Genomic DNA, 288,358 nt, shown 5'->3' on the forward strand with positions numbered 1-288,358 from the left:
TGTCATAGTCCGCGGAAATACTTTAAAAATTTCTTATATAATAGAAAAGATTTTTTTATGTTCATTTTAAATATATAACATGTTGTATAATCATTCTTATTTATAAGATATCTATATATATAAAATTCTGATTTGTAGAAAGTAACGCAATACAGTTGTGATTCTTTTTTTGGTGTTTCTTCTAAATAGAAAATATGTGGTATAATTTGTGCTTTCTTAACTTGATATATTTCTGATTTATAGAAGGTAACACAATATAAGGAAATGGCTTATTTCATATTTTTAATCACATACTAAAAAACTTTTCAATACAAGAACAGTAAAAATACCCAAGCATTAACAATATCACGAAGTGGCAACACCTAGCCGTAAGGCAGCAAGAAGAAGTCCAAACGCGTTTTTTCCTTTTCCTTTTCTTCCTGTTCCCCAAAATTCGTCAGGAACATTATGATTAATATAGCCACTTGTTGATGTTAGTCGGTCTCTGAAAGCTTTACATTGGAGGAATTTCAGTTTCAATATTTCTGCCATTACAAGGGGCTTCTGGTCTTCCCATGATTTCCTTGTCTTCAATTTCTTTGACAACATTTTGGCTTTTTTTGAATCTGATAATTGTTTTATTTGGTGCAACAATTCATACTCTTGGTGGTGGTTACATTTCATACACTGATATAAGTGTTCTGCGGAGGGATATGTGTAGTCTTCGATTAAAATAATTTGATTAGATTTGAATTGAATATGTGAAAATTCTTAATTACATTTTATTTAATAGAATAAGAATAAAATTGTTTATTATAGTGTCACATATTGATTGAAACAAGACATTCACACAATATTCATATACATACATACTACAATCAATATCCAGCCAAAAAATGACTTATGAGACACTGATCCTTAAAACCAAAATATATACAAAAATATACTTTTTAAACTTGTAAGTAATCACATAAAAGTTTTATCTAAATGGAACAAGTAGCTTAAAATATAAATAATTCTTAGTTTAAAAAAAAAAAAAAAAAAAAAAAAAAAAGATAATGTTGAGTAAATTGTTATGAAAAGTAATTAGTGATTGGAGTAATTGCATTGCTTTGATGTACTGGTTAAATTTTCAAATCCTTTCTGAAAAACAATTATTAGACAATTCTCTGTATATACAGTAAATTATTTAATACTATATTTTCATAGCGTTTTCCTTTGAAGGCATATATGCAATCTTTCTTTTCTTCATTTCTTACGTTTTCCTTGGTCGCCATCTTGGAAGTACACACCGATATCCATAATTTTATAATGATCAATATTAACTTACCTGCAACTTTTTTTTTATTTTTAGGTTATAAAATACACTTCTATTATAATTTTATTCAATAATATATGTTTAAAAGTCACTTAAATGTGTTAATATTGATATTTGAAGAGTTATTCGGTAATTACATGAGTTATTCGGATAATAACACTGTTATTCGGTAATTCGAGGTACCGGCTCCAGACATTCTCAAAACGCGCCTCCATATATACCTGCCAACCTTTCAAAATGCCCATGGGGGTTTTACGTGCAAGATGGCTCTTACAGTCTTAAAAAAACTTTAAGGAGGCCTTCAAATGTATTTTTATGATAAAGGTCATTTGGACTTGCAAGTCAATAATCGAATGGACAATAAATTACATTAGCTGAAGTGTGCTTAATTCCTAGACCTAATTGCTGTTTTAAAATCTGTGTCACTTAATTGGTTGACGTCATTCAACACTAGCATATCGGGCACTGACCTCTAGCATATCTAGATCTGGTACTATACACTTTATTGCTATTTGGAATTTTGCCTTGCTCAACCCAAAATTTCCCTCGTGAAATTTTGAGTTCATTCAACACTCACTTTTCCATTGTGTCGTCAGATATTTTCTATTATGACATCAAAATTTTACAAGAACTTTTGTGATCACCGATGTCACGTAATGGTACCGATAGACAAATGCAATAATGTATTTTAATTAGGTGGTAATATAATATATATTATACCTACCTGCCTATAAAAATGTATTGTCATATGCATGTAACGTTTGTATAAAGTTATACGTTTTACACAGATCTCAAGGCAAGACATTAAATTTAAACTTGCTGTAAAACAATCACATTGTCATTCTTCATGTTCTTGACAAATTAAAATGTTTGTGAGCAAAACATATTTAAATAAAAACCATTGTCAATGTCTGACTGTCAATGACTGTTGCCTCCTACCTGATGATGACCATTAAAACACAATATGATCAAATATAAATTACATGTTTTAAGATACATGTATATAGACTATGGCTATGTAGTAAGTTTTTATACAGATTGATTAATCGTGTACATACAAATGTACAATGCATATAAAAGTATTTATTCACCAACTAATTGATTTTTTTACATTGGAACTCTTACAATTTTTTTTTATTTATATTTCAGAGATTTGCAAATAGTCCTGATCCATACTTGAGAGAAAAATACAAAAAACTACAGTGGGAAGAAAAAAAGAAAAAACAAGATGCCTAATTGTTTGTTAAAACCATTACAATTAACTTTAGCCATTTTCAAGCCAGACATTGTTTCTAGACCTCATATTGTTCAACAAATTAAACAGATGATTCGAGATGATGGATTTTTTTTTGTAAAATCGACAACATGTTATCTTCCACGTTCAAAAGCCGAGGAATTCTACAAGGAACATGATGGGAAGTTTTTTCATAATAGACTTGTTACTTTCATTTCAAGTGGTCATGTGAGTGCCCATATCTTAGCAAAACATGATGCAATTAAATGCTGGAGGAAGTTAATGGGACCAACTAAAGTCCTGAAAACTGTTCATGAAGACCCACATTCGATACGTGGGAAATTTGGATTAACGGACACCAGGAATGCTACTCATGGTTCAGATTCGGAGGAGAGTGCTAAAAGAGAGATTAATTTCTTCTTTCCTGATTTTGATATTGAAGAATGGCATAGAACAGAAGAACAATATTTTAGAGAAGGAAAAGTTAAATTTTGTGAAGATAAAGAAATACATGTTATAATTGCTGAAAATGAACATAAACTGAGTCATGAATAGTAATTATACGACCGCAAATTTTGAAAAAATTTTCGTCGTATATTGCTATCACGTTGGCGTCTGCGTCGTCGTCGTCGTCGTCCGGCGTCCGAATACTTTTAGTTTTCGCACTCTAACTTTAGTAAAAGTGAATGGAAATCTATGAAATTTTAACACAAGGTTTATGACCACAAAAGGAAGGTTGGTATTGATTTTGGGATTTTTGGTCCCAACATTTTAGGAATTAGGGGCCAAAAAGGGCCCAAATAAGCATTTTCTTGGTTTTCGCACTATAACTTTAGTTTAAGTTAATAGAAATCTATGAAATTTTGACACAAGGTTTATGACCACAAAAGAACGGTTGGGATTGATTTTGGGAGTTTTGGTCTCAACAGTTTAGGAATTAGGGGCCAAAAAAGGGCCCAAATAAGCATTATTCTTGGTTTTCGCACAATAACATTAGTTTAAGTAAATAGAAATCAATGAAATTTAAACACAATGTTAATGACTACAAAAGGAAGGTTGGTATTGATTTTGGGAGTTTAGGTCCCAACAGTTTAGGAATTAGGGGCCAAAAAGGGACCCAAATAAGCATTTTTCTTGGTTTTCGCACCATAACGTTAGTATAAGTAAATAGAAATCTATGAAATTTAAACACAAGGTTTATGACCATAAAAGAAAGGTTGGGTTTGATTTTGGGAGTTTTGGTCCCAACATAATAAGGGGCCCAAAGGGTCCAAAATTAAACTTTTGTTTGATTTCATCAAAATTGAATAATTGGGGTTCTTTGATATGCTGAATCTAACTGTCATGACTGTGTATGTAGATTCTTAACTTTTGGTCCCGTTTTCAAATTGGTCTACATTAAGGTCCAAAGGGTCCAAAATTAAACTTAGTTTGATTTTGACAAAAAATGAATCAGTTAGGTTCTTTGATATGCTGAATCTAAAAATGTACTTAGATTCTTGATTATTGGCCCAGTTTTCAAGTTGGTCCAAATCGGGGTCCAAAATTAAACTTTGTTTGATTTCATCAAAAATTGAATAAATGGGGTTCTTTGATATTCCAAATCTAACTGTGTATGTAGATTCTTCATTTTTGGTCCTGTTTTCAAATTGGTCTACACTAAAGTCCAAAGGGTCCAAAATTAAACTTAGTCTGATTTTAACAAAAATTGAAATCTTGAAGTTCTTTGATATGCTGAATCCAAAAATGTACTTAGATTTTTTATTATGGGCCCAGTTTTCAAGTTGGTCCAAATCAGGATCTAAAATTATTATATTAAGTATTGTGTAATAGCAAGTCTTTTCAATTGCACAGTATTGCGCAATGGCAAGAAATATCTAATTGCACAATATTGTGAAATATCAAATTTTTTTTTAATTAGAGTTATCTTTCTTTGTCCAGAATAGTAAGCAAGAAATATCTAATTGCAAAATATTGTGCAATAGCAAGATTTTTTTTTAATTGGAGTTATCTTTCTTTGTCCAGAATCAACTTAAATCTTTGTTATATACAATATACAATGTATATTCACTTTTTACTACCAACTGATTAATTAAAATAATCTTTACCATTCAGTGATAACAAGCAGTTTTTTTACATCTTAATATTTTATGATGTATTTAAATGAGTAGTTATTGTTGCAAACTCCATTAGAAATTTTAATTGAGATTAGTTTTGGAATAAGGGAAAGGGGGATGTGATTAAAAAAATTGGGTTCAATTTTTCTCATTTGAAATTTCATAAATAAAAAAGAAAATTTCTTCAAACATTTTTTTGAGAGGATTAATATTCAACAGCATAGTGAATTGCTCTAAGAGAAACAAAAAATTTAAGTTCATTAGAACACATTCATTCTGTGTCAGAAACCTATGCTGTGTCAACTATTTAATCACAATCCAAATTTAGAGCTGAATCCAGCTTGAATGTTGTGTCCATACTTGCCCTAACCGTTCAGGGTTCAACCTCTGCGGTCGTATAAAGCTACGCCCTGCGGAGCATCTGGTTGAAAGTTACATCAAAGTGAAAAAAATGTACAATTTTCTGTCCACCATTGTCCACAGATAACTATATACAATTACTTTCAAACAATTACTTGTTATATTTCTTTCAAATACATTTATATACTGCAGTTTGAAAAAGCTGATTTGTACATTTCTTGCTGATTATATTTGGTCAATTATAATGTTATACTACAAAAATAACTTTATATATAATACATGTACATGTGTATTGTTCAGTTTGTGGATTTTCTTCAGGGAATTACTTGTTATGTTTAATAGACACATTTATTTTATATGTGCTATTTTTGTTTTGTGCTTTAAGTAGAGGGTTAGCTGTTTCTAGTTTTCTTTCTGATTATGTATTTTTCAAACAAATATGTTTTAATGGTTTGCAACTCAAATCCTACAATTTCAATAATCTTTCACCTTAAACATGTTCAAAAATACACCTATCTCTCATTTTAAAGAAATTGTTTTTTGAAAAGAAATATTTTTATAGATTTATTTGAAACAAACTTCTTCGATTAATCATGATTGTCTTGAAATAACTTTTAATATGATTAATAATGCTGATGATGATTATGTACATTAATAAAATCATTGGGTTTTTGATTAAACATAATTCATATTTGTTGTCTTTTCTTGATATCTTCATGAATATATGTGTACATTTGTGTTCTTTTTTGTTTGAAAGGTAAATGATTAATTTATATACATTTTATTCAGCTCACCTGACCCATATTAAAAAGGGAGGTCATTTTATAAGATGAAGCAAGAAACAAAAAAATGGAAACAACTTGAACACACCATTCAATAATACATGTACATCATTATCAGGTGCTATATTTCTATAAGTCTTTGTACAATGTATTTTCTTTAAAGATTTGTGATTTTGTTTTGAAAATATTCAGGATAAAGTTTTCCCAAATATAATTGCTCACGAAAAATATCCAAAAAATATACATAGTATTACTATACAATGCTATATGAATGCTTTCTATTACATTGTGACAAGGGAGATAATTTTCCCACATAAAAAAAAATGATGCAAGTTTGGGAAGAAGAACATGATCTAGCAATTAGAGGATGCTATAATTTTGTATCAAATTGTTACAAGAGATAACTGTATTGTGAAATAGGAAAATCCACAGAGTTTGTTATGTATAATATAATGACAAGGGGAAATAATCAACACAAAACTGAATATGAAATGGGAGGTAATCAACATAAAATTAATATGACAAGAATGGAGATTGAGATGCTAGTAAATGAAATTACAGATCACTTGATTTTGGACTTACCAACTTATAATAAAGCTACCCTATTTGGTTTTATGTAAAACAAATGTATATAATTCAGTACAATTTGACAAGCACATGTGTTCATTGTCTAGATTTCACAGAATAGCATGCCATTGTATATTTGTAAATGCTATTGTTATATTATTATACATTAAACAGATAATAATGATCACAAAAAAGTCCTGGACAGTTCAAGAGACAACATCAATGACCAACATATCCAAAGCAGACATAAAAATGAAGACAATAATATTAACAGTGTTCAGATAACCTGACTTGTTACAGATACAAAATTATTCAACATATTACCTACCCCTTTTGGCTATTGAGAACATTGTATCAAGAATAAAATTATTTGGTGTATTGATGAATCATGACAAGTTACAGATCAAGTTCCAATTTTGTTGCAGTCTGATGATTTTGTGCAGAGTTATGGTTCTTTGATTAAGAAAATTCCTTAAAATAATCAGTTTAGTGCACTTTTTTTTGTCATTGAAGATATTGATATGAAAATTGGTCATAGTTTTATCATGACAAGTTACAGATCATGTTTGAATTGTGTTCAGGTCTGATTATTTTGTGTGCAGAGTAATGGTCATTGGACTGGAAAATTCACTAAAAATAATCAGTTTTCAAAAGATATTGACTTGATATTTGTTATATATTACACCATGACAAGTTATAGAGCAAGTTAGAATTTTGTCCCAATACAATGAATTGTTACCGTTAGGGAACTATGTATTACTCACAGAATGTTTGTTTGTTTTTACCTTTCTTATTTCTATGCTTACCTTTCTGGAAGTCTTTTCTTATTTTTTGTTCCTTCTTGCAGTGGTGTTGTCTAGTCTTTTTCAACATTACTGGTATCTGCTCTCACTTTTTCCGTTTTTAGTTTAGCACTTCTAAATCATGAATCAATATCAGCAATTTAAAAGCACATTGATTTACGTTTTCGAAGACAGCTTCAATTATTGACCTATGAACTTGGGTTGAACAATTCAAGACATTTTTTTTCAAAGGCAATTTTTTCCTGGCTTCAACACACTAAGGTTTGCTGTTTTCGGCAAAGGCATGAACAAATTGTTAAAATTTGTGATTAAAATCATTGTCAGTTTAAGGGAAAACACTTATGATTAAACTTGATATTTGGTATGAATTTGTACAAATGTATTAACATTAGTACAATAGTGCACACACTTAAATGTCTCACCTTCTTTACTAACCATTGATATTATGTTGATAGTCCTAAATATAAAGCTTTACTACAACTATCACATAAACTTAACCTGATCCAAGAAAATGAGGTCAAGGTCATATAAACCAAACAAGAAAAACTTGTTAACCTTACAATCATTCAATACACTTAATTTAGTTGACATATATTGTTATAAATAGTTTCTCAGAAAGAGACTAAACCAAGAAAACTAAACATTGACCAATGTACCATGAAAATGAGGTCAAAAGGTCAAATGAACCATACTAGATATGAACTGCTTACAATCCTACCATACAACAAATATAGTTGACCTATTGCTTATATTTGAACGAAAAATGACCAAAACACAAAAACTAAACACTGAGCAATGAACCCTAAAAATGAGGTCACGGTTAAATAAACCTTCAAGACTGACATAAACATCGTAAAATACTTCCATACACCTAATGTAGTTGACCTATTGCACTTTCTAGTACTATTGGACAAAAAACCCACCACAGTTCAAAAACTTTTGACCACTGAATCATTAAAATGAGGTCATGGTCGGATGACACCTACCAGTTGAGCATATTTTTTACACCAACCATAGTATAAGAAAAACAGATTAAAACACTAAAACTTAACTATAACCACTGAACCATGAAAATGAGGTCAAGATCAGATGACACCTACCAGTTGGACATTTACATCGTTCAATCCTCCCATACACCAAATATAATAGAACTAAACCTTGTTCACTGATCTATGAAATGAGGTTGAGGTTAAGTGAAAGCTGTCCGACAGGCATCAGGACCTTGCAGGGTACTCACATACCAAATATAGTTATCCTATAACTCATAATAAGAGAGAAATTAATATTACAAAATATAACTTTTTTTTCAAGTAGTCACTGTACAATAGAAATGATGTCAAGGTCAATGAACATGTTACACTAAAACTTCTTAACATAAGGCATCTATATACAAAGAACAAAACATCCAGGTCCTACACCTTCTAAAATATAAAGCTTTTAAGAAGTAAGCTAACACTGCGCTGTTGGATCACTATCCCCATGTCAAGCCTTCAGCAACAAAAGTTTTCATGTATATTTTTTAACCACATAAAATTGAGAAAGGAAATGGGGAATGTGTCAAAGCGACAACAACCCAACCATAGAGCAGACAACAGCCAAAGGCCATCAATGGGTCTTCAATATAGCGAGAAATTCCCGCACCTGGAGGCGTCCTTCAGCTGGCCCCTTAAAAAATATGTATACTAGTACAGTGATAATGGACGTCATACTGAACTCCGAATTACACACAAGAAACTCAAATTAAAAATCATACAAGACTAACAAAGGCCAGAGGCTCCTGACTTGGGACAGGCACAAAATTGCGGCCGGGTTAAACATGTTTATGAGATCTCAACCCTCCCCCTATACCTCTAGCCAATGTAGAAAAGTAAACGCATAACAATTCGCACATTAAAATTCAGTTCAAGAGAAGTACGAGTCCGATGTCAGAAGATGTAACAAAAGAAAATAAATACAAGAGGCTGTCACAACGACAGCAAACCGGATTTATTAACATTTATTTGTGTCCTGGCAATATCACAAGAACCATTACTGATGAATGGTGAAAGTGAAAATCGTCAATATCAAATTTGACCTCCATTTTGTCATCAGTATCAACATATTAAAATTTGAAAAGCTTAGATTGAATGGTTCATGAGTAAATGCAACAACGTGAATGGAAACGCCATTTTACGATCTTTCAAGAACCATAACTCCTAAACGGTAAAAGTCAAAATCGTCATTATTGAACTTGACCTCTATTTTGTCATCAGTAACAACATATTAAAATTTCAAAAGCTTTGGTTGAATGGTTCATGAGAAAATGCACGGACACGACGGGAAACACCATTTTTCAATCTTTCAAGAACCATATCTCCTGAACGGTAAAAGTCAAAATGGTCATTATTGAACTTGACCTCCATTTTGTCATCAGTAACAGCATATTAAAATTTCGGAAGCTTTGGTAGAACAGTTGATGCATAAATGCACGGACACGACTAGAAACTCCATTTTTCAATCTTTCAAGAACCATAACTCCTGAACGGTAAAAGTCAAAATCGTCATTATTGAATTTGACCTCCATTCTGTCATTAGTAACAACATATTAAAATTTGGGAAGCTTTGGTACAACAGTTCATGTGTAAATGCACGGACACGACTGGAAACTCCATTTTTCAATCTTTCAAGAACCATAACTCCTGAACGGTAAAAGTCAAAATCGCCATTATTGAACTTGACCTTTGTATAATTGTCAGTAATAACATATCAAAATTTTTAAAGCTTTGGTTGAACGGTTCATGAGTTAATGCACGGACAACATCTATATCCCCTTTTTAATAAGTCTGTTTAAAGGTTTTGTAAGCTTTTGAGGTGAATACTGACATTTTTGTTCTTTGTAAAGAATATTACCATAAAAGATTGGATGTGAAATACCTGAATGTATAAGATGTCTGCATGTTGAGTTATATTTGCGAATTATTTCCTTATACCGATGATAAAATTTAGTAAATGTTTTGAATAGTTCGTGATATAAAGCCTGGTGAAATAATTTTTCAGTAATACATAAATTTCTCTCGCTAAAATCTAATACGTTGTTACATACACCAGCAAATTGTACAAGTTGAGATATATTAACACCATAAGATGGTGACAAGGGAACATTACCATCTAAAAATGGATAATTAACAATAGGAAATGAAAAATCATCTCTTTTATCATAAATTTTTGTATTAAGCTTCCCGTTAATGATGTAGATACACATATCTACATTCATGGTCTCTTGACTTTGGAATATTTGTTGTTATTTAATTATAAGGTTTAAGTTTGTGATTTTTTTTAAAGGGAAACCACTTTAGTAAGTCAATGATTTTTGTATGTAGTTATAACAGCATTAGAAAATCTCATTTCCACTGTGTGTACTTGGTCCTCCATCCTCATTAATGGATCAGTAAATAGCATAGTTGAGTGTGTTGCTTTTTGCACATGAGAGATTGGACCAAAGATCTGATCTGTGTTTTGTAAGCATTATGTATAACATTTAGAGGAGGAAAACTTAAAGTCAATAAAATTGAAATGAAAAAATTCTGCAAATATTCCCTTTGTAAAGGGGCATTACTTAGAAATTTGAAAGTGAAGCCACCCAAATTCAAACTTGAACTGTGTTTTGTGGTAAAAAGCATTGTGTACAAGTTTCAGAACATTTACTTGAGGCAAACTAGTTTTAGAGCGGAAACCAATTTTGGGAAGTATGGACTTACAGACAGCTATAAAGGGTAAAACTTAGTACCCCTCAGCTAAGGCATTTTTTTCTGTTACTGTGCCTAACCGATCACCTTTGGGGTATTATAATACCTACAGTGTTACCTGGATAAAAAATTGTCAACACAATTTGTCCATTTAAACTGTACAATAGGTTTTGTGAGAGATTATCAATAGGTGGTCATTTAACTGCCTGTAGATTTTACCTGGTTGTTTTTTGCCCTAAATTTTTTTTTCAGGTAGTTAAATGACCACCTATTGATAATCTCTCACAAAACCTATTGTACAGTTTAAATGGACAAATTGTGTTGACAATTTTTTATCCAGGTAACACTGTAGGTATTATAATACCCCAAAGGTGATCGGTTAGGCACAGTAAAACTGATCTTGTTTTGTTGTTGATTGTAAAAGATAAGCAACAAGTGAAACTGCGAGCTACTGCTCACTGATGATACCCCCGCCGCAAGTGGATAATATTAATAGTGTAAAAATATGCAAGTGTTCGGTAAACAGGAAGTTGTCGAGTGATGAATCTGAAAACGCATCACACGGTATAGCTGACTTATAAAAATCCTGAAACCAAATTTCAGAAATCCTTGTATTGTAGTTCCTGAGAAAAATGTGACGAAAATTTTTAACTTGGTTATCATGTGTAAAATCATACAATTGGATTAAAAAATTACAGACAGTCTACCCTCTCGGTCTTAATGATAATATCATGGGAATTGGCAATATATCAAGAACCGATTCTGTTAACATTTTGGATATAGTTTCTAAAACTGTTCGTAAAAATCGTTCTCATGGACGCAGAAAAAATCGCAATCAAAGAAAATTTCGGACCAACCATACAAATATTTCGGACCTAATTTCCATTTCAAAAAACAACGGCAGACATTATCTGTTAACCAAGCTTTGTTCTTTACCTATAAATAAATTAAATAAAATTTTAGAGGATTGCAACACAATTTCATATTACAGTCCTAAGTATGAAATTGTCCAAATTATAATGGCATATTGTTATTCTAAACTGTTTCCAAAAATTGATCGACCTGAAGATCATAAAAAACATTTTATTAAAATAAAGTATGTCAATAAAGGTTTTGATTTTGTAAATATTGCCGGTATTTTTAACGACCATTCTGTTAAAGACCAAATTCCTGGATATTTTGATAATACTGAACTCCCTCTCATTTGTTATATTTACAAGAAATCTACCCGAAAATATGTGTTTAATTATAGCCAATTGTGTAAAGATGTAAATATCACTGAAAATACACCTATGTCGTGTAATTGCAGTAATTCAGAATACACCTATGGACCAATTTCCCATGTTATAACAGGAGACCTTAACATCGTTCGCGACCGAGAGTTAAAATCATTCCTCAGTAAAGGACCTAAATATCGTCCCCCGTCAACTATTAACTGGAATGAGTGTCGTAATATCATCAACGACTCACTCCGCGCCTACTGTTTGAAATGGGTAAAACGGGAAAAAGCTGACAAAAAATCTTTGGACTCTTTTATTAATTCAGTAATGAAGATAGTTGATATTCGAATACAACATTTTAAAGAACATTTTACCCTCAACAAAAACTATAAAAACCCTATTTCGCGTATCAAAAATAAACTAACAGAACTAGCCAAGGAATTTGTTTTTGTCCCGGCTGATAAAGCTGCTAATAATATCATTATTGTTTGACGTAAATTTTATATAGAGGTTCTGCAAAAGGAAATCACGAATTCACCAACATTCCAACTGACTTCATTTTCAGAAAACGACATCTGTAACAAACATAAACTTTTAGCTACTTCTTTACAAGCAGAACCAAACACAATGAAAGTCCCAACTATGTACTGGCTTCCGAAGCTGCACAAAAAACCTTACAAATATAGATTTATTTCATCTTCCAGCCATTGTTCAACTACTAAATTGTCTGTTTTACTTACTAGTACACTTGGTACAATAAAAAACCTGATAATAAATTGTTCAAATAAGGCCTTTGAAAATAGTGGAATTAATTACTTTTGGAGTGTCAAAAACTCGTTGGAAGTACTTGATAAATTGCATGCATATATTGGTGATTTTGAATCTGTTCAAAGTTTTGATTTTTCTACCCTATATACCACTTTGCCTCATATTCTTATTAAGAAAAAATTCACATCCCTAATTAACTGGGCATTTAAAAAGTCGGAATGCGAGTACATATGTTCAAACTCTTTTAGATCATTTTTTAGTAGCAATAAACAAAAGAACTATGTCAATTGGACATGCTTTGATACTATTTATGCACTTGAATTTTTACTTGATAACATTTTTGTTCGCTTTGGAGATTCCGTATATCGTCAAGTTATTGGAATTCCAATGGGGACTAACTGTGCACCACTTATTGCGGACCTGTTTTTGTATTGTTATGAGTTACAATTTATGACTAAAATTAGCAAAGACCCATCAAAACAACATTTGATACAAAAATTTAACAATACTTTTAGATATTTGGATGATATATTGGCTCTAAATAATGACGACTTCAGTATGTATACTAAAGAAATTTATCCTGTAGAACTTACTTTAAATAAAGCTAATGATAACAATGACCACTGCCCTTTCCTCGATCTTGATATCTATATCATAAACGGGAAGCTTAATACAAAAATTTATGATAAAAGAGATGATTTTTCATTTCCTATTGTTAATTATCCATTTTTAGATGGTGACGTTCCCTTGTCACCATCTTATGGTGTTTATATATCTCAACTTGTACGATTCGCTCGTGTATGTAACAATGTATTAGATTTTAGCGAGAGAAATTTATGTATTACTGAAAAATTATTACACCAGGGTTTTCGATATCACAAACTGGTCAAAACATTTACTAAATTTTATCACCGGTATAAGGAAATAATTCGTAAATATAACTCAACATGCAGACATCTTATACGTTCAGGTATTTCACATCCAAAATTTTATGGAAATATTCTTTATAAAGCACAAAAATGTCAGTATTCTCCTCAGAAACTAACAAAACCTTTAAATAGACTTATTAAAAGGGGATATAGTTACGATACTGTTGTCAGGTCATTAAAGATTGCATATTTTGGCTTTAACATTGATTCACTGATAGGGTCTTTGCATCGGAACTAAACACATTTACTTCTAAAAAAACAGTTGTTGGCATGACACGGGTTATGTTCTTCTCATATATTTTATGATAGTATGATACTAAACCCCTAACGGGAGGGATTGTACCTGATATTCATATGATGAAGACATAATCTTTCAATCAGTTTAATTGAGGTCTGGAGCTGGCATGTCAGTTAACTGCTAGTAGTCTGTTGTTATTTATGTATTATTGTCATTTTATTTATTTTCTTTTGTTACATCTTTTGACATCAGACTCGGACTTCTCTTGAACTGAATTTTAATGTGCGTATTGTTATTCTTTTACTTTTCTACATTGGCTAGAGGTATAGGGGGAGGGTTGAGATCTCATAAACATGTTTAACCCCGCCGCAATTTTGCGCCTGTCCCAAGTCAGGAGCCTCTGGCCTTTGTTAGTCTTGTATGATTTTAAATTTTAGTTTCTTGTGTATAATTCGGAGTTTAGTATGACGTCCATTATCACTGTACTATTATGCATATTTTAGGGGCCAGCTGAAGGACACCTACGGGTGCGGGAATTCTCGCTACATTGAAGACCCATTGGTTGCCTTCGGCTGTTGTTTGCTCTATGGTCGGGTGGTTGTCGCTTTGACATATTCACCATTTCCTTTCTCAATTTTAACTGTTCGGTAAACAGGAAGTTGTCGAGTGATGAATCTGAAAACGCATCACACGGTATAGCTGACTTATATAAATCCTGAAACCAAATTTCAGAAATCCTTGTATTGTAGTTCCTGAGAAAAATGTGACGAAAATTTTCAACTTGGCTATCATGTGTAAAATCAGACAAGTGTTCGGTAAACAGGAAGTTGTCAAGTGATGAATCTGAAAACGCATCACACGGTATGGCTGACATATATAAATGTTGATACCAAATTACAGAAAGGGTGGATGTGTAGTTCCTGAGAAAAATGTGACGAAAGTTTCATGGGACGGACTGACTGACGGACTGATGGACGGACTGACGGACTGACGGACTGATGGACGGACGGACGGACAGACAGAGGTAAAACAGTATACCCCCCCTTTTTTAAAGCGGGGGTATAATAACTAAGTACATTTAAATGAAACAAGCTGTGCATATAAATAACTTTAATGATTAAGAGAAAGAATTTAGTAATTCAATCACTTCCTCTTCTGCTAGTTTAACATATTGTTTTTTCTTTTTCTTCTTTGATTCTTCCATATATTTTTTTCTCATCATTTTAACATTTACAGAACACTTTTTAACTTTTGTTTGTCTTTTTCTTGATGAAGTATCAACTCCCTGATCTTCAACTAATTTCAATAAGTTTTTGTATGGTTTTTTAAATATCTCTTCAATACTAAAATCTCTGTGCTCCGATTTTCTCAGTGTTTCTGTATTTGATAGATTTTTACTGACATGATGAGTGATATCAACGATGTCTTCTTTAATACATGGTTCATTATGTGTTTCCCCTAGAATTTTATCATCCTTAGATAAATTTATCAACTTAATCAACTCCTCTTTGGCTTGTTCAATAAATTGATTATCTTTAAAACCATTTCTTTTCAAAAGTAAGTGTTCCTTCTTTAGTTCTCTAAGTTTATTTTTACATGTTTTTAAATGAGAAGCATTCTCATCAAAATCATCAAACTGTTTTAATATATCTTTCATCTTTTTAAAGGATTTACAGTTTACAATTTCTTGTTTCAAAGTTTTTTCATCTATATTATCACAATTGTTACAAGGTAATTCTTTTCTAGACACAAGACTGCCTAAATCTTCCACATTTTCATCATCTGCTATCTGATGATCTTTTCTATCTCTACTTAAAGTGTGGCTCTTTGGTGCTTGTCTGACAACAACATCACCAAGATCTTCACTATCACTCAGTTCCATGTCATTATTCACATTGCTTCTTTTTTCCAATAATTTTTCCTTAACAAATATTTCAGGTTTGCTTGTTTCAACAATTTCTTTTTTAGTCCTATCTTCTTCCCACTGGGCCTCTGGTTGGGCATCCATGTCCTCATCAGGGTCTATAGATAAGTCTGCTGGACTAGGTGATATGTTGTCCTCAGGACTACAATATTATAGATTATGTATCAATATTGTACAAATACAACAAATGTATGAATGAAAAGATAAATGACTGGCAAATATTTCATGCATTAAGCAAGACAAAAGAGAAATTGAGTTATTATTGAAAAGAAGCTCCAGGACCTCTGGATTCAAAAATCAAAGTGATAATCATTACAGAATGGAGATAATATTTAACAATAATTTATTAGGTTAAGTAATAACAAAACACATATAGTTGACTTGGTGAGCTTCCATAATACACATATGGTTTTATTTATCACCCTGTATACTTAAGATTCATTAAAATTCATTGGATAATAATTTCTGTTGATTTCACGGTTGGCAGAGAATCACGAATTCTTATGTCCATCCAAGAAATTACAAATTTGCAATAAATTATTATGCAGCCTTTGGCCACACCACGAAAATCAAATATCCATGAAAATGAAGGTTTTTCTCGTTCCCCAAAAATTAGTACCCACAAAAATAAATTAATTCACGGTTAATGAAACCTAAATCCAAGTTACTTGTTGAAAAACTAAAACAAATATATGTTATGCCACTAGCACTGTAATAGAACTACTTAACTCGATAAGTTTTGCTGTTGAGACACAAAACAAAAAAATGGGCAAAAAACTAACAAACAAATGAAATTTTATTATTACCATCTTACAACAATAGAAAATCTTGTAATTTTTAGAACAAAAAAATATAGTAATTAAAATTGAAAATGAAAATGGGGAATATGTCAAAGAGGCATGAAAATGAACGTCATACTAAACTCCATATGTTAAATTTTTGTTTTTCAATAATTTTTTTGTACATTAATGAGGCCATAAGTTTTCTCATTTGAATTGTTTTACATTTGTCATTTCAGAGCCTTTCATAGCTGACTATGAGGTACGGGCATTGCTCATTGTTGAAGGTTGTACAGTAACTTATAGTTGTAAATTTCTGTGTCATTTGGTCCTCTGTGGAGAGTTGTCTTATTGGCAATCATACCACATCTTCTTTTTTATATCCAAAACATTACCTATCTGTTTGAAATTCTTCAATAGTTAGGAAAGAAGACAATGTACTAGGCAGATCTACTGTTCCTGTTTGTACCTGTAAAAGAATGGAATAACTATATTCTTATTTTAGTTTAAATGTAGTTGCATAGCTACTGACAAATAGAGTTGAAAATAAATTACACATAGTAAAAGAAATAGGGCATGGGTAAAATTTGTATTAAATTATATATTGATATATGGGTTGCCTCTCGTTAAAGCAGAAATAGAAGATAGATAAAAAGTAAAATAACAAAAATACTAAACTCCAATGGAATTCTGTATACAAACCATAGCAAATTTGAGCTTTCATCTGATTTCTGCATGGAATACTAAGGACTTTTGATAATTGTAAATTGTTGTACTAAAGTGTTTCTGTTTCTGCTTCAGTAAATAGTAAATGTCAAATTTGATGGTGGGGATTGATAAATAAATTTTGTATTACGAAAGGGTAATTCCATTAGATTCATCATAATCAAAGACGTAAGGTACACTGTATCAGTTTAAAAAACACAAACTTATACTGGATTCCTATAGATAGATAACTGAAGTTGAGTGCCTTTTTTTTTGAATGGTGTATGGCCAAATTGACCAGATATTTGACTCAAAATATCCTTTTTTAACTATAAGAAAGTACAAGCTTGATTACAACATTTATATATACATGTACCTGTGTTTGAGGAAAAACATCTAAGCATTTGTAAATTCCTTCATACCATCTCGCAGAATGAAGACCCAATGACTTCCCCAGTGCCCTAAAAATACAAATGTCAAATCAGTCGAAAGAGTATCCATTTACAAAAATAAAGGCAGAATTTTAATTAGGATCTCCTCTCAATGCCAAACCTTATTTTAACTTAACTGCAAAACTTTTGGCTTGTATAATATAAAGATACTTTATTACACAAATTCAGTATACTGTTATTGACCTCAATAGTAATTAAATGTGTGTTATGTCATGTATGACGTATATAAAGATTATATGTTTAATTTGGATCTATGATACATAGCATTAATCTGTCTGAAAGTTAAAGGTTTAATGGGGTGTAATTTTTTTCTTTAAAAAAGACCCAAACAAATCTAAATAAACCCAAATCTGTACCGGTAAATGAAGTTTATTTTTTTTTGTTTTCATCTGTAATTAATCAATAAGTAGTTGACAATTTTCGGTGAAGCTTCAACCAATAAGTAAAATTGCAATCAAATGTATGTGTGTTATTTTCTAGTATATTGATTTTTAACTGAATTTATTAATGGTATATAACTTGTCATTTGATTTGATTATTTGTGATTTTAATGCCACTTTTGGGCTATTTCGTGGTGGCCAGTTTTTAATGGTGGAGGAAAGCCTGAGTGCCTGGTGAAAACCACCATTATCGATAGGTAACTGACAATCCTAGTCAAATAATATTGTAGTGCAGTGCACCTGCACAAGCAGGATTCAAACTTGCAACCTCAGTGTTGACTGGGTAGTAATAACAGTAGTATTTATTTAGACCACTCAGCCACAGATGCCCCCTACAACTTGTCAAATTTTTTCACCAGTGCAGTGGTTTCAATCATTTTGATTTTTACTCCTGTTTATTTAAGCAAGAGTTCATTCATTCTAGCCATAACTCCTATAAATGTGTGAGTTTTATGCTTCACAATACTTTTAAATAGTTACATTTTCTAACTATTTTCAGAATTTCTGAAGTCGGTCTACAACTTACCATATTCTGCTGACCATAGACAAGAAAACCATGTTCTGTGGTATAAAGTTTCCAATGGATATATTCTGACTTATATATCTGGTAATAATTAAGGAGAAATATAGTATTTTCTAATCAATGATGAAAGGCAACTATTATTTAGACAACTTTTCAGGTCACAAGAAGTTAAGAGCTTACTGCACTTAATTATTAAAATTTCATGAAAATCTTAGGTTTTGCATAAAATTGAGATTTGAGATTGTGTATCAATATTCTGATTTTCTTCTTTTGGTTTATCAGTTTAATACTCTGACAAAACTTTTAACTTCAACAATCACAACAATACATTATGATAAGTTTTTTTTTCTAATTTACACGAATTCTTTGCACACTTTAATACCATAGTTTCTTATTATATAAATTAAAATAAAAATGACCACTAAGAAAATTGTTTAATAATTTAAAAAATTATTTCATTTGTAAATGACTTATTTTTACTTACCGTTAATTCCTTTGTAAACAACTCAAACATGCATTTTTTTCTGAATCTAAACACATTATAAAAGGATACACATATGTGTACTTGCAGTAATTGCACATTTGTGTCATCAGTCTGGCCAAGCACATCATTTGTCGCAATAAATAAACTATCATCTGTTGTGCTGGTAGATATACTTCTCCAAGGTACAAATCACACCTAAAAAAGATGAGTGGAAACTTTTACTAGATCATCCTTTCTCAGAAACCCTAATACATGATGATTTTCTACAAAAGCCACCAAAGATCTTCAGGCTTTTGTTACTGTTTACAACGATAACATTAAATAAAATACTGGTAGTATTATTTCAAATTCAAATGGTTTATAAAAAGCTTATCAATTTAGATAAGATCTGTGCCAAGGTTGATTTAAGGTAGATTCATGGTATACCGCCATCTTGGATTGAACAATCACAGTAAAAAATCGGTCTAGTTATTTGCCTAAATCTGCAAATTTGAAGACAGATTTGCAATTTATTGGTTAGACTGTTTAATAATATAAAGAAAACTTGGCAATTTATTGTATAATCCAAAATATTTAAACAAATATAATTTTTCTTGCTTTTAGAATCATTTTTTTCAAACGAGCCATTTAAGGAGGTGGACCTAGGTTAAGGGAGATAACTCTTTAAATCAGTCAAGCGTTTGTAAAAGTCAAGTTCACCAATGTATTTTAAGCATTTACCTGATACAGATTTAAAATAATCTATGTAACCTAGAAGCTTAGAATATGTTTTTGAAAATGGTTGACACAAACGTACTGATGATTTTAAGAGTTATTTCCCTTAATCTAGGTCTACCACCTTAAGGGAAGATAACTCTTTTAGTAAAAAATTTATACTGGACAGATAGGGAATTTTTTTCTTTTTACTTGTAGCAAGAAAACAAGTTCGGTGACACCATTTTTTCTTTTTATTTTCTTAAAACATATTACAAAACCTATCTTTTCACAGTTTTTTTCAAAATTCTATCTCATAGATTTTTTTTTATGCACACAAATGTGTTTTCCCATGAACAATCTAACCAAATTTAGGCAATTTTCAACGACTCATAGCTTGAAAAATAGCACGGTGACCCCTCCTTTTTATTATATATTTGAAAAGAGCATATTAAAATCTTCATTCTGGCTAAGTTTAAGAAAATTCTGTCTCAAAAAATATTTACTTATGATCTACCTTAACATATGATAAATTTAACTTACGGTCCTCCAAATTGTCAAAGCAACCGTGAATGCTAATTAAGTTGTCAGAGTAGAGGGCCCACCAAGAGGTGATGCTTAAAAAATGTAGTTTAAGTCATCCCCAATAAATAATAAAGGAGGCAAAATATTAAAACTGCAACATAAAACCAGCAGTGGCTCTTCTCATGACTAAAACACATTAGCAGGGATCTTGTTTACAAAATAGATATTACCCTCAATTTAGAACTTGAAATGTCATCAAGGGACAGTGGTTTAGGAACTGATCACTGTAGCTAAAAGGGTAGGTTTTTTTTCATTGAAACATGTTCAAACCAAACCTATAGTTATTGTGATTACTGCCTTATCTGAAGTCCTACATGCCTCTGGTGGACTATTAGTCCCCGAGGGTATCACCAGCCCAGTAGCCAGTATTTCGGTACTGGCATGAAAATACGAATTTTTGTGTTAAAATTTGCTGTTACAAAATGATAGAAATCATTATAAATTAAGGAATGTATCTCCCTCATGCAAAGCTCTGATTCCTTTCACGGATTTGGCTATACTTTTTGGACCTTTTGGATTATAGCTCTTCATCTTTTATATAAGCTTTGGATTTAAAATATTTTGGCCATGAGCATCACTGAAGAGACATGTATTGTCGAAATGCGCATCTGGTGCAAGAAAATTGATACCGTTAATTTTATTAGGAAAGGTGCTGAGTATTCTTTGAACAAATTGAGAACACGTATTCTTTTAAATTTTACCTAGATGAACAGGACACCTGTCAAATTTTACAAAATGTTCTCCACTGGTTGAAACAGGTTTAACTGTATTTACTATTTCCTTACCCATCAAAATGGTCTTTAAGTTCTGCAACATATTCAAATAACTTCAAGTCTTTGTATCTGTTCAAACAAGTCTTAATCTGTAAAATAAAATAAATATAAGCATTCTCATAAACATCAAATATTTTTTTTCTGAATGACAGACCAACATAAAGTTACAAAAAGAAGTATTCAATTCTTAAACAAAACAGCAGACAAAAAAAAAACGCCATTTATTTATGTATATCTTACTCTTTTCAATCCCTGCATAGATTTTTCCCTTCTCCACTGACTGTTCATTTTATATACCATTCTAGACAAAACATAACTCTCCATTGTTAGAGAGTCCTGCTTCTCTAAAATAGCTAAACTGTCTGATAACATCTCTTTCATAGCAGAAAATCCATCTATAAAATACACACATTATTATTCAAAACTATTTAAACACATTTTCATATACATTGTACTTCTAATCATGCTAATTTCTGAAATATTATATTTGAATGTTTAAAGAAATCAAAATCATATTTATATGAGAAAATATTTGAAACTCTAATGGAAATATGAATTTATAAATATATAGAAACATGAAACAACCAGCTATCAATCATTCTATGATATGAAATAATTATTTAAATTTAATACATATGTTTTTTTTTTAAATCAACATCTTCTCTTCAGACAGCAAATTTCATGTACATGGCATACCAGTACATTTGCTTTCGTGCAAACTGATTTAAAACAGATCATCTGTTCATACTTTACTTTGAAGAAACTGAAAACAATTCAACTTTTTCAGGTAATTATTACATCAGCCATAAACATTTATGCCTTCAATTTTCTTTCAAACAAAACCTGAGGATCTTCAAGGGTCTTTAACACAGAAATTAAACTGGAGCTTTGTCAACTGTCAGAAAAAATTACACAAACACACAAAGGCAACACAAAACAATAATTTTGCAATGAACACATGCAGATATATTGTTCAATTCTGAAAATTATTAAATACTTAGCATGCTTAGTGATCTAAATGAAATATTTTGACAAAATATAATTTTAAACATTTAAAGTTCAAACCTTCAACTTTTTTAATCAATAATGTCTTTATATAACAAGTAGGAGGAGGTAACTCTGTCCTTTTCATGACTGGCTTCATCTTCTGACTTTGTATCACTGCAAATAAAAAACAAGATTTTTATTCAAATTCTGATCAATTGAATTCAAAATGTATTTCTGCTACGGTTTTAAACATTCATTGTCAAATGTTTGTGGTGAAATTTAGAAGATGAAAATTATAGTTTACTTCAATAAGAAAGAGAATTTCTTTGCATTTCATCACATTTCTTTTGGTAGATTGATCAACTGAGTGCATTTTACATGTGTCACCATTTCTAAGTGAAATTCAAATGAAAGCATCAAAAACAAATTTTTGTTTATTCTTCTTTTCTTATTTTATTTTGTCATGAAAACCTACAGATAATTATAAATTAAGGCATTTTTATTATTTTCACAATGTTATTTTACATAAATATTTTGTACATGTACGAAAAAAAACCTAATCTGTGGTGTTATGGAGTTGATAACTTATTCATATGAATAGCTTAGGTATCAAAGATTGGAAAAAAAATCTGCATTTACCCTGTTCATTTAAGCCATATTTTAAGCAAGTAATAATGTATAATGTACATGATGTACAAAATTGGAGAATTTTCAATTATCTCTAGTAATGCATACTCAATAGATGATTTTTTACTGAAAAGTCTGAGACAGCAATATTAAGTATTCTAGCATCAAATGAGTCAATTCTGTACCTATACAAGATAAGCACTTGGTGAATTCACCACCAGATGTAATTATTTTAGCATTCCTGCTTGGTTAATCGGATGTTTTGCAAGTAATATTTTCCCTGTTCATTTGCTGTTACAAATTTTTTTCTAAGTGATTGAGACTATGTTATTCATGTAAGGAATTTAGTAAGTTTTGTTCCAGATATTTTTAAACTTTAACAACAGACCAGCATCAATATCATAGAGTAGAATGGGATCTACAAATCAAATGAAGAAATTATCAAGATGGGACCAAAAAATAGAGAATAATCATGTGAAAAATAGATTAGAAAATTGATAATTGTGGACAAAACAAGATTTAATTTACTTAAAAGATTTACTTTACTTAAGTGTTTGTAGGCAAAACAGTGTATATGATTTACCATTTTTGTTTTGTTTCTGCTTGCAGTTGTTTTTGTTCTTGTTTTTTTTTCTAGGGGTGAAGGTATTTTTTGGGGAAGATTTAAAATCAAAGTGCTTGAAAGCATTGAGTGGTAAAGATTGCATTAATTTAACAGTTGGATGTAAAATTAAATAGTGTATCATCCACAGAGCATTGGTTATACATGTAGTTGATTCAGCTAAAATTCTAGACAATGGGAGATAACACTAATTTTTAAAGATGACTTTTACAATGACATCATTTATATCTTTAGAACAGATATAAGATTCCTGCACCTTGTAAAAATTATGTAATTTTCTTGACAGATGTAACATCCTTTTGTGACTTGAATATCTGAGCTTACATTGATAAATTTCTGGAAAATGTTCATGGATAGGATATATCGATGTATAGAAAGTTAAGATCAATGCACTATATTGTGTGTATCATATTGGTAGTGATAAGCTTTGGAAGATTTAAAAATCAATTCAGTAAAATAGGGTTTTGATTGCATTTCATGCAATCTTTACCCAACAAAATCATATAGTTGTAATAAAAATTGTCTTTTTGAGGTATTAATTTATAAAGATAAAAATGAAAAGTCTTCCTTTATTTTAATATAGTAGGTTATTTTAACAAATCCTACTTAAATTTTAACCAATATAAAAAAAGTTAACTGATTTTGACAAATCACGTTACCATGGTTACATTTTATAAAAAAATAACAGTAACTATAGTTATTTCAAACCTCTGATGAATCATGGTAAGGAATATTTTTAACAATTTGACACTCACGGTAGCCGAAAATGACAGTTTGACCCCTGACAGTAACAAGCATTCCTACCCTCATACATGTATGTACCTCTGGCTTTAATTAGGGGAAAAGACTAAAGGTAAATATGATACTACATGTAGGTGTGAAATACACCTCATCACTAATCTCGGTTGACCCAGCCGCTTGAATTTTTGACGCATACAACAATCACTTTTCCATTTTCGTAAGATATTTTGTTTTATGACAACAAAATTTTACCGGAATCTGTGTGATATCCAGTAAGGGTACACGACAACTCGTACTTTCGGCAAGTCGTACTCAACCAACTCGTACCCTATTTTTTATCAACTCGTAACCATGTTTTATTTGATATTATTTATCAAGTTTATATGCATAGTTATTGTAACTTTCTTTCATATATCATTATATAGCAAAATACAAATAAAAAAAAACAACTTTCATTGTTAATAAAATTCAATCATAATTGTTTTAAATAAGCTTATAAAATGCTAATCGTTATAATCATTAGTATTCCTTAGAATTGATTGTTTGAAATTGTTTGCACGGCAATTTATTTGATATGCACATTAAAACAATTATGAGTACACAATATGCTAATCAGTGGTCATTAGTGGATAACATACCTACAAAAATAGAATGGATTTGTTAAAAGTAGAATAAACAGAGAGAAGTAAATGAAAACAAAAAATCGGTATAAGTGCGGCACTATGAACATCAAAGGCCGTTGAGTTATACTTAAACAATCACCATCCTCACCGAAAAGAAAATGCATGGCTTAAACGTTGTAAAAACCAAGCTTAGAGAAAAAATATATAAACTATGGTGAAATGTATGATCATCTTCAATTGCAATCATGGTTCGTCCACGTTGTAATGTATGCAAGAAGACTGTTACGATTCGACAAGATGCTCTTCAATGTGACACATGTGACAACTGGCAGCATCGTCTATGTGAAACTGGTAAGTTGATTTATGTTTTACTTGTTTGTAGAAATTAAGCCCACTACCTTAAACATTCTTTAACCATCGTAATTGTGCTGTGTATTTGCAAATAAACAAGGGCCCTTTCCTAAATGTTATCATATCTTTTATCTTTTTAAAATTGAAGTATAATTGTGATTTTATATATATCCTTTTATGTAGTCAAATATATAACAGAAAAAAGTATTATGTTATATTCCACATGTTCCATGCAGACTTTCGATATATAAATTGTGTATTTCAATAATATTTTCCCCTAATCCTGTTATTTGGTCCATGTTTGGGGCCAATAAGAGTATATATTTCAAAAAGCTGTATGGGTACGACTTAGAAGAAGTACGAGTTGGTAGAAGTACGAGTTGCCGAAAGTACGAGTTGGCTGAGTACGAGTTGCCGAAAGTACGAGTTGACATGTATCCTCCAGTAATGGCTGACAAATAGCGATAAGGTGTATTGAGAAAGCCTGGCAGTTTGGCATGTGTTCATCAATGGTTACAAATTTTTACTGTTTAAATTAAAACTTAAAGTAAAATAAAGTTCTCCTCTTTTGACAATATGCATGCCCATACTAGTTCAAATAATATGCCCATACTATAATTTACTGATGTGATGTCTGAGTGATAGTCCTTTATGATGGGCATGGTAACTATTTCTTTTAGCATTAATGAGTACTCTAGAGATAACTAATACACTAGTATGTACAATTTAGATTATAAGACAAGATTTAACAATCTTACAGATCTTGCTTATCTACATGTACCTACAACTGTTACAGGTGTACTTTGTTTACAAAAACACACGTGGTCCGAAATTGTTTTTCATATTATTGTATATCCGAATTCATCGATTCTTTCTATTTTTTGCGATACGATCGAAGGCAAACCAAAAGAGAAAACGAACAGATCCACGTCGGTTAGCTTCCGGCAAACATTTCAGACAAGTTAGAAGAATAATCTGATTATTTAGTAAAGAAAACAGTGTATTTGCCATGGGGCTTTGCAAATGCCCGAAGAAGAAAGTGACAAATTTGTTTTGTTTCGAACACAGAGTCAATGTCTGTGAAAACTGCTTAGTCGCAAATCATCAAAAGGTATAAAATGTAAACATAAAAAAAAATGTATTTCTGTTCACCATGTTCACAAATAAATATCATTATCTTTCACTAACTTTGGTTAATAAAGAGACACATTATGCTTGCTGGCTGGTGATGGTCTATATAACTTTTAATCTTATGTACATTGTACATCATTGGTGATGTCTCAGTCATGATTAGAGGGGGGATAGGACCTTTATCGGGACTCCGGGATCGACTGTTTTTAAGCTCGGGATTTCGGGATTGACCCTTTCGGGATCCGGGAAATTCTTTTTTTCTGATTTCGGGATGCCGGGATTTACTTTAATTAATTTCGGGACCTCGGGATTTAGTGTTTTTAAGCCCGGGATTTCGGGATCAGGACCCCCTCCTATCCCCCCTCTGATTACAACTGAAAGGACGGGCTGGGTCAGTTCCTCTTTACCCTCGTTTTACGATGTTGGTTAACTAATAGATGGATCAACAACTTATTACTTTCTATGACAGACACCAATCTAATGCTGTACAGTAAACGTTTTTTTCTACGAAATTATGTGTGTCAGCATACACTCCAAAACCCATTTATATGGATGGGGGAGTGTATCATATGCCGACTGATGTCCCAGAGTCTGTATCCTAGGTGTTAGATAATGGACTGCCATTTCACTGTCTTCTCAAAACTTTGGTCATATTGGTCATAATAATCAAATTGCTCACTTGATTAAAAATGTGACTATCTTCATTGGACATTAGCCAAATAAATTGTGAAAATGTTTGTAACTGTTAACTATGTTTGAAATGATGATAACTCTCAGTAGAAAGTAGAGTTAATCGTCCACTTCTTTTTTACAAAGATTACAAATTCTATCCATTGCCTGTGAAATCCCCTGTATCTACCTACATGCATCTCTATTTCTAGATTATCATATGGCTACTTATTCTGATTTTGTTCTTCTGAATTCTCAGATTCTTATTGCCTATAGTATCTATAGACAGATAAGGTTGAAAATATATATTTCTCTGTGATAAATCTATAAGTATTTTGCTAATTAATTCATAAAATAATACCAAATTAAACTTTTCTTTTACTTGTTCTCATTTTTTTTAATATCTACTTTTAGTGAACTTCTAGGATTTTAAATTCTATGTGAATAAAAAAAGATGGATACAATGTATGAGCAAGGACACAACACCACATTTGTCATAACAATTATTTATATATAAAGTATGTTATTTCAGTGTATAATAAAGTCGTATCTACAATGGTTACAAGACAGTGACTACAATCCTTTATGTGTTCTGTGTGATAAGAATCTGTCTGATGAAAACTGCGGAGAATGTGTAAGACTGACATGTTATGGTATGTACAAAATGTATGTGGACAAAACTTTAAACTCAATCAGCAATTTTCAGTAGTTTTGATATGGTATAGGTACATGTTTGAAATGAATATATGTGAGGCAACATTTCATACTGTTCACAAACATAACAATACCCCCCTTTCCCTTTTATCATGATTATAAGTGTAAAGTAATCTGCTACTGCTTTTAGTCTACCAGTACTCAGAATTAGGGTCTTGATGCATGACATTCTCATTCATTAATGAACTACCAATAGCTTTCAATTTGTTAAATAAATGCCACTGAATATTATGCACCATTAACATGATTAACTTAGTTTCATATTCTCTGATAGGAATAGATTAGTATCAAGTAAATATGTTAGCTTTTTCTGCTCATATAAGTTTTTAAATCGAAAACTCAGAGAAACAGGATTTGTCACCTTCACTGTTCTCAAGTTGGTTCTTTTTTTTTTACAATAATAGAAAAATTACTCAGTATGTAGAACAATGACTTTTCATATATGGGCATTTGTGTCCCATTGAGACATTCTTTAAAAATATTTTTATGAATATTATTGCAGATGTTTTTCACTGGTATTGTTTAAACAAATATGCCCAACAGTTGCCATCCAACACAGCACCAGCTGGTTACACTTGCCCATGTTGTAAAGCTGGAATATTTCCTGCCCAGAATGTGGTGTCACCGGTAGCTGAACAGCTGAAAGAGCACCTGTCTAAAGTTAATTGGGCTAGATCTGGATTGGGGTTACCTTTGGTAGGTATATATAATTCTTATTGGAATAAAATAAGAAAGTGATATAATGTAATTGCCTTTGAAACAGTCACCCACCAAAGATCATGGGCTGGTTAAGGCCTTCATTGAAATAACCTGAAGGCAGATACATGTACAAACTTCTTGTTCTAGAAAGGCAATAAAAAACTAGAATTGCCATTGCAAGCAATAGCGGATGTCACCCTTCCCCTATTGCCACTAACCGGCAGCCATTTCAAAATGGTTTAACAGTGAATGCACATATATTTATGGCAATACATCTTTCTGTAAATTTTCAGTACATTCAGAGCATTTAAAAAAAAATCACATTTCTGCCGTTTCCATGGCAATGGCAGCCATTTTGAAAATTTCAAAGTCAAAAGTCTCATCTGTACTTGGCAGTTAACAATAATATCAAGTTTCATTAAGTTCAAAGCATTTTGAAAATTTTTGACTTTTTTGCAGTTTCCATGGCAACGGTGGCCATTTTGGAAATTCCAAAGTCAAAAGTCTCATCCAGACTTGCCAGTCAACAATCATATTAAGTTTGATCAATTTAGGAGCATTTTGAAATTTTTGAGATATTTGATCCTGTATCCATGGTAACAGAAGAGTTCCAATGATTGTCAAAATCAATCAAAACCTGTATATAGTGGATAACTATATTGTGTAAAAATTTGATGATTTTAAGTTCAAGTATACCAAAGTTATTCACCAAACCCGGAAGTTTTTGGAGCATTTTGACCTTTTTGCATTGTTTCCATGGAAACGGCAGACATTTTGGAAATTCCAACACCAAATTCCACATCTACCAAAGTTGCTCATCGTTATGGTAAAGTTTCAAAAAATTTCGAGCATTTTCATATTTTTGAAATTTTTGGTGTAGTTTCCATGGCAACATAGTAGTTCCAATGATTGCCAAAATCATCCAAAACCAGTATATGGGTGGCACCTTCATTGCATTAAAATATGATGATTCTGAGTTTAAGCATCTCCAAATTATTCCAAAAAAACAAAAAAAGGAATTTTTCACAATTGTTCCGTTTCCATGGAAACGGCAGCCATTTTTTATGGTCTTAGACCCTACTGCAACCCGCAATTTTGTGTTCCCTATTATACTTAACTATCATTAAGATTGGTTCCATTGGCTCCGAGAAAAGTGGCGGACAAAATAGTTGGAAGAATAATAATAACTAGAATTGCCATTGCAAGCAATAGCGGATGTCACCCTTCCCCTATTGCCACTAACCGGCAGCCATTTCAAAATGGTTTAACAGTGAATGCGCATATATTTATGACAATACATCTTTCTGTAAATTATTAGTACATTCAGAGCATTTTAAAAAAATTCACATTTCTGCTGTTTCCATGGCAACGGCAGCCATTTTGAAAATTTCAAAGTCAAATGTCTCATCTGTACTTGGCAGTTAACAATAATATCAAGTTTCATTAACTTCAAAGCATTTTGAGAAATTTTGACTTTTTTGTAGTTTCCATGGCAACGGTGGCCATTTTGGAAATTCCAAAGTCAAAAGTCTCATCCAGACATGCCAGTCAACTGTCATATTAAGTTTGATCAATTTTGGAGCATTTTGAAATTTTTGAGATATTTGATCCTGTATCCATGGTAACAGAAGAGTTCCAATGATTGTCAAAATCAATCAAAACCTGTATATAGTGGATAACTATATTGTGTAAAAATTTGATGATTTTAAGTTCAAACATACCAAAATTATTCACCAAATCCTGAAGTTTTTAGAGCATTTTGACACTTATGCACTGTTTCCATGGTAACGGCAGACATTTTGGAAATTCCAATGCCAAATTACGCATCTACCAAAGTTGCTCATCGTTACTATGAAGTTTCAAAAAATTTGGAGCATTTTGAAATTTTTGAAATTTTTGGGGTAGTTTCCATGGCAACATAGTGGTTCCAATGATTGCCAATATCATCCAAAACCAATATATGGCTGGCACCTACATTGTGATAAAATATGATGATTCTGAGTTTAAGCATCTCTAAATTATTCACAAAACCAAAAACTGGAATTTTTCACAATTGTTCAGTTTCCATGGAAACGGCAGCCATTTTTTATGGTCTTAGACCCTACTGCAACCCGAAATTTTGTGTTCCTCCTTATAGTGAATTATCATTAAGATTGGTTCCATTTTACTCCAAAAAACCTGTCGGACAAAAAAAGGTGGAAGAATAATAATAACTAGAATTGCCATTGCAAGCAATAGCGGATGTCACCCTTCCCCCAATTGCCACTAAGTTGCAGCCATTTCAGAATCGTTTAACAGTGAATGCGCATATATGCATGGCAATACATCTTTCTGTAAATTTTCAGTACATTGAGAGCATTTTTAAAATTTCACATTTCTGCCGTTTCCATGGCAACGGCAGCCATTTTTAAAATTCCAAAGTCAAAAGTCTCATCTATACATGCAAGTTAACAATAATATTAAGTTTCATAAAGTTTGGAGGATTTTGAAAATATTTGACATTTCCGCAGTTTCCATGGCAACGGTGGCCATTTTGGAAATTCCAACTTCAAAAGTCTCATGCAGACTTGCCAGTCAACAATCCTATAAAGTTTCATCAATTTTGGAGCATTTTGAAATTTTTGAAATTTTTGACATTTTGATTGGTTCCTATGACAACAGACACTATTCCCAAAATTAAATGGCAGATACCACATTGGTATATGGGAGGGACCATACCATCAAAGTTTCAATCAATTTGACCTACCATTTTAAGAAAGTATATGCCACTTTTAGGTTTTGGACCATTTTGACCTGTTTTGCATTGTTTCCATGGTAACGGCAGACATTTTCGAAATTCCAACGCCAAATTCTTTATCTACCAATGTTGCTCATCGTTACTGAGAAGTTTTATAAAATTTGGAGCATTTCCATATTTTGGAATTTTTTGGTGCAGTATCCATGGCAACATAGTAGTTCCAATGATTGCCAAAATCATCCCAAAGCAGTATATGCCCGGCACCTACATTGTATCAAAAGATAATGATTCTAAGTTAAAGCATTTCGAAATAATTCATCAAAACCAAAAACTGTAATTTTCCATTATTTTTCGGTTTCCATGGTGATGGCAGCCATTTTTTAGTTCCAAAGTTGCACTGCAACTGGAAAGTCAGGGTTCCTTGTTATAGTGCACCACCATTCAGATTGGTTCCTTTGGCTCTGAGAAAACTGCCGGACAAAACTAGGTGGAAGAATAATAATAATAATAATAATAATAATAGTGAAAAAGAAACAGAGGAATAGCAATATGTCACCCGACATTGTCGATCGGGTGACATAACTAGAATTGCCATTGCAAGCAATAGCGGATGTCACCCTTCCCCCCATTGCCTCTAAGCGGCAGCCATTTCAAAATGGTTTTAATAGTGAATGCACATATATTCATGGCAATACATCTTTCTGTAAATTTTCAGTACATTCAGAGCATTTTAAAAAAATCACATTTCTGCTGTTTCCATGGCAACGGCAGCCATTTTGAAAATTTCAAAGTCAAAAGTCTCATCTGTACTTGCCAGTTAACAATAATATCAAGTTTTATTAAGTTCAAAGCATTTTGAGAATTTTTGACTTTTTTACAGTTTCCATGGCAACGGTGGCCATTCTGGAAATTCCAAAGTCAAAAGTCTCATCCAGACTTGCCAGTCAACAATCATATTAAGTTTCATCAATTTAGGAGCATTTTGAAATTTTTGAAATATTTGGTCCTGTATCCATGGTAACAGAAGAGTTCCAATGATTGTCAAAATCATTCAAAAGCTGTATATAGTGGACAACTATATTGTGTAAAAATTTGATGATTTCAAGTTCAAGCATACCAAAATTATTCACCAAACCCTGAGGTTTTTAGAGCATTTTGACACTTATGCGCTGTTTCCATGGTAACGGCAGACATTTTGGAAATTCCAACGCCAAATTACGCATGTACCAAAGTTGCTCATCGTTACTATGAAGTTTCAAAAAATTTGGAGCATTTTGAAATTTTGGAAATTTTTGGGGTAGTTTCCATGGCAACATAGTGGTTCCAATGATTACCAATATCATCCAAAACCAATATATGGCTGGCACCTACATTGTGATAAAATATGATGATTCTGAGTTTAAGCATCTCTAAATTATTCACAAAACCAAAAACTGGAATTTTTCACAATTGTTCCGTTTCCATGGAAACGGCAGCCATTGTTTATGGTCTTAGACCCTACTGCAACCCGAAATTTTGTGTTCCTCCTTATAGTGAATTATCATTAAGATTGGTTCCATTTTACTCCAAAAAACCTGTCGGACAAAAAAAGGTGGAAGAATAATAATAATAACTAGAATTGCCATTGCAAGCAATAGTGGATGTCACCCTTCCCAAATTGCCACTAAGCGGCAGCCATTTCAAAATTGTTGAACAGTGAATGCACATATATGCATGGCAATACATCTTTCTGTAAATTTTCAGTACATTCAGAGCATTTTAAAAAAAATCACATTTCTGCTGTTTCCATGGCAACAGCAGCCATTTTGAAAATTTCAAAGTCAAAAGTCTCATCTTTACTTGCCAGTTAACAATAATATCAAGTTTCATCAAGTTCAAAGCATTTAGAGAGTTTTTGACTTTTTTGCAGTTTCCATGGCAACGGTGGCCATTTTGGAAATTCCAAAGTCAAAAGTCTCATCCAGACTTGCCAGTCAACAATCATATTAAGTTTGATCAATTTTGGAGCATTTTGAAATTTTTGAAATATTTGGTCCTGTATCCATGGTAACAGAGTAGTTCCAATGATTGTCAAAATCATTCAAAACCTGTATATAGTGGACAACTTTATTGTGTAAAAATTTGATGACTTCAAGTTCAAGCATACCAAAATTATTCACCAAACCCTGAGGTTTTTAGAGCATTTTGACACTTATGCACTGTTTCCATGGTAACGGCAGACATTTTGGAAATTCCAACGCCAAATTACGCATCTACCAATGTTGCTCATCGTTACTATGAAGTTTCAAAAAATTTGGAGCATCTTGAAATTTTTGAAATTTTTGGGGTAGTTTCCATGGCAACATAGTGGTTCCAATGATTGCCAATATCATCCAAAATCAATATATGGCTGGCACCTACATTGTGATAAAATATGATGATTCTGAGTTTAAGCATCTCTAAATTATTCACAAAACCAAAAACTGGAATTTTTCACAATTGTTCTGTTTCCATGGAAACGGCAGCCATTTTTTATGGTCTTAGACCCTACTGCAACCCGAAATTTTGTGTTCCTCCTTATAGTGAATTATCATTAAGATTGGTTCCATTTCACTCCAAAAAACCTGTCGGACAAAAAAAGGTGGAAGAATAATAATAACTAGAATTGCCATTGCAAGCAATAGCGGATGTCACCCTTCCCCCAATTGCCACTAAGTTGCAGCCATTTCAGAATCGTTTAACAGTGAATGCGCATATATGCATGGCAATACATCTTTCTGTAAATTTTCAGTACATTGAGAGCATTTTTAAAATTTCACATTTCTGCCGTTTCCATGGCAACGGCAGCCATTTTTAAAATTCCAAAGTCAAAAGTCTCATCTATACATGCAAGTTAACAATAATATTAAGTTTCATAAAGTTTGGAGGATTTTGAAAATATTTGACATTTCCGCAGTTTCCATGGCAACGGTGGCCATTTTGGAAATTCCAACTTCAAAAGTCTCATGCAGACTTGCCAGTCAACAATCCTATAAAGTTTCATCAATTTTGGAGCATTTTGAAATTTTTGAAATTTTTGACATTTTGATTGGTTCCTATGACAACAGACACTATTCCCAAAATTAAATGGCAGATACCACATTGGTATATGGGAGGGACCATACCATCAAAGTTTCAATCAATTTGACCTACCATTTTAAGAAAGTATATGCCACTTTTAGGTTTTGGACCATTTTGACCTGTTTTGCATTGTTTCCATGGTAACGGCAGACATTTTCGAAATTCCAACGCCAAATTCTTTATCTACCAATGTTGCTCATCGTTACTGAGAAGTTTTATAAAATTTGGAGCATTTCCATATTTTGGAATTTTTTGGTGCAGTATCCATGGCAACATAGTAGTTCCAATGATTGCCAAAATCATCCCAAAGCAGTATATGCCCGGCACCTACATTGTATCAAAAGATAATGATTCTAAGTTAAAGCATTTCGAAATAATTCATCAAAACCAAAAACTGTAATTTTCCATTATTTTTCGGTTTCCATGGTGATGGCAGCCATTTTTTAGTTCCAAAGTTGCACTGCAACTGGAAAGTCAGGGTTCCTTGTTATAGTGCACCACCATTCAGATTGGTTCCTTTGGCTCTGAGAAAACTGCCGGACAAAACTAGGTGGAAGAATAATAATAATAATAATAATAATAATAGTGAAAAAGAAACAGAGGAATAGCAATATGTCACCCGACATTGTCGATCGGGTGACATAATAACAAAGAAACATAAGAAAAGCAATATGTCACCCGACATTGTCGATCGGGTGACATAACAAAGAAACAGAGGAAAAGCAATATGTCACCCGACATTGTCGATCGGGTGACATAACTAGATTTGTAATTGCTAGCAATAACGGATGGCACCCTTCCCCCTTTGCCAGGTGAGCGGCAGCCATTTTGAAAAATTCAAAGTCAAAGAGCGCTTTTACACATGTTTATTAACATTGTTGTAAAATTTCATCTCGTTTGGAGCATTTTGAAATTTTTGAAATTTTTGCTGTTTCCATGGTAACAGTTACCATTTCCAAAATTCCAAAGACAGGTCCAACATTGGTACATGCCATGTTACATATCTATAAAGTTTCATTGGGATTGATGCTATATTCTTCAAGAAAATGTAGCTTTTATGTGTTTTCCCATATGGTCAATGTTAAACTTTCGCCCTGTTTCCATGACAATGGCGGCCATTTTGGAACCTCTTGATATTGCATGCACATCTAGGCATATCAGGTAACACTTCCACAAAGTTTCATTCACTTGGGTCTTATAATGAAGAATTTTGAATTTTGAAAATTTTTCACATTTTTGCAGTTTCCATGGAAACGGCAGCCATCTTGAACCATTCCATGGAGCTTGCAACTCTTCACCTAAGAGTCCTTAATATAAAGGAGTTCCATCAACTTTGGTGCAATGGATTTCCATAAAACTCCTGGACAAAATGTGTGGAAGAAAAATAATAAAAACTAGAATTGCCATTGCAAGCAATAGCGGATGTCACCCTTCCCCCCATTGCCACTAAGCGGTAGCCATTTCAAAACAACTTAACAGTGAATGCAGATATTTGAATTGCAATACATCTTTCTGTAAATTTTCAATACCATAAGAGCATTGTCAAAAGTTTTATATTTCTGCTGTTTCCATGGCAACGGCAGCCATTTTGAAAATTCCAAAGTCAAAAGTCTCATCTATACATGCCAGTTAACAATAATATTAAGTTTCATTAAGTTTCGAGCATTTTGAAAATATTTGACATTTCTGCAGTTCCCATGGCAACGGTGACCATTTTGGAAATTCCAACTCCAAAAGTCTCATGCAGACTTGACAGTCAACAATGATACTAAGTATCAATACTTTTTAAGCATTTTGAAATTTTTGAAATTTTTGACATTTTGGCTGGTTTCTATGGTAACACAGACCATTCCAAATTTTCTAATGGCAGATACCAAATTGGTACATGGGAGGGAACATACCATAAGAGTTTCAATGGATTTGACCTACCATTTTAAGGGAGTAAATGCCACTCTTAAGGTTTTTAAAGCGTTTTGACCATTTTTGCCTTGTTTCCATGGTAACACAAGACATTTTCGAAATTCTAACGCCAAATTCCACATCTACCAAAGTTGCTCATCGTTATGCTAAAGTTTCAAAAAATTTGAAGGATTTTCATATTTTGGAAATTTTTGTTGTAGTTTCCATGACAACATAGTAGTTCCAATTATTGCCAAAAATCATCCAAAACCAGTATATGGCCGGCACCTACATTGTATCAAAATATAATGATTCTGAGTTTAAGAATCTCCAAATTATTCACCAATAACCAAAAATTTAATTTTTCACATTTGTTCCGTTTCCATGGTAACGGCAGCCATTTTTAATGGTCTTATGACCTACTGCAACCCGGAATTTTGTGTTCCTCATTATAGTCAACTATCATTAAGATTGGTTCCATTATCTCCAAGAAAACTGCCGGACAAAATCATTGGAAGAATAAGAATAACTAGAATTGCCATTGCAAGCAATAGCGGATGTCACCCTTCCCCCAATTGCCACTAAGTTGCAGCCATTTCAGAATCGTTTAACAGTGAATGCGCATATATGCATGGCAATACATCTTTCTGTAAATTTTCAGTACATTGAGAGCATTTTTAAAATTTCACATTTCTGCCGTTTCCATGGCAACGGCAGCCATTTTTAAAATTCCAAAGTCAAAAGTCTCATCTATACATGCAAGTTAACAATAATATTAAGTTTCATAAAGTTTGGAGGATTTTGAAAATATTTGACATTTCCGCAGTTTCCATGGCAACGGTGGCCATTTTGGAAATTCCAACTTCAAAAGTCTCATGCAGACTTGCCAGTCAACAATCCTATAAAGTTTCATCAATTTTGGAGCATTTTGAAATTTTTGAAATTTTTGACATTTTGATTGGTTCCTATGACAACAGACACTATTCCCAAAATTAAATGGCAGATACCACATTGGTATATGGGAGGGACCATACCATCAAAGTTTCAATCAATTTGACCTACCATTTTAAGAAAGTATATGCCACTTTTAGGTTTTGGACCATTTTGACCTGTTTTGCATTGTTTCCATGGTAACGGCAGACATTTTCGAAATTCCAACGCCAAATTCTTTATCTACCAATGTTGCTCATCGTTACTGAGAAGTTTTATAAAATTTGGAGCATTTCCATATTTTGGAATTTTTTGGTGCAGTATCCATGGCAACATAGTAGTTCCAATGATTGCCAAAATCATCCCAAAGCAGTATATGCCCGGCACCTACATTGTATCAAAAGATAATGATTCTAAGTTAAAGCATTTCGAAATAATTCATCAAAACCAAAAACTGTAATTTTCCATTATTTTTCGGTTTCCATGGTGATGGCAGCCATTTTTTAGTTCCAAAGTTGCACTGCAACTGGAAAGTCAGGGTTCCTTGTTATAGTGCACCACCATTCAGATTGGTTCCTTTGGCTCTGAGAAAACTGCCGGACAAAACTAGGTGGAAGAATAATAATAATAATAATAATAATAATAGTGAAAAAGAAACAGAGGAATAGCAATATGTCACCCGACATTGTCGATCGGGTGACATAATAATAGTAAAGAAACAGAGGAAAAGCAATATGTCACCCGACATTGTCGATCGGGTGACATAACAAAGAAACATAAGAAAAGCAATATGTCACCCGACATTGTCGATCGGGTGACATAATAACAAAGAAACAGAGGAAAAGCAATATGTCACCCGACATTGTCGATCGGGTGACATAATTATGTTACACAATTAAAAAAGAAGCAAATGTCATTCAAGTAAAAGTACACAAAAATGTACTATGAAATGGGTGGCTAGCACATGTAAGTTAAAAAGAATCATACTCTGACTCATGATGTTAAAGAGAATAGTTGCTTTTGCCATGAATGGATGTGTTATTTACTAAAATGAAGATTACTGTCAGGTTCTTTCATATGCTTCTTAGCACTATATAGTTATGTTGTTTTTGCAGCAATGTTAAAATCCAATCAATTTGGTTATGTTATGCTATATTTCTCAGCACGTTCCTTTAGACTAGTCATTCCTAATAGTTGGATTCAATAAAATGCTATAAAAAGAAAAAGACAATGAAAGACTGAAAAATACAATTGTTTCATTTTTTCCCATTTGAATATTTTAGATAGAAGAAACAGAGGCTCCAGTGCAACCAAAGTTTGAAGAGACCAAGATCACACATGATACTCCAGTCAGAAAAGAATATGCACAAACCACATCCTCCAGTCCCAAAACAACACCCAGTCATACACGTCCCAGTGCACATGTAGCACCAACAGTCAATTCAACACATAGTGTTATAAGTGTAGATACTGGCACATCAGTTAGAGGCTCTGATAAAGCTTATGGTGTTGTAGGTACGTATGATACTGCTTAAAATTAATACATTTGTATTCAGTTATATTACATCACTTAAAAACTACTTTGCTTTTAAAATACAGTTCTGTGATGATTTAAATGGCTATTGTTACATTTTTGAATATAAATAAAGGGCAGTAAACATCTAAAAGCAAGTGGAGATACTGGACAGTGATTGATACAGAACTCATTGTTAACAATAAAGCTTATGTCATGTATGTTGATGTTTTGTATCATTTCTGTGTTTATAAATACAAAAACTCATACTAGAGAAAGATATATTATTTTTAGAGGAATGCAAAGAAAAAAAGAGTGTTTTTGAAAAATGAAGAATCAACAAGATTACAATACAAAACAGATCATTATGATAAATTATCATCATCATGTGATACAATAATAACTGACTGATCCTGTTAAAGAATTCATAAAGTAAAGCATTTTTATACGACCGCAAAAATTTTAATTTTTCGTCGTATATTGCTATCACGTTGGCGTCGTCGTCGTCCGAATACTTTTAGTTTTCGCACTCTAACTTTAGTAAAAGTGAATAGAAATCTATGAAATTTTAACACAAGGTTTATAACCACAAAAGGAAGGTTGGGATTGATTTTGGGAGTTTTGGTCCCAAAATTTTAGGAATTAGGGGCCAAAAAGGGCCCAAATAAGCATTTTCTTGGTTTTCGCACTATAACTTTAGTTTAAGTAAATAGAAATCTATGAAAATTTTGACACAAGGTTTATGACCACAAAAGGAAGGTTGTGATTGATTTTGGGAGTTTTAGTTTAAACAGTTTAGGAATTAGGGACCAAAAAAGGGCCCAAATAAGCATTATTCTTGGTTTTTGCACAATAACTTTAGTATAAGTAAATAGAAATCAATGAAATTTAAACACAAGGTTTATCACTTTATGACCACAAAAGGAAGGTTGGGATTGATTTTGGGAGTTGAGGTCTGAACAGTTTAGGAACTAGGGGCCAAAAAGGGGCCCAAGTAAGCATTATTCTTGGTTTTCGCACCATAACTTTAGTATATAAAGTAAATAGAAATCTTTGAAATTTAAACACAAGGTTTATGACCATAAAAGAAAGGTTGGGTTTGATTTTGGGAGTTTTGGTCCCAACAGGTTTTTAGGAATAAGGGGCCCAAAGGGTCCAAAATTGAACTTTGTTTGATTTCATCAAAAATTGAATAATTGGGGTTCTTTTATATGCCGGATCTAACTGTGTATGTAGATTCTTAATTTTTAGGTCCGTTTTCAAATTGGTCTACATTAAATACCAAAGGGTCCAAAATTAAACTAAGTTTGATTTTAATAAAAATTGAATTCTTTGGCTTTTTTGATATGCTGAATTTAATCATGTACTTAGATTTTTGATTATGGGCCCAGTTTTCAAGTTGGTTCAAATCAGGATCCAAAATTATTATATTAAGTATTGTGCAATAGCAAGAAATTTTCAATTGCACAGTATTCAGCAATAGCAAGAAATTTTCAATTGCACAATATTGTGCAATAGCAAAAAATGTTCAATTGCACAGTATTGTGCAATAGCAAGAAATCTTCAATTGCACAGTATTGTGCAATAGCAAATATTTTCAATTGCACAGTATTGCGCAATAGCAAGAAATATCTAATTGCACAATATTGTGCAATAGCAAGAAATTTTCAATTGATTGGAGTTATCTTTCTTTGTCCAGAATAGTAGTTGAATCAACTTAAATCATTGTTTTATACAATGCACAATGTATATTCACTTTTACTACTAACTGATAAATTAAAACACTCTTTACCATTCAGTGATAACAAGCACTTTTTGTTACATTTTAATATTTTATGATGTATTTAAATGAGTAGTTATTGTTGCAAACTCCATTAGAAATTTGAATTGAGATCAGTTTTGAAAAAAGGGAAAGGGGGATGTGAAAAAAAATGGTGGTGGTGGGGGGGGGGGGGGGGGGTAATTTTTCTCATTTCAGATTTCATAAATAAAAAGAAAATTTCTTCAAACATTTTTTGAGAGGATTAATATTCAACAGCATAGTGATTGCTCAAAGACAAAAAAATTATTTTAAGTTCATTAGACCACATTCATTCTGTGTCCAAAACCTATGCTGTGTCAACTATTTAATCACAATCCAAATTTAGAGCTGAATCCAGCTTGAATGTTGTGTCCATACTTGCCCCAACCGTTCAGGGTTCAACATATGCGGTCGTATAAAGCTGGGCCCTGCGGAGCATCTGGTTTGGTTATGGTTTGGTTATTATGCCCTGTTTTTTCTGGTCTCTCCGTTCGTTCGTTTGTTTCTTCTGTTCATCAGTCCGTTCATTCATCCCGCTTCAGGTTAAAGTTTTTGGTGAAGGTAGTTTTTGATGAAGTTGAAGTCCAATCAACTTGAAACTTAGTACAAATGTTCCCTATGATATGATCTTTCTAATTTTAATGCCAAATTAGAGTTTTTACCCCTATTTCACTGTCCACTGAACATAGAAAATGATAGTACAAGTGGGGCTTCAGTGTACTCGGGACACATTCTTGCCTTTTTTTATGTAAAAGAAAAGATAGGAAGGCTAAATTGAGAAATTTATGATATTATAATTGACATTTATTTTTTCAGATCCAAGAAAAGTCTTTGACACAACAAAAGATGATTATTTAAATCTATCAAGTGACCATGATGATAACAAATACAGAAGAAGATCAGCCATGGAATGGTTAAAGAATTGGCTAAAGTAAGTAGCAAAAGTAGAAATAAGGGCAGTTGCTTTATGATTATTACTCAATAAATTCTGCTTAGTAATATAGAAATTTCTGTTGGTCCAATTATAAGATACACATAAAATTACATCAATTGTAAATTTTTTCTAAATCTACCTTATTTCAAGGTAACTTTTATCTTACCGTACTTGTACAAAGTCAAGAATAAAATTCTATTTTGCGATATGATTTTTTTGAAGACTTTTTATCATCAGTATGCTTAGCTGCGGAACCGTAGCTCTTAGGTCCTTATGTTATTTTTTGACTATTTTCCGCAGCTACAGTATGCTATAATAAGAAAAGAACACTTAGAGATACACAACTTTACTATAAATTAGTCTTTTTAGTGTAAACAATATTTTATTATGAATTATACAGATTACAATATACATTCACATTTTAATCAATATTGTGTCACAATTGAACAGTTGAATATTGAAATGCAATAGTGTGAGCAGGTCATGGTGTTCTATGGACAGATATATTCTTGTTTATGAGCATTATGTTTTCTGTCTGTTTGTTTGCCCATCTGTTTGTCAATCTGTCTGTCCAATCAATTTGAAACTTAGTACACATGTTCCCTATGATATGATCTTTCTAATTTTGATACCAAATCGGAGATTTTACCTCATTTTCACAGTCCACTGAGCATAGAAAATGGTAGTTCGGATGGGGCATCCATATACCGGTACTATGGACACATTCTTGACATGAACTGCTTTAAAAAAAAAAGTAGGTTCCTTTTCCTAATTGTCAGTTTCAGGAACCACAAACTGGTGTGTTTAAATTCGTGTCATTGAGTTAAAAATAAGTTTCATGTTAAACTTACTTATGTCAACAGGGCAATAAACTTTAAACAATTGATCATTACTCTATATATATATGAAAAATTATAATGTTTACTTCCAGATCAAGGGATGTTAAAGGGAAGAAAAAAGATCCAGCAGCAGTGAGGAAGAAATTCTTTTTAGTTTTATTACTTGGACTTATAGGTTTTATAACTGTGATTATCATATTCCATAGACTCGGCAGAGAGGGATCAGATGATGACCCTTTGTTAGATATGATGGCTAATCCAAACATTAGAGTAAATGAAAACAGAGTGTTAGGAGAGTAATATATTATTTGAATTATTTATATGGTTTTTTTCTGTATCGGAACACAGATGCTTGGTACTTAGACCTCCCTTTTTTGGTGTCTAAACTTGTTTTTAGTAAATATTTTTTTTAAATCGTTTTCCCTGTTTTAATGTGTTCTTGCTCTTTCCAATACAGTATTACAAGAATATTAATGAAATAATAAGAATATTAAGAAAAAGCAAAATACAATCACTTCTGTAGTTGTTTTGTCATATGGGTAAGAGTACAAAAACATATTTAAAAAAAAGTAAAGTAAAAATGTAAAGAAGATTTACTGAACAATAATAAATACAGGAAAAAGGGGGGTCTTAGCACCAAGCACCTTTGATTGAATGTTATACATGTTAACCTGTTATAATTGTGGTGCATATTTATGGTCACTTATTAAGATGCTTTGTTACTAGATTATGATGGAGGTTGTACTTTTCATAAAGATATACAAACAGAAAATGTAATCAAAACTGGGAATATAAATACAGGTTATGAAATACAGCTGAAATTTTCAAGATATATATCAACCTTTCATTTTTTATATTCAAATCAAAAGCATGATGTGTATATAGAGATAGGAATAGGGTAAGTCAAATAAATGTGCCTGACTGATTCATTTCCTTGTTATTTTGAAAGTAAATAAAATTGCTGGTGGACCATTTACTGCTTCCACAAGAAAAATATGCATGAAGGTGATGGATCTCTGAACTTTGTGCTTAAGGATGTTCGCTACTCTGTTTCAAAATAACAAGCTTTTTATAAGACTTTTATGAATTGATAGTTTATAAATTAAAGAACTTAAAAAGTAGATAAAAATTAAGGGTCAGTGTGCTTGTTTTTGAGATATAATCCATTTAAAATTAATAAGGAAATTATTCTATCTAGATTTTTATCATTTAACATTGGCACCTTTTTTCTTTCAAAAACAATGAAAAATAACAAGGATTTATTAAGATTTTCAAATATGGAGTTTAAAACTATCTGTAATAAAAATTATGAAAAGAAAAGTAGGGGTTAGTGGGCAACATTTGTGAATGGCACTATATGGATAAAAGCAGAGGATTCTGAAAATCTGGCAAAACTTCAAAAACCAGAGGAGCAACCATCCTTAAAAAAATTTGTATTTCCTTGAACTTCAGAGCTTAACAGCATCTGTTTAACTATTAACTTTTGATCTTAACAAAATCAACTTTATTGTGAACTTTTTAGTTGAACAGAATGCTTCACTGGGAACTTTGGAGATTGTTTTGTGAATGTAGGGCGAAATAGGCTATTTTTAGGACACATACTGTTTAAATGCATAAGCATATATAATTGCAACTTTGATTGTAACATCAATAATATTTAACATTCATTATATATTGGTCACATACCTTACAAAACATTGCCTCATGATATTTCATTATCTTTTTTAAAATGTCTATGAACAAAAAGCTTTCAGTTATAAAACAAGTTATCAAGACAGTTATCTCAGACAAGATGTTATCAGTGGTTATGTTGGCAAATTGGTGGAAATGAAATTTTAAGTAGCTGATGTTAAGATTTTATTCTGATGGAGCAAAAAGTGTAAATGTCTAACAAATGAAAAAAAACCATTTCAATATATTATATATATATATATTTATCACTGCTTATGCTCTACTAAAAGACTTATCAGTTGTGAATTGAAAATTGATAGATAACTTTCTATCTATAATCTTTTCATTGTACCTTTGTTTTTTTGGTTTTATATCTGATTGCAAGATTAAGGGTATTTAAAATAATTGTTCACAAATAAAAGATCGATTTTTTATTTAAAATCTATGTTATCTGTGTTTATCTGTACTTTTCAAGCGTTTCTAATTTGATTATCTGCAGAAATAAAAGTTAAGTATGTTTTGTTCTTTCATTAACGACTGATAATTGGTGTCAGACGAAATGTTTTTGTAAAGAATCAAGTTATTTATAATGAATTTTTGTAGAGTGGTAGCTATTTTCAAAATTATAAAACTGCATGGCATGTCATGATAATATCTGTTTTGTAGATCATTATAGAAAATATTACATTCATTTGCACATAGCAAACAGAACAGTAAATTAGTTTTTGGAGGAAATTTCTATTTGAGAGTAAATTTAGTTTTTGGAGGAAATTTCTATGTGAGAGTAAATTTAGTTTTTGGAGGAAATTTCTATGTGAGAGTAAATTTAGTTTTTGGAGGAAATTTCTATGTGAGAGTCACAAGTCTATAAAATTTGGATTTTGTCTAGATTGTGGTCTTCAACTTCATACTTGATTTGGCCTGTTTAACATTTTTTATTCAAGCTTCAATGATGAGTTTTTTGTAGACGAAACGTGCGTCTTGCACAAATATAAAATTTCAATCCTGGTATCTATGATGAGTTTAAATTTATTTATAACAACATGCATTGACATTTTATAATTGGATGAATACATGCAATTCTCTTACATTAATATTTCACCATTTGTTTAAAACTGATACAAAAACAGAAGTGGCAAACTATGCATGGGAGTACGATGGGGACCAAAGCTAAATTGTATATATAGTGCTTATAAAACCGTTATAATATTGACACAATTCATTTGCTAACATTACTCAAATTCATAAAATATCATAATTATATAGTATCATACAATTTATCACTTGAAATACATGTATAAAGCATTAACATATAAATAATGATTGGTATTGAACTGGAGAAGAAAAAACAAAAATATTTTATGCACTTTTTAATGAATTATTCACAGGAATATTTGTCATGTAACACTTGTGTGTTTAAGGTAATAATTTTCTTTGATTCTTCTAAATTTTTGTGCATACAGACATACCCTAACTTTTTATTATGTTTCTTATTCCAGCAATGTTTAAGTTTTATTTTGACAAAATTTCTTCCATCTGTACATGATATGTATCAACAAGTTGCCTTCAAAAATATCATTTTATGATTCATATTCTCATAAAGGAGAAGTAAGATAATGCCTCTTATATTACCCCTTAAATTCTGAAGAATTAAAAAAAGTATAATATCTAACAATAACTTTCTTCAGATGCTCTCTAGACTTTAAGTCTGTCAGATATGAGCAATTCTATTTATGAATTTTGCCGTACATATTTTCTCTATGACTTCAGACTACTTGCTTCAAATGAAAATTGCATCAACTGCCATAATAGCCTAGTAGTTTTGAGAGCTTGTCATAGTAAATTATAATATTTCAATCTCAGCCATTGCTTTTTTCCAAAAGGTATTTGGTGTAAAATATGTTTTATACACAATTGTTAATGTGGATCTTTTATTTTGCCCAATGGCCATAACTACATACATAACCCCTTAAAAATGTTCATGATTTCAGTGACATCAATACAGACATCTCTGGAAATTAACACAATTTTGAAAGGATTCATTGAAGAATTTGTTTATTTTGCTATTTGGGGGGAAAATTATGGTCACCATGCCTCCTACTCTATTTAAAGTAACATGTACTTTTTTTTTTAAATATTTAAATGCTTATTGTTATGAATAAAGATCTTGATAAATGTCTTAATTTTTTTGTATTGATTGAAAAACATTTATTTTTATTCCAAGCTACCTTCAATCTATCGGTAATTAAAATGAGTGCCCTGCACTTGCACCTCATTTTAGTTTGGTTGTTTACATGTCCCAAATTGAAGATTTCATACAATACATAGAAAGTAAAGGGTAAATGCAGAGAATTTATTTTAATGAGATTGAGCTAGCTTAAGCAACCTATGGATTTTTAGTTTTCTCAGTAAAATGAGTTTTATGATTATATCTGTATTACTATCCATGACATAAAATATACATAATTTCTGTTGATTCAGTAAGTAGTTCAAATAATTATATATTGTCAGTATATATCATAAATACTGCCAAAATAAGACTGTATCAGCCTTTAAGCCAGTGAAAAGGGGAGATGGAAGGATACATCAGAAATTTATGAATAAAAGGAGATGTGGGGTTTGTTATAAATGAGGCCGCATTTATTAAAGGGCAAAAAAATCAAACATAAAAGAGTCAATACAGTATAATTATTGTCCATAGTTTCATAGAATAGTATTCACATGCTTAATATATCTCCAATCTTTTCCCTTCAGTATTTTTAGAATATCCTCCATTCAAACTTACTTATTTCAGAATATTCTTTTCAAAATATTTAAGGCAGTCCACACTTATTTCAGGACCTATACCATTCAGTTTCAGAATATCCTAAAATCGATTTTTGGTGGTCCTAAAGAAATTTTCGACCTCGCTTCAATTCAGACTATTTGACAAGATATACTGATTACATAATATTGAGCTACATACCTGTTAAGGATATCCTGAAGTATTGAGGACCCAGTGAAATAATGAACTTTTGACTGATTATTTTTGAATGGCTGAAATATTTCAGGACCCTAAATCAGAGTATGGAGGCCATTTGGGCTGTATGCTTGAATTATCAGATCCCCAAAACCTAATTATATGTGCATGTTTTCATTGAATTTGAGGAAATATTGATATTTATTCTTATTATTGGTAAAGCTATGCTACGTTGCGATAATAACCATTAAATCATTTTGAATTTTGAAAATAAAACCTAGAAATAGCAGCCATAATGGGGCCCCCCCCTTTTTGGGAAAAAGTTTGGTTGCTTATATAGGGAATCATTGAAGCGTGACTGGAGCGGGCCCCCTCTTAGGTCAGTCAGTGGGCCCCCACTTATGAAAATTTCTGGATCCCCCACTGATTACATAGTATTAATGCAGAACAATTAGATATCAAGTCGACGACATGGGTATCTATCAAGTTGGATGTAGAAAATGCATAACCTCCGATTTGAAAAAAATGCCACGGACGGAGAACATATCAATCTATTAGTTCAGTAATTTTCATGTCTGCTTTCCATTATGTGACTCAAGAAAAGATTCCAATAAATGGGTATCGAAAAGAGAAAATCGTTGTTAGGGTGTGTTTGAGCTGTATAATTTGTCTTTAAAACGTACAAAGCATGAGTATTTGATATATCATCTCGCATCAGATTCTATCATTTGAATATATCAAAGCTACAGGTTGGCTTTATAACATAAAAAAATCACAGCACGAAAAGATGAAATTATATATGGGTCAAGTGAAAAAATCTAATGAATCACAAAAACAGAGTAGTTTTTGTTCGAATAGATATTTTTTTTACTAAAAGTACCGTTGACGACAGTCTTTTAAGTTGGATGATGAAAATGCATATCTTCGAGAAAAAAAATTTTGTGTGTGATAACGGGTTTATAATCTTCAATCACTGAAATTTTTTGGTCTGCCCTTCCACGAAATATTTAATAAGAATTATTTTAAATGTTTAAGAATTTTCGAAAACTCCACCTGACAACCGATCAGACAATAGTTTTGAGTTGAATCAATGCAGACAAGATCATTAACTGATGCTCATTAGCTAATAAATTCATTTGTCTTTTAAAATATAACTGACATATAACGATCGTAATGGTGCTGTGTTGATAAATTTATCGGTTTTCAAGAGCAAAATTGGCAGCGCGTCATCCCTACAATGGCTTCCATTTCTATTCTACGATTGTGAAAATGAACTGGCGTAATGGACAAGTAGAATCCGGACTGTAAACCAGTGCATCTGGAAAAGTGTTCGGTTAACCCTCTCATAATCTCATTACTACCTGGGACAACAACATCACAGCAAACTGTAAACGTCAGTTGAAAAAATGGATTGACTAAAAAAATCGACATTCATGTAAAAACTAAAAACTAAGAGTCATAAGGTTTCTGCTTTTACCAACACAGATGAATTTTTACATAGCGAAAGCTCTTAACAGGTTGAGATTTTAAACGACCCAATTGCAATAAGTCTGTACTAAAGAATACATGAGCAGCATACCAACATAAAGCCGCTTAAGGATCTGGTAATATACCATTGCTCATACTAAAAGAAGCAGCAAATGGGTGGCTCCCATCATTTCCAATCTTTTCAAACCTCCATTGACAATGATGAAATACCAGACGACTAGAAAGATATGACTATCGTTTACTTTTCCAAAAAAATAAAAAGGAAAAGCATATAGCAGCAATTTATCGTCTGGTATCATTTACTTGAATTCTATTTCATGCAAGGTTCTCGAACATACGACCCACAGTTCAGTCAATACATTTTTGAAATAGCATATAACATCTTGACCGAAAAACAGCTTGAATTTTATATTATCAAGCTCGTATTATACATCGACGCAGGAAAGCGTCAAATCAAAAAATTAAAATAGCCGTCCAAGACGTCAAAATTATTTGGACTAGGGTTCCACAAGATACTGTATTCCATTACTCTTCTAAGTTTCCCCACGAATCAGTTCAACATTTTGTTTTCAAACTATTCCCGGACGACTGCCTTCTCTTCCATCACACCCGAAGAATTCCCAAGACGAGGTAAAATTACAACAGGACTTTCCAACACTATAGATTACTGGAAAACTAAATGACAGATGAAATTTCATTTAAAAAAATGCATTGTTATTCGCATCAACACCAGCATTTAATTAAAATGAGAAATTACTACAAATTACAAGGCCACACTCTCTGAACCGACCAGCAAATTACCATGGAATCTTATTGACATCACTACCAAAAAGCATCCAAATCCATCGGATTCATTAGACGAAACATAAGAGGTCTCATATATATATATATATATACTACCCTCCGACTATACAAGAGTAGAACCACCTTCAAACAGCTACTACGGAAGCCTTTAGTCTGACAATAGAGGAGTCCAGCGTGCACTATCAACTATAGTGCACCTTAGAAATTATCACCATAGACAGCAGTGGAGTGTATATAATTGTAATTGTATAGTATTTCGAAACGTTTTATCTGTAAATGATGACAGGAGAATCGCGGGATTTTAAAATAATATGTCGTTACAAGCAGTCAGTTTGAAAACATCACTAATATGTATTGTTGGCTTCAGCCTTGCAAAGTAAATAATTAAATCTCATTGAATCCGTATTCATGTGACCTTCAAGTTAATCCTCCAGCTGGATGGGTTAAAGTTATGCATGTTCTAAGCGTGTTTGACTATTAAAGGAATAGAATGTTAACGTTAAAAGTGAAACAATGGTAAACCATTTCCATGATATTCATTCTTATACAGATAAAACGATGATTTTAATATTTAACCTTATTTTTATCTAAAATATGACATCAAACAGGCCTAGAAATATCCAATGGCACGTGCTTGCTATCAACTGTTTTTGTCTTGGGTAATATCACCGTCGGCAGTTTTCGGAGATCATCTGATTAATAAGATGGAGTCTAAACTAATTTTCGCACGAAATGCTGATATTAATTGTCAATCATTGTCGAGCCCATGTATTATTAATAGTCTATTTTATACTTTTTGTCATTTTGATATTCGTTTTAGTATGGTGTAAATTAAATATAAGAAATGGAGTCAGATCGATGAACATGAATTCGGGGTCAAAATACTTATTTACGTAAATGCTTAACTATTTCTGTATATACGCGAATAATTCGATTGATGTATATACGTAAATCAAATTCCGTATATGTAAATCGAATTCTGTGTATTCAGAATTTTATATGGCCTTCCAAATACCGTTTCGATCCCTAACATCACTGAAGAGACATTTATTGTCGAAATCCGAAAATGGTATTCAAAAAAAATATTAACACCTTATGTTTGTGGCATAGCATCGTGGCCACGAGTTAATTGTTTTCTGTTAGTATTAAATTTATATTAAGATCCATTTTGTTACATCTTGTGATCAATTTTATTTGGCAATCGCCAATGGCAGTCAGCAGGGTTAAAGAACACCAGTTGTTCGACCTATTAGTCAAATGCGTTTTGTTTAAATATACTTCTTCACTTTTTTGGTCTTTTGGAAAATGTTGTTTGTGCTGTATATAGACCCTTCTGCAACGAAATTTGTTTTACATGCACACGTATAAAAATTGCGGTTTTTATCCAACGCAATCATAGGTTTGAACGCTGTTTTCATTTTAGACTCGCTCATAATTATTTCTGTATATACGTTACAGAGGCGGATTTAGGGGGGGGGGGGGGCAGGGGGTCCGGGTCCCCCTTTTTGGTAAAAAAATTGGTTGCTTATATAGGGAATCACTGAAGCGTGACTGGAGCGGGCCCTTTCTTAGGTCAGTCAGTGGGACCCCACTTATGAAAATTTCTGGATCCGCCACTGCGTTATTTGATTTCTGCCGGTAAAATCGTAATTCGATTTCCTTATGTATACGGAATTATTTCTAAATAAACGTGATTTCGATTTACGTATATATACACACGAAGGGCCTACGGTGACCTATAGTTGTTAATGTCTGTGTCATTTTGGTCTCTTGTGGAGACTGAGTTGTCGGCTCAAATAAATTGGCAATTATACCACATCTTCTTTTTTATATAACTATTTTTTTATATATACTAGTTAGTAATCGAATTTGTATTATATTCGTAACTAAGAATCTTTTATCTTGATTCTTTTCCATTGTATAATATTTAAAAATCAAATATGAGAATATAAGTCACATCGGTCAACATGAATTTGACAGCTTATATATGCCCCTTTCAAACTTTTATTAAATAGACAACTTTCAACAGTTATTAATTAAAAAGTTACTATTTTTCGTTTCAAAGATAAAATGATAATAGAAATCACGCGAGTAAAAATTCGAGAGCAGCTTAATTACGATTCACGAATGTCTGGTTAATTGAAAGGATCAACAAAACCTTTCGATCTTTTCTATAAACTAACCCCACTGGACCTCGTTTGTTTAATCCATAATCCGTTTATACACCGGTTGCTTCCCCTGCAGTTGTTTTTATAAGTTTAAAAGTTAGTACACGAATAGTCAACATTACCAAATATCATAGTCATGGTGAGTTAAACTTTAGATTATTATTACTTCTGTATAGACTTGCATCTAATTTTAAACACAGATGAAATTTGATTCATGACCTTATTTTGACTGTATGATTATTGACATTAAATGACCTATAGGCATAAAACTTGTGGCTAAGTGTGCCAGTTCATTTCAAGTTAATAGTAATGAATTCAAGACGGTTAGATGGAATGAGAATAAAACTCACTAAATTACAAAATTGAAAGAAGACGATATGATTTTTACACTCAAAACGAAAGTGAAACACGTGGAGCACTAAAGCATAAAATACTGCAGAGAGTGTACGTGTCTGTCGAAATATTGCTTTTTAACGGTGACAAATAGAAGATAGAAACTTGATTTTGTTCATATAGTTAGTTATAATTTTTTTTATGAATCGAAATGTTTTAACAGTTTTGGTGTTCTTTGATGTGTAAAAAACTTCCTCTCTTGTCAAGTTGATCGAAAAAATTAAATTGAACCCAAGTGACTGCCCGTACGCGGCTATAGCAGTATAATAATGACCGTAGCAGTCATGTGGTGATAAGTTCTGCTTATTCAATAGTTTATTTAAGTTGTGCATTGAATATCTAGTCCAACATTATCATAAATAAAATACTGTGAACAAAAGTAAACGGAGAGCAACTGATTTATAAGTAGCTTGAGACGATCCGTGATTGGAATCGGAGTACGACCTCGGATGTACATTTAGAAACCAGAAACTGGAATCGGATGGAGATTCACATGAAGAGTCAACTATAACAATAACTGAGGACATAACATGCAGTCGTCGGGAAGAATTTACGAAACTTGTTACCGACTACTAATATATGAGGGGGCAATAGGGGGGTCCGTGATTTTGGCCAAAAAGTTAACAAAAATGCATAAATGCTGATAACAGTTAATAAATTGGGTTGAAAACAGTTAACAGCTTTAATCATTTTGTTAATTTGTCTCAGATAACAGTTAATAACACCTTGAAAAGGGCCAAAACAGGTTAACATACAAAGGTATTGCCCCCCCCCCCCCCCCCCCCCTCATATATTGTAGGCGGAAATAAAAGACCAGACGAAATTATTGTCTGGCAACAAATAAAGTCTACAAATGAAAACAAAGGAGATTGTAATGTCTATCTAACACCTAGTAGAAAAGAGCAATGGTTAAAGAGACTAATCACAAAAATACTGAACTTAGAGGAAAATCCAATCGGAAAGTCCATAATCACATGGCGAAATCAAATGACAAAACACATAAAAAACGAATGGAAAAGAACTGTCATGTTACTGATTTGGTACAGGCATTTTCAAATGTAGAAAATAGTGGATTAAACCTGGTTTTATAGAGCTAACCCTCTCACTTTGATGACAGTCTCGTCAAATTCTGTTATATTTACAATGATGTGTGAACTAAACAGAAATAATGAATAAAATAGTCAAAATATGTTAATTCAGTACTTGTCGTTTGTTGGTGTGTTACATATTCGTTCATTATTTTTTACATAGATTAGTCCTTTTGTTTTCCAGTTTGAATTGTTTTACATTTGTCATTCCGGGGCCTTTTATATCTACATATGCGGTATAGGCTTTGTCTATTGTTGAAGGCAGTGCGGTGACTGATTGTTGTTAATTATGATTTCTGTGTAATTTGGTCTCTTGGGAAGAGTTGTCTCAATGGCAATCGTACCAAATCTTTTTTACATGTATATTGAAACGGACTTCAGTGGACAGTGAAAATGGGAGAAAATCTCTAATTTCGAATTTAAATTAGAAGGATCATATCATAGGGAACATGTGATCTACGTTTGAAGTTGATTGGACTTAAGATCGGCACGAAGCACACACACAAAACCAAGCAAAAAGAAAAGCGACACAAACTACCGAAGTAGGAGTGTACTAGCAGTTACAAAATGTTATATTTAAAGCACAATTAAAGTCTATAAATAAACAGATTCTTCAACAAATTAACAATGTTTTTGGCTTTTTATTAAGGAAATAGAACGTAATTTTTTTTTATAGAAAGTAGCTAGTTCATCAGCACACATCTTTGTTTTTCTTCTGCTTTTTTTGATACACGATAAGGATCGGAAAAATCCACTGATTCTTGCAGCAAATGTGGTTTTCTTTCCGGCATTTTTGGTACTCATTTTAATGTCTTTTGCATCTTTTTCGGAATATTCATTCACTTCATTATTTCCAATACTATCACAACTGATTGTCTGTTCTTCGGTTACCTCAGTCTCTTTCTCTGTTTTGTTTTTCTCAACATCGATTGTTTGATCTGTTGTCTTCCTCTCGTCTTCGTCATTCTCTGTCTCTTCATTTGCTTTGACTATTTTGGAACCATTTTGTTGGTCCCCATCAATATCGATAGTTTTATTTTTATCGTCTTCATCTGTTTTTACTGTTGTTAAATCATTTTGTTTATTCTGAACAACACCGATAGCTTGGAATACTTTCTTCTTTTCGTCCTTTACTCTCTTTTTCTCCATCTTCTTCATTTCTGTCAAGATAAACATTGATGTAGAAATTTTAATGTTTTCATATAAGATTTTAAACTCCGTGCACTCTGGGTTTATTTTTTGTAGTGTTGATCCGAAATTTACCTATTACCAGCATTTAGTATATTTATTCAGTTCTCTTTGAATTTATAATATTAAGTTATACTAAATAAATTTCAAACTGTAAGACAAACTTTTCATGAATCGTGTATGTATATGGAACTCTGAATTAGGCAATTAATTTCTATAAATTATATCATAAAAATGTGAAATATGATAATTGAATTAGAAATTTGTACATTTCTCTTATTGATTTTAATACATCATTGGCAATGTGGTTGTTTGAAGTTAGAAAAGACTTACGCCTACGGCAACTATATCCATCAAAACTCAATAAGTCAGAAAAAGACTGAAGAAAGTAGACATATTTATATGAAATAAATACCTTTTTCCAACATCCTATTTGCTTTTTCACCCATCTTTTTCATCTGTTTTCTCCTCTTTTGTTCCTTCTTCCATTTTGACTTCACATCCTTATTGTGTCTTTGGTTACTCTTTTCGATTGCTTTGAATTGTGTTTTAACAATCTTTTCCTCTTCTTTAGCTTTTTTCTGTTTTATTTTTTCCTCTTTCATAAGTTCTCTTTTCATTTTCCTTTCGTCCTTTTTCGTATCTTTGTCATTTATTGATCCTTTCAGTACAGAATTCTGGACTGGATCCTATAATGATAATACAGCATTTTTTAAATAACACAACACTCACACGTAAAATTGATATTGAAATGTTGCAAACAAATTGATTACTCACTAAAGATATATTTCAAGATACGTTTAAAAAACGAAGAGTTTATTATCAAAATGTCAAAAAGTTGTTTAAATTTGAAACAAATAAGATTTACGGCATACGTTTACTTTTTTACATTGGTTAGAGGTATAGGGGGAGGGTTGAGATCTCACAAACATGTTTAACCCCGCCGCATTTTTGCGCCTGTCCCAAGTTAGGAGCCTCTGGCCTTTGTTAGTCTTGTATTATTTTAATTTTAGTTTCTTGTGTACAATTTGGAAATTAGTATGGCGTTCATTATCACTGGACTAGTATATATTTGTTTAGGGGCCAGCTGAAGGACGCCTCCGGGTGCGGGAATTTCTCGCTACATTGAAGACCTGTTGGTGACCCTCTGCTGTTGTTTTTTATTTGGTCGGGTTGTTGTCTCTTTGACACATTCCCCATTTCCATTCTCAATTTTATAAAGTTCAAATGTACCATTGGAAATCTCTTGATTTTCATTACAACCACCGAAACCCAACTAACTATCACTGACACACAAGCATGAAAAAATCACATCCTTTTGGCTAAAATAAAATGGAACAACTTTAGCTTTTACCGTTTAGAAAATGTGTAGCAACGCTACGTTAAAGGAATTTTTAATAGAACAGATTTCATCGTGAATATGAAAAACAGCAATGAAATCACTGTTCCACTTAAAGTATGAAATTGGAATCTTATTACCATTAACATCTACCCCATTATAATATCCCCTTAATTCTCTATTGTACCTTATTTATATGTTCGACTGCATTCTTCAATGGATTATCTCCAATTCTCTGCACGTGGATCGGCCTTGTTATTATCATTTCTAGAAAGAAAGAAAAAAAGAAAAATCTTTTACTTTCTTTTCCTCCAGCCTTTAGATTTGTGGGTCACAGCAGTTACATCAACTAACTTAAGAATTAAAAATATAAACTTTCATCTGAGATGATATGATACCTTAATTGTTTCCTTATTTTCTTTCAGATTTGTCATTCTCAGTGAAGAAAATTTGAAACACTTTCATATACCTTTTTTTCTGAATAAGCGGTATGGGTGTTACTCATTATTAAAGTCTGTACGGTAACATATAGTTATTAATATCTATGTCATTTGGTCTCTTGTGGGGAGTTGTCTCATTTGCAATCATACCACATCTTCTTATTTTTGTACACACCAAGAAAACGTATAGAGGTGATAATGCGTAAATATATCAAAGAAGTATTACCCCGTCTTTGCTCTGTTGATATATCCACACCCATTTCTGGTTTCTTTTCTTCCTTATTCATAATTTCTGTTATATCCTCGTCTTTTTCTGATTTCTGCTCTTCCTTATTTTCTCTTTCTGTTGAAATAAATCAAATAAATATTCAAATGAGGAAAATCAGCTTTGTTATCGTTATGAACAATATACAATTCTAAAGTTATAAACAATAAAAAAGATGTTGCATGAAATTATTCTCAGTAGATTGTTACAACAGAATCAGTTAAAACGTTCAAATTTTACGCTCTTGTTTGATGACCGAATAGAAATTCGCGAATTTTAGCGACACATCGTATTTGACCCTTGTCTACCGTTGGAAGCCGTATGTTGACCTCTAGATGTCTGAAGGGGTTTTTGGTCATTGTGCGTCCCATTCATGTTTTACCCATGACTGGAATCTAAAGAGAAAACTCAAACTTAGTAAAATGAAATATAACAGAAAACACCTAACAAAACTGAGAAAAGATGTAGGTTTAAATACAGTGACAAAAGAGAACGGACTATTTTGAACAATTGACCTGTTTATCTAAATAAGATTTACATATGACATTAGTAATACATACTTAATTCCATTTTCCAAATTAGCCTCTTTGCCTCAGAAGCCTTTTTGTCTAGTATGTCCTCAAGCGAACACTCGAATTCTGCTGTACTTAAATGGCCTCACAAAACCCGGACACGGTAAAATGATCCCTTTCCTCTTGTTGGGCGGACATTGCCATTCTCAACCTATTAATTGTTGAACCAACTATTAATTAAAAATGTATCATACAATCTTTTGTATCACCCCCTTTTTCAGTGTAAACAGTATTTATTAATGAAAAATACAAGATATATATTACAATGTTACATAAAGTTCAAATATGGGATTCGGAAACAAGTTTCGAAATTTTTTTATAAATCCGTCACCCTTTTTTCCTAACCTTTCTTCGTTTTTTTAAATTTCGAAATCTGCTGCAATCAAATATGGCTTCACATTAACAGATTTTTTGTAGATCTACATGAAATTAATATACATTGAAAAGGATTTTATTTAGGCATGTGTCTTGTTCGGTGTTTGATTTTTAAGTCACTTAATATATTTCAAACCTTTTTTCCTGTAGTTGGTATATTGACTTAAATAAATTTTGCTAAATAAGCATTTTTCAGGAAGTTTGTCAATCGTGTAGATTGCATATGACGAGCGAAAATAGCCATCAGTAACAAAGTTAAACATATGTTTCGTTGAGTTAACACTAATTCTTCCTCTAATTAAACCTAAGACGTTTTTGCATGGTAGATAAACACCGGTGACAAAAATATATTGTGACTTGATAGGAGCTATTTCTGAAATGCGGGTTTTTTGTTTTATGGTTGTTCTTTCTAAACATGTTTTATGGTTGTTCTTTCTAAATAAATAACTGATTGAAAAGTGCATTACTTGAATAAAGTGAAATAACATTACTCACCAGAATCGTCTTTCGAATTTCTTATCTTCAAAAAGCTGAATACTAAGAATAAATTTCTAGACCGAAAACTTACTCCGCTGCAGCGTATTGCCGATACTTCGACAATAACGTTGGCATTGGGGATATTTATGACGTCGAAGTATGGTAACAGCGCTGCCGCATAGATTTCTAAGATTCACTGTATCTACATTTTTTGTGTGATAACACCCAATAAATTGCAATGTGTTGGTCAATAAATTGTCCACTGTGCTTAAATCAATAAGTTTCACTGTGTTTGTCAAAAAGTTTTTCCAAGTGTTTGTCATTGGTAACAGCACAGCCTGCAGTTTTCTCAGATTCTTTGTTATCTCCCTTTTCTGTTTGATGATGGCTAATAAGTTGTAATGTCACAGACTTGTTAATTTATTGGGTTAAATTTTATGGGTACAGCAGTCACCATCGTGTAACAATTTTAAAAGGAACAATTTAACAGAACACAAAAACATCTAGATTTGAATCACTAGAAGTGTAAGGTCATTGTTAAATTACCAAAAGGAGATATAGAAAGACAAATTAATTGCTGTACAGTGACTTGACAATGAATGACACTTGGTCACCAGAGGCGGATTTAGGGGGGGGGGGGCAGGGCCCCCCCCCCTTTTTGGGGGAAAATTTGGTTGCTTATATAGGGAATCACTGAAGCGTGACTGGAGCGGGCCCCCTCTTAGGTCAGTCAGTGGGCCCCCACTTATGAAAATTTCTGGATCCGCCACTGGTCACAGAAAGAGCTTCTAGTATTACCATGATTACTATTAGGCAACTTTGAAAAAACTTATTTAAAACGAAAAATCTCGAAAAGTAAAGCAATGGAAAACGAGCTGAGACTACAATGACAACGATGAAGACGATCATGATAATAATGATGATTGTCATGATAATGATGATTATGAGCATGATGGTAAATATGATATGCATGTGCAGGACTGTTACCTATTTATGCCGTATGAATATTTACAATTCTCTGCACGACAAACTCTCCACGCCGATTCACGTGGATGGAAACCAATGGCCTTGCATCCATACCATTGTTTTGGATATTAAGACATTACTGTAATAGTGTTATATCTATTCAACAATGTACTGTATGCATAATTATATTTTTTTCTTATTTAACATTTATTGTTGATTTGTATAAATGCCGTGGTGTTCGTTTGTGTCTCTGATGTCCAGTATGTGTTTGGTTATTACTTGTGCTCTGTGTGAGTGATCAACCGATGTGGTATATCTGATCTGAATAAAATTCTGATCCATCTTTCACGGCCGACACTCGGCTAACCGAGAGATTGGTCGGTTAATCTATATTGAGTATGCGGCTATATCGGCGGTTGGTTTGTTAATCGGGTTGGTTATACGTCTGTTAAGAGTAAAACGCACTATTTAATGTTAAACTCTGTTAAATATACAGATTTTTGGCATATTATAAGAACCAAATCAAAAAAAGAAAAGTGTCTGACAAAATGATATCTATCATAGAACATTTTCCACCTTTAAAAACATTTCATAGTCTGCGCAGTTTTCAGTAAAACTAAAAGGCGTCGCGCAAGTATGTAGTATTTATGCTTATACGCATAGCAATTTTTTTAATAAAAGGCGAAACAAACAAATTAAGATATCATTTAAAGAACACAAAATAGTACTTTGGTTCTAAAAAATAAATTGACATTAGTAAATATTTCATTATTGTAATATAACGTGAATAATACCACGTTTTAGTGAAAATTATGAGAATAAAGTCTGTTAATGGGTTGGGCAATTAAAATTGTGTCAGTTAAGAGTTATTTAGCCACGGCAATAGTTTTGCTACCTTTATATTTTCCCATTGAAAAAGTTAAGAATGAGATGTTCTTGAGTAAAAAAAATGACAATACGGTGCAACAGTATCCTTTTAGTAAGAGCATTTTTATTTCTATGCATTTTATTGAAGGGTGTGTCACTTCAATAAAGTCTGATTCAAAATTTTATTTTGGAGTTATTGAGTTTTTGTAAAAAAAAAGTTGTTTTTTTTCACATGTCGCGCCGTATCTTAAAAAACCATTAATGATTGACTATTGCTTAAAACTTTACACACTTCTTAGTTATATTAATCTCAAGATCTGTATATTTTTGGGTGATGATTCAAAATTTTATTTTAGAGTTTTGAGTTGTAAAAAAAAAGGTTTTTTTTTTTCACATGTCGCGCCGTATCTCAGAAACTATTTATGATTATTGCATAAAACTTCTCACACAAGACGAAGGGCGTATCATGTGCTCATGGCGCAGCTGTTTATTTAGCAATATATCACTCTCTACTGTACTTATCTATTATTCTATATTCTGCGACTCCATCCAGATTCTCGTGTATACAATGAGGGTCCAGATTGGGAGTGATGTTTATTTCTGTATTCTTTAAATTGTGATGTCACTTTTCTCTACATTTTATTTATCTTACTCATTATTCTTTCTCTATTCTTTATATGTTAGCATCCAAATATATTTTACTTACTGATGTTTAGTTACATACGACGTTTGTCTCTGATTTATATACTGGTTACCAATGTAGATGACACATTGGTGTCATTCATGACAATTAAACAGAATCCACATGCTATATGCGACCATTCTTGGATGAAATTGATATTACTTTAAAACTAGACTTTTTGAAAACATTTTTATCAACTTGCATTGTCTAAATTGTTCATTGTTCATGTGTTGTTTCCGTAAATTTTATGTTTCATTGTTCATGTGTTGTTTCCGTATATTTTATGTTCCTAGTTCATGTGTTGTTTTCTATTTTATGTTTCATTGTTCATATGTTGTTTCCGTATATTTTATGTTTTATTGTTCATGTGTTGTTTTCGTATATTTTAGCCGCTCGTCTTGAGCCTACCCATTTGATCCGATAACACCCCATATAGCAATAAAATTATACTTTAATTGCCATTCATTACTCTTAACAGACCAATTAACAGACCGGGTTTTATACATTCGACCCATTAACAGACCAGGTTTTAAATAAAAAATGATTAATGTCACCAAAATACAGATTTTCGTGTAGATTTTTCACACAATGATATTAATATGGTTAACAAACATAATGCCTGTCTCTTTTCGATGTTCAAAATATTGAATGCAAGTAAATTCAACCAACGTGTCATTTTGTGTACATTTTGTGTGTGTAAAATCATTAAATGTGTATAAATTTATTGATGAGTAACCCGCCTTTTCATTTTATAGATCGTTTATCGAAGCTAGAAAAAAAATAATTACACCACTGTATTCAGTACATTGAATTGTTTTGTCAGACATGAATATTTTTTATGATAAAAATATATTTAAAAAGTTATACAATGAAACATACTGAACTTGCTATGATTTTCTCGATAACACCGGATTAACAGACTTTAGCCGAGTGTCGGCAGTGTCTTTACTCGCGAGCTAGTTTAAAATCAAATAAGGATTACGAAATCTGAGACCTGTAATTTAATTAGATTGTGGTAAATCGAGAAGCAACTTTAGTATCACCTCATTTAATAACTCATCATAACTATCACTTGCACTTATATAGCTTAATGTCAAACATGAAGTCGCTTAATAATGATGTCCTTTTCCACATAGATAGGTAGAAGTCTTGTAATCGTAAGTCCAATAACGACATATCGATGATTTCCTTACGTTCAAAATGGCTGACTAAATCTAGTTGAATAAGGATGTCTTTGAAATCAAAGCACCAATTGTTTCGGCATCGCTCATAATCAAATTCGAAAGCAAGTTTTGTAATCCGCTGATCGTCGAACGATATAAGTCTATTCCAAAGACGGGCCATGTTAATGTAATGTCGGTAGTGACAAGGTAGCCATTCGATAGTGCATAAATCGCCCACAAGGGTGCAAAGCGATGTATTCCTAAGAAATAAAGTATCGCTCTGTTTTGAATATTCTCCAAAGCTTGGAACATACATCCCCAAATTACTGATCCATAGTCTAATATAGGCACTACACAGGCATAAAACAGTTTTTCGTATGATTTAACTCCAAACTTTTTAAACTGATGAATACTTGATATTATTTTCCCCAATGCTCGTCCTGGTCCCTTTGATAATGCTTCAATGTGCGTTGAGAAGTTTCCTTTATAAGTAAACACGACTTCTAAATACTTGTACTCCTTAACAGTTTCGAGTTTATTTCAACATTTTTTCAACACTGAATTCAAAGTCTGTAGGTTTAGCTCTAGATTTTCTAAAATGGACACATTTCGATTTACTTGTTTTTATCAAAACTCTCCATCGTTTGCACCAGTCCTGAAGTTTGTCTAACATTTGTTGTAAGTCCTTTTCAGATTTTTGCCAAAAGTGCAATATCGTCAGCATAAAGCTATATAGAAAGATTGTTGTCTTTTAATCTTATTGCAAGATTCATATCGTTTAACTCCATCACCAGGTCGTTAACAAATATCGAAAACAATGTCGGCGATAAATTGTCACCTTGTTTTTCACCCGTTTCGCAACAGAACCAGTCGGTAAGTTTACCGTTTAATCTCACACATGATTCAGAACTCTGGTAAAAGTTTTTTTTATAGAGTTATACACTTTTCCATTAATGTTATATCGTAGTACTTTGTACAACATCATCTCCCTGTCAATGAAATCAAAACATTTTCAGTAAGTTCTGATTATTTCGGATTGCACTATTGAGGGTGAAAACAGAAGATACTTTTTGTACAATTTTGCCTTGTACATGTATTGATTTTATAGCTCATAATTAGGAATATACTGTATAATACATGTAAAACAATTTTTGTCTATCAAGATAAGAAATAACAATAGATTAAATAATTGCTTTCATCAACATCATTTGTTTCTTTGGTGAACTGAGCGGTCTCATTCCATTGGCAATCATACCACATCCCTCATCTCTTAACTCTTATGTCTTAACTTCAAATTTGGTATAAAAACAATTTTTTGTGCATGTATTATGTATGGGCTGTTGGTTTCATGTGATAATATTTATCGACCTGCTATGCTGCATGGGTTTTGTTGATGGTGATTGACATACATTCATTGATTCAATCATTGTACATGTAGACTACTAGTTTTTAAAATCTTCATTTGATATTGAATGGATAGTTGTCTCATTTCAATCATATCCCATGTCTCCTTGCTTATTTTACTACACATACATGTACATCGTCAATATACACTCAACACCAAGCAGATTTGAAGTATTAAATGAATCTGGCATGTAATGGAATCTAAAAGAAGATGTTCAATGATTTATTTTTATATTAAAATATAGAAATAATCCAATTTAACCCAGGTATCACATGATCATCTATCAAGTCACTATCAAAGTTCCCTACACACAAAGCGTAGCTTTCAAGTTTAGGATAAAAAAAAGGTAGAAGAGATTAAATGTTAATGATCCAATGAAACATTGTTGGTATATCCTCCATAAATGATATTCAGAGGAACGTTCTGGTCAAAAGTGGCATTCAGTTGTACACTAGTATTTCTATTTCTATTTGAAGGCATGCCATTTATATCGTGTATATATGTTAGTCCACATGATAAGTGCATGAATGGCCAACTGCTGTTTGCACACAACTGCTTAGACTTTTTTGGGGACTTGAATCCTTGTGTCTAGACTTTTCTTCTTAACATTCACCAGTTTGAGCATTTTGGAAAATACTGAAAAAAAGGTGTAATATAGTTACATGTGACAATAATAATACAATAAAATTATATCATATGGCTTAAACAATTCCAATATCAAATATGTCCTTAACAATAGCAATACTACCTCAAGATCTCTGCTCGAATAATTATATTTGCAAAATTTATGTTAGATTTCTATGGGTTTATGCAAATTCAGGAATAATTTATATTTGTAGCAATGTTTCTATTGTTTTAAAATAAAATATTTTGCAATATTGTAGGATCAAAAGATGTCGCAAACAAACAAAAAATCAAAAATAACAATAAAAGGAATAAATGTTAGATATTTTGGATAACAGAATATCCTTTATATATTATATATATAAAACTCTAACTGGACTTGACTGAAGTATACTATACAAATCCTTGGTGTACTTCTTAGGTTTATATCATCGTTTTTTATCGGATATTTGTTTTACTCTCAACATTATCATGATCATTTAAAAAAATATCATTTGCATTTAATGGTTTTTTTTAACGGATATGTTTTTTACTATCAATGTTCGAGGCTTAAGTAGTGTGTACGCTATGGGGAAATCTATATATAAAAAAATCAATAATATAATTATATTTGAAACAGGATTGCTCTTTTACCGGTGGTCGTGTCTTAACGTGTCTTTAGCAGGAAAAAAAAACACTAACCAAACGGAAAGACTTAGCAATCAGGACAATTTCCTTTACTTTATTTTATCGTAAATTTAAAAATCACATTTAAATAACGGTCCTACAAAAAAGCACCCAGGAGCGCCCGGGAAAAGAAAAAGCATCGGGTAAGGAAAAATAGCGACCGGGAGAATAAAATAATAAAATTTTATAACAATAAATGTTTTCCTGAATCAAGGATTTGAATAGTAAGAAGGATTGGAATCTCGTGAACTTTTGCATAGACTGTAGTATACAAATCCTTGCCTGAATTAAAAAAAAAATAATCATTGCTTGTTTTGTCCTTGATATATATTTTTCTTTCTTTTATTTGTTTTTCAATAGTCAGGATTTAACATACAGGTTCCCCTATACGCTACCACCTGACAAGGGTATTAAAGGGTTACATATAGAAAATAACTGAGTGTTATTATTTTAAAAAAAAATCCGAATATCTTTTAAGAATCGCGCAGTGTTAAAATAAGACAAAAAAACACTCTTAGGTTTAAATTAATTTTGGTGAAATGTAATAGAAATTACAAAAAAAGGGGAGCTAATTCCGTAATTCGCTATCATTCTTACTAATCATTCTAACCAAAAGTTATGTAGAGATTTCTCGAATTACCAGATACACATAATCGAAATCCCTGCTATTTCAAACTCAGGCTAAGTTTAAGTTCAAAATAGGTTGGTAAGGTCGGTTGTTTTTTTTTCAGCCACGTTCTGAAGTTTCTCATGAATAGTGGAGATTGCCAGATTCTAACTATAACACGAATAGTTCATTAGTAGTTATATATGATCTTCTATTCTATCGATCACTTCATTAACAAGTAGGATTGATTGCGGCGAGGGACTGAATTATTGGGGTTGGATTCTTACAAAGACGCACTTTAGCTTCAGGGGTGCTCTCTTAGACGTCCGCGTTTATGTCAACATATGACCAAATCCAGACGAAAGTGAATTTGATAATTACCTTGTTTTATCTTCTTTTATGAACTATTTAACATGCTGCTTTTAAATGAAATTCGTTATTTTTCTTTTCGAAATTCAATCCATTTTAAATATAATCGATTGAATGTCAGTCGGTCGAAGAGTTTTGCCGACGAACTGTCTTTGCAGTGACTCTCTAACGGACACCTGATACCGGAACCGGATATCTAATTTGTTTACAATGGCCGAGACGAATGAAGACGAAAATCAGAAACCTGTCATTAAAACTGAAGCTGTGGACAATGAAACAACAGACAGTGCTTCAAATTATGCCTTCCAAACAGAAAATCAGTTCAACCCATACAATGTTAACATGGAACAATGGTTGATGGAAAAATTATACCGTCAGAACGAAATGTACCTGAGAAGTCTGAGTGCTGCTGCAGCTGCAGCAACAGCATCGGTGTCAACACCTGCTTCTTCTTCATCGGCATCTCCATCATATAGTACAGAACAACAAACTAACGATACGATATTGAATGGAACAACAGCCCCACAAGAGCCAGCAAAAACACCAGAAGACAATCGAGGTGCAAACTCCTCAATTTTGCAAATCTTGTCAACTCCCCCAACATATGCAGCTGCAACTTTAGCCATGGATGCCGCAGACAAGAAAAGAAAAGAATTGTCATTGAAACAAAAAGTCGATATGATACAAGCAAGCAATGGGAAAAGCCAGAGACAGCTAGCTGATGAATTCAATGTGTGTAAAAGTCAGGTCCACAATATCATGAAAAGAAAAGATGAAATATTAGAGACATTTGAATATTCAACGCCATCGAATAGAAAAAGACGATTTATAAGGACAGAAAATGAAGAAATCAATATATTGACACTTCAGTACTATTTGAAAATGAAAGAAATGGAAATAAATGTGACAGGTTCAATGCTACAAAGAAAGGCAAGGGAAGTTGCTCAACAGTTGGGTAGAACTGAATTTAAAGCATCCAATGGATGGCTTGAAAGTTTTCGAAAAAGACACAAAATAGGATCCTGTTATTCTGGGAATAATAGTACACATGGTTCAGAAAGACTGCCTTCATTTCCAAGCTTTGCAAATATAATTAAAAGACACGGAAATGCTGCAGAGGAAAGTCCTTCATCAACACAGCAGGGTAATGAACCAAGTCCAGAAACAGAGCAACCACCAATTCATGTAAATGAATCGACAGAACATGTACAGCAACCACAACATCAAGTGCAAGTACAACACCAAGCACAACATCAACATCTTCACATGAATGGTTTCTCACCTCATACAGTTGCATTTGTATGTTAATAATTACGGGAAAATCACAGAAAAAAAACTTTATCTAAAGTCTTTTATTTGACTTTCCTTTGGATCAAACCTTATCCGTCCAACAAATTTAAATTTCAATAATTGTATTCATGAACCCTGAAAATTCTATAATCCATACAATGTTTTAAAATTAAAAGTCCCACTGCCAAAACTTTTAACTCTTAGGTTGAAAAAAATATGCATTGAAGGGTTTCTTTCCCAAATATGTAAATATTGTAGGGACTAAAGTTTTTTTTATAAAAATTCATTTCACTCATACATGTACCGACCGTGCAAGGGAAAATACATGTACATGTAGCTGAATAGCCAGTCAAGGTCGTTAAAAACTTCCATCAGCATCATTGTATTGTACATTGTCATATACATGTACAATTTGGAAAATATTTTACCCAATCCAGTTTTTTATGACACAAACTGCTTTACTGGACCATTAGTGATTGTTCAATACATTTTTGTAGCTCATATATACTTGTAACACATATGAAAACTACTGGATAATGATTATCTGCAATTTATAACATGTAAAATCTTTTTTGTTGTAGGCATATCGTATCGAGACTGATAGTTTCGGACAAATTGAAGTTCCATCCAGTAAATACTATGGTGCTAACACTGCCAGATCTGTGCTCAATTTTGACATTGGTGGACCTTCAGAAAGAATGCCAGTAAGCCTTGTATTTATTATATAATTAGAAAGAATATAGGTTGTCTAATAGGAAAACATTGTTCAAGTTATTAAGTATAAGAGAGGAATGATAAATTCATGTAATGTACATGTACAAATGTTTAAGTGTTTAAAAAGACAAAAGAAGAAAAAAAGAATTGTTTTCTATATAATTGGATGACGTACCTTCCTTTAGTTTTAATACACATAGTGTTATAAGTGATGAATGCAAATTAAGTCTTAACCTACTTCTTTTATTGATTTCTATGTATATATTTTGCAGATTCCAGTAATAAGAGCTCTGGGAATATTAAAAAGATGCTCAGCTGAGGTAAACCAGGAGTATGGTCTTGATCCTTCAGTAGCCAATCTTGTTATACAGGCAGCCGATGAAGTAAGTAATCACAATGTGAAAGGTGACTAGGACATAAAAAACAAAATTTAAAAGTTTTACAATATCTTAAACTAAAGCACACCTGACCTAGATGAAGTGAGCTACAATGTATTCTTATCACATGTTATCCGTTAACTTTTACAAAGATTTCTGGAAGTACTCGACCAATGGGAACAAAACCTTGGATCTGGTTTTAATTAACATGTTTGGTGAACGGATCATGATAAACTTGGCCAACAACCTGACTGACATGACTAAAGTAGATTATTCTTGCTAAGGTTATTATAAATGGTTTTGTCCTTGAAAATCTTTATAGATAGGGGAAATCTGACGGGGCATTTAGGCAAAAATGTTCCAAATGTTAAGATTTACCAATTATATAAAATAAAAAATATGTGGTTTGATTGCCAATGAGACAACTATCCACCAAATGTAAGAAGATGTAAGCTGACATCTGTATGGCATTCAACAAGGAAAATTGTGTTTTAGGCAAACACTGATGTAGATAGAGTAACACACAAAACTGACAAAAGAATACAAACAAATGTGTTTAAAATGTCCAGCACATATAATGCACTTATTGGATTGCCCATAAAATATTTCAATGATGTCAGATATCAGTGTACAGATTTAGGTGTTAAAGAGTTTTTATGGTAATGGAAATGATATTACAGTAACTCCAACTTATGAATCAACAGACCTTTTAAATGTATTAACACCCAAATTTTCATATGTACCATAATTGTATACATTTGTATCTCTATCAGTTCAACTGTACTTAAAAATCTTATCTATTTGTAGGTTATCGAAGGTAAACTAGATGAACACTTTCCTTTGGTTGTGTGGCAGACTGGATCTGGTACCCAGTCCAATATGAATGTAAATGAAGTAATTAGTAATAGAGCTATTGAGATAGCAGGTGGTCAGATGGGATCAAAGAAACCAGTCCACCCTAATGATCATGTCAACATGAGCCAAGTAAGTTGTGAAATGAAAAATATCTTATTTCTGAGCACATCTTGTTTTGTGTATAAAATATACATGTACTTTAACCATCATGTGTGAAGGTGATGCTAAACAACAGTTAGTCAATATTGTGTAATTGTTAGTGTTAATGACTGTTTTTTCTCATGATACTCATAATAAGTCTTTGCTGCCTCTGTAAAATATGGTTATCTGAGTGAATATAGATAACGGGACATATATTATGAAACATCAACCAAACAATTAGAAAAGACTGATGATCTTCAACAATAAGCTAGTGATTAAATCACATGTTTACATGTTTTGAAAAAAAAATGCAGAAAAGTATACATACATTTTATATATAAATAATGAACAAATTAACTGAATAAAGACTGTTAACTTCTAAACATAGTTCTTACATGTACATCATGTACATGACCTAAACATAAATGAGCTTTTACTTTTTAACAGAGTTCAAATGATGCCTTTCCAACAGCTATGCATGTAGCTGTGTGTTTAGAAGTTCATACAAGGTTGTTACCCAGTCTTCAAATTCTTAAAAGTACTATGTTAGCTAAAAGCGAGGAGTTCAAAGACATTGTCAAGATAGGAAGAACACATTGTCAGGTAAGGTAGCAAGACTTTGTTTCATTATTTTTAAGCACATGCATGTTTGATTAAGGACAGACAATTTCTGTAGAAGTTATCAAGAGGTGGTGTCTAGAAGTTGCTTTCATATGGGCTCCGTCGGAAAGAAATGGACCTTATGCAAGTGTTAATCAATATATATGTTATCGTATTTTCGGCTTGAAGTAAAATCTCTATCCAAAGTCTGTAACTGTTTGAAAATTGATTTTTGTTAAGAACCCTATAAAACAGACCAAACTTCATCTTTCATTACGTATTTGAACATGTTGAATGTTCCTAAAACCAATCAAAGTTGTATACATGCACGTGTAAACGTACACCTGCTTAAGGTCGATTTCTATCCGATGCAGCTCAAATTATAATAAAATTCACAAGATGATTGATTCTTCTGGTTACATTTATCTTGCAAGTGCGACTGATTCTGTACTTTAAAAGTTATTGAATCCAAAAGAATAAGAAATATGATTATATTTAATTTTAGGTGAGTTTGCTTGGATTGTCATTGACTATATATACATTTTTGTATATATAATAAATGTGTAAGTAAAATAGTAAATGTTGCAAAATTCATTTAGCTTTTTATTGTATATTATACATGTAGGACGCTACACCACTGACTTTAGGACAGGAATTTAGTGCTTATGTTGTACAGATAGAATATGGTATACTTAGAGTCAGTAATACATTACCAAGACTGTATGAACTGGCTGCAGGTGAGTTATCTACCTTAGTAAAGACAGCTGTTTTGTTTCTGTAATGGATTAAAAATATTTAAGAGCAGAAGAATACCTGTAATTTTAATCCTTTGTAGCTAAATGTTTCAATAAATATATTTAAGAGACTCTGCTCTTGTCTTTCATTGCAAATTGAAAACTGAATCAAATTTCTTTTTTGTTTAATTTGGGGATGCAGTTTGTTGGACTTGAATATGTATTTCTGCTTTAGGTTTGAAGTATTTAATCCAACTTTTAAAGTATTTTAAACCCAAATGTAAGGTAACATCCATTATCACTGTACTAGTATACATATTTTAGGGGCCAGCTGAAGGACACCTACGGGTGCGGGAATTCTCGCTACATTGAAGACCCATTGGTGGCCTTCAGCTGTTGTCTGCTCTATGATCGGGTTGTTGTCGCTTTGACGCATTCCCTATTTCCTTTCTCAATTTTATTAACCATATATTTTTATTTGATTCTTGTTTTAAGATCTTTGATAGAAAAAAAGTGCAATATTTCATTCATACATTTCACTTGGCCAAAGTTGATTATGCACCTTTGTGCATTCATTGTACTTTTAAAAAATTATTTTTCTAACCTGCAACAAAATTTATGATTTGATGTCAGTACATATAAAAAAAAAATACAAACACACTAAATGATTAACTTAATGTCACATTGAGTCACAGTTTCGTTTAGAAGTCCTTATAAAGTTTTTTTCAATCAAAGTCTTATTTTCAAAATGATCAGGTTCTAACTTCTAGTTAATGTATAGCACATATAGATTTTATTTATAACATTGTTCTCTATGATAAACAGTTACAATATCAATCTTACTTAAGATAATTAGATAATTTTATTATTTTTTTAACAGGAGGAACAGCGGTTGGTACAGGCCTCAACACAAGAATAGGTTTTGCTGAGAAAGTGGCCAGTAAGATAGCAGAGTATACAAGTATGTATTAACATAAGTGAACTTCCAGGAATTGATATATATGGAGGTATTGGAAGGTACCTTGATATATATGGAGGTATTGGAAGGGAAACTTCCAGGAATTGATATATATATGGAGGTATTGGAAGGGGAACCTCCAGGAATTGATATGTATAGAGGTATTGGAAGGGGAACCTCCAGGAATCGATATATATGAAGGTATTGGAAGGAGAACCTCCAGGAATTGATATATATGGAGGTATTGGAAGGTACCTTTCATCTAATGGATAAAATTCAATTAAAAGTTCCTTCTTTCCCAGCAATATCAATTCACCACCATAACTGTTAAAACATATGTTTTCTTTAATATAGAAAATTTATAATTGTTTACCATTTGTGAAAAAAGCAATATGAGATGTGTTTGGAGAATATTAGGTGACACTGCAATATTATTCTGAGAATGTGCATAACATTATTGTTACTCATTTTCATGGTTCAGTGACTACTTGAAAAAAAAGTAAAGATTTTTTGTAATGTTAAATTCTCTCTTATTATAAGTAATAGGATAACTATATTTGGTATGTGCTTACCTTGCAAGGTCCTCATGCCAGTCGACCCAATTTCATGGATCAGTGAACAAGGTTAAGTTTTGGTGGTCAAGTCCATATCTCAGATACTATAAGCAATAGGTCTAGTATATTCGGTGTATGGAAGGACTGTAAGGTGTACATGTCCAACTGGCAGGTGTCATCTGACCTTGACCTCATTTTCATGGTTCAGTGGTTATAGTTAAGTTTTTGTGTTTTGCTCGTTTTTTTTTATACTGTATGCAATAGTTCTACATGTACTACATTTGGTGTATGGAATGATTGTAAGGTGTACATGTCTAGCTGGCAGTTGTCATCTGACCTTGACCTCATTTTCATGGTTCAATGGTCAAAGTTAAGTTTTTGAGTTTTGGTCTTTTTTTCTAATACTTTATGCTATAGGTCAACTATATTTGGTGTATGGAAATATTTTATGATCTATTTGTCAGTCGCGTAGATTTTATTTGACCTTGACCTCAATTTTACGGTTCATTGCTCAGTGTTAAGTTTTTGTGTTTTGGTCTGTTTTTCATAAACTATAAGCAATAGGTCAACTATATTTGTTGTATGGAAGAATTGTTAGCTGTACATGTATTGGTATGGTTCATCTGAACTTGACCTCATTTTCATGGTTCATTGGTCAATGTTTATTTTCTTGGTTTATGGGACAGTTGTAATAAAACTTTATATTTAGGACTATCAACACAATAGCAATGATTAGTAAAGAAGGCGAGACATTTCAGTGTGTGCACTCTTGTTTTAAGATGATACCTTTAAACATTGACCAGAAAGGCTATTTAATTGTCTGATTTAAAAGTTATTGATGAAAAAGCATTCTTTTCAAACCAGAATGTTCATTTTTATTTCAGAAATTCCGTTTAGAACTTCCAGTAATAAGTTTGAATCATTATCAGCCCATGATGCACTGGTTGAGGCTCATGGGGCATTAAATGTGATAGCTGTAAGTCTGATGAAGATTGCTAATGATGTAAGACTACTGTCGTCAGGACCACGGTGTGGTATAGGGGAAATCTCCATTCCAGAAAACGAACCAGGAAGTAGTATTATGCCAGGTAAATCTATCTTTATCTCTGAGATAGAAGTCCTAGTTATGTTTCTGACAGGTCTGCTTAAGGTTAAGACATCTTAATTCTGCTAAAGGTTTTTACAAACATAACAATGTTGTTATTCTGAGCAAAATTTAATCAATCTAAATAATGTGAACAAAACTTAGATCATTTGGAAATACCACAGTAACAAGGTTTTCTGTTTTGTCGCTTTTACATGTGCTAAAGGGAGAAGCTTCAAATACTTATTTGCAAGTCTTTGGTTTGACCTGCCCAAGGATGGAACATACAACATTCTAAACTCAAGGTGAACAAACTACCCTGATACCACAGAGGAGGTTAGGATCAGAATATAACAGATCATATTAAAAAAATTGTAGTTCATGAAATGAGATGAATTTGGTTGAATATAGAATTTTCTATCATAGCATTAAAATTAGAATTGTCAAATATCTAAACAAGGGGAATTAATTATGTTTAAATTTGATATGTCTCATGATTTTGCTATATTTCTGCTTCATATTGATATAAAAAAATGAAAAAATTAAAAGGAATGAAAAATTATCATTTTTAGGCAAAGTGAATCCTACCCAATGTGAAGCAGTAACCATGGTAGCAGCTCAGGTGATGGGCAACAATACAGCTATTTCAGTTGGTGGTTCTGGAGGACACTTTGAGCTCAATTGTTACAAACCAATGATGGTCAGAAATGTATTGCAGTCTGTGCGTCTGCTTGGAGATTCCTGTTTATCATTTGCCAAAAACTGTGTATTAGGAATTAGACCAAATACTGACCGAATTAATCAATTATTAAATGAATCTCTAATGTTAGTGACCGCTCTTAACCCTCATATAGGGTATGATAATGCTTGTAAAATTGCTAAACTTGCTCATCAAGATGGCTCAACTCTTAAAGAAGCAGCTCTCAAGTTAGAGCTGCTAACACCTGAACAATTTGATCAATGGGTTGTGCCAACTGATATGCTAGGGCCTAAATAACTGTTTAATCATATCAAAGATCAAAGGAGCTCTATATCAGGTCATAATTTTAATATTTTTTGTTAGGTATTTTTGTCATAATATTTGTTGGGAACACAAACATGCTTTTATTTTTATTTTTTTCATAATCTGACAGTAAAGTGAGAAAGAAAACTATTTTTTAACCAGATTTTATTTATTTTACATAATTTGTTGAGAGTGAAAATGCATTTTTATTTTACTTCACAATCTAATTGGGAAGTTATAATACAGTAGACTCCACCTGATCAGATATCAGTTAAATGATTATATCGGCTATTGTAAAATAATTTCAATACACCAAAGCATCCCTATATGTTTAATGCTAATTTTATCGTGTAATTGAATATTGGATATAAGATATATCGACAAACTGGATAAGAATATTCAGTAAAATTGAGATAAAATCATGCACAATCAGATATTTTCAATGTTATTCTGACAGGAAATGGACCCAGGAGTTACGCAAGTACAATCTTTCAGACAAGATTAGGTCAAATCATTGTTTCTGAATATTCAATGAATATACATTTATTGTCTAATTGAACATATCAGGTAATGGGATATTTTATGGTGATATTAAGAGTATCTGATTTGCCGGAGTCTACTGTACATTTGCCTACAAAGTAATATTAAGATCTGTTTATTGTTCAAACTTTATATGTCAGATTGTTGTTATTGTCAACAAAACAGTTGTGCATTTATGAAAAAAATGTTTTTGTTGTTTATTATTCTTGATATTTTACATCAGGAAAAATTTTATTTTTTAGTTATTGAGTATTTTGTAAAAAAGGGGGAGGGTTTTTTTACATGTCGCACCATATCTCAAAAACGATTTATGATTATTGCTTAAAACTTTACACATGTCTTTGTTATATTAATCTAAAGACCTGTATACTTTTTGGTGATGATTCTTTGATTCGTCGTTTTTACGTGATGACGGCTGACAAATTGGACCTCGTAATTTTAGTATTATAGATGGGGAGAAACTTAAGTTTGCAAAAAAGATAAGCAATACAAGTTCTACCAGGAAGCATTGCGGAAATCGTCAGTCGACTCCCTTTTATCTCATAACCAACACGACGGGTGCCACATGTGGAGCAGGATCTGCTTACCCTTCCATAGCACCTGAGATTACCCCTAGTTTTTGGTGGGGTTCGTGTTGTTTATTCTTTAGTTTTCTATGTTGTGTTATGTGTACTATTGTTTGTCTGTTTGTCCTTTTCATTTTTAGCCATGGCGTTGTCAGTTTATTGTCGATTTATGAGTTTGACTGTCCCTCTGGTATCTTTCGTTCCTCTTTTAGAACCATTTTTATACGCCCGTCAAAATTTTGACGGGACGTATTATGGTATACAAATGTCCGGTGTCCGTCTGTCTGTCCGGCGTAAACATGTCGCACCGTAACTTGAGAACGACTTATCCAAATGTCATGAAACTTAACATAGTTGTTTCTTATGATGGTCAAATGATCTGTATACTTTTTGGTGAAAATAAGATTAAAACTTTTTGAGTTACGGCACTTTGTAACTAAAACAGGGGTGTGTTTTTTCACATGTCGCACCGTATCTCAAAAACGATTCTTGATTATGGCTTAAAACTTGAAACACTTCTTAGTTATATTAATCTTAATATCTGTATACCTTTTGGTGATGATTCAAAATTTTATTTTTTAGTTATTGAGTATTTTGTAAAAAAGGGGGAGGGTTTTTTTACATGTCGCACCATATCTCAAAAACGATTTATGATTATTGCTTAAAACTTTACACATGTCTTTGTTATATTAATCTAAAGACCTGTATACTTTTTGGTGATGATTCAAAATTTCATTTTTGAGTTATTGAGTATTTTGTAAAAAAGGGGGAGGTTTTTTTTACATGTTGTGCCGTATCTCAAAAACAATTTATGATTATTGCTTCAAACTTTACACACTTCTTTGTTATATTAATCTAAAGATCTGTATACTTTTTGGTTTTGATTCAAAATTTTATTTTAGTGATATTTAGTTTTTTGTAAAAAAAAAACAGGGTTGGGGGTTTCACATGTCCCGCCGTGTCTCAAAAACTATTTATGATTATTGCATAAAACTTCCACACAAGACGTCGGGCGTATCATGTGCTCATGGCGCAGCTGTTTATTTTAAAGATAGAAACTTAAATAAACAGAAATGATCAGCAAGCAAGATCTACAATTAAGACAAAACATAATCTGACGACTTATTATTGGAGTTATTGCCATTTAATGCCCAATTTTTACCATTATTTGCGTTTTGCCATTTAAATAACTTGAAATCAAAATATTTTTAGCAGCAGTAGCAAACACGTATGAAAAAAATCCTATATTTCTTTTCGTTAACTAATTTATTTCTCCTAAAACAACTGATTACTAATCCCCAGATTTAGATTAAAAAAACAACAACAAAAAACAAAGGGTTGACAGTATTAAAAAAATATTCAGCATTTGTTTGAATCTTCAGATGTACTTCTGATGAGGCCTTACCTTGCAGTATACGCACTTGGCTGTGATAATATGCTTATAAATTAAAAAAAAAGAATATTTGAAAATGGGACTGGTATGAAATAAATTCTGGATTTTCCCCCCATACCTCTTTATCAAAAAGCTTACTGTTAATGCTTTTTTTTATTGTTAAAAATGCGACATGGACATAATCGCAACAATTTTAACTCGCATTTTGATTTTTTTATATGAATTAAACAGGATTTTTCTCAAAATGGCAAACATTAATATCGCATTTTAGTCGCAATAATAAATGCACGCAATAATTTCTGAATTTACAAAATCTTAATTAGCAGGTATGAGTCATTAATTTCTGTATTCCTAAATTTTTAAGAGCATTGTTTTGTCTTTTATTCTGTAAAATCCCCCTAACCTTGGACAATGGTATAACAGTGCAACATGAGAACGAACTATAAAAATCAGTTGAAATTGGTTCAACTCATCCGATGGATACAAATAGAAATACATCTTACAAAAACACAGGTTGGATGTGGCCGGGTACTTGTATATCCCAACAACAAAAAGACACCAAGTACTGATCTGAGAGTAATCGCATTTACTGACAGCTAGTTCAAAGCCATCAACTAATAAAAAAAACGTTTATTACGGTAATCAGTATTTTATTATCATTTTTTTTGTAAATTTTCGACAGCCTGTCTTTATTCTTTTGTACCCAATTAATTTCTGTTCCGTTATATTTTTTGCTCGATTTTTTCTATTCCTTGTTTAGCCATCATTATGTACTCTGTGAACCCTACCCAGACTCTTAAGTATGATATTTATCTTCTTTCTACATGGTGTGTCTAAAATATTAAGATTTTTTTGTACGAACGTCTACGTTGGACGCGTCTACTTTGGTTATTGTGATCCAGCACTTCCAATTTTCCAGTTCTGAAAAATGTGACTTGACATTGTTTATTTTCATTTCAGAATTTCAAAAATATCTGTGCTTACCACGAAAACTATGGGAGTAGTTTTAACTGCTACGAGTCGGGAAATAAGCAACGCCTTTTTGTATGCGACTGAATGCGATACGGACCAGTCATTAGGTAACACTATATCGAAACTTTTTTTGCTTATGTAATATTAAAAACAGTTTATGTTCTCTTTGAAGCCTGTCAATTAGCCAATGAAAAAATTATCTTCCTACCACGGCTTTGCCAAAATCACGCAAGATTATGAAATACGTCACACGCAACGTGGCCACGATGTCTGGCACACTATTAAAGATGGGAATTAATTACAAATATTAATGAACTTTCTGGCTGTTATCTAGAAGGTATCAAATTTATCTTATAATTCGGGTAAATGAAGGTTGGATGCCGATTAGGACATTCATGGTAATAATTTATCCAATTAATGATGTCATTATTAATTTAGTTTCTGACGGACATTTATGTGGCGTCTGCTCAACAGATGTTCAGCCTTGATTTTAAGCCAATTTTATCCATTCTTTAATTCATGAAAACGGATTTACGTTTAATTTTGGCATAAAATTGTAGACAAGACAAAGTTACACGAAAATCTGTCATCGTATATTATATAAATAATTTTTATTTTGGCTGGGTTATTAATTAATCTTTTTTTTTAAATAGACTTTTTAATACCCCTGTATAATTTATCGAGATTAATTATATAAAAAGAACGACGAAGAGATTTTTGTTTTACTCTATGAATGAAATTAGCTAACATTTTCTTACGTGAAACTCACGCACAAAAATTTGACTCTGATACTAGAATGCTTGGCTGATTGTTGAATCATTGTTTGATAACCATATTGTTATTTGGTGGCTTTTTCTTTTTATATAAGTGAATTGGTTTTTTTTTCACAGACAGTCGAAATTCTAAGGAGCACCAATTGTGCTTCCCTACTTGTCAACGTGTTCTCTTTTAATGTATGAAACATATTTCGAGCACCTGCTTAAGCGGAACGCTACTTATACCCTTTGTAAACCAACTTCTACTATATAGATTATCATGTCTTTCCTAACTTTTGAAATCTATCTTATTCTGATTTTATACAAGAGAAATAGCAAAAGCATGAACTTGTACTACAATTGTAAGCGAAAATCTTTCTTCTTAGAATTTGACAGGGAACACCTATTTACAACGAAATAAACGAAAAAGTGAAAAGATAAGTTTTACACTAAGATCCTTTCGGTTGAAATAAGCACTAATTAGCAATACATTTTGGATAGACATATTTTATTACGACATCCCCTAGTCTTTGTTTTCTATCAGAATTTTTTGATTTTTTTCAAATGTTACTGATAAGGTAAAAGACCCTAAATTTTTCATAATTTTAGTAATAAAAATTATTTATTATTATAATACAGACAACGTTAACCCTACGTCTAGACATTATAGTTTGATCACAGTCGTCAAACATGAAAGTTGCAATAGAACTGACAGTTCCTAGAGCTGGTGAAAACATGGAGAGAGAGAGAGAGAGAGAGAGAGAGAGAGAGAGAGAGAGAAAGAGAGAGAGAGAGAGAGAGGGGGGGGGGGGGGGGGGTTCGAAAGCGTAGCTGTTCCCAGTAGAAGTAGTCTGCAGAGGTTTTCCTGCAGTCAGTTTGGATATTGCTTAGGGCAATGGAAATAGTAGGGAAGGCAGGGAAGACAGCAGTAAGACAGCTATAGGGGAAGCACAGAACGTTCATCATGATGTTTATAGCAGCGCGAGGTGATCTGAGCTGGAAGCCGAGTGCTGATGAGTAGTGATTTGACCACATCATAAACCTCTACTGACCTGCCAACCTGGGGATGTAATGGTACAGGGTCGAAACATCTGGTGAAGGTTGGAACCATCTGAAGACACCAAAGCACAGACAGAGAGCTACAGAGATTTAGAGATGAGGTAAGATGAGTAGTCAAGAGAATATTACAACAGAAAAGCAGAATACCACCATCTGTAAGTAATAATAACAAAAACAAACGATTACATGTTCTGCAGTTCTGATAACTTCGTGCTTTAATCAATATCCTTACTTGAGTCCTTAGTCTTTAAATTTATGTGCTTCAAAATAACTGAATTCTTAGAGATGAGACATCAGTGAATATTCATGACCAAACATTTGGCCATTGCATGAATTGATAACTCTAAATAATAATGACGTCTTGAAAGGCTATTTTATTGTTTTGCTCTGACGTCATAATTACTTCAACAATCCAAATGATTATGACGTCAAAGCAAATAAGTAAAATAGTCTTTCAACGTCATCATTATTTAGACTAATCAATGCAATGGCCAAATGTTTGGTCATGAATATTTACTAATGTTTTATCTCTAAAAATTCAATGATATTTGGATTGATGCTGTCATTAAGGCTTCAAAGAAAAATTAGAATAGTATTTCAATACTTCATTATCATTTGAACTTGGCATTGGTATTGATAATTTCCTTTCGATATATATTACTCTCATTTGATCTGCGAACCTTATCAGTATTTTGATTTTTTTTTTTATCCTATACTAACTCCAGCATATGTAACTTTTTTGTATTTCTACTATTGTATTGTATATAATAAATACAACACAAATAAAATGCGAATTCATGTTTGAATAAAAAAAGAGTATAACAAACACTTATATCTAGACAAAGAACATTATACTGAACATTTCATTCGTCACTCAAAAAATTGTATATGGGCATTTGTAGCAGTAAAAATGTAAATGTGCAGTTGTAGAAAAAACACATTGCGATTAAATATACACAATTTTCGTTTATGGTTTTCTCATGGGGAGAATATGATGTACATCTGTGATGAACAAAATAATTTATTAATTTCTTGAAAATGTTGATAGATTGCAATTTGCCTTACAAAATCATCAGAATTATCTATTCAACATTTTTGAAATGTACAAGTAATAAATCTCATGTTGTTTTAAGAGCATTGACAGGCTTTGATATTGATATGCATTCTTTTAATTGTCAGGTGGTAATCCCTAAAATGCATTAAAGTAATAAAATTTCAAATATTATTGTAAAAACTGATAACCTTGGAGAATAAGGAGAATATTACGATATAAATGATATTCTTGTATCTTATTCAATAAAATTTTATATGCATTCTTAAATATTACAAATATTTTTATATACTTTATACACTTTGAGTTTAGGAAACAGCATACTTCGATTATAGAGATCTATAGATTTATATATATATATCATTTCTCCTTGACTACAGGTTCATATAACACTTCTACATGTCAATAATAGATTCACAAAACAATTCTACAAGTTTATAGGTCTATACAACGCTTCTGCAAATCCGATTCCTTTAAAACTTATATAAGACGATTCATGAAACACTTCTTCAAGTTTATATAGATTCATATACTAGTAACACTACTACACTTTTATACGTTAATGCAATACCTCTATAAGTCTATAAGTTCATACACAGCACTTCTGAAAGTCTATAGATCCACCAAACATTTCTACAGTTGAACACATTCATATAACACTTCTAACTATATATATATATATATCAGCAGGGTTAAAGAACATCAGTTGTTCGACCTGTTAGTCAAATGCGTTTTGTTTAAATATACTTTTTCACTTTTTTTGGTCTTTTGGAAAATGTTGTTTGTGCTGTATTTAGACCCTTCTACAACGAAATTTGTTTTACATGCGCACGTATAAAAATTGCGGTTTTTATCCAACGCAATCATAGGTTTGAACGTAGTTTTCAATTTAGATTTGTTTAAATTTTTTCGTTTGGGATTGTATCATATTTTCCTTCCGGTTTATATGATCCATTCATCCTATATTGACTCTTAAAATTCAAGAGTCTATATTAAATTTAGGGTAAATTTTATGGCCTTCCAAATACCGTTTCGATCCCTAACATCACTGATGAGACATTTATTGTCGAAATCCGGATCTGGTGTACTAAAAAAATATTGACACCTTATGTTTGTGGCATAAGATCTTGGCCAAAAGTTTATTGTTTTCTGTTTAGAATTAAATTTATATTTAGATCCATTTTGTTACATCTTGTGGTCAATTTAATTTGGCAATCGCTAATGGCAGTCAGCAGGGTTAAAGAACATCAGTTGTTCAACCTGTTAGTCAAATGCGTTTTCTTTAAATATACTTTTTCACTTTTTTTTTGTCTTTTGGAAAATGTTGTTTGTGCTGTATTTAGACCCTGCTACAACTAAAATTGTTTTACATGCACACGTATAAAAATTGCGGTTTTTATCCAACGCAATCATATATATAAATTCACAATTCTCTTCTACAAGTCTATAGGTTCATATAATAATTCTAAAAAGTAAAATCTCAAAAATACTGAACTCCGATGAAAATTCAAAACAGAAAGTCCCTTATCAAATGGCAATATCAAAAGCTCAAACACACCAAACGAATGGATACAAACTGGTCATATTTCTGACTTGGTACAGGCATTTTCTTGTGTAGAAAATGGTGATTGAAACCTAGTTTTATAGATAACTAAACCTCTCACTTGTATGACAGTCGCACCAAATTCCATTATATTTACAACGATGCGCAAACAAACAAACAGACATAATAGGTAAAAATGTCCAAAATACAGCAGTCAACATTGTGTTATAATCTTAATCAATAAAAAAACAAACAAATATGTAACACAGAATTTGTGACAGAATCAAAAAAAGGCATATAGACAAAGCGTATTATCAGAAATTAAAGACAATACACAAATTAACCATAACACAATAACACAATGAAGGAATGTATACGTACAGAGCCACGAAATATATGTAGCAAAGACAAATAATAGTCTATAAACTAACATAATAATTCTACGAATGAATATAGATTCGTACAACATTTCTGCAAGTCAATTATATTCATATAATTATTTTACAAGTCTATAATTTCATATTATAATTCTACAAGTCTATATTATATGTCCATAGATCACTTCTGCCAATCCGATTCCTTTAACACATTATATATATTATGGTCTTTTCAACTGTATGTATTTTGTAACGGACACAAATATTGATCTCTTTGGTTAATATATATAACATGTTTCAAGGATCAAAGTATTTGTATTCTCTATTATCGGAAAAACCGCCTGCACATCACCGCACAGGATTTATATATTACGTCATTGGATAGGATCGACCTACAAACCAGTATACATAGATTTGAGGACATATACGCCAGTGGTAGATTCAGCATTTTTCATTTGGGTCTATTGACTGCCTAAGAAGGGACCCACTGCAGTCACGCTTCGATGATTCCCTTAATAATCAATCAATTTGTTTCCACAAAAGGGAAGTCAACCCCCTTTGCCCCCTAAATCCGCCTCTGTACACCATCGTAAAAGATTAACTTTAATGACTATCGCCAAGTATTTATCAATACACAGTCGTACAGGATTAATATAAGCACAATCATACACGATTGACCTTAACATCGTATTGCGGGAATGATTTCAACACCATCGAACAGGATGTACCTAGAATACAGATAATTAAGAATCGATTTTTAAACCATCGTTCATGATTTATTTTTAAGTCATCACACATGGTTGTTATATTCACCAATGTTTAAGATTGATCGTTACATGATTGATATATACACCAGTGTATTTAAAAGGATTCACTCAATACCATCGTACATATTGATCTAACAAACATTGTACGGGTTAACCTCTACATCATCGTTCAATATTTATCTTTTAAATTAAATCATCGTTCATAAAAACTATATAAACCATCGTAAATGATTGATATATACACCATCATACATGATTAGTTTGATACCATACATCGTACGGAATTGATCTAAGGGTTGACTTCTTCACCATCGTTCAGGATTGATCGTTCAACCATCATATACTTAGTATACACCATCATACATCATTGATGTATAAACCATCGTACAGGATTCACTCACTACCATCATACACGATTGATATATACACTATCATACATAATTGATGTTAACATCATCGTACAGGAGTCACCACGTAAAATAACAAAAATACCGAACTTTCTAAACGAAAAGATCATAAGCATAAGTCACAATCCAATGACCAAACACAACAAACCAATGGATAACAACTGTCATATTCCTGACTTGTTACAAACATTTTCTTATTAAATCCGGTGATCAAAGGACAATTTTAACGGGTAGATCTTAACACAATCGTATAGGATTGATGTATACACCACTGTGAAGGATTGATGTATACGCCATAGTACGGGATTGATGTTTACATCATCGTACGATGATGCGCTGTGCACCACCGTACACTATTGTCTGTACACCATCTAACAGGATTGCGCTGTACACCATCGTACAATATTGCTCTGAACACCATCGCACAATATTGCTCTGTACACCATCGTACAATATTGCTCTGTACACCATCGTACAATATTGCTCTGTACACCATCGTACAATATTACTCTGTACACCATCGTACAATATTGCTCTGTACACTATCGTACAATATTGCTCTGTACACTATCGTACAATATTACTCCACACCATCGTACAATATTAATCTCTACATCATCCTACAATATTGCTCTGTACACCATCGTACAATATTGCTCTGTACACTATCGTACAATATTACTCCACACCATCGTACAATATTAATCTCTACACCATCGTACAATATTAATCTCTACATCATCCTACAATATTGCTCTGTACACCATCGTACAATATTACTCCACACCATCGTACAATATTAATCTCTACATCATCCTACAATATTGCTCTGTACACCATCGTACAATATTGCTCTGTACACTATCGTACAATATTACTCCACACCATCGTACAATATTAATCTCTACATCATCCTACAATATTGCTCTGTACACCATCGTACAATATTGCTCTGTACACCATCGTACAATATTGCTCTGTACACCATCGTACAATATTACTCCACACCATCGTACAATATTAATCTCTACATCATCCTACAATATTGCTCTGTACACCATCGTACAATATTGCTCTGTACACTATCGTACAATATTACTCCACACCATCGTACAATATTAATCTCTACATCATCCTACAATATTGCTCTGTACACCATCGTACAATATTGCTCTGTACACCATCGTACAATATTGCTCTGTACACCATCGTACAATATTGCTCTGAACATCCATCGTACAATATTGCTCTGTACACCATCGCACAATATTGCTCTATACATCATCGTACACTTTTGCTCTATACATAATCGTACAATGCCCTGTACACCAACGTACAATATTGCTCTGTACATCATTGTACAATATTGCTTTGTACACCAACTTACAATATTATTCTTTATATCATCGTGAAATATTACTCTGTTCACCGTCGTACAAAATTGCTCTGTACACCATCATACAATATTTTTCTGTACACCATCGTGTACTAATGCTCTTTACATCATCGTATAATATTGATCTGTACATCATCGCCAATATTGCTTTGTACATCATCGCACAATTGCTCTGAACCTCTTTAATCATCGTACAATATTGCTCTTTTCATACACCTTCGTACCGGATTAACCTATACGCCATCTAATTGATTAATGTACACACCATCAAACAGGATTTTTCCATACATAATTGTTTACGATTGAACTACACATCTTCGCACTTATTGACTTTTCATGAATACAGCTGATATTTAATAAGCCTTTGTGAAAGATAAGTTATAATTCAAATAATTGTACAACATTTGCATTTGCTTGTATGATATACACTAGACTTTGTGCAATTGATCATTTTTGGGGGGATGAATGGATGATTTTATTTGCCATGAATAAATGGCAAATGCCTTTAATCGTGTGTCTGATTAGATTGTTGATGTTAGAATATATTTTTCTTATATACATAGTTGTATATCATATGAATTTCTGCATCATGTCAGATGTCCTTTTTTCTACATTTGTTTGACACCTTATTGGTATACTATTCGATGTCTTCAACCTTTAATCCCCTCTTGCTGCTTTTATTATTTTACCTACCACAGTTCTACGTGCAATTGTTAAAAATTAAGATACTGTTTTATAAACTTCTGTGAATTTATTGGTAATTTTATTTTTCAAATTCACGAAGTGTAAACCAAAAATTTATAAACAGTATGAATTATGGACAGCTTGTTCTTGTCTTCTGATAACTTTGGTTTATTTTTTTCCGTTTCACTGAATTTTAAAAATATTCGATAATTTGGTTAATTTTCAGCTACGGATGAGGCTACAAATCGGGCTTTAAGATGTTGTTATATTGTCAATATGATAAAAAAAAAAAAAAATCAACGAAAAATACATCTGGATTATAAAAAATCAATTCTCGTGTTATATGGCTGGTTTCATTTAGGCTCACTGTATATATGTGATGGATCTTATGAAATTAATTTTTGAGTCTGCCTTTTTTATTATTTCATTTGGCCTATAAAAAAAACTCCGTAGAGAGACGGTCAATAATAAAAACAAAAATTTTCGATGTTTTAGTGTAAAGTAAAATCAGAAAAATACCGAACTCCGAGAAATATTTGAAATGGAAAGTTCCTAATAAAAATGGCAAAATCAAAAACCCAAACACATCAAACAATCAAACGAATAGATAAAAAGTCATATTTTAGAGACTTGTTGCATGTATTTTCTTATAAAGAAAACGCACGAATTTAAATGATTTTCAATTTGTAACTTTTTGTCATTGATTTGCGATGACATGTGAGATCATTTGATTAATAAAGACCATACAGAGTACGAAAATGCCACCCAATTCGTTAATCCAAACGCTTATGTATAAAAATAAAGACAACAGTAGTATAACGCTGTTCAAAAGTCATAAAACGATTGAGAGAAACAAATCTGGGTTATACAGTATGTTGATAAAACTTGTTTTTTAATTTTTATTGCTGTTATGAATATAGCCTATCATTGATTACATCAATTAAGGCCGCAGCTTCTTGCACCGTTTCACAAGCATACAATGTATTGCAGCTTTTTGTCTTGAATGTGTAAACAGTTGATACAAAGCAACGGACGTTGTTTCTCAATTACTATTAAAATTTAATTTTAAATTTATATATCGAATTTCGAAATCAAACAATTATTCAATAATTCAATGGTTTAATGTATTCTATAACATTTATCTTTAAGCATGCATGTTTTTCTAATATCCCTGTGTTTGAAATACAATTAGTTGTTGTTATTTAATTTCTGTATAGAATAGTTAACTAACTAATTGTGTCCGTCTTCATGTTTTGTTCCATTGAGGATTTCATTTACTAGTAATTAATTTTTTAATTTTAACCTGAATGACAATAACAAAAACCTTCTAGACTTAGCCTTAGAACATTAGACTAGCATTGAATCTCCATACACATTTTACTGCTTGTCTGTGACAAAGACTCTGCTAAAAAAATTTAATTTCAAACTTTCGTTAGTTTAAACATATTTATTCATCATCAATACAAATATATATCATCATACAAAATACACAATAATAATAGGATTCAAAAACAAGCTATCGTTAGGAACTCGGTATAAAGTGTTCAAAGGATGACATCGATAATTAATCAGTGCCTTTTTTCGGCCCACTAAATTATTTCCAACGGGTTCTGCATTGACTCGCCTGTGAATCACATTTCTTCTTTATAAAATGAATTTTATTGTTTCACAAATGATTAAAACACATATAACATATTGACAGATGATATTTTTTTTAAGGTATCGGTGGCCGAGTCGGGTCTAAGAAATTAATCTACTGTTGTACGTAGGATCCTTTGGGAATGTTTTTGATAATTTCAGGCCACCTTTATGTAATATAGAACAATGTTTGGTTTGCAACACATTACAATGTCACACTGACCATGATATAAATGAGTCCACAGCAAATGTCACAGTGACCATGATAGAAATGAGTCCAAAGCTGCAGTGACCATGATAGAAATGAGTCCAAAGCTGCAGTGACCTCTAGCCTTATAGGTAACTTCAAAGATTTGAGTTCGGACCCTCTTTAATGGCATAGTGTGTTCGACTTTCGATCTAAATCGACAAGAAATGTAAAGTTTGATTCCAAAAATAAGCGGTGCTCTACAGGAACTTCGTTCCCATATTTTCCTCTTATGTTTGTTTTGTTCGCGCATCGTTGTAAATATAACAAGATTTGATGCGACTGTCATACAAGTGAGAGGTTTAGCGATATTAAACCAGGCTCAATCCACCATTTTTTACATTTGAAAATGTCTGTACCAAGTCAGGAATATGACAGTTGTTGTTCATTATCGTTTGATATGTTTTATCATTTGATTTTGCCATTTGATTAAGGACTTTCCGTTTTGAATTTTCTTCGGAGTTCAGTTTTTTTGTGATTTTACTTTTTCCTCCAACAAACAAAATCATTATGATATAGACAATAAAGGAGAGGTGAAAGATAACCAATTAAGAATTGAATGCTTCTTTTTGTAAATTTATTGAGGTGTAAAAGCGTTGACCGAAGTACATTTTGTATGAAGCGCGGAAGCGCTTCATTCTAAAAATATACGCACGGTCAACGCTTTTACAACCCTATAAAGTTACAAAAAGAAGCATTCAATACTTATAATTACATTTTTTTAGCTATGATCATGAAAACACGAATTTTATATATTTTATTATTTAATTCACCTGTGCACTTTATTGTTGGAGCACGTGTTATCATGAATGAAAAGTTGTATTGAGCAATGCAAAATTTTAATTACTTTTTTAAGTTTTTGAAAACTTTAACTTGTCAATGATAAAGCTATGAAAAGTCAAGAGAAAATATTTTCCTGCCAAAATTTCAATAGCTAATATCTCTAAAACAAGCACGGCGACCTATATATTTTTTTGCTCTTTGGATTCCTTTATTAATCCCCTATCTATATAAACTTAGTGTTCTGAAAAGTTAATTACTTTGAAACTGAAAAGCGAACTCCCTTAAACACAAACAAAACAAGTATTTTATTCAGATTGATTGTCTCATAAGAATCTGGCTTCTTTGTTTGACTTACTGACAATGACCGTGAAAAGATTTAAAAATTGAAACATATTTCAGCTTTATAAACAACCCCTTTTATCAAAACAAAACGAAAAACACGTTTTTTTTTAATTCAGATATAGCATAAAAAATTACAACTGTCTACCTATTATTTTTGTAATGATTATCTTTAAATAAGTAATTTGAATTCCATTCCTTCATATAATCTTTAACTATCAGTTTATTAACACTAGTGTTATGGTTAGTATTGTGATACCGCACAAAAATAAGATCAAGTCAAATATATTGAAATCCTGCCGAAATTTTCGTTTAGATATTAGCTTTTATCTGACAGCCGTTTCTATTTAAAATAACATACATCGGTACGGATTGTTAAGATCACTGCCAATATAAAATGATATCTTGACACAGTAAACAATGATTTTGTCTTGATTCCAATCACACATGTTTTATCATTACGTGATGTATAGGTGGTGCTAATTTAAGTAAAAAGGAAAAACACAATAAAAAACAGTTAATAGTACAAACAAATCTCAAAAGCTGGTATGTGTGCAAGATATTGTCGCCCAACCTACTTACTGAAGATAATGGTCGGTAAAATGTTCAACGTGCCAATACATTAACTTAGAAAAATTGCACCTACACAAATAAGTTATATATACATCCAAATTTATGACTCCAAATGTTATAGTTTCACCCATCGAGCCAATATTAAAAGGTTCAGCAAACTATCTAGGAATTCATATATTATAAAATAAAATTCAAAGTTTGAATACAAATATAAATAACATTGATGCAAGCTAAGAATTGATTTTACTTTCCAATTAACTTTTAATTTATCGTACAAAACTTAAATGTTTGGTTCATTTTTAAAACGGTTTAAATTTCTTTTGATGTATTATTGGATGGTCATTAGCAAATGTAAACACCATCGCAAATCAAACCATTCTAAAGCGTCGTTTACAACTTTTATTAAACAACTTTATTAACAGGATTGTGCACCTGGAACACATATTATCCCTAGCAAAAGTATGAAGAAACGTGACTGAAATCGACACTATATGATATATGTTTCAATTATCGTTACCACAATCCCGTCCTTATTACCTGAAATATGTCCTACTGAAAAAGACGTATCACCGGGTTTGTACTTACATGCATGACCAATAATAATTATTAAAGGTACCAGGCTTAGATTTTAATACGCCAGACATAATAATTATTAAAGGTACCAGGCTTAGATTTTAATACGCCAGACATAATAAAATTGAGAATGGAAATGGGGAATTTGCCAAAGAGACAACAACCCGACCACAGAGCAAACAACAGCAGAAGGTCACCAACAGGTCTTCAATGCAACGAGAAATTCCTGCACCCAGAGGAGGTGTCCTTCAGCTGGCCCCTAAACACATATATACTAGTTCAGTGATAATGAACGCCATACTAAACTCCAAATTGTACACAAGAAACTTAAAGTTAAAATAATACAAGACTAACAAAGGCCAGAGGCTCCTGAATAAGACTACATAAGATTCATCAATGACGCTCAGATCAAAATAGTTAGAAAGCCAAAACAAGTACAAAGTTGAAGAGCATTTATGACCTAAAATTAAAAAAAATGTGCCAAATACGGTTAAGGTAATCTATGTCTGGGATATAAATCGGTTACCGGTATCAGATGTGGAACATGATCTTCTTACCCTTCCGGAATATATGAGAGCCCCTGAATTTGGCTGTGTTCGTGTTGATCGAACTTAAGTTTTCTATGTTGTGTTTGTGTATAATGTTTTTTTTCTTATGATTGTTCTTTTTGTTTTCATCACACGGAATTGTTAGCTTGTTTTCGTCTTGTAAGTTCGAATATTCCTTTCGTACCTCTTGCCCTTCTTTTAAGGTCACCATCATGAATTGTTTAACCGATTCAATGTATTTGTGCATCGACTCGACAATATCAAGTTCTGTCGCTCTTAATTTTAAATATGTACCAGTAAAATCGTCTGATCGGTTGCGTCCTTTTGCATTTTGTGATATTTTGAATGAGCGTGGATCCACATGTATATCTGGAGACGCACCTGTCCTCACTCTGATTGGGGTTCATGGGATTCACTACGGTTTTGTATTTGGGTTGCTCACACAATGTTGTTAATATAACGAAACTATGAACCATTTTCTTACATGTGGGAGGTTTGGCTAGCTATTAAACCAGGGTTCTTTCCCTTTCTTTGGAAAATGTCTGTCCCAAAGCAGAAAATAGAAGTTGCCTTTCACTTGTTCCATAGCGTTTAATTCTATCTGCTTTGATGAACTTCCAATTGGAATTTGCCTTCAAGATTGTTATTTTTATACCATTTTGCGTCTATTTTTTTTCGTAAATGAATCAACAAAACAAGTAGCTGACAGACATGAATAGGATTGCAATATTTTTAACATTCAACCCAAACGTTTATATACGCGATAAAAAAAACGATAATAAAACTAGTCAACAAAAGATTTTAACGATAAGACAGAAAGGGTATGAAAGACATTTTCCACAACGAATAGCTGGGACAGTACATATAACGAAACATGATAACGCCACATCGTGATAGTCAGTGCAGTTGTTACAAAGTACCTGACGTATACAAAAAATATAAGAAAACAATTACTTAAGGATAAGGATAGATAATAGACTTGTCTTGGTATGTGATTATTATCTTCCCTTTATTATAATTTGACGTCAGAGTATAAAAAAAAGTCATATAATTATGAGAACAAATTAACTTGATAATGAATTCGTAATCAGTTTTAAGTTTACATAATTATATCTTACAACTATAAACACAGCAAGTGGTTCCCTGTCAGACTGCTCATACAAAACTATAAATCGTCGTTAGGGTTGATAATACGTGCGCCATTGTGTTATCGACAGGAAACAGAGATACTAACTGATTTAAATCAGTATATGCAGGGATTTTTGACGTATCAAACTTAGTGCTTATACTAACAAACTGTTGAATAAATTATTCTAATGTCATTTTTACCTGGTTCTTACGTCTGAAGAAACTGGTGCACCTGATAGACAGAAAGGCTTTTAATCAAAAAGATGTACGCACCTGTGAGAGATCATAACTGTACTGTATATATGTATAGAAATGCTGAAATTGAAACAGAACCTCTCATAAAGATAACAAATATATAGGTGTTATGTTGTCTCCCCTTGTTGATTAATCTTATTAAATAAATGTTTAGACTTTCTACAGGTTCCTTTCTTGTTTATATCCTTCTGACAAACTGATATATTTACCAACCACTATCATAATACTGATTGCACCAGGACACTGAATGCCCATGCAGGTGTCAATCATAGTGGCAAACACTTAGTTAAAGAGGTTCATTTGTAACAGTTATAAAATTAACTTAAAATCCTATATTTAATTTACAAACTCTTTCAATTTCAACTGGAATTTGTTGCGACTGTCATACAAATGAGCGGGTTAGCTAGCTTAAAAACCAGAATCCATCATTTTCTACTGTAGAAAATGCCTGTACCAAGTCAGGAATATGACAGTTGTCATTCGTTTGATGTGTTTGAGCTTTTGATTTTGCCTTTTGATTAGAGACTTTAAACACTAGTATAGAAGCTCCATGGACGTATATCTACTAAATACATCTATAGCTTACCGTTAATGAAATATATTAAAATTGTTCTTTGTTGTCATGTTGAAGTGATTTGTTCTAATGCAAACATTAATTTCATGTCCCTCTGGTGTCTCTCGCTTTCGTTAGCATATGCACTGTTTTCATATGGATTTGCTTATCTCAAATTTACCCCAAGTATTCTATCTGTGATATCTCGTTAAAGTTTACAACTGTTTTCATGAAACAAATTACCCATCAGACGTCTAAGCAAAACCCTGGTGTAAAGAAACAGTAGTCCATCAATGGGAGCAAGGATTTACAAAATCTTAGGGGTTCTGAAACAAGATATATTTCAACAGTGTCAATAACAACAAGTTTCTACTGATACAGGCAGCTGAAGCGGTATGTCATAATAATTCTTGTTGTCAGACACATCAATATCAAACATATATTTTTAGATGGTAATTAAAACAAATATGTAATTCAAATAGTTAGAGAACAGATGTTATTAATACAAATACAAATATTAGGCATTAGAAGCACGGATAAAGTACATAATGTACTCTGCGTATGACGTCTGCTAATACGAATTCGTCAGATATTTGGAGTTTTACATCACGTAGAACGTTAAACATAAATGCTGTTTGAATTTGTTGTTTTTAACTTTTTGCAAAATGATAGAATTGCCCCCACAGAACTACAAATAAGCAAATAGCTAAAGTCAACGTCGATTCTCTGCCTTTTGCAATTTTTCCGTTGGCTCACATTGGTGCAAAATGTTTTATTTCTTTATTTCATTGTTAGGAACACTTTTATTGATTTAAATACTTTGATTTGTTTTGGTGTTGGTCGTCTAAACTCATAGCCCTGTTGTTGACAGTCTTGTCCACTTCGATTTTATATTTATGTTTGCATCATTATAACAAGTTCATCTGAATTCACAAAAGATCGGGTATAAGAAGAGTTCCAGGTTAACTAGGTTTAATCTCATATAGTTAAATAGAACCACACTTGTACTGTTATCTAAATTTTTACACGGATATTCCTGCATGACGTCCATATTGATATGTTGGCAAGATTATGTTATTCACTACAAAATGATATCTAATGCAATTGTACTTATTGCTATTTTAATCTTTGAAATTATGATTCACTTTTTTGTTAATATTGTTTGTCTTTCATTTGTTTGTGCTTTATCCATATCTCATTAGTCAAATTCCTTTAATTCCTTTCACAGTGTGTTTTAATGTTTTGGTGTTGTCCACAGACCACAATTAACTCCTCTTTTAGTTATATATAACGTTTCGGTATCTTTAATGAGTGTCTCTTTTCTTTGCTACACTTGGGTGTTAATTCTTACATTTTACACATGTTATATTCAGAAAGTTTCAATTTTGTTTAGAAAGTTTTGTCATGTTGTATTGTATAGCTTTTCTTTCCGTCTTAGTGCATTTTTAGATTGATATATTTTGGAATATTTGGTGTACAAACTAAAATTATATACTGCTTTAAATGTGTTAATTTAATTTTTATTAATGTATGCCATGTTTTATTGTATAATCGCTTGGTATCTTCTCCCATTTTCTTATCAACGACTTTGTACTTCAACTTATTGTTAGTAACCATTAGAAACTTGGCTGTTGCTACAGAAGAAAGACCATAGTTCTTCAACGTCATAGTGTTACGTTTCTCAATCTGAAAATGCTGTATATTGTTTTAAGGATGAAAATATGAATCCCATTTTTTTTTATTGATGTAAGATATTTGGAACATGAACTGATCCGAATTGCAACATCTTCAATGTATGATGCTCAGTTTTAATTTAGAAATGCCTCCCACTATTTGCTCTATTACAATTACAAACAATTAAAGTAAATTTAATACATTGTTTGCAACAATTTTAACATTCCCAAGTGGACGGGTTAGACGATAGTGTCGACCGATCACATTCAACATTTATGTTTTGTAGAAGTGGTAATTTTGTGCAAATTGTAAATTTTATAGATTTTTTTAACAAGTTATCACCATTTCGAAACGCTCATTTTTTTCAGAGGAGATAGAAGATTATTCTTCTTTTTCTATTTTTTTTTTATAAATAATCAACTTGCAGCAAATGAGGGCACCACATTGGGTTAGATTTTATTTATTTGTTTTCTGATACCATATAGCAAACAAGACAGTGATAAGCAAAATCAATATCTGTGATATGCAAAATCACAGACAGTGTGCTTGTTTGCATCTCATTATTTGAGGGTGTGTTGTGTACAGATGTCTTACAACATCACGAGCGTCCACAACATCAACAGATAGATGGATAAACATTATCAAGGTTCCCCTCCTACGTGTGGAAAAAAGACCTTATTGTTTTTCTTATGATTTTCCCCCATTTTTCTTCTTCTAACATTTCTTGGACCATCGAAAGTTTATATTTGTCATCTGTACTGCACGACACATCAAGAAACAATTGATTCATTGACATATATCAATAAGAAAACATGAGATTTTAGACAGCCATGAAAATAAGACTGAACAGCAGGGATTTTGATAGAAATAACATCAATGAAGATGAAAGCAGTAAAATAAATACAATTTTTTGCACAGTAAAATTTAATAATAGCTAATCCAATTTCGACTTAGCTAAAAAAAAAAACACACGCTTTTGATCATTATTTCCTCACAAACATGTTTTTCAAAAGGAAAAGAAAGAGCACTTTTAAAATTCTTAACCTTGAAGAATAAAAAAAAAAGACATATGCGTTGTGGTATTATTCTCTGAATTTCGAGTCATTACTGTTAACAGTCTTAATCATTACGTATATGTTTGCTTGTTTAATTTTTGATTATTAAAATACATTTAATACAAGAAAGATCAGGTAGTAGTAGAATTTCAAGAGAACCAGCTTTAGTTTAATACATAGTTTAATATATAATTTAATACATAACTCGGGAAACTAAGATTACTATCCAGCTATTATCTGAGACAACGTGGGGCCAAATGACATACAAATATATAAAGTAAGAAATATTTTATTTGGCAAAAGTACAAAATTGTACGGCCACGGCTTGACAAAGAATGGGACTGCCGAGAAACATAATTGGCAAGTCCCTAGTATATATAATTAAACCTTATAGTCCATTCCTTATTCCTTATTTCCACATTATTGTCCATTCCTTATTCCTTATTTCCACATTATTGTCCATTCCTTATTCCTTATTTCCACATTATTCTTATTCCTTATTTCCACCTTATTGTTATTCCTTATAATGTCATTTCCTTATATATCAATATAATATCCTTATTAACATTATTGCTTCCAAAATATATCGGATGCTGGCCCTGGGAAACAGAAGCTCAGCGGATACATAATTCCATTATAAGAAGCATAATATATTTGTAGATGTTGTGTCGCTATTTTCGCCATTAAATGGTCGGAGTCTTTGTCTGAAGCCGTGACGAAGGATTGGGATTACAATGGTCTGAGTCTTTGTCTGAAGCCGTGACGAAGGATTGGGATTACAATGGTCTGAGTCTTTGTCTGAAGCCGTGACGAAGGATTGGGATTACAATGGTCTGAGTCTTTGTCTGAAGCCGTGACGAAGGATTGGGATTACAATGGTCGGAGTCTTTGTCTGAAGCCGTGACGAAGGATTGGGATTACAATCGGAATAAGCTACCAGTCATTTCAACCTAAAAAATAGAACAAAAACAGCAGAAAAACGAACAACATGATTTAACATAATATAACATTTAACACATGTATATTAACTACATTTTAGGAGTATGTCTTTTATCCAAGTGGTGGGTGGGTGGGTAACTTTTGAAACAAACATTAGTTAATTCATACGGAACCCAATTTTTTGCGTCTTTCCTCTGCTGTATCGTACGTGGTAAAGAAAGAATGATGACGTCACAGTTATCAAGGTTAAAATAATTAACGTGACTCATAATACATAACAAGTTCCACCACGTGTTCAAAGCGGAACAACTCCCAAAACGTAAGCCCACTTTCCTCCGATAACCGGATTTATTCTTCATAGGAATAAATCTTATTATCTGAGACAACGTGGGGCCAAATGACATACAAATATATAAAGTAAGAAATATTTTATTTGGCAAAAGTACAAAATTGTACGGCCACGGCTTGACAAAGAATGGGACTGCCGAGAAACATAATTGGCAAGTCCCTAGTATATATAATTAAACCTTATAGTCCATTCCTTATTCCTTATTTCCACATTATTGTCCATTCCTTATTCCTTATTTCCACATTATTGTCCATTCCTTATTCCTTATTTCCACATTATTCTTATTCCTTATTTCCACCTTATTGTTATTCCTTATAATGTCATTTCCTTATATATCAATATAATATCCTTATTAACATTATTGCTTCCAAAATATATCGGATGCTGGCCCTGGGAAACAGAAGCTCAGCGGATACATAATTCCATTATAAGAAGCATAATATATTTGTAGATGTTGTGTCGCTATTTTCGCCACATGGTCGAATTCAGTGGCTATGAAGAGAGTTATTGGACACTGAGTTCGACCACCGCCACAAATGCGGTAGCGACACAACACACCCGCCGTGACCGTACTTTTAAATGACCACACACATATATTTATATTTAAATTACCCTGTAATGAAATAAGAAAAAAAAAAAAAAAAAAAAAAAACATTTGCCCACATGAGATAAAGTAACGCCGTCAGATGTGAATATATCGGGCTTATTATATATATTTCAGGCTATTTTATGTAACAACCTCCCAATTGTATATATAGCTAAGCGGCAAAGGTGTACATTCTTGTGGCTGCTTTATTCATGCTTATTGGTTTTTACCATATCTCCGATTCAAAATGAAACTGAATAACTTTTGAAACAAACATTAGTTAATTCATACGGAACCCAATTTTTTGCGTCTTCCCTCTGCTGTATCGTACGTGGTAAAGAAAGAATGATGACGTCACAGTTATCAAGGTTAAAATAATTAACGTGACTCATAATACATAACAAGTTCCACCACGTGTTCAAAGCGGAACAACTCCCAAAACGTAAGCCCACTTTCCTCCGATAACCGGATTTATTCTTCATAGGAATAAATCTTATTGAGACATCTGGTTTTGCATCATGTTTGTACTAAAAAGTAAAATAACACAATTCCAAACTCCGAAGAAATTCAAAACGGAAAGTCCGTAATCAAATGGCTAAATCAAAAGCTTAATTTAAAAAAAAAGAAGATGTGGTACGAATGCCAATGAAACAACTCTCCACAAGAGACCGAATTGACACATACATTACCAACTATTGGTCACCGTACGGCCTTTAACAGTGAAAAGCCCACACGGCATAGTCAGCTATCAAAGGCCCCAAAATGACAAAGTAAAAACAATTCATACGAGAAAACTAACGGCTTTATTTATAAATGAACGAAAAACAAATATGTAACACATAAACAAACGACAACCACTGAATTACAGGCTCCTGACTTGGGACAGGCGCATACATAATGTGGCTGTGTTAAACACACCAAACAAATATATAAAATCTGTCATATTCCTACACAGGTCTTATCTAATACTCCTTTTATGAAGTATAAATATCGTAGTCTTAAAAGAAATAGTCTATTCATTTGTTAGACTTTGAAAGAACTAAATAAAGATATTAGGCTTATAGTAAAGTACACCAATCCGCGTTTCGTATCCATAACACATATCAGGGGCGATCGAATAAAAAAGCAGGAAAAAGTATTAAAAAAAATACAAAAAAGAATAAAATACCAAACAAAATCGAAAAGTCCTTTAACAAATTGCAAAATAAAAAGCTCAACCACTTCAAACGAATGGAAATAATTGTTACATTTTAGACTGGAGACGACAGATATTCCTTTATGTAGAACTGGAAGGATTAAACATGTTGCCCTATTTATTGGTAGCTTAACATCACACTTCTATGACAGTCGTAAAATTTCTATATTAACAACTATGTCTGAGCAAAACAAACAGACATAATAGGTGAAAATAGGAAGATTAAACCAAAAAACGAAGATGTATAGCATTGAAAACGCCCCACCCCCCAACCCAACAAAGGTGTCAAACCTGGCGATCTGTACACGGGAATAGAAAAACCAGTGTTTCGAAAAATTTCCTTCAGTTTCTGTTTTATTACTTAGAGTTGTCTCTTCCTAATCGATTTTCGAAATTTGAACATCAGTAAAATAAAGTGTATTTTTGTTGATGGACAATTTGTCTATTGTTTTCCGTTACCTATATGTTAATTTCTGTTTTTGCCTTTATACAGTGTAATTGTATTTTAATAAAGACAGCATGCTCCTGTGGAAACATCAGTGGTTTCCTTTTTTCTTTTTCCCTTTCTGCAATTTTTAACATTACCATAAAGAGCGAGGTTTGGCTAACCATAAAACTGTGTTTAACCCACCATTTCTTTTCTTAAAATGTCCTGTTCTAAGTAAGAAATATGGCAGTTGTTATCAAATAGTCCGTAGTAATATGTATGTTGGAGTTTGTTTTTGTTGCAGTTCAGTGTTTCTGTTGTTCCGTTGTTTTCTCTTTTTGAATTTTCCATTGGTTTTAGTTTGTAACCAGGATTTGTTTTTGCGTTATCGATGTATAACTTTTGAACAGGGTATACTTCTGTTGCCTTTGTTTATGAGTTCGAATGTCCCTTTTGGTATTTTTCGCCTCATTTCTACCGATACTAATTGCGTCAGCATTGTTATTTGCAATCAGCTGTGTGCTACTCTATATTACTTAATATCACTATTTTATTAATAACATTAACAAACAAAACAATAAAAACAATCGTTTTATTCTTGCTTAAATTACTTGTTTGCAACAATTATAACATGTATATACAATAAAATATCAACAAATATTCGAAATTGGACGGTTAGACGATAGGGTTGATCTAACACTTCCAATATATGCACACAGACAGATTCAAATTATATACATTTGTTATTTACTTATCTGTGCTGCACGAGACATCAATAAATGATTGATTGATTGAAATACAATGTAAATCAATAAAAACAAATAACACATTTTGAGACAGCCATTAAAATATGAAAGAACAGCATGAACTTTGATAGAAATAACATAATGAAAACTGAAAGCGGTAAAGCAAATATAATTTTTGCACAGTAAAATTTAGAACCGCTAAACGTTTTGAACAACCATTATCTTCTTACAAAAACACTTTTTATTCAAAGAATCATGACGAAGATTTGTTTTTTAAATGCTGTTTTATTCATCTTAACCTTGAAATATTTATAAAAACTGTAAAACCTTAACCTGAATTCATGGTTACAGATAACAATGAACATACAAGTCACGTTTAAAACGTTTAATAAATCCAAAAATTTGAAACTAAGTTTTGAAATGCAAATTTAATAATAATAATGAAAAAAAAACCAAATTATCACATCAATTGGAAGTCTTCACATATTCACACACAATCTTTTTGGAAGACAAATTATAAATAAAATTTTCAAACGGCTCGTATATATATTTTCGGATGAATATATCATCTGAACCGTACGACACTGTGACAGCGTATCATAAATTGTTGACACAGATATATGTCTTGTCGTTGTGATAATATACAAACTTAAACAACAACATCTCCCGACGGCTCCGTAAATATCACACCCAAATTCTGAAATTTTTGTCGCAGGTGAGACCGAGACCTTGGATACCAAAGCAAATCACTCTCACTCACATTTTACAAGAATAAAATGTTATTTACTGCCTAAAATGCTACCTGAGTAAAACAATAATAAATAACAAAACAAATAAAAAATATATACACATCATTTAGCACTCAGTACTGTAAATAAGCTATAAAGATATTCTATAGGGTCACCAATGAAAGAGGGATACGATTTTGGGCTTCATTGGCATCCACATTTTAAGTCATTCAAAATTTCTGTTGTAAAATTGAAAGATGAATATATATATATATACTTTAATAATCCATCTATATTTATTTTTATTGAGATGACTTTTTACGGAGAATACAGTCATGAAATGATAGAAATATCCAGTAAAGTGACCCCGCCTGCACACAATCTTGATATTTAACTTTTGCACGTTGAGAAAACAAAATATACCACATTTTCGTTAAAAATATATAAACGCAGGAAGAGCATTTTCGATATGAAAAGTTTTTTTAGTCTTTGATATCGATTTTTTGTTTTGCAAAAAAACCAACAATAAAAACATCCAGCAATTTCCCTAATGATACATATTTAATGATGCCACAGTAAAATTGAGATTGTATTAAAGGAAAGTTTGCGATTTAACAAAAACATATGTCTTTGAAGTATAAAATTATTTCAAATAACGGAATTAAATTTTGCATTTTTGGTGAATCTAACTCTGTACCTATTTCTCTGGGTTTTATTTAGCTCTAAATGTGTAATTCATTAATATATAATCGACAGACTGCAATGAGGCGGCACACGCCCAACTAAAATTATATTATTACTCAAGTCGTTTTCATCAAAGAACAAAAACGCTAAAAACTATCAACCAATAAAATCTGTTAAAAATATGATTATTTTAATGTCATATTTGATACCTTAAATTATTCCATAAATTCCATAAATTTATTTTTCAAACGGAAATATAGTAAGATACTGAAAATATTAAAATATAGAGATATGTTTGTTAAGCCTCTTTCTGTTTGCTATCTGTTGGATAAATAATACAAAAATGATCATTGATAACGTATCAAAGCTTTGGACGAACTTATAACATGCAAACTTTCCCCATCATCCTTCAATGGTAGAAATTATGATATATTTCTTTCACTTACTGGGTACAATGTTCACTGTTGAAATATAACATATTCATTGAAGCACATGTATATATATATGAAAACGATCACGGCGAATACTGGCCAATCAAATTGTAAAAGTTAGACCTCTACTTCATTTTTGGAATACAATGATATGGTGTAAATTGTAATACCTAATTTGTTGTCACCCGCCGAAAACATTTAAAATATATTTAAATTCCAGTTCTTTATTTTTTTCTCAATTACATAAAGGGTAATATGTGTAACTAACTCATGTTTTATCTAAGCTGCCAGGGGAAGGGAAAATATTACTTTAAAACAGATAAGGACAAAACTTCCATATATATTACACGATAAATTTCCTTTGTTAACACTTTAATGTCACAACTAAAAATAAAAAGTCACGACATGTTCACATGATTAAAATGCTTCAAAATGTAAATGTGTTTCCAGGCGTTTTGGTTTCCAGTCTGTATTAGACGATGTTTATTATATACACACGATTGAAATATTTAGCTTTTTACTCAATATAAATTTCTCTAAGCATTATATTTACTAGTATATATTGGACATTGGTGTAACATTATCTCAATCATAATATATAAATAAGTTTAGTATTAGATACAATTCTTGTGATATAAGATACAATAGAGGTATTTGATATACATATATAAAAGTTGGAATAATGTGCTTTTCATGCCCTATGAAAGAAACGTCACGATTTTCATATATATGAGAGTTTTTATGGCAGATATCTATTTGCATTAAATTGTGGACGGATTATAAATCCTAAGAAAAAACCCTGAAAGGCACAGATTTATAAAGTAATACAAAATTCAGGTCGATAACAGACTATAATAAGTATTTTGAGAAAGACTAAAAATAGCTGTCATTTCATGACACTAATTAAAACCGCCATGAAAATGTTCAAAACTAAAGCAACAGAGTAAGGAAATCTTTAGTTTCCTCTATAAATCACAGACTATAAATTACACGTTTGTCATGTCTTATTTGTCATTATATTTTTTCAATAACCTTTTCACAAATTGTTTGTGAAATCGAAAATTCACAACCATATATCACAATTTATCTGTCCATATATTGGCAGTTTTAGATTCTAATACATAACCCGCACACCAAGCACATTATCAGCAATCAATGATTTTGGTCCTACATTTCTACACAAAACAAGATATTATGTCGTTGTTTCGTCATCACGTGCCCGAGTTAACCAATCATTTGACTGTTCTCCACAAATACTAACTGTTATGGTGTCACGTGTTAGTGACGGTATTGTTATTGCACGTGGCTGTCTGCCCGTTGAGCTTTTTACCATACCAGTATTTTTCACCGACTGTGAGTGTCTATTAGAAATGAGCGATAATCTATCGTCTGTTTTGGGAACACTGTTACTGCTGCTTTCTGATGTAGACAGAGGAACATCAATATTATCTAGATCTAAGTAATTTCTGTCTACTGACAACAGTTGTTCTAGTTGGAGACGCAGTTCACAAAACAATGGTCTGTCCTTTGGATTTTCCAACCAACATTGTCTCATTATAGCATATCTGTAAGAAAAACAGGTAAATTAAATAACACTAGTGAATACAACTCAACCTTAATTTGGAGTTGTTTTTCCAAACAAGGGAGAAGTTATCAGATGAACAATTAACATGGGTTGAACATACGGCACACAAATACACAAGCAGACAAAACAGCAAATCAAAAACATTGCATGCAAAAACAAAATTGAGCAGTCGTGACGATTCTAGTATATTCAGTACCAGAATATGTCAAAGAAGTTATTTTTACTAAAAAGTCTTTGCTTTTACTTCTATGTACCGCGAACAGAGAGAAGCATTGGATTCCTGTCGGTGATCGAACACACGACCTTCCAAAGAATATAGGAAAGTAATCTAACGACGAGATAATATAGGCGGATATTAGGTAAATACAAATTGGCTATCGATAATATTTTAAGGGAAAACAACTACACAAGGTGCAATGCATGTTATATAGGTACCAATCTTTTATGAAGACGGTCTGTTTACTTCAATAATTCTTTTAGTTTGTATGTGTCGTAGGATTGCTTTATAATCAACGTAGAGCCCACAACTCCCTTTTTTTTACCGTAGTTTTAAAAACAATACAAAAACACAGCATCAGAAGAAAAATAAATAACAGTAACTTTATATTATATATATATATTTAAGAAAATTGTCTCATAAAAATTCTGAAAGTGATTTTTCTTTCTTTCTTTGTATGCATCAAAAGTTATCAAAATATTGTTTTACTTTTTAAACTTCAATCATTATAAATCCCGAAGCCAAGTTACGTAGAAGAAGTGGATAAGATAGATGTGCTAATTAGTCTATTAAAATATGACGCCTTTTTCATTGCTGTAATTTTATACGTAATGGTTAATTTAGATAAACTTTATTTTTGCAAGAGGTGTAGGATCATTTGTTGTTTTAGCTTATCAAATTTATTAAGATAAAGCTCTGATTTACTGAGGAAGATGCTATCTGCTTCAAAGTGGCTCTACTTACTCCTATGTACCGAATCTAATTGTACCGTATGTCTGCAGAATACTTGTGTTCTCGAATCTAATTGTACCGTATGTCTGCAGAAAACGTGTTTTCTCAGTCATTTATTTTACTGAAAGCTTAATTTTATCTTATTCTAAAATCCACAGTTGGTACTTTGCAGCAAAAATGATTTGACACTACTTTATCTTTTGTGTAAACTTAAACCATGATAATATCAAAAATATCTATCTAAGATAATCTGTCAGAAATTTATCAAAACATCTACTTTATATACTGTGCATGCCATACAAACATTAGCTGAAGTTTTTAGTTCGATGTTCTTCATTGGATCAACAAAGTCTGGTTTTATGCAAGATTAACTATCTGATGAAACGTATTAAGATAAGGAATAAATAAAGAAATATCTAAAACGAAAAAAATGTTTATCAATATTCTTTAATCACCTTTAAAAAGTGCTCGTTAAAGTTTCTCAACCAGAAAAAATACATGTTTTTCAAGAGTCAGTTTCATGACTGCTGCGTTTTGACATAATATTTTGATATGAAAATCTTCTGTTTAAGATCAAAACGCTACGACATTTAACCTTGCTATGGATGTATCTCCTAAGACTGGAAACTTAGATCCTGCAGAGTTATGTTTTAAATGTCTACTTTAATTACAAAATGAACCACTGATTGCATTTCAAGCTACAAGTCTTCAAAGAAAAGGAATTCGGGTTGTTACCGTACCACTGTTTTCACATAAACAAGAAATTTCTTTTAACAAATCAAGATTTCAGTAATAATTTTCGTGTTAATGTAAAATGTTTTAAATATAGGAAAAAACGATCTTTGAAATCAAAAGGGTTAATTAAGTATTTAAATTTTAAAAAAAGGCAACAGTAGTTCATATTTCCGAGTAGTATATAAGCTTACAGTTCATCAGAGGAATTTCCAGGCTTCTCCATTCGATATCCATTTGCCAATACATAATAGAGGTCTGCCAAGGCTGTATGAGGGTACGGTGATCCTCCTACAAAAACGCATGATAAATATGATGTGCATAATATCGGCCACAAATTTAATTATATTTTTTTTATATATAAATCATATATTGCATAATAGACACTTTATATTCATTAAATTTTCCTATTTAGAACAAAATTGTCAGAGTATTAAACATGTTAAATGAAAAGCTTAAGCGATAGTAGACCTTCAATTGTCAAAGTATTTGACTGTGTTTTTAATTTGTAAATTGCAACCCGATAAAACCAAACACATTCGATGATAATAGTACATGTTGATAATTGGAGTTTAATTCAAAGCAAGTATTACAGCTGTTTTGAGTTTTAAGTGTTTCAGGTCCCTTTTGGTCATGTAGCTTTTCATGTGGTTTAGTCTTAAAAACATCATTGCATTTGGTTTATTCACAGAAGTCCTCAAAGCAGGCACACATTAATTAAGTGTTTGTAATGAATGTTTTAATCTTGATGGAAACGAACAATTTTGATACAGAGTATTAGGAAGTAGATCTTTTCAAGAGAAATAACTCTTATACATTACTTTGATTTGATTTGATTTGATTTAATATGTTTCATTGTTGTATTCCAATCGTCTCAGTAACAATGATTATTATACTTCTGTATCAAACGAATATTTTTAAAGCGTTGATGAAAGTATGTATTAATAAAAACGCATTATTGATTGATAAAATCATCTGCCGTAACCCATGTATATCCCGGTTACAATTGAAGCAAGAATAACAGGCGTTTTAACTTACCCATAGTAACTATTTCATACAACAGTATACCAAATGACCAAACATCACTCTGCGTTGTAAATACACGATCACGTAATGATTCGATAGCCATCCATTTTAATGGTAATTTACCACTGGTAACTTTGTGATATTGGTTATCATTGAAAATGTCTCTAGAAAGTCCAAAATCACAAACTTTAACAACTTTATCATAATCAAGTAGGACATTCCTGGCTGCTAAATCTCGATGTACATATTTCTTTTCTGCTAAATATTGCTGGAAGAAAAAATAAAATTTTGCTACAAAAAAATTAAATCAAAGGAAATATAAAAAAAAAAATGATACATAAAAGATGTTTACCATAAGGACATAAAATGAACGGCATTTTGTAATTAAAACTATTTATTCTTTCAAAAGTTCTCACCCTATTACTAAACCATATTGTCACTATGCAATTTACGTTTAACAATTTTTCACGCTCATTGTGTTTTTATATATTCGTCATTTCAACCAGCTGTTACAATTATAAATGTAAAACAAAATATGATGGATATAACATAAGTTTGCATCTAGTCCGTAACGAACCTACAAGGCAGTCTAAAATTACACCATACAGAACAAATAATTTCTTGTATAATTAATGGTAAAACTGAACAAAAACATATTTATATACCATTGCCATGGCAACTTGACGTGCAAATGACAGCATATCTGCTGGGGTTATTACACCATTATCAATATCACCATTCGGATCCATGATTGAATATGTAACCTCGGTAGGGTGTCCGACTCTTTTAGTAAAATCTCCCTCCATGCGACATTTCCTACAAAAATAACAATCAAATAAAATATACATTTAATATTTATGTTTGGGAGCTCCGAGCGAAAGTAAATCAAGAAAAGTGCTTCAAATGCACTAAACTTACATTACAGAAAGTGTTATATTTTCGTTATGTAAGCCTCAGAGTGATTTTTAAATGCATCAATATGGCGGATGGCACATTGGTATATAGTCTTAATGCACCAAACACAAAATATTTCCAAATGTTATTCGGTACAGTAAACAATAAAGAAATATGTAAAAGCAAATACAACAAACAGGTAAAAATTCTATAATATGATTGATGGGGATGTACGCAGATTAGTGATTGCCATGTGACCAGAAAAAGATGGCAACTACCCAGGACACCAATGATAATCACAATAAATCCAACAGGGTACCAGTTATACAGATCGTTTCCTTTTCTTTTCAAACATAATTCTCATGATTGAACATGACAACGTTGATTTTATTGTTGTTCACAGTAATTATGTATGATCTATAACTCTTTTTATTATGACTGTTTGGTTAATTTTTAATGCAATATAAATAAAATGGCATCAAAGCAATAATGACGGCTTTAACAGAATAGAAGATGTAAAAAGAGGCGAGGATACCAGGAGGACAATCACAATGAGATAAACTGACAGCACGGGGCAAAATAGAAACAAGACAAAAAACACAAAACACTACATAGCTAACTAGACTGAACAACAATGACCCAGCCAAAAACTGGTGGTGATCTAGCGTGGCCCGGCAGGGTGAGTATATCTTGCAACACGAGTATATAAAAAGCAAAAAACAGGCTAATCACATTTGCTATGGTATCAGCAATTCTAATATTTCTATATAAATGTGTACAAATATATACACGGGTTTCTTCATAAGGAAATAACTGTACCAAGTCAGGAATATGACAATTGTTTTTCATTCGTTTGATGTCAATGAGCTAGCTTTTGATTCCGATATTTGATAAAGGACTTTCCGTGATGGATTTTCCTTGCGAAATTTGTTGTCATTTTACTTTTTTCCATTAATAATTCGTTTATAAAATTATTTTATTTCACATACAACTTATACTGTTTTATGTTTTCAAACAAATGGCTTTAAAGAAAAAAAGGACAGTTCATCAAACAGCTTGCATTTACAAGGCCAACAAGCCAAGTATGAACATCAAACACGCACGTGTCGGTGTAAACCACTTGCAATTTGCAATTTATCAAACAGATTGTTATCACCTAAAAATGAATCGTTTATGTTACATGTGCAGTCGGAATTTTATTATTCTGACACGAGTATACATGTTTCAAAATGACTTTTATGCAAAGTGGTAAACGCCAATTTAGAAAACCGCAAATCAGTTACATCTTTCAAACACAACTATGTATACACTGCATGATCGCGTATCATCATGTACTTTTTCAAATCTACAATTGCAAGTTTTTTGAGTGCACAGCTGGAACCGTAGCAAGAGTACATAGCAAAAAAAGTACACATTTTTCATACATAACAACAACTTGGCAGGCTTGCATAAATTCTGAGATAGGTGTCTTTCAAAAGTTCATAGAAACTGTCAAAAGGGATCTGACTCGTGTCAGCGAACAAATGTCATGAAAACGACTGAGAGTACTCGAAAGAAAAACATAGCGCATGGCATTAATTGTTTTCTTTTTATGATGTCTTCTGATTATATCTGCACTTAACATGCAACTTTAATTAAAACAATGAGCTCATCGACATTCCTGCGGGTAAGGGAAGGGTCAACATGGTTATAAAAAATAATTCAATTAGAAATATATGTCCCAAATTTCTCATTTATGATTCAGAATCGTACAATCTATAGAAAAAGTTTATACAGGTGTCCAGAGTAAAATTACTTAACCTTCCCGTGAACTCCTATTATCAAAAGGACCAGTAGAATAAAAATTTAACCGTTGCTTATTCTCGAGGCGATAATGAACTGTGAATTTTTACAATCCTATCAGTCATTCCTGCAGATATAGCGAAGTTTTGGAAAGAAAGGTAAAGCAGTGGGGTTTACAGTTGCTATCTTTCTTGTATTTCATAAAATTAAAATTAATTGGCAAAAATTTGATATTAGAATATCGCACATATTATCTTTATGGGAATTATTTGGAAGTTAACCGAAAACACTTAAGTAATGAAGCAAATTTAATTGTTTTATCATTTTGTTATCCAAAAGTTACAGGTTTATGACCATAATAATAGCTCATATACTATTAAATTTGTCAGAGCTTTCAGATACTGTCAAACCATCCACTATTTCTAAATTTTCTTCTTTTTTCTATTAAAGTTTTGAATTTTCTTATACATTTATTTTACAAAAAATTGTAATCATGATAGCAGATGCATGTTAAAGCCCGTGTTTAACGTCAGATTAAATTTCTGCATCCCTTCATGCAGCATTTTAATAGGAATATAAGAGTTTAAAAAATATAAACCAGCTTTTCTTTTAAGAATCATATAAACAAGACAGAGAAAATAAAATAGAATGTGATTATAGATGAAGTCGGATTGCTTTAAACACTTCCTGATAGGATGTTAGTCCTTGGGTGCCATATGCGCAGTAACTTGCGCTACAAGTTACGTTTATTTGATTCAAGCGTTTCATATAATATTTTACGCGATTGTACTAAATCTAAAGTAATCCCTGGTTTACAGTTAACTGAATTATTCAAGTTTAATAGAGAACCTATGTTTTATATTTCTGTCCAACACATGATGCGTGTACTTTTGGTTAAAAGTAAGATTACTTTTTTTTTTTTTATCTTAATCTTCAATACTAATTTACGAAATAGAATTGATTAAAAAATCACAGATGCGTAAAAACACCTTACACATTCATATCGTTGTTTAACCTACTGGGATTAAAATAAAACCACCACCAAAGACAAAATGTATGTAATAAATACCTATTTGTATAGTTTACATGTGTAAATTTGCGATATTATTTATATTGACCGTAATATTGAAAGGTGACGGAGTATGACCCAGGTTGTTTTACGGCTTTTCTCTTGTATCAATCCGATACAAAAAGTGATTCCAACTTATGTCCCAAGTAAAATCCAACATAAAACGGTAAAAAAAGATACCCTAGATCTATTTATTATAAACAGCTGCTTCAGTTGCACATATTAAACTATGTTGTATAACGTAATCACGAAAATAAACCAAATATCTGCGTAGACATCAAGGGATCTAAATTCGTTTTATTTTAATCTATCGAACTGGATGACTTGCAAAAGAAGCTTCTTTACCGTCTGATTAAAATAAATCGTTAAAGAGCCCAATCACTGCTAACGCACTGGTTCTTTAAGATTTTTATTTCATGCAAGTTCGTAGCATGATGTCTCATTTAACTAATAGGTTATATACTTAACATGCAATCATCATGTAAAGAACTTTGCTCAAAGTCATATAATAACTTAAATGTCTTTTTACCACAATAACAGAAAACACCAGAGTTTTGTAACTTTTAATATCAACAGCATGCAATATGTCTATATTTTTGTCAAGCTTTGGAGATAGGTGCGAAAAGGAAGACAAATGCTTGGAGCAATAAAATATATGTTATAGAATGGCAGACGATACAATGATCAAGTGAAAAAGATAAACAGACGAAAAATAGTCAACATTCCAACGAAAACTAAAAACTGTTAGAAAACGAAGTACACATTCCTGGAATACCTATTCATTCTTTAAGTTTGATGATATTTTGATTAAATACAATTATATCTTGGCATCGCTTTGTAATAAAGTGCAAAATCCATAAAAATCTTACATAAAATATTATAGTTTTGTAATGTAATGTTAAAGTAAAATTAAAGCTGAACGAATTTCAGATGGATTCTCATAGATATTAATTCTTTGATCATTTTCATGAAATGGTTCACGAACAGAAGAAGTAAAACTGTATTTAGCGGCAAAACGTACATAGAAACCCATCACGGGAACAATTCATTTAAAATCCCTAAAGCTTCAAATCTGGGTAACAATCACAAAGGTATTCAAGAGACAACATTGGAATATAGATAAGTTTAGAAAGCAGGATATTCTTTAATTGGCATTTGAAAACATAAAATTGAGAATGGAAACAGTGAATGTGTCAAAGAGAAAACAACCCGACCAAAGAGAGAAAACAGCCGAAGGACACAAATTGGTCTTCAACACAGTGATATTGTTTTCTATTGTTGCTACTCAAAGCAAACATTGATTAATCATGATAAGTTGTATTGGGTTCATTGTTATTTTCAGGGATAATAGTTGTTTTGCGGATTCAAACGCAACTATACGAGATTTAGTAATTCAAATGAAGAGATAAATAGTATGAAATTCAAAACAGTGTAGCTGTGGCCATTGATTGACACATTAAAATCATTCATTGACTGGGACAATTTAGGTGAACGTTTGTATATAACGACCAATGCTCACTATGTACTTTTTAAAGACACTTAAACTATGGGGTCACCAAAGGTTTTCAACACCTAAATAAAGTAATTCGAAAAATTAATCAGAAATAACACGGTATTTTGATTTATATCAATTATATAAATCAAAACACAAAGGTTATTCCTGATTAATTTTTCGAATTATTTTATAATTAAAGGCGTTAAGAAACCTTTGTTGACCCCACAGTTTAAATGTCTATCGTAGGTACGTCATGAACAGTGGTTGTTACAGACAAACGTTCACGTAAATTGTCCCAGTCAATGGATGATTTTGATGGGTCAATCAATGGCCACAGCTACACTGTTTTGAATTTCATACTACTGATAAGTTAACTTTGATCGAGCTAAGAAAATAACTAAGATATACAAAAATAACACACTCACACACATACACAATTATCCAGAAAGACAATGAAAAAATAAATATTAATATGAAATAAAACTGGCATGGCAAAAAATAAAATATAGAACAAAAGTTCTAGACTAAAATTAGAAGAAAAGTGGCTTGTTTTGGTGTAGGGGATTGTTGCTGTACTGTACACTACAAGATTTTTGCATCAAATGCATACAATTATCCTCTTTTTGTTAATTTTTGGCATTGTCAAATTTTCATTTTACTTACAATATATATGTATTACTTACTTCAAAAACATTTGTAGGTTTCCAAAAGGAATGTACTCCATAGCAAGAGCAATGGGTTCTGAAAGGGTACATGCTCCTAGCATCGAGACTATATTTGGATGAGCACCTATACGTTTCATCAAGTTGATTTCTGCCAATAGATCTTCTTTATAAGATAAAGGTGCACTATCTATAAAAATAAAGGAAAAAAATATGTACTGGAAAATTGCCACTGGAATAGAAATGCAGGAAACAGGTGAATACAAATAAATGACGGGCCAATTCATTTAAAATTAAAGATACGAATTACTTTTATTATCTCATCTTTGAAATGAAATTGGACATTACATTAATAAAAGTTATTCACGTACTATTTTACGTAAGCAAGTCGGCTTAAAAAGTAGTATTGATAAACGTCTCCAAAAGTTTTTCATCATGTAATAATTTACACCGAAGTAAAGGAGCACAAGTCTTATGATGTAGAAATATGATGTATTAAACCAGCAAAGAGGAGACGATTACTAGTCATCTGGCGGACATTAGTTCTCAATTATAGCAAGTGTATTGATATAGAAAAAAGTAACACTTTACAAAACTCTAATTATTCTCTTCAAAGCTATCAATTTTTACGTAAAACATGAATATAATCAACAAACTTTTATAGTTTGCTAGTTTTCCTGACAGATAATTGTAAAAATGTGTTTCACGTCCAAAAGAATATCACGAGCTTAACACAAAAGCTGTTCGTGAAAGTGAAATGAATGATTTAAATGGGAGGTACTAAGCATAAAAAATCTCATAGGATCATAGTATATGACCCTGACGTAAAGAAAACTAAATGAAAACATTCAACAAGTTAAGAAACGTTCAGCTTTATATGAAAATGTGTGAGCATGATTTATAAATAAAACGCACCTCGAACAAGCTTGATGGCTACTCTCTTGTTGTCGTAGTAACCAGTCACTACTTTGCCAAACGCTCCTTGACCAATAGGGGTACAGAACTTGAGACGACAAGGGTCCAGTTCCCATTCATCACTCATTACCAATAATTGATTGGAATAATCAACTTTACCTGTAAAAATAAAAATAAAAATATTTATTGTCTCTTTCTTAATTCATGTATATCAATTGTTTAGGAATATCAAAAACATTCATATGATCATAAAGAGAACCTTGGTTTTCTTTTTTGGGGGCTTTTTGTTTTGTTTCTTTTAAAACATTTGGTGTTTTGGGCTTAACAAACTATTGGTTTCAAAAGGTAACTGAAGAAGACTTGTATCATTTTCTGAATATAATGCATGTCGATCAATTATTTCAATAATTGTAGTTGCAATTCTGTTTGTGTTTATAGACTGGTTTTTATAGACAACAAAAGCACCCAAACACTATAATGTAAATACTGTTTGAAATAGAAAATATGATGGCATATTCAGTATGCCCTACACTCGGTAAAAGAGGCATTATATTTTCAAGTTTATGCATTCGTCTGAAAGTCCGTCGTGTTCATGGTTAAACGTTTTGTTTAATGTAATTTACCCTGACTTTTGGGTGAAATTAACTTGAACCTTGGTACCTGAATGTTCATATATAGTAAAGTTTTAAAAATAATTATATATTCAAAATTGACACATATTTCAAGGTGTATTGAACATGGAAATGGGATATTGCAAGAAGGGCACTGTGTACTATGGACACACATTCATGGTTTCCATATCTTTAAATTAATCAATCTTTTTTTCTATACATTATTTTCCAAACGATGTTCTAATTCTTCAATGTAAATATAAAATAAACATACTTAAACTATAAATGTCAGCAGTACTATTGACAAATTTAGTGTTTAAAACAAGACATGTTTTTGCTATTAAATGCCAAGCAATGTCTTACGGCAAGTTTTTTTATTTAAAAAAAATGTATTGGTCGCTGCAGGGTCCTGATTCTTCATTACTAAAATGAAATATTTTTTAATTCCATCTATAATAAATGTTACATATGATTTTAAATAGGACCTTGGTACTAAATTTAAATCATTTAAAGGATATGTATAATAAAGAAGATGTGGTATGATTGCCAATGAGATAACTCTCCAAGAGAGACCAAATGACAAAGAAATTAACAATTATAGTTCACTGTACGGCCTATTTAAGAATATAAATATATGTTTTTTATTTGTATGTCATAGAAGTTGCGAAAAATATTTGTCAAGATAATTAACGAAACCAAAGACGGACACAAATTCGACCTCCGGAATACTTACATCCGACGTTAGACTTGTAACTGTTGCTCTTGGCAACTGCTGGTTTGGTAATGATGATATCTTTGAATGTATGCCTCTTCTTATAAATGAAGAGAATAATTAATCCAAGGAGAATGACACTAGCGACACAAGTAATTCCAACAATTATTTTATCAATATTCTTCCAGTCCGCATCTGTAACTAAAATGTAGAATATAAAAATATAATGTGCATCATTAAAATATATATAAAAAAGAAGATGTGGTATGATTGCCAATGAGACAAATATACACAAGAGACCAAATGACACATAAATTAAACAGATATTGATCACTGTACGGACTTCAACAATGAGCCAAGCCCCTACCGCGTAGTCAGCTATAAAAGGCCCCGAAATCATCACAAATGTAAAAATATTCAAAGAGAAAACTAACGACTTAAGTATTGTGGCAACTTGAAATAATTGAAATAAAAATTAAAATCTCTTTATTTTTGTCCTTTGGGAGAGATTAACCATGTAATAGTTATTGGTTTATTATTATATAGATAGAGAATAATAATGGAATTAAAAAGATTTGAAAAGATGATATAGTGGAGGATTTTCATGGGAAATTCAAACTTAGTAAATACGATTAATTCCCCAAAAATATTCCTGGACCATCATAAATTAATTTTCTTGGCCACAAGCTTTGGGACTACACTGTCTACACTGAAGTATAGCTTGAGCCATTTTGATATTTTGACTAGATACTCTATATGCGATTAAATGTAGCTATGACAAAAAGATGCTTGCTGGTTAAGATTACCTTTTCTCGATTTGACGCTTTCAGCCTTAATAACACACATTGTAGTGTTGAGACGTCTGATATCACTCTGTATTGCGTCACGTCTTCCATTACGTTGGTATATAGCTACACCCTAAGTTAATAAAATTAATACAATAGAAAAAAATATAGAAACATTTTTTTTATAAATAAAATACGGCAAAATTAGTATATTTGTATACCATATAGATAGTTAAACAAATATTAAGAAATAAAATAACCATATTATGTATTCTCATAGTACCATCCACAGTATTCAAAAACATCGATAACAATAATTAATAGATTTTTTTAGTTTTCACAATTTCAGGGAAAATATGTATTTAATGGTGTATAACAAATATCTGACGACGGAAACATTTCAATCAAGAACATGATTATAAATATACCGTTGGGTTTGTATATACATTTTGTATATGAATTGGTTATAAAATAATGAAAAAAAAACCGTTTTAGTCTATTGCCATCTATAACGTATTATTATACACAAATATTTTACCTCTATTCGATATTCAGTATTTTCATCCAAATCAAACCATTCTTCGGTTTTATTTGTTTTCCGGACTATAGCTGGAATGTCGGAGACGTCGTTGATGATGCAGCTTATTGTGTAAGACGAGACAGCAGAATGATTGAATGGGACGTTCCATGCTAACAATACAGAAACTGTCCCAGTGTGCTTGTTACACTTCCAGTTCCGTAGTACAATTCCCCATTCCATTATATCAATTGGTTCTGGAAATATAATGATAAATATGCGTTGAAAAGAGTTTGTGAAAATTGAAACAAAAATTAATATTCTAAATTTGAATTTACGAAGACCAATGCAATCCAACGGCTCTTTCACAAAAACTTGTAAGTAGTATAAATTGAGATCATTTTAAATCGAGGATTTTTGTGAAAATAGTCGATGAAAGATTAAGGCACAGACAGTCATACAATTTTGACACAATCTGACTAAATTCAGATCTATAACAACTCTCGTGCTCTTATATATAAAAAGTAAAATCACAAAAATACTGAACTCAGAGGAAGATCAATTGGGAAAGTCCACAACCACATGGCAAAATCAAATAACAAAACGCATCAAAAACGAATGGACAAAAACTGTCATACTCCTGACTTGGTACAGGCATTTTCAAATGTAGAAAATGGTGGACCAAACCTGGTTCCACAGCGCCAACCCTCTCACTTTAATGACAGTCTCATCAATTTCCGATATTTTTACACTGATGCGTTAAACAATCAGACACAATAAATATAATAGTCAAAATATGGGTACACCAGTCATCATCGTCTAACAATTCCAAAAGGAACAACACTGATATGAGAATAACGAAATTAGTGGTTTATATTTTGAATAAGATTGATTTGGAAAAATACTGAACAAATTTCTGGACAAATTTTTTTTTTTCGCGACAAGTCAAAAACATTTCTTTCAAAATTTTCTTTCAATTTTAGCATTACATATAGTGGCAGCTGAGGGTGAAACAAACAATTTTTTTTTCTCAGAATCAAAAACAAATTATTTTTTTTCTCCAAAAACTGGAAACAAACTTTTTTTTCCAAAAAAAACCATAGCCCCCCCCCCCCCCCCCCCCCCGAAAATCAAATGGTTGCTGCCTAAGCAATATACTCCAACAAAACTCGATATTTATGTATTATCAAAAAAATCAAGGAATGGGCTGAATGAAGGACATTATTCCATGAACGTCTTTTTGTTTTATCCAGTTTTTCATTGTACAAACACCAAAGCATAGAGAGACCAACAAGAAATTAAAATGCATGGTACACTAAAATGTCAAACAATATAATTATGGCTGAACATTTGAATTTTTCAATAGGATTCAACTAGACATGTAGAGGTAAACGTGCTTCCGATGTTGTGGTGTATGTTATAACTAAATATCTATGAATGTTGGCACGTAAATAAGTATTCAAACGTTTTTTCATAAAACTTTCAAAGAAATAAAGGTACTAATCTTGCAGAATTTTTTTTCACCATAAATCATGATGTTTAAAGGTAGGATGGAATTCGGCCAATGAAATTAACAAGCGATAGTGAATAATCAATTAAACAACCGAATACCGATACTGTGATACGTCACTGTAATGAATTAGATCAAAGACAAGCTTTTATTAAAATATTCTGCATAATATCTAATTATTAAAAAAATGCGTACACAAAGTAGCAATCATCTACTCTTCATGTAGGCAGTTTGGTTGTAATTAGTATATTTTGTCTTCACGAAGTTTGATTAGGTAATAACAACAAGATTGTCGTCTCTCCACCGTAATTGTTACGAATTTGTAATGATATTGTTTAATTGGCGCGGTTCCATCACATTCTCAATAAAATGCACTGCTATACCGTAAAGATAGCAGATCAAACTGATAGAATCGTTTGTGACGAGCTCCTAAAGCACCAAGGCGCTTACAGTACTTGTTTCATCCTATTCTCAATAAAATACATTGCTGCTATAGACTAAAGATGTCAATCAGATCAAACTAATAGAAATGTTTGTGACGACAACAAAAATAACACAATAATAAGTATAACCCAAGGATCTTAATAACAAAAAGGCTAGAAACGCAAGTTTGATTTTCAAAAATAAATGTAATTTAATGTCTTGTTGCAAATATTTTATGCATATTCAGGACGTTTTTGCGTTTTCTGTGCTCATAAGCTAAATTATATTATTTACTTCTTCCAAATAACAGCAATTTAAGCATTGAAACAATGTCGATTAAAACAAGACCAGTCAATTCTTATCGGACATGCCGATATCTCGTAACATACGAGGAATGGATGTGTTCAAAACAACATCCTGTATATACTAATCGGATAAAAACAGAAATACAAAAATATCGAAATTAATTTTATACACCATTCATCCCTTTCAAAACCACATATAAAAAAGATAAAGAGATTATAATCAGTATAAACTTTATATATATAAAAAAAATTTACCTAAACACGACACACACATAAAAAGGGGGCGTTAGTATTAGTTAAAACATTGAAAAACAACACATTTTACAGTTTTGAGTCACCGAAAAATTTCTTTTAAGCACTGGATATTGGTTAGAACAACTATTATGGAGCCGAATTATAGCAATGTTACGCTAAACTTTTGTATAATCGATAAAATTAGCACGCAGATAAAATGCTAGGCAGAACAAAACAGAATATTGTTTCCGACGTAGTCGGTATAGTTTCGGTTTGTGCCCTTTGAACTTAAGGACGTTTAACTATGGCAACAGAATACGCAAGCTCGAAAATCCTTTCTGTGATTGGACAAAATGCTGTCATGGTGGGTGATTTGGTTGTGTTTGAAAAAACGTCTCGTTAATTATATCGTGATGGAAAGCAAGTGAAAAACTATAAATAGAATGAAATTCAAAACAGTGTGGCTGTGGCCATTGATTGACACATTAAATTCATCCATTGACTGAGACAATTTAGGTGAACGTTTGTATGTAACGACCACTGCTCACTATGTAGTTTTTAAAGACACTTAAAATATGGGGTCACCAAAGGTTCTCAACACCTTAATAAAGTAATTCGAAAAATTAATCAGAAATAACACGATGTTTTGATTTTTATCAATTATATAAATCAAAATATAAAGGTTATTCCTGATTAATTTTTCGAATTATTTTATAATTAAAGGCGTTAAGAAACCTTTGGTGACCCCACAGTTTAAATGTCAATCGTAAGTACGTCGTGAACAGTGGTCGTTACAGACAAACGTTCACGTAAATTGTCCCAGTCAATGGATGAATTTAACGTGTCAATCAATGGCCACAGCCACACTGTTTTGAATTTCATTCTATTTGAACTAGATCTTACAAAGATTTATATTTTTATTAAAATAATTGTTTCTCCAATAGCTCTTTGCATCCGTGACAGCTGTTTATTCGGGACAATTATATAATTTTTAATGTAAACTTTGTTGTACGAACGTACATGACTTTTAGAACGCACCTACGCATGTGAGATTTCCGCGGGGTTTTGGTGAATGTAAACAGAAAGATACGAGGACCGAGAATACTGAACACAAACAGAGAAAACGTTATTTAAATGGTATCTTTGAGCTTCTGAAGTTTATCGAAATGATAGTTTTAAATTTAAATACGTCGGATATCTTTTTTAAAGATAGTTCTTGTTATCAGTAAGATGAGGAAATGCTAGACAGAAAAAAAAAAGAGCATTTTCTGTCAGTTGCAGTAAGACGGAGAAATGCTAGACAGAACAAAAAAGATTATTTTCTATTACAGTAAGTACTGTAGTAAGATGTAGAAATGCTAGAAAGAACAAAAAAGAACATTTTCTATCAGTAAGATGGAGAAATGCTAGATAGAACAAAAAAGAACATTTTTATCAGTAAGATGGAGAAATGCTAGACAGAACAAAAAAGAACATTTTTATCAGTAAGATGGAGAGAACAAATCTCACCGATAATTCTCTATGCCCATGGTCGCCGCGATATAGCCTTTTTGTGCTAATGCGGCGTAAAGCAACCAACAATCAATCAATCAATCTATGCCCATGATATAAATAGATAGATGTAAACTACTAGAAAAAGACAACAGCCTACTTTCGAAGGATAACACGAAGATTCCCTTCGTTCGTATGGGAAAACAGCGATACGATACATTCTGCTCATGTACATGATGTAAGTTTAAAGGTTAGGTGTAAACTATGAGAAAGAGAAAACACCCTACATTCTAGGAATAACAAGGAGATGTTTAAAAGATTCACAGAATAATGCAAAATAGTGGCGAGAGGTAGTATCCACCACGTCCATGTAAGATAATAGCAACATGGAAGAACTGGTCTACATGAACGAAAAAGTTGAGATGTTAAGCTAGTGGAATTAAAGGTACAATCCAGATGACATTATATGCATTGTTCAAAGAAAGAGGATGAAAAGCTTCGTTTTTATATTTATCGTATTTATGCACGATTCAAAGGCTTGGCAGACATGTTTTTTGTTTCTTCCTTCATTTGTACTAATTTATATTTCCTGTAGCAGGTGTTTGTCGTCTGTAAAAACGTGGAAAATTATCACTCTTTAAGTTAATATCATTGTCATTAGATTAACAAGTTAGATCCTGTTTTCATCAAATAAAAACATCAAAGACGTTAAAGGGTTAATCCCCGATAATCATCTTAAAGATTATTCATCAACTCTTAAACAGATACAACCTCTTCTATTAATGTTCAGTTTCAGATCGTTGCTCTTTTGGCAACCTGGTGGTAACGTGCATTTATCACAATCCAAACTACATCAAAATATAAATCGTTATCGTAGTCACGATGCAATCGAGAGATCGTTATTGTAATGATTTATCATGTGATATTATCATATGGCTTTGACCTTTTTATGATACATAAATCTTCAGTACGGAGGTCACGTAAAACAATGTACATGCAATTGGGTGGTCTTCCGAATTACAAAAAAATATGAAAGTATAGTTTCTTATTTACATGTATATGAATACAGAGAACATATATATTTTAAAGAGATCCCACCATTTAAAAATAATGAAATGCATAATAATGATTTCACAAAAAAAAGAACCAAATAAAAGGATTTTTCTTGCGCTTAAAATTGTACTTTTCATATTTCATTAATATATCCCTTTTGAGTGCTATAAAACTTAAATGAGGTAATGGCTTCGTATTTTACTGTATAAAATTCATTTTGAGTGATTGGTGAAGACTATGATTTTTTTTCTCTTTTCATATCAGAAGTGACTTATTTTGAATGATCATAACAAAATGGTGACCTAAAATATCATATCATTAAAATGGGAAAAACGTATAAAACATCTCGTAAAACAGGGATTGAAGAAATTGCAATTTGATCAAACATTTTACGTGCATTCTATACAATTCTGAATCCTTTTCACACATGCAAGTCGATTAATTCAAGATGCAGTTCTAAATACTAAACAAAACGTCATTAAAATTCTTAATACCGCAAAACCTAAAGTTTGTTAAATAGCTGTTTTTATTGGAAATAATATTGTTATATGATTTATGATTTATCGTACAAAACTATTAAATCGATTATTAACACATTTTAACATTGAAGGCTTAGAGATTTTTCTCGCAGAATCTCAGACAAATTCTCGTTCTTTAGCATACATTTTTAATGATATGATCTAAATTAAGGAGTTCGATGTTGCATGTAAAACATCAAAAAGTGTTAAGTAGGTAATCGTTTAAATCTATCACTAAGAACAAACAATATTGATCAATTGGACCAGTGCATCTATACTGACTGACTGGTTATTGGTTGTTTTTCACAAGAAGAAAACTATGTAAGCTATTCTAAAGTGGAATTGAAATCGCCTCTTATGGTCATTCGGGACTATTATGTTAGCAAGGTTCTTGGCAGTCCGGAAAAAGTACGGTCCAAGAAAACAGTTTACCAATTTGACAACTTTTAAAAATATATAAAAAGGTAACCAAACTACCAATTTATAACGCTTTTTGTAGCTATATGGGGTCGTTAGCAATTTCTAGCAGTTTATCTATGGACATAAATCGGTTATAAACACTCAAATGCATGGTCTTTGAGACTGTGGTCTAATATTTTTCTTAGCTGGACTTCGCATTACACTTAATCATGGATAAATTGTTGGCCAATCCAAGATGTTATCCAGTGGTTGCCATTGGTTGCAGTCTGACATATTTGTTTTTCGTCGTTTTGTAAAATAAATCGGGTTGTTGTCAGATGTGGTTCCATGACTTAGAAAAAGGCAAAGTTTGAACTGGAACCGGTAAATATAAATACAACAGAATCCCCGACTCCCTTAATCTGCCTCTGTATGTTTTTCTCTCTTGAATTGTTTCAAATTTGTTAATACCGGGCCGGAAGGACAATACGATATGAGCTTGGCTCATTGTTAAAGACCGTTTGGTGACTTGAAAGGTTCACATCATTGTCCTTAAGTCTATTGAGAGTGTTTTTATTCACCCATACCATATCTCCTTATTTTTATATAAATTATTGTATCATGCAAGACTGGTCGAAAAAGAGACATAAAACATATGCTTACCATGTTCATAATCCTCTTCTGTTTCACTTTCATTATTACTGGATGCTATTACACTTTGACATACTGTGTAAGTTTTTGTGTCAACATTTGGACATTCTACAGTACGGAACTCAACATTTCCATACCAATCGTCATTCATTTGAACTTCTAGGTGATAGTAGGAATTATACAGCAATTTGTCCAGCTTATAGTGGGGCTGTAAAGCAAAAGAAATAATTTTTATTTTCTATTATAATTTGCCTTTGCCTAATGTGTTGCGCTATGTCATTTTCAAATTAACGACAAGCAGTATACAGTAACTAAAACTTTACTTCCAACAGATGTAAACGTAGTAGTAGCATCAACACTTTAGGACAAAGAAATCAATGAACCAAAAACGTCTAAGGTCAACCTGATTTTCCAACAAAAGTTTAGATATCTTTTTAATTTAAAATTTACTAATGCGTTTGAGTTTTCCTTTGATTTCTTTCGCCTCTCTTAAAAAATTATCGAACTTTAAACAGTTATCTCAAAAAACACTCTCTTATAAAATTATCGAACTTTAAACAGTTATCTCAAAAAACACCCCTTCAGAGCAAATCAGGTTTATAATTTGGTAAGCATCACTGCATTTTATCTATATACATAAGACTTATCAGTGAAGCTCAAAACAAAACAGCTATAGGTTAAATCTTAGACAAAATCGAAAAACATGGAAAACCAAAACCTTAGTTAAAAAATGTTCTGCTTCACCTAGTTTTCAAAATGTCCTATGTCAGTGCAAACGCACGAATATACATTTAGTAATGAACATTAAAATTCAAATTACATTTGACATGCAAATTTAATAGTAAGGATTCTTTCATTAAAGAATGAAATATACTTAAATCGTGTGTTCGATTGACGTAATGGAAAACCTAATTGCCTTAATGAAAGTATCTCATTTTGTAATGACCAAATTAGCTTTTATATCCAAGTCTATTGCCATAAAAAATTTTTATACACAATTTTACAATACAGTTTTATATATTTTTCTGGTTAAAATTGACAATAGTATTACAGCTTAATTCATAATGCATGTAGAGAAAGACTTAGGTTAGCTTGCTTGCTTTGTTTATATATTATACAATAGTAATTTAGATAACATCCTATTGAATTTAACTATAATATTTACAGGTTTAAGTTTGCCTATATTTATTGTTTGAAGATGTCAATCTTAATAAAAAGCTTGGATAAACGATTATACAAACAAAGCAAGCATTTTTTTTTCATTTTCCCATTCAGTTATACACAATTAACCCAAATTTTACAAACTTTAGGAAATTAGCTGTAAAAAACAACTTACCTTTAGTGTATCTCTAAACCCTACAGTATGTGCATATTGTTCTGGTGTTTTTAGGCATGTTGGAGATGTTTCATAAACATTGTTGCAGTCAGTAAATAACAAATGAATATCATACAAAATAACACGTTTGCTGGTAAAGATTGGTGGATGGTCCCACTCGACTAGTGCTGAAAGAATTCCAGTTTTGGTATCCTCTTGCAGAGTAACGTTTACAGTTAATGGTGAGTCGCTTGAAATTTGAACTGGTTGCTTTATTTTCAGAGGAAAAACAACAGCTGGAGTAATAACTGCAATAAACAAATGAATTTCGTTAAATATTTGATAATTGGTACCTGTTTCATAGTGGATATAGAGGGCGCCTCCCTTAGATTGGAGAAATATATTTTTAAGCATAAAATCGTCCAGAAAATGATTTGTTTCGCTCCGCTCGGCAGTGTTATTTCGTTTTCGGCAATTCTGCATCAATTAAAATAATCCTGGACCAGACCCTGATAAGTAAATATTTAATCGAAATTTATTTTAAATTAAAGCCCCTTGCGATCTCTCTTAATATAATCTGAAAACGATGGGAGAAAACTTTTGAACAATTTAATGAACATCGCATTTTTGTTTAAAGAATTTTACCTTGAACTATCGGTGATGAATCCATATCGAATTTAATTTCAGCAATAGTACCGTTTTCACTGACCGCCATCAACCAGAACTCCGGAAGTATAGGAAGAGAATCCTGCTCTAAAAGTACTTCTTGGGATGATGTCTGTAAAAAATAAAAACATTTTATTAGTTCTGTAAATACTATGAAGCACTTTATAAATTTCATCTCTGGAAAGAAGTTCTAACACCACCTTTTAAATAAAGGCAACAGTAGTATACCGCTGTTCCATATAATTATTGATATTGTATATTGCTTAAATTTGCACAATTTACTCGCCTGTTGCCTATTTTTACAAATTAATTTTGTGTATTGTCTTTGTCTATGATGTGTTTTATGCATTTACATTGCAAAAAAAAGGGGCGCTGCTTTTACGTTTAAACTCGAACGGTTTATGGAACAATGCAAATAACAGGTCAAAATTGATCATCTGGCTTACATGATGCTGCATGTCTTCTTTAATTTAACTTAGAGAAAAGGGAATAAAAAGGGGGGAGATTATCTAAGGGACATGTTTATTCGTCTAGACGATTTCATTTTCGATAATTATCTGATAGAAATATAAGTAACAAAACTCGCTCGAAAAGACAATGGTACTGAATTACCGTAATAAATAAGCTTGTTTGAACTTAAAATCAAAATTTAGTATTGTTAATATAAAGTGGTCACCTTTGGGAATGCGTAGGTCTAGTTTGGTTTCAATTTTTCACTTTTTTTCAGGAAAATAATTTCTAAGGAACTATTTCTTATCGTCTGGAATGTAAATGAGTTACTTCACATAGGGTGCATAACTACTTCACATAGGGTGCATAACTACAGAAAATAACATGTTCTATCTATGGAAACCAAGGAAACGTTATAAGATAAGATTGCTTTTTTTTTTATCTGTGGAACGTTGCGGTCTAAATGTACATCTATCAAAATAATGGAATAGGTCAAACCTATCAAAGTTATTTCTTATTAACATGCCCTTCATTCCAAACTTAATGATAATGCTGTCATCGTAGATTCACACAAAACTGATTGGATAACATATTTGACTCCGTTAATCTATTTAACTGAAACATCACAGCGTAAATCTAAATTTGAGGATCAAGTAATTTGTCTGTTTGTTTTATGGACAAAGCATTCTTACTTACTGAGTGAGATTTTCGGTTTTTAGGTCGATCAGCAGAACAAACGCAAACGAACAACAACAAAAATATCATTGAATCTCATTATGTTAGTAGACTTTTTTGTTTTTATCGTTGAAGAACAATGTCACTTCAAACAAGGACGTATAACTAACATACGTCCTTGCTTCAAAGAAACCTCATGTCATAAAGAATCGGTGATTAACATTACTGACTAACAAACGTCTATCACTATGACGAATTGCAACGTACTAAGAGTCTAAGACAAACAAAAAAGTAACTTCGTACATTATAGTAAAAATAATTAACAAAGGTAAAAATGACTTTCTTTAATGTTCCGAACATGTCTTTCATTATTTTTACTTTCGTTTTATCGACAAATGGTCCATTGGTATCTAGCTGTGTCGGTTATAGAGATATAGCACGCTTGGTTTCAAATACAAATTGGTTGAACATCGATAATCTGTAGAATTAATGATGTATAAATCACAAAGCTCCTGTGATACTACCATGCTTCGATGATTACATGATAATCAAACTCGTCATTTTTTACAATCTTGGCACAAGAAACTCAAAATGATAGAAACAGCTTCCTATCAAATCGTTTGAGAAAAACTACAACAAAAGTACTACGTCCATGGTAATTTGCACGGTTGCAAACGAGGAAATTTGAATCGATAGGTTTAGCGAGTATAAAACGGATACAAGTAAAAGAGGTAGAGGGTTCAGTAACCGCCGAAATGACAGCAAACAATAGACGAAACGAACAAAAAGACATCTTGGAGGCATAATGTATATATTTTGATCTCCAAGAAAGAACCAGATTCACGTGCCTACCCCCCCCCCCCCTCCCCCCAAAAAAAAGAAAGCCCTACAGAGATATAATGACAAGAAACGGATATTAAAACATACGGCAAAAATGAGGCATTATAAATATTTCATTTTCAATTTCTACATTTTGAAAACTGATAATCAATATCTTAAAATTTATATAACTATTAATATTAGTGAACCTGTTATGACCTATTTGTTGCAAGCTTAGCATTTTTCTTTTCATGTATGCTTCATTTTTATAGGCACTTTGATTTAAGAAGTTGCATCGTTATATGAAGCAGTAATTGATTGTTGCTGCATGTGTATTAGGGAAAACAATTTTCTAATGTTTCTGCCAAGAATAAATGGTTAGGACATAATGAAAAGTAAACATAAATGGAATTTTTATTACTAGACATTACACATTTTCCATATCGTGTACGTATATCTGCAATGCTACTTTAGCGTATAATTTCCCTATCGATGTATCTAAGCTCATCAATGTGAATCCAGATACTTATCCCCTTACAATGTTATTAAACAAAGCAAGTGGTTTGGGCATCTGGTAAAATCTAATAATATACCACTGTGGGAGAATGCCAAGGATTAACGTTGGATTATTGCTCTGGCAGATTTATAGTATGTAAATAAAAACATCTACCATGGAATTATTACCCTAAATATCACACTTGCATACATCATAATAGAAAATCAGACAGAACTATATCGCTGCGTAGGAAGCAGAATTTACTAAGTTTTTTTTGTTTCTAATTAATACAAAATCATCATTCTCGTTACATTTGACTGGATAACATGGATAGATCTCAAGGGAACTCATTTCCTTGTTCAATACTAACATCACAGTAAACTTCTGCTTCCATTATTGTATTTAAGTCCTAACGATTTTAGGTAATCAACTTTTGAAAATAGATTCCGGGTGCGTTCAGTAACGGGTGGTTAATTATTAACAAGTTTTTGTAGGAACAAATGATGTGCAATAGATGAATCAACTTGAGAAAATAAAAATACGACCTATAAGAACACATTGACATTTTCAAGCTGTTTTGCCGTTTGGATTTTAACTTAAAACTTATATTTAACGCTAATTTACTCGTGTATACTCATTGTATATGTAATTTTCGTACTGAAAACGCTGAGAAAATCATTATAATTCCACCACTAATATACTTTACTATATTACGTGTAGATATGTCAAACCGTAGTAAGCTGAAGCAGAAATTATTCGACATTATTTATTTTCCCAGCATCACGAGACATCAGTCGCAAAGGACATTTTATATGACAAATGAAATTTTAACACGTAAAAATTGAAAAAAAATACATAGAGCATAGAGCGGAAAACCCCAAACAAACTCGAAAGGGGATGCACAATTTGACATGATATGTAAAAAGAGATTTCATGAATATTTTATTGAAATAATCACGATTTCTGGGGTTGATAATGAATACAAAGATGCAATGAGATGAATTGTTAAATATTATTTTTTCTATTAAAAATTTATTTGACAAATAGAAGTACAAACACTCTGTAACAATGAATTGATTGAACAAAAAAAATAGGTTGGCGGTTCTATTATATGAATATTTCATTTAGTATTACTTTGAATGAATCAACCTTGAAACATGAAACTTCTAAATATTTAATCATTTTAAAACATTTAACTGATTTATATTACAAAATGCTTTGTCAAATTTGTTCTTTGATCATCCTTGTTCCCTATACAATGTGAGTTGATCCCTCCCCCACGAGAAAACATTCAAAATAAAACAATGAATTTTAATGTCGGAAATTTTGTTTGTTGATATGCTGGTATTTTGGCACTAGTCATTTTAAGATAGTAGTCATGCTCGATATACTTAATTCCTGTACTGAATCTTTAAACCCATTACATGGCGGTAATCTTAAATACACATCTAAGATAAGACAAGGCTTGTATTTCTTCAAGAGTCTAAAACATGGAATATGCTGATTAATATCGTGAACATTTTGTATAGTGTTTCAAAATACAAAATTCAGCTGTTGGCAAGTAAAAATACATATACAACTGTTTTCATGCAAAATAATAGGCGAGTACAATTGAAAAGATCGAACTAACAACTTATCAGAAAAATTAGTAATTTTATGGTATTATCATGTTTAAATAATATTAAAAAGTGAAAAATAATGTTGGTCCTTGAAGCAATGCGTATTATTTTTTAATTTTGTTCTTAGAATCAATACTGAGAAAAAATCTAGCTGAAAAATGTAAAACAAAAGCAAAACTCAAATCATATAACAACAAAAAAGATCAAGAAACCGCAGATATATGGTGGCAATCCTAATTGTGAAAAACAACTACTGAAAAGGGAATGTTTTTTTTTATTGCACGAACTTAAGCATAAACGCATAGTTACGTACTTGACATAAAAGCATGTATACACTTTTACAAACAAGGTATTAAAGAATGGCATGCATTTGTACTCTTACTTGTTGGACTTCCTCCCAATCTTTGATCTTGACCGTCTTGTCTCTGAACATTATGACATACACAATCAAATCGTTCTTCGTAATTGGAAGTTCCAATTCTGGGCGAGACCATGTAATTTCAACTTGATGAGAATGTTTTAAGCGTTGTACATGGGCATCCTTTCCTTTAAATTTCCAGCCAGCAGTCACGTTTCCTAAAAGAATGAAAATGTTGACTAGAATGTTTTGAGCGCTGTACATGGGCATCTTTCCCCTTAAATTTCAAACCAGCAGTCAAGTTTACCGAAAGAATTATAATATTTGATAATTTGATATTTAAAATAGGAACCTGATAGGTTTAGGAACTACATAAGAGAGATAAAATCATAAATGGTGTAAATCATTATAATAAAGAAAGGAAAGATAAAAAAAGGGGGGTATCTTTCTAAAAATTAAGAGTTTAATTAGGACTTACCCGTTGGTTCGTTTTCTCGAAATCTACAAGCAACTTTACAACCTTTGTGCTGTATAAAGAAAAGAAAAAATGAATTAAACTATTGTTTTTTAATATAGTTTTAAAAGACAGAACTTCGTTATCTATTTTTATTTAAGTACCACTCATTGATCAAATTTCATTGGGATATATATTATATATATACAGAATCGTAACCCTTTAAGGTCCCTTCTGGCAATTGATTCTATACTGGTCGAAGTTAAAAGAAAAAATAAAAAAAATCGATCAGAAAGTCATGTTAAAGATTTTAATACAAATACTTTATATCATTTGGAAATCATATTCAGTTTGTGTTATTATAGGTAAAAGATTCTTCCTTTTTTTATAGGATTTTTTTTGGAAAACATATGTATAGGAGTGACTACAAATAGCAGTACAGCCAACTATGTAATGAATTCTTTATTTCAATAAGATAAAATCAAATAAATAAAAAAAGGTGTTTTGATGCTATTATTTATCAGATGTTCATTAATTGAAGGTGTGCTCGAATAAATCTGTCAAAGACTACCCACCTAGTTGTCTAATAAGATAATATTGAGTTTGAAAACATTAACGAACATTGCAGAACAGCTCCATCATTCATATAGCATCCGACTGATTGTTCGCTTTGTCAACAGATTGAAAAGGCTTTTAATTATTGAGTCAGGAATACCTTGTTGGATGTAAATCAATATGTATTGGCCCAAAACAGTGTGCTTTTGTCGACTATTGCAAGATTACATGGTAGTGTCATACCACAAAATGTGATTAAATAAATTGGAACAATTTAATCAAATACAAAATCACATCTGTTATTTTAAAATTGCATATGGTATACTATGTGTGTTTACGGTTGAAGTTATGGCAGAATTAGATGATTCTTTTTTATTAACTTTTGAAAATGCGGTGGCATGTCTGCCATCTTTGTCTTGTCTCCCAAAATTAGTGAACTCTTCAAAATCTTAACCTTACATTTTGAATTTGTTTGCTTATATCAGTGAGACTAATATTTTCTAAGCTGCATTTTAGTTCTTTTGTTTTAACTTTTGAAAATGCGGTGGCATGTGTGCCATCTTTATCTTGTATCCCGAAATAAGTGAACTCTTCAAAATCTTAACCTTACATTTTGAACTCTTTTGCTTATATCAGTGAGACGTAATCTTTTCTAAGCTGCATTTAAGTCAGGTCAGATTAGGTTATGAATTACGACTCTGTGGGTGCCTTTGATTTCAACAAGACTGACCACGCACATTTGTTTCCTTGGCTATTTGTACAGACCATACATCAACATCTTGTCAGATGAAAGAAAGTATCGAGCAAAACATGTTTTAGAAGTGGACAAGAAGAACACATTGTTTTTCCTTGAATTATATATTTGATCAAGCGCTCTACTTCTTTATTGTTGTCAGTAACCTTCCAAACTCTTGCTTACAAATACATACATATATCTGAGTTGAGATACCTTTTTAAAAAATGCTGAAGTTGTTGTACACATTGACAACAAAAATACTACTTATATAAGCTATATTCAGACATATCACGTTTGGTTCTCCTATATATATTCAAGTTTGCATTTACCTCTTTAAGAGCAAAGAACATTTAGTGTTCAAGCTTACTCAACTAATACGTTTTAAGAGTCTATGATTTTGGTTTTTCCCCAATGAACTTGATACAGTTAAAACTTCATTGATACAGTTAAAACTGTGTATTGATACAGTTAAAACATCATTGATACAGTTAAAACTTTATTGATACAGTTAAAACTTCATTGATACAATTAAAACTTCATTGATACAGTTAAAACTTTATTGATACAGTTAAAACTTCATTGATACAGTTAAAACTTCATTGATATCGTTAAAACTTTATTGATACAGTTAAAACTTCATTGATACGGTTAAACTTTATTGATACAGTTAAAACTTCATTGATACAGTTAAAACTTCATTGATACAGTTAAACTGTATTGATACAGTTAAAACTTCATTGATACAGTTAAAACTTCATTGATACAGTTAAAACTTCATTGATATAGTTAAACTGTATTGATACAGTTAAAACTTCATTGATACAGTTAAAACTTCATTGATACAGTTAAAACTTCATTGATATAGTTAAACTGTATTGATACAGTTAAAACTTCATTGATACAGTTAAAACTTCATTGATACAGTTAAAACTTCATTGATATAGTTAAACTGTATTGATACAGTTAAAACTTCATTGATACAGTTAAAACTTCATTGATACAGTTAAAACTTCATTGATATCGTTAAAACTTTATTGATACAGTTAAAACTTTTCTGTCCACTATCATCTCTAATTTGTATGAGCATGGCAAAAACTAATGGTTAACTACAAATTAGAATCTCAGCATTCCGTATTATATGACGCATTATTTCAATATTTAAAAAAACGACATTAAACAGTAATAATTCATTATGATTTTCAGGCTTTTCAATAAAAAATGGTCAAATCGCTGAAAGACCACTTTCCTAATTATTGCAAAACTTTCATTCTGTATTGACAATAATATCGGGATGTAAATAAAATACATCCCTCTGGGTTACCACCCTAAGTTGTACATCTAGTACATACGTCATATCGATGTTTCTGATTCGAATGAATGTCGATAAGGACAAATCAATGCTACGTTAGAAATATGACAGAAATCGCCAAGAATAGTGGACAGTGAACAACACACTGCAGCCAATGTCAACTAACAACAATTATAATTTGGACTAGGATCAAAGATTTAAAAAAAAAAGAAGAATGCAGAAATAGAATCATATTCAAAACAGTGTGGCTGTGGCAATTGATTGACGACCTAAATTATCCCATTGACTGGGACAGGTTGTGTGAATGTTTGTCTGTAACGACCACTGTTCACTATGTACTTTTTAATGACACTTAAACTGTGGGGTCACCAAAGGTTCTCAACACCTAAATAAAGTTATTCGAAAAACTAATCAGGAATAACACGATGTTTTGATTTATATCAAAAGGTTATTCCTGATTAATTTTTCGAATTATTTTATTGTTAAAGGCGTTAAGAACCTTTGATGACCCCACGGTTTAAATTCTATAATAAGTAAGTAGTGAGCAGTGGTCGTTACAGACATACGTTCACCTATAATCTTTCCCAGTCAATGGGATAATTTAGGTCGTCAATCAATGGCCACAGCCACACTGTTTTGAATATGATTCTAATACTGGTGGACATGTCCTTTTCATTAGCGCATACGGTATTTAAGACGACGAGACTAAAACACACAGTTTAGGAAGACACAAGCTAAATTACTGAATTGGTCCAAAGAAGAAACACATAACACTAGTTCCACTTATATTCATACGCTAGAAAGATAAAATACTTACACAAACGTCGGGATTACTACATACAGTTGATGTTAACTGATAACTGGCATACAGGTAGGAACACATCTGCCAACACTGAAAAAATAAGGTCAAATACAGAGCAAAACTTCCTTTCGAACTCTTTTTTCATGGTTATCTCAATAAGAATTAAGAATTAAAGAGAAGTCTTTCTAAAATAATTAAGCAACTTGTAACCCGGATTGCTTCGGAACTATTTGATATATGTTAAATTTTAAGTTTTTATATAAACACTATATCTTGTATGGTTTTGATGTTTTATTTCTTGTAAAAGTGGTATAACCTGGTATATTCTGGGTTAAAACGACATCAATACTAATAGCATTTTTTTTTAATTAAAGGTTCTTTATGCCCTGTTTAAAATCCACAATTCTAGAACACAAATATTATGACGAGAGGTAACAATTCTACCCCCGCGCAATTTGAACATAATCATCATTGTTATGCTAACAAATTGTAAGCTTTTGTAAATGAAGAACAGTTTGTTGTCGTTTTTTCTTCTCCCAAAAGTTACTGCGAGTTGGATTAATACAAACGACGAATACGCTGACCTGTGCAGAGCAACATTATGAACCGTGCCATATGTGTGAACATTTAGTTTACGCTTTAAGTGGTATATTGTTATGATTTGCTGTTACTACAATTATCGCATGGCAAACTTAATGAAGACGGGTCAGTAGTATCCAACTAGGAAATACCCTACTGTTTGTTTACATCTCGCAGCATGTTTGTGGCAGGCTTAATTAATAGCCTTATCAATATAAAGTTATTGTTGGAACTGTTACTTCTCAATGCCATGATAATCAGGGGCAACATGAGGCCAAATAAATATAAAGCAATAATCTTGTCTGGATAATGAACTATGTCATATCATAATATACTACTAGTATTTGCATGTCTAATCTAGTAAAACTGATATGGCCCGGTTTATGGACAAGTACTGCATCTGTTTATATTCCTCATTCAGGGTTGATCCAAAAATCTAGATAAATTCTTCTTTAGGTTTTCATATTTGCTTCCGAATGCTCCAATTTATTTATTTTGGGCATATGAATATTGACACCAAGAAATATTTAGCTTTAATGTCATTTTTAGAAATATTTTGGAGGATTTTTTTAAGAATTGCAATTTCAGTAAATATTGTGCACTAAATTCATAACTAAAGCCGGTAGCAACTTGTAGTAGCCACATCAAGACATCAACCGATTTTTATGATATGTATCTGGTAACAAAAAATGACTGTTTCTCGATATAAACCTCAAAACGAAAATAATAATACATACCCCGTCACAACTGAATTTTTTAAAGCAATTTCCATCGTTGATTTTCGTACTGATATCTCTATGTTTTATTGTCTAAAAAATAAAATGTTATGTGCAGAAGATTATCTAAAACATATTGCAAGAGGTCGTACAAGACATAGCTTTCAATGGCAAAATTCTATACAGAAACTCTTTTTTACTGCGGATTAATTTAATTTTAGGTACAGAATTTCGTTCATTGAGGGAAAAATGGAAGTTTTTATGGTACTTAATTTTATAAGAATGCTGCATATACATGCAAATAGAAAATTTGTAATTGATTTTACATTGAAATTCGGGGTTATCCTGTATCAACGAAATCCACGAAAATTAACAAAATAAAAATGAATTTAAGAACAATTTATATTATCAATGCCATACAAAGTTTTTAAAATTCATTGTGCTAACTCAAATGAAAACCAAAAACAAGTGTAAGATCCAAGAGCAAGATTCGATTGTTCTGTCTCTGAATAAACTCATCATAGATACCAGGACTAAATTTTGTATATACGCCAGACACGCGTTTCGTCTACAAAAGACTCATCAGTGACGCTCGAATCCAAAAAAGTTAAAAAGGCCAAATAAAGTATGAAGTTGAAGAGCATTGAAAGGTACTTTATAAATCCAAGAGAACTATTTATTTTGTACAGATATGTTTTTCAAATATTTTTATACTTTTTTCACATATCAATATTAGCTGTAATATTAGTTTCGGTTTATTAAGTCTTTCATTTGGAACAGATTCCTATTTAAATTACAAAACAGTCTCAAAACTGGTTTATTCGTAAAGAAAATATGTTTTCGATGTAAAAAACTCATTTCATGCGTCTAGTATCCAACTGTTATGCCTATTTTCAATGATGTAAACTATATATATTTACACAAAATTAACGCTTTAGTTTGGCTAAGATTTAGTGTGAAATTTCGCTGCACAACATTTCTGTCAAATAAATTATATTTTTGTTCTCTTTTTATTTCATTGGCTTCTCCAAAAATGCGTTTACCATGTTGTATACTAGCCTGTGTTTTTTTCTTTTCTTTAAATGTAAATGATGAAAACACCATAGTGCATTGTATTACCTAAATTTAACGTAATAAGTGTGAACTTAGAAACATTTTTCATACGGACAATCTTATTTTCTTAATACTTGTTCTATGCTCTTTTTATTCTTAAAATGAAATTGAAAAATAACCACCATATTGCATTGTATTACCTCAGTCTTTTAAAACAATTTTACGTAATACATGTGAACTTAGGAACATTTTCCATACGCCAAAATCTTATTTTCTTAATACTTGTTCTACAAGCCATGCAATGCTTTGAGATATTTTTTCATTAAACGGTATTCATATACAAACAGGTGTTGGTAACACTCAAACACAATCAAATAAATTATTCTGAGGTGCGAAAAAGTAATTGCGTTAAACAGATGCAGCAAATAGAGAATACAAAAATAAACTGTATTTACCTGTTTTAAGCATTGCACACGACATCGAGCTATTTGGACAGTTGTATGATAAACGTTACCGTGTACTATTCCACAAATAAACACAAACACAAACAAATAAAATAATTTCCACATGTTGCAGCTTTTTGTTTTTAAGACATTCCTTTAAAGTTAGAATACCATGACACTGTATCGATCCTTGAACACTGAAATGAAGAATAAACGTCAGACATAGTTTTTAGTTCAATAATTAATTAAATTAATGTGGCGTTGCAGGTTACGTAAATTTACCTATCACACCTGAATAATGTTCAGTGGAAATGAACATGGTTATAAACTGTAAAGTATTACTGTTATACGCACAATTCCCTAATTGCTGAATCTACACGATATACGATCATATCATTTCTAGTCGAAACAATTCTTTAACAATTAATTAAACTGGAGTCAACTAATATTAATCCTTCTATGAATTAGTATCATCCCAAACAGATTAACAAAAACATCACACAAAAATAATCATTAATCCATATATCTCTTAGAATTATAATTGATAAGTCTGTGTTTTCATTTCAGAGAAATACACGTGGATAATAATTATACCCTGAAAATTAACGTTGTTTTGTGAGATAGATGTTTGTTTCTGAGTCATATATACGAACGATGAAATGTAACCCTATGTTATCGCGACCGATGATGTTCTATGGTTGATGAGAGTATGGATTTGAGGCGCATGTCAGCTCTGACGTTTTGACGTTAATTGCTATTTGCATTTTCTCGTGTTGGTATTAATTTCATAATGATTGCGTCTTTTAATTAAGAAAGAGTTTTTTAACTGATTATGTTTTTTCCAGATATAGTTTATCTAAATTAAAGACAGTTAATATTTTACAGCAGTGAAAGTCTAAAGAGCACGTATTACATGCTCTATAGAAAGCTGGTTTTGATATATATAATAAAGATAAATTATTCAAATAAATCAACAAAACTAATATCTTCATTCTCTTTCATAAAGTTCTCTTTTATAAAGTATAGGGTTTTCCCTGCAAAGAGCATAGACAATGTGATTTTATAATGAATATCAGTAAATAATAAATATGCAATCATATCACATCTCCTTAATTTTCAAATTATATAAAATTTTAAATTTACTACTAGCACCAAGTGCATAAAATTCACGAAATGTTTTGTTATTTTCCCAATGGAATGACGATATTTGACCCAGTATCAACTTTTTTCAAACATGTGTCGGAATGCAAATTAAGATTTTAATCGGAAACTTCGTTAAAATTCAATATTTATCATTTGAACCTAATGTATATAGGTATTTCATAATGATTCTTTTTTCAAATATAAAATCGGAATTATTTTTTTGAATAGCTTCCTAAGGGAACGATCATTCGATATTCGGAAAAGGGGAGAAAAGGGGGGGGGGGGTGTCTACATTATTTATTTTTCTGCGTGTGAATGAAGTTTTTTCTGCCTCATAAGATTATTATTTTCTGTTTTTACCAGGCAAGGATATTCATTTTGAGAATCCCCCCCCCCCCCCCAAACCACCACCACAAAAGAAAGACAAAATTTGGTAAGTCAATTGGTCGTCCAGGTATATACTACTGTTTGCATTCTAATAATATATCGTTATATCGAACTATTACAGAAAAAAAAGGTAAAAATGAACGTATCTAAAATAACAAATAGATGATAGTATTGCATGCTATACTGAGTAGTTGTCCTTTCTTAAACTTTTAAATTTTAAAACTGATTTTTTTCTTCTGGCATTGCTACCTTTAGCTAATGAACGTTGAAATTTGATCTCTCAAGTTCGAAAAATAAGACTATAGTACTTGACAGTTTAGTTTAACCTGCATACGTTATTTAAGAGACTTAATTTGTAAAAAGATACGTTTTCCTGATTTTGAGATTTTCGTAAATTAATATTTACCTCAGCATAAGTACTTTAGATATTTAATCTAATTTAAATTTTGAATTTCAAGTTTAAACTGAGAGTATTGAATTTCAAAGCCGAATCTGAAATTATCCCTGTGGACTTTCAACGATGGCATTTCAAAAGGAAGAAAGAAGACCAGGAATAAGAAATATTCATAGGAAAAGTAACAGGCATTGTTTTTTTTCCAGCCTTTTCACTTAAATGTAAAAAGAATTAACTATTTCTAATCAATAAAATTGAGAATGGAAAGGTGGGAACATGTCAAAGAGACAACAAACCGACCAAAGAGCAGACAACAAAACAATTGCCTGTTAATTTCACTGCATTTCAATCTGACAAGAAACTTACAAAAAATAGACGTACTTGATTTTGATACCGGTTAAATCTCGTTGCCTTTATACTTAATTATTTCTACATTATGCACTATAAATCATTTGTTTTCGTATTTATAACTGATAATGTAGAATAATTTTTAAAATCTCAGCTTTAACAAATTGTTTTATTTGTAACAGGTTATTTCAGACCAAAGAAAAAGATGGAAGTACTTATGTAAGAATTCTTAATATTTGCCAGTGTATATCATAAAATATTAGTTAATTATTACAAACGATCAAACATTGATACATTAAAGAAGATCGTATTTGTTAGCAATTTAGAAAATTGACTTGGTGGCTTTGATTTGACGCGCTTTTTGATGAAAACGACGAAATGTTAATTCAGGGTATAAAATGGCATCAGAACACATTATCGCGAAAGAGAAATATACTGATTACTTTGTTCGCGTACTTTATTTACTCGATTTTGAATATGCATAGGATATGATTATCATTCCGGAGCACCTGCATGGTTCTGTTTCCGGTTTTAATGTAGGTTCTCATTTCGCAAATCTTGTTCTTTGTTGATTTTGCGATAACCTTACAAGGCGTTTCTTCTCCGTCCGTGATTCAGTCTTGCATCATTTAATTAGTCCCTTTCATGTGTTGTCCTCACCGGGAACTTTATGACAGTTATTCCAGACCGAATCACGTGCTGTGATCACGGAAATCATACCATATATATGGTTTTTTAAATGCTATATTTGGATATTTCTATTTTCTAATATGTTTTTTCGTGTCCTACTTAATGGAGAACTATTTTTGTCATGACTCTGCGTGAATTTAATTTAATACCGATGTTCTGTAAAATGGTGTTATCTTACAGTGTATTATTTCAAAAGTGGGCTGTCTATATATGTAATAATATGATGTTTAGCTCTTCACACCTTCAATATCTACGGTATTATACGGTATGCTATGCTTATTTTCTTGTAATACTCTATATGCGTTGATTTAAAATTAAACTTTCCACGATTTGAGAAATATAAAAATAATAAAAGAGGTGTCGTCCTCGGGCAATATCTGTAATTCATACAAACAACTTAGTTTTTGGCAGCGTTGGTGCTGCCCAATCTTAAGTTTTCTGTGAAGTTTAATATTTTGAGTACTTTTAACTTTTTTCATCTTCCGTCGTCGACCCCCCTCCTCCCCCCCCCCCAAAAAAAAGAAGCGAAAATGGCCATGCATTGCGTTCTCTTCTTCTTATACCTATAGTTTGTGATTGCTTGTCTGCCAGTATAGCTTTTTTGTATATAACCAATATTGCCATCATTGCTTCTGTTTCAAAAGATAATTTGAGTTTTAAAACGTTTCAAGACTAGCAAAACACTGTGCGTGGCTAATGTTAGTTTTGAATGACCTCTTGTGTATCAAGAAAAGGCCAAAACAATGTTCAATGATTGAATGTTTTAGTTTTGCCGTCTTCTCGGTTGTTTCAAACGCATACAGTTCCTGTTTATTAAGAAAGAGTTGAAAACAATGTTTAATAGATATAGGAAGATGAGGTATATATGAGTGCCAATGAGACAACTCTCTATCCAAGAAACAATTAACAAAAGTAAACCATGATAGGCCAAGGTACGGCCTTCAACACGGAGCCTTGGCTAACACCAAACAGCAAGCTATAAAGAGCTCCGAATTTAGTGTAAAACCTTTCAAACGGTAAAACCAACGATCTATAGTCTATATATAAACGAGAAACGAGAAACACGTATGAACTCTACATACACAGACAGCTACTGTACATCAGATTCCTTACTTAGGACAGGTTTAAACATTTGATGTTTTAGTTTTGCCTTCAACTCTGTTATTCAAACGCAACCAGTGGCAGCGTATACGGAGAGAACCAGTATAGGTATATAGATATATAAGATTTATATGACTGATGGAAATCTAGCATACTCAGACGAAGAACCAACGACAAGAATACAAAAAGACCGAGAAATGTATTGTAATAATTAATTATAAATAAATTTGGTGTTTTTACTGTCTTCTGATTGGTTAAAATTATTAGTTTTATTTTCAATGTTGTCAATTTTGATGGCGACACGCCCACTCTGACGTTGTGTATTCATACGCCAACATGTGTGTACGTTGTTATTGTTAATATAAATAATATAAAAAGTTCTTTGAGCCTTATTTTTGATAGAAAATTGTTTATAATGAATGGCAATAATTCATTTTGATTTTATTGAACCATAAAACTAATTTTTGACTCTTCACATTTTACATAATCCGCGAAGCGGATTATTAAATGTGAAGAGTCAAAAATTAGTTTTATGGTTCAATAAAATCAAAATGAATAAAAGCCATTCATTAAATAAAACTAAATACAATATGATATACAAAACTGAATAAGAAGTTCAAAACGTAACAAGTCATATACATAAATACTCAAATAATTATCATTCAAACTCGCTCGCTTCCTTTCCTCTTCTCCAAGATTTTATCCGTTTATTACATCTAGAAAGTCATTGCGCAAATAATTATCTAAACATAGTAATCGTTTTAAAAGTGAATATTTTATACCATCAGCAAATATTGGGCTGATGTAAATTAAGAAAAAGTAAAAAAAAGTATAACTGGGTTTCATATATCCGGTGCAAAATACCAAATTCTAAAATCTCTTAAATATTTCATATTTAAGTTTTTTCTTAAAAAAAATGAACTGAAAAGTGACAATTTCATTTCCTTACATTACCAAATACTAATATCCTGGCAAACCAATTATATATATATATATATATATAAATACCGCGTGAAGACGTCTTTTCCTTTTCTTTGTCCTATTTGGCCCCTGTTCTACTTTTAAATAATTGAAATATTTTAACTTTTATTGTTGATTATTTATTGCATATAATTTGTTAAAAGTCCATTATCTTAACATACTACATATGGACATAATTTACAATAGAAAATAAACACATCAACAACGACTATAAATTTATTGGAGGAGATATCCCTATAGCCGAGCAACTCAAAAGTTAATGGCTGTACCTCTATATCAATCATAATGAACATGGAAAGTTAAATGAATACATATCTATAAACAATGTGTATGAAATACCAGAAAATCCTAGCTACAGATTATTACTTTATTGTTAAAAAACACAAATACATGCATTTCAAGTTAAAGTGGTTTACAAAAATTCCATACGAAAACTAAACTTGGTTCTCAAAAAGCAATAAATGCGCATAATGACATCGGTTTGACAAGTGGCATATTATTGAAATAAAGAACATTTATTTTGTTTTTACAATTTATTTAGACTCTTTTTTCACCTTGTAATGGGTGCGGAGTAAACCTATATACTGACCTGTTACATTTTCCATATAGCAGTAAGCTTGTACCACTTAAAACTGATATACATTTAGAAAAAAACACAACTCTATATAGACACGCAAGCACGTGTTATTGTATACACAGAACACATACTGATTTAGTTCTTTAAGTTAGACGTGTGTCGTTTGTCTACTCTAAATCAGAACTATGATTAGGGACAGACAATTGTATTTGTATCCCCCCTTTTTTTCTTCGAAATCCTGGTTTTCATCTTTAAATTTCATTTTCTTCTGTGTATATCATATCAACGAACAGCAATGACTACGAAGTAAGACAACACACGTTACCGCCCCGGCCAGATGGACGCTTTCAGGGAACACAAAATTTTGGCTCAAGTAAAAATTTTCAGGTAAAAAAATATAGTGTATTTTTTTTTTTTATACTGATGTAACCTTTTTTTTTTTTTATCATTTACATAAGACAGATATAATTGCAGTCAGTGCTTTTATGCTATTTGTTGCCTTCAGAGTAATATTATGTGTAATCCCTAAAATTACCATAAGAGAAATATCGGAATTTGTATTGTGGTTTCGTTATGATATCATGTCATGATGTCTAATATTTTTATTTCTTGACGTTCACTTTCCGTGGCGACTGTTCTTAGTGTATATGGCAAATCCCCTTAAACGACTATAGTGCAAATAGTGACCAAAACTTAATCTTTTTAGAAAAGAAACAAATATACAAGTTGTCCAGAAAAAGTCTGACTCCTGGCTCAGGAAGAGGTAAATTAATTTGGAAGAATTAGTTTAACCAGAGTTCCGTTTACAAAGATGATCGTCCCACATATTTTTCAATTTCAAACCTGATTAGGTCAGTGCCTTCAAAAACATAGAATAATAAGATAAATGTTGACTAAAATATCCTTCAGGCTTGAAGAACTCATTGATTTTTTCAATATTTCTTATATAATTAGAAGATCTTTTTTTCTTTGACTTAGTATTAAAACATATTGCGAAAAAAATAACCTCTGGGGAGTATACATGTGCTGCTTTCAAATATTAAATTTTTCATCTAATTTCGATTGGACTGATATAATTATCAATACAGCAACGCAACAACAGCACTTTTCCCTTCACCCCAATACTATTGAAAAAGTGGCCCCTTATGTTCGTTATCTAGAGGCCACCAAGCTACTTCCGGTAAAAGCAAAAAATGAACAAGTTCAACCATGAAGATTTTAACGATATAAAATTAACTGACGTCAGAACAGGTACATAAAACATTGAGGATTATTGAGAGTATTGTTTGCACATTGAGTACACCCATTTTTCCGCAATCTAACTAAAATATAGTTCTCTGATTTCGATATTATGTATACTTATGGTACGAGCTTTTATCATATACTTAGCATTAATATGATAGCTTTTGCATATGTGTAATGGGCGGAAGTGCACAAGCCATATCTTCCCACCCGGGCTGATAACCCATATCAAATGTCTCTCGTGTAAAAAACTCATATCAGTGCCTCTCGTGCAAGTTACTTCCGGTGTTTCCGGTATCGGTTGTTTACTCTTCCATTGTGACGTCAGATGTTTTTTTATGACGACGTCAAAATTTACGGGAGCTTTTGTGGGGATAGTTTTTAAATACTTGCTAACAAATGCCATTGACAATTATGAATCATTTTATAGTACAACAAACATGGAGTAGTAATGATCGTAAAACTCTTCCAAATTTTCAATGTTTCAAAATGCCTCTATAGGAAATGTTACCATAAATATATAAGGAGTTAATGATGCTGTTGTTGGACAACTATAGTATATTTGATTCATAATTTTAATTTTCTTTATAAAATGTTTGACTGTTTTCGTTATTGCATTAGTTTATTTGCCTTACATAAAACTATTGTCGGAAGTATATGATAAAGCGATTAATACATGGCCTTTTCCATATCAGCCTGGGTATCATCCCTCGACCCATATCAGCACCTCGACTCCGTCTCGGGCTGATATGGGGGTCTCGGGATGATACCCAGGCTGATATGGAAAAGGCCATGTATTAATCTCTATATATATGTATGTGCACGCACGTTTATATAGGTGAATTTTAATCAGATTGCCGTTTTTCCGACCATCAAGATTAAAAGATTGTAAAATTATTTCCGTTCGTTTTTATAAATAGGTATATATTGTTATTTCATTTCTCATTTTAATGAAAATTTGTAGTGTGTCTTTATCAATAATTTGCACTACATCGAAACACCTGAATTATCGAACGTTTTAGCGGGTTTTGTAGCACAAAATCAATAGCTAATGGTACGGCGCTTATGTTTTTGTCAAAGAGGTGTACAGTTCTAAACATTTCATAACATGATCCAATAGTTCTATTTCATAAAGTTCTTATTCTACCAGCCAATATGAACTTAGTATTCATTTTTGAGATATATTTCCCAGTTCAAAAGTAATGAGTTTCCCCTCATTTAATGCAGGTGTGTGATGGTGTTACTGTCTTGTTTAACATCTCAAAAACGAGTTTTGCTTCATTAAATAGTCTTGTGTGATTTACCTTTAAACAATAATAGCAGAATAGATCAGAATAGACACATGCAATATTTTCAGATAACATGCACAATTATCACAATGAACATTTTGCTTTGTAAACTGTAGAATTAAGACATGGATATTTCCTATAATGACATCCGTATTTTCTAAAAATAGATATAAATCAAAGTGAAATTTCAAAATTAACATAGGAAATATGTCTCTGTGTCTGTACATATGCAACTTTAAACTATTTAAAGGTTTTAATGATTGTTGAATTTTTATGTAGCTTTATATAGAATTATATTTGTAAATTTAGTAACACAAGAAATCTTTATCAACATGCGGAAGCATAGAAAAACATGTTCTTTTATTACGAATATTACGTATATGAATAAAGGAAAAGGTTTGGTGTACGTCATTGAACATACCAACTGGCTCACAAATTAAGAATAAAAAACCCACTAATACAGGATTGTTTGAATAGAAAGAGTTATTATTGTCCAGTCTTTAATTTTAGTTCAGATTTTCTATTTATTTTATTATTTTGGCAATAATTATCTATTCTGTAATCCCCATTCAGACAACATACAATATATATATACAGGTCAACCTATTCTTGTCAAAAATATTTAATCTTTTTCTTATTTCAAACCATGCATTGTGTCCTTCCAAGTCCTCTTACAACTTTATGCACATATCTTGATTTAATTTTATAGATGGCTATGAAATTTTCAGTACAAAACAATGAATAATCATGCATATATATTAGTAAATTCTGCACTGTTACATTAGTTTGACCAATGAATCATTCCGGACATGGCTATACTGACATGGCTATATATCAACATGAGTGTTGTGATCTTTATGCACATAACAACATTTTTATTCAAGAGAACTGGAATTCATCAACATATCGTAGTAGATCTCAGCTTGATACTCCATGTTTTCACCTCAAGAAATGTTCGGGTGTGGTAAAAAACAATAAACATTTGCAGATACTTATATTTATATATCAGCTAATTTTCCAAGATAAGAAACAACGCATTGCTAATCAGGAAGTATTGAAAGTCTATATCACGTGTCAAATATTCTTTATTCCGATAAATATGATTGTGTTTTTTTGTTGATAAATGAAATTTCATTTTTTATTCACCCATCATTTTTTTAATAAATATTAAAGATTTAACCAAGGAGGTTATATATAAGAAGCTTCTCTTATTACCTCCTTGATATAACTAAGTAAAAAACACCAGAGTGGTTTGGTACCTGTAAAATGATACGCAGAACGATATAGTCCGTTAACATTTATCTTAAATATAAAAAAGAAGATGTGGTATTATTGACAAAGAGACCATATGTCACTGTATACGGCCTTCAACAATTATCTATTTCGTATAGATGCTTTTCACTTTATGAATGCTAAGTTCACTATATATGTAATAAAAACCACACTTAATTAATATGGGGGACTAAAACGCTTCTCTGAATATAACTTCATCCCGGAATACTTATAGTTACCAAAAAATGTATACACATATAGTAGTACTCAGTGTGTGTTATTAGAAACGTTAAAAATACCGCAAGCAGAAAACACAACTTTATTGAAGGCCGGTAGGACAAAGAATGTTCCACTCACTCTCATTACTAAATATAGTCCAATGGTAAAAAACCTTAGTAAAGTTATAAGAGAACATTGGAGCAATCTGCAATAAGACAAACAATGTATTCATAAATTGTATTCCGTGAGTATATTAGATTACGGGAGTAAATTTATCAATAAACTACATTGACACGCAAACATCATTATATTAACTTGTTTTGCAACATCATCTATGTTTTATCATGTAAGTATACTTCCATGATCTTTTATAAGTCTAAACTAACGCGTGCACGCCAACAAGATAACCTTTGATTCCAAGTTCTAAGGGGAAGTAACGCGAGTCTGTTCGCAATATCTTAGTGAAAAGACGTCATTGAAAGGGATGTGAATAAAAACGTGAGAAGAAAGCTTTGTTAATGATACAAGGGGCCGGTTGGTGAATAAAAGTCAAATATTCGCTTTTTTTAGATTTCATGTCTCACTTTAAAAGAAATAAAGCAGATATGGTATGCTTACCAATGTCAAATCCATCCAAATTCTATACAAAAGAAATAGGTATTTTAAATATATAATATTAGGTCAATGTCAGAAAAATATATATTTTTTTTGTAGGAGGCTGACAAAATTGGGAATGGCAAAGCTCTACCGAGCCCTTCCCCAGTTTTGTGCTGAATACAAAAAAGTTTATATTTTTCTTATACAGACCTAATATAGTTTTAACACGGCAACTTACATTAATTGATTGATAATTATTCAAATTGTAAATTTGATTTCAAAATTATCATCATCCCTTAATGAACCTTTGATTGTAGAAAAAGTGGATGAGTCTTAGAAACGGGGAAATGCGAGGCTCTGCCCGTTTCGGGCCGAATCCTTATATCGTTGATATGTCAAGTCAATGCACTATTATTGTCTTTACACTGCAATCTAAAAAAACATTTTCAATTGTTGTATAATGTGTTAATGTTATTTATTGGATTTTAGTATTGGGGAATATCACCTTCAAAAAGGTCTCAAATCTTGCAGTCCGCGAGAAATATATACAACACAATGAAATGTACAGTACCTGTTGAAACCCTGAATCGATGGTGAACGAATTGGTTTGAGTATCATATGGACTAAAATAGCAACAATAAACATAATGTACATAATGATTTATAGGTTGCAAACAAAATACATTAACAAGTGTTATGTGTTTTTCAAAAAATTGTTAAAGAAACAAGTTTGAGTCGTTCAACGCATGCATCGTTGTATATACATTGGAAACAAGAACAGGTTGAAGGGGTCTCATGAATGATTAAATATAATTTCGGCAACTTCTATTTAAATATATTCACGAGGAAAAGTGATTTCGGTTCAGTGACTGTATATGAAATAGAAATACACAGTCAACGCATTTTTATGGAACGCCATGACTGTCTTCTGATGTTGATTGTTTAATATGTTTGGTGCTTTATGCATTATGTTCAGTAGTATGTATATTATGTTCAGTAGATATCCTATTATGTTCAGTAGTTATTACATTATGTTCAGTAGTTATTACATTATGTTTAGTAGTTTTTACATTATCTTCGGTGCTTTAGTTAATATGTTCAGTAGTTTCATTATTATATGCAGTGGTATTTTAATTATGTTCGGTACTTCTGACGTTATATTCAGTACATTTTTCATTATGTTCAGTACTTTCGACATTATGTTCAGTAGATTCAATATTATTTGCAGTACATCATGTAATACCTTCAGCAGTCCCGCTTTCTTTATATTCAGTAGATTATTCATTATGTTCAGTAAAAGCATCTGTATTATATTCGGTTCGTTCAACTTTATGTTCAGTGGTTGTATCATTGTGATGATGTAGTAAATGTGGTTGTATCATTATGATGATGTAGTAAAAGTCGGGAAGTCAATAACGGAAATTGTCGGAAAAAAACGAACGCGGATATTTTTGACGGACGTTTAATTCATGAACACCTTTACATGATTAAATGAAAATGAAAGAAATGGAAGCAGTTTTAAATCAGTGTGGTTTACGTTTCCAAGTTGGCATTTTTCACCAGGAAAAATAACTCCTGACTTTAATTGTAAGTTGTCGCTACAAGATTTCGCATATTTAGGTACATGTATGAACGACAGGAGAAAAATAATAGAATTAAGAATAGCTTGTGTTCATTTCAGCAGCAATATTTTGACTAAGATAGCTCGAACAAATCCCTAACGGATAACTTTTTTCAATCCGTTCATGTCCGCTAGACGTCCGTTCTTATCTGTTAGACGTCCGTCCATATCCGTTGCATGTCAGTTTAGCGTACGTTTAATCCGTCGACGTCCGTTCTGTCTGGTGGAAAATTTTTTAGCATGTTCAAAACTTTGAACTGACGTCCATTGGATGAAATGTCCGTTGAACGTCCGGTAGGCGTCTGTTTTGTACAGTACTCGTCCGTTTCACTTCCGTTTTGTATTCGTAACGTGTCCGTTATACATCCGTTTGAGGTCTGGCAGATAAATTCACCAACGGACTTCTAACGGACGTCTAACGGATAAAACGGATGTTGAACGAATGTGAAACGGACTTCTACCGGACGTATAACGGAATAAACGGATGATGAAACGATCTTAAACGGATAAATGCCAATTGAACATTTCGCGTCTGAAATGCCAATTAGCCTTTCATAAGATTCATGAATTCTTATTATTCATAATCGATCTTAGAGTAAGGGCACGTCTTCACAATCAAGCAGCTCAGTTTTATTCAGTCCAGACACTGCCCTTTGGCGGCATTTGCTTGTGGTTTAACGGATAAAATTGATGTTCAACGAATGTGAAACGGACTTCTACCAGACGTATAACGGATAAAATGGATGATGAACGGATCTGAAACGGATAAATGTTAATTGATAATTTCGTGTCAGGATTGTCAATTATGGGTACGTCAGATTTCTTGAGGTTCATGAATTCTTATTATTCATAATCGATCTTAGAGTAAGGGCACGTCTTCACTAGCAAGATTCTCTTATTCAGGCAAGACACTGACCTTAAGTGGTATTTTGAAGAACAAACCAAAACCAAATACACAGAAACATTTTGATTATTTACAAGATTTACATGTATTTTTATTGTCGCCTTTAATTTTTTCGGATTACTGTGTGAGAAGGGGATATTTTTTCTTAATTGGCTTAAATTAAGAGGGGAATACAAAAGATTTTAAGTTTTCATGGGTAAGAAAAAATTAATGAGTAGCCGCAAAGCACCCATCACCTTTAACCGGTAAAAAAAATAGAGGTCTCTTGCGTAATTGTCTCTTTTTATTTTGTTATTCATTGGAACGCTTTATATCAAAGGAGAAAAGGGGAGGGTAAACACACAATTGATCATGCCAAGAAATTACCTCCGTTGAAATTCTGCAAACATCACATAGAGCAAATTACATGGAAGATTAATATTGACCATTCGGTATATAGCTGTGATCTAAATGACACGTACATGGAGGTCCTAAATTAATTTCTTGAATGAAATCAAATCTTTAAATACTAATGGGTGCCGTAGGAGGTCGACCAGAATTTTTTGCTCGGATTTCTTGGCATGTAACAGATAGAAAACTCAGGATTAGAATTCATAGAACAAAAAAGTGGCAGTGGCAAATATTTCATGTATATTTTGAAAACAGAGATTTACCCCGGCACCCTTTTCCATAAATTTTCTTTTTCTTATTTGTGCCTTCGGACTTGGGCTATTTCTTTCTTTGCGGGCGTATACTCCAAGCAAACAACATGCTTGTGTATAACGGCACTTTAGATTTTCGTATTAAATAAAGAAAGTTGCCGGTCCGGTGCATGAACAGATTGGTTAGAAAGCAAGGTTTTAATTTTAATTAGATTGGAAAGCTTAATTCGAGGGTTGAAAATAGAGAGCACAAAAAGGGGGGGGGGGGGTAGTCCACAGGGAATATTTTTAAAACGGTTAAATCGATTTCAAGCAGGGATTCCAGTGCTTCTTTGGGAATGAAAAAACTTGTTATTAATTACTCAGTCAAAATATTGCTGCGGAAATGAACACAAGCTATTCTTAATTCCATTATTTTTCTCCTGTCATTCATACCTAAATATGCGAAATCTTGTAGCGACAACTTACAAATTGAGTCAGGAGTTATTTTTTCTTGTGAAAAATGCCAACTTGGGAACGTAAACCACACCGATTTAAAACTGCTTCCATTTCTTCCATTTTAATTCAATCACGTAAAGGTGTTCATGAATAAAACGTCCGTCAAAAATATCCGCCTTCGTTTTTTTCCGACAATTTCCGTTATTGACTTCCCGACTTTTACTACATCATCATAATGATAAAACCACTGAACATAAAGTTGAACGAACCGAATATAATACCAATGCTTTTACTGAACATAATGAATAATCTACTGAATATAAAGAAAGCGGGACTACTGAAGGTATTACATAATGTACTGCAAATAATATTGAATCTACTGAACATAATGTCGAAAGTACTGAACATAATGAAAAATGTACTGAATATAACGTCAGAAGTACCGAACATAATTAAAAAACCACTGCATATAATAATGAAACTACTAAACATAATGTAATAACTACTGAACATAATATGTAATAACTACTGAACATAATAGGATATCTACTGAACATAATATACATACTACTGAACATAATGCATAAAACACAGAACATATTAAACAATTAACATCAGAAGACAGTCATGGCGTTCCATGCCAAAATCGGATTTAGAAATTTGGATACGAGAAGGCCCTCTTCGGTCACGCTTCAGTGATTCCCTATTTGATCAACCAAATTTTTCCCAGCAAAAGGGGGGCAGGCCCCCTGCCCCCTAAATTCGCCTCTAGATATAAATGTGTGGAATAAACTAAATAAGTCGTATATGTACTTTGCGTTGTGTTTACTTTGCGTATAATATTTACAATGGCGAAGCCCATACAAGGTGTAAGAAACGTCACAAACATGTGAACGTAAATACTGGAAACGTAACGTTATAACTTCGAACTATTCTCAACAATAATAGAACGAGTGCAGTATAAATTTAGGAAATAAACACAACTAGATGAAGTATAAAGAATATTATAGTTTAATCCAAAAAAAAGCTTATTAACACCAACGTAAGATACTTATATATACAGAAAGGCTTATTCCGTTTTTTTGTTGTTGTTGAACATTGCATAATTATAATTCACAACTAGTATCTCAATTGTTTGTAAAACAATTGAAAGGTCTTTCCTGAAAAAGTGATGTTTTCGTAGTGTACTTTGTATGACTTTTCGTTTGATATACGACAAGCATACCTTCTGAAACTTTCGCTTTTTACACTTAATGACCTCATCCTCCTACATTTTCGAGATCAGAAATATGATATGTGTAACATAGAGAAGATGAGCTTTCATTTGATATGCGACAATGCCATGTTCTAAAAAGTTTGATTTTTGCATTTAATAACCCCATCCAACTCGTTTTTGGAGGTCATGAATTTGACATTTCAAATGTACTCATCATGACCTTTCATTTGATATACAACAACCTTATCTTAAAATAAAATTTATGTTTTGCACTCAATGACCCCACCCAACCCATTTTTTGGGGACGTCAATTTGATATTTGAAATATACGCTTTATGGACTTTCATTTGATATGCGACAACCTTACCATCTGAAAAATTTGAATTTTTACACTAAATGACCCCACCCGTCCCCCTGGGATGAAAAGGGGGTTTAAAATTTTCATTTTTAAGTAGAGTTTATTAAGACCTTCAATTTGATATATCAGATGACCCCATTTGACAAAGTGCCAAAAATGATGCAATATCAACGATATAAATAGAAGTTATGAAACTTACAAAGTCAATGCAAAACATAAAAATTTCAAATTGATTTTTTGGTGTTTTTTTCCATGGAATGTTTTTGGTATTTGGTCAAACATATACCTATGTTAACTTCTTCAATTTCTTAAACATTTTAAGTGGTAAGATGTTGTTGATTCAGAAATACATGCCTCCACTCGCAAAATTTCAAACTGCATTATCTCTAAAACGACAATAGATATCTCAAATCTGTTAAATGATAAATGATCTACAGTTGAAGGACAACATTATAGAAAAAGAATTTGGACAATTTTAAAGTTCACCAAGGTCATAATTAATCATCAAATATATGATGCAATACCAAACTTAAGAACCGGAAGTCGTAGAGACATGGGACTATCACCATTCAACTCAGGACCACTTGATCTTACAAATATCACAAGGTCAAGGTCATAGTATAATGTGAAGGTCAAGGTGAAATTTCATCATGACCTAACATTGACCTCAAATTGAAGGTCTTGAACTACTGATCACCTTTGCAGTTTATAGTAGGTTGATATATGTTACCTTTAAAAAGATATACACAAAATACTATACTTTTAAGAATCATCCCGTTGTAACTTTTGAACAGACGGTCGGACATTTTTGGGCTTATCATATAAAATGTAGAGCTCGTCGAGAGGAACATTTTATACGCTGTATGTATGCAGCAAAGTCTTATCGTTTTCCTAATATGTAAGCTTGAAATTGCGGCGTAATTTTATTTTGCACTCTGTGACCTTTGACCTTGGTGCATATTAAAGGTCACATGAAATAAAGATTATTGGTGAAGGTCCCAAGTCTCTATGACTTCCGGTTCTTGAAATACAATTTTTCTAAAATTGAACAAAATTATTCAAGGGGAATAACTCCTTATAAGGCTTAGTAACAAATTAATTGTTTATGTTGAGAAACATTCCCATCTGTTCTTGTACATGCTGCCATTTTCAAATCGACTCTATCTGGAATGATTTTTAAGAAAAATGCAAAAGAAAGAAATTGCTTCAAGGGGACATTACTCTCATAGGGAATGATGAAATCCTTAGCAGCCTCATATGGTAATACATCATGATGAGATCTAACTATTGTCCAAATAAGGTCATGATATCTTTTTAAACATTTAGGGGGGGCCATGTTGAAAAAAATCAATAAAAGGGAGATAACTTCTAAAGGGGATGATGAAATCCTACAAAAGTTCATCTGGTAAAAGTTCATGATGAGTTATATCGATGGTTCAAATTTGATATTGATAATTCCAATAGAAGCGGTAGGAGGGCGTGCCAAACAAATGCTGGAAGGAAAAAAAAAAGAAAAAACTAGTATCTCAATTGTTTGTAAAACAATTGAAAGGTCTTTCCTGTAAAAGTGATGTTTTCGTATTGTACTTTGTACGACCTTTCGTTTGATATACGACAAGCACACCTTCTGAAACTTTTCGCTTTTTACACTTAATGACCTCATCCGTCTACATTTTTGAGATCGGAATTATGATATATGGAACAGAGTAGATGAGCTTTCGTTTGATATGCGACAACACCATGTTCTTGAAAGTTTGATTTTTGCACTTAATAACCCTATCCAACAAATTTTTGGAGGTCGGGAATTTGATATTTCAAATGTACACATCATGACCTTTCATTTGATATACAACAACCCTACCTTAAAAGAACATTTATTTTTTGCACTCAATGACCCCATCCAACCCATTTTTGGGAGACGTCAATTTGAAATTTGAAATGTACGCTTTATGTTCTTTCATTTGATATGCGACAACCTTACCATCTGAGAAATTTGAATGTTTGCACTAAATGACCCCACCCGTCCCCCTGGGATGAAAAGGGGGTTTAAAATTTTCATTTTTAAGTAGAGTTTATTAAGACCTTCAATTTGATATATCAGATGACCCCATTTGACAAAGTGCAAATAATGATGCAATATCAATTATATAAATAGAAGTTATGAAACTTACAAAGTCAATGCAAAACTTGAAAATTTCAAATTGATTTTTTGGTGTTTTTTTCCATGGAATGTTTTTGGTATTTGGTCAAACATATAACTATATCAACCTCTTCAATTTCTAAAACATTTTAAGTGGTAAGCTCTTGATGATTCAGAAATACATGCCTCCGCTCGAAAAACTTCAAACTGCATTATCTCTAAAACGACAATAGATATCTCAAATCTGTTAAATGATAAATGATCTACGGTTGAAGGACAACATTATAGAAAAAGAATTGGGACAATTTCAAAGTTCACCAAGGTCACAATTAATCATCAAATATATGATGCAATACAAAACTTGAGAACCGGAAGTCGTAGAGACATGGGACTATCACCATTCAACTCAGGACCACTTGACCTTTCAAATATTACAAGGTCAAGGTCATAGTAAAATCTGAAGGTCAAGGTGAAATTTCATCATGACCTGACATTGACCTCAAATTGAAGGTCTTGAACTACTGATCATCTTTGCAGTTTATAGTAGGTTGATATCTGTTACCTTTAAAAAGATATACACACAATACTATACTTTTAAGAATCATCCCGTCGTAACTTTTGAACAGACAGTCGGACTCTTTTGAGGACAGTGTATAAAATGTAGAGCTCGTCGAGAGGAACATTTTATACGCTGTAAGTATGCAGCAAACTCTTATCGTTATCTTAATATGAAAGCTTGAAATTGCAGCGTAATTTTTTTTTGCACTCAGTGACCTTTGACCTTGGGTGCAAATTAAAGGTCACATGAACTTAAGATTATTGGTGTAGGTCCCAAGTCTTTACGACTTCCGGTTCTCGAGATACAATTTTTCAAAAATTGTTTATATTTTTTCAAGGGAAATAACTCCTTATAAGGGTTAACAACAAAATGATTGTATATGTTAATTAACATTGCCATCTTGTCCTGTACATGTTGCCGTTTTCAAATCGATTCTATCTTGAATACTTTTTGAGAAAAATGTAAAAGAAAGAAATTGCTTCAAGGGGACATAACTCTCATAGGGAATGATGAAATCCTTAGCAGCCTCATATGGTAACACATCATGATGAGATCTAACTATTGTCCAAATAAGGTCATGATATCTTCAAAAACAACGAGGGGGGGCCATGTCGAAAAAAACCAATAAAAGGGAGATAACTTCTAAAGGGGATGATGAAATCCTACACAGCCTCATCTGGTAATACTTCATGATGAGGTCTACCGATGGTCCATATTTGGTCTTGATAACTCCAATAGAATCAAGGGGAGGCCATGTTAAACAAATGCTGGATGAAAAAAAAAAAAAAAAAAAAAAAAAAAAAAAAAAAAAAAACAGGAGAAAAACAATAAGGTCTTTCCTCGCGGAGAGGAAAGACCTTAACAAATACTAAAAATAAAAGTTTAGTGGTTAACATTACCGGAAGTGAATACTGACAAACTTATAGTTAAACGACCTATAAATTACAATATTTCGCACTTACCTGGCGAGTACACTGAAGGTTATTGTATTTTACACTGAAGGTTATGGTATTTCTATAATCAGAGATAAGTTTCAATAATTTACGTATTTTTTCCATTAATTGACGTTTTTCTATGGGATTGTCTGTACCTAAGTACATGATATTTCCTCTACAAACAACATAAAGATTTAATGATAATCTTTTAACTGAAACACGAAAATAGTAAAGCAAAGGTGTTTTTATTGTTTTGTATAATATATATAATTCAGCATTTCTCTAAGCAAATAAATATTAATGATTTCTGTCTTTACGTGATTTAGACAATAGAACAGTACATCTTGCAGACGTACACATCTGTAGACTCTGTAGTGAGTACATAACACGTGCAGATGATTTTTCTTCCACGATAAATTAGTTCTCAACCAAAAAAAAAGACAGAAAAAAAAGAAAAAAGCAACATGCACCAAAACAAGTTTTTTACGCATGTAGCAGTCTACCTGTGAGAGGTTAACGAGATGATCAAGTTTTATAAAACTTACTACCAATATGAAATTAATTTTTTTTTAGATGACTTCAAAAATCGTGAAACAATCAATATTATATAGAGACATTTTAAAAAATGTCTACTGCATTTTGCCCAATAGATGCATATGCGAACGTTTCTAGCTTCGAATCATTAAACAATCATAGTTCAGTGTTTTGGGGGTACCTTACTGTGTTTTTTGTTTTGTAACAAGTCTTTCAGTTGAATAATATACTTAACTGTTGTTTTTTCTGATACTAGTGTTTTTGTTGTCTACTATACCGTTTACCGGTACAATATAACTAATTTCAGTGCTTTAAAATATAAACTTCGGGAAAGTTTAGAGAGCCAGCAGAATTTCAATCTTTGGATTCTTTTCATTATAGCAATCAAAAGAATACTTATAAGGAAAATGTAATACCTGCTACACAACTACTTGCTCTTTGTGTGCTATGTAAAGTTTATCCTGTTAACAAAATTTATCAGGGGCGGATCCAGACATTTAATAAAAAGGGGGAGGGGGTCCCAACTTAGGACAAAGGATGGGGGAGGGGGGTCCAACTATATGTCCCCATTCAAATGCATTGATCGGCCCAAAAAAAGGGGGGGGGGGGTTCCAAACCCCGGAACCCTCCCCTGGATCCGCCAATATTTATTTAACAAGTTCATGATTAAAAATTGGAACTATAGTGGAATAGATTGGTCGCCTCAAGTTGATGAAGTCATGAGTTGAAATTAGAGTCAGAATAATGTACCCTAATTTGTCATCGTACAGGCGATTATCTTGATATAAAGTTGGTACACGTTGATAATCTTACTAAGCGTGTTAGACTAGTGTCAATCAGAATCGAAATCTGAATATGCAAACTATATTTACCATTGGAGGTGTTATATCCTAAGTAAATCAATAGTAGCACACTATCGAACAAACATTTTAATTGAGTAGGATGAAAATGTAGATTAAATCACAGAAACTGCACTTATAACAAAAACATGTAGAGCAATATGGTGGCGTAAATTTTAGAACAAATAAACCATAGATTATACTTGACTGTTAATACCCTTTGTGACAAACGTGTTTTATGTAAGAACTCCTTTCAACTGGATTGGCTTTTTACACATTTATTTATGAGATAGACACTGTTGCTTTCGTAGAGAACAGCTTTTTCTTGTCTTGTTTTATTAAAGAAATACTAATGACCGTGTTCATATTATCACCCCCGAATTTTGGTTGGGGTTCTGGTGGCTCAGTTTTAAGTTTTCAATTTTGTGATTAGTATACTAGGGTTGGTTTCACAACAAAAAAAAACAACCAACCTCACGACTAAGATTTATCGTAGGTATACTAAATTGTTCCTAACTTATGATCAATCTTAATCTTAAGTTTTAATGTGAAACCGACTCCTGTTGTTTTGTCTTTTTGTCTCTTTCTCGTTTGGCATTGCTTTGTTAGTATGAGTTTAGTATCTTCTCCTCTCTTGTCAAACAATATAACCGGTACAATATAAAAAGGAGTGCAGCTTTGATATAGAAACAATTTTAAAACAATTAAAACATCACAACAACCATAATTCAAAAATTTATGATCTCAATCCGAAACTTTCTTCATCATAAACAAACACCTTATATCTATTCATCAATTAGAGACTATAAATTTTGACGAAATACATCAACGTCCAAGAGCAATAACGGCTACTCGATCCCCGAAATATGTAATTATTTGCCAAAATCAACCGACAGACATACACGTTTAATAATCCTGACGATAAACGTACGTCAAAAGCGTCATCTATCATTTTCCATCAGCACTTTAAGTTTATTTGATAGCTCACCAAACCATTAGGCAGTAATTTCTCTGGACTCGATGAATGATGAACGGCATACATTGAGCAACAGCGGAACATTCTTATACAAGATTCTACGATAAGGTGATAGAGATAAACAGTCCTCGGTGAATATGGAGGATATATCACCTTGTCGTTATTTTGAAGCATATCATCAATGGTATCAATCAAAAATATGCTGGTGGCAAACACCCAAAAAAAACAGGCACTAAAATGGGTACGACATTAAAAAGTGTAATATCTTATAACTAATTTTGCTTTCTTTAAACACGCTATAGAGTAAATATGTATTTAATGTTTGTAGAATGCATGCAGTGAGAATCATTATCGTTAAATTTATCTATTTAAAACCGCGATAAGAATAAAAGTGCGTTTCATTGAAAAATATAATAAAACATTAAGAGTAAAAATATTAAGATTTTCATACTTTGGAATGTTGATATAAAAAATGAATTATGTCAAATATTTCCCAAAATTTCTTTTGAAAGATAAGATAAACTGCCTGAAAATTCTTTTGTGAGATGAAATTAGAATAACGTTAGTTTTTCTTTCTTTGTCGTATGAATGCACTTCTTTAAGACACCATATATAATAACTCGTGTCAAATTGTCCACATGATATGATTGCCCTTCTGTAACACAACAGATCAATCCTGTCGAATGTTATGCAGGTTATGATTGCATTACATAGAATGATTTGAATACTACAGTATATACTAATAAAGTATATTGTATCATATTGACAAAACAAACCCTTTATTCAGCAAAGTACTCGGGAGCTGCCATAATAAAAACTCGGGTTTTATAACAATTGTTTATGATCATAAAAATAAGAAGATGCACTTATGATTGCAAATGAGACAACCATCAGGCTACGCCAGGATCAAAGTGATACAGAACTTGATGATAGACAAATACAGGTCACCGTATAACCCTCCAAGAATGAGAAAAATGCATCTCGAACAGCAAGTCATAAAAGGCCCCAGCACACACAAAAAATAAAAAGATAACAACAACGAACAATAACCACCGAAGTACAGGCTTCTAACCGTGAATCGGACTAACTCGGGGGCAGCAACCCAACAACTGGTTTTCAGATTTGTTTGAAAATTTTAGGGCAGATATATCTAAATCTGATGAACATTTTTGCCACCAGTCAGATTTCCTCTTTGCTTCAGTTTCAGAGATATAAACCAAAAACTGCATTTTACCCATGTACTATTTTTTAGCAATGTCTGCCATCTTGGTTCGCAGACAGGGTCATTGGACACATTTAAGACTAGATACTCTTATGATCATTGTGGACAAGTTTGATTACATTTGTCTTAGTAGTTTCAGAGGAGACTTACTTTGCTGAACATTATTGCTGTTTACAGTTTATCTCTATCTATAATAATATTCTGGATAATAACCCAAAACGGCAAAATTTCCTTACAATTACCAATTAAGGGGTAGCAACCCAACAACCAGTTGTCTGATTCATCTGAAAATTTCGGGCATATAGATATTGACTTGATAAACAAATTTATCATGTCAGATTTGCTCTGAATGCTTTGGTTTCAGAGTTATAAGCCAACATCTACATTTTACCCTTATGTTCTATTTTTAGCCATGGCGGCCATATTTGTTGGCTGGCCGAGTCACTTGACAATTTTTCAAACTAGATACCCCAATGATTATTGTGGCCAAGTTTGGTTAAATTTGGCCCAGTAGTTTTAGAGGAGAAGATTTTTTAAAAAATTAACCGACGACACGGGACGACTTCGACGACGAAGGACGACGGGCGCCAAGTGATGAGAAAAGCTCACTTGGCCCATCAGGCCAGGTGAGCTAAAAATCAGTTTAAGAAGCCTTACTAGAAAGTACATTAGTACAAAGTGAATAACTCGCAATTTCTGAGAAAAAGTTCAAACCGAAAACAGCAAAATATTTTAATTACATGTATCCAAGACCAAAATATCAATCAGTACACATCCTATGGATTTAGTGTAAGAGACAGGGAACACAAATATGATCTTCTCCTTCTACTGACACAAAACAAGTCTCGTTTTGGATAATTTGGCTTTAGAAAGGCATAGGTACCGACAAATGTACCACATGCCAAATGTAAAATGTCTTTTCCTGTTTACATACATGTTACTATAATCTTTTAAATGATAAGATTTTTGTCGGATATACTTTATTCATTGGCTTATCATGTTGTTTATTGGTACATCTTAACCTAGATAAAGAAAATTTACTGCACCCTAGATTTAGTACATCTTATCAACGTTCAGATTAATTCGAGGAAATTCAATTTATCTTCCAAATCATTTTCAGATTAAAATATATTTAAAATAGATTAATTACTATTTCGATATGGATGTTTGTCAACGTCGAGAGTACCTTTATCTTTCGATTTCTTTAAGTTGCACAACATTGTTTTCGTAGTTGTTTTTCTTTCGAAAATAGAATGTTTGATCTTCTCAGTGGCGTCAATGTATTTTGATTTCTATTTTGATTCTTAAGATTTTCATAGATTTGCAGGCATATAAACTCAATAAGATATATCAATGTCAAAGCTTTATAAATATACATGTATCAGATTGAAAATGTTTACCTTTTTTATGACGCTATTTTGACAGATTTATTATTTTATTTATCAATATAAAATAATAATCTATTGACACAGATATATGTCTCGCCTGTATATATGTTATTTTGAAATTAAGCATGCAAATATTGAAAACGGCAACACTTTTGAATTTTAACTTTGAAAAACTTTCAAACTTAATGTACCATGTACCACGAATACATTAAGCCATGAGACCAAAACAATCTTTGGGGAAATGAGATATGACAATGCGCATACAATTGAATATCAAATATCATTAACCATCTGAAGTTGTTCCCCTTGAAATGCCCTAATCGCAAACTTATTGACAAGTTCCAAAATCCCAATTATGTTGGAAAATAATATGGTTTACTCCAAGTACAAATAATGGAAGAAAACAAAGCTGCCTAAAATTTATATAGAACTGTACATTCTCCTAAACATTTAACAGGGAAATGATGCAATATATGAACCTTTTTTCAAACACTTGATATTAACAAAATAATGTTGTTCATTAGAAAGCCAAAGAAGATTTCTGCAATACGTGTATATTACTAATATTTTTGACGATTCGAGTACACAGGTTAACGTACCAGCACGTTTGCCAAGGTAATACTCGTTTGCATGATGGATAGTCCATCACATTGTTAAAATCTGCTACTATTTTTTTGGCGCTCAGACTTATCATATTTTCTTTTGCAAAGTAGCAGAAAAAAAAGTTATCACAGTCATTTGAAATGTTCGTACTAATGATATTTCAAGCAAGGTTTGACCTTGTAATGACATTAGATTTATGCTCATGTTTACATTTAGGACAAGTAATTATTGTTTCAAGATTATAATCACAAACACTAAAAGCAATTACACAAAATGCATTACAGAAACTGCATTAATATTGGTTTGGGGTGTGTGTTCTGTTTATGAGCTGCCAGAATTATTGTAGGTCATCAATTTGACATCTACATATATCATAGTACACGTTTAGCATTTATGTAAGAAAGTTGATTATAATTCCAGCTATAATCCATTACCAATACATACCGTTATAGCTATGTAAATCTATGTCGACAACTGAGTTGGCAACTGCAATTGTATACAACCGTGACTTGAAAGTTTCTATCTTATGTAAACAAACAAATATATCTTGTTGCATTTAGTTTTATATACCACCCTCAAAAAGATATGTAGGTTATCGGGTCCCAGTAAAAAATTGCCCAATCAGCCCATTTCTGTGAAAAGCACCGATACAATTTCCGAGATATATGTCTTAATCTATAAATTCTCAGATATGCTATCAAAAGTTCAGTTTATAGTGAGCCTAACTTATTACAAATTGACAGTTCAATTACTGAGCCTAACTTATTACAAATTGACAGTTCAGTTACTGAGCCTTACTTATTACAAATGGACAGATCAGTTACTGAGCCTAACTTATTACACATTGACAGTTCAGTTACTGAACCTAACTTATAACAAATTGACAGTTCAGTTACTGAGCCTAACTTATTACAAATTGACAGTTCAGTTACTGAGCCTAACTTATGATTCTTATTGCAAATCGACAGTTCAGTTACCGAGCCTAACTTATTGCAAATTGACAGTTCAGTTACTGAGCCTAAATTATTACAAACTGACAGTTCATTTACTGAGCCTAACTTATTACAAATTGACAGTTCAGTTACTGAGCCTAAATTAATACAAATTGACAGTTCAGTTACTGAGCCTAAATTATTACAAATTGACAGTTCAGTTACTGAGCCTTACTTATAACAAAAAGGTAGTATACATTACTTTGAAGTTCATTTCGCAACGTTTTGTCTATCTATTCTAATATCTTTTTTTTTTTTTTTTTTTTTTTTTTTTTTTTTTTTTTTTTTAAATATTTGGCAATTTGGTACATTTGTACATACTTGTGGTATACGATTCAGCTAACAATATTATACTTTAATCTTTTTTAATACGAAAGAAAACTCTTTAAGCTCAAAGATACTTTATATAAATAAAAAAAAATTAGATGGTTAATAAATAATCCCTATTTGCACCATAAAACTTGGACTGGAAAAGCTTTGAATTGCAGGTGGGACATGTTATAGAAAAACATACTTGCATGCTGCAAACATTTTTAATGAATTAGACTTATGTCTTCAAACTTAATTGCAATAAAGCCGTTGGCAACCAATATCTTATAATTATTTTTGCAAGAAAAGAACGTGCAAGATTTTACCTGTTGTGAAAACATGATTTAAAAACAGTTTGAGGGTGCATAAGAAAATGAGTTTATCTAATTTTAACACGATTGTACGTTGCATTGTTGATTACTATATCACGTTCAATGTTTCCTGTTGTTTTTCCTGATAAAAACATAAACTCTTACTAATTATCTTTGTTAATTATAACATTGAGAGTGAGCAATGACGCTCAATATAATTGTGTATGGTCAATTAAGATTAGGAGACAGAGAAAAAGAGCCAAAAGAGAACGCAACTCTTTTACTCTCAGTGAGAGGCCTTGGTTTTCTCGTTAGTATGACTTGTTACAGGTTCCGCTTCATATGATGAGTATCGGCAGTAAACTATCTGTGACGGTTTTACAAATTACACTAAACATCTGCTGATTTTACGTCACATATTTAGTTTAAATTGAACATTAATAATTGTAATGTGCTTGTTCAAACTACCCATTTTTCTTAATTACATAATCACACTTCCTTGAAACTGTTTCAAGAAAGTTAACTACTGTTATTTTTATTGAAGTGTATGAATGATTTCTCGTTTTTCTTTTCTCAGATGAAACAATTGAATACTAATGAAAGCAGATAAACAAAGCGTAAGCTTTTCTCAGCTAAAAGCGACGCATGTTTGCACTGTGAACCAAAATCCGTATATATGATCCAGTCGATCTATAAACTTTGCTGATACAGATTGAAATTGCTAAACAAAATAAGATGGCGTATTCATGAAATTAACGAACATATTTACGAATAAAAAAACAGTATGCATTTTCCTATTTAAAATTTACGTAGTTAAGCGATTTATATTCACAAGGACGGGTTTCCATGAGATATTTACTGAACATAAGCCAATAAAGAATATACCAAATACCGGTAAAAGAAGAGTTCCATGGAAAGGTATAAACAAAGAAATTTCGGAATTTATCAAACGAAGAACCTTACTTGACGGGTTTCCACGACTACAGTAATCAATAGTGATTTTGTTTTGGTCGTCAGTTATATGACAGAGATGGATATGTTTAGCATTGGTGTGTGAAGTCTGGTACTTGTACATGATGCTTTGATTTAAATATATGCCCGGTCGTTTGAACTAGTGCGACATGCCGTTCCGAATTTTTCCGGTACTTACTCATTTATAAACATCCTAAAGGAAAACATGTCACCTTTTTCGGACAAATCATTCAAATTTGATTCTATCATAACCTTCCGCTCTATCTCCTATATGCCATGTGTTTAGGGGAGAATTAGCAAATACCACTGCAGACGGTTAGATAAGGCATCACCTAACACCGAGAAATACAGTTTGGAGTATTATGATATGCATGAAATTATCCTTTTGTCATAAATATTATTTGCATTCCCTGCATTTAATTTCAGAAATAACGTTTTTATTACTAATGTAATACAATTCGACTTAAAATATTTGATTCAATTTCAATTTCTACAAATTCCGAACACAAGTATCTAATGTTCTGCCATACGCAAATATATATATATATAATAACACATGTGAGCAATGGTTTATGGAAGATGAAAAATGAACTACGTATTGGAAAACTTTGCTTGTGTCACATCACATATAAATAGGAACAAAGAACAACGAATTAAAATTTGACCATAAAATTAAAATTTTGACCATAAATCTTGTTTTTTGTCCAAGGAAATAGCATGACCATATCATTAGTCTGTCTATCATATCGTTATCGTTCAATGGAATCAAAACGGCGAATAAACATTTGGTTGACTATACATGATATGCTTTTTATAAGTGTAGAACTGATTAAGAAGATATGGTTAACTTAAAAAACTAGCGGTTAAACTTCATTTTATGCTCGAAGTATACAATATAAACAGCTGTACTGGGGGTTTAATAACACACTGAAATTGTTCAGGGAGAACTATCTGTTTGTTTCTCCAAAACAACAAATGAAGGCCGTCTGGAGACATAAAGTAGTTAACTTCTATGTCATTTGGTCTCTGGTGTAGAGTTGTCTCAATGGCAATTATACCACATCTTCCTATTCTAATAATACCGTATCGGGCATACTGTATTATCACTGTCGAGAAATTTCAGTGGACAATATATACAAAATAATCCAGCGTTGAAAACTCAACTTTCTTCTGTCGACAACTTGACAATAGCGTACTCAGCACAGCCATTGGAAGGTCGACTATCCATATTAAACAAGTACCTGTGGTACTCAGGCTGAATAATCGATCCACGGCTTTTATTATATGTAAGCTTTATGATTACTATTAACCCTTCCTATTACCCGCGCATTGTAGTTTTAGGGGTTATTTAAAATTTCGAGATTGATGTCATCCGAGGCAAATGAGTAAACTATTTTGACTGATTACGTAATTACGTAAATCGGTACTTGAGTTACATAATGGTACACATGGTCTCCTTGAAAACGTTGTAATAAGAAGACGAAAAATCAACGCACGCATTGACAATCTAACAATACCAAAACATTCTTCCTTTAAATCTTTTAAAAAGAAGAAGGAATTTGAATAAACTTTCAAGGACAACAAAATATGCCATGCGTTGTCTGTTTATGCTTGTATCTAAAGTTTGTGTTAATTAAAAGGCGAGTTAATTACTACAATATAGATCCCACATGCTGATCGCTTTAACGAGTTTAAGGACAGTCTGTATAGTGCTGTGTTAGGTTTTGTACTTAAAAACAGGCCAACTTGCTGCTTTTTCAATAGAATAATAGTGATGAACAAGAAACAAGATGGTTTGCGGTAATTCTTCAAAGCATCTGGTTAACGAAACAAGCTAATTTCCCAAAATTTATAATAGAAAAGTTTCTGATATATTATGTTATGCCTGTATGTCTGTCTATGTGTCTCTCTATCTTTTTTCTTTTTGTTTTTGTTTCAAAGTTTAACAGCAACCCATTTTTTGTTATTTGAGCGTTCACAATCATGACGTGCAATCTAACAATACTATTCAATCATCTTGAACAGTTAGTCGTATTACCCCCCCCCCCCCCTTTTCCCCCCAATTTTTTTTATGAAAATGTCCAAACAATAACATTGTCATGAATGTTGTTAACTCTCAATACAGCTTGAAAATAAATCGTCACGGCCTGAACTTTTATGAAATATTTGCAACTGGATGTAAAGAAAACATAACTGGTGCTTGCCCATCGCATTTAAGACCGCCTCGAAAGTATCGTGATTGTTTTTTCGCCTCTGGTGCGTGGGTCATGTTTTCGAACTGGACGTTAAAACCATCTATCATCATCATCATCATCATCATCTTCGCACTGAAAAATCGCGCTGCACCGTTTTCAATTAATTTTGTCTGATTCCGTGACGGTATTGCGTAAAATATTGAGTACAATAATGTAACATCTAATTACAAAACAAGAGAACTCATTGACATCCTCTTAAAACGATTGCCAAAATCCTGAAATAACAACAATGACACACCTCTGTCTTATATTTGACTACACAAACAAAGGGATGTCTCCAAGAGTTATTACTACAAGTAGAATGTCTGATGCTTATAAGAAGAAATTAATCTTTGAAGATCCCATAGTGACGAATAAATTGCATATAAAAACATTGTACTCAAACATCTTACGTACGGTATTACAACATATAAATGAGTGTAAATAAACAACTATCAATACGAAATGAAATAAAATAAACAACTATAATTATACCAAACAAATATTAATATATTCAAGTTTATATTACTTCGAAAAAATTTCAAAATATAGATTAGGGGGAACTCTTTAGTTTGCGTCTGCCTACCACCTTCATAATTATATATACGTAAAACGTGATGTCAATTTTCATATGCAACTTGAACTCACCATTTGTGCGTGGTAGGTATTAACTATGCATAAACTTCATAGTATGATTTTACAAAGAAACGTATATGTTAATTCATTTTAACAAAATATCTTTTGGAAAAGGTTGCTTAGGGTCACAAAGAATATCATGCAGTGCACCAACCAAAATGCAATTTGCAAGTGCAGCAAATCTTATTTATTACATTTATATATATAATCAGATATTTTTGTGAAAAATAAAAATGCAATATTTGCTGATCCTTCTTTATGAATATACATAGAAATATATCATTTCAGATAAGTTATAAAGATATTGCATCTTGGGATACATTCAATGTTTATTGCATACTTTCTTCTTAAAGTCCTAGAATGGTTTTCGAGTAAAATTAAACTTGCACGCAAGGAGACGAGATATATATAGAAAGATGGTGAAAATGTTTTTTTGTGTCGGTACTGTAGGCATCAGAGCTACATACATATGACGAAGTAGCATCTATGAGGGTAACATAATTAGTTCTATGATATAATGAGTTATTGCACTTGTATTGAGGAAAACCATAGCTTCTCAGTCTGGGTGCAGATAATATACTGTAAGGGACAATATAAATCAAAACAGTGCAATGACCGTATACTTTTTACAAATTTCTCACAAACCGAAAGGTCTTTGATCTTTCAAGTGTTGGTGGTATTACTATCTAATCGATCAGTATACATAAGATACCATTGTAATACATTAACACACTCAACACTTGTGTTGCCTTTGTTTTGACAGATAGTATATAAACACAAAGGTCTGAAGTATGTATGAGTTAATTTTGTTTGACTAGCAGATTATATGGCTTACCAGCTTTAACAAGGTTTTAATAGACGCTAAGAAGATTTGCACACCAGTCTGTATCTTTGAAAATATAGCTTAATTACACCATTATGCCATGTTTGATTAGTAAAGTTTATTTGTGTGTAATTTCACTAACATCAAAATAATAGCAAGTCGTCAGATCGGATTAGTAAACCTGACTGAAGAGATACATATTGGGTAGATGCATGAACAGAATATACATAAAACATACACCGTCCTAAGGTAGGGGATGGTTGAGCGCCAACAATAAAAGTTTAATACCGACATAACTCTATATATGCCTGTCCGAAGTCAGAAGACTGTAATGCAGTGCTTGTTCGTGGTTGCCGTCTCATATTTGGTTTTCTTTTATTCTGTTGTACACAATTCAGGGCTTTAAATAATTTTCAGATTGCTTTAGAATATGAAAATAAGTAGATGTGGTATGATTGCCAATGAGACATTTCTCCACTGAAGACCAAATGATAACTTCAGGCCACCGTACGTCCTTCAACAATGAGCAAAACCGTACCATACAGTTAGCTATAAAGATCGCCTTAGGTAATGACATATGTAACAATTCAGACGGGAAACCTGACAGACTGGGTTATATACTAAACAATCAGGAGTCAGAACGAAAAACAAATATGATATACAGCAACAAACGACAACCATCGAATTACAGGCTCCTGACTTGGAACATGCACATACAGAATGTGGCGGGGTTAGACTAGTTTGCTGGCGCAAAACCCCCTTTTCTTAACCTGACTAAATACTAGTATGTCTATATCCTATCTATAAGATCAAATCACTATACAATTTTGCAAAATCTGCCCATATACAATACCGTAGTTTTTGAGTGCAACTTTGAGGGTCAGTTTATAATTCATTCTCATTAGAATATTTTTTCCACTGTTTTCTCCTAACTACTGTGATATTTTAGAAAAAAAACGGCAAACATTAAGAACGTGAAACACTTTGTCAAAAGGAAACATTCCGTCACTATAATTTCTTCAATGTAACTGTTAAACAGGATATCTGAAAATTGATTGATTGGTTGTTGTTTCCTAAACGCCTAATTGCAATTGAAAATGGAAAGGTAAGCTAAAATAATTGTAATTTAGTCGGCCTACGTATATTGAAATTTGACACCTTTATATATTAGTGCACAAAAATCATTCAGTTTCTTTTGATTGATTGATTGATTGTTGGTTGCTTAACGTCCAGTGGCAAATATTTCATGCATATTCAGGACGAGAACAAGTTCACAAAAAATACAATAGGTAGGTGGATACGATAGAGGCCATCTGGGATGATTGTCGGGGGAATTTGGACTGCCACTGGAAAATGAGGGTATATTGGATAGGGACAGAAATTTTGCCTTACAACAGGCCACCTACGGACCCCTCAAAGAGTTGTTGCAAGGGTTCTTAACGTGCAAAGAGCGTGGCACTCTCTTTACACGAGGCATCGGATTTAACGTCCCCCTTGACCGGACGTGACTGCGAACTTGATACATCCCGCACAGCCAAACGGACGCCCCACTTCGGCAAGCGTTTTACTGCCGGTCGGGAGGAGACCAAGTGACCATATTTCTATACCCCAGTCACCCTTGGGGTTCAGTTTCTTTTGAAGAAACTCTTAAGATGTAAATAATAAGTGTTTTACCCTGTTAGAATAATAAGTGTTTTACCCTGTTAAAATAATTAGCATTTTCTTTTATTCTTTTGTTGTCTTACAACAGCCGAGGAGATGAGTGTCAAAAGTATTGTTTGTGTGGTTTTTACGTTAGGGAAACTCTTAATCCACCTGTAAACATATGTCACACAATGGTCAGGGATGCAGGGAAAGACGGGTGGTATAATTTCTGTATTCTGTTATTTTGCCTATTATTTTCTTTTCTTTATGTCTGTATTTACTGATCATTAATTTTATTGTGCGATACCCACCCCCAGACGTACCCCCAAACCCTCATTATAGTACTGCATATAACCTTTTCCAAAGAGAGCACGAGAGAGAGAGAGAGAGAGAGAGAGAGAGAGAGAGAGAGAGAGAGAGAGAGAGAGAGAGAGAGAGAGAGAGAGAGAGAGAGAGAGAGAGAGAGAGAGAGAGAGAGAGAGAGAGAGAGAGAGAGAGAGAGAGAGAGAGAGAGAGAGAGAGAGAGAGAGAGAGAAATTTGACATGCACATTTAGAATGGATGTGATTTCTTATATTATGTCTTTTACGACATTAGTTATAGTATATATATACACGATTCTTTTTCGAAATTTGTTATAGAATAAATATGCGATTTTTCCTTTTTTTAAATTATCTCATCTCACTTTCAAGGTTTTTACATAGAGATCCAATGTCTAAAACGTTAAACTTTCCTCATTTGTATAATCCAAGCCTACACATTTTGTACGCCGCTGGCACTAGCTAAAACCTTAACGAACAGAATCATTGATAAAAGTTATAATTTATAACTACTGACAGAGATGCAAGCAACAACAAAAACTAAAGATGAAATAAAAAAGGATGGGCAATACATCGATCTAATATCACAGGAAGTTTTTAGTGCTGTATATCTTTGTAGTATACGTCAGAAAAAGCCCAATGGCTTAGCGCTGACTTGTAAAGCAGAAATCTTTTTTTTTCAAAATATGAAAGCATTTATATGCTGAGATAGGTGGCTTTATTAATTAATTTGTATTTTGAGTAAACGATTACAAAACCTGTCTTGAAAAGACATTTAGAGTAAAGAAAGTGAAGTTGTGTTTAACAAGAAAAGATGAAAGGCGACAGAAATTATAATCATATGTTCCAAAAGCTTTTTTGTTGTTTAACACATGTAAGAATCATGTAAATTTAATTGACGCGGAAAATGCACTGGAAAACTAATTTTTCATCATTATTTTGTGGTGTAACGAAGTTAGAGGATGGAAATATCGTTTGCAGTAGGTCAGAAAGAAGAGTTAGTTTACAGCTATTTGGGTATACGTATGTCAGATGTGAACGTGTGATGAAAAACCCGTGATAAATATGAGATGTTAGACAGCTATGGAACGTGCAAAAATGGTTACTTTATCCCGCACATATGGGTGATACATCTTTTGTTGAAAATATTTCGATGACCGAAAACTAATGTTTACGTTGTTAATGACGATCGGTCAATTTTGACACAAGAACCGAAATTGATACGTTCGTTAAGATTTGTTTTCCTGGCACCTATACAGATGTTTCAGTAGTAAACTCTGGCTGACATTAAAGTACCTTTACTTTTCTGTTTCCTTGTAGTTTGATGTGTTCGATAGAAGGTGGATGATTTTGTTTATATTCTTATTTTCAAACTGAGCCCCTCCTCCAAAAATATATATTTTCCTTCAGATATTATTCATAGTTTAATGTTAATTGAAACAGCAAATCATCAAAAGTTTTCAGTAATATAATTTCTTATGATGAGTTTATTTACAACCATTGGGTCGATGCCACTGCTGGTGGAGATTTATTTCCCCGAGGGTATGACAAGGTCAGGAGTCAGCACTTTTTGTTCTGACATGAATTTTCGTTGATATTGTTATATTTATAAATTTACTGTTTACAAATTTTTGAATTTTTGGAAATACTAAAGCTTTTCTACCTCAGGCATAGATTACCTTAGGTGAATTTGGCAAATTTTTTTAGGAATTTTGGTTCTCAATGCTCTTCAACTTCGTACTTTATTTGGCATTTTTTTTTTTTTTTTTTTTTTTTTTTTTTTTTAACTTTTTTAACTTTTTTGGATTCGAGCGTCACTGATGAGTCTTTTGTAGACGACACGCGTGTCTGGCGTATACTAAATTAAGTCCTTGGTATCTGATGAGTTTATTTACAACAACTGGGTCGATGTCATTGCTGGTGGAGATTTATTTCCTCGAGGGTATGACAAGCCGAGTAGTCAGCACTTTTTGTGCTGACATGAATTGTCATTGATATTGTTATATTTATAAATTTACTGTTAACACATTTTTGAATTTTTTGAAATACTAAGGCTTTTCTACCTCAGGCATAGATTACCTTAGCTGTATTTGGCAAAACTTTTAGGAATTTTGGTCCTCAATGCTCTGCAACTTCGTACTTTATTTGGCCTTTTTTACTTTTTTGGATTAAAGCGTCACTGATGAGTCTTTTGTAGACGAAATGCGCGTCTAGCGTAAATACTAAATTTAGTCCTGGTATCTATGATGAGTTTATTCTTACCAAGAGGTTGTTATGACTTGATCTTGAAAAGTTAGGATTTTTCGGATAGCTGCTATCTCATATATGTATCAATGAAATACTTCGAAATATTGCTTACCAGGAAATTGATCATAAACGCTTCGATGACGTCAAGTACACTTTTGAATATCGATTATAAAATAAAAGAAAATTCATTTTTTAAGTGAAGCATTATTCAAAACTAAATGAAAAAAGAACTGGTATAGATGGTTCGTAAACAAACATGTTAATGTGATTTTGAAAAAAAAATGTACCGAATTTTGCACTTAAAAGTGGGATTACAAAAATAAAATGTTCTAACGCAACCAAGACATTTGGATTTATGCAATATGATATGTGTGTTAACAGTATGAAGTGTTATATGAAATGTTTTATCAATTATGTCATATATTTGTTTTGACGAAAATTTCATATATATACGTAGCAATTAAGTTTCGAGATATATATTTTAAACATACTTGATATTTATTTAAATCATTGAATAAGTAAAAAAACAAACTCTTTGAGATCTTGTTCGTCTAAGGGGATATCAGTGAGAAAAAAAACCATCAAGAAACTGAGACATATATCGTTCGTGAAAATTCCTTGTTTACAGACAACAGACGGACAATAAACAATTGTAAAGGACAGAAGGACAAATACATAAATTTGCGAAAGAAAAATAAGCCGAAGAAGAAAAACATTATATTTTTTGTAGATAAAAAATCATTACACAAACAATTAAGGAATGACTGTAATATTTTTTCTGTCTATGAAGAAATAACATAAAATTTGGTGCACACTGAATAAAGCGCGTAGCGGGTTATTTAACAGTGTGCACCACATTTTTTATGTTATTTCGAATAGACAGAAAAAATATTACAGTCATTTCTTATAATTTAATTCTAACTTTTTCTTTCGCAATTTATGTGTTTGTCCTACTGTCCTTTACTATTGTTTATTGCAAAAAATGAAAGAAAGATGGCAAAAATGAAAGAAAGACCAAAAAGACAAACAATAATATACCAAACACAGCATAGAAAACTAAAAACAGTATATGGAAACAACATATTCTAGGCCCAAAATCTACTTCAAATTATAGGCCTAAAAACGGTTTCAAATTGTATGCCCCAAACCTACTTTAAAAGCTGAATACCTTATAACACTAATATCACTAAGCCATTTATTACGTCTTAACTATGACTGTCTTTTGTGTTTCCGTGTAAATTTAATGTAAAATACATTAATCTAATTTGTTTTTACAAATGAGAGATTTGTTTCTCAGTTAAAATGTAAACATAGGAATGTATCGTGACAAAATTGAGTAAATTTAAAATGATACAATTCAAGTAGTTACATGGTACACAAATCAAAGAACAGATGATACCCAATGATATCCTCCTCGAGCTAATAATTATATACTAAATTGACGAACAGCTTAAATTTGTATGTATTTTTGCAATATATTTGAAAACATGTTGGCAATATTCGGCAAACTTGTATCTAAAAAAAATACCAGTTTTCCCCTATTGTTATATTTTCTGGTACCATGTTTTATTCTATATTTCTTCATTTTTTTACACATTATTTTACTTTTTTAAAACCCCAACCAGGCCTTTTTGCATCTATTCAAAACTTTTGTTTTAGAAATATGCAACACATGGTCCAAGTCGATCAATTATCATTTACGTACATGCAAAAAAATAAGACGACAAAAATAAAATTGTAATGCATTGCTAGCCTTACCTTACTGATGACTGATTTATTGGTGAATCTATACATGAATCCACAACACCTTGTATTAAGATAGACAAGAGCAGGTAGTTAACGTCAGAACTTTCCCTTTGTCTCTATTAAAAATCAATGCTTGATAAGCATGAAAGCAACTTTTATAACTTAGACTTAACTAAAATCAGCAAAATTCAAATAATCTGTTTACAAAAGCTTCGATCCACTATGACATTTGATCTATTAGATAATATTGAATTATTTGTTATTGAACGTTTCACAGTAGCCTGGGCAAAGCTTTTTTAAGACATAGATAGGGTTTAGAATGTGGTGTCTTCCCGCTGGTATCAAGAATCTGTTACCTGCTCATTTAAAGATTTAATGACAAAATCTCACGCTTCCAAAACATTTATCTTTCAAAATGACAAAGGTTTTGATTAAAACTGGTAACAGAATGTTAATCTATCATCTACTTCTATACTACACTGAAATGCTCGTCTAAAACACATTTGTATAATTAATTTTTGTAAATTTTAATGTCGAAGTTCAAACTTGATGTCGTAAAATAAACAAGTCTGTAAGAGAATATCCCTTTGTAATTGACAGTAAAATTACAACTGTAACATCAGAAACATTCGGCACAAAGTTATAACACTGCATAAGGGGCTGAGAAGCATCAGATGATTTTTTTTAACTGACTGGATAATAATCTTTAAAAATATAGAAGTCCTCGTAGAATTTACTCTTTGATATGAAGTTTGACTTCTTTTGTTGGTTGCTTCGAGATTGTTGGTTTTATAATGTTCGAGATCGAAACACACAAGAGCAGAGGTTTCTTCTATCGAGTAATACTTTTCTGTTGGATATTGATGAATGATTCATTGGGTTAAAACCACTTTTATAGTTTTAGTAGTCAAAATAAATGTAAATTAGTCTTTCAATACCGTCATTGTCAAGATAATTGTTTGGACCGGTATTGTGAAAATAATTGTATGAAGTTCAAGATTACATATTCGTTACATAAATGCGTCACTATGTAATGAGTATTCTTGCGTGTGTTTGTGCTGTATTTCTGTCACGTAGTGAAGTCCTTTTAGCGATATTTTTTTAATATTGCCGTATAAGCGGGGGTTTGGCTAGCTATTAAACCAGGATCGAACTATAATTTGTTTCTAAATGTCCCGTACCAAGTCAGAAATATGGCAGTTGTTATATATATGAAATAGATCGTTTCTATGAATGTTGGCGTTTGTTTTTATTGCAATTCACTGTTCCTTTGTTTCTTTATTTTCCTCTAATAGGTGATGTGTTTTCCTCGGTTCTAGTTTGTAACCCGATTAATGACTTTTGAACAGCGGTATACTACGCTTGCCTTTATTTTGCACTTTTGGCATTATCATGGCCAACTGTTTTTAATGGTGAAAGAAGCGTGAGTGTTATGGCGGCCAGTTTTTATTCGTGAAAGAAGTCCGATTTTTCGGTTGGATATTGATGAAAAAACAATAAAGAGATTGCATTGTCCATTGGCAATTTACAGCGTCATGGTTAGCGGATTTTAACTCATTAGGTTAAAGATAGATTTCCTCACAATGTCGGATCATTATCATTCATGCATTGCAACTTGCATTCTGGTTATCAAAGTTTAAGTATCTCGTTGGTCATATTACTGATTGCCAGAACTAATTTGAAAGAAAAAGGATGACTTTAAAGAGGTATCGCTATTTTCTTTCTAATTAGCTTCAGCATAAGGTTAAAAAAAAGAATACAGTTTATAATTTTTGAAATAATGAAAATTTAACCATATCTTATTCTAATTGCATGACTTATAAGGTTATATAAGATCTGAAAACTGGAGGACAAGAACATGAAGTAAAATAAAGATCATTATTTATTGGTCAACTGAGTTCATTAGTTTTTAAGTTATATTATTTTTCTTCTTTATCTATTATTTTTGTATCATCTGAACTCGAATTCAATTTGTCAATTGTCTTTAAAACTGTGTCAGTTTGCACTCAGATTTTCGGATGCTTAGTCGCCTTCTAAAGCTGATATTAGAACTTACTTCTTTGTTACAACTGAAAGATGTCTAATTAGTATGTTGGCTCGGAGCATTAAGTTCTTGAGAAGTTCCCAAGGGACATAACTGAGTCCACTCGTACTTGAAATAAATCCAGAGAATTGATTAAGGATGGTTGTCGCTATCTACAAGAACTGATAGAGATGAGTGAGAAAAAAACCCAAAACAACGTAAATAAAAATAACAGTAGTGACAACTAGAATTGCCATTGCGAGCAATAGCATATGTCACCCTGATCCGCCAATTGCCACTAAGTGGCAGCCATTTCGAAAAATTTTAACATTGAATTAACATTTTTACTTCACAATACATCATTCTGATTAATTTCAGAAAATTTAAAGCATTTTTGAAATTTTAACATTTGTACTGTTTCCATGACAACAGCGGCCATTTTGAAAATTTCAAAGATGGATGGCAGATCCTCACATGCCAAAGAACATTTCCATAGTTTCATTCAATATGAGAGACTTTCCGATTTTTCACATTCTTTTTGGTTCCATGACAACGGCAGCCATCTTGGAAATGCAAACCCCCGATTGCACATCTGGACATGGGGGTTAACGTTATAGTGAAGTTCCATCACCATTGGTCCAAACAATACCGAGAAATAGTCTGGACAAAAAAGTGTGGAATAATAAGGAAAAGAAAAAGAATTGAACAATAACAATATGTCGCCCGACCTCCGTCAGGATGACATAATAATATTGTTAATGAATATACAAGTCGTTGAACAACTCAATGATGTTGATTGTAAAATTTCAAATTAAACATGAAACATGTAAACCACAAACATCGGCCGATATTACTTGCGTGACCATCACAAGTCAGAAACATTGTTGGAGGTTTCTAATATCTTAGCATAATGTTTTTATTTGTGTTTTGAGGGTGTTTATTGCAGATCTTTGACTGTTTAATGTATTCAAAACTTGTACAGACTGGATTGATTGGTTGTTGATTGCTTAACGCCCAGTGGCAAATATTTCATGCATATTCAGACTGGACAATTTAGAACTGGACGTATTGTCTATTTTAGAAGAGCCTTCTAGTGGTCTTTGCTTTTTATGTTGTTGGTTTACTGTCTGGTTGACGTTCACTCCACATCTCCTTTTATTGATATATGTATGTGTTTGGAATCCAGGTCATATCAAACATGTGCAAAGAAACTAAATCAAAGAGGAATAACTCTATACCTACTTTAAACGAATGTGCACACAGATGTTTTAACTAAAATGATAATTTAAACTTTTTTTTACCTATGCATGTTATGTTTGTAAAGGAAAATAAACAAAAACTTTCAATTTGTAGCATGTGAAATAACAGACATTCTAATGTCTGCATGTTTCCCATGCAAAGGCAGATAATAAGACTGATATTTATTTATCTTTCAAAAATTGAAGGCTGCCTTTCTCGGCGCTTTACACCATGACTAAGACTGGCAGATAGAAATCCCTCAATTAAAATATTTTTTAAGGAAATAATTCATATTTCTGTATTTTGATTCAACGAAAAAGTTATTTTGTTTATAAATAATATAAGTACTAATATTTGACGTGTATTTTTTACCAAACAAAGTAGATAACAAAGTTTGATAATGTTTATCACAGTAAGTTTGTGTACACTAAATGTGTGATTGATAACACGATGATATATGTAAATCATCCGGACATATATTAAATGTACAGTCATGACTTCGGTTAAAGTTGCTGTTCGTGTAAGACCTATGAATCTGAGGTAATTAGCAAACCTTTTCACCTTCCCATATCCCTTTTTTTTTGCACTAAAGTAAATCTATATGTCGCCTAACTTACTATTTTCACATATATTTCAAGTGAGAAACTAGCCGGCGATAACAACATGAAACCTATTTATTCGTTTCAGTTATATCAAGAAGGTTATATTATAATCTTCTTATTAAAATCAACGATATGTTATATTATATCCTATACACTAAACATGAAGTTAACTTAAAGACCAATGACAAACACCAAGAGTAATAAAACAGTGCAATTGGACTAAGCAAAAATACTTTAAATTTTAAGAGTAAAAAAGCAGAATGGTCCATATTTTTTAATTATCTGATATGAAAAAATGTTATTTCAATCCTTTTCTTAGCATTAATTAAAATTAAGATTATTTGAATAAATTTAACTCATACATTATTTGACCGGACTCCAGCTAGCGACCATTCAAACCAGTGATCATTTCTAGTGACCACTTATTCAAAAGATCTGCGAGCTACTGCTCACTGATGATATCCTGACAATATACTTAGTTAAATAGAAAGTTGTTCTGTGATGAATATGAAAACACATCACACATTAGCTGATAAAACCTAAAACCAAATTTCAAAAAATCCATGTAATGTAGTTCCTGAGAAAGATGCCAAGAAAATATTAATGGGACGGGCACAGGGACTGACGGATGGATGGATGGTCTAACGGACAGACAGAGGTAAAAGAGTAAACCCCCACTTTTTTAAATCGGGGGTATGAAAAATACAACACCTGTAAGCTTAATATCTCATAAAAACTAATCGTCGCAAACCAAGGTTATCACTGGTTTTGAAAAAGTGAAACCCGATACTACATTCATCACGTAAACGCATGTTATATCAAATAAATGATATTTTGCAGGGAACGCGAAGCAAATACAGATGTGGTCGTTCAATTTACGGATAAGATCATACTAACAAATAATAAGGTAAGAAAGCTTCAAATGCATTGTCTCTTATCTTTACTGTACGTTATAGCTACCAACAGAATGTATACATGAAATTGAATAAACCAGTTTGTTCGAATCATGTGATCTAACGCATAAAACTTAACACTGGACTTATATGAACAACACGACGGTTGGCACTTGTGGAGCAGGATCGGATTACCCTTCCAGAGCACCTGTAAACACCACCTAATTTTGGTGGGTTTCGTATTGCTCAATCTTTAGTTTTATAAACTGTGTTTTTTATACTGTTGTTCTTCTTTTGGTCCTTTTTTGCCATGACATTATCTGTTTATTTTCGACACGTGCGTTTGAATGTCACTTTGTTATCCTTCGTGAGGACATGCACGTGCATTAATTCAAACACAGGTGATTTAGATCTATAAATGTTGATGAACGTGATTTGTAATTACAAAAATTTATGATTTTGTCACCAGAGGTGATTTGTATTTAGTGTCATCTTTTACATAAAAAGTGACCCGTATCCAAATTAAACTACTAGTACTTGAATGATGACAGTGATCTATCATACTTGTATGTTTATGCCATCTCTAGGCATTTATGATTTGGTCATTATTATGTTATGAAATACTCATGGACATCTTGTTGGTGTTTGTTTCTGTTGTATTTCAGTGTTTCTGTTGTTCCGTTGTTTTCTTCTTATATTTGCTGTGTTTCCCTTAGTTTTTAGCTTGTACCCCGGATCTGAATCGATGTATGACTTTTAAACAGCAGTATGTGACTGTTGGCTTTGCTTATTCATCATACGCATATGTAAGTGTGATACTGTGTGAATTTCAGTATAAAAATGAAGGCTTCATTTAAACGCTGCTTGCTAAACAAAATTGCAATTGATTAAAAAGCATAATCGATTGCGTGAAGAACATGAACAATGAGAAAAAAACCCGTTTTGGCTAACAGTTATGCAGATCTAATAGTTCTACAATCTCGGGTTGATTTTAAACGATACGAGTTGCTTTAAACGACATGTGTTACTTTCAAACGACACAGGTTTGTATCATATACATACATTTGTGCAGTTTTAAAACGTGAACGTAACTATGTTCGAGGTAAAGGGAACATACGGCTGCATTTTATATACACCGTTTGAAACATATGACGGTATCACATGGTCCGAATTTCAGCATATTACAAAAGCAGAATTGTTTTTTATGAACTTAACACATACTGAAGATAATGAAATTGAAAAATAAAGACAGCATATACCGCTTTTCCATTAATATAAATCGATTAACCAAAAACAAATCCGGGTCAAACCAAAACCGAGGCTGTTTAAGTACCCTAGAGTTAAGTTAAGTAAGAAGTAGTTTTGAATGTCTATTTAGAAATAATTTTATTTCAGATTCCAGAGTTTGGTTGTGAAGGAGACGTAGCTAGAGAAGCTACTCGTACCAAAGAATTTTCTTTTAACTACATATTTTGGTCAGTTGATCAGGATGATTCAAATTATTGTTCACAAGAAAAGGTAAACTATAAATTTGATTTCGATATATTTTTAGGATGAATTTGATGACGACGGGAACGAGTATGATGACGACGACGTTAAACAGCGGAAATTTCAGAAAAAATAAATTGGTATATATTGTTTAACACAAGTTGGAATGCTAACGAATTAAATGCGTTGCTAATTTACACCAATTGTGTTTCTATAAAATTATTTTAAGAAGACATTAGATTAATAATCAATTTGATATAAAACAATACTGTACAATAAAGAAACCATGTTATTTGTAGGTTTTTCAGGAATTTGGAACAGATATTGTGTCATCTGCTTATGATGGTTTCAATGCATGCGCATTCGCCTATGGGCAACCTGGTTCAGGTAAAACCTACACAATGATCGGAACGCAGGTATGTATATAGTTACCCAAACATTGTAGATATTTTTGTTAGTTATTGGTTGCTTAACGTTAATTTAGGAGACAACTGCATTGTATTTTAGGCTCCGATGGCATCAATTGGGAATTTGATGGTTGCAAATTAAGTTTACTGGCGACGCGTTTTGCGACCATCAAATCCCCAATTGATGCCATCGGAGCTTCAAATGATATTGTTATCTCAATTCTAATGAAACTGACAGAAAACAGCGTTAAAACATGTATTTAAAATATGTCATATGCCGTCTATGCTGGCGCGTACGTTCCATAACATCAATTAGGAGATAACTGTATTATATTTTAATCTCCGACGGCATCAATTTGAGATTTGATGGTTGCAAATTAGGTTTACTGGCCACGCGTTAGCGGAGACAGTAAACGGGTATTTGCGACCATCAAATCCCCAATTGATGCCGTCGGAGCTTAAAATACAATATAGTTATCTCCATTCTAATGAAACTGACAGAAAACAACGTTAAAACATGTAATTAAAATCTGCAATATGTCGTCTACGCTTGCGCGTACGTCCCATAGCATCAATTGTCAATTGATGTCATGTAAAAAAGTGACTTTATCCAATCAAAATGAACGTTACAAACATTGTTGCATTAGAATATGGCAAATACTTATTACATGTTCAGGACGGGAACAAACTAACGCTACATACAATAGTCAGTTCCTTAATAGAGGCCGTTCGGAATGAAGGTCTGAAAATTTTTGACTGCCACTGAAAAATGAGGATAGATAAGATAGGTAAAGAAATTTTGCCTTGAATCAGGCCATCTATAGACCCATAAAATATTGTGGTACATTTTTTACTGTGGAGAGCGTATGACACTCTTTACACGACGTATCGTATTTAACGTTCCCATTTGACCGGCCTTGCCGGGCGGTGTACTTGTAAATCCAGCACACTCATGTAAACACCCACTTTGACAAGGGTACAAATGCTGTCGGAAGAAAAGTCTCCATATTTCTTTATCCCTTTGGGGATGCATAGATAGAAAGAAATTCGACTTTTCATAAAAGATTATTGAAAAATTAGCTAGTGAACAAAAGTCACACGAACTTCAAATGCCAATTCACTTTTATTATTTTTAATTTGTATGTGCATAATTATTTCACCAGCAGTACAAACTCGCCCGCGCGTAGTACTCATTGACATTAATTAAAAAAAAAACTATATGTCATCATGTCTCATTACTTATTTCAAACTTGATCGATGAACTATAATTAGTACCTTTTATCGGATAATCTACCATCAAAAAGCTTATGAATTCATGGATGAAATTAAATTGTTTTAGGAAAACAGAGGTCTAATTCCAAGGATATGTAATGTAAGTATATCAAACACATACTAGATAATGAAAGAAGGAATTAGTGAACAAACACTTACCCCTATATATCTTACTAGGTACGTCAATTGAAATCCCACATACTAAATTTGCTATTGTAGGAGCACGTTTATTGATTAATCTTTATAGCGAATGACCAGAGTCAAAGTTTGAAAAAGCCAATGATCTTTGACTGCGGTACCCCTATTTTTGACATTTTTTACCTATTGTATAGATATAAGAAGATATGGTATGAGTGCCAATGAGACAACTCTTCAGCCAAGTCACAATTTATAAGAGTAAACCATTATACGCCAAAGTACGGGTTTCAACACGGAGCCTCGGCTCACAGCAAACAGCAAAAAAATTGAAAATAACACGTTTAAAAAATTCTTACGTCCGAATCGCTTTCCTGGATTTACCTTAATCAGAAACGCTCAAAGCCAAACATTTGAAATCCGAAGATGTATAAATACCGAAACCGTTGAATAGCTATATGTCAAAAATATCTAAAATAAATAGTCAAATCCTTCCAAAGCCAACTTTGCCTGAGGGATGCCATGAAGGGCACCAGAACATCAGATTCCTAACACAGGACAGGTGCAAACGAATGCACCTGGTTTAAACGTTTTAATAATTACCATCTGAAACAATAGTGTAACACCACAACATAGAAAGACACACTATAAAATATCAATTGAAATGGCTTAACTCAGTCAAAAGAAATATTTACACAAGTGTATATACATTGAACGAATAACTTTGATCTATGATACAATGTAAATTTAAAATCAATAAAATAAGGGGTGAAAAATGAAGTCAACAATAGTAGACCGCTGTAAGATGTTAAACAATTTCAGAAAAAACAACACTATCCATGAACGATCATGAACAAAAATCCGCCAAGTACAATAATATACATAGGTAAACGAACATAATTTTGTTGTCAGGTATACAGTTTAAAATGAGAAAGGAAATATTTTTACAAAATAGATAATGCTGTTCAAAATACGAAGACGTGAAAATTTATAGTAATACAAAACACTTGTCTAAGCTGGTATATATACGAGATATAACCCTGAATAAATAACGTAAAAAAAAAAAGCATAAAAAATAATATCAACCGGTCAAATAAACAAGAGAGTACGATTTGAAAGTACTCGCAGCTTCTGACAGCTAGTTATAAGCCAAAAACAAGTAATAATAAAAAATCATGCATTAGAGACTAAAGTCAACTAAAACAAATCCCAGGGATTTAGTATTTTAACGTCATGGACATTCAAAGAAGACATGACTTGTGCTATGCCAAAAATAAATGTATCGACAGGCAGTAGGATAGTTATGAGTTAACGTCTTTATAAAATGAACGTGGATATGTCTTTATACATCCCGTTTAAAAAGAAGTCAAAATTAGTTATGTATTAATTTGCTGATGACAAAATCGATATTTATGCATATGTGAACTATATTTGAAGACCTAAATACAACTTTGGTAAGATAACCTTTACTAATAAGTTTGTTAAAAGGTTCGATGAGTTTACATGGATCACATAGTGCTTCCCGCGCTTTTAGTACAATACTACCATTGAATTTAGGATGTGAATTACCTTGTTTAATACGTTTACAGGTATAGCCAAATGTACTAATAAAATCTTTGAATCTATGAAAGAATTTATTTAAATTTAAAGTTATTTATGGTAACGATATCCATAAATTATGTCTGTTTGTTTTGTTCCCACATCGTTGTCAACATAATGAAAATTGATGCGACTTTCATACAAGTGAATAAACCATCATAGATACCACAGGTTTAGCTAGATATAAAACCAGGTTTTATCCACCATTATCTACACAAGAAAATATCTGTACCTAGTCAGGAATATGACAGTTATTAACCATTCGTTTGATGTGTTTGAGCTTTTGATTTTGGCATTTGACAAGGAACATTCCGTTTTGAATTTTCCTCGGAGTTCAGTATTTTGTAATTTTGATTTTTAATACATGCAATCAGAGTCCATTCTATCAAATTAAAATATCCCTGGTTGACACAATTGAAAGTACCTAAAAAAACATCAACCAATTAAAGTTAAGATAAAAGTGTCAATACTAAATAAATAGATATTAACCTCTCAAAACAAAACTAAATATCAAACTGTGCATTGTAATGATGAATGAAAAGGGTTGTACTATAACCAACATCTGTAGAACAAAATATTCACAAACGAATAATGTAGATGTCAGTATATAGGGTACTTAATTACAGACCAGTGTATTTAAAATATGTAAAGCTCTGAATCGTACTCGGTCTACACAAACGAAACAGTTAAAAAGGGGACACTATCAAAGAAACTATAGATAACAAAACGCGAAAATCATAAAACTAGCACTTGAATAAAGAAAAAAAGAGAAAAAACTGAGCTGAACTGAAAGGTGCGATATGAATGAATTAAACAGTTAATAACACAGATCTGCATAACATCAAATACTATAAAGGATACAGGTATATTTATTTTCGCCCTCTCAAAAAGTTTTGAATGTCAAATAATTCAAAGCTATGATCATTACGTAGGATCTGAATACCATTTAAAGAACAGTGTTGTTGACATTAAGCTTGATTATACCGATGAAAGGCATACGTAGTATTGATTATACAATTAGTTGTTTGTAGATCTTACTTATACAACTCTCATAATATCACAATAGGTACATACAGTAATTAATATCTATAACATTATTTGTCAAATTAACTCGTAGATACCAGAATTAAAATGTTGTACGCCAAACGCGTTTCGTCTACAAATGACTCATTAGTTACCCTGGAATAAAAAAATATATATAAAGGCAAAATAAAGTTCTAAGATGAAGTGCATTGGGGATCAAAATCCGATTATTTTGGCCAAATAAGATAATTTATTCCTTTGGTAGAAAGTCCTTAGCATTTTGAAATGATAAAAACAAATTGTTTACAGTTAGTTTCTTTTCCATACCAATGATATTTATTGTCAACGCAGATGGTTTGACTACTGGGGTGGTTATTCTCTCGGGGACGCGGAGTAAGAATGAATAACACAAATACACGATTTTTTTTTATTTTGTAATTGCGTACCTGTCAAGTTCTGAAGTAAAATAAGACATTGCCCTCTTTTAGGATATTTTTCTGAAGATGAATGACCAGTCTGCAACATATAGAACAGAAATAAGGTAACTGTTACTACAATTTGCATAAAAGATTTCGCATTAAATAAGATAACCCGACATTTAACGACACTTGAATTTTATAAACATGATAAATAACTAAAACAAACCCATCAAATTGACACTATTGCGGCATAGAAAATTTTTGGTGAGGTGATGTCATGATTTTACTGAAAAGTCTACAATGGCATGACATGGTGGACTCATGTCTATAAGGAGTGTGTTAAAATGGTTAATTAAATACGTCGCAGGACAAATACACCATGTACAATGGAAAAATATATAATTCACGATTAGGAAACATTAAGAAACGTAGAAAAAATAAGACGGACGAAGAACCAATGGTGCTCGAAAGATTACCTAAACAGTTTCTTCTCCACTTGTATCACGTGATATACTTCTCAAGGGAAGTAAGCATCAGGTAAAAAGTCGAATTCGGTGAATCGTTATACACGGGGACAGGAGGATGGATTGTCATTATAATAATCGAAAATTAATTCATGTTTTAATATTCATCTCCAATGCTTTTTTTGGTTCTCAATCTTTCAAGCACATAAATTGTGCATGATTTGTTCGTTACTTGTAGCATTTATGATGTTGTCTCATTTACAGATACCGTTATAGTTTGCTCTTTATTAAATGCTTGCAAATCTAAAAAATGTTTTCTCTATTATTTCAGTTTTATGGAAATATATAACGAGAGAGTAAGAGATCTACTAGAAACCCCCGATAGAGCTCGAGAGGGTTTACGTGTTAGAGAGCACCCTAAGTATGGCCCATATGTTGAAGGTAACATATTCTAATATTGACATCAGTACAGATGTATCACTTCAGATTGAAAATAAAAGCGAAAACAGCTAATATAACATTACATTAAGTAATACAATGTATATTGCAATCCCAAACTCTTGTCATGTAGCAGGAGGCTTCAGGTCAAGAAACATGACAGTACCGATGATAATATTATATAGACAAATATATACATAATGTATCTATCGCATGGTAAACATGTCTCAAATAGTATATAACGATGCGACTGAAAGGGAAACATCCACAATCAAAGTTCAGCAACAGAAGTTTACTTATATTTAAAGTTCATCAATTGATGAAAACTTAAAAAAAAAAAGAAACACAAACAAGTTTTTTTTTATATAATGAAGTCAAAATATTACAGGGAAAAGAAAGATACCTTTTTTTTAAGCTTAGTAATTGTGTAAACTACAGTGTGATTGGTTATAATTTAGCATTTGCTTTAATACTACATCGAACGATCTTGTCTTAAATATAACTCCAAGCAACGAATAATGACATATTTATAGACAAGATAGTGGTTGTCATTGACATATGAATACACAAGTTTATTAAAAGAATATGTATGCTTATAATCAGAATAAAGATTTCTTGGAATTACACTGACCACACTATGAACATTTGAATAACAGAACTTAATTTTGAATCTCATAGAAGTAATACATAGGCCAGGAGAACCAAAAAAAAAAACCTGCGATGAAATATAATTTATAATTTTTATCCTTTAGATTTATCCCATCATATAGCAGACAGCTTACAAGATGCAAATGAACTTATTCGTATAGGGGAAACGAATAGGTAAGAGTGGAATAAGTCAAAAGAAATCGCTACTGCTGGATATTATTAAGCATACACATTATCAATAACGAGGTTGAACATATTTATAATGCCTTTGTTTCATTCAGAGATGTCCAAATTGGCATATGGAATTGGGTATACAAGTTTTTAAAAATTAACCTTTAACTGAGTGTTCTCCTTAGAATACATATATATTAATAATGTAGAAAGACCACTCATCAATATGCTTTGCTATGAAACACGATTTTGATACAAAATAACACATTTTGTTAATTCATTTATAAGTATTGCAAACACATTTTTCTGAGTTAAATTTTCATCGACACAAGGGATAAACAAAAGACCTTTGAATTGATTTAGCTGCTTCTTTGCTAAGAATGCGGTATTTAGGTGTAAGCGCAAAAACTGATCGGCTGGGAGTAAAAATAATGAGTCCGGGCTGACATATCTTCCAAAGGTTTGTTACTATGCGAACTAGATGTGGGTTTTGTAAAAAACACGATATGACATTGATCTATGATGAGTTTATTGACATACCAAAGTTCTGATATTCATGTAACAATAACCTTTTGAAATTAAACGCCAACCCAGCATCATCGTCATCCCGATTCTAATTAGTATTTATTGTTAAACTACACAGCTAGTGCTGGTAAGGTGAACTACCATACAGTTAACAAAAATAGTATTAACAAACAAATCTGTTTAAGATGATATATTTTAAAGGGGCACTAGCTACGATATATATATAAAAATAAAGTATGATTTTTTTTAGATCAATCATTAATCAAATTGGAATAATGAAATAATAATTTGCTTTTAGCAATCTATTTCCTTTAATTTTGTTGAAATAAGCGATTAAACATAATTTTTGACTGATTCACTTGCAAGTGAAAACGTCATCATCATTCTAACCGGTATTCATGTGAACTTCAAGTTAACCCCTAGCTAGAGATTGACAACGCATGCATTGTACGTGTACTGGTTATTTAAAGAAAAAGAATGTCAACAATGAAAGTGAAACAACGGTAAATCATTTGATTACTAATTCGATGCACATAAAATCATTCTTATATGATTAAAAACAATGAGAAACATCTATTTTTAATCTATAAAATAAAATCAAACAGACCTATAAAAATGCAATTGCACGTGTTGGTTTAATCTATTCGTATCTTTATTTTTGTTTACATCGCTTATATGGTCATCTGAGGTCAAATCGATAGTTAATTAGATGGCGTCTGGACTAAAATACACACGAAACGGACCTATATATTATCTACCCCATGCTCTGTAAACTGTTTATTTTAGACTTTTGATAGTTTGGATAAATGTTTTACATTGTTATAAACCAAATATGAGAATTTGAGTCAAATCGGTTACAATGAATTTGATAGCTAGTGCCCCTTTAAAGAAATAAAAAAAAAATCTATGTGATTAAGATTTCGTATTAGGTTGAAAATAAACTCATCAAAGATTCCAGGATTATTGAAATTTGTAATTACGCCAAACGCGCCTTTCGTCTACAGTGACGCTCGAATCCAAAAAGGTCAAATACAGTACAAAGTTGAAGATCATTGAGGATCAAAATTCCTAAAAGTTTTGCCAAATACAGCTAAGGTTATCTATTCCTGATTTAGAACAGCCTTAGTATTAGACATTTTTAGTTTTAGAAATGATAACATATTGTAAAATTCCTAAGGAATCTCAACCATAGACTGTAAAGCGAAAACTATATTAAAAATACATGCAAGTTTATTTTAAATCATTTTATACAAAGGATAATAATTTTTATGTGAACTATTTTGAACCTTCAGATGTACAGCACCAACTAATATGAATGACGTCAGCAGCAGGTCACATGCTATATTTACTCTCATATTTACTCAGGTATTCTCACTTTAAGATTTTCATTTAAGTACATAACATCTCTATGTAACAATATTTTGTATATATGTTGAACATTTACAGTTAAGTCGGCTTCATATCTTGACTTACATCTAGAAATTGACAATGAGGGTCGGTTGAAAACAAAACTTTACGACAAAAGAGATGATTTCAGCTTTCCAATTGTGAATTTTCCATTTCTAAGTAGCAACATTCCAGCAGCACCTGCATACGGGGTATATATCTCCCAATTGATACGATATTCCCGTGCTTGCATTTCCTATCATGATTTTCTTGATAGAGGTTTACTGCTCACAAGGAAGCTATTAAACCAAGAGTTCCAAATGGTGAAGTTGAAATCATCCCTTCGTAAATTTTACGGACGCCATCACGAGTTGGTTGACCGTTATGGAATAACCGTTTCACAAATGATATCGGATATGTTCCTTACGTCGTAACTACAATCCCCTTCCCTTTCATGAATATGACCTACCGAATTAGACTATTTACCGGATTTGTAATCACATAAGCAACACGACGGGTGCCACATGTGGAGCAGGATCTGCTTACCCTTCCGGAGCACCTGAGATCACCCCTAGTTTTTGGTGGGGTTCGTGTTGTTTATTCTTTAGTTTTCTATGTTGTGTCGTGTGTACTATTGTTTTTCTGTTTTTCTTTTTCATTTTTAGCCATGGCGTTGTCAGTTTGTTTTGGATTTATGAGTTTGACTGTCCCTTTGGTATCTTTCGTCCCTCTTTTACAAATCTAAATATGTAAGGCATTCTTTGCGTTTTCTGTTTTATCTATGATTATATCAAAATTTAGAATTTGCAGATTTTTCATTAGATTGTAATGAATGTGTTGAAAAAAATATAATTTATACCTTCGTAATGTTTTTTTTTAAATGTAACAGTTAAAGAACGTTTTGTGATAGCTATAAGAAAAGAGTTTCATCGAATGAAAATAACACTTATACACTTCGTGTCACTATATTGGCCATAACCAAGAAACCTAAGCTTTTTGAAAACTAGGCATGTTAATTTGAGATTGGAAGAAATTAGGTTTTTCGATATCTCATCAATCCAAATTTCAACTGATGATGTGTGTCTATTTTCAAAGAGATATGAATCTGTATGAACAATCAAAAAAAAAAAAAAAAATCCAATGCAGTACTGACTTACATGTCTATGAACGTGCCTTTTTTATTTTTACATTTTTTTTTATTTTGCTGGTTTATTCACATTTTTGTATATGCTTTAGGCTAGAATGTTTAATGGAATGCCTTATGAAACCCAAAGTAGAATTCATTTGGTAGATCTGGCTGGAAGGTGAGTTTTCATATACCTAGTACCAAGTGCTTCTATACTAAAATCACCCTAACGAATACTGTGTCTGCAATTTTCAGTTCATAATGTTTTTAAATATTTTAAAACCTAATTGATATACTTGTGATCTGTCCTATTACGTTGATTTATTCTGTATGCTCAAACACCTTTTATATATTGTTAACGTATTTTAAACCTTTGGTCTAATAAAGATGGTTTCAAAATACTAGTACCGTGTCGTCCACTTGAAATCTTTCACTTTTATAATAAATTCGAAACCGATGCTTTTGGAACATTTGTTTTCGTGAGAATCATTTGCTTTTTTGTTGCATGATTATAACTAACATATTTTGCTTGTAGATTTAACTTTATACTTTCGTAAATAAATAAAAACCCCAAAATTAAGACATTTCATGCGTTCAAATTTTCTGTATGCCCCACCTACGATAGTAGAGGGGCATTATGTTTTCTGGTCTGTACGTCCGTTCGTCTGTCTGTTCGTTCGTCCGTCCGTCCCGCTTCAGGTTAAAATTTTGGTCAAGGTAGTTTTTGATGAAGTTGAAGGCCAATCAACTTGAAACTTAGTATACATGTTCCTTATGATATGATCTTTCTAATTTTAATGCCAAATGAGAGTTTTGATCCCCAATTTCACGGTCCACTGAACATAGAAAATGATAGTGTGAGTGGGGCATCCGGGTACTGGGGACACATTATTGTTTTGTATTTGTACTTTGTTTTCTCATTCTTTTAAGTGAAAGTGCAGATGCTTCAGGGGCTACTGGACAAAGACTGAAAGAAGGTGGTAATATAAACAGATCACTTGTCACTCTGGGAACAGTTATTACACTACTAGGTATATCTTTTAGAATACAATTTGTGCGTGCAATGGGAAAGGGAAAAAAATGTGCCTAAGAGTTCATATTTTACCTGTAAAAACTCACAAGCGTTCCAATGAAAATCAGACTATCAAGCCATATGGAACCTGTTTAAAGGCTGATATGACCAATGTTATTTCAACTGATCGGGCGCTTGGAGCTTACGTTTTAATTTGCATAAGGACAGTCTATTTGAAGATGTGTGTGATAAGGACGATTGCCGTTATAATTATCATTGCTTTTCAATCAGCTATCAGTGTCACCAAACGAATTTACAATAACCATAACTGAAACCCAAAACACCTACCAGTAGATGGACTGGTCAATGATGAGCGAACCGTTTTAACTCCGCCCTGTCAAGTGAAATAAATCAAGTAATAACTGAAATAATTCATAATAATTCATAATCGGGTTATGTTCTTCTCATATATTTTATGAAGGTATCATACTAAACCCCTAACGGGAAGGATTGTGCCTGATGTTCATGTGATGAAATCATAATCTTTCAGTCAGTTTAATTGAAGTCTGGAGCTGGCATGTCAGTTAACTGCTAGTAGTCTGTTGTTATTTATGTATTATTGTCATTTTGTTTATTTTCTTTGGTTACATCTTCTGACATCAGACTCGGACTTCTCTTGAACTGAATTTTAATGTGCGTATTGTTATGCGTTTACTTTTCTACATTGGTTAGAGGTATAGGGGGAGGGTTGAGATCTCACAAACATGTTTAACCCCGCCGCATTTTTGCGCCTGTCCCAAGTCAGGAGCCGCTGGCCTTTAATTTGTTAGTCTTGTATTATTTTAATTTTAGTTTCTTGTGTACAATTTGGAAATTAGTATGGCGTTCATTATCACTGGACTAGTATATATTTGTTTAGGGGCCAGCTGAAGGACGCCTCCGGGTGCGGGAATTTCTCGCTACATTGAAGACCTGTTGGTGACTCTCTGCTGTTGTTTTTTTATTTGGTCGGGTTGTTGTCTCTTTGACACATTCCCCATTTCCATTCTCAATTTTATAATGTTTGAATTCTATAATCAGGAAAGCAAAATTATAGTACGTCATGAATTACGTTTCTTTACAGATTCAAACTTAAAAATACAGCAAGTATAATATTTTTACTTGACAAATTTGTCTTTATTCAACTATTTCCACAATTTTGTTTTAACCAAGTGAAAGTTTGCTACTATTTCTTCTTATGCTAAAATAAAAATATTTCTTAATGTATTGCAGCTATTGTATTAGGCGTTTTCAAAGTCTGTTAGATTGTTCGTTTCTTTTCAGCTAAATCTTCCGACACAGACATAGAGAAAAAGGTTTTCATTCCGTATAGAGATTCTAAATTAACGTGGCTGCTAAAGGATAGTCTTGGTGGTAACTCTAGAACATTTATGATAGCAAGTAAGTGAAGAAACATTCCGACTGCTTATTAAGTATTGCATTTCCCCTTATGATATACATTTGATATGTCAAAAGGTGTAGTTAGCTGTTGTATTAAACAACTTAAACACATTTTACATTTCTTAAAAATCAAGCACATTCTAGCTAAATGAGTATAAAAAGTGTTCCCAATGGACGCTGGCATCTAAAAATTATTTTTTCTTGAACTTTATTATGTAACAAACTGTCTTTACTACCGCTTATGGACTGTTAAACTACGATAACAGCATACATTACATAATATATAACTAATAAATTATCAGTAATCTATGAAAAACGAGACGATTTTAATATCAAAATTACGAATTTCTCCCACCTTAGCAATATACCAACTACACCTGCATATGGGATATACATTTCCTAACTCGTTTGGTATTCAAGTGCTTCTAAATGCTACTTAGACTTAATAGAATGTCACCAGTATCAGATCACTAAACTAATAAACCAGGGTTTTATTAAAGAAGGTCTTTATCTTTTTCTAAAAAAAGATTCATCTGCAGATACCAAGACCGTGTTGATATTTATTCCATATTAACTTCACAAATAAAACATGATGATCTTGAATAATAGATTCTATGGACTGGCGTGGTTTATCATCTAAATGAAGTATTATAGTGTTCTTTTATTTGTCTTTGTGTATTTTTGAACTTTACTGTTTAGTCCAATTTTGATTATTTAACATATACATTTGGTATGGCTCGATATTTGTAAATCCCGCCATTGTTATATTGTGCTTCTGGCTAATTTATTTTCTTGTCTTTCGTTTTTGCTTGTGTACTTTGTCTGTAGAGTGTCTATATGACTTTTTTTCTTTGTTGAAATAGTTTTTTTAGTAATTAAGATTAAAAACAATGTTGACTGATGTTCCCCAATTTTTGAAATATATACCTATATGTTCGGTTGTTATGCTCACACATTGTTGTCAAGATAATGGAATTCTATGCGACTGTCATACAAGTAAGATGTTAAGCTAGATATTAGGTTTTAATAACCATTTTCGTTAAAAAAAAAAATCTGTACCATTTCAGGAATATGACATTCTTTTTATGTGTTTGAGTTTTTTATTTTGTCAGTTGCTAAGGACTTTCCGTTTTGACTCATCCATGAAGTTTGGTATTTTGTTATATTTTTTTTTGTAAAGGGGTAGAAGACTTTTATATCTTTTGTTCTGAAATTTGTATTTTATGAAGCGATATCCCTATAGGACCTGCTTGTCTTGAAACTGAACATTTTAAAATTATTATTATTGCAGCAATATCACCAGCTGATATCAATTATAATGAAACACTAAGGACTTTGAGATATGCAGTAGGAGCGAAGAACATCGTAAACAAACCAACTAAAAATGAGGTTTATTTAAATATGAAGCATTTGCATATCTTTTATTTCGTCATATCTGATATGAAAAAGAGGTGCAATATAACAAGGGGTTTAAAAGCTTATATGTAGAAGAGCAACTTTCAATGCCATGGCAAAACGAAGAAATAAACAAACAATTCTACCAAACACTAAATAAAAATCTAATGACTGATTCCTTTATTTAGTAATCACTATTGTATTTGCTTGTCATAACGTAATATAAAAATAATTTAAGGAGAGAAACAACAATACACTTAGCTGATAAGGTCTTAGAGTAGATGGTTACCCCCGAAAAAACGTTGTCAACCGATGCAAAACATAGGTTGGAGGAAGAATCAGCTCTATCACTTTAAAACTTTAAAGACAGTAATAACAGAACATTCAGAATAATACCTTAAATAACACTTATCTAAGAGGGCAGATTCCTCGAAAAGACATTGCCAGTTTGTAATAGATTTGTTAAAGCAGATTCCTCGAAAAGACATTGTCAATTTTTAATAGATTTGTTCTCAATTCTTCAGGATGCTAGTGTTCGATTGATCAGAGAGATGAAAGAGGAAATATTACGTCTGAAAGCAATGCTTATTGGAGAACTTGTATGTTATAATGCTAAATATTCCAATAATTAAAAAATAATTATGAGAAATGCTTTTAAATATTACGTCGCTGATGCATAAATTATCAGAACAAAACGTTTTTTTTTAATATCTTTCACTGTTTTGTAATCTCTGAAGTTTCATACAAGTAAATAGTTATAAAAGGTACCAGGATTATAAGTGAATACGCCAGACGCGCGTTTCGTCTATGTAATACTCAGCAGTGACGCTCAGATCAAAATACTAGTAGTTATAAAGACAAACAAGTACAAAGTTGAAGAGCATTGAAGACCCAAAATTCTTAAAATTTGTGCTAAATACGACTAAGGTGGTCTCTTCCTGGGATGAGAAAATCCTTAGTTTTTCGAAAACTTCTCAAAGCTTTGTAACAGGAAATTTATAAAAATGACCATATATAATTAATATTCATGTCAACACCGAAGTGCTCACTACTGGGCTGGTGATACACTCGCGGACGAAATGTTCACAAACAGCGTTCTGCATTTTGCACCACCAATTTTAATCCTTTTTTGCATATTGTCACTGTTTAAAATTCTTTCAAGGACAAGTCTGCTGAACCAAGAGTGAAGGAAATGTTACAAGAAAGTGAAGTCAGGGTAAGTATTATATTAGGAAACCCAAAATCAAATGTGATTTTCTGACACAATATAATATAAATAAAAATAGTTACCAGGATAGAAATTTTTTATTTGCGCCATACGCGCGTTTCGTCTACAAAATACTCGTCAGTGACGCTCGAATAAAAAAAACCTTTAAAAGACCATTGAGGACCAAAATAGTTAAAGCTTTGCCAAAGACATATAAGGTAATCTATAAAGACATCAAAAAATTTGAAACGATATGAGTAAAACATATTTATATTTCATAATTTACCACCAGTAAATCTGGAGATCCAAATAAGGTATTCATATGAGTGTTTCAATATATGAATAAATTTAAGCAAAGCTTACTTTTCTATCTTCATAATACTTATATAATCTGTAATACAAAAGTATTACATACGTGACAAATCATATATGTAATGCAAGTTAGACGTATTTCTCTTTGACTACAAGTATCAAAAGTGTTAAAAAATATCGAGAGAATGTGAAATAAAACCTATTTTTCTTGAAATATTTAGGTTAAGGTGTTGACCGAAGAATGGACAGAAAAATGGCATGAAACAGATATTGCTGTATGTATAAAAACAAAATTGAACACCGACATAATGCAATAATGCTTGATCAAAGTCATTCGTTTGTTGTGTGTTAATTTGTGTTACTACATTTTTAGATTGAGTTAAGCCATTCCGATTGATATTTTATAGTGTATCTTTCTATGTTGTGATATTACACAATTGTTTTATATAAGGGAGCAGGTTTGATACACTTAAAAAGTTTAATCCCGCTGCAATTGTTTGTACCTGTCCTAAGACAGGAATGAATCTGATGTTCAGAAGCTTTCTTTTGATTGTGTGGTTCATAGGTGTTTCTCGTTTTTTATATAGATTAGACTATTGGTTTTCCCGTTTGAATGGTTAAACACTAGTAATTGTTTGGGACTCTTTACAGCTTGCTGTTTGGTATGAGCATTGAAGACCGTACCTTGACCTATAATGGTTTACTCTTATTGATTGTGAATTGGACGAAGGTTGTCTCTTCGGCACTCATACCACATCTTCTTATATCTATTGAAACAATATAGCTCGTTTGCTTGTACTTCCGTTAAAATGTTATTACCTTAGTTTACTTTATTTTCCACGTCACGTCTCTTCTCTGTTTTGACTGTTAATTCCTCCATTAAATTCGTAAAAAATACAGTTTGTTAAGATGATTTACTACAAAATTTCCATGGTTTTCTACTATTTATTAATGTTTACTAGTATTTGAAATGCGCATTTTTATACAATTGGGTTTTTTCTAAAACATTCTCTGTGTTCCCTAAAGTTGTTTAACAGAGACAAAATCAATAAATGAATAATTACCTAGTCTGGGTTACATTTCTTATTATATTGTTTGTTACTCAATTTTTTTCAGTTTTGTTTAATAATTTGAAAATCCCATCACTACGCATATGGTATTTTATATGTCTTTTAAATAAATATATCTTCCTGCAAGATTATATTTGTGGTTTTAATCGTTATGTTTTTAATATTTTAATTATTGATTTCTACAGGACCATGCAATGGCTGTTCGCAAGGAAGGAAAGGGAATTATGTTAGATTCAGCACATCCACATCTTATTGGCATTGATGATGATATATTTAGCACAGGGATAACTATGTATAATCTTAAGGTTTGATATGGAATTTATTCGAATACTAACTGGCATATCAAAGTTACCAGGATTATAATTTAGTACCCCAGACTCGCGTTTCGTCTACGTAAGACTCATCAGTGACGCTCATATCAAAATATTTATAAAGCCAAACAATTACAAAGTTGAAGAGCATTGACGATCCAAAATTCCAAAAAGTTGTGCCAAATACGGCTAAGAAAATCTATGCCTGGAATAAGAAAATCCTTAGTTTTTCGAAAAATTTAAACTTTTGTTAACAGGAAATTTATATATAAAAAAAAAAAATGACCACATTATTGATATTCATGTCAACACCATAATGTTGACTACTGGGCTGGTGATACCCTCGGGGACGAAACGTCCACCAGCAGTGGCATCGACCCAGTGCAAAATTATATACAGATGGACAGAATTGAATCATAATCGAAAGGAGCGAAAAAAGCCTATATTCCTGAAAACTTTTAACGAAAATCTCAGATAAACAAATTAAAAAACAACCTGGATCTAATAACCTGTTCCAGACGTTACAAAGAAATCTGTACAGCATGAAAATATCATATGTTACGTTTGAAGAACGAACCTTTAAATTAATGTATAAAATGACAGCTAAAACGCGCTTTGTTGGTTCCTTTCAGTAATCAAGAGGTAAAAAAAGTCAATAAGCCAACTAGGATTTTGCCTCTAACTCCCAAAATCTAAGCCACTAATATAAGGTTTCATTTAACAGTTAATCATTTTGTCTCTTATTAGTATTTATTTTGTAATTTACTTTTATTAATTTCAGGTTGGCATAACTACAATAGGTAGAAATGACGCACAAGTAGAGCAAGATATCAGTAAGTTACTTCCCCTTCACACTTCAATGAGCCATTCTTTGTATTTAAAAGCTCATAGTTGCTTGATTAGTCAGAAAAAGATATAACCAAATGTGAAAAAATGTAAAATTCGGAACTCATTTCATGGGAGTTGTACATACAGTTTATAGCGAAGTTCACCATATTTTAAAGCGTGCAGCTCTCCAATTACCGGGGACAGTAGTGTAACAACACAAAATGAACGAACTGTAAATTGTAGTTTGAATAAGGGAGAACTCAACTGTCGACAATGGGTTAACTCAATTGAGTACGTTTGCCACAGTGTTTAGTTATAGAAGAGGGTCGAAAGATACCAGAGGAACAGTCAAACTCATAAATCGAAAATAAACTGACAACGCCATGGATAAAAATGAAAAGACAAACAGACAAATAATAGTACAAAAGAAACAACATAGATAACTAAAACCATTTGTAGTTGTCAATTGGTGTGAATGTCAAGATCTGAAGCAGACAATCTAGTTTTGATAGTATGCACTGTGATACTTGTTGCAGAACATCATAAGTATATCTGAAAGTCAAATTTTCGATTTTGGCAGGATTTTACTACTTTAAGAAAGTTGACTATGAATTCTGCTTCATATGAGTACAACAAAACCTAAAATATTGTATTATGATATACAGTGTCTTGTAAGTTGATTGCCTTTTTTTTTTTTGCTTTGTGCTCTGTCTATATGCCTTTTTTTGTTTCTTAGTTTCATATATGACCTGTCTCTGTACTTTTACAGCCCGTTATTGTGTTATTGTACTATGGCAACTTTGTGTATTCTTGTCTTTAATTTTTGCTAATATGTTTTGGTCTATATGCCATTTTGTGCTTCTTTGTTACATATTTGTTTTTTTTTTTTTAGTAATTAAGATTATAACTTAATGTTAACTGCTGTATTTGACATTTTTACCTATTGTGTCATTTTTGGTAAACGTGCATGCCTCGTGGTTTTCGGACTTGTATTGACTTATTTGTACTCGAACATTAATAAAAACCAAATTGTTCAATTCTAGATTGAATTAGCTTCCTTATTTTATATAATTATTATTAAAAGAGGGACGAAATATACCAAAGGGACAGTCAAACTCATAAATCTAAAACAAACTGACAACGCCATGGCTTAAAATGAAAAAGACAAACAGAAAAACAATAGTACACATGACACAACATAGAAAACTAAAGAATAAACAACACGAACCCCACCAAAAACTAGGGGTGATCTCAGGTGCTCCGGAAAAGTGTTGTTAAAATATTATAAAATTTGCGTAGGTCCACGGAAAATCCTTAATAATTCCTTAAATAGGTTTGGTAACGTTTTGAGGGGTATAAAATATGAAGTAAAACCATTTTTTGGTTCTTATTATACTCTATCAGATCACAAAAACCCCGGATACGCAATTGTGTCAGCTTATTCTTGGCGAAGCGGAGATCAAAGGGAGATAACTCGGTATGCGCATCGTTGGATATTGCAAGTTCACAACAGTAAATTCGAGTAAAATTAATGATTGCAGATATATTTCGACGATTTCTTGAATAACTTTTCAATAGTCCATGTTCCGCTACTGTTGTAACATTAAAATTAAATAGTCATGGACGGTTGAATATGACATTTTGTTCAAGTACTTACAGGTTATTGAACACTTCCAAAGAAGAAAATTATACATTTAACTGAATTTTCTCTGAAACTTGAACTTATTGTATATTCTCAAACACCTTTTGGTAGATAGAAGGATACAAGAAGGGTTTATCAGTCATTTGTCAGCAGAACCTGTGTTACAATAGAATTGAACTTTTCATTACATTTATAAAACAAAAATATGGAAAAAAAGGAAATATAGTCTTCAAAATTGTGAACATTTACATTGATGAACATAAAATCAATTTGCAGTGGACAGAAGTACATGTACAATTTTTGTTTTATTATACCTGCTTTAAGATACAGTGGTGGATCCCAGGGGGTCTGAAGATTGGAACCTCCTCTTTTTATGGAATATTAATGCATATGAATGGGATCATATAGTTGGAACCCTCCTTTTAATCCTTGGTTGAGAAAACCACCACCCATGTTTAAAATTGTCTGCATTCACCCTGAGATAAGAAACTATATAAAATGTACAAGTTCTGTTGCTTGCCTTAATCAAGAGAAAAAAATCTGAACCAGAAAGGAATTAAAACATAATAATTAATCAACACAATGATATAAACTGAACAAAAGCTGTATTGCAATCTGATATCATGCAGATCTCATAATTCCTATTAGGCAGCAACCATTTGATTTTCTGGGGGGGGCTATGGTTTTTTTTGGAAAAAAAAGTTTGTTTCCAGTTTTTGGAGAAAAAAATAATTTGTTTTTGATTCTGAGAAAAAAAAATTGTTTGTTTCACCCTCAGCTGCCACTATATGTAATGCTAAAATTGAAAGAAAAAAAGTTGTTTTCGACTTGTCGCGAAAAAAATAGATTGTTTTTCGCCGCAGTCGAAAAAAAAAGTTTGCACAGAAAAAAAACCCATAGCCCCCCCCAGAAAATCAAATGGTTGCTGCCTTATTTGTATTATTTCAAGTTTTGCTTTATTTTTTTCCTTCTTATACTTGAATTCAAAAGTCCTGCGACCAACTGTTGAGTCCTTTCAATTAAATTATTGATTGAATAATAAGCTAAGCTGACCAGTAAATAAAGTTTGAACATGCTTTGTTGAAATAAAGTAGTGGTATTATGTCATAAAATATACTGAATCAACTTCAAATTTAATCCAAATTCATATTTACCTGCTCTAAAATGCATAGCCAATTGAACTACAAAAACAAAAACCTGAGACTACTACAATGTATAACATAGAGATTGGTCACTTCCCATGTTATAGTAGTCTCAGACAAAAATAAAACTGACTTAAATACAGTATGTTCAGATTTTTTATGAAAAAAGGACAACAATGAGATATTTATGATTCTGATATCAGAAATAATCTCATAGTATCAAATCAGAATGTCAGTTCTTTTAATTGAGATAATCAATTTAATCACATTATTTTCTTTAATAAACAAGTGTGGACACAGATGAGTGTGGATAGTATGTTTGGATGTTGGACATTGTCTTATGACAAAAGGAGTTCTATGTTTTTCCTTTATGGTGTTATTTTTTTGTCTATCTGATGAGTTGAGCCTTTTTTAACTGATTTTTATAGTTCGTTCTTATGTTGTACTGTTATACCACTGTCCCAGGTTAGGGGAGGCTTGGGATCCCACTAACATGTTTAACCCCGCCACATTATTTTTGTATGTGCCTGTCCCAAGTCAGGAGCCTGTAATTCAGTGGTTGTCGTTTGTTTATGTGTTACATATTTGTTTTTTCGTTCATTTTTTTAAATAAATGAGGCCATTAGTTTTCTCGCTTGAATTGTTTTACATTGTCTTATCAGGGCCTTTTATAGCTGACTATATATGCGGTAAGGGCTTTGCTCATTGTTGAAGGCCGTACAGTGACCTATAATTGTTAATGTTTGTGTCATTTTGGTCTTTTGTGGATAGTTGTCTCATTGGCAATCATACCACATCTTCTTTTTTATATTATTAACTGTGTTGCACGGTGACAACCAACCTGAGCATTAGAACTGTTATTTATTTAATTTTTTTTTTATGTTCAAGACAGGCATGGAGGAGACAGTAATAACACTAGTTACCGAATGATTATGATAGAATATGTTCTACATCTTTGATTTTGGATACATTTTGTATCTAGGAGAGCAACACATAATAGATTCATTTTTTCACGCGTTTTTTTCTATATGGGAGATGATATCTAGATTTGAGAACATGATATAAGGAGCCTGTAACTCGGTGATTGTCGTTTATTTATGTGTTACATATAAGTTTTTTGTTTATTTTTTTTTTAACATAAATAAGGCCATTAGTTTTCTCGTTTGAATTGTTTTGTATTGTCATTTCGGTGCCTTTTATAGCTGATTATGCGGTATTGGCTTTGCTTATTGTTTATGTCCGTACAGTGACCTATAGTTGTTAACTTCTGTGTCATTTGGTCTCTTGTGGAGAACTGTCTCATTGGAAAGCATACCACATCTTTTTCATATGTATTTGCTTACTATTGGTATGGTTCACTAGATTTAGTTAAAAAAACTTAAGTTAAGACTAAATAATTCTTCAATGTTTCCATTTGTAAAAGGGCATAACCCTAGAATGATAATCAAAATGCTTGTAATCACTGAATGGTTATTAAAGACTGCTTTAATTTATCAGTTGGTAGTGAATTTTGCATTGTATATTGTATAAAGCATTAATTTAAGTTGATTAAACTACTATTCTGGACAGAGAAAGACAACTCTAATTTTCAAAGAAGATTTCATAAAGCATTGGTTTTAGGTAATTCAACAACCATTCTGGACAATTTATGGTCTCGACTCTACAAACATGCTTGTTTTTGGCCCTCAATTCCTCGACTGTTTGCCCCAATAACCCTTAAAATATACCCCAACCTTCTACTTATGGTATTAAACATTATGGTACAATTTCAGAGCACTTGAAATACTTATACACAACTTTTTGTACTGACACTAAATTAATGCTTGTTTTGGGCACCTTTGGAACATAAACCTTATGGACTATAACCCCCAAAATTAATCCCAAGCTTCCTTTTGTGGTTATAAACATTGTGTTATAATTTTATTTATTTCTTTTTGCTTATAGTTAAGTTATTATATGGAAACCATCTGTCTTCGGACGACGACGACAGGATACCTATTTAGGACCGTAAAAATTTCTGTGGTTGTATAAAGATTTCAAGCATGAACAATGAAATATAGTTTAAGAAATCGATAAGCCTAGATAGAACTTATCGTTTTTTTAACATAATTGAACAAACAAATTATGTTTGGTTCAAATTAAAATAGAATGCTTTTATCTCCCTAATACTTACATTGTACATAAGAGGTGATACTACTTTGACAAATCCTTGTACATGAGAGTTGTCTGTCAAATCTTTATTTTACAAAGAAAGAATTGCATAACAATGAACTGAGCTCAAAGCAAAGTAATTTAATAATACACTTAGACAAAGAGCTAAATCCAGTGATATACTTTGTACTACAGGTCCTTCGTGAACATCCATCGACCAAAACCATATCTCAAGAACATTCCATACTACATGGTTGGATTCAGAAGTCCTGAAAAAGACATGATTTTTTTATCGTATTTTAAGTATATATATGCACAGGTTAAAACTTTCTTGTGGTATAATCATTCAGTATCTAGCAACTATCAATTTGCTTCATGCACATATTGATATAGGTTTAGTGTCCTTCTGTTGGAAATAAGAACACACACGCCTCCATCTAGTTTTAGTCAACTGACAAAATATTCATAACTATAAAATGTTATCTAAGACCATAGGTGGATCCAGGGGGGCCCCCCAACCCCCTTTTTATGGGAAAAATTTGGTTGATTATATAAAGAATCACTCACTGAAGCATGACTGCCCCCCCCTCCCCCCTGAAAAGTTCTGGTTCTGAAAATGAAATATCCCTCTAATAGACTAGCATTTAAATCACTGTTTTCTAAACTGGTAGCTAGGTCACCATGGATCTTAAATATTTCAAATGCATGTACATTTAATAATATAAATTCTCCAAAATTCACTGTATTTTCCCTTTTTTTTTCTTCTGTTTGATATACCATTTTTTGAGTCTATATATTGTCCTTCATATTGAGGTAATTTTTCACAAAATAAACCCACTTAATCTGAACTTTAAATGCAAAAGACCCCTAAATGGCTAACAGATATTGCTATAAAGAATTATAGTCCATGATTTATATACATGTGATTTAAGAATTCATGAAATTTACACTGATGCACAATACTATTTTATGAGACCTGTTTTAACTTAAGGACGACACCAAAAGTTCAATGAAGGATTAAAAACTTAATTCACATAGCTTTTTCACTGACCCCCCTACCCCCTTCTTAACTTAATTTGGGAAAAACTGATTGACCCATATGGATATATGTAAAAATCAATGTCAGATAACCAAATTTTGCAGCAGTTCAACCCCCAAACTATTTGAATTAAGTTTTTTATCTTACATTGATCTTTTGATGTCGCCCTTTATCTTTAGATGTCGTCCCTTACCGTAAAAACTTTAAACAAAATAATTTTTTACTTCAATTTTAATTTGGAAAAAAGTGGATCATACTATATTAAGGAGCCTCGAGGGTATAAAATTTTCAGAAAAAAAATAAACATTTGTTTTTCATTACAAATTTTATTTGTTACCTTTTGTAGTTGTTACTTTATCATATGGTACAAATATCATTCAAAACAATAAATTTGTGTTGGCCCCAGATGACTTTTACAGGGACTAAACTTGGGAATTTCAAGCTAGGAGCCCAGACCAGATATTTCATAATTAGTTTGTATATGTTCAACTGAAATTTAACTGAAAGTTCAGGGGCCCAGCTCAAAATCTAGGAGCCATGGGCGACTGGGCCCCTTTAAGTTTTGTCCCTGTTTTGGAATGTATTCATCATTGAAAAAGTTCCAAATTATCTCCCTTTGGTGGGTAAATGCCATTTTTTTGCTTTACAATTGAAATATCTTTTTCAACTCATCTGTGACCTATATTTTTTAATATCATTTCCATATGTAAGCTGTACTTAAACTAAATTATTGTAAAATTTGAGCGATTTCTGTAATAAATTTCTTTTTTTATTTCGATATTAACTTTATTTCTCCTATTACTTCAACAGAAAAAAAACACTTTTACATAAATATATGCTTCTTTGGAAGACTGATTATAAGCGCAAATGAAAGGTAACCCCACTTTTTTTATTTTATTTTTCTATTAACTATAATATAAAGTTCATTTATAGAAAAATATAGAGAAATCCTATATAAATGATTTAGACCTGCCACCCCCTTAAAGTTTCTTGATGATCGCTTTCTAAAGTTTTTACTCCCTCAGCTCTCTACTAAAAAACTCTATTTTCAGCCACATGACCCAAACAGGGAGTTGTACATTTGACTGTCTTTCCGAGATTGGATGAAATAGCGATAAGGTGTATTTTTCGTATTTTCCGGGATCGTTGAAAACTTGCATATTCATCACTATCTGATTTTGTGGTTTTAACAATCCAGACAGACAAATGGTTCGAGACCACAATTGTCGTCCCTTGATTTTCGTTGTTCACGAATAAAGTCCCTAGTGTTAATAGTGGGTTACTTGCCATTAATTTACATACCCCTTCCAAATTAATTTATCCATGTTTAATGCCTCAAATTGTAAGTCGGGAATTACACTGTAAAAAAATTTGGGTCCCGAATTTTAAAGGAAAGAAGTGATTTGGTCCAGGTGAAAAAGGTTGAAATATAGGTATTTCGGAAGCTGTCAAAAGATTTCAAGACGCCCTAAAGATAAAATTGTACATATTTTGAGTTAGAGACGATGAAGTTTTCTACAATTTTGATATAATTTGTCCAAAAAGTAGTACAACACACTGTAAAAGTTTCATTGAGAAAGCGCAGGTGGGATTTTTTTTATTTTCATTTATGTTCTAAAAGAAATGCACTACGAATTAATTGTGTTCTCGGACCTAAGAGGTGAAGTCTGTCAATATAGAATCTGTACTTGGGCAACTTCCTTAAATGATTTGGTGGTGTCAATTTGTCAAATAGCATGAAACTAAAGGATTCAAACTTTTATTCTATAGAATTTCTACAAAAATTACCAATTTTGGCATTTTATGGTCAAAATAGGCATTTTATGGCTTTTTCAATATTAAAGCATACATTTGTACATGGCATCCTGACTTTCTATCTGACAGGTTTTCATGTGTCAATACTTGTGTTTCTATGCCTTTATCTAGTTCCTTTACTTGTTTATGAACTCAGGATCTACAGAAAAGAAGATTATCTCAGACAATATGTGCAAAATGTTTGTATAAATGACCCTTGTCTAACGCCCTGTTTGGATGAAGTCAAAAGTGGGGTTCTTGGTACATAAAATTTGAAGTCCACAATAAAGACCTCACTAAATTTGAACCAAAAGCACATTACAATGTCTATTGTACCTGTTCCATTTCACATATCTTTCTTTTCTTCTGTAGGATAGCAAGTGGTTTAAATATAAGCCTGTTGACACTAAAATTGCATTCAAGTTTTTCACTAAAAAGCCAAAAATCTTTGTATCAGACCATACTCTCTGCAAGAAAAGCTAATTGCAAGAGCCTTTTTGTGCTCAGATTTGTTGTATCATGTCACATGAATATAGAAATGATAAAAAAAGACACATTTTTTTATTTCTTATAGCCTCAATATGCATTTTTTAATGGAAATATGTGGCACGGCCTAAATTGACCCTTATTTTTTTCCAGTCTTACTTGGCTTAAGACCCTTTTAAACTAATATGATATGATATTTGTAACGTTTCTTTCCATTTCAAGTACATGCAATACATATGTAAGGATTATTTATAAGCAAAGAGCTTCACAAATTTAAAATTGCTGGAAAATATTACATCTTCATGAAAGGTCCCCTTTCATTGAAAAACCTCAATTTTTAGGCCCAGGCTGATATAAATTTGACTTTTGAATAATTATGCTAAGTCTGATAAATCAAATGAGTACTCTTTTGCTTTATGTACATAATAAATGATATATTAAGGCATTTAAATGGAATTTTTCTGCAATATTTTAATTTTTAAAGCCCAACATGTTGATAGTTGAAATTTTCCAATTTTAAAGTCAAAATTTAACACGCAAAGATCAGTATAGAATTTAACATATTGTCTATAATGTATATCCTATTGTTGTGAAACTTTGCAAGCAGTGTTATAATTTATAAGGCTTTGGTCATACCAAGTTTTTTTAAGATTTGTCAACTCTTTCTATCCTATTAGGTCCGAGACCACAATTGTCGTCCCATGATTTTCATTGTTCACGAATATAGTCTCAAGTGTTAATAGTGGGTTACTTGCCATTAATTTTAATACCCCTTCCATATTAATTTCTCCATGTTTAATGCCTCAAATTGGAAGTAGGGGGGTGAAATTACACTGTAAAAAAATATGGGTCCTGATTTTAAAGGAAAGTAGTGATTTGGTCCAGGTGAAAAAGGTTGAAATATAGAACTTCGGAAGCTGTCAAGATTTCAAGACGCCCTAAAGATAAAATTGTCCATATTTTGAGTTAGAGACGATGAAGTTTTCTACAATTTTGATATAATTTGTCCCAAAAGTAGTACAACACACTGTAAAAGTTTCATTGAGAAAGCACGGGTGGGATTTTTTTAATTTTCATATATGTTCTAAAAGAAATGCACTACAAATTAATTGTGTTCTCTAACCAAATAGCAATAATTATAAGGTGTTTAGGAAAACATGACATAAAAAGTTAACCTCCTTCATATAAGACAAAAAACGTGGGAACTCATACTGAATGGTCAAATGTGTTCAATATGAAAATTGCAGTTAAGATGGTAAAATCACAAATCGGCCATTAATGTACATGTAAATGGACTAAAAGTATGACTTTTGCGCAAATTTAAAGGGAAATGACGGGGAAGGGGCAAATAAGTGTTCAAGGGGAGCAAATGCTGTTTAAATTAGTATGCGGTTTTAAATATAGAGGGAAAGTGGAGTTATCTTTTTAGACTTAAGTTAAATATAACTTATGTAGACTTACCTTCTAATTCTATAAAAAAAAAAACCACACAACTCAGAACTATTACTAATTCACTTGAACTATACTGATATGCAGACCTAAAAACAAAAAGAAATATATCATAAAATAGTGATTGAAAGATTCATAACACTTTGAAAGGATAATTCAGACACGTGTTACACGGGGAGCATGTTTAATATAATAATAATGTCACGTGATCGCGCACTGACCTCGCATGTTGCATCGCCCTTACCATTCACTAATACATAACCATTTTCATGCAAACATGCAACGTGAATTTGATTTGTTATCAAATAATACAGAAATAATGCATGAACCGTTGAAGAAGAAATTATTTCATCAAATAGATGCGATTTTCACTTTCGACACAAATAGGTCGGGTTGACATTTCTGTCATCGGAGATTGTATTTAGCACAGTCGCTTGAATTTTAGTGATATATGTATGAAATTTTTTTTTATAAAATACTGTTATATGTATAATTATTATACATATAACCAGAGACATATATACACATGTGTATATATGTCATGTCTCTGATATAACAGTATTTTTTTTCTTTTTTTTTCATACATATATCACTAAAATTCAAGCGACTGTGGTATTGAGATAAATGGGATAAAACGGACCGTCAAAAAGGTCTAGAGAAGCACATCAGTGGAACCTTAACATGAATAAGTAATACTTACCAAAAATTCTCTACTTGATAAACTATATAACTGAAATTGCACAATAATAACGGTAAATAATTTTGTTGATGGTGATGATACTGGTTAAATTGGCGCAAAAAAAATTCTTACTCCTATTGATTTACGTAAAAAAAAATGTATAGAATTGAATTCGACTACAGTTCAGCATGAAAAAACGTGAATATGCAAAAGCCTGGTAATATGTTAATGATAAAGTGTGTATAAATTTTCGTAAACGAAGTTACCTGTATACTTCACCAAGAATTACATTTGAGCGCAAAGAAATGTATGTGTGATTCGGCTTATGTAACATCGTCAATCGGAACTACTCGGCTATTCACTTCGTGCAACCAGAAAGGCCGAGTAGTTCCGACTGGTAACAAAGTACAACATGATTAATGGAATTTTTGCGTTGCTATTAAATCATTGAGGCCACGTGATTGAGGCCATCTATTTTTATTGCGGGTTCCACATATTTAAATCGGAATTATAGAAAAAATGGAATGTTGTGAGCAGAATCAAAACCGAAATGATGAACACTGCAACATTTCCAGCAAAATATAAATAGGATGGAGGATCTGTGTATTCACATTATTTGTAAAACTCTCCTTATTCTTGTGAAGCGTGTGCTTTACATCGAGGCTTATTATGCTAAGCATCGACGCCACAGTACTTCAACCAATCAGACAATGTTTATTTGGGGCATTCGATCTATTTTTACTCAGATTTTGGAATATTTTAATCGAAATTATAGAAAAATTGAATATTGTTAGTACATTTAAAATAGAAAAAGATGAATACTTTTAGCTAGAGATAATTTGGATGGGGGTTTTGTGTATTCACATTATTTGCACAACTCTCCTTACTGATGCCATATTTTGGAATTTCCGTGACCTAAATGGTTCGCGAAAATTAATATTTTTATATATAGTATAGTAACAACCTCATGATATTATCTGGATTTACAATCATTGAGTAAGTTTGTCAACATCTCACTGACCTTAAATGCTTTTAAAAGTTAACCTGTTAGTACTAAAATAAAGAGATGTGGTATAAGATAAGATAAGATATTCCAATCAAAGGGCCCATTAAGAGCAAAGTAATGTATTGCAGTGATGTTTATAATTGACACAATAATGTTGATATACCGGACCTACTCCTTTTCTCAAAGTCTTAATTAAAACAATATCTGTACTTTATTGATAGTTTTCTGAGCTTAAAACATTTATTTTAAGTTGCAACACTTTTCAATACCTCTAGGTTTTCTTGAATAAAAAGCCAATAACATTTGGAACTTGTGCTTAACTTTTCAAAATTTTTACAACTTATTATTACATTATCAGTAAATTCTTTTCTTAAACGGTTATAAAGGGGAAACTAACATTCAAATATGGTATAATTGCCAATGAGATAACAGTCTAGAAACTCGTCACCAGAGTCCAAGTGTCTGTTAGCAGTGACAGTTAAATTACAAGTCAATTTAAATACATCAACAATGAATCAATTCCATTGTTTTCAGGCAAATGAGGAATATAAGAGTAACAATAGCTTTTGTCTTACTACATGTACAAGAGAATAATAGAAATGATAATATAAATAAGGAAATATCAGAGACAAAAAAAGACAGGACTAAGCCATTGGACTATATGTAAAGTATTCCCTTACTAATCCTTAGAGGAGCTGCTGTATACTTAGACAAAATGATGTTGAGGACTTGGCCCCATCAATCAGCATTTTAGACATTACATTATTGTCAATTGCAATCTGCTCTATTTGTTCCAACCTATAATGAGTATCAAAATTTATAACTAGGGTGGAAATTAAACCCATGTATGTTCATTTACTCTATTGTTCTTTGTGTACATACAATGTACATGTATATGAAATGTATCAAATGCAAAAAAAAAAATGCTGTAAACACCCTCATTACCTCATTATTTAAAGACCTAGTAAAGGAAGTCCTTGCACCTAGTTAGACGTGTTTCTTAGGCAAGATGTATTATATAACTCTTGAAAGTATAACATAATAAAGGTTGTAAGTATATAGTAATATCAACGTGCAACTAAGGTAAACAAACTATCAAACATAAACAATCTACCACGTGTTTGTCTGCTGTGCTTGAATTCAAAACGACCCATCAGGCTTATTTACACGAATTTTTGCTAAAGCAGACAGTTAAATATGTCTATTCACCTTATGGGGTCGGTTAAGAATGGATTTGGTGTTATGACTTGTGTATGCATGGAAATTTAATGAAGAAAACATTGATTTTTACCGTAACTTTTGAATACACAACATTCCCAAGTTATCCCCACAAAACACATGGCTACTTCGTAACGATGGCTGGTAACGTGCAGCCACTTTCTAACGGTAAATGTAATTGGATAATCTCAAAAGATCAATAATAAAATTGCTGATAAATGATTGGATACGAAATTGTGTCAGCTTATAGATAGATGAAAAAATGTAAACATTGAAATCCGCCATTATGACGTAGGAAACAAACTAATTTTCAATCTTGGATTAAAGGACATTGCGCACATTGCCAGCGTATCATGCATAACCAGTCTTTTGCAAATATATCTTTCAATTGTTTTTTTACACTTACTTTTCTATGTTTTAGTTAATTTAATGATTTAATTTACTACAGAACGGGTCATCGTTCTCAAAGAAGCCGTAGAAAAAATTATAGGTGGCGCTGTTTGAGGGCGTAAACACTTTACATACGGGTCCTTTTTGTGTCGACAAATTGACCTTTATCTGTCAGATTCAGGCGTTTGCCGTTCAACAATACACTTGGCCTTATCTAGAATACATTCAACCGATTTTGGATTTGACGGAAACAGTAGTCGAAAAATTCTCAACTAAATATAACTGCGTCTTAGTTGCTCTTTACTGTATTTTTAAACAGTGGTGTGAAGGACTGTTCAGAAGTGAGAGAGTTTCATTTCAGACTGCCTTGACAGAGCGTGGATTTGCATGGCATGTGATGCATGCTTACAAAGAGACAACTCGGCCTTGCTCCCTTTGCAGTTCATGGGATGCACTCATTTTTTTTTCGTGATTTGTAACTCCTTAATGTGTTTAAGATTTTGACAGTGGTAACTACTGATTATTTTGATACAATTAATATATGATTAAAATCTGTCTTAGTTTTAAATGGTGAGAGATATTTTTAAATAAAGTTAATGTAAGTTAGTCTTTTCCATTCGGTCGGGTTAAATGCAGTACAAACTTGGACCATCCCCACTCTTTTGGTTTAGTGGTATTTCTATATAATAAATTTAATTAACAAAAGACTTCTCCGTTTTTATCCAATCGTAAAATATGCAAGAATCGCTATTTCTGGAATAAAAATTCACAAATAAAGAGTACAATATATCATATAACAAAAAGAAACGTTATTTCTGCAGACAAAACGTGCCCAAATAAAAGTAAGTCAGTATTTTGTCGAGTAGAATAATTGATGCAAGCTATACGTAATTGCAGTTTTAACATGGGTAGGCATTATATTCGTGATTATGTTGCCCGAGCGATAATGAGGGCTGAAATAACACGAATATAATGCCTATCCATGTTAAAAATAAAATAAAGTATAGCTTGCATCAATTATTTCGATTCTGATTTGGACAATTAAGGTAATTTCTATGTTCGATGTGTATAGGTGTAGAACCTCCCTTTTTAGTTTGTAAACAAGCAAACGACTGACAATGTGATTTTTCAGAGGGAGGAGTTTTCAAAAGCCAAAATGAACGGTTGTCGTATCTAGGTCAAATATGTCAATTTCAAAGTGCAACACGTTACAGTCATAATGAATGAATTAGTAACAACATGTGCATCATTTAAGAGGGTGAAAATGTTTAAAGATTATCAAATATATTAAATGCCTGCCAATTTGATAATCTAATTATTCTGTAGTAGTCAATATACGCATGTGCAAAAAATTTTTATTGGATTTAGAGCATGAGTTGAATCATCAAGCGAATGGAGCACGTCATATTAGAATTAAGTACAAACTTTGTCTATCCGAACTATTTCTGGTTAGAAGTGTTTCAATATCATAACTTAAATGAACAAAGGAAATTTCCATTATCATTCTATCATAAAACATTGAAGCATAGATATATCTAGAATACAAATCAACAAATAAACAGTAATATATTATATAACAAAAAAAAAAACGTTATTTCTGCAGACAAAACGTGACGAAGTATAAGTAAGTCAGTATTTTCCATTTTGTCGGGTAAAATTCAGTACAGTTAGGTACACACTTTGCCTATCCGAACTATTTCTGCTAAGTAGTGTTTCCATATCAATACTTCATTACCTTCAATAAATAAAACTTAATTATCCAATCATAAAGCATACAAGCATCGATATATTTGGAATACAAATCAACAAATAAACAGTAATATATTATATAACAAAAAGAAACGTCATTTCTGTCGACAAAACGTGACGAAGTATAAGTAAGTCAGTACTTTCCATTTTTTCGGGTAAAATTCAGTACAGTTAGGTACACACTTTGCCTATCCGAACTCTTTCTGGTAAGTTGTTTTTCCATATCATAACTTCAATAAACAAAAGAAGTTTCCTTTCTTATCCAATCATAAAGCATACAAGCATCGATATATTTGGAATAAAAAACTGAAATAAAGTGCACTTTATTATATAACAGAAAGAAACGGTCATTTCTGCAGACAAAACGAACTCCGAACTCTTTCTGATTAGAAATGTCTGTATATCATAACTGCAATTAACAAAGGAAATTTCTATTCTCATCCTATGATAAAACATTCAAGCATCGATCTGTTCGGAATAAAAATAAACTGAAATAAAGAGTCATATATTATATAACTAAAACAAACGTCATTTCAACAGACGAATCGTGCCCACAGCAAGTGATTAGATTGAATATTTATATCATATTTAGCAACATAAATTACGTTGCTGATTTTTTTTTTAAATATTGAAATGATGACATAACATAGATGGTTTCAAAGATTCCATTATTTATGGTAGACTTGACAACAATCACATGGTGTTTCCAACATTTTAATTTAACATCAGTACTACGAGACATTAGAAATTAGATTAATGAAATGCCTATTTTGAGGGCATACGAAACGAGTTTTAATTTTTCGGGAATTTTTGATAAAAGTTTGCATACAGACTGATTTTCACCTAGTCACTCAAATATACAATCAAAATATTCCTCCATGTGCTGTTTTTAGAAATAAAATTGGTCGACATTTTAGATATTTGCTGAAAATTTTATGTTTCTTGGTCATCTATATCCTTATAACAACATACTCCTCTTTTTTGTTTCAAAGATAAAGGCACGCGAACTATTGTGAAACCGTCCGTTATATCTTCTCGACATAAGTGTGTCTAAATTCTGTGTAACACTTCTTTGAAATAATTCGTTTGAATCACATTTTGAGGATTTTAGTAAATAAAAAAAGTAAAATTTTGCGTTTTATTACTTGTAATCTTATTTAAAATAGTTTCATTGCTTATTTGTTTTTAAAATTTGTCACAAGTAATCGTCATACATAATTAGGCCAATGTACTCTTTTAAAAGAGGTGTCCATGAACTCGTTTTCAAAATAAATCAGACTAAAAATGCATAGTCTCTAGCTATTTCACAGTTGACGTCGTGAAAAATAACATTTTACATTAGCGATGTCATGGCCTCCCCCTTATCTCGTTCGTTCCTTTTTTGCACCTCAATTTCAATATTGGAATTGAACACTTTTTGACCTTAGCTGTATTTGGCAACACTTTTAGGAATTTTGGATCTCAGTGCTCTTCAACTTTGTACTTTATTTGGCTTTTCTTTTTTTTTTTTTTTTTTTTTTTTTTTTTTTTTTAAACTTTTTTGGATTCGAGAGTCACTGATGAGTCTTTTGTAGACGAAACGTGCGTCTGGCGTATATACAAAATTTAGTCCTGGTATCTATGATGAGTTTATTTGTAGATCTTTTGATTCTGAAGGCAATAATGATAAAGTTTATACTATCAATAGGTCAGTACCGCTGCTTGTAGACTATCTATATTCGCAAATCCCATCTACCAAGTAGCCAATTCTTCGATATCGGCATTATTGAAATGATCTGTTTGTATATTCATAGATTATGAATCTTATGAAACTCAGTTTACAACTAAGTCATTAAAAGTAAAATTGATATACTCATTTGCATGATTCTATGTCACTTGATAAAACTCATCAACATATTTTATATGAGTAACACGACGGATCTGATTACCTTTCAAGAGCAGCTGAGCTCGTTTCTATGGGGGTTCATACTGCTCAGTCTCTTCTTTTTCTAAATTATGTTTGTGATCTGTTCCTTTTTTGATTTTTTAAAAAGTTTTTGTCTTTGTCACTGATGATTTGTAATTTCAGTTGGTAATGTCGCTTCTCTATTTAAACGCTTTTGTTTAATCTGTTTAGGTTCTTTTGAATATCTAAAATTTTGATCTTGAGCAATCTGGTGTCTGTTTATCCAGTTTAAACACGAAGAGTGTACACTCTAATGAATGGTTGATCGATATTAGAATCTAGTTACCCCACTATGTAAACGAATATATTTGAAGTAAAAACAACCTAGATAATCCCGTGGACTCTAAACAAGGATACCATGTGTCGCCATAGTAAGCGCTTTTCTTGTTCGCATGCATAACCCGCCCAGAGAATCCTTTTTTGTTAAAAATGTCACGAAGACACAATCGGTCCTTTGATAGATCTAACGATTGCCTGTTTTTTTAAGATCTAAGAACGCGTCGAATTTGTTGATATGTCGGTCATCCAACATATAATGGATTCCAGAAAAGCCAAAGAGAAATTTCTATGCATTTCTTACATTATTTTTTTTAATCGGTTCGATTATATATACTATTTTTACCAAATGATTAACGCTTGTTCTGCTAATCGTAACATTCCGTTTGAACACAAACAACACTAAATTTTTATTTATTGTCAGAAATAGCTGGACTGGACATAGAAATGGAACACTGTGCAATCGCAAATGATAATAATCTAGTTCAGCTCATTCCGAAGAATACCGCTATGTGCACAGTAAATGGTTGTTTGATAATGGAGCCAACCAAACTTACGCAAGGTAAAATATTTAAAATATCTAGTATAAGACCTAATTCTAATTTTTATATTATTAAAACATTACGTACCAAAGACTGAGATATATATGTAGGACTCTAAAGTGCGATAGGGACGCTAAAGTACGATGGTCACGCTCAAGTGCGATGGTCTACGCTAAAGTGTGATGGTTCCATACGCTAAAGTTCGATGCTATGCGAAAATATAGACGTTAGAAACGCAGTTGGATTATGACGTTAACAGTCGTTTATACATAAACCAAAAATGTACATGCCGTAAGATAAATATTTAATCAACATCTATTTTTAAACCGAATGTCTATGACACTATTTCAAACCTAACTGTGATTTGTCGGCTGAAGCAAATGCGTTTTTAGTGGTGAAAGAAGGATCCGTGTTCTGCACCCGACCTGGCATTTTACTATATAGATACAAAATACTAGTAGAATACTAATAATGTTTCCTGTGTCCTGTTTCTTTTGGGAGCGAGCAGATCCAATTATATCATTGTATACGTTGCAATTTATTTTGCGGTCCTCGTTAAAATATAATTGTCGATTTTATTGAAAATTAAGCGTAAATGATAAATTGTATGCTGAAACTGTAGGAAAATATAACATGTATTTGTACTCGTTACGAAGAAGGAGAAAGCTTGGCGAATATTTAATTTTTCCTGCATTTAGATTAAAGCTTGTACAAATAAATATTACTTATTCCAACATTTTGTATTTGAAATTTACAATGGCGACTGTAAAAAAAAGGGGGGGTAGAATATTGATGAATTGTGTGAACGGCAAGCTTCGCCAATTATCCAAATATTTCTAAATGCGCCTGAACTTTAAAAAAATGATTGAATAGGAAATACAGCATTTTGTCACACCTATATTACCCTTTTTAGCAATTATTACGTGGTTGGTATTCTATAAACAATCACGTAATCCTACACTACAGTCCAGTATATTATAAAGCCTACATGTATCACATTTGTTATACCATAGCATATATACTAACTTTGTTTGCAAAAATAATATTTTTAAAAATCATTGTACAACGAACCTTACCCTATTGGTGCATTGCACTTTAGTGTGATATACCATCGTACTTTAGCAAACAAAAAACATCGCACTTTAGCGTAAGACATCATCGTATTTTAGCGTAGACCATCGCACTTTAGTGTGCCCATCGCACTTTAGAGCACCATTGCACTTTAGAGTCCTACATATATATGTTGAATAGAAAGACAACAATACGAATAAGACAAGATGTCAAACACTGATCATGTACGATACACACAAAAATCAGCAGACATTCAGAAATCATCATACGGTCATTATGCAATTTTTCTAATAACATGTCAAACTGTAACTCTACTGCAATTAGGCAAGTAGCGCCATCAATTGCAAGGTTTACGATCAGAGTCATTTGGAACAACGTTGTGCAATTGCAATCGACTTTTAAGGAGTTATTCGAAGTATTTTTTTGAACAGTTTAACAATATTGTATAAGCATAGGAGATACAGTACTGTATTGTTAAAATATTGGATTTGACGGTCCGATATATCCGTTTTATTGACTTTCCGCATCATTAAGTAAAACAGCATATGCTTGCATTACATCCGTAATTGACAATGGCAACGCTTCAACCACCGTACTGTTATTCCTTTAATACCAGCATCCGGAAATGCTCGAAATTTTAACAGTATGCATTACGTTTTAATTATTACAATTGAGCATTGTATTGTTTACGTTTATTAGTCCGAATTTAATATATTTTTTGAAGATAAGTTTTAATGTTTCTAAGGTTCAAACATATTCATCTATAAAATAAAAAAAGATAAGATTTCCGCCGCACACCAGTTGTTGAATGAATAACTAACCTTTATCAGTTACGTTGTTCAGCAAAATGTCCAACTCTACAGGAGAAAGATGCATAATATGTTTCATGAAAATTTCACAAGTCTATGAACTGAATAGTAACAAGCAACTATATAATATAAATAATGCTAATTCTAAAACTACAAAAGTATTTAGGTAGGGACCATGACAATGGTAAATACTTAATAAATCTATAGCAAAATACAATGATTTTTGTAAATTTAGTTTCTTTCACACATTCTAATATCTACTGTTTATTGTTCCAGGTGCAGTTATACTTTTAGGTAAAACTAACATGTTCCGTTTTAACAATCCAGCAGAAGCAATAAAAATGAAAGAAGAATTAAAAGACGTAAGTGAAGGATAGTTTTCCACAGGCACTACCAGGACGCTAATCGAATTCTTTTTGTAACTTTTAATAATTAAACATATGAAAACTATAAACAGCCCTCATAAATAGGTATAGATTTATAAATTTGCGAACACGAATAAGAATAAGTGTGAAGGTAGAGGGAATCATCATGATTTCACCAAAAGTCATAAAGACCACTAAGACCAATTTCTTTATGTTAAATATAAACTGAAACCATTGTTTTCTCGAACCACATCTTTTATGTCTATGTTGTTGGTTCCAATTCATAATTTTACTAGATTTGCACCTGAATATGACTTATATCAAATACACGATTTATTCGGGTTTCTTATTACTATATCATGAATGTATAATTCGGTCCATGCATATTTTTCGCTTACTAATTTTTTTTCATTGTTCGATTTTTTTTATTCTATAATCTGGTCTGTTATGATGTACTTATTTCTTTTGTCAGCATGGGATATCAGTATCTAGGGAGCCTTCTATTGGTTATGGAAGATCTATCAGTGACATGTACAGATCTACGGACAGCTTGACATCATCAAAGTAAGTATTAACAGTCAAATAGTATAAAAGACAGGTCCATGGTATAACTGTTCGGATATTTTCCCACGAAATACTTTTAACAGGGATGTATATATTCCATAAAATAACCTTAACAAACTTTACCCCAAATTATATAACGTCAGTGATTGCATCTGCTTCCAGTAATTACCAGCATTCTTTCAAATGGTATAACTAAGTACTGTTGCACTTATACCAGAGCGTTTATAGGTTATTGTACTGAGTGTATTGCGTTTTCGAAACTTATTTGAAGGGATTGTTTTTCATCACGGTGTTGTCAGATTTTCTTCGACTTGTGCTTTTGAATATCTTTTTTTTGTATCTTCCACCTCTCATGTATGCACTTAAAATTATTGTCTGCTATTTGGCTTACATCCGATAAAATTGAAACGCCGACGTTTTGTTATTTGTTTGTTATGAAAGTTCTATAAGTAGCAATGTCTGTATTTAGCTTAAGAGAACATTCTTCATTGTATTCCAGTGACCCATTGTTACGTTCATGGGATATAATGGATATAATTAAAATAAATATAGAAGAATTATTAGAAATGTATGAAATGAACTGACTTGACATTAGGAGAAAAAAAGTCATTTATTTACGTGATTGGAAAATATGTCTACATAGAACGAACTAATTAGCACATTTGAATGAAGTGATGGAATTTCTGTTTCCTAAAACTATCGACCATGGCACAACATTTTGGAATTTTGAGTCCTCAATGCTCTTCAATTTTGTATTTGTTTGGTTTTATAACTTTTTTGATCTGAGCGTTACTAATCAGTCTTATGTAGACGAAACGCGCATCTGGAGTATTAGATTATAAGCATGGTACCTTTGATATCTATTTCTTCCTGTCGAGCACATTGGTTCTAATGTTTTACTTGTCCAACAACTCTATTTTTTTTTATATAAGAACATAACCTTAAAAATACCGTGACATAGTAACTCAGTATATAACTAGTAAAATTTGATAAAATGTAGGTATATTTTCACAAAAAATGCTTCATAAATGCTTAAAACTTCTTGTTTTCTATATTTTTCAATGTTTGCTATTATATTTGAATAAATATTATTATCTGCATGATTTTTTGGATAATTTTCATTTGAGACTATTCGCGAAAGTCAATATGTAATTATACGAATCCCAAGTCAAGGCAATTTTGAGTTTTTCATGTTTCTCTCTTGAATATTTTCCTATGAAGAACATGTTATAAAGATTAAAAATATAAAAAAAAAATGTGCTGACAATCTGTTAGTTGTTATTCAATAAACCGGTCTTACTATCTAGCGCATATCACATATGATTCTCTTTCCTCTATTAGAAAGATACTGAATTTCAAAATAAAATAGCTATTGATAAAGGACTCTCACCCTCACTCCAGAAAAATTAGTTTCACGTATTTGGTTATAGGATTCCTGATTTTTTTTTCATTGGTATTAGGTAACCACACTTTTTGGCTACATTTTATTTGTGTATGAACATTGTGTGAAGAATGGCAAATAAAGCCGACTATATTTTTCAATTTTGTTTCATTGATATGTTTCGGAGTTTAGTGTGATTTTTCTTTTCGCTGAACTATTAGATTTTTTTGTTTAAGGGCGAGCTGAAACCCGCCTCCTGGTGTAGGATTATCTCGATTTGTTGAACACAGAACTGGTGGCCTTTGGCTTTTTTGCACTTTGATCGGGTTGTTGTCACTTTGACACATTCCTCATTTCCATTTTCCATTTTATTATGATTTATATATTTCACATTAACTGTTGAGTAATAAAAATACAATATTACAATATTAAGGCCATGACGTTGTGTTTGAATGTGAATTATGCTGATCAAAAAATGAACAAAATAAAATATTACATTTACGTCTGGTTCCCTTTGAAAAATTCTGTACCACACTATTTTAAAAGCGCAGACTTTGAAGGAGTGCTGATAATATAGCGATGTTAAAGAAAACAAATGGCACGTACTTATATTCTAAATAACAATGATTCTATTTTTATGTTTCTATAGCTGGGAAACATCAGATGACTACGGAGATGACATAGACAAGTTAAACGAACAAAGGTAAGTGTCATTGCAATAAAAAAAAATGTCTGAGTACAAATTTATAACACAAAATAAGCTGTACATAATGCCAAAACAAAAATCGATAACAAAACTAGCCAGCTTCATTTCAAGGTAACGAAATAAGAAAAAAATCCAAAACGTTCTACTTTGTCAACCAAGATGACAAGTGTAAAACAACTGTCATATTCGTGACTTGGTATATACCATTACCGAAGAATTGGTAATTAAAACCTGGTTTTACAGCTAGCTTAAACTCCTACAGTTGACTATATTTTCCAAATAGACTGACAAAAAATCACGAGCAACCTAAAGAAACATAATTGATTAATTGACAAGAAAAGTCTGTATGTAGCATTTCTAGTGTACATAGAAACGCAAATATCTTTGAGGTATTTTTTTTTATATTATATATTACATATAAGTGAAATTTCTTTTGTCCAACTGTCTAAAACATATTAAATTTCTTTAGGAAATACATTGAGTTGATGGAACAACGCTATGATAAAGCTCAAACAGAAAGAGAATCATCAATATCCAATTTGGAGCAAGAAGTTCAGAACATTTTAATTACTTTGGGTGATATAAAAGATCGAATACATCAGGTAATATGATATAGTATTATATATTTCTGTCTACTTGTATATAAATTAAAGTGTGGGAGATAAATTCCACGTTTATTGAGATATCTAGAATCTAATATTGCGGCATATATATACTGTTCACCTTATGACCTTTAATGATCGACAACCATCAACAGTAGAATTATTTTTCGTTGGAGTGCCGTTTCGGAAATCCACAATTCCCATTCAGCGGGACATTTCAATTCGAAACCTATGTGAAACTAAAAAAAAAAAATAATAATAATAATAAAATATTTAATTTATCAGATGTATTAAAGATAAACAAACCACCACTATTGAAATCTTAACAATGTATAAACTCAACTCTATAGTCTTTATGTATTTATATAGCTCATCCTGATTTATTTGAAAATTATTTTCGGGCATATCTAAGACGACATTAACTTTTATCAAGAGCATTTACATTTATATATTTATCGACGAAAAAGTGGGAGGGGATTAACGACACTGACTACCCATGAGGGTCTTGCTCGCTAGGTCAAATATTTGTGAAACTGGAACGGAAATTTGAAAGCCTTTTTTTTTAGAAGTAAAAACGAAACTCATTTTAATTATCTACATTTGCAAATATTGAAGAAATCATTGAAGCCAAAGTTATATTAATTCGTTATAACATGATCAATGTGAAATACATTTGATATTATTTTTTATTCTATTAAGGACAATATGCAAAATACAAAATATGGAAAAGCATTGAAAAAACTAACTGATGACCATACGAAGGTCAAAGATGCAATTTTACAGGTATTTATTTTAAGAAATTACACAACATACATTAATTTTGGAAATCATTACAACAGTGATATGTAAACAACTCGCCGCTCATTTCGTGGACAAAACAACAAGCCTAGTATCTTTAATGGGATTATGCAACAACTTCGTTCATGCCCATGCTGATGGTGGTATGGTCCAAAAGGTGTCACAAGACTTGTAGTTTCCTCTTTGATGCTGACATATCATTCATACGCATAGGTCTTTATTCAATTACTGATTATCAAAAGTTGAAACATTCTAAATACTTTGTACCTCAGGCACTTTTAGCCGGATTATGCACAGTTTGTTCTGAATTTTTTGTTTTCAATGTTATTACTAAACCACAGGTTAGTCTTTAAGACTAAACGTGTATCTTGCATTCAAAATTACTAACCCGGTATCTTTTAGTAATAAGTCTTATTTTTCAAAAGCACAATAAAATATATATATATATATACATATATACATATGATTATTTAAAAATTCCTGTATGTTTCATGCCTAGGAAATTACAAAGCTGAAGTCAGACCTTGAATTTACTCTGAAGTCTTTGGATGATGAGATACTTGTTTTAGAACAGAAGGAAAACGATCTTGTTATTTCACAAATAACTCTTCAATCAAACGTTCATTCTAAAATCGCTTATCTATTAGAGAGCAAGGGACAGGTAAGAATTCATTCGCATCGTTGTAAATATAACTAAATTGGATGCAACTGTCATACAAGTGAGAGGTGTAGCGCTATAAAACCAGGTTCAATCTACCATTGTCTACATTTGAAAATGCCTGTACCAAGTCCGGAATATGACAGTTGTTATCCATTCGTTTGATGTGTTTTATCATTTGATTTTACAATTTGATTAGGGACTTTCCGTTTTGAATTTTCCTCGAAGTTCAGTATTTTTGTGATTCTACTTTTTTTGCCTTTAATTATTACACAATACCATAAGTTGTTTAAGTAATATTTAATGTCCTTCTTTCAAACTGTGGTTTTAAATATATTGTTGTGGTTTGTCCATTTGCGTGTATGACAGTGTTTGACTGTGGGTTCCGTGGTGAATATGTCCTATATACTAAATTTGACAATTATTCAATGCAGTAATTTTGTACAAAACGATAAGAGCAAACAATAACAACCGATTATTGCATATGTGCATGGACAGAAGGTTTTAAAAAAAAAACTGGTCGATTTTTATCACGTTTAAAGAATTTTATAATATCTGAGGAGTTAAAATGAAGATTTGCATAGAAATGAATAAAATTGAAAAATATAAGTATATTCTTCTTATCAAACATTTCAATGTTTTGAGGATTATATATTTATTTGAATATGCAGCAAACTTTTGATTAAAAACTAAACAAGAAGAACTACATGTTCTGCGACATTACAATGACCGCCTGTACAAATTTTCATGACTTTATAATTAATACAGAACTTGAAAGATTTAGAAGATATAGATAAGGATTTACAAAACCTAGAACACTGTTTCACAGGAGAAAAGACAAAACTGACCTCAAAGTCTGATGTTAATGAACGAATTCTGAGAGAACTTGAACAACAGGAACAAAAAATACAAACGGATGTCGATATAGAATTTAAACTGTTACGGGATAAACGTACTAGAGCGGAACATAGCAGGGCATCTGAAATGAGAAAAATAGATGAAGCATGGCAAGATATCCATGAGCATGAGCAGCAGATGAGTGAACAAAAAATGCGTGGCTTGAACCAAACAGAAAAGTCTAAACTTTTGCAAAAGCAAACACATATTAATGAAGCGAAAGAACTTTTAATACAAGAACAAGAATCTATTTCCAAAGACCATAAAGAAGTCATGACACAGTTAGAAAAAGAAGAAATAAATATTGATCTGAACAAGCATAAGTTGTTAGAGGAATTTCAACTGAAAAAACAGAATGTTTTATCTACAATTAGTCCCAAACTTACCGAAATTAATAACACAATATATATAAAAAAGAAGGATCGCGACAATCTGGACAGTACCATTCAAAATTGGGAAAATGAACTAGAAAATCTAGAAGGGATGCTCCGCATGTCAACCGATAGCTGCACTAAACAACAACATGGGATTGCACAAGAGACACTTAAAAAGAAGAAAAAGCGTGATCTGATTGAGAAAGAAATAAAATCAAAGTTATCAGATCTAGAGTCCAGACTTGCTGCGCTTGATAAAGAATTCAACGAGTCAACAGAAAAACTGAAATGTGATCTAAAGTACGTAAATGTATAAATGTAGTAAAATAAAACCAGATTCAAAAGCTATAAAAAGTCCGGAATATGGCAGTTATTATCAAGTAGTTTGATTCTATGAAAGTTGGCGTTGGTTTTTGTTGCACTTCAGTGTTCCTGTTCCTTTGTTTCCCTGTTATAGTAGAATTTTTACCCTCGGTTTTAGTTTGTAACCCGGATTTGTTTTCTCTAAATCGATTTATGACTTTTGAACACCGATATACTACTGATTAAACCACAATTGACATTAACAATTCTGTCCGAATCAACTAATCTGTAAGGATGATTGTAGTTAAAATTCACAATTACCACTTCATTTTCAACTGTTGAGTTATATTGTGTAGATGTGAGGCCTGTGAACATCACATAGACCAAAATTTGATTTCAAGTTAGTTTAAGAATTTGTCTATTCTTAAAACTCGTTTGTGACCATATCTTTTCTGCGTATTTTTGAATGTTGCTTTGTTGACTTTTATTGCAATAAAACATAAACATAAATGATATGTTCAAATAAACATTAACGGAAGACCAAACGTTTGATGTTTTCTTCTTTCCAACAAAAAATATGATGTTCTAAAAAAATATTAGATGGTTTGAAATTATAATTTCAGAAAGTTAGACAGATAATAAATCCTATCCAGAATTTAGATTGAATACATTTAAACATGCATAATCATATTTATCATGAAAATATTCTTTAGAATCCGTAGCAGAATAAGACAAACAAAATATGTTTTTACCTCACGTTGTCTTCTGTCGTTGCAAACAATACAAAATCAAAGAATCAGAAATAGTTTTGTTATTTTTCAGTTTTCCATCCAACCAAGGGGAAATTGATAAAACCACAAGTCACCCGAAGCAAGAGGTAAACATATAAATCGATAAATTAGATATATGGCAATGTATGAATATTTTTTCGCGAACATTCGATATCTTTCTACACAAATCATGCTACGGCACTGAAATTTTTCACCATAATTCACAAAGGCAAGACACATGACGAGTTATCTTTAGACTTACCTTTTGTCAACTGAAAAAAAAACCTGTTTATTTCAAACAAAATATGCAGTATCTTGTTGTGCGATTTAGACAGATTTAGTTACAGCTTTCACTCTCATTATAAAACAACTTTAATATTCTCGTATCTTATTTAAATACAATTTTTTTTTATTCTTATACTGCATCTCGTGATTTATGATTATAAATACATATTTAAAATTTTGATATTGAAGGGGTGTATACAAATTCTGCTATAAGTATATAGTACTTACATGTATAAGATCGACGTGATTGAAAGTTTTCAAATCATGAGTATTATGTAACCTTTTCAATGTTTAATATTTGCTTTATCATGGAAGATATCAGTGAATATGTGTGCAATCTTTTGTTTTACAACCACTAACGCATATATATTTCTAACAGGAAATTACAAAATTTCAAGAGCTTTATGACAAAAAACATTCAAATTTATTAATCCTAAAACAACAAGCTGAGGAACAACAGGATAGAGAATTCGAATCGTTGGAACTTGAAATCATGAAACTAGAAGAAATACAAAATCAGGCTAGGTATGTTTTTGATAAAATTTTAGAAATTTTGGAACCATGCTCTTGAACTTCGTACTTTATATGGCCTTTTTAACGTTTTTTATTTGTGGGTCACTGATGCGTCTTTTGTAGACAAAACGCGCGTCTGGCGCAGATAAAAATTTATAGTCTTGTTATCTATGATTTGATGAGTTTATTTGTACAATCATAAAATGAAATGAGCGTTTGATGGAAAAGGTTATAGTTGTGTACCATTTCTTTACAATTTGAGTGCGATTGGGATTCTCCTTTTCGATTGATATGCGAAAGGAGAACGTTTTTTAAAAGTTCATTGAATTCGTGGGTAAGCTTTCTAATTAATTCGTTTAACTGTAATATTTATTGTATTTTGAGCAAAATATTTAATAAGTCCCTCAGATGATTGGAAAAACGTATTTTTATCGAATAGCATCCATTAGATTTTTTCGAAAACAAAGTATGTCGGATATCACTTCTCGTATATCGAAATTTCGTCTTTGGCTTATAATGTGCCAAAGTACGACTATGTACCAAGGAGATATCTAAAACACACAAGTCGAAAGATGACACCATCCTATAAAAGAAAAACAATTCATAGACAAACAAAATAAATCATAAAAAACTAGATACTGAGCAACACATCACAGTTAAGAACAAACGGTTATCAAGCTGACTAGGAAGGGTAAACTAGTGGCATCCTGCCAAATAGCCATTATTTAATCGATTGGCATTAATATTTAATTCCAAGCCATGAGCTAACCAAAACAAAAGTTATGTTTACGTAGTTCTTGTGTTTGGTGTGAATTTCAACTGTGATGATACGAACGCCACTGGTGAGTCTCAAGCAGAAAAATAACCGCACATGTGGTGCATCAACTTCTAAGTCTTGTATTTTTGATCAATGTATACAAAGATGTGTATGGGAGTAAAAACAAATTTTTGGTACAAGACATCGACTCAAATTTTAACTAAGAAAGCAACAGTAATGACCATTTAAGGTACATATATATTTTAAATATTTATGGCGTCATGAAATGTCTGCATGATATCTTAATATTCAATTATTGAAAGTTCATTATTTGGTTTAATTTTTATGTGCCAGATAATGACTCTTACCAAACATCCACTTTATCGAGACACGTATTTGTTGAAAAAGATAAAAAGGAGAATTTTACCATATAGGCTATGCATTCTGACAAAAGATAAAAAATATCACATGAACAGATATACATGAAATTGCGAAGGATATAATTTTCAATAAGAGGAAGCGTATTTTTGATTTTTATGTGAATTTTCAAAAATCGAATTCAAGTTGACATAACTAAACAAAAGAAATACCAATGTTTTTGTACAAATGGTCAAAATACGAGAAACTAAAGCCATGCATCTTTTTAGCATTCATTTATTATATTTGAATTATATTTCAGAATTGATCAAGAGGTGAAACGTCGACTACGGGATGTGCGACAAAATAAGTGAGTTTTCTCTACTATTTGTATGATAAAATCAAATGTACTTCAATAGTAAACAGGGTCTTTTAAAAAAGTTCGGGTAATATTTTTTTTAATTAATTTCTGTTACAGTTAAAACATTTTAAGGATGTCTGCTGGTCATGTTTTTGAATTCTTGTCATATTTTCGATTTTCTCAGGTTTTATCCATCCAAATGTATTAAAAAAAAATTTACACGACACCCCACTTTTGTCTTCATAAATCTGTTCAATAGATCATTTCAGATTTAGTGATCCGGCGGCATGAAATCCTTGTTATTTTTTCTTGGTTTAAAGGGTAAAAAACAATTCCAATGTTAACAAATAGTAAAGTCTGAAGAAAACCCTTTTCCCGCCATTTTCTAAATGTCTCGTATTTTGAAAACTACACACGAGACTAATGATTTTATTACTTTATTTTGTTTAAATATCAAAGTTGTTTTCATTTTAAGCAACCACATGAAATCCTTGTTATTTTAAATTAGAGCAGCAGACATCCTTAAGCACGGTCAAAATATTTTGAATCACGTTTGTTTCAGCGACCAATAAAATTATTTTCATGCATTGATACCACATACTTTTTCTACTGATGCTCTAAGTATCTTAACGGTATGATCGATATTTGTAGAAAGTAAAACCATGTGATTTCAGTTTAATCTGAAAAGAATGTACCAGTCTTGTATTACAACTCCAGTTTCCGGTGCATGTCAAAACATGGAAGGAAACAAAATAGTCCATTTTTTCTGAATTTATTTCTTGACTCAATTTTTTCTGTCTGATTATAAGTTTATGCTGAATTGAAACATATATATTGATTTAAAAAAATCTTGCATCTTTTTGGGTATATCAATCCAGGAAAGTGGAAGGATGTCATGTTTACTTGAAGTGGTGCGGCCTAGTAAAAATATCAAACATATAGAAGAAAAAATGTTTTGACTTCAGGGTTACGTAACTTTTTATTCTTCGTGGCATGACCCACTTTTTTTTGATTAAATCTCAATATCATATTAGTCCATATGAACATGAAATTTTGTTTCTATGTAGCATTTTTTTTTTTTTTTTTTTTCAAAGATCAGTTGTTTTGCATGTAAGCCTACGGAGCAGTCAAGTACAAGACTGCAACACGACAACACTATCAACCCTGGTTTTAATTGATTTAAAAAAGTTTTCAATCTATTTTCCAATTGTTTTTGGCCTACAAAAAGTACAACATGACAAAATCACAATACATGGAACTATAAAATACAGGTCATATTAGATTATAATGGGTGAAACAATATTTTTCGAGCCAAAGCAATATTTGTCAAACTTATTCTATACATCGTTTCTTAGTGTGTAATTTAGCATTGGATTTTCAATTATGCCCTAAACTCAGTCATGAGTACATGCATAATTGATCTGGAACACATCAATGAGAAAAAAAATGGTATTATAATCCGAGGATGGATATTATACATTTTACTCTTTACTTGTAGTCCCTTTTGTATAAGTTAAACATTGTAGATATAATCAAACTATGATTTAAATGATAATATATCAATTTTGTTTTTCGATACATAGTATTTAAGATATAGTTAAATAATTTGTTTTTTTCAAAAACAATAATTGTAGAAGATCAATTGTTAAAGGTGTACTCATTATATTCATTGTATATTTCATCGTTACCGTTTTATCATAACTTTTTAATATTCGACTTTGTACAGATAGATCTCAATGGGAGTGTTGGAAGGATTAGTGCATCTCCTAGTCATATTGATCTAAAGATTATTTACAAAGCACTATTTGTAGAAACTATATTGTGTCGGGATTTCTGGCGTGGGATATTTAACATATGATGCTCGGTTGTCTAGTACATTTATCGTAACATTTTAATCTAGTTTTAAATTTGAACTTAGTGCTTTCGTATAGAAATAATCTGGTGAAAATTCTTGCCACACAGCGCTAAGAAATTAGTAACGGTATATCTAAATTCGGATCGGCTATTTTTTTCATAACTTTTCTATACTTAAATGGAAAGATGTAGGCCAATTATCCCACAATTAATTCTACAATTGGAGCAATTTTGAAAATCAATCAGAGAAAAGTGTTTCATTTTTGAAAAAATTCTGAAATGCACAAAATCCTTACACATCCAACACAAATCACACTACTTAAAAAAATATTCTTTACATCTATTGTGACGGTATATGGGTAACATGATTTTTGACCAAATATCCTTTCTTTTGATTTAGGAAGCTTGCTTATTTATAATTTGAAATATGAAATAATTCTATCTTGTATTATAATTATAGCCTTCTCATAAGATTTTAGATTTGAACAAATTTGTAATTTAATGTCAACTTCGCTGAAGACATAATACGTTTCAGGGCTACCAAGAGACGGAATTATGAAAGTTTTGCCAGTTTAGAAACAGATAACAATACTGTAAGTTAAATAAGTTGTCAAGATACAATTAAAAATTCCACACGTAAAGTCTTCTATCCATCCGATTGATGTGTTTGAACTTTTGATTTTGTAATTTGATACGGAATTCCCGCCGTTTTGAATTTTACTCAGAATTCGGTAGTTTTGTTATTTTGCTTTTAACAGATAAGACGACTATTCTAGTAAACAACGAAATGAAAAAAAGAGTTTGTGTTAAAAATGACATTTAAAATAATTGTTTTATTTGGGGTAACTATCTCTTTTTCGAAATAGGTCTCTACATACTGACTACATGTAGAATTGTAGAAACCAGAATAGTGGTCCGATTTGTATGTTTACTGATTGGCCTCTATGTCTGATAGTGACATTTTGACAAAGTGTTGATTAGTAATGCAAAGCATTAGACAAGTATCCAGTCGAGAGTGTATAGGATTCGGAAACGGTGATTTACCATACAAAACTGGAACCCTCAGATACCATCGTAACACCGAAAATATACCGCACCTAAATTGGCTGTATTTTCGTAAGACAATATATTCAAAATTTAAAGATCAGTATTGATGCCAGAATTTTACGTTATTGATGGGCGACGAACCTTCAGATAAGTTCAGTGATATAAAACAGTCTATAATTATATATTCAAAAAATTTTTCGGTATGAACGAGGTGCAAGCTGAAACGTAATTGGTGGGGATCAATTTCAACAAAATAATCTTAAACATAAAAAAACACTGATAACCGAAAATAGTCAATAGAAAATAATTGTTTGTGAGCAAAATCGTTTTGTTTTTTATGTTTAAACATCTCTGTATGTGAGGATCTTTCATAGGATGGATTATTTTCAATAATGAAACTCATTATGTACTTTGATCATATAAGCTGATTTATCCAAATTCTTTTACAGGATGGCACTTCCCTGGCATGTAGCACATTAACAAACGTTTCTGGTATAGGCGTGAATGTTTCTTCTTTCAGTCTACGAAACTGTGGTTCCGACAGCTTTTATGAGTTTGAAGTACAGGTATATATTTTCAGTGTTCATCTTAAAATAACTTTTGTTTTAAGGATTTTCCATTTCTAAGGGAAAAAAATTCTTGACTGACTGATTTCTTTTACATACAAATGGAAGTTTTTAACGACCTCGACAGGCTATACAACCCTTGCACGGTCTGATTTCTTTCGCCAAAAGCAAAGCTTACTTAATAAAATATTTCGAATACATATTAACAATTTGTGTATTGAATGAATAAAATATATGAATATAGTTTTATTAACTTCTACCATAAATTCTTTAATGACACATTTAAAACAAGAATAACACGAATACACATCAACTTAGTTAAACCATGGGGCACCATTGACTTTAAAAAATAGTCTTCAAGCTTTTTGCAAGTTATTAATTAACATACTGTACCAGTTTCTGAGAAATGTAACTAATAATAACTCTTTACAGCTGGTAATTGGGAAAGATAATTGGACAGTTTACAGGCGTTATAGTAAGTTTCGAGAAATGCACAAGGAACTGAGACAAAGAATTCCCGAGGCAAGTATTACATACGTACATATGATGTCATTTAGAACTGCAATGGCCGAAATGTCGTCTATGATATTAACTATGAATTTTATTGACACATATATACATTAAAGGCCGTACCATGACCTATAATGGTTTACATTTATAAATTGTTACTTGGATGAAGAGTTGTCTCATTAGAACTCATAACACATCTTCTTATATCTATTTAGCTGTATAATGTTTCCGTTTTATTTCATGACATAAATTCGCAATGCAAATACAAAGAAAAGTATTAGGATAAACGGTAAATATAATCTTTAGTGTTAAAACTTTTGAATTATATTTGCATACTTTTCATGTTTTCATGTACACACCTACTCCACATCACCAGTCAAAAGTAAAACAATTAAAACTTCTCTTTGGCGAGTTGAATTAAAAATTCCATTATGTACTTTAATAAACACAACAAACTGTAAACATAACTTGATACAGGTAAACTGAACTTAAGAATAACATCAGTGAAGCATATTGTAGGTTAGAATAACTTTCTTTGTGGCAGATTGTTTGCAATTGATTTCCCCAACATCAAGTTGTATTTATGTTTCTCATTTGGTCATGCATTTAAAAGGCTAAATACTGTATAATTTGGAAACAAAAGGGGAAAGTACTCGACTCCACGCATACCGTCCAATTGTTTTTTTTTAAACATGAATTGTATTTATTGAAAAAACACCTGAAAATATTTTACCATGAATATTCCAATATCTTTTTTTGAAAAGGTTGTGTTTAACAAATCATAGCAGACTGATACATCTAGAAACAGGCTTGTCTTTTAAAAAAAATAAGTAATGTGAGAAGTTGTCCAAAATGCATTAATTTTTTGGGAACGATTAACCTTAGAACAATGAAGAAGAAGCTAGCAGTTTTTCAAGATCACAAAATTAATTTTGTATAAAAAAATCTGTTATCCCTCTTCTCAGTTGTTATCCCTAAAAAAAACTCATCTTGCTAGCTTTTGAGTCGTTATGAAAAATAATTTTGATATCATATTTTAGATGCGCAAGATAAATTTTCCACCAAAAAAGATATTTACTAAATCAGAGAAGATTTTGGAACAAAGAAAAAAGCAGCTTGAGGTAAAACATTATCATATTGAAAAAGAAATAGGAAATAATAGGAAAAAGATACATGCATGTTATTACCTATGCTAAAAGGTAAATAACAATGTTATATGGTGTCAGTACAAGGACGAAATTTAACAAAGGTTCCAGAACAAATGAACTTGTTATAAAAGAGCAGTAAATAAACTCATCATATATACCAGGACTAAATTTTGTATATACGCCAGATGCGTGTTTCGTCTACAAAAGACTCATCTGTGACGCTCTAATCCAAAAATGTTAAAAAGGCCAAATAAAGTACGAAGTTGAAGAGCATTAAGGACCAAAAATCCTAAAAGTTATGCCAAATACAGCTAAGGTAATCTATGCCTGAGGTAGAAAAGCGTTAGTTTTTCAAAAATTCAAAATTTTGTAAACAGTTAATTTATAAATATAACCAAATCAATGATAATTCATGTCAGCACAAAAAGTGCTGACTACTTGGCTGGTGATACCCTCGGGGAAATAAATCTCCACCAGCAGTGGCATCGACCCAGTGGTTGTAAATAAACTCATCATAGATTCCAGGACTAAATTTTGTGTAAACAATTGAAAATGAACCTCTTTTAAAACATAGACATAATCTCTTAACTATCATCTTTGGAATAGTAAACAGGTACAACGAATATGTTGCATAATTTTGCTATTAGAAATGCAATTCAAAGAAATATCAAAATAAAACAAAAGATATTCTTTAGGGTATGTTCCATTGCAGCTTCTAACCATTCACACAATTAACTTTGAAACAGAAAGAATACTGTTTAAAAGCCCATAAATATAGTTCTGTATTCATGATGATTTGTATGTTTGTTTGTTTGTTTTGATTTTGAATTTGACTTTTGTTCTTTGATTTAATTCGCCTTTTCAGAAACTAGAGGACTATGGGTATTCTCATTGTTCGTACATCAAAATGAAAATAACGTTACGTCATTGATTTAATTTCAATTGTTTAGAACGTTTTTGACCAATCACAATGTTTTGGTGTACGGTTTTAAATATATTACCCAGAACGCATTAGATTCTGAAACGGCGAATTGCAGTTGTTATTAAATAGTTGTAACTCTTTTTTTAGAAAAAAAGTAAAAAGAATAATATTTGATATTGTCTTACATTCATTTTTTTTTATCTTATTCACAGGTGTACCTTCAAAATGTGCTTGAAGTCTTCATAAAAACTCCGTGGTGTCCATTACATCCACTGCAAAATAAAGACCTGAATATGAAATTATTGTGTGACTTCGAGCCTTTTTTTAAAAGAGGTCTATTTGAACGATCAACAAATATACCTGAAAATCGATGAAGAAATATTTGTAGAATATCTAAACATGTAGCAAACAGATTGAAAACTACAATTCTTTTCCCAGAAGGATAGTTACACAGTTTTATAAGTAACAGACGATAGAAAGTTAATTTTTAGAATATCTTTTATAATAAAGAATAATATGCCTAATGATTAAGGGCCAGTATTTATAGGTTGTCTTTGCTTTTCTGAATGCACACACTGATCAATCGATATAAACCATATACTCTAAATGTCTTTTTAATTGCCGCACTCTTATTATTTAGTAATTACAATGTAACTAAATGCATAGTATCTATGTGTATCTAATATCAGTCAATAGATGGTTCATTAGATATAATCATGCACCACAAAAGTTGCCACTTGTATAACAACTTCAAATTGTTCTTTCTTTGATTCGATTCTCTGACATGTTCAAAGTCTTGAGATTTTGTTTAATTGTCAGTTAGTCACCTGTCCACATTAAGTGTTTTGACATATAAATCTATACCACAACTTGGAAATTTCATACTCAATTCCTTTTGTTTTACAATTCAATATTCGTTCTTGCTAGCTCGATCATTTGTGTGCTTTACAAAATAGGGATGACTGCTATGTACTAAACATCATATTATATTCCTTTGAATATGGAATTTAACGACAGTAAAATAAAGTAAATAACACACACAACAATGAATGACAGAGCAAATAGTTACCCCTCGAAAAGGCATTGTGATCTTGGCTAAGCCGCGGTTCTCAATGTTTCCACGGGATAAACATCAATCAACCTCTTATCTATGTGTTGTTTATATGATGGAACCCAATCAGAAACATTTTGATAGTTACTGGAAAGAACAACAACAATCAATCTAAATGTGAAATTTATTTACTGTGTAACCTGCCTAATCCGACATCTGAGTATTCCAACGTCCTGCTTAAACCGACACATTTTCATGGTCCTAAAATATGTCTATTCTTGCAGAAATATCCCGAGTAATCCGACACCCTTCATAATCCGACATTTTTTCTGGTCCCCAGTGTGTTTGATTAGGCAAGTTATACTGTATATGGCTTCTTAAATAATCTTGTTTTTAACAAGTGTTTAAAGGAATCAGATTCATCATGTTCATATAAAAAAGATAAGAATATGTCGGTCTGGAGAGGCACAAAGTTCGTCCTAAAGAAAAAGTCTACTTCCATATTCAACAAATATATTGCTAATGAGAAACTGGAGCATACTGATCATTTGTTCCTCGGTGTAGCATGTGTTACGTTTTTGTGCACCTTTTCTTAAAAGTATTGTATCGTTAAGCAATACATTTATAGCTTATGTTCCATTTTTATATGTATTGCAAGCCATTATTGATCATTTCTTTTATAAAAAAATCTAACTGCACATATGGAATGGTAGTAGAAAGGATTGACACATTTTAAGGTTCTGATATAATTAAATTCAAAGAAAGATCGAGATTTAAAATGATCAAGAATTTCTATAGAGTTTTGTTATAGATTCCATATATATGTTAAACCACCTTAGCGAGAAAAAAAGTTTCACAGCATAATAAATGTTTGTGTTACATAGTTGCAAACAAGGTTTGAATTTCAAAAGTCGACAACAGGAACACTTTTCGAAATGCGGGCTCTAAAATGGTTTTTTTATTTGGTTTCCTTTTTGGCGTAAACGTAAAATGTAAAGCCAATATTATTAAGCCCAAAAGATAAAGGTTCTGGATGTTACTCAACTTAAAGAAAACCTTATTTTCGACTGTTCTCGTAATAGTCGATAAACTTTAACATTATGTCGGTTTCAGTCCTAACGTAAATTGTGATCTTTCATATTTCAACTTCGATACTTTGTAAGTATTTTTATATTTTAATTTCACATTTAGTTTATAAAACCAATAAGTTTTAACTGTTGTCCATGTCACGCTTTAAAATACGGTTTCATAAATGGTTGAAGACTGTTGGCCGCTGTAAGCCATCTGTCAAAAACACAGACTATTGTGTGTGCACTGATCAGACCATCGATCGAGTACGCTGTCATAGCGTGGGACCGCCATCAAACCACACTGACCTCGATTGGGTACATCGCAAAGCAGCACGTTTTGAATTTTTATCAGTACACCGACACAGGCTGTGTCACTCGACTATTAGAACAACTCCAGTGGGATACCCAACAGCAAAGACCAATAAACCAACGGCTTGTCCTTTGCTACAAGATCCAGAACCAACTAGTGGAGAGACAACCAGCTATCGATCACATACCTGGGGACAGCAAAACAATGGGTAGCCATAGAATTAGACAAATCAGGGCAACAAAGGAGGTATACAACAACTCCTTTTCCCCACGCTCTATAAGAGACTGGAACTTACTATAAGACACAGTAGCAGCTGCATCAACACCTTGAAGAGTTTAGGACCAGATTACCCAGTATGCCCTGGACCCAGATGCAGCCTAACTATACACCAGCTTGCCAAATTGTAAAGTGTAAATAGTTTTAAATATTTGGAATTTTTTATTTTATTCATTGGTGAAGCCTCCTGTTTTACCGAACGGAGTTATTAAAACAAATATGAGGTCAACTCCTTAACGGACGAAGAAAAAGAAGACTTATGTTGTCCTCTTTACATCATTTTGTTAGTTTTGCAGTTAGGTTACTGTATCCTAGTCCTATAACCCCTCCCTCGCATCTCCTTTTATTCATCAAAAACTGGATCAAAATTTAAAATAAATAAAAACAAACAAATGCATAGATGCCGCTCACGACATCCACGGTATATTCAATCACGAACATATGGAGAAAAGATTATATGTGAAAAAGAAGCAACGCTTTGTATTTTTTTTTTGGTAAAATTATACGTTAAAAGCAAGTTTAAAAGAGCAGTGACTTTTAAATTATATCGTAGAAAACTTACGAAAAGTAAACAGACATGTTTAATTTACGCTTTTCCGAATACACCCACCAAATTTGGTAAAAAAAGTTTTTTTTCTTCTTAGGCAGTTGATATATTGTTTAACTTCGTTTAATAACAAGCCATCAAACAAATTATCAGTATTGAGGTGAAACACATATATATTAATTTCGATCTAAACTATGAAAAACTTGATCAAAACCATGACGAATTTCTAGACACTTAACCGAACCATGTCAACTGCTTAACCAAACAATAGCAATTTCGATATCTTGCTTATTCTGCGTTAATTTCGTGAAATATCAATTCAAATGTAGATCGTTTGACTTCAAATACAGATTCAAACATCTTATTTGCTTTTTATTTGCTCGTTTGAATATAAAAGAGGGACGAAAGATACCAAAGGGACAGTCAAACTCATAAATATAAAACAAACTGACAACGCCATGGCTAAAAATAAAAAAGACAAACAAGCAACAGCACACACGACACAACATAGAAAACTAAGGAATAAACAACACGAACCCCACCAAAAAAACTAGGGGTGATCTCAGGTGCTCCGGAAGGGTAAGCAGATCCTGCTCCACATGTGGCACCCGTCGTGTTGCTTATGTGATAACAAATCCGGTAAATAGTCTAATTCGGTAGGTCACATTCATGAAAGGAAAGGGAATGGACGTAAGGAACATATCCGATATCATTTGTGAAACGGTTATTCCATAACGGTCAACCAACTCGTGATGGCGTCCGTAAAATTTACGAAGGGATGATTTCAACTTCACCCTTTGGAACTCTTGGTTTAATAGCTTCCTTGTGAGCAGCAACCCTCTATCAAGAAAATCATGATAGGAAATGCAAGCACGGGAATATCGTATCAATTGGGAGATATATACCCCGTATGCAGGTGCTGCTGGAATGTTGCTACTTAGAAATGGAAAGTTCACAATTGGAAAACTGAAATCATCTCTTTTGTCGTAAAGTTTTGTTTTTAACCGACCCTCATTGTCAATTTCTAGATGTAAGTCAAGATATGAGGCCGACTTAACTGTATCTGTAGTATCCTTTATCTCTAGCTCGATTGGATAGACAATAACTGAGGAGATTGTTTTGGGAGGTAACATAAATTAACCATGTCAATGTTAACCAAACTATGACAAAATCACTGTAATAAACGCTCCTCGCTATGACGAGGTTATTACTCGTGTATAGAGGCTCCAGACATGTGACAGGCGCAAACATGCGACGGGGTGAAACAATTCTTTAGACATCTCAACCCTTTCCTTAAACCACCTGCAAATGTAGAATAAAGAAACACACAGCAATACGCAGATCCTGAAATCGTTACGAAAACATTATGTGAATCAACATTTATATAAAGATAAGTTGAGATAGATTAAAACTGATTGTAAATGACACATCTTGATATCTCTGAATATCACAGTGACTATATGAAGGGCAATATTGTTATATCAGCATATTGCGTCCTTTGTACTTTGTATCATTTGTATTAAAATTATTTGATATGATAGAATTTATTCTGATATCAATTTGTACCTGTTTTTTTGTCTTCTGTAATGTTATACGGATTTTTATAGTTTCCTGCTTTTTTCAACCAGGAAAACAAACAAGTATGTATATAGTGTACTTCTTTCATCTGTTCAATAATAGATTTTAAAACATAGATACGAATTACTATTTCAGTCATCGAAAGGTGAACTTCTTGTCTCAAATTAATATTTATGGCTTTTGATCGACAAAACCAAAACGTAAAGAAAAGAAAAACCCGGACAAATATTAAAACGGTTACCTATGTTTGAGGGGTTGTGGTGCAATAATCACACGGTTAAAATTATTTGGTGATGTAAGGGTAATTCTAGCATGACGTCCTTCAAACGCTTTGAGTACACACCCGTGGTAAAATATGAATATATTGCATGGGCTGTTCCGATCGTACTCCCACTTCATATGATTTCTTATGAATGAGCTTACCGACGTCATAGAACGATAACGTCAGAATATAAGCATTTTACGGGAAAATACACGCTTGTGAAAGCGAAAACATCACAACAAGGAAACGTAAACAAACGATGCAAAAAATGTGCTATATAAGCAATTGTTTGTATCCATATAACACAAAAAAGTAAAGATATAATTTACAATCATCAAAACATATCTAAATACGTTATTGTAAATAGTTTAAGCATGTCATTTATTACGTTTGCTTTGTTCTTTTACATTAATTTAAAAGTGCGTTTATTTATGGGAACGGCAAAAAATGCCTTCACCTAGGGCGCTTTGATCCAAAAGAATTGCCGTATTTGTCCTATTAGAATCGAAATAATTCATGGGGGCTTGAATATATCGTAATTTTACCACGGGTTGTCCCTTTATTCCGATATTTTACCCCTCGCTATCGCTCAGGGATAAAATATTTTGCATGAAGGGCCAACCCGTGGTAAAATCACGATATATTCAAGCCCCCATGAATTATTTCTTACTTAACTTATATATTTTCAATTTAATATAAAAATATTGTAAATTGTGGATTTTGGAGTGAAAAAACGGTTACAATATATTAAATCAGAATCAGAATCTTCTTTTTGTTAACAAAATTACAAAAAAAATCCACAAATAATCCTTTCTTTTATTTTGAATCAAACTTATTTTTTTTTTATCAACGTTCAGTATTTTCTTCACAAACTTGACAGTTTCTGAATGTCATACATTGCATTTGATTGTTAGGTCTTTAAATACTTGTTCATTGACGTATATCCGATATCTTTTATGTATGTGTGTGTATGTATGTGGGTTTAATCTTATGATTGCCGATCAATGGATAGAAAAAAGAACATATAAAATAGGCAACTGTTTACAAAGGTTATTCAACTTGAAGTTTGTCAATGTGTTTTATATAATTATTAAATATTATCAAAATAACTTACATAGCAGTGTCCCAAACTTTCAAATAAGTATGAAGTGTGTGTTCATGTTATACACATGGTGTCGGTACAACTATGATTTTTGTCCTCAATTCTCTTTAACTTTGTGCTCTTTTTTGCCTTATCAACTTTTTTTGATTCGAGCGTCACTGATGAGTCTTTAGTAGACGAAACGCGCGTCTGGCGTAAATATAAAATTTTAATCCTGGTATCTATGATGAGTTTATTAACAACTTCATTACCGACTTCCATACTCATGTCGTTATCGATAAAAAAAAAATCATCCATATACGATATCGGTATGAAAAGTTTCCAAAAAATCATGTGTGTGATGGAAAGTGAAATTTTAGAAATTAGTATAAGTGCTTCTTAAACCACCATTAAATGTATACCTTTAATTGTAAGTAATCCTTTTTGAACATCTGTCTCAGAATGCATTAACCAGAGACTAGTTCTAGATTGTTTAAAATAGCATGATTACTGGAGAACAAGTTTATATTTTCCAGTTATGGCGTGTGTTGAGCTATGCCAATGTTGTCTTCGAGCAAATGAAGAAGAGATCGCATATCATTGGTGTAATGAATGCAATGAAGCTGTTTGTAAAAATTGCGGTAAAGCTCACAGACGATTTTCCAGTGCTCATGATGTTATATCGATAAAAGATGCTCCTGTTGGTAGAAAAGCCGTACCAAAAGACTGTGTTTCACATGAGAATAAAAAACGTATACTGTTTTGCGTAGAACATGATAAACTTATTTGTCATGCATGTTTATCAGAAAGCCATAGACAGTGCAATTCAATTGTGGAAATAGAAAAGGTTGCAGATGGCATAAAAGACAGTGCTGCAATAAAACAACTAAAAGAGAAAATGACAAAATTGAAAAGTATTCTCGAAAAGACACAAATTGAGAATGAACAACAACTAACTATAATCAATATAGATAAAGAGGCCGCAATTGACCACATTAAAGAATTCCTGCAAAGTTTTAAAGATCACTTAATACAAATTGATATTAATCTTAAAAAGAAATACGAGAAAATAGTAATAAAAAATAAACAAAACAAAGACATTTTAACAGATCTAACACAAAGCCTGCAAGAACAAGCGGATTGGTTGTGTATGTTGGAAAGTAGTTCCTCTGAAAGTAACATATTCCACGCAGTAAAACATCTTGATACCATACAAGAATCAAGAGAGAAGCAAGTCAATAAGATCAAAAACGATTTGATAACCATACCATTGGACGTATTACCTCCCGAGGCAACGAAAAGCATCGAAAAACTTTTCCAAGAATTTAACCAGAAAACAGTATCTCAAACTGTGCAGTCTATTACCACTACGTCGACCAGTGAATTGAAACAACCACAAATCAAAACAGATAGAGAAATTCAGCCTCCACCTCCCCGGTATCAAGAATTTATATCAAGCAATAATTGTACGTTTGGTGCATTCTGCTTCACCGAAGATGATCGTATGTTTGTTGAGGAATTTGTTCTACCTAGATTCGAATGTCCATTAAAATATTGTATCCGAGTATTTGATTTGCAAACTAATAAGTCTAAAGAGATTGTGATTTCAGACAACTACAAAAGGAACAGTTCGGATAGCAGCTCAATATGCATGTATGACGAAACGTTCGTTTTACTAGCATCTATGAAATCGGTCATGGTAATTGATATGAAACTTCTTAAAATGTGCAGAACAATTTACCTAGAGCAGTCTGCAGTTCGTGGTAATCTTAAAGGAATAAAATGGATCTCGTGTAAAGAAGGGAATATATACGTATTGGTTCAGTCACAACACGGTTTATGGTTATGTTCCATTGACTTTAACGGTCGTATTTTACATGAAGTTGATCTTCCACTTTCTTTAGCTGATATTGATTTTGACGGTTCGAAAAGGTTTTTTTATACAGACAATTATGTGAATGATATTCATTGCATTTCAATTAACAAAAGCTCGACTACTTCAAAGTGTTATTCAAGTCTTGATTTAATAGCAGGTTGTTCAATATTGCATATATCCGATGATGAGCTATTACTGCTAGAGAAAAACACAAGTACAATTTATAAACTAAATATTAAAAATCAACGTCGCTCAATTTTGAAGCAAAAAGACGATATTGAAAATCCGACTCATTTTAACTTAAACTTTAAGTTAAACAAAATTGCCATAATGATGGGTGGTGGAAAATGTATTCGAATTTTTCCATTTTAAATTTATAAAGCAATTTTGACGGTTGTTGCGTTACAACGATCATATCTTGAACAAATATATTGTTATTATAAATGTTTATAAATAAAACAAATGTCAGTCATATTTAGTAATGAAAGTCAACTTCCGTGTGAAAAAAAATTACACTGCAGTTTTTTTTCTTCTATATGACATTGTATGTTATAGTGTTCAAATGAGAATTCAAATGGGAAACTATGTACATGGGAACATCTAGTTACAAATGATAGAATCAATCAATATTATTCAGGGAATAAGATTTTTTTTTAAGATTTGATATTTGACCTTTGTTAAAAGGGTTTCATACTTTTGACATCGCAATCTTTAATGAAAGCAAACACGGGACTGCCAAACACTGTCTATACCTCTAAGCAATGTGAAAAAATCCAAATTCACAGCAATACTCACCGTAAAACTCAGTTTAACAGAAGTCCGATGACAGAATAAGTAACGAAAGAAACTAAACAAAAAGAAATTGATACATAAATTGACAAAGGACTAATACCAGTTAATATCATGTCAACTCCAGACCTCATTTGAACTGATTGAAATATTATGTCGTCATCAACGTTTTGTTGATCTTGTATTGCTGATCATGTATTCTATTGTGTTTCTCTGTTATGTTTAGCTCAAAACGCAAGAGGATAAAGGAATCCGTATTTAAGGGCTTGGCAATCATTCTTTAAAGGGCGACAACCTACTACCAAAAGAGGACCGAAAGATACAAGAGGAACTGTCAATCTCATTATCGAAAATAAACTGACAACGTCTGGTTAAAAATGAAAATGACAAACAGACAAATAATAGTAAACAAGAAACAATATAGAAATCTAAAGACTGTGCAACAAAAAACCCACCAAAAACTGGAAGTGATCTCATGTGCACCGGAAGGTTAAGCATATCCTGCTCCACATGTGGCACCCGTCGTGTTACTTATGTTATTACAAACCCGGTAAATAGTCTAATTTGGAAGATCACATTCATGAAAAGGGAAGGAGATCGTAGATGCGACGTAAAAGACATATTCGATATAATCTGTGAAACGGTTATTCCATAACGGTCAACCAACTCGTGATGACGTCCGTAAAATCTACGAAGAGATGATTTCAACTTCACCATTTGGAACTCTTGGTTTTATAGCTTCCTAGTGGGCAGCAACCCTCTATCAAGCAAAGCATGAGAATATCGTATCAATTGTGAGATGTATACTCCGTATGCAGGCACTGCTGGAATGTTACTTCATAGAAATGGCCGGGAATGTCACAATTGGGAAGCTGAAATCATCCCGTTTGTCGTAAAGTTTTGTTTTCAACCGACCCACATTGTCAATTTCTAGATGCATGTCAAGATATGAGGTAGACTTAACTTTTAAGTCCTTTTATCTCTAGTTCGATGGGATAGATGCGTTCAACATAGTCACAAAATTTGAAATATTTAGTGAGTAAACATCATCTATATAGCGGAAAGTAAAGTTTAAGAATATTGCTAACTTCTTTTTTTTCATCCTACGAAGTTCCTGTATGAATTCAGCCTCATAATAATAAAGAAACAAGTTGGCAAAAAGAGGGGCAGAGTTGGTTCCCAAATAGAATGCCGACATTCTGTTAAAAAACACGTCATCCAAACGTAACAAATATATTGTCAATAAAGAAATCAAGCATATTTATAATGTCAGTTTCAGAGAATTTTTTGTTTGAATCAGTGTGATCCTTTACAAAGTAGGATTTATCCCTCCCTAAGACAAGATACTTGTTATTTCGTTTGCCATTCATTTTTATGAAACAAAGCAATACCAACTCTTTCAACTAGTCTTTTAGTTGGAATGGGTAGTACTTGTAAAGTGTTGAAAAGTCAAATGTTTTAATACTATTGCAAGATGAAAGAGTCTTAGATTGTATGTTTCTAAAAGATCTTTGGCATTTTTTAGTATCCACATGTAAAAAAATCGTTTGAAGTGTCTATTTATATATTATTATTTTTATGATGTAAGGCAATGTTGATTTTGTTGAAATAGGAATACTGTAAGACAGCGCTATGAACCAATCAAATTAAGTTCATCACTCAAAAATTTTTACGGTCGCCATCATGAGCTGATTGGCCATTATGACAAAAGTGTGTCAGAAATTATATCTGATATTCTTCCTCAGTCATAATAACCTTCCATCATTACAGAACTGAACAAAGAAATAACACGACGGGTGCCGTATACGTTGCAGGAAATGCTTTCCCTTCCGGAGCACCTGATTTCACTCCCGGTTTTAAGTGGACTTCGTGTTGTTTCTTATTTATTATTTATAACTGTTGATGTAAATGTCCTTTGGTTTTATGAGTCTTTGTTTACTCCTTGGTTTGGATTGTTATTGTGTTTCACAAAAAATGATAAAAATCGTCATTAAAATGCAACAATTCGAAGGAGACGTCGGACTATTTCCTCCATATTGTCTTAATTGTAGATATTGTTTGCTGATCGTTTTTGCTTATTTAAATGTTTTAAGATATAAAGCAAAAACGCAAACAATTGGTAAAAATCATCATCAAAGGGCATTAACTCTAATAAGGAGTCGGATGATGATTTAAAAAAACTAACATTCGGAATATTTTTGCTCGTGTCATATTTTCTTTACGGTTTTCCAAATAATAGATAAAAATTTCATGTTTACCCTATGTTGATGACATATATTTTAGTTGGCAGGTGGGGTCATCGGACACATTTTTGTTTTTTAATTTGTTTCCCCAATAATGATTATGGATAAGTTTGTTTTGACTTGGCGCAGTAGTTTCATTGGAGTAAATTTTGGTAAAAGTTAATGGACGACGGACAACTGGCTATGACGTCAGCGTCGTACGACGGACGCCAAATTATGGGAAAAGCTCACTTAAACCAGTGGGTCAGGTGAGCTAAAGAAAGCCGGAATAAAGTACGAAGAAAGTTGAAGAGCATTGAGGACCAAAATTTCATAAAAGTTTTGTCAAATTCAGCTCAGGTAATCTATTCCTGAAGAAGGACAGTCTTAGTATTGCAAAAACAGAGTTGGATAGAAAGTCTACCATTGACGCATCATGGCGCACGTATGCAAATATTGTGCTTTTTATATTCAAATGTTTAACACGATCACTTTAACTTTATCCAATACAACAAATACTTCGGTTAAAAAAGTAAACACACAAACCTTCCAATGACGAAAAGAAAATGTCTTGTAGAAAAAAATGACAAATATCTTTTTATAAAACGCAGACGTCATTAATAAAAGAGCAAACATGTCTATCAAAAAACGGAAATTTCATTTGAAAAACGCGTCAATTAAACGTCGAAGATGGAAAAACAAATTTCGCAAAATTGAATTCTGATCACTACTAACAGAATTAAAAATTTGTTCTCAACAATACATGAATTTGAAAAAGTTTAGCATATATGCCATTTAAACCAAATTCTCAAAATAATGGAAAACTTGAAATATACTGAACCGCAAAAGAAACGTCGCAGTAACAATCCATTAAATTTCATGTATTTCGCATCAAACGCTTTAAAAGTGATGCTGAGTTATTGGACCTGCCAACAAACAACACAAATGTTTTTAGAAGCTGCTTCCAGACAATTTTTCAATTTTTGCATGGTTTCTCTGAGATCAGCTCTAAAAGGAATATTGCACAATATTGCATATTTCCAATGATGACCCCTTACTGCTAGAAGGACAAAGAAGTACAAATTTGACTGTAGCTGTGTGTTTTTTTCGATCATGTCTTGTTCAAATATTATTTTAATTTTGTTGTTTATATTTATAATTTTTGTATTTTTGGAAATACTAAGGCTTTTCAATGCTCTTCTTTTGTAAACGAAACGCGCGTCTGGCGTATATACAATTAGTCCTGGTATCTATGATGAGTTTATTTACAACCACTGGGTCGATGCCACTGCTGGTGGGGATTTATTTCCCCGAGGGTATCACAAGCCCAGTAGTCAGCACTTTTTGTTCTGACATGAATTGTCGTATTTATAAATTTACTGTTTACAATTTTTAGAATTTTTTGAAATACTAAGGCTTTTCTACCTCATGCATATATCACCTTACCTGTATTTGGCAAAACTTATAGGAATTTTGGTTCTCAATGCTCTTCAACTTCGTACTTTATTTGGCTTTTTTTTTTTTATATACTAAATTTACTCCTGGTATTTATGACGAGTTTATATATATCTATCAATCAAGACGATGTAAGTCATAGTTACCTATAAAAGACGTAAACATTTACAATGTTGAAATAACACTACAGTTTTCTATATGACATTGTATGTGATTCTTGTATATTTTAAAAGGTAAAATCACAAAAATACTGAACTCATTGGAAAATTCAAAACGATATGTGCCTAATCAAATACCAAAATGAAAAGCTCAAACACATCAAACGAATGGAAAACAACTGTTGTTTTCATGACTTGTTTCAGGCATTTTTCCAAGTAGAAAAATGGTGGATTGAAACCGGTTTATAGCTAGCTAAAACTCTCACTTGTATGACAGTCGCATCAAATTGTATTATAATGCCACTGAGGCATGAGCAAACAACGAGACATAAAAGTAAAAAAAAGTCAAAAATAGTATCCTAATGAGAAATCACATAGTGAAGATATCTGTATGGGGAAATCCTGCTACCAATAATAGAATTAATCAATGTTATTCAAAGAATAAGTACTTCTCTTTAAGATTTAATATGGGACCTTTGTAAAAAGGGTTCAATACTTTCGACATCGCAAATGGTTTTTTTTAAATACATAGAACTGGCTACCACAGCAACACGCGAAGTGCGTGTAGACATCGGCTTAAATGCGATGCAAGAAAGTCATGGCTGAAATGAATTAAAGTCAAAAGTATTATTATAGCAATATGTGGCACACAAATATGTCACTTTTAAGGGGTACATGTTTTTTTGTTTTTGTTTTATTTTGGCGAAGAGTGTTCTCGATCATTAATTCGTTGTCTTTTTTTTGCTTTGTTATTGTTGTTTGTTCTTTCGTCAATTTTGTTAAATGTTTGTTTTTCGTTTTTTTTTTTTTTTACATATGTTTCCCTTTTGCATCTTTGCCTTTTGTCATTAATTCTATTGCTGAATTTATCATATGTTGCACCACTTTACAGTGGGCTTTGAAACTGCATCAATTTTTTTTGCTACGAAGTTTTTCTAATCTGTTCAATAGGAACTTTTTGTAGTTGAAGATTGACATAACGTTTTCATTTACATGGTATATATTCATAAAACATAAAATAACTGCCAATATTTTACAATTTGATTATACGTTTCTTTTAACAACTAACCTTCACTATGCTTGCTTACGAATCTAGTTTGAAATCCTACAAAAATCAGAAGAATAGAAAATTTCATTCAAATTTTTATAAAAATTCAATTCAAATTGAGAAATACACTTGTTTGTGTTCAGTTGTTGTAAAATCAATGATTATTGGAAACAAATATGCTATTGCTTCAAAGGGAAAGTTGTGAGAGCTTTAAAATCCTGGATTTAGTATATAATTTCGGGGATGAACATCTTTTACGTAGTCAATTAAAGGTGTTTTACATATGCACTTATAAAATCAATTAGATGTTGGATGTTTATTAGTTGATTAATCAGTCTCAGGTACATTATTTTTTTTCGTAGTTATTATTGGCACTAGCTGTCAGTAACTTCGAGTATTCTCAGAGCTGTAGTGACATTTTGTTGTTGGGATGTACAAGTACCTGCCCACGTCCTCTGTCATTTGGTCTTTTATAAGAGTTGTCTCATTGATAAGCATACCACAACTGCGTTAAATTTATATAATTTCTTATTCCATCGATTTCATCAAACTGTAAAAGAATATGACCTATATTTCTCACGATATATTTGAAATAATCACTCCATATTCATTTAAATTGCAAAAACTCGAACAAAAAACGACAATGATCTACACCTTTAACAATTGCTTTGAAAACGTAGAAGATGTTTCTGTTTTGTAGGCTATCCATGTAACTTTTTTTTGTCCAAATTTAGTGCATGGAAAACTACAAAATATATTACTAAAAAGATTTTTTGTTTTGTTTTATGAAAACCACACAAAGATACTAGGCTAATAACTGAGTACTCCTGCCGATCGTTTACTTGTTTTTATATTTGTAACGATTATGACACAATATTGAAAGCTGTACCCCAGCTATATAAAGACATTTTTACCTATGTCTGTATGTTTTGCTTACATAATGTTCTTTGTTGTTGTCAATATAAATGCAAAACAAGCGAAAGGGTTCGTTAGCTGTAAAAACCAGGCTGGGTCAATTATTTTTTTCGCCACCTCTTTCGCCAAAAACAATATATTTTTCGCCACTTTATTATTTTTTTTCGCCAAATAACACAAACATATTTTTCTTTTAAAATTTTCCTTTTTTCAGAAGTGGTTTTTACAACAAAACGAAGCATCGTATCACTTGGAATGAATCCCTCGTGTAAGGTGTAGTCATTACATTGAAGGGTTACTCTCATGCCAACCTTTTGAATAGATTTCTTCATAACGACAGTTTTCTTTTCTAGACCATCGTAAATAAGTAAAACTATATGCTTGAAACACGTGTGTCACTGAAACGACTTTGAAGTACCACTAAAATCAATGATCTATATGAAAGTTAAATGATAAAGTTTTAAATCTTTAGACCTATCTTGTTTTTGAACATTTTTCGTCATAACAACAATTTTCTTTTCTGGACTATCATTAAAAGAAGGAGAGAAAGCGTAAACATTTTGCTTCAAACACGTGCATCGCAAAGTGGTTAATAAATCCCTTTTGTGACATGTGACAGAAGCTATTTAACTATGTCATTTTGTCATATCATACGATCAACACCTTTATTAATTAGTCCTTTGATGTCGATAGCTATGAATGCAATCAGCTGATTATTGATTTTCTGTCAAAATCTTAACGAGTTCAAGGTGAATTTCGAGTATTGTCTGATAGGTAAAGTCAGAGAAACCCGAAAAAAGTAAATAAACAAGATGGCTGAAAATAAATCGTTATATATATTTCTTTCGACAAATTCTTTCGCCAATGACGAATTTTAATTGCCACAATTATTATTTTTCGCAAGTTGCGAAAATGGCGACCGCCAGCAGAAATCCTGGTAACAAGTCATAAAATTGACCGTTGTTTTTCATTTGTTTGAGGTGTTTGAGTACTGATTTTGTCATATGTATAATTGATTTTCGTTTGAATTTTCCCTAGAGTTCGTTAGTTTTGTAATTTCTTGTTAAACACATCGACGCCACTCGAATAAAAAAAAGATGACTTGACGAGATACCGTGAAGGTATGTAGGGGCTAACCAACAAAGCTTTTTTTTAATATAAAATTGACAGAACCAATCTGTGTGCACCACATGTGCATTACGAAAATAGATGCCTCTTTAGTTATTCTATGGGCTGAAATATTTGAAACCAACATAGATATAATTGATATTCATACTGCGCCCATAAACATGGCATAAGTTAATCTTAAAGATATTTGATATGTAGCACATTAAGAAGATATTCTTCTTCTGGGGTTTTGATATGTATCGTACGTACGTCTGCACTATAATAAATCGATTGTAAAATGGCACTGCATTTCATTATTTATGATTTGTGTCAACCAAAACGAAACCATGTAGACGTAAATAAATACATAATTTAACTATAAAATAACAACGCCTGATCGTTTTGAAACCATATTCCACAGAGTTAGACACTATTTACGATATTTTATCTTATTCAAAATTGTTAAGTTTGTTTCAGTGATTGTTGTGTGAGAAAAAAATGTTTCCACGTTACAATGTTGTATGATTGACTGTTCCAAAATTGGCAAATGTAAACTTAAAATATATGCCTTGATAAAATAGCTGTAAGCGTGTAAAATATTTTGGTGCTATAGCGATGAATTAGTACTCGGAAATGACCTAAAAATGCAAACCATTGTGTAAATGTTAAAATTGATTCGATTTAGAAAAGGATAAGAAGCAAATACAAACGAAAAGGTGAGGATAATATAACTGAATATCTGATATACCTTCTAGTGCACGTTTTAATCACGGTGTTCCCCTAACATTTGAGCAGTGAAGTTGGGATCTATCGATATGTCTACTAACTAAGTTCACTGCATACGGAAAATCTATCGACGATTTGACGTACGGGAAGATATTCAATCAGTAGCAGCTCATTTCTAAAGATTTTGATAAGATGAAAGATTTTTATTTTAAAGAAAGTTCTTGTACACGTGTTCTAAAGTAAAAATTACCCACTCAAGTTTATACAAGATAATTTTCAACTCAAGTTTTCAATTTGAAGTAGCATATGTCTTTTAATTTATTGTTTAAAATAACATAATATTTTACAGTAAAAAAAGTCTTCTTTTTAAAACTTTACATATTTTGTTTTTAGATTATGGATGTTTTCATTGACACTAACTTTTTACATTGTTATGGATCGCCCTATTCTTTTTATCTTAGCTTTTCTCTATAGATTAAAATAATGCAATTTGAACCGAGATACAGATACTTCTTTTGCCTCATTTGATGGCGTTTACATAGCTCAGTTTATAACGTGACGCTCGAGAATATTAGCACTAAGGACTTCATTGACAGGGGTATGCTCATTACATATTAACTACTCTAATGCAGTATTGAGGAAAAACGACGGAAATGGCACTTCATTATTTTGTACGGTCACAATCCCTAATCGGTTTAAATAAAACTATGTGTTGGTGTCTCCGATCATTAGCAACATACCTATTTGTTCGTCTTACCAGTAAAGAAGTCTGATCTGTAATTTTAGCGACTTCCTTCTGATTCAACTGAGTGTGAACTCGAATGGACGTTTATACATGCAAAGCAGCAAACTCGTAACCTGTCGATGCATCCAGTGTCACTACTTTTGGATTTTAAAACTTCGTAGTCAATATGGATGTATTCAATTAGTCAATATATAAGCGTGCTGTGTGTAATAATGCACACCTTTTATCATATTTCATGTGGGTATATAAAGTGTACAATACATCATGTGTGTCATGGAATTGAAAATTTAGGAAAGACGTTAAAGTTCTTTGTGAATCTTGAAAGGTATTCCTTTTATTGCAAGTACTCATTTGGATACCTATAGTCAGAATAAATGATTCAGAGACTAGTTCATAGACCATCTTTCAGAAAAGCACGATTAATGGAAAATAATCTCATTTTTTTCAGTCATGGCTGGTATTGAGTTATGCAAATGTTGTCTTCGAGAAAATGAAGAAGAGGTCGCGGATCAATGGTGTAATGACTGTAGTGAAGCTGTTTGTCAAAATTGTGGTAAAGCTCACAGACGATTTGCAGTTGCTCATCATGTTATTTTGTTTACAGATGATCCTGCTAGTAGAAAAATTATACCAAAACAATGTATTTTACATGAGAATAAAAAACTTATTATGTTTTGCGTCGGACATGATAAGTTGATTTGTCATGCATGTTTATCAGAAAATCATGGAAAATGCAAAAATATGTTGGAAATAGAAAAAGCTGCAAATGGCATCAAAGGCAGTGCTACAATTAATGATATGAAAGACAGAATGAAGAAAATGACGAGTGTTCTTGAAAAGATTCAAATCGAAAATGATCAGCAAATGTCTAAAATCAGTAAATCAAAAGAGAGCACGGTTGACCATATGAAATAATTCCTCCAGCGCTTCAAATATCACTTACTATAAATTGAAAATGACCAGAACGTAAAATACGAAAAAATACCATACTAGTATCAATTGAAAAGCAAATAGATAGGATGAAAAATGATTTGATAACGATACCGTTGGATATTTTACCTCCTGAAGGTACGAAATTCATTGATAACATTTTTCAAGAACTACATGATAAAACAAAGTTGAAAACTATGACTGCCATCACCATTTTAAATAAGGAATACAAACAGTCACAAATCAAAGTGGAACGAACAAGTCAACCGCCACCTCCTGCATATAATGAGCTCATATCAGACAATAACGCTATGTTTGGTGCATGTTGTTTCACTGAAGACGGTCGTTTAGTTGTTGAGGAATTATTTCTTTCTAAACACCAAAGTCCATTAAAATATTGCCTCCGATTATTTAATTTTCAAACTGATGAGTCTGAAGAAATATGGATTTCTGACAGGTACGATAAAAAGTACCTATATAGAGGCTCAATATGCATGTATAATGAAACATTAGCTCTACTAGCGTCAGACCAGGAGATAAGAGGAATTATGGTAATTGATATTGAACTTCATAAAATCTACAGAACAATTTACCCACAGCGATCCAAGGGTCTTGGTAAAGTAAAAAAAATAAAATGGATATCGTGTAAAGGATGGCAAATATACATATTGGCTGAGTCAAATAATGGTATATGGCTATGCTCCAATGACTTCAACGGTATGATTTTATGTGAAGTTAATTTGCCATTTTATGTAGCTGATATCGATTTTGACGGTGGTAAAAGGTTTTATTATACAGACAATCGAATCAATGATATTCATTGCATTTCTATTGACAGAGAATGGGCCACTTCAAAGTGCTTTTCACGTCTTGATTTAAAAGCGGGTTGTAGATTATTGCACATGTCCGACGATGCGATACTTCTTCTCGAGGCAGATACAAAAACAGTGCATAAAGTAGATATTAGATCTCAAGATCGGTCGATATTTATCTACAACCATATTGTAAATAAGCCGACGTATTTCAACTCGAGCTTGAAGTTTAAGAAAATTGCCATATTGATGGTTGGTGGAAAACGTATAAGAATTTTCCCGTCTCATATATTCAGTTATGCAAGTAAAGGTCCAAAGGATATGGAGTATCCATCCATGACACAAAAACAGTTCATGCACAGCAAAAAAACACAAAAAAATGCTTAGGAACAGCAATCTAATTGTGGGTGCATTTTATTGCTGTTCTTCATTTCAAATTCCCAGTAAGGAATTTAACACGGAGACAACTGTCTGTTATAGTATTAAAAGAAATGTTATGGTTTATGTATATGAGGGGATCTGAAATCCGATAAAAATGAAATAAACAATTCATTAAATGAGTATACTCTTTGACTGCTCGCAATCTTAACACAAAACAATTTCATATTTTTTTAAAACTTGCAACCACTGGGTGTCGAAAATACCCGATCTTCATTTCAAATTCCCAGTAAGGAATTTAACACGGAGACAACTGTCTGTTATAGTATTAAAAGAAATGTTATGGTTTATGTATATGAGGGGATCTGAAATCCGATAAAATTGAAATAAACAATTCATTGAATGAGTATCATCTTTGACTGCACGTAATCTTAACACAAAACAATTTCATATTTTTTTTAAAACTTGCAACCACTGGGTGTCGAAAATACTTTATTTTGCTTGAAGGAAGTTGTGGGCGAACTAGTTAACATAATAGTGTTGTTGGAGACCCATTAGTGACCTTGTCTGCTTCTGTTCTTCGGTCGGATTGTTGTCTTTTACTTGTCGAAAATGCCAACCCATTAAATCAATCTTTGACTTTTTTTTGCAAACGTATACAATAAATCTTTATGACACAAGAGATGATTTCAGCTTTCCGAATGTGAACTTTCCATTTCTGTGTAGCAGCATTACAGCAGCGCCTGCACAAGGAGTACAATATTCCCGGGCTAGTATTTTCTATCATGATTTCCTTGATAGCGGGTTGCTGTTCAAAAGGAAGCTTTTAAAACAAGAGTTCCAAATGCTGAAGTTGAAATCATTCCTTCGTAAATTTTACGGACGTCATCCCGAGTTGGTTGACCGTTATGGAATATTCGTTTCAAATATGATATCGGATACGTTTCTAATGTCTTTACTTCAATCGAGTCCCCTTTTCACGAATGTTTCCTCCGCTGTTATGTTACACTATTGTTTCAGGTTAGGTTGAAGGATTTGCGTCTATTAAAACGTTTTACCCGCTGCATTTGTTTGCACATGTCCTTAGTCAGGAACCTGATGTTCAGTGGTTGTCGTTTGTTGATGTGGTTCATAAGAGTTTCTAGTTTCTCAGGTTTTTTTTTTGAATATATATTAGACCGTTTTACACTAGTCATTTAAATGCCCTTTGAAGTTTGCTGTTAGGTGTAAGCAAATGTTCTGTGTAGAAGGCCGTACTTTGACCTATAATTGTTTTACTCTACAAATTGTGACTTGGATCGATAGTTGTCTTGTTAGCTCTCATAAAACATTTTCATAATTCAACAACCAATCTGCGGTCTACGAAAATTAATTTTGCACTTCTTCTTGAAGATGAAACTATTATCATCTTACAGATTATCATTCAACTATATGGATTACGTCCTCTCACTAAATCATTGAATATTGTGACGTAGTTCAATGCATCAATCCCATTGAACTTAAAGAGAAAGTTACCAATACAGTTAATTGATCTAGACATTGTAAATGAGAATCGGTTGAAACCATGCCATGTAGTATATATCCCTATCTGGTATGCTATTCTAGAGCTTGCGTCTCCAATAACGATTTCATGAAATGATAATCTACCGTTATGGAATATTTGTGTCACAGAAGCCGATGGCTATGTTGCCATTATGCTTAACACAATTCCGTCTTGTTTTCCTCGATTGTGAAATCACAAAATGAGACTCGTCAACAGTTTTGTATATGCATTAGCAACCTGACAGGTGTCACAGGTGGAGAAGGAATTGATTACCCTTCTTGAGCATCTGATCTCATGCTTAATCTGATCTATGTAACAGAAGTGTTATGATTTTACGCGTTGTGTTCTATTCGGCTGATGAATTTTAAATTGTTCTGCGTCTGGCGTATTAAATTATAATCCTGGTAACGTTCTATATATCTAACGCGTCTTCAACTTTTTACATTGATTTCAATTAACATAACACATATTTCCATCATCTGAAAGATATATTCTAAAAACTGAAGAAAAAAATTCAAAATAGTAACTGAACTTGTGTTTTTTTGTTGATAGAAATTGTTTTGTCATGTGAATATGAATAACATTAACGGTTCCGATTTTACTGCACCTGATGTTTGACTACACATGACCCTAACACACTTGATACAGTTTTAAAATTTGCTTGTTCTTGCTGGGGGTAATGGAAGAACGGAATTACTATATTTATTGTCATACCACCAGACTGTTTAAAACTATATCTTTTTTTGTTAACTAGAACAATTTATTGTGTTCACTCGATTTCATCGATATGCAGAAGAATATTTTTTTTTCTCCTTATTCATATAATACGAATTACTTGTCTATTTTGCTTGTATACTTTCTGTCCGATTTTTGATTTTGTCTCTGATACAGATTCCTGGATAGAATGTCAATCGGCAAAATGTTTGATTTTGTGCTCATTTTCATTTGAAATATCATATATGTATATATAAAAGGACAGTTATGGAACAACCAAAGAAATGCATATGCGATGCATTTTTTTAATAAGTTTGACAAACCGATTGTACACGAAAGCTCCTAATGATTAAACAGTAAACTCGCAAGCGATTATACAGTCACTATCAACACGTTTTTGCCTCTATTTTTGTTTTAAATCCAATTTGATACTGCTTTGTTTTGATATATTTCGTTAATCTATTGCTAATCGATAGGTAAGAATCAGGTAAAAGATTTTATTCCTAGGTATCTTAACACAAGTTTTCTAAAGCTACATATAAAAATAGAAGATGATGGTTTGAGTCCAATGAAACAACTCTCTACAAGTGACCCAAATGACATAGAAAATAACAACTATAGGTCACCGTAAGTCCGTCCTTCAACAATGAGCAAAGCCCATACCACATAGTCAGCCAAAAAGAGCCCCGAAATGACAATGTAAAACTATGCACTTTTTTCCTTGCAAGTTCCGTGCAATAAAATGTAAGGTATTTCACGTGCTGTTTTGTCTGTGTATACAATTAATATCTTGTTTTTGGATCATGCCCAGACGAAAGTAAACAATTGTACAGAAATGGAAAGTCATTGGTATGCACACTTCTGGTTTTAGTCTGCGCAAAATATATATTCAATTTAGGGTTGCATACATTGTCATTTAAAGGTTTTTAAAGCGCCCTAGAGATCATTGGACCGTTGATGAGCGCGAACGTTCGGGTAGGTCACGTAAAACATCTTAAAGAGATGACAGGACCCTTTCACAGTCAGCTCGGCAATATCCTTTAAGTACTGCTCGCCGCTTACTCGTCATCTGGGGAATACATTGTAACGTGAGTCTATGAACTGTTAAACGAAGACTGATTTGTGCCCATTCATGTGCCCGTAGACCAGTCCAAAGACTATTGCTGACTCGTAGGCATCGTCAAGCTCGACATCAGTGATCACGTGGTATATGTAAATTGACTTAGAGACAGTGGCGTCATGTCCATTTAACTGATGAGAACAGATTCTTCCTACCTCATATTGATGTGCGCATGCGTGCACATCATCCAGGGAAGAGCACATTCTTACAACTACAGCGTTTGATAGTTGGGGTTTGATATTTTTTGGGAGATGTTTACATTCGACTATAAAATATACCTTAAGTTTACGTTCTGGATTGGACTATAAAGGCCCAAACAAATTCGATAGCATAATACGGTAAACTGTTGTGCCATATTTTGACAATGTCAATCTTGCAACTAGACCAATATTCAATGACGATAATGCTAGGCCACACATATCACGCATTTGTTTTCAGATTATTTACGTCAGAAGGCAACTGAGACTATTCCTTAATCAGCAAAGTCAACGGATATGAATCCCATTGAGCATTGTCTGGAAAGATATTGGTCGAAAAATCAACAAAAATGGTTCAAACTTGTCAAAATTTACCTGAATTACGAGCAGCCTTGATTGAAAATTGGTAAAGAATTCCTGTTAGAACATAACGACGCTCAGTTCAAAGTATGATACGACGTGTGTATGAACTTTTCCGGAACCGTGGAGGTTACTCTCGGTACTTACCTGAATTGGCGTTGTCAGTTTATTATCGATCTATGAGTTTGACTGTACCTCTGGTACAGAATAAGTGTATATTTTGTCTCTCTCTTCTACTTGAATGTATTCACCATTTTTCACTCTCGAGTTTAGAAAAGAATATTGTGTATAATGCAGAGCAAATTTGTCAAAGACTTCTGTATCAGTTGGTACTTTATTTTGTCTTTTTTGGGGGATAATTTAACAGCCATTTGCCAAATATGTAAAAGTAAAAAATTCAATCAAATCACAGTCCAAACTTTCACTTGACAATTTACATTAGTATGAAATCTCATAAAAACACAACTTCAATTCATTTCATCGATTTTCAAATAGTTATGAATTCAGTAAAAAAAAACAATTCTGAAAAAAATCAGGTGTTGTTGGTATTAACTTTTTGCGAGGTTTTAAAATGATTTTTTGATTACCAAACTTGAAGCAGAAACTTTGTATAGTAACATTTGAGTTTATCAAACTTTCCATTAAGAAACTTGTGATTTTTTCGAATATCGGAGCCTCGCTTGACAGTCTCTCGAATGCCAAAATTAGAAAGCCGTACAGTTCCGTTCCCACACAGTGAAAACTATTAACATTGAACATATTTTTAGAATTGTAGACATTTTAAAGTTTGACACTTACAAGAAGTTATTACATGTAACTGCCTACGTCATGAGATTTCTCCAAAACGCTAGGTCAAAGCATAGAAATGCTGGTCCGTTTATAGCTTTTACAGCGATTTACAAGAAATCGAAAAATCAAAATATCTGTCCAAACAGCTTAAACTATAACAGGAATTGGACTACAGAGAAAAAATATACAGAAAATCGAACGGTTCAATAAATGTGACACCGTATTATGAACTATGATGTTTTTTATTTTTTTTATTTTTTTTTAATGATGGACTTAAAAAAAATCATATTCATTTTTGTAACAGAAATACTTAAGTTTTTTAAGAATAAATTTTAGGTTTTCACTTGTTTTGGGCCGGAGAATATTGAAATTCACGCACAGAAGACTTTAAAGTAACCCAGCATTATTGTATATCTAACTTGGTTTACTTATGACGTTATCTTGTACTTCAATCATCAGTACAAATCATACAGTTTAGACGTCTTTCTTATTAAACTTGCAGTTTTGGTGAAACCACTTTACGAAAATTACTGATATTTCTCCCGATAAATATGAAACAATCAATGTATTTTCATTTTCAATGCAACAAATCGAAGGTAGATAACAATGATTTATATTTTGAACAATGGCGTTGAAAAAAACATAGAAGATGTTTCAATTAGAAACCCTGTTCATGCAACCCAAACTTATGGCATGGCAAATTACAAAAAAAAGCAATAAACACAAACTTTTGTTTTGTTTAATGAAAACTTCTCAATAATACAAGGCTAATAATTCAGTACTCCAGACGATCGTATATTTGTATCTATATTGGTGAAGATTTTTACATAATTTTGACTGCTGTACCCCAGCCATTTACAGATATTTTGGTCTATATTTGTTTGTTTTTTCAAAAATTGTTGTCAATATAATGGAATTCTAAGCAACTGTCATACAAAACGCAATTCAGAAATATGACTGTTGTTTTTCATTTGTTTGGGGTGTTTAAGCTTTTGATTGTATTAATTGATAAAGGACTTTTTCGCATTAAATTTTCTTTAAAGTTCGGTATTTTTGTTATTTTAACTCTCCTTTTTTACTTTAGTTTAACACCTCAACGCCTATAAAAAAAGTAGAATTTTCAAAATAACTTTAAGGTAGGTATGAACTAAGCACCAAGAGTGTGAAAATGTCCCCTATATGTGCATTAATATTACAACAATGAATGTCTCTTCAGTAATTCCCGAGACTTAAATATTTGAAATTATCATACATATAACTGATACTACCCCCGGTGCATATTCTAAAAAGTTAAACATAACGAGATAATGCAACATATTTATAAAATTTGAAATATATTTGACGTACTTCTGCGCTCAAATAAATCGATTGTAAAATGGCGCTTCATTTAACTTATTAAAACATTAATTGTTTTTTTGTCAACCAAAACGAAATCATATAAAAGAAAAATCAATACGTCTATTTTCAAACATTAAATTAACAACATGTAATCATTTTAAAACCATACTCCGTTTAGTTAGGCACTATAAGATCTTTTATATTATTTTCAAAATGGTTCAGTGAATGTTGTGTTAGATAGCACTGTTTCTACTTTACGGTTTTACGATGTGTAATAACCGGTTATTTGACTGTATTGAACGCCAATTAAACTTGCATTATTTCATGCTATTTCAATAGTTTAAAGATATGAACTCGAAAAATCTGCATCAATAAAATAGAGATAATATAAAATTTGTATGGTTTAGAGTAATGGTTACATGTAGTTGGATTAGAGATATTATAAGAAGTGAACAAATAACGTAAGGTAAGGCCTCTATTTCTAATTTTCAGCATAGAAATTGAAATACATAAAAAGACTACACAACAGAATCTATATGTATTTCTATTAACAAATAGTCAAATACTTTTTGGAGTAGGTTTGCAAACTAATCCATCTTATAATAAATGTCTTATAAAAATACCATTGCATTAATTCTGAAATTGTGTTAACATATTTATTAAAAATTATGTTACATTTTAAAGTAAATGTAATCAGATGCTAAAACACAGAAAGTAATAACAACAACATTAGAAAAACACGTCTTATATCATAGACCAAAATTCAAAAATAAAGAATGATAAAAACACTACATCGAACAAAATAAAAAAGCTTTAACCATATAGAAAAAAGGGGCAACGAATGGTTTTCATTATTAGAGTTCTATGTATCTAAACACTTATTTGAATAAAATATTAATGTATTATGTGTTTTTTATTCGAATTAACATTTTTAATATTTGGACAAAAGATGTTTAATATAGATAAAAAGGTAAATTCAAAGTCGCAATTTTTGTATGTTTCAATACCCAAGCCTCAAGTGTTTGTGTTCTTTTTACGTTTCTTTTCTTTTTTGTTTTCTTTTTTGTCTTGCAATAAAATAATACAATTTGCTAAGCATCTCACGTCAATCCAAATTCAAAACCATTAGAAAATATCAATGAATATTTACAAACGAATATTGATACATTGAGTTATATATAGACTGGGTTACATATATGCATAATCACCAATGTTCTAAACATAGACAGGCGGAGGCCGACTTCCTTATGAATGTGTTTTATCATTTATTTTTGCCATTTGATTAGAAACTTTTCGTTTTGAATTTTACTTGGAGTTCAGTATTTTTTATGATTTTATTTTTAAGTACCTATTTTTACTTAACACCGCGCAGCTGTCAGGTGTACACGAGAATCAGTAAGTTATTGTGTATTGTTGTTGTTAGTTTCCAGTGCATAGCCTGGAGAAAACACCATAATTTTGATTACGTCAATATTTTAAAAACTAGGAACAACGTCGATTTGGAAAAAAAAAGAGATGGCGGTGGACTATTCCTGACTTGATATATGAAATATGTAATACAAATATTTATCAACACAGGAGAACCAGTCTAATATTTCTAAATGTGCAATTGCATTGAATAATGCCTTTTGTCAAGATACAGAACTATAGAAGTTAACGAAAACGACCTATCCAATGGATACAGGAACTAATATCAGCTACAAATATACCGAGAATGAGTTCAAGAAAAAAAAATGTTATTATTGTTACTATTTGATAATATTTTCATTTCAACTGTTTTTAAATTTTCAATCATATCTTTCAAATATATCCTATAGAACTTGACTTTGATATTCCTGATAAAGTGACTGAGCGTGCTTAGAAATGGAAAAATATTAAATACTAAACTCGTTCAAAGGGTATCTACACGTCTCAATCTTCAAAATCGCTTATCTAAAAGTACTACCATCGCTAACATTTTTAACAATAAAAATCGTGGTTACCCTTCTATCGATAAGTGTCATGCCTAAAAATTTCTATTTAAAAAACAACGGCATACATTATATGTTAACAAAGCTCTGTTCAGTACCGATTAATAAGTTAAATAAAATTTTATAGGATTGCAACCCAATTTCATATTGCAGTCCTAAGTATGAAATCGTTCAAATTATAATGGCATATTGTTATTCTAAACTGTTTCACAAAATTGATCGTTCTGAAGATCATAAAAAACATTTTATTAAAATAAAGTATGTCAATAAAGGTTTTGATTTTGTAAATATTGCTAGTATTTTAACGACCATTCTGTAAAAGAACAAATTCCTGGATATTTTGATAGTACTGAGCTCCCTCTTATTTGTTATATTTACAAGAAATCTACCCTGAAATTTGTGTTTAATTATAGCCAATTGTGTAAAGATGTTAATATCAGTCAAAATACACCTACTTCATGTAATTGCAGTAATTCCGAATACATTTATGGACCCATTTCCCTGTTATAACAGGAGATCTTAACATCGTTCAAGACCGAGAGTTAAAATCATTCCTCAGTAAAGGACCTAAATATCGTCCCCGTCAATTATTAATTGGAAAGAGTGTCGAAATATCATCCACGACTCACTCCGTACTTACTGTTTGAAATGGATAAAACGGGGAAAAGCTGACAAAAAATCTTTGGACTTTTTTTAATTCAGTTATGAAAATAGTTGATATACGTATTCAACATTTTAAAGAACATTTTACTCTTAACAATAACCACAATAAACCTATTTCTCGTATCAAAAATTAACGAAAAGAACTAGCCAAAGAATTTGTTTTTGTCCCGGCCGATAAAGCTGCTAGTAATATAATTATTGTTTGACGTAAATTTTACATTGAGGTTCTACAAAAAGAAATCACCAATTCACCAACATTCCAACTGACTCCAATTTCAGAAAACGACATCTGTAACAAACATAAACTTTTAGCTACTGCTTTACAAGCAGAACCAAAAACAATGAAAGTCCCAACTATGTATTGGCTTCCGAAGCTACACAAAACACCTTACAAATATAAATGTATTTCGTCTTCAAGCCATTGTTCCATTACTAAATGATCTATTCTTTTTACCAGTACACTTGGTACAATCAAAAACCTGGTAATAATTTGTTCAAACAAGGCCTTCGAAAATAGTAGAATTAATTACTTTTCGAATGTCAAAAACTCGTTGGAAGTATTTGATAAATTGCATGCTTATATTGGTGATTTTGAATCTGTTCAAAGTTTTGATTTTCTACCCTATATACCACATTGCCTCACATTCTCATTAAGAAAAAATTCACACACCTAATTAAATGGGCATTTAAAAAGTCAGAATGTGAATATATATGTTCAAACGCTTTTTATGTCATTCTTAGTAGCAATAAACAAAAAACTATGTCAATTGGACATGTTTTGATACTATATCTGCCCTTGAATTTTTACTAGATAACATTTTTGTTCGCTTTGGAGATTCCGTATATCGTCAGGTTATCGGAATTCCAATGGGGAATAACTCAAAAATTCAAGGGCACCACTTATTGCGGACCTGTTTTGTATTGTTATGAGTTACAATTTATGACATAAATCAGCAAAGACCCATCGAAACAACATCTAATACACAAATTTAATAATACTTTTAGATATTTGGATGATATTTTGACTCTCAATAATGACGACTTCAGTATGCATACTAAAGACATTTAATCTGTTGAACTTACTTTAAACAAAGCTAATACTAACAATGACCACTGCCCTTTCCTCGATCTTGATATCTATATCATTAACGGAAAGCTTAATACTAAAATTTATGATAAAAGAGATGATTTCTCATTTCCTATCGTTAATTATCCATTTTTAGATGGTGACGTTCCCTTGTATATATCTCAACTTGTACAATTCGCGTGTATATAACAATGTTTTAGATTTTAACGAGAGAAATTTATGTATTACTGAAAAATTATTACACCAGGGTTTTCGATATTACAAACTAGTCAACACATTTACTAAATTTTATCATCGGTATAAGGACAACATTCGTAAATATAGCTCAACATGCAGACTTCTTATACGTTCAGGTATTTCACATCCAATATTTTATGGAAATATTCTATATAAAGCACAAAAATGTCAGAAACCTCAGAAGCTAACAAAACCTTTAAATAGACTTATTAAGAAGGGATAAAGTTACGATACTGTTGTCAGGTCATTAAAGATTGCATATTTTGGCGTTAATATTGATTCACTTATAGGGTCTTTGCATCGGAACTAAAACATTTATTTAAAAACTAGTTGTTGGCATGACACGGGTTATGTTCTTCTCATATATGTTATGATGATATGATACTAAACCCCCACGGGGAGGATTGTGCCTGACATTCATATGATGAAGACATAGTTTTTCAATCAGTTTAGTTGAAGTCTGGAGCTGGCTTCAACTATATATGTTCTTGTTTGGCTTTATAAATATTTCAATATGAGCGTCACTGATGAGTCTTTATGTAGACGAAACGCGCGTCTGGCGTACTAAATTATAATCCTGGTACCTTTGATAACTATTTACACCACTGGGTCGATGCCACTGCTGGTGGACGTTTCGTCCCCGAGGGTATCACCGGCCCAGTAGTCAACACTTCGGTGTTGACATAAATATCAATAATGTGGTCATTTTTATAAATTTCCTGTTTATAAAACTTTGAATTTTTCGAAAAACTAAGGATTTTCTTATCCCAGGCATAGATTACCTTAGACGTATTTGGCACAACTTTTTGGAATTTTGGATTTTAAATGCTCTTCAACTATGTTCTTGTTTGGCTTTATAAATATTTCAATATGAGTGTCACTGATGAGTCTTTATGTAGACGAAACGCGAGAAGATTATGTGTGCCAATTTTCAATTTGATAAATTTACAGGCAAAAAATATATTTTTTTTGTGCATGCATGATTATTTGATAAAAATGTGTTATTTATTCATGAGTGTCACTGATGAGTCTTATGTAGATGAAACGCGCGTCTAGCGTACTAAATTATAATCCTGGTACCTATTTTGTAAGAAATGTATAAATTTTTAGGATACATATAGAATACACAAATTACAAATTATTTAACAAAAAACAATTTGTGCTTATCTCTTAAAACATAAAAGTCACGTCTTTTTTTGGAACGGAAAATACGGTCACAAAACCGAATTTTGAGCAAATATACAATTTCGACATCATTTTACTCAAAACGTAGCTCATGAAGGTATATTTTTTATTACATATTTGATTTAATCAGGTAAAAAATAGTCTATTTGGAATTTTTTATGAAGATGTGAATAGGGGTAAATTCAGTAAATAAATATACGTCATCAGGGACCGCCCATTTAGGGGAGAGCTTTCTGTATAACACTGAAGTCATATGCTCTTCTGATTGGTAGATAATATTTGTAATAAATATTTTTTGGCAGATGGATCAAAACTAGAGTTGAAAAAAATAAAAAAATAAATGCTGAATGTACTAATTTTTTACTACAGGGTTGAAAAGTAATGGGGGTCAGTATAGGAATTTAGTGCGAATCTTCATTGTTTGTAAACAAGGCCATGTGAATGCCCAAAAATGCCGCATGACCCTATGTTTTTATTAGTGCAAAAGATAGGGCTACATTTGTACTTTCATGAATGTTATATGAAAGTTTCCAATTTCTAAAGGTAAATCAGGTATAAATTTAATTCCATACATAGATTAGCATTAAAGTCAATGGGAGATGTTTTACTGAATTTACCCCTATACGAGATAAAAACTGTATTGTATGCCTTTAATAAAGGCAACAGTAGTATACCACTGTTCAAAACTCATAAATCCATGGACAAAAAACAAAATCGGGGTTACAAACAAAAACTGAGGGAAACGCATTAAATATAAGAGGAGTACAACGACACAACATTAAATTGTGACATTTTTTAATTTTATCTAATTTACAGTTAAATGATTACTGCCATTTATTTTCCCGTCAATAATTTATTCATTTCACGGTTACATGTTTATCCAGTTGAAAATTTCAATCGACTGAAGAAAAAGTAGAATTTGCAAAAAAAACCTTTAAGGTAGGTATTTTTGTTATTTTAACTTTCCTTTTTTACTTTAGTTTAACACCTCAACGCCTATAAAAAAAGTAGAATTTTCAAAATAACTTTAAGGTAGGTATGAACTAAGCACCAAGAGTGTGAAAATGTCCCCTATATGTGCATTAATATTACAACAATGAATGTCTCTTCAGTAATTCCCGAGACTTGAATATTTAAAATTATCATACATATAACTGATACTGCCCCCGTTGCATATTCTAAAAAGTTAAACATAACGAGATAATGCAACATATTTATAAAATTTGAAATATATCTGACGTACTTCTACGCTCAAATAAATCGATTGTAAAATGGCGCATCATTTAACTTATTAAAACATTAATTGTTTTTTTGTCAACCAAAACGAAATCATATAAAAGTAAAATCAATACGTCTATTTTCAAACATTAAATTAGCAACATGTAATCGTTTTAAAACCATACTCCGTTTAGTTAGGCACTTGGAATTTAAATTATTTAGTACATCCTGTATGTGATATCATTTAGATAGATGTTTAAAGGTGAGGTATGCAGTCAGGATTCTACTTCGTAAAAATTATCTCCCAATTACGCCAGATCATTTTCACAATCGTAGAAATTGAAGGGAGGCATGACGCGCTACCAATTTTCCTCTTGCAAACCGATAAATTTATCCACATAGCACCATTACGATCCTTATACGTCATTTGTATTTTAAAAGACAAAAATCTACTAGCTAATGAGCATCAGTTAATGATCTTGTCTGCATTGATTCAACTTAAAACTATTATCTGATCGGTTGTTATGTGGAATTTTCGAAAATTCTTAGACATTTAAAAAAAATTCTAATTAAATATTTCGTGGAAGTGCAGACTAAATATTTTCAGTGGTTGAAGATTATAAACCCTAGTTATCACAGACAATTTTTTTTTATTTTTTCGAAAATATGCATTTTCATCATTCAACTTAAGGGACTGTCGTCAAGTACTTTTAGTATAACATTAGCTATTCGAACACACCTACTCTGTTTTTGTGCTTCATTAGATAGGTATTTCACTTGACCCATATATTTCATCTTTTCGTACTTTAGTTTTTTTTATGTTATAAAGTCAACCTGTGGCTTTGATATATAAAATGATACAATCTGAAGCGAGATGATATATCAAATAATCTTGCTGTGTACGTTTTAAAGACAAAATATACACCCATATTACGCCCTAGCACGAAAAGGTGCACTCGATTTTCTCTTTTCGATACAATTGTTACCCATTTGTTAGAATTTCTTCTTGAGTCACATAATGGAAGGATCTCGAAAATTACTGAACTAATAGATTGATATGTTCTCCGTCCGTGGTATTTTTTTTTTAAATCGGAGGTTATGCATTTTCTACATCCAACTTGATAGATACCCATGTCGTCGACTTGATATCTAACTGTTCTGCATTACTTTGTAATAGATAAATTGAAAACTTATGCAAATAGTTTTGTTTTAAATAAAACACTTCGTAATTGAGAAGAAAATTGTCTTTTTATTTGTTTCTATTAACTTTTAAAAATTTTGTTACTATAGTAAACATTACAGTAAGCATTTATCACCATCTGAAACAAAGAGCTTCGATTCTTTAGTTCTATTTCAATTGGGTTTCCGCCTGTGTGAGTGCCAACGAAACAACTGTCCATCCAAGACACAACTTATAAAAGTAAACCTTTGTAGGTGAAAGTATGGTCCTCAACACGTAGCCTAGAGTTTGTTCACTTGTTTTGTTAATTGGTGGCCTTTGATTTGGTCAGTTTTATGGACATTCCATTTTTGAATTTGCTTTTATACTTTTAAATTGATGAAAGATTTTATTGAAGCTTTTAATGTTCCAACTTTATTTTAAGTACTCTGTTGAATATCTATCGATATCATGTCCGAATAACTGAAGAAGAGATACGTCTTCGAACTTCTTCTATAAAAGCATGATTAATGGAGTATAAGATGATTTCTTTTTCAGTCATGGCTGGTGTAGAGCTATGCCAGGGTTGTCTTCGAGAAAATGAAGAAGAGGTTGCGGATCAATGGTGTAATGACTGTAGTGAGCCTGTTTGTCGAAATTGCGGTAAAGCGCACAGAAGATTTGCCGTTGCTCATGATGTCATATCAATAAAAGATGTTCCTGCTTGTAGAAAAAGTATACCCAAAAACTGTCTTTCACATGAAAACAAAAAACTAATTCTATTTTGCATAGGACACGATAAGTTAATTTGTCATGAATGCTTATCAGAGAACCATAGAACATGCAATAAAATATTGGAAATTGAAAAGGCTGCAGAGGGCATAAAAAGCAGTCATGCAATCAATGACATGAAAACGAGAATGATAAAATTGATTAGTATTCTTGAAAAAACACAAATTGAAAATGAACAGCAACTTTCCAAAATAAATACCGAAAAGGAATTTGCAAACGATCACACGAAAGAAGTCATTAAGTGCTTTCTATGTCTCTTATCACAAATTGAAAATAATCTTAAAAAAACTACTACGAAATAGTCGAGCAAAATAAAGAAAATGGTGCACAGCTATTTAACTTAAAACAAAGCCTACAAGAAAATATAAACTGGTTATCTATGTTAGAAGAAAATTCCTCTGATAGTAATATGTTCCATGTATTAAAACATTTGGATACCATGCAAGTATCAAGCGAGAAACATATTGCTATGATTAAAAGGGACTTGGTTACAATGCCGTTGGATGTTTTACCTGAAGGGACGAAGTTCATCGAAAATATTTTTCAAGAATTTCAACGGAAATCATCGTTCCGATCTTTCCTTCCCATTGCGAATTTGGAAAGTGAAACAATCACAAGTCAAAGTAAAAAAACAAGAAAGTCAGCATCCGCCTCCTCGGTATCAGGAATTCACTTCAGGTATTGATTCTGCGTTTGGTGCACTTTGTTTCACTGAGGATGGTCGTATTGTTATTGAGGAATATGTTCTATGTAAAGACCGATCAAGAAACTACTTCCTTCGAATATTTGATATACAAACAAACAACTCTAAGCAAATAAAGCTTAATAATTCATATATAGATGTCAACTTGAATGCAAGCTCAATGTGCATGCATGACAAATTTATCCTACTGACTTCAACTCAAAACATAACGGGGATCTTAGTATTCGATATTGAACTTGAAAGAACGTGCAGAAACATTTACCTTAAGGACCCGGATCACAAATTTAGATTTCGCATCATCGAAATAAAATGGGTATCTTGTAAAAACGGGAAAATATTTGTGTTGGCAAAGTGCCATGATAGTATTCGGTTGTTTTCCATTGAATTTAGCGGTACGGTTTTATCAGATTTTAATCTTTCAGATTCAATAGCAAATGTTGATTTTGACGGTCGGAATATGTTTTTTTTACACAGACAAAACAGTTAATGACATTTATTGCATTACATTTGACAAAAGTTGGAAGAAATCAAAGTGTTATTCAAGTCTTGATTTAACTGACGGTTGTGGCGTACTGCATATTACAGGTAATGTGCTATTGCTGCTCGAAAAAAGCACAAATACAGTTTACAAACTAGATATAGCAAATCAACGTCGATCAATTTTGATTCAACAGGATATTGTTAATCCAGCTCATTTCAACTTGAGCTTGAAGCTAAAAAAAATTGCCATAACGATGGATGACGGAAAGCGTGTAAGAATTTTCCCATTGTAAGATTTCTATAATTTTGACCATTATTTTATTAAATCGAATAAAAAAACTATTATCAACATTTCAGTGTTCTTTTTGACATCACAATATCACATAATTATATAGATATATGAAGATGTTGTGTAAGTGCCAATGAGACAACTCTCAATCCAAATAAAAATTTATAAAAGTTAATCATTATATGTCAATGTATGGCCTTCAACTCAACACGGACGGAGCCTTGGCTCACACCGAACAACAAGCTATAAAGGGCCTCAAAATTACTAGTGTAAAACCTTTCAAACCGGAAAACCAACGGTCTAATCTATATATATTCACTTGTCTTATGTTAGAGACTGTTGTGTTATCAACGTTAAAATAAATATGCATTAATAATGTGTAACCTTGTTTGTATAGTATTTGTTTATGATATAATTTAAAAACAAATTCTATGAGATCGATGTACATCAGGAAAAATCCTTTATCAACGATCATACTTAATTACAACAATTTTGACAATTGTTGACATTTGAAACTGTGTTTCCCACTTTCATATCACAATTGAATACATAAAGTTTCAGGCTTCTTCAAGATCGCAATTGATATGCACCTACAGAAAGAGACTATTTTATATCCATCACTTTACGAGGAACTATATTGCAATCGCTTTGTCCGTCTCCCAGTTGATCTATCCGCCCACAAATGTTATCGTCACCATTTTCTATAATCATACTAAACATAATAACACGATGTTTGGTCCAGAGCTTGATACAGAAAAGTTTTAACGTTTGATATGTTTTAAGGTATGTTAGACACGAAACACATGATTGTCAATTTATTTCAATATCTTGGATTTGCTATTAATCGTATGAAACCAATTTTCTAGGATTTCGGAAGAATAAGTAAACATTTATGATAGATCTGTGTGAGGACGTTGAATAACCAACGAAAATACATTTTTTTTCTCAAATTGCGAAAATTGGTATTCACGGAAAAATGAAAAAAACCTTTACATGAGGAAAAGAGGAAATTCCTTCCTGTTGATTTTGCCAATAGAGGAATTGATGCAATCAATCTCGGCAACGTTCTACATCACAAGGCGGTAACATCTAAAATTCCTATTTATTTTCAAAATCAATCTGTTCCTATTGTATCCTACAGTTACACCAAAACCATTGCACCTAAAATATTTAACTATAAACAAGCATTGCAGGACCTTGACTTAGAACAATACTTAAAAAGCCCTCCGACATGTGACTGTTCCCACTCGCCTTATAATAACAGCCCCTCTGGTCATGTTATAACTGGAGATCTAAACATAATTCAACATGAAAATCTCCGAAAGGTGATTTCTCATGGTCCTAAGTTTAGAGAACCCCAACACATCAATTGGAACCATAACTTCAAAATAATTATGGATTCCATTGAGGACTACGCCAGAGCATGGGCTAAACGAGAAGAAGTTGAACTGGACACTTTGTCAGAATGGGTTAAAACTATCAGGTCTCTGATTAAACGTCGCATTCACAAGTTGAAAAACTGTGTTAACGATCGACCAAAGTCCATTTTCAGAGACAAAGAGGCCATGAAATGTCTATCATCTCTTCATGATACGTATGTTGTTGTTCCTGCGGACAAAGCTTCAAATGATATTGTCTTTGTATGTAAATCGTATTACTACGAATGTCTTGTAAAAGAATTGGGTATAAAGGAGCACTCAAGTAATCCCACATACAAAGACATATCATTTGACAAGGATGAGATTTTAGCAAATCATAAGTCCTTCATGGCTTCTATAAACATTACATTGAACACCAAATCGGAGGACTTACCTTGTTTGTATTGGATACCAAAGCTTCATAAAATTCCGTACAAACAACGGTATATTGCTGGCTCATCTTCATGTTCCACTAAAGAATTGTCCATTAGATTGACTAAAATTTTATCCGCAGTGAAAGAGGGTCTTCAGAAATACTGTGAAACTGTTTACTCGCGTAGTGGTATTAACCATATGTGGATTCTTAAAAATTCTAAAGAACTTCTAGACAATTTTAAATCTCGGTCTATTTCTGAAATTAGTTCTATCAAAACTTTTGATTTTTCAACCCTGTATACCACCATTCCCCATGTGAAATTGAAAAATCGCCTAAAAGAAATAATCCACAATGCCTTTCAACATAAAAATGGTAGCATACGCTATAAATTTATTACTTTGGGATTTCATAAGGCATATTTCGTTAATAGTGACAAACAAAAAGGTAAAACCTGCTACACAAAAGAACAAGTGGTCAGTATGCTGGAGTTTCTTATCGACAACATATTTGTTGAGTTTGGAGGTAGACTTTTTCAACAAACTGTCGGCATTCCTATGGGAACGAACTGCGCGCCTCTCCTTGCTGACCTCTTCTTGTTTTCATATGAATCAGAGTTCCTTCAGACACTTGTCAAAAACAAGAAGATCAAAGAAGCCAGGTTATTTAATTTCACTTTCAGATATATTGATGATGTTCTTTCCATTAACAATCCAAACTTTTCTGATTGGGTTCCATTAATATATCCACCAGAACTAGAAATTAAAGAGACAACAGACACGGCTTCATCCGCCTCATTTTTAGACTTATACCTCGAATTTGACATACACAGTCATCTTAGTACCAGAATCTATGACAAACGAGACGATTTTGATTTTGAAATTATCAATTTCCCCCACCTTAGTAGCAACATACCAACTTCACCTGCATATGGAATATACATTTCCCAACTTATTCGGTATTCAAGAGGCTTGCAGCTCCTACTCAGACTTTGTAAAACGTCACCAGTGTCTGAGCAGAAAGTTGATAAACCAGGGGTATGTCAAAGAACGTCTCGTCCTTTTTCTAAAAAAAGTTCATCGGAAGGTACCCAGAACTTGTTGATAAATATTCTGTATCAACTTCACAAATAATACACGATGGTCTTGAAGTATAGATTTTGCGTACTGACGTTGTTTATCATCTTAATTACGTGTTATATTATTCTTTTATTTGTCTTTATTAATATTACTTTTACTGTTGTCTGTTTTTAGAGATATCCTTTTGACGTAACTCTGTGCTTATGTATCCCATCATACTTTGAACGACAAAATTATTTTATGATGTGACTCTGTACCTATGTATCTTGTCATACTTTGAATGACAAAATTATTTTATGATGTGACTCTGTACCTATGTATCTTGTCATACTTTGAATGACAAATTTATTTTATTCATTAATATTACTTTTACTGTTAACCAACTTTTTTTGTGATATACATTTTACGTGACTCTGTACTTATGTATCACGTCATACTTTGAACCACACTATTATTTTATTTATTATTATTACTTTAACTGCTAAGTCAGTGTTTGTTATATCTATTTTGCGTGACTGTATTTATGCATCCCGTCATACTTTGAACGACAAAATTATTTCATGTCTACCTGTGCGAATTTCAAACGCGCAATTTTACACCAGTACCCATACCCTCCTTCCTTGATGGGTGCATTTTACATAGACAAATATAATCGTATAATATAATCAAAATGAGGATGTTAATTTGATGTATGCCTTTTTGTGCTTCTTCGTTACATTTTTGTTTTTATAGTGATTAAGATGATAACACAATGTTGACTGCTGTACCCCTATTTTTGACATTTTTACCTATTATGTCTGTTTGTTTTGTTCACGCATCGGTGACTATATAATGGAATTTGATGCGACTGTCATACAAGTGAGAGGTTTAGCTAGCTATAAAACCAGGTTCAATCCACCATTTTCTACATTTGAAAATGCCTGTACCAAGTCAGGAATATGACAGTTCTTGTCCATTCGTTTTTGATGCGTTTTGTTATTTGATTTTGCCATGTGATTATGGACTTTCCGAATTGATTTTCCTCTGAGTTCAGTATTTTTGTGCTTTTACTTTTTATGAAACTATGTTTTGTCGTCACACATTTTTCTAGTTCTTCTGAAGATAATTACTTCATATTTGGAATCAGTTGCATGTATGAGTTTTTTTGTCCAGTCATACAGATGCTTTCGAACACCATTAATTAAGCTTTTGCATTACAACGTATGTATTGTTTTTGAAATACTTATTTAATGTTTTGTATTTTCAAACATTTGGCCTCGGGTAACCCTGAAAACCATTAATTGAGGGGTTGCGCATCTGACGAATGCAGTAGAATTGTGACCATTTAAAGTTTGTTTATAAATTTGTTGAAAGACCTTTGAAAATCCGTGAAATAAATACAATGCAAAAAGCATTAAAAGAATTTGCATTAGAATACGACCAAAATGGTTAATATTCAAGTGTAATATTTCAACATTTTTTGTAATATAGAAAACTGAAATGTCGTATTTTGTGATAAACATGCTAAGTTCAAATTAGCATGCTCTTTGAGAGTAAGGGGCCTCTGTGACCAAGTGGTCTAAGTAGTTCTTTTACTGTAATCACAAGCCAGTCAAAACTGGGGTTGTGAGTTTGAACCCCGCTCCTTCAGTTGTGTTCGATTCCAATCTTAATTGACTAGGATTGTCAGTTTTCCTATCGAAGGTCTGTGGTTTTCTCCAAGCCCTCTGGCTTCCTCCATCTATAAAAACTGACCGTCACGAAATAGCCAAAAATGTGGCGCTTCAAAGAAGGTTTAAAACACAAACAACCAATCTTCGATAGTTTATATAAACATCCCTATGTTTTAGGATATGTATAATATAAGTTTTAATTATTAGAAAAAAAAGCAATAATACACTGTGTAAGATGGTCATCGAACAAACTAGTTCCCTCTTGATCATAGCCCTCGGTACATTTTATAAAGCTTAATAAAAATAATACGAAATGAATGCTGTAGTATATCGTATCAACTGGGGATATATGAAACAATATACTAACAAAAATTCTCATACAAACTTTCTCGATGAAAAACGAATAAAATGATTTCTAAAACAGTATACCAAATAAAATCTTCATATTTTATTAAAGTCAGATACTATTTTCTGCTATTTTAAACCCAACGACCTCATTTCCATAAATTTTGATATAGTATACTTTTTACATTAATAAATTCTTCTTTTGGGTATTTCAACAATTATGTTTTAACCAACTAGACTTAGCCTCTTAAACCAGTTGACCAATGAGAAGAGTTTTTTACTGGAAAAGTTACATTGATTTCATCAGGCTTGTTTCACTGGTCAACAGTTATCCAGTGGATAGAAGTTTCAAGCAACAAAGCCCTGGTGTCAAGCTTCAGTTGAACTGATTCATATATGAGCGTGTCCCTCGAAATCTGACACCCTATTACAACTGTAATGTTTAATCGACAAATGTAAGTTTATTAATTTCAGAGTTTCCAGTCTTGTATTAATAAACAGTATTAACATATCGAATTATACTTAAACGGGAAGAAAGGTTAAAGTTAAGCAATTCATTCAACAGAATTGTATAAAAGTGAATGACAATTATAGGTTTCATTCTGCGTGAAAATGGGAGATCGCTTTATATCAACTCGAGTTATTTGATTTCAATAGAACAATAAACGAGCCTTTGGCGAGTTTATTATTACTATTTAAATTAAACAACGAGAATTGAAATCAAGCGATATCCAATGTTCACAAGTTGTTAACTTAAAATTCATTGATCTGATATATGATTGAGAAAGTTCGAAAACATGTAATTTCCACATTACTTCTACTTACATAAGCATCCATATTTGTTTAGGGGCCACCTGAAGGACGCCTCCGGGTGCGGGAATTCTCGCTGCATTGAAGACCTGATGGTGACCTTCTGCTGTTGTCTTCTCTATGGTCGGGTTGTTGTCTCTTTGACACATTCCCCATTTCCATTCTCAATTTTATCCATAGAACTATGAAGTTTATATTAACCAGCACTCACTCTGTAAATATTTTTTTTTCAATTGCAGATGAGATCTCTTTCTTCTAGGACATTACTTATCCATCAATCAAACGACCAAATAAATTATTTTGAATATTTCAATATATCATTCTAACTTCAGTACGATATCACAAATAGGCTAGAGTAATACTTACGCAACTTACTAGGTGCGTGTCGAAAAGGTAAACTTTTTAAAATTAATCAGACAATGACTGAAATGTGATTTCTTTGCGTGTTTATTTGTAAAGTAGAGCAAGTGTTTTACACAATGTACTTAGGAGAGTTATTTAAACAACTGTTTAGGTGTAGTGCCACCAATGACAATGTTTCCCCTATAAGTCTTTGTTTATTTTCACATTTGAAAAAAACTGTGCAGAATTTATCTTTGTTTTAAATTGAGAATTACTTGGCATGAGTAAAATTTTATCTTGGCCAGTACCACAGACAAAATTTTACATAACATGTCATTGCATTGCATAAGATGATAACCATCACTTGAAGTAAACCAATAATATGTCCATTTTACTGTTTATAAGTTTTAGTAACAATAAACTTAAGTTTCCAAAATATTTTATAGAATTAACACATGAAAAAGAATATATTTTTTTTTCGAAATGTTGATATAGTCTTTTGCACATTCCTCTGGGACGTCAAAAATCTTTTTCCGGTGTCAAACTTTAATATCAAACATTTTATTACTTTTTGTACGCTTCAGAATGTAATAGAAATTGTCAAAAAAAAAAATGTCAGGTGAAATGTGGAAGTGTTTGGTGTATTATTGAAGACATCACATATGTCCGTTTCCATGGACGAAATGTACATCGTCTTAATCTTTGAAAGTCATCAATGAACTAACGAGTAGCCAATTGAATGCCGTAATATCGTCTTGTGATACTGGAGAAGCCAATCAAATAAACGCAGATTTTCGTATCACACTCCGTGCAGTGTGACTCGAGAATTATCTTATCATTCAAGAAATAAATAAATAATAGAAGAGAATGACCAGTCCATATCAAAATAAGTGTGGAGATTATTAAGGTAGTTACATTTAACATAACAGATTTAAATTGAACATAGGTTTAATGTATTTTTCTGAGATTGTATCGGCTATCCTGATTTTAAAAATTGACAAAAATGAATTTTGTCTCAACAAAATTGACAAAATTGACTTTTGTCTCAACAAAATTGACAAAATTGAATTTTGTCTCAACAAAATGGACAAAATTGACTTTTGTCTCAACAAATTGACAAAATTGACTTTTGTCTCAACAAAATTGATTTTTGTCTCACGAAAGTCAATTTTGTCTCACGAAAGTCAATTTTGTCGTCACAAAAATGAATTTTGTCGTCACAAAATTGACTTTTGTCTCAGCAAAATTGACAAAATTGACTTTTGTCTCAACAAAATTAACAAAATTGACTTTTGTCTCAACAAAATTAACAAAATTGACTTTTGTCTCAACAAAATTAACAAAATTGACTTTTGTCTCACAAAAATTGATTTTTGTCTCAACAAAATTGACAAAATTGACTTTTGTCTCAACAAAATTAACAAAATTGACTTTTGTCTCAACCAAATTGACAAAATTGAATTTTGTCTCACAAAATTGAATTTTGTCTCACAAAAGTCAATTTTGTCTCACAAAAGTTAATTTTGTCTCACAAAAGTCAATTTTGTCTCACAAAATTGAATCTTACCTCACACAATTGACTTTTGTGATTTAATTTCCATATCAGGTAACAAAAGTCAATTCTTATATTTGCATAAAGATATTTGCATACCTTTTAGACAAAATTGACTTTTGTCATGACAAATATGAATTTTGTCTACAAAAATGAATTTTGTCATGACAAAAATGAATTTTGTCATGACAAAAATGAATTTTGTCTACACAAATGAATTTTGTCATCACAAAATTGAAGTTCTCACAAAACAAGTCTGTAGCACATAGTTTTGTAAGACAAAAATGATTTTTTTTATGACAGAATTGAATTTTGTACAAAACCACAAGAGTCCCATTCGGCGCCCCGTACTGTGTGTGTGTGTCGAATAGGTTAAAACTTATTACTGAGACAATAATTAGTTATAAAGTAAAAGCAACGGTGAACACCATGGACTTATGAGAGTTGTTCAAACAACGGTTGTAGTGTAATACCATCATTGTTTCCCCTATAAGTCTTTGTTAAATTTTCACATCTCAAAAAATTATGCAGAATTTATCTTTGTTTTAACTTGAGAAATACTTGGCATGAGTAAAGTTTAATCTTGGCGAGTATTACAGACAAACTTTCACATAACATGTCATTGCAGATAAGATGATAAACATCACTGGAAGTAAATCAATACAATGTTCACTTTTTTTTTTACTGTTTACAAGCTTTAGTAACAATATAAACTCAAGTTTCCAAAATAATTTATAGAATTGACACATAATGAAGAATAGTGCTTTGTAACACCAACGTTATATGTTTATGACTCAGATTTTTTTTTTTACTGCAATGAAATAAAGGATCAATTTCCTTCAACTGTCAAATTCAAGGGAATATTTTTTTCAACCTTTTCCCGTATGCAACCAGCAGTGACGTAATGTCATTACACCTTGACAAAAACACTACACGGAAAAAAAAGATAATAAACATTTCATATCTACTTTGTGTTTGTGTTTGAAAACGGACTTTATTCGATCATTCACACAGGTTTTCAACTTATAATTCGACATTTTATCAGAAACCTGACTCTTTTGACCTATTCTAAGTTGACTAAAGGTGTTTATGACTATAGATTATTATATCTATAGGCTTCTGTCGTATTGATTAATTTTAACACTATTATATGAAAAGGATTTTTTAAATTAATATAGAATTTTGGTAACGAATTTGATTTCATGCACCTTCCTAGTATGTTTTTAGGACTACTATGTCCAAAGCTTCATACCATCATATTATGACAACATATAACAACATTTGAGTGTTTGATTTTGTAATGTATGTCAAAAATAATTCTCCTTCAACTCGTGCCTGTTAAATATAAAATATATAAACTTATAGTCACGTTATTACAGGAGGCATATACATCGTGTTAGATCGACGTTTTAAATATTCAAATCGATGAATCCCCAAGCTAGGCAACTGAACTGGGGAATTACAAAGACAGTAAACAAATGTGAATCAAAACATAACAGAACAAGATGCTGTGGCATGGTTCTAAGATGTACATTAAAAAAGGAATATACTACAATAAGTAATAGAGTTTTGTAGTAGACACTATTGAACGTCATTGATGGATGGATATTTAATCCATTAATGACTTACTTAGTTTCGCAATTTTGTGTTTTGTTGGTTTTATTTTCTCTCGTTTATTTATGCAATGAACTTAATTTAAATGCATTTTTTGGAATTTATTCAATAAACGGTTTTATGAATATTTGATGAATCTTCTCTATATTATTTTAATAGTTACCTCCCAGTTTATTTTATCTTAAGGGATATTCGAAAACTTGCTTGACCATATTAAAAAAAAATTCAGAAAAAATATAAAAACTAGTAATATAATAAAAAGTATTGAACTCCAAGGAAAACCAAAACGAAAAATCATATCAGACTTAAACCTTATCTACAAAACTATAAAATCAATTCAATAAAATACTTTCGGGAATTACAAATTGTATTTTATAAAAATTCCATATATTATAAGATACTTCCTTCAATATGACTACTGTATTGAGCTTAAGTGAATTTCGAAAACTTGGTTGACCCATTTGAAACACATTTTCAGAAGAAAAAATTATCAACTGAGACGTTATCTTCAAAACTAAAAAATCAAGTCAACTAAACTATTTTGTGAAATACAAGTGGTATTTTATATATCTTTTATGTGTTATTTAAAAAGATACTTCCTTCAATTTGACAATTTTATTGATCTAAATGAATTTTTGAAAACTTGTTTGACCTATTTAAAAGCATTTTCAGAAAAAATATCAAACTGAGACGTTATCTATAAAACTATAAATTCATACCAATAAAACACTTGCATAAATTATAAATTGTATGTAACGCGGCTTTTAGTTTACCCAGTAATGGTTTAAGGTATAAGGCTGGCGAGACAAAATAAACAAAATTTGGAGATGGTAACGAAAGCTTCATTAGATTTAGAAATAATTGACGGATATTATAGAGGAAATACATACAGTTAAGAAGGTAGGGGAAACTTTTATGGTCAAAATCACACTTCAATAATATAAAGGAAATAATCTTTTATACTGGTCTTATCAGGAAATATTGTGTTGTTTCCATCACGTAGACATTGATGATGCCTTAATTTCCACTGTCTCTATGTTATGTTGTATACAAACATTTTATTTAAGATAGATTAAATGATTAACGCTTTCAAATAGTCAACTTGTAATTTCGCAGAACCATACCCATTCGCTCTAACGTATGACGTGTAGAACAAAACAAAAAGCAATAAGTAACAAACTTCTTTGTTTACCTTATACAAACTTCTTTACTAGGAATGAGCACCTGACACAGAAATGGACCACACAAAGTTTTTTAAAAGAATTACTAACTCGAACTCGACAGAAAAATAGAATCGAATTCATAACAGTGTGGCTGTGGACATTGATTGGCGCACTTTAATATCCCATTGACTGGGACAGATTAGGTGAACGTTCGTCTATAACGCCCATTGCTCATATCCGTCATTCGCGTACGGTCGGACCATACATGTATGGTTGGACCATATTAGTATACCCTTATGGTCATGGTATATGCGTATGGTCCAAATACTCATATGGTCCGGAACACATACATGATATTCTGTGCGTTGTCGGTCGTCTATTAATTTTTTTCTTTTGTTGATGGATTTGACGTCTTTCTGTGAATGATTATTTGTTCATGACTTAAAACTTACTTGCAAATAATTTAAAACCAAGACTTGATTTATAAAAATGTCCAAACAAACCATGATTTTTTTTAAACATACATCACATCCATTGCAAAAGGCTAAAATTCGCCAGGTCTTTAATTTCAACTAAGTGAGTTGACTAAATTAATTTTGCGGACCATTTTCCAATTTCCATGCGGTATCCCTATTATTTTCTCGCTCATCTTTTATGTTTGTTTTTTTCATGCCAAGACCTCTTGGAGCTTTCATTCTATAAAGTGTGTATTTTGCTAATGGTCGAAGGCCATACGGGGAACTATAGCTTGATAACGCCTGTTGGTCCCTGGAAAGAATGTGTCTGATTGTCTATCACACTACATATTCTTATTTTAACATGGAGTTATATCTATGATAAGAATGAAAATTGAATTGTCATTGAGACAAAAACCCAACCAAAGAGCAAAAAAAAAAGAAAAAAAAAAAGGCCCAAGGCAACATGTAGATCTTTCGTATCAAGGGAATTGCTATAAATATATTTATTTCAGGTTAATAGTATTAGGCCATACTCAAGTTATAAAATAGATCTTGTCGTCAACTTTTGCAACCAGCTTCTATGTTTCTATAATGCACTGTTCATCTTTTTTGGGCTTCGACTTTTCCATTGGACAGACAATTTTGTTTTCGACTATTTTAAAAAGATGCATTTTTTTTACAAAATCATACAAGTAAGGAGTCTCTGGCCTTTGGTAGTGGTGTATGTTAATTAATGTTTGTTTATTTATTTGTTTAGGAAATAAGTATGACGTACATTTTCACTGAACTAGGACACTTTTTATAATAGTTTTTCAATATCGCTCGGGCAAAAATAATCACGAAAATAATGCCTACCCATGTTAAAACTACAATTAAGTATAGTTTGCATCAATTATTTCTTGAACCTACCATTTTTTTTTGTCTGTGTTGGATTTGTGTGGCATTAAAAAAAAACGAGTATAAACTACATAGTGCAGCTTCCAACAAGAATACAAGATTTATTGATTTTAAAAGTGCGACCAAAATTAAAATTTGGTCGCAGCGGAAAAATTCAACAGTTTGATTTTCATTGAAATAAAATAATTGTTATGATTTACACACCGTTACTTTTTCAAATATAAATATTCGAACTATTTTGTTTGTTGTTTCCTTTATAAATTTACATCATTTTTAAAAAGACCACGTGTCTTCGATATTTAGAAGACTATAAAAGCGATGTTCATTATCTTTCTTCTGCTGTAAGTTTAATTTAGTTATTTTGTGTCATAATTGCCATCTCGTATATTTTAAATTTGAATAAAGAAGATTCATGTTGTCTTGTACGTCAATGATACACACAAAAAAACCGATAACAAATAAAATTAGGTGCAACATTCATTCTCCATGAGAAGAATACATCACATGGATGTAATTTTTGTAAGAAAAATACCAATTTCGTGAGAAGTTGTGTGTTGGACTTGAAGAGCCAACTTGAAGGCAAACTGACAAATATCTGAATGAACGAATCGATTTATGGTATATAAAAAAAAACAAAGCCCACATGGTTAGCATTGAATAAATAGAAGGCCACTCTTAAATGATCACAACGTAGAAGTTTTTGTTCTCTTAATCAATAAGATATTTTCTGAAATAACGCGGGTCCCCATTGACTTAAAAGTTTTTTTGGTTTTTTTTACCATGAATAAACTTTTTTTTTTATTATTATTATTTATTGATATCAGCTCTGGACATTAATATTCTTAAAAGTGAAACTGTTGTAAGTGATGGTATAACAATTATTTAAAATAAATTCCTTAAATGATTTGTGAAAAGAAAGTTTCATTTTATGTATCAAAATGTGTAATAAATGATTATTTAAATCCCCACTTGAAGGCCTCCGATAGACTAAGTGAGCATAAAATCATCGCCCACGACAAACAAGTTATAGGTAAACTTTTCAGTACAATTACTAATAAACGTTTTACTGTCGACCACACTGTTATGAATTTCATTCTAGTTGAACGCCAACCACCACAAATAGATGGCAGCTATACCTTAAATCACAACTGGCATGTGTCAGGTCTCTAGAAACCGGAATTGAAAATCTTAAAATTTACTGATTGTTTGCTATTACCGACTGTTTGCACCAAGGTTTGTAACATTTAAATTTCGCATGATTCCCTTATCGTTGGTGCTTTTTAAGCCTCGGTCACATCTTACCGGATAGCACGAACGGACGACTAACGGATGAAAATAAAAGTTGTCCGTTGACAAAATTGATATCCGTTGGGAGTCCGTTGATGTACTGACCGAATAGAACGGACGTGTAACGAATGCATAACGGACACACACCGGATATGCAACGTACGAGAAACGGACACGTACCGGACAGAACGGATGTCGAACGTACATCCAACGGACGAGTACCGCATAAAACGGACACATAACGGAAGCGTACCGGATAAAACGGATGAACAAGAAATACGGAAAAATCAAAGGCGACAATAATAATACATGTACATTTTTTAAATCGCATAAATATTCAAAATGTTTCTGTGTAACTGGTTTTGGTTTGTTCTTCAAAATTCCGCCAAAAGGCAGTGTCTGGCCTTAATAAGAACTTCTTAATGGTGAAGACGTGCCTATACTCTAATATCGATTATGAATAATAAGAATTCATGAACCTTAAGAAATCTGACATACCAATAATTGTCATTTCTGACGCAAAATTTTCAATTGGCATTTATCCGTTTCAGATCCGTTCATCATCCGTTTTATCCATTATACGTCCGGAAGAAGTCCGTTTCTCATCCGTTCAACATCCGTTTATCCGTTAAGCGTCCGGTAGAAGTCCGTTGGTGAATTTATCTTCCAGACCTCCAACGGATGTATAACGGACACTTAAAGGAAACAAAACGGAAACGAAACGAAACGGACGAGTACCGTACAAAACGGACGCCTAACGGACTTTCAACGGACATTTAATACGTTGGACGTCCGTTCAAAGTTTTGAACATACTCAAAATTTTCCACCGGACAGAACGGACGTCGACGGATAAAACGTACGCTTAACGGACATGCAACGGATATGGACGGACGTCTAACGAATAAGAACGGACGTCTAACGGACATGAACGGATTGAAAAAAAGTTATCCGTTAGGCGTCCGTTCGAGCTATCCTGTAAGGTGTGACCGAGGCTTAACCACGTTTGGTATCTTTGTACTTGATCGATGACTATTCAACCGCAGATTATGACCAAACTCAATAAAGACCCTCTTAATTGCATTTAATTGATAAATTCAACAAATCACCTTTATCTTGATGAAATTTTGCGTTAAATGATCAAAACTTTCTGTTACTGCTGAAATTTATCCAACGGGAACTTACTTTAAATGATACATATTTAATATTAACGGTAATAACAGTCCTTTCCTAGATTAAGATATTTCAGTTTAACACAGGAAACTGTACACTAATATTTATGACAAGAAGGATATTTTTCAATCTTCGTTCAACATTGCAAAGTTTCCCTTTTTTTGTACGGTGATGTTCCTTTGGCACCATCTTATAGTGTTATCAAATCACAAATCGTTTGCTTTTCCTATGCCTGTTGTAATGTTTTGGATTGTAATGAATTATCCATTTAATCTATATATAACTGGAAAATTATTAAATCAGGGATTTCGATACCACAAATTACTAAAAACCTTTACTAAATTCTTCCATAGCTTCAAAGTTTGATTTTGAAGTTTGTTTCTACCGTTATAAAACTTATTTCAAATGTAATATAGCACATCTTCATTCTTACGAAGATGTTGTTTACTGAGCACGGAAACTTGAAAACGATTCGGGCAAACTTATCAATCCTTTAAATAAAATGTATTCTAATAGGTTATCGATTCAACACTTTAATTAGATCTTTAAATACTGTTTTTATTGGTATTAATACTGATATGTTTTCAGGAGTAAATTTACATCGACCTAAACATTATTTATATTTACATATCACACTCATGTCATTAACTTTCAAATAAGCTCTATTATGATATAACTAAAAGTTTTCTTTAGAACTAAACATATTTTGTGAAAGGGAATAATCAAGCCTTACAACTTGTAATTAACATTTAACTATCTAAGTTATATCAATTACTTTTTATAGCTTCTTCCTGTTTTTCGACAATTTATATTTCCATCAAAACGTATATGATCTCAGTGAATAACATGACTTCCTACACTAATTCGATAAAATTTGCTTGTGCCCAAAATTTACGAAACCCAAAGAATAAAACCTCAAGTTTGACTGAAGGGAGTTGCAACATATTTAAAGCACAACTTGGTTGACAATTATTGGTATGTCAGAGCCCCAAAAAGGTGTCGAGTTATCGAGAATGAGATACGATTCCTGTCATTAATAAAACCCATCTATAGCAACATACTTTAGAATCTATAAATGGTTTATTTGTTATGTTTAATTCATTCATTGTGCTAATTTGGAACATAGTGGTCAGAGAGAAAATGTCCAAACCCAATAACATTGAAATATGTTTAAAAGAAGCCGTGGGGTAAAGCATTCAATTGACCAAAAAAATACATCGTTAGTGAACATGAAATAATTAATTTTCAGAGATGTTCAGGTGCAGTATTACAATTCGTAAAGAGTTCTGTGGTAACCTAGTATGTTGTTCTCATGCGAAGCTATCTTAGGATTAGAACTTTTCCTAAGATCATCTTATGACACTTTGTTGTGTGAAGTCGTGTTCTCGAAGCTCTCTTTAACGTAAGATATATCGCACTTTTCGAAATTCGTCCGACCTTTATGACACCTAACCATCCTAACTTTAGAACACGTCTCAGATAATAATTTGTAAACACATGCTTTGTTTACTGAATACAATGTCCTTCTGTCTTTTCACTTTACTTTAAACAAATCATACATTTTCTTTAGATATTTTTTCTCGATCTGGAATATTTACGTTTGCCCTATGTTCATGAGAACCTATGGAGGTTCATAATTCTAATATGACGTGCTTCTTTCGCTTTGTAAACAACACCGTGATAAAATTCTCGATATATCTATACTTAGCGCAGACTCCAAGATGTACACAAATGGCTGTTTAAATATGCCTCCCACGTAAATCCACATGTATCGTTACCTATGTGTAAACGGTTGTGGATTTCGTTGTATTAACAGTTACAATTGAATAAAACCCGACAGAACATTTATTCTGATTCTGACGCATAACAAAAAGAATTTACACATTAGAGAACGGAAAAATGGACAAAAACAAAATAAATTAAAATTCCGCGAAATTCCAGTAATGATTTTGGCGCATTAACGTCATTTCAAAACATGACGTCATACGTATGAAAACGTCAAAGCTGTAGGTTTTTCTATTGCGTTTACCTTCTAAACTCGGATACAATTGCATTAAAATAAATTATTGAGGTAGGTGTTGCTTGTTTTCTGTTCTATTGCATTATTCGCACATTTACTGATTTCAGCAAGTCAACATGGCGGCTCCTTGGATACAACATGTCAACAGTGAATTTGACGGTAGCTTACGATAAAAAATGTAAATTTAAAATTGCAAATGTTGGGTTTACTGAGAAGTAACAAAAGGAATCACATTTTTTTTCTAGCGGTTAGTTAAGAAATTCCCAGACTGTCAGTATAGAACTAAAAAACGAACCAAAAAAAATACTTTCAAAGTTGCTTTAGACATTAATGAGAAGAAAAAAAAGCTTCTTCCGAAGTTTCATAAAATTCGATGTACGTTTGACAAAACGATTGATATGTGTAAAAATCGTTAACCCCAAACTGTAACTACTTGTTTTAAAACTGCGAATAAAAAAATAATTTATTCGTAAAACACAGGAACACTTAACATATACTTCATCATTATGCTCTGGATACTCTTTTTATCATAAACAGTTTCTGACCAACTTCCGTAAAATTTCAGGAAGGTTTGACAAAGTTATTTATACTGCACTCGTTCTATTTGAGCAGTCAAAATGCGTTGACCGTATATTTCTATGTCATATACAGTCACTGACCTGATATCACTTTTCCTCATGAATATTTAAATAGAAATTGTCGAAATTATGTTTAATTATTCATACGACCTCTTCAACCTGTTCTTGTTTTCAATGTAAACAACGATGCGTTTAACGACTCAAACTTGTTTCTTTTGCAATTTTCGGGAAAACATATTTCACTTTTTAATTTTTTAGCTCACCTGGCCCGAAGGGCCAAGTGAGCTTTTCCCATCACTTTGCGACCGGCGTCCGTCGTCGTCGTCGTCCGTCGTCTGTCGTCCGTCGTCCGTCGTCGTTAACTTTTACAAAAATCTTCTCCTCTGAAACTGCTGGGCCAAATTAAACCAAACTTGGCCACAATCATCATTGGGGTATCTAGTTTAAAAAATGTGTGGCGTGACCCCGCCAACCAACCAAGATGACCGCCATGGCTAAAAATAGAACATAGGGGTAAAATGCAGTTTTTGGCTTATAATTCAAGAATCAAAGCATTTAGAGCAAATCTGACATGGGGTAAAATTGTTTATCAGGTCAAGATATATCTGCCCTGAAATTTTCAGATGAATCCGACAACCAGTTGTTGGGTTGCTGCCCCTGAATTGGTAATTTTAGGGAATATTTGCTGTTTTTGGTTATTATCTTGAATATTATTATAGATAGAGATAAACTGTAAACAGCAATAATGTTCAGCAAAGTAAGATTTACAAATAAGTCAACATGACCAAAATGGTCAGTTGACCCCTTAAGGAGTTATTGCCCTTTATAGTCAATTTTAACCACTTTTCGTAAATCTTAGTAATCTTTTACAAAAATCTTCTCCTCTGAAACTACTAGGCCAAATTAATCCAAACTTGGCCACAATTATCTTTGGGGTATTTATTTTAAAACATGTGTCCGGTGAGCCGGCCAACCAACCAAGATGGCCGCCACGGCTAAAAATAGAACATAGGGGTAAAATGCAGTTTTTGGCTTATAACTTAAAAACCAAAGCATTTAGAGCAAATCTGACATTTTGTAAAATTGTTTATCAGGTCAAGATCTATCTACCCTGAAATTTTCAGATGAATCTGACAACCTGTTGTTGGGTTGCTGCCCCTGAATTGGTAATTTTAAGGAAATTTTGCTGTTTTTGGTTATTATCTTGTATATTATTATAGATAGAGATAAACTGTAAACAGCCATTATGTTCAGCAAAGTAAGATTTACAAATAAGTCAACTTGACCGAAATGGTCAGTTGACCCCTTTAGGAGTTATTGCCCTTTAAAGTCAATTTTTAACAATTTTTCGTAAATCTTAGTAATCTTTTACAAAAATCTTCTCCTCTGAAACTACTGGGCCAAATTAATCCAAACTTATCCACAATCATCTTTGGGGTATCTAGTTTTAAAATGTGTCCGATGACCCGGCCGTCCAACCAAGATGGCCGCCATGGCTAAAAATAGAACATAGGGGTAAAATGCAGTTTTTGGCCTATAACTCAAAAACCAAAGCGTTTAGAGCAAATCTGACATGGGGTTAAATTGTTTATCAGGTCAAGATATATTTGCCCTGAAATTTTCAGATAAATCGGACAACCCGTTGTTGGGTTCCTGCCCCTGAATTGGTAATTTTAAGGAAATTTTACTGTTTTTGGTTATTATCTTGAAAATTGTTATAGATAGAAATAAACTGTAAACAGCAATAATGTTCAGCAAAGTAAGATTTACAAATAAGTCAACATGACGGAAATGGTCAGTTGACCCATATAGGAGTTATTGCCCTTTATAGTCAATTTTTAACCATTTTTCGTAAATCTTAGTAATCTTTTACAAAAATCTTCTTCTCTGAAACTACTGGGCCAAATTAATCCAAACTTATCCACAATCATTTTTGGGGTATCTTGTTTAAAAAATGTGTCCGATGACCCGGCCGTCCAACCAAGATGGCCGCCATGGCTAAAAATAGAACATAGTGGTAAAATGCAGTCTTTGGCTTATAACTAAAAAACCAAAGCGTTAAGAGCAAATCTGACATGGGGGTTAAATTGTTTATCAGGTCAAGATCTATCTGCCCCGAAATTTTCAGATGAATTGGACAACCCGTTGTTGTGTTGCTGCCCCTGAATTGGTAATTTTAAGGAAATTTTGCTGTTTTTGGTTATTGTCTTGAATATTATTATAGATAGAGATAAACTGTAAACAGCAATAATGTTCAGCAAAGTAAGATTTACAAATAAGTCAACATGACCGAAATGGTCAATTGACCCCCTAAGGAGTTATTGTCCTTTATAGTCAATTTTCAACAATTTTTATAAAATTTGTAAATTTTTACTAACATTTTCTACTGAAACTACTTGGCCAAGTTCATTATAGATAGAGATAATTGTAAGCAGCAAGGATGCTCAGTAAAGTAAGATGTACAAACACATCACCATCACCAAAATACAATTTTGTCATGAATCCATCTGCTTCCTTTGTTTAATAGTCACATAGACCAAGGTGAGCGACATAGGCTCTTTAGAGCCTCTAGTTTTGTTTGCAACCTATAAATCATTATGCTTTATGTTTATTGTTGATATTTTAGTCTGCAACGAATTCCTTCACCATCGATTTCGGTAATGATGTACATTTTATCGTGTTTTATATTTCTCCGTCTGTGTGATATGAGGCCTTTTCAAAGGGGGATTTTTCCCAATATTTAAATAAAAAAAAATAACATTAACACAATAAACAACAATTGAAAATGTTTTTCTTTTTTAGATTGCAGTATAAAGACAATAATAGTGCATTGACTTGACATATCAACGATATAAGGATTCGGCCCGAAACGGGGAAAATGCTCGGCACAGCCTCGCATTTCCCCGTTTCTAAGCCTCATCCTTATATCGTTGATATGTCATGTCAATGCACTATTATTGTCTATATATATATTTTAAAAAAATGTATCCATATACTGAACCTTAATATTGACGCATTTAGGAGGACTAGGTCTCGCTTTCGCGACATAAATAACAGGCGCGACATAAATGCAAACCACATACTAGTATATCAAATCTTATCAGATAATTACAGTGACTTGACTGTTAGTGTTGCTCTCCACCAATTACAACTCATTCAAAACTTTGACCAAATTGTTTTATTAAACCAAATTGTTCAACTGGTCAGAATATTGAATAAATTGTTCAGTCAAAATGTGAAAGTGCAAAGTTCATCCATTGACTTGGACAATTTAGGTGAACGTTTTATGTAACGACCACTGCTCACTATGTACTTTTTAAAGACACTTAAACTATATCAATTATATAAATCAAAACATAAAGGTTATTCCTGATTAATTTTTCGAATTGTTTTATAATTAAAGGCGTTAAGAAACCTTTGGTGACCCCACAGTTTAAATGCTATCGTAGGTACGTCGTGAACAGTGGTCGTTACAGACAAACGTTCACGTAAATTGTCCCAGTCAATGGATGAATTTAATGTGTCAATCAATGGCCACAGCCACACTGTTTTGAATTTCATTCTATTATAGTCATTTCCATGCTGAAGAGGAACTGTTTATTTTGAATTGCTATACAATTGTCCAAACTAAGCTTTCATATAGTTTTTCTTTCTAAAAGTATTCTATATTTATAAGAATCAGATATCATTTTAAATAAAACATCATATATTCAGTAAAATATGTGTGAAATAACAATATGCTATTGATAAGTTTTCAGGGGAGATAACCTAAAATATTATTCTTTTGAATAAAGACTTTTTGAAAGAAAAGTTATTATCTCCCCTATGGAAACTTCCTACAAACATATATTGGAATTTTACACATATTTTACTGAATATGAAATGTTTTAATTCACATAATGTCTGATTCTTATAAATATAGAATACTTTTAGAAAGAAAAACTAAATGAAAGCTTAGTTTGGACAATTTTATAGCAATTCAAAATAAACAGTTCCTCTTCAGCATGGAAATGACTATAATATAACTAATTTTTTCCCTCATTTTAAATGGAAACAAACTATTTCGATTCCCTTCTGAAATAGATAAAATATCTTTCAAGAAATTTAGAATGAAACAATTACAATGCCCGTTCGTGGGTTCGAACCCCGGCCGGGTCAAAACCAAAGACTTTGAAATTCCTATTTGCATGCTGCTTCCCTGCTAACCACACAGGATTAAGGATTAAGAGCTGGTCGCCTTGGAATCAGAATAATGTGTCCGGGTAAGATGTCTTCCTTCGGTATGTTACCTTTTGAACTAACATGTTAAAAATCCGGCCCAGGGTGTCGGTCTAGTACAAAGCAGGGTTAATATTCATATCACATTAACATGTTCTTGTACGAATATGCATATCAATTTGCCGCTGGACGTTAAGAATCCACCCATAAGCATCTATAGTTGAAACTGAAATATATGCACAAAAACATAATAAAAAGCTGCACGCAAATGTAATGCACCAAGTTCAGATTTATTCCATATCTCCTTTAATCCATTTTGGATGAAAGGGATAGGCGCTCGCTGGTCAAGACTTAGTGGTTACATTGTCATTTCGGGGCCTTTTATAGCTGAATATGCGGTATGGGCTTTGCTCATTCCTGAAGGCCGTACGGTGAACTATAGTTGTTAATTTCTGTGTCATTTTGGCCTCTTGTGGAGAGTTGTCTTCTTTTTTATAAGTACAAAAAATGTAGTCGAACTACTGTATCACTAGCATGTCAACACGTAGGTGTGCGAGTTCGAATCCCGCACGTGGCAGATAAGCTCGACTCCAATCTTAATTGACCAGAATTGTCTGTTTTCCAAACAAAGGTCAGGGAGTCTATCCGGGCACTTCGGCTTTCTCCACCAATATAACTCACCGCCACGAAATTGCATGATAGCGTTGAAAGTGGCGCTAAATAACAGTCAATCAATCATCCATACCGGTATACTTATGGCCTCTAAATCTATATATTTATTCTCACAAAGTCAATGTATGACATTAGTATACAGAGATAACAATAATAACTATTCACAATATACAAAACAAGAGAGAGAGAGAGGTTTCAAAAGTACTAAGCCAGCTGGAGGACAAACGCACGTGTTTATATATCTTTTTTATAAATGAACAAAGCTTCTTCAGGACTGGGTTTCGAGTACTCGACATAAGTTCAAATAAAATTGAGAAAGGGAATTGGGAATGTGTCAAAGCGACAACAACCCGAACATAGAGCAGACAACAGCCGAAGGCCACCAATGGGTCTTCAATGTAGCGAGAAACTCCCGCACCCGGAGGCGTCCTTCAGCTGGCCCCTACACAAATATGTATACTAGTTCAGGGTTAATATTCAATTCAGGGTTAGATAATGGACGTCATCCTAAACTCCGAATTTCATAATTTCAGGATTTCAGATTTAAAAGTAACTTACAGAGTTTTAAATATGTCTTTTCTAATATATAATTATTGCTAAAACCCCATACTTCGCACACATACACCAGCAAGGGCTTGATCATTTTGTCAAAAAGATCAAGCTGACATTTTACTGAAAGCTGATACATCCTTCCATTCTCAGGTTTTCGTTCATGGCTTTAAGGCCTTATCGGATAAATGTTTTTTGTCATATTAAAATTTCCCGTTTTAGTAACAACAATTCCCAAATAGTTATATTGTTTTATCATCTCAATGTTAGTATCATTGTAAGAAATTCGGAGATTTTTTGGAATCCGTCCAAAACAAAACACTAAGACTTTGATTTTGTCAACTGTACTTTCAAGTTCCAAGCCTTACAATATTCATGGAAAGCACTGAGTTGAGTCTACAGGTCATGTGCTGTTTCACTCAACAAAACCGTATCATCTGCAATCACTATAACAAAACACTTAAGATATATTTCTAATTCTCTTTCCAGATCTTCTGGTGTAGTTCTGTTAAATCCTGTAATATTTTTACTCACTAGGAAATTATTTTAGTCAATCAAAAGTAAATAAAATAGGAATGGTGATAAGTTTTCTCCTTGTCGAACACCATTGTCTGAATTATAATTACCACCGTGTATCATCGGTACAGCGTATATAGCTTTATAGGTACTTCGAAGCGTGAAAAAATATATACCGTACATTCATTTAACTATGCACCGTACAGAAGGATTTATGTGGTCAGCTATACACCATACATAACGCTTCTTGTCGGAATAAAATATAGAAAAATAACATAGAATCACATCGGATGAGACGAGCGCCAACTTCTTTGACAAGTATTTGCGCATGTCTTTAGTTAGCGTTCTTGTTTTGGGAAAATAATGATACTTCTCTTATCACCAACCTACGACCAAATCATTTCTTAAAACAACAATTATGTTTAGATTGAAGTACACATTGATATTATGTACAAAACAAAGATTTTCGTACCGTGTCAGAAGAACAATCGATCACGACTGCTTGGTTAGTACCTATATCCGCTGTACCGATGATACACGGAGATGTCAGCGAGTGGGCAAGTGTTGAAACAAAGAGTGATGATACAGTAATAAGGTGGACACAGTAATGACAAGGTTAATGCTTTTTATTCTAATTTTTTTTAAAGAGACGAAAACGAGGAACATAATGCAAAAGACAGGCGTCACCCCATTCATCTCGGTTGGAAAATAAAAAATATGAAATACCCTAAATTGGAAAAAGTGTGGCAAAGTGTGATTTTCAGTGGATTTATTTTTTGTCCTTTTAACTCAATAACTGTATCTTCTACGTAAAATCCGTTGACATTACCGAAAAAATTCAAAATGAGTACCACAATGAAAAAAAATCCAATCTAATCGGACGAAAAATTAAATTTAAAACATTTCATCAGGAATCAACCCCTTGTATCTCAGAAATCGTTGACGCTACTCCAAATCTGTGGACTGCAGAATTATATTAGCAATTTAAAAAATCTCCATTAATAAGTTGAAATGAACAATCTGTATATATGCAAATATGTCCTCTTTGTTGAAGACCGTTACGGTGACCTAAAGTTGTTAATGTCTGTGCAATTTGGTCTGTTGTGGAGAGTTGTCTCATTGGCAATCGTACCACATCTTTTTTTTTCAATAATTACCCAACATGGCCATTTCGCATTTCGCGGGCACTACGTCGACTAAGCTTGCGGTCTCCGAAATTGGGTATTTTCTCACATAATTTGCGTGTTCTGTGGAAAAAAAAGATTGGTTCAAAGACAAATTAAAGAAGTAAAAAACACTACATGTATATGTCATATCACAAATATTTCCGACTTTGTATGGTTTTAGAGGAGTTTCGGCTCAATGAAATCGGTGTCTTCCTTTAGTAGCATAGATTATATGATATACTAGATTTAATATCATTTTACATATTCAATACTTCATTATACATCTTACCATTTACAGATTTATATTATTCAATAACATTTTATAAAACAAACCGTCTCGCCATATTATGCATGAGTAGATAATTTTAT

The 288,358-nt window shown here is 32.1% G+C and overlaps 7 protein-coding genes across 11 annotated transcripts in view; 4 read left to right on the forward strand and 3 right to left on the reverse strand.

Annotated features, from left to right (window-relative positions):
• The window catches only part of LOC139516564 (nucleoside diphosphate kinase 6-like), a 4,638-nt gene extending 1,552 nt beyond the window's left edge, over positions 1-3,086 (forward strand). Inside the window, exon 2 of the mRNA XM_071306745.1 lies at positions 2,447-3,086. Coding sequence (XP_071162846.1) covers positions 2,526-3,086 — 561 coding nt within the window. The 5' untranslated portion in view covers positions 2,447-2,525. The remainder of the gene's footprint in view (positions 1-2,446) is intronic.
• A 12,049-nt stretch (positions 3,087-15,135) lies between these two features.
• LOC139516547 (DNA ligase 1-like) lies at positions 15,136-26,198 on the reverse strand. Of its 4 annotated transcripts, none has more exons than XM_071306718.1 (9): positions 26,131-26,198; positions 22,464-22,559; positions 21,639-21,793; positions 21,411-21,487; positions 19,417-19,542; positions 18,867-18,944; positions 17,825-17,909; positions 17,139-17,212; positions 15,136-16,106 (listed from the first exon to the last, which is right to left on the reverse strand). In XM_071306718.1, exons 2-9 carry the CDS (start codon positions 22,540-22,542, stop codon positions 15,158-15,160), a joined length of 1,623 nt encoding a protein of 540 aa, XP_071162819.1. In that variant the 5' UTR covers positions 22,543-22,559; positions 26,131-26,198; the 3' UTR covers positions 15,136-15,157. The 4 variants fall into 4 exon arrangements, with proteins under 4 accessions (XP_071162819.1, XP_071162821.1, XP_071162820.1 ...); XM_071306720.1 differs by having other exon boundaries at positions 26,108-26,198; XM_071306719.1 differs by having other exon boundaries at positions 26,135-26,184.
• Positions 26,199-26,256: 58 nt separating this feature from the next.
• On the forward strand, positions 26,257-44,503 carry LOC139516549 (zinc finger protein-like 1 homolog). The gene is made up of 6 exons (XM_071306721.1): positions 26,257-26,460; positions 27,682-27,802; positions 28,366-28,559; positions 38,511-38,742; positions 41,358-41,472; positions 42,407-44,503. Exons 1-6 carry the CDS (start codon positions 26,359-26,361, stop codon positions 42,612-42,614), a joined length of 972 nt encoding a protein of 323 aa, XP_071162822.1. The 5' UTR covers positions 26,257-26,358; the 3' UTR covers positions 42,615-44,503.
• Positions 44,504-53,491: 8,988 nt separating this feature from the next.
• On the reverse strand, positions 53,492-57,728 carry LOC139516551 (glutamic acid-rich protein-like). The gene is made up of 6 exons (XM_071306723.1): positions 57,560-57,728; positions 56,678-56,840; positions 56,079-56,195; positions 55,600-55,679; positions 54,489-54,762; positions 53,492-54,045 (listed from the first exon to the last, which is right to left on the reverse strand). The coding sequence occupies exons 2-6, from the start codon at positions 56,685-56,687 to the stop codon at positions 53,507-53,509; spliced, it is 1,020 nt and encodes a 339-aa protein (XP_071162824.1). The 5' UTR covers positions 56,688-56,840; positions 57,560-57,728; the 3' UTR covers positions 53,492-53,506.
• Positions 57,729-65,081: 7,353 nt separating this feature from the next.
• LOC139516550 (probable fumarate hydratase, mitochondrial) lies at positions 65,082-73,968 on the forward strand. The gene is made up of 9 exons (XM_071306722.1): positions 65,082-66,189; positions 66,762-66,884; positions 67,167-67,277; positions 68,079-68,255; positions 68,715-68,870; positions 69,493-69,604; positions 70,482-70,562; positions 71,998-72,201; positions 72,770-73,968. Exons 1-9 carry the CDS (start codon positions 65,101-65,103, stop codon positions 73,192-73,194), a joined length of 2,478 nt encoding a protein of 825 aa, XP_071162823.1. The 5' UTR covers positions 65,082-65,100; the 3' UTR covers positions 73,195-73,968.
• A 24,182-nt stretch (positions 73,969-98,150) lies between these two features.
• On the reverse strand, positions 98,151-170,507 carry LOC139516552 (uncharacterized). Of its 2 annotated transcripts, XM_071306726.1 has the most exons (18): positions 170,383-170,507; positions 133,537-133,721; positions 132,050-132,121; positions 130,749-130,823; positions 127,356-127,404; positions 126,902-127,095; positions 122,440-122,572; positions 121,816-122,102; positions 120,492-120,687; positions 113,917-114,152; positions 113,400-113,511; positions 112,615-112,794; positions 111,271-111,429; positions 110,377-110,545; positions 105,119-105,269; positions 104,466-104,721; positions 103,622-103,718; positions 98,151-101,726 (listed from the first exon to the last, which is right to left on the reverse strand). In XM_071306726.1, exons 2-18 carry the CDS (start codon positions 133,648-133,650, stop codon positions 101,354-101,356), a joined length of 2,853 nt encoding a protein of 950 aa, XP_071162827.1. In that variant the 5' UTR covers positions 133,651-133,721; positions 170,383-170,507; the 3' UTR covers positions 98,151-101,353. The 2 variants fall into 2 exon arrangements, with proteins under 2 accessions (XP_071162827.1, XP_071162826.1); XM_071306725.1 differs by lacking the exon at positions 170,383-170,507 and having other exon boundaries at positions 133,537-134,233.
• A 3,558-nt stretch (positions 170,508-174,065) lies between these two features.
• Positions 174,066-229,468, forward strand: LOC139516567 (kinesin-like protein KIF16B). The gene is made up of 34 exons (XM_071306747.1): positions 174,066-174,172; positions 175,075-175,141; positions 176,523-176,645; positions 176,915-177,031; positions 178,362-178,394; positions 181,540-181,592; positions 182,266-182,375; positions 183,125-183,194; positions 185,009-185,081; positions 186,339-186,406; positions 187,159-187,259; positions 188,564-188,680; positions 189,972-190,069; positions 190,600-190,674; positions 191,238-191,291; positions 191,816-191,869; positions 192,850-192,969; positions 193,757-193,808; positions 211,194-211,331; positions 213,468-213,553; positions 214,029-214,120; positions 216,151-216,204; positions 216,677-216,809; positions 217,509-217,592; positions 218,107-218,268; positions 219,034-219,836; positions 220,662-220,716; positions 221,274-221,419; positions 222,844-222,891; positions 225,272-225,329; positions 226,233-226,349; positions 226,782-226,871; positions 227,900-227,980; positions 229,142-229,468. The coding sequence occupies exons 1-34, from the start codon at positions 174,126-174,128 to the stop codon at positions 229,301-229,303; spliced, it is 3,741 nt and encodes a 1,246-aa protein (XP_071162848.1). The 5' UTR covers positions 174,066-174,125; the 3' UTR covers positions 229,304-229,468.
• Positions 229,469-288,358: the final 58,890 nt, after the last annotated feature.

The sequence above is a fragment of the Mytilus edulis genome, chromosome 3, assembly GCF_963676685.1.
Source record: "Mytilus edulis chromosome 3, xbMytEdul2.2, whole genome shotgun sequence".
Taxonomy (NCBI): Eukaryota; Metazoa; Mollusca; class Bivalvia; order Mytilida; family Mytilidae; genus Mytilus; species Mytilus edulis.

Excerpts from the sequence above, each read along its gene's own strand:
- LOC139516547 (XM_071306718.1), bottom strand. The coding sequence starts at position 22,542 with ATGAAGCCAGTCATGAAAAGGACAGAGTTACCTCCTCCTACTTGTTAT. Across the intron at positions 21,488-21,638 it reads CTATGCAGGGATTGAAAAGA|ATTAAGACTTGTTTGAACAG; the intron begins GTAAGATATACA and ends TTTATTTTACAG. Across the intron at positions 19,543-21,410 it reads CTTAAAGACCATTTTGATGG|GTGTGATTTGTACCTTGGAG; the intron begins GTAAGGAAATAG and ends CATCTTTTTTAG.
- LOC139516549 (XM_071306721.1), top strand. The coding sequence starts at position 26,359 with ATGGGGCTTTGCAAATGCCCGAAGAAGAAAGTGACAAATTTGTTTTGT. Across the intron at positions 27,803-28,365 it reads TGTAAGACTGACATGTTATG|ATGTTTTTCACTGGTATTGT; the intron begins GTATGTACAAAA and ends ATATTATTGCAG. Across the intron at positions 38,743-41,357 it reads TAAAGCTTATGGTGTTGTAG|ATCCAAGAAAAGTCTTTGAC; the intron begins GTACGTATGATA and ends TTATTTTTTCAG.
- LOC139516551 (XM_071306723.1), bottom strand. Across the intron at positions 55,680-56,078 it reads ATCAACAGAGCAAAGACGGG|AAATGATAATAACAAGGCCG; the intron begins GTAATACTTCTT and ends CTTTCTTTCTAG. Across the intron at positions 54,763-55,599 it reads CAGTCGAACATATAAATAAG|GATCCAGTCCAGAATTCTGT; the intron begins GTACAATAGAGA and ends TTATCATTATAG.
- LOC139516550 (XM_071306722.1), top strand. The coding sequence starts at position 65,101 with ATGGCCGAGACGAATGAAGACGAAAATCAGAAACCTGTCATTAAAACT. Across the intron at positions 67,278-68,078 it reads TTATACAGGCAGCCGATGAA|GTTATCGAAGGTAAACTAGA; the intron begins GTAAGTAATCAC and ends ATCTATTTGTAG. Across the intron at positions 70,563-71,997 it reads TAAGATAGCAGAGTATACAA|AAATTCCGTTTAGAACTTCC; the intron begins GTATGTATTAAC and ends TTTTTATTTCAG.
- LOC139516552 (XM_071306726.1), bottom strand. The coding sequence starts at position 133,650 with ATGTGGAAATTATTTTATTTGTTTGTGTTTGTGTTTATTTGTGGAATA. Across the intron at positions 130,824-132,049 it reads AAAAATTCAGTTGTGACGGG|TGTTGGCAGATGTGTTCCTA; the intron begins GTATGTATTATT and ends TTATTTTTTCAG. Across the intron at positions 111,430-112,614 it reads TTACAAGTCTAACGTCGGAT|GTAAAGTTGATTATTCCAAT; the intron begins GTAAGTATTCCG and ends TTATTTTTACAG.
- LOC139516567 (XM_071306747.1), top strand. The coding sequence starts at position 174,126 with ATGACTTCGGTTAAAGTTGCTGTTCGTGTAAGACCTATGAATCTGAG. Across the intron at positions 222,892-225,271 it reads CGGGATGTGCGACAAAATAA|GGCTACCAAGAGACGGAATT; the intron begins GTGAGTTTTCTC and ends AATACGTTTCAG. Across the intron at positions 226,350-226,781 it reads TTTATGAGTTTGAAGTACAG|CTGGTAATTGGGAAAGATAA; the intron begins GTATATATTTTC and ends AACTCTTTACAG.